Source organism: Pseudorasbora parva, chromosome 18 (genome assembly GCF_024679245.1).
Source record: "Pseudorasbora parva isolate DD20220531a chromosome 18, ASM2467924v1, whole genome shotgun sequence".
NCBI classification, from domain to species: Eukaryota; Metazoa; Chordata; class Actinopteri; order Cypriniformes; family Gobionidae; genus Pseudorasbora; species Pseudorasbora parva.
Genome location: NC_090189.1, coordinates 16,513,058 through 16,757,235, shown reverse-complemented (window position 1 = coordinate 16,757,235; position 244,178 = coordinate 16,513,058). Strand labels below are relative to the sequence as shown.

Below are 244,178 nucleotides of genomic sequence, written 5' to 3'. Positions count from 1 at the left end.
TCACAATGTTATATAAACAAGGACACACACATACACACACTTTTTTCTTTTTTTTTTTTTTACAAATATAAAGACTTTCATTCATTTTTGCATTACCACATGAGATTTTAAATAACCTCTAAATATCAAAATAGCTTTGCCTTGTCAAAAAAAAGCTCTTTTGGGAGGATATATTTCATTAAAAAGAATATAATATAATACAGTATAAATATAATTCAAATAATTATTACAATTAAATAATAGTTTCTATTAATATTTAAAACAATTACTGTAAATATAAAATAATTGATATTAAGCATGCATATCATATAAGAGGTATATGGTCACTGTATGTATGAATTGCATTTTTAATGTATTTGAATAACCTGGCAGATAAGACGAAGAAACTAAGCATCACAACATAGACCCATAAATCACTATATTTGCTCATTAAAATCAGTTTTTTCTTTAACCCAGTGAGGTTATATAATGCATGGCTCAAAACAAAAGTTCTCTTGCAAGATTAAAGGGAGCAGATCTGTCTTGCTGTGGATGCAGGAAACATGGCGGGACTGACAGATACCAGATGAAGGGTGGGAGGGTTGAACCAAGTTCAGTGACCAGCCAGGAGCAAAACTGCCTCAGACACAACAAAGATCATTAAAACGCCCTGGAGATGTGACAGCAGGAGGAGAACGTAAAAACCACACAGTAGAAGTGAGCGAATGTAAAAAGAAGAGACATGGAAATGAAGTGGGAGAGGAGGAACAAAACTAGAGTTGGTGAAATCTGAAGGGAGCAGGCCTCTCAGAGCAGGCAGGGCCGTGATGGGAGCGGGATAGTCTTATCTGACCACATCCACCCTGCAACGGTCACAGCTTTCATGGCCTGCTCTGGGAGGAGCGACAGCCGGAGGAGGGAGATAGAACTGTGGACATGAGTAATCAGACAGCAACAGACGACAACACTTTCTTTCTTTCTCTCATAACATCTCTATGACAGAACGTCAGTCTGTATTTTAACTCAATCCATCCCTCCTGTTCCTCAAAGCTCAGAGTCTCATATTATGAACAGGAAAGAGGTCTTCTTATCGGACACCGGAGGACTGTGCGGCCTCTGCAAAAGCACAGGACTAGATATAATGCACCAAAAATAAATGTACTAAGCTGCTCTTATAGGAAGCTGCCATCTTTCCTGATGTCATCATGACATATTGATGAATACTTTTAAATAAGGCTCTCTGGAACATACAGAAATTGACTATAATTAAGAAAACCATTCAAATTCGGAAACAAACAGTTTCCTGGATTTGCAAAGTTAATGGAAATATTATTTTCGAATAGTCATGTGACCTAGAAAAAAACAGGTTTTCATATAATTTATACTATACAGTGCTATTTTTGTCAACATCTATCATGTAAACTGATGAAAACGTTTTCCATCTTCCGTCCTCCATCCAAGACGAACAGGCTTTGCATTAAAAAAAATACACTCACACACACATAAGAAAAGAAAAACTTAAAGGGATAGTTCACCCAAAAATTAAAATTCTGTCCTCATTCACTCAGCCTTCAGCTGTTCCAAACCTGTATGAATTTCTGTTGAACACAAAAGAAGAGATTTAAAAATATACCAGTAATGGACCCGACTGACTTCCATTGTATTTTCCCCTCTTATAACTGAAGTCAAAGGGGCCCACAAACAGTTTGAATACCCAAATTCTTTAAATATCTCCTTTTGTGTTCAGCAGAAGAAAGAAATTCATGCGGGTTTGGAACAACTTGATAGTGAGTAAATGATGACAGAATTTTAGTTTTTGGGTGGACTATCCCTTTAAGTACACAATAATGCTAACCCCAATGACCCTATGCAAAACTGTGCTGCCCCAATGTGGACACATATACACATTACATATGTGTAATACAAGTTCAAAAAAACGTATTAGTTAAATAAAATATTAGCGCGAGTCAGCTGTTTTCGGAAAGAATCAGTCTTATACAAATATGATAAAACTAAAGACTCTTTAGAGATATGAAGGATGCGATACTACTCTATAGGTACTCAAGATTAACATGATATTGGCAGAAACTGTGTGTGTTATGTAGCCTTTAACTCAAATACAAGGAAGGGAAACTACCGTGGCACCCCAGATTAAATATGAACAGTAATATTTAGGGGAAAAAAACACCATGAAGTAGCAGGCATTCATATACAGGAGGTTTTATTCAACATTTTGTGTATAAACATAGGCCGCAAATGCCTTCCAAACGTTTCAGTCTGCAGAATTCATTATCTATTTGTACAGTCCTATAACCAGAACATTAAGATATTAGCAATAATAAATAGTGACAAAAACCTTAAGAGGAAAAGGGGAGAGCATCCGTAGCCTGTCCCAGTGGCTGTCCAGCATGTCTTCATGTGTTTAAAGGCAAGATTTCAAAATAAATCATCATAAGATTACAATGGATAACACAGATGGACCCCTTGCAGTGCTTTCATGACCAATCATTTCAAAACTGTTATACTTCGTGGATACAAAGGAATCCGTTTCTTGCATAATGCAATATCAGACTGCAGAAAATGTTTCTCACTGTGTGTGACACAATCTCGTTACGTCGAGAAGGAATGATCACATTAGTCTTTAAACGATGTGCAGTGCAAAGAAATTGCTTCTCAAATATCATGCGCCGTATCACTCCCATTAAACAGGAGCATATGTCCAATATTTCTAACCCGGTAACATTCAACAATCTAAATAAGCACATTAAATAAGCAATTAACTCAAACGGGAATGCTTTGAATCACCTAATGCCTTCTGACAGCAACATATCACAGTTTATGAGTTTAAGAGTTTCATTTTACAAAAAGAAAGTCAGGGACATCTCTAGACAAAACCACATGTGATGCTGTAAAATGACGATTAATATCTCGTATGCTGAATTCAGATCGGACAGGTGCAAGATACAGGAAATGTACATTTAGTGCCGACAATCAGAGAAGAGAACAGACTGCGATAATGGGAACGCACCTTTACTGCACACGGTAACGGAAAAAAGACTCTTTTCGATCGCCGCACCCCTTTTTGTATACGTGACACAGACTTCAAAAATCCTTCTACAGTAGCCAGAATTTGGTATAACGTTACAAATCAAACACACAAATAACACTTATCAAACATAAAAAAAACGAACATTAAAAAAACACTTAGATCAAAAAACATGCCTGCATGTTAAATAATGTAACTAAAGCACCTTTAACTGAAATAAGAAAATTAAGAGCACTAATTTTTACTGATATAATTAACAGAAATGCTATAAAGACAGAATACCTGTACTGCATCGTTCTTGCCGTCCATTATCGACCCTTCCTTCATTAAACCACCTGACAGGACTCAAGGGTAACAGTTTGTGCTATATACAGCATTGTGTTCTTATCTTAAAGGGATAGTTCACCCAAAAAAATTCTGTCATCATTTACTCACCGTCAAGGTGTTTTTTTTAAACAGTTTTTTGAACAGTTGATAGTCCCCATAGACTTCCATAACTGTTTAGTTACATCATTTCTTCTTTTGTGTTCAACAGAAGAAAGAAACTCATACTTGACGGGGAGAAAATGATTCCAGAATTGACATTTTCAGGTGAACTGCCCCTTTAATGTCTTGCGATGAGACAGAGAGGCACTGCTGTATGGTTCTCAGCAAGACATAAACCACAGTGTGCTGTGAAGCTAGAGAGAGAGATAGAAAGAGAGAGAGCTGATAGGAAGGACAGGGAAGAGTTTAAAGCCAATACACGCTAAAAACCTCTGCGTTTGGTCATCTCTCAACACTACATACAGGGCAGGGGAAACGCTAGTATTGTGCGCTATCCTCAGAGCATCTTTAAATCCTGAACGGATTGAAAAAGAAAGGAAAAGTAAGAGGATATGTAAGGAATCTACAGTACTTCATAACACAGCAATAAATGTAGACGTACTTTGAAATGACATACGTTGATATCTGTCCCCAAATAAATAATCATAATTATTTTATATGTATAACATTAAAAAAACCTACTTTGAATAAAGAAAAATATATTGACCCTTTTAGTTATGAAATTTATGAAGGTTTAGCTCTCTCCCAAAATATGAGGGAAAAAAATCTAAACTACAAAAGCACGTATCGTATGTTTTTAAACACACTCATGAATCTTTAAATATTGCTTGATAGAGAGGTATGGGCCAAAAAAAAGAAAAGAAAATTTAAATAAGATTTTACTCAGATCAGTCGATTTTTCTGATTGTGTCTCGATGTTCTTAAATTAGAATCACATCAATACTGACAATAACTGAACCAAACACCATCTTCTACACAGAAATCCTATTAAATTAAGTCAAACACAAACTTTAAATGATTGACAAACACTAAGAGAAGCTAGTCGTTTGACTTTTAAAGAGTCTGCAATAAGAACTACGTTGAACTGCCATGTAATTGTCTATCACATAAATTGGAGCTGGATACTGAATTGTAGCAGCACAGAAAGAGCATCAGTGACCAGTGGGGACAGACAAAATGAGGACAAACATAAAGCCAGAAGAGACAGAATTCACTGTCACCAGCTGATATGAATGACCATTGGAGGCCCACATACAGGACACAAGAGCATGCTCAGCGATCTGAGGACTCACAGAATGCGGAGCGAAGGTGCTGAACGGACACTGATGTTCAGAGAAAAATAGGCGGTTTACATGGAGGGTTTGGTAATATTCAAGATGTGCTCCGAGTAAGTACAGTTCTTCAATGTTTAAAAGCGCTGCGGTGCCCCCTAGTGGCGTAAGCTAGAAAATGCGCGAAAGGCGAAGCACTCCTGCTTTTGCCTAGAAGGACGCAGCTCTTGTGCATTCCAGTGCATTCCATTCCAAACTCGCTTGGTCTCTTTCCCACTGGTGTGAAACTTACAATGAGAACAAGCACTCCTTTAGACCTCAGTGGAAAACAGGATACTCTGTCTCTTACTGTCTGGCGTTGGGATGGTCTCTAACTGAAGGAAATACAGCAGAACTTGAACCTGCAGAACAAAACAAAAAAAACAGAACATGTCAAGAGACGAGTAATTGATAAAACATCAAACAGATCAAACTGTAAATGTGTTTCCCATTGTTTTTACAAACAGACACGTTTAAATATTTTTCTGTAGAATAATTTTCTGCTTCTGACAGCATGTTCATAGTCCATAGTTGTAGTACTCGAGACCAGTCTTTTTGAAGGTCTTGTCTCGCCTCTGTCTCGACCACATATGTACTCGGTCTTGTCTCTGTCTCAGACTTAAGAGTACTCAAGACTTTGTTTCAGGCCCAGTCAAGATATTACTGGGATATTACTAAATTGCTGGTGCATCTGATTTATTTATTAACATCATTAAATGTGATTAGATGTAAAACTTCCTGCTTCAGATGAAATTAGGTTTTCTTATTGTGGCGATTCAGAAATTAATGAGTGATTTTGTAAAAAATGTCACCAAAATAATGCAAATGCTCACAAAATGCAAGATATTGTTGCAAAAATGTACTTATATGAGATCCGGATTTTTATATGATAACATGATAAAATAAAGCAATAGCACAAGAGCAAGAGAGACTTTTTCATATGACTGCTAACGTAATTTACCAATTCAGATGCATCATCTGTACCACCTCTGCAGTGTAAAGATGAATTTTGTTGTTAAAGGATTAGTTCACTTCAAAATAAAAAAAATTCCTGATATTTTACTCACTCCTATCTCATCCAATGTGTCTTTCTTTCTTCAGTCGAAAATGAATTATGTTTTTTGAGGAAAAAATCCAGGATTTTTCACCACAAAATGGACTTCAAAAGGCAACCAACTGGGTTGAAGGTCCAAATCAATGCAGTTTCAAAGGGTTTCTTGCACGATCCCAGATGAGGAATAGGGTCTTATGTAGCCAGACCATGGAACATTAAAAAAAAAAAATACATTGCTCATTGCAACAAACCTACATTGCTCATCTTGCGCTGCTCTGCGGCTCGATACAGATTGACTTATCACTTCTAGGTCATGCCCCAATCGAACGTGCAAAGACTAATACAAATGGTGTTTATCGAAAAATACTCCATCTTCAACTTCAAAGTCTTCCCATATCGTTGTTTTACCTTTTCTGCTAAAGGATGTTTGTATTAGTCTTTGCCTGTGCGCTTTGCAAACACGGGGGCGGGTATTTCTGCTTACGTCTAGCGTGACCTTTCCGATTACGTAATTACCGGCGAGCGCAGAACGCTCTTAAGCCTTTCAAAACTGCATTGATTTGGACCTTCAACCCGGTTGGTTGCCATTTAAGTCTACTGTGTGAAGACAAATCCTGGAATGTTTTCTTCAAAAAACTGAATGTATTTTCAACTGAAGCATGGACATCTTCGATGAGATGGGGGTGAGTAAATTATCAGGAAATTGTCATTTTGAAGTGAACTAATAATTTAATGATTTCAGGTGATTGGTAACCAGTGTTGCCACAGTTACTTTGAAAAAGTAATCTGATTACTGATAACTCCTTTAAAAAGTAACTTAGTTACTTTACAGATTACTTGATTTTAAAAGTAACTAAGTTAGATTACAAGTTACTTTATTAGTCACATTCAGCAGTTGCCGACAACACCCCTGCCGCCTCAAAATAAAAATGACAACAGTTTTTTCCAACACACTTTATTGCATTTATGCCCGAGCCTGACGGCCCCCGACTTCTTCAGCGCAGCTGCTAGAGTTATGGCCTTTTTACAACTGGCTCCTTCATTCATTTTCTCTGACCAGGTATCTATCTGATTGCGAAATGACCAGGAGTAGGCCTAAAGGCCGTCCGAGAGTCTTTCGAGACGTATTTAATTCTGATCACTCAAACAAACCAATTCAGAAGGTGTATGAAAGCATTTCAGACGAAACCGAACAAATGTAAATGTAGGCTATCTGGTTGTTTAAACCACGTGTAAATTTTACTCCTGGCAAATAATTAAAAAATAAATGTGTGAGAGCGTGTTATGTTGTAGTCAGATAGATATGATGGTCCTACTGCAACATCGCTGCAAATGAGTAAAGCATGCCAACGCAAATGGCCATAAATGAAACTTTAAAATAAGTCACACAAAACACAATCATCTTCAATATAAATTAATGAGACTAAATGATCTTACCAGTGCTTAGGTCACTCTCTCTCATATTGCGATCTTTGAATTTGAAATGGGCAGCTGAATAAAATGCTAGAATCTTTTGCTTTGATGTGAACTCCGTTAAATGAGCATATACCGCGGGAATTGAAGATCGGATTTATATTAATTTTGCTGAAGTGTAAGGTTGGCTATAAGACAACCTGCATGTTCTTTTTTTTGTTTTTGTTTAGATTGTGTAGCCAGTTTCGTTTTTTTGAGCGCCGTTGCGAGCAGTAGGCTAGCCTATCAGCCTGCCTCAGCTCGTCAAAAATGCCTTTGTGGTGGTATAATAACTAGCCTACTTTGTTTTTAATGTCAAAGTAGTTATATTTTGTTTCGTTTCTTTATTAAGTTTATTTAGAAAAATGTTTAGAGCAATTTTTTGTTTGTTAAATTAAAGTTTTAATTTTTGTATGTGACGACCCAGTGAGTTAACCGCATGTTTAATCAATTTTGTCTCTCAAACCAACTCTTGAATTGTCTTGCCTATATAAACTTTAATTTAACAAACAAAAAATTGCTCTGAACATTTTTCTAAATTAGGTTAATAAAGAAACGAAACTAAATATAACTACTTTGACAATAAAAAACTAAACTGAACTATTTTAATGGCTGCAAAAATGTAAAAAAATAAAATAAATAAAAATAAATAAATAACACGGGCTCCAGCCGGACTCGGGCTGAGAATTTTGATAAGATGTCGGTTTTTACTAAGGAAAATTACTAAAATAGTAACTCACAGTGACTTGGATAAGTAACTTTAATCTGATTACTGGTTTGGAAATAGTAACGCGTTAGATTACTCGTTACTGGAAAAAAGTAGTCAGATTAGAGTAACGCGTTACTGGCATCACTGTTGGTAACAGCTCTATAAAGTGTCTTATTCTAATTATGATCATTGATTAAAAATAAATAATTTGTCAAGTGGCAATGTGGATCCTTATGAATTTAAAGACTGCTGGTCTGGGTTAGGGTTAGGGTTAGGGTTAGGTCGTGGTCTCGGATTAGATGGTCTGAACTACAACCCTACACAGACCTTAAATTGTAAATAGTCAATCATGGGTTTCCATACGGTTTCACATAGGTCTGAGCATACCTGTGACATGACTTCCAGCGACCAGCTGTCCCCCATTGTGATAGGCTGTGTGGGGTTAGTGGGGATCTTGCTGTCCTTCTCAGAAGGTCGTAGCAGGGTCGGGCCAAACACGGTGGCCAGATTGTGAAGAGACATCTTGTTTACACTCTCCTTTTCGGCAACCCTAATAACAAAAATAGGATGAGCAAAACTTGAAGAAGAGAGGATTACCGTAAATAAAACTGCATCTAGATTAAACATGTCAAGAACATGTTCAAGCCATTTTCAGACTAAAATGTTAAAAGATTTTTATATAATATTAAATTATATTACATGATATTTAGGAAAAAATGCCTAATTATCATGGAATTATATAGAAAAAATATTTATATTTCCTAATGCAAAATATTCATTAATTTAGTGTTTTTTTGGAGGGATTTGGGGTGAAAATTGACCTAGATATGTTCATGGTGAGATTCACCCAACTAAACCTTTTGATTATAAAGCTAGCAGCACTCCTAGAATGACCATGTGATGTAAACAAGCAGAACGTGCTCCAGGAACAAATGTCTTAATAACCAATCATAGCCTTAACCCTAACTCCAATCCTACTCCTAAAATCTTCAAGCTTTGATTTTTTTCCAAAGTCATTTCAATCTTGTCTACCTCTTGAGATGATCCAGCAGGAAAAGGAAGGTGACCAGGTTGGGCTCTGGTAGAGACAGCAGGAGGTTCAGCATACAGCTCTCCTTAGCGACGCTGTCTGAGAGAGCTACAGAGAAATGAGGACATAATCAATATAGTTGAAGCCAAGCCAATACTTAACATTTTGTTTTGTAAGCAAAAACAATTGACAAACCAATGCCTCCTGCAAAGTTAGGGTAGAGCTCATCGGTGAAAAGGGGCTCAGGAAGCTCCCTGAAGTACAGCTTCAGTGTTCCGGCAATGGCATTCACATCCATCTCACTCATCATCACCGACACATCTTTATTATCTGTTACAGAGAAAGAAAAAGAGAGAGGTCAGCAACTAAATTGGCTGACTAAATGCTGTATACGGTTATATCTGTCATTTCTCCATGTCCATGTAAAAACCCTGATCTTCAAGCAGAAGGAACTGGATGAAATATTCTGAATGATATTAATCCACAATCTGACTTGAGATGCAGCCTGGAATTAAACCACACCATATTTGTTCATCAGGCCAGAGGAGACCTGGCCCATCCGACTAAGCCTAAGCCATTTTCTGTCACCGGTAGAGTTTGGGTTCCTGGTCACTGTCACTTTTTGGCCTGCTTAGTTGGGAACATTTAATATTAAGCAATTTTACTGACTTCACTGATACTATTGGATGAAATCACTGTTTTCAACTAATTCCATAATTGATGAACTTTACACAGCTGTTGAACAAACTGAATCAACACTGAACTGATTTCAACTGAATAATGACTGTTTACTATTGTCTTTTAAGAGCTGCTTTACAGCAGAAATGAAGGATGTTTGCATCACCGCATCATTATTTTCCTCTTCACCACTGTAAAGCTGCTTTGAAACAATCTGTATTGTATAAAGCGCTATATAAATAAACGTGAAATGAAATGACAATGGTCACTCACTAGTATCAAATGCAGTCTTGAGTGCTTGGATGTCAGTTGCCACTCCTGAGACACGGTAGATGCCCACTTCCTCCATTCCTCTTCTTTCAATCTCCTCTAGACACTGTCTGACTATGTAGGGCACTTTAGAGCGCTCCCGTCTGAAATAAAAAATAACATCAACATCACAAAGCCAGTCATTTGACGGACAGAAAGAAGGGCAACATTTTTTTTTCCATTCAGCAAAAACAAAATATGCAAACAAAATCTAAAATTTTGATCTTTTTGAGCAATGATTACTATTTGTGTTTGCACATATTATTTTTTTCTGCAGCCATTACTCATCTTGATCCTTCAGAAATCATTCTAATATACTGATTTGGTGCCTAAGAAACATTTCTTATTAATATTAAAAATGTGTGCTGCTTAATAGTTGAAAGCCTGTGTTCACTGTACATTTTCATTTTATGAAAAGGAGCATTTTGGAAATTCAGTATATTGCAATGACACAAGGGTGAGTAAATTTCAAAATCTTGATTTTTGGATGAATTATCTCTTTAATGTTTTACATTAATCAGCAGTAGGTGCTGCATATGCCGAGACATTTAGTGCACGTGTTAGGGTCTAAGCATCTGTACTGGTGTTGTCATGTTGTCTTTATAGCATTAATTGGTTCTGCCCTTAAACCCATTAGTAAGCTCATTACAGACAATCCTCATTACTGTCAATCATATCAGACCATAAACACTGCACAGAAAAAGGAAAAGTTCTATAAAGCCTATAATTTTCTGTATATTCTAATTTTCTTGACACAATGAATGCCTAAACATGCACAATAACTTGCAGCATAAGCATTTCTCCTTTTTGCAAAAAGGACCAGATAATTTTCTAGTGTATGTCACGTGTGCTTACTCACTTCGTCACTGAGGAGATATTTACTCCAAACACACCCATGGGCTTCCGTGAGGACATTCTCTTCAGGCTGAACTCCCGGCTGGTGAATTTCATGGATATTTTCACCTCGATCTTTAGAATAAAAGGTGTATATTTAGTACTTATAGAGATGGATGGTGGACTTACAGCAGAGAAAAAGATGTGAATATACTCACCCCATTCATAGGGATAACTGTTCTCTGCCAGTCTTTACCCTGGAGCATCTGAGGATCCAGCTGGATAAGAAACAGAAAAAAATGAAATACAATGGGATTTCAAAACATGAACTCCAACAAAGTCATTCACATGGAAGATTTGTCTTTGCTGCGATCTAGGGGGCTTTTGGATTGGCCACACCTGTCACTGCATGAAAAGTGGGATTTTCGTCAGTAAGCGGCACTGTAGATTGTCGTGGAAGATCAGGTTTACGACTGTACACGGCAGTTTGCAGGCGTCACCGAAAACTGCCGTGAATTGTCAGAAATTGACGTGGGCCTTGCTTGGCAGTTGTCCCCCCCAAGACCCCCCTTCCCTTAACTCCAGGGGAGGCTTTAACATGTAAATGAACATGCTGTGAGCTATACAAATGCAAATCAGGGTAGCAGGAGTTTTAACCCATGTGACATTTAAAAGGTATTAACTTCCTTCTAAGAAAATCTCTTAGATAGATCAGGCTCAGTATAGCCTAATTGTAAAATCTTAAACTTAAGCTTGAATTTATATATTTGATGAAAGTATTCTAGATTATTTATTGTGTGTCATTTGCAATCAGTCCCCGTGAATTCAGTGCGACTCGCAATTTTGACCAATCACCGCAACTTTTACCAATCATTGCGGTCTCCTGCTAATAAGCGGCGTCATACATCAGCAAACTTTATATATCATATATCATTGCCTGTCAAAATTAACGTGTTAACGCAAATTAATTTTAACGGCACTACACTGTTTGGAAATTACATTGTATATGTTTAAAGGTAGGACTTTGGCATATATAAATTACTTGATTTTGAATCATTTTACTTTATTTAGAAGATTTAAAACCCTTTCAAACTTTCAAATGCAGAATGACCCCCCAAATCTTGTATATCAGCTGGGATGTGCAGGTGGGCAAGGGGTGGGCAATATAATAGATTATAATAGAATATAATAGGCTAATATGAGAAAGGTAATATGACAGGCTATGAGTTATTTTAGTTAGGATATATATATATAATTTAAAAAATACCCTAAGCAAATTACAAAAACAATAGTTATTAAAAATAAAATAAAAATTCCGATACTAATACGACACAATGTAATTTATTGAATGTAATTGTCATTGGATACGACTTTCATCGAAAAGAATGTAACAAAATGTGGGTGTGGTCTGTGTTGTGAAATGAAACCACATTAAAAATTCCCTTAAACTGCGTTTGAAACATACAGCAAAGCAGCGACAGAGGAAAACACAGAGCCTGATATTATGCAAACATTTACCAATAATGTGGAAAGCGTTTTAAATCTGTTCAGTGGAAAATCCGCTGTGACTAATCTGTCCTCGTCTAACATCTGCTGTGAATCCAGGTAAAACTAGCTGCGTGCACGCGCCCGTCCCCAGATAACATGATCCCCAGTTGATCCGTAACACCGGCGGGACGAAGCAGCTGAATGCAATCAGTGGGCTTTCTCGTCAGCTTGCTCCGTTTGCTGCCGATTTTAACGAGCAGTTAACTTTAGTAATCTCCAGGTTGCTGTCCATGGATGATAGGTTGCTTGCTTTGGAGTCGAAAAACTGTGTGGAAGATACTAACTTTAAGAAGAGAAGACGAGTGCCTAAGAGAAGACCAGTCCTAAGATTGCGGTAAGACTGTTATCTAAGCTAAAGTAACCTAAAGCAAAGCTTTTTAAGTAGCACAAGCTGAAATTAGCCTTGTAAAAGAACAAATGTAAGTTGCTTTATAAAAGTGTTTTCTTTCTCTGGTCATTTTACAGGAAGCAGTACGCCGTCTTCACAACTTCGTCATAACACTCATTTAATTGTTTTCCAGCTGCATGTAAGACAGAGAGACAGTACGCAGGAGCTACAAACATCCAGTTCTTGCGTCGCAAGCAGAAGCTGTGAAGAGTTCAGCTCGGAGTCGATTGAGAAGAAAGAGGGTAAGATTTATTAGATTAGATCCGTTTTTGGTCAGTGTGACTATTTTTCAGGTGCATTTTACGCAGTACATCGCGCAATACTGATTGTCTTTATTGTTTGTTTTTACAGCTGCTAGAAGCAAGAAAGAGTGTGTTAGCTGAGGATGAGGTGGGCCTTTGGAAGTGCGCTACCATAGACCTGATGAGGAAGACGGCATCGTTCGCGCGGTGTCTGGATGGACTGTTTGACCAGCCAGGAGCTCGCCGAGCTCTGTGCCACGCTGCAATCGAGATGAGAGGCGATTCCAAAGAACAGGGCAACGCACGACAGACGTCTGAAAAATGGACTGAAAACAGACAGAATGGCGCTAGTTACCTACAGCTCTGAAGCGGAAAACAGACTTCATGGTGCTGTAGGATTTTGGGCTTCTCGTGAGCTTCCTATTGTTGTGTGGGCAGATCTCACACGTTTTGCATTTGGTTGTGTGTTTGTGTTTGTTCTAATAAAGCTCTTTCTTTGAATAAACTGCACGTCCCTGGCATATTTTCCTTTCCTCAATAAATGAATGTCCTTGATGATTATAATAGCGTAGTCCATAGGATAACAATGACATGAATATAAAACATAATAGCATATCACATGAATATGAATATATACAATTAAAAAATAATATGCAAATCATAATTTTATATATGTGTGTAAAATTATTATAATTTGGGGGTTTAAATTTATTAATTTATTACCCAGGTTGACCAATAGTAACAGATCTGCCAACCAATCACGAGTGATATTTCTTGTTTCAATGTAGTAGTTTCAACCAATACTGAGTGAGGAAATTCAAGCCATTCCGGCAAGGCGCTGCCCAGAGCTGCTATTCATATGCTAATTAGAGCCATTAGCGCCGGCGCCAGCATGCCTCCGCGAGCTCCACATACGTCATGGTTCGTTTCCGTCAATATGTGGCACAGACGAACGCGACGTTCACAGGCTGTAAACTGACGTTAATTGTCGAAAATCAGGGAGATTTCCGGCCGTGGTGATTAAAAAGAACTTCCGTTGAGACAAGCGCAGATGGCGCAGGGCTGACCCGGCAGACTGAGTTCAGGGCGGATGTCGATTCCCAAGGCGGTTGGCAACAGCTGGATTGTGAGTGGACAGGAGAGTGTGGAGGGAAGTGACGGATCAGGAAATGAACGAGGAGAGATGGAAGTAGGTAGCGGGATGTTTGAAAAATGGGAGACGACTAGGAATAATAAACGGAAAAAGAAAAGGAAAGATAAAACAGATGAAAGTGACTCGGATAGGGAATCGAATATACAGGATGAGCGGAGGGAGGAGTATGTGATCTTTGCAAAACTTGTGGACGAAGGGGATTCGTTTGGAGGTATGAATCCAATGCAGTTAACGAAATCACTTAATAGGGAAATAGGTGAAATAAAGAGTGCTAAAGTCTTAAGAAATGGAGCTCTGTTGGTTGTGTGTAAGGATGAAAGACAAATGGGGAGAGCAATCAAAATAAACATGATAAACAAAAAGAAAGTGGAGTGTTCTATGACTTATAGGAAATTCGCAAAAGGAGTCATTACAGGGATTCCGGTAAACGTATCAGTTGAAGAGGTGAAAAAAAACATAACAAATGTAAAAGTAAATGAAGTTAGACGTCTAAAAATAAACAGGAACGGAAATATGCTAGATAGCCTTTCAGTTATGATCAATTTTGATCAGGAAAAACTCCCGGAGAGAGTGTATATTGGTTTCATGTGTTATGATGTGAGGCTCTACATTCCACCCCCACTTAGATGCTTTAAATGTCAGAGATTTGGACATGTGGCAGCAGTATGCAAGGGCAAGCAAAGATGTGGTAAATGTGGTGGTGAGCATGAGTATGGAAAATGCCAAGAGGGTACAAAGCTGAAATGTTGTAATTGTGGTGGGGAACACAGTTCTGCCTACAGAGGATGTGAGGTTAGCAAGAGGCAAGCTGAAGTACAACGTGTCAAAGCTGTACAGGGAATTAGCTATGCAGAAGCAGCAAGGAAGGTTCCAGGAATTGTGACGATGGTTAGACAACCAGGAAATAGGAGCAAAGAAATGAATATGTGTCAAGGATGTGATAAGCTGAAAGAAGAAACTCTGATAGTGAAAAGGAATGATTTTGTAATGTTCATGGCGGAGATTATAAACTGTTCTGCTCAGACAAAAAGCCGAAATGAAAGAATTAAAATAATTGTTAAATCTGCAGAGAAGTATCTAGATGTGAAAGGGCTGCTATGGGAGACCGTTAGAGATACCCTTAATGTAGAGACACAATCTTCTCAGGCATGTGCTGGATCATCTTAATGTTTTTGACAATACTACAGTGGAATGCAAGAAGTTTAATTGCGAATGGTCAAGAGTTTAAGAAATATATAGATAATTTAAAAGAGAAACCTAACATAATATGTATTCAGGAAACATGGTTAATACCACAATTGGATTTTTTAATAAAAGGATATAATGGAATAAGAAGAGATAGAGAATCTGGTAGAGGGGGAGGAATAGCAACATTTATACAAAATGGAATGAAATATAAGGTAGTAGAAATAAATAAAGATAATGAATCAATTATAAGTAAGATATGGACTGAAAGAGGGTGTGTAGATATCATAAATTACTATAATCCATGTGGAAAATTAAGTCAAAATATTTTAGAAGCTGTTGTTGGTCCTTTGTATGACAATGTAGTGTGGTGTGGCGATTTTAACTCTTATAATTCATTATGGGGAAGTAATAAAACTGATGTGAATGGCCAACTTATTGAAGATTTTATTGATGATAATGAGTTAGTGTGTATTAATAATGGAGAGGGAACGCGATATAATAGCTTACAAAATACAGAAACGGCACTAGACCTGACGTTTGTATCTACACTAATAGCAGGGATAAGTACATGGAGTGTGATCAAGCATACTACAATAGGGAGTGATCATTATCCTGTAGTGACTACAGTTGGTACTAAGATATGTTATGAAAAAGAAAATAGAAGTCCTAGATGGAAATTGGAGAAGGTAAATTGGGAAGTTTTTCAAGTAATATGTGAAAATAGATGTATGACTCTTCTAGAGGAGAACCAGATGGATGTAAATGAATTTAACAAAAAGCTAGTAAGTGAAATAATTCAGTCAGCAGAGGAAGTAATACCCAAAACTACAGGAATTAGACGTATCAAGAACGTACCCTGGTGGAATGATGATTGTAAGGTAGTTGTGAAAGCAAGAAATAAAGCATTTAGGCAACTTAAAAAACAGCATTCTATGGACGCCATGATCAAGTATAAGTGTGCCCAGGCATTAGTAAGGAAAACAATAAAAATACAAAAGCGTATTTTTTGGAGGCAGTACTGTGATAGTATTGGAAGAGAAGTGCAACTGTCAGAAATATGGAATATGATCAGGAAAATGGGGGGGATTAGAAGGAATTATGAGTTACCAGTGTTGGTCGGTGCAGACAGAATGGCTGTTAGTAATATAGATAAAGCCGAACTTCTAGCACAATCTTTTAAGAAAGTTCATAGTTCAGATAATCTCTCAGAAGAAGCTAGGAAAAGTAGGAGTAGAACATTAATGGACTACCCAAATGTATTAGAGAAAGATGAGATGTCAGATAGTTTACTTAACCTTCCTCTAAACATGTTTGAGTTAAGAAGAGCAATTATAAGTGCTCGGCAGACTACTCCTGGGAAAGATGGAGTATGTTACAAAATGTTGGCACACATGACAGATACTACATTGGAAATGGTTTTAAAATTATTTAACCTAATTTGGGATACTGGTCAACTCCCTATTGTTTGGAAACAAGCAACAATAGTACCCATTCTTAAACCTGGGAAAAACTCATCAGATCCTACTAGCTATAGGCCTATTGCCTTAACCTCTCATTTATGCAAAGTAATGGAAAGAATAATCACAGAAAGAATGATGTACTTCTTAGAGAGTAAAGATCTATTATCTCCTTATCAGAGTGGATTCCGAAGGGGTCGGAATACAATGGACTCTGTATTATGTCTAGAGTCAGACATCAGAAAAGCACAAACTAACAAAGAAGTAGTAATAGCTGTTTTTTTTGATGTGGAAAAGGCATATGATATGCTCTGGAAAGAAGGATTATTAATAAAATTAAAGTCTTTGGGAATTGAAGGTAAAACATATAATTGGGTTCAAGATTTTTTATTAAACAGGAAAATACAAGTAAAAGTAGGTGAAGAATACTCCAGTGTGTATACAGTGGAGAATGGCACACCACAAGGTAGTGTATGTAGTCCGTTATTATTTAATATAATGATTAATGATATTTTCTCTCAAGTTGAACAAAACATTGGGAAATCTTTATATGCAGATGATGGGGCGTTGTGGATTAGAGGTCGTAATATAACTTATATTAATAAAAAAATGCAAGGGGCAATAGGTGAAGTTGAAAAGTGGGCTAATAAATGGGGTTTTAAATTATCTGTAGCAAAAACAAAGGTCATTTGTTTTTCAAGGCGGCATAAAGTCACACCTCTATCTTTAAAATTGTATGGGAATCCTCTGGAGCAAGTCAAATCAGTAAGGTTTCTTGGGGTTTGGTTTGATGAAAAATTGACATGGAAAGTTCATTTGGATAATATTAAGGACAAGTGTAAAAAGGTTATCAATATTCTTCGGTGTTTGTCAGGACAGGAATGGGGAGCAAGTAGAACATCTCTACAAAATATATACTGGGCACTCATGAGGTCTGTCTTTGACTATGGATGTATAGCTTATATGTCAGCAGCAGAATCAAATCTCAAACAATTAGATGTATTGCAAGCTCAAGCCTTAAGAATCTGCAGTGGATCATTTAAAACATCCCCAGTATCATCAATGCAGGTGGAGATGGGAGAAATGCCTTTAGGCATCAGGCGAATGAAGCTGATGTTGACATATTGGGTTAATATCCAGGGACAAAATGTTTCGCATCCTGTCAAAAGTGTATTGAAAGAGTGCTGGGAACATAATGAAACAAACTATGTAAGTTTTGGGTGGATAGGTGATGCAAAGGCTAGGAATATAGGTTTATGTCAATTACAGTACAGCAATACAGTATCAATATCCTCCATCCCTCCATGGTTATTCCCCTCCCCTGCTATTGACCTCAATATAAAGCAGGAAATAAATAATACATCTAAACAAGTTCCAGTGTGTCATATAGTGAGGAATTATTTTGAGATGCATTTCCAAGATTCAGTGGTTTTATTTACAGATGGATCAAAAGATCCGGATACAGGAAATGCAGGGGCAGCTGTATATATTCCAACATATGATTTTTATATCAAGAAAAGAGTTACCAATCATTTGTCAGTTTATACAACAGAGTTATTAGCGATATTATTGGCCTTGCAGTGGTTAGAGGAGAAAGAACTAAATAACACAGTCATTGCATCTGATAGTTATTCTGCACTGGAAAGTATAAAATCTGGTAGGTCATCTTTTAGAATGGACATAATTAATGACATTTTCCATAAGGTATATAATTTGAAGGTGAAAGGTATAGAAACACAATTTGTTTGGGTTCCTGCCCATGTTGGCGTGGAAGGGAATGAGAAGGTGGATATTCTGGCAAAACAAACTCTAAAATTAAAACGGATAGATCTACAAGTTCCATTAAGCAAAATGGAAGCTAAAGTATACATTAGGAAATTCGCGTATTCAGTATGGCAGATACATTGGGATGATACTGAATTAGGCAGACACCTATATAATATACAAAATCAGGTTGGTTCTGGGAGAAGGGAGAGCAGGAATCGAAGAGAAGGAAGTATTATAACTCGGATGAGAATAGGTCACACAGGACTTAATAGTACACTATATAAGATTGGAAAGCATCCAACTGGGGAATGCACATACTGTTGTAAACAAGAAACAGTTGAGCATGTACTGCTTCATTGTGTGAAGTATAATAATGAGAGACATCACCTTATTCAATCACTTAAGATAGCAAAACATCATGACTTTACAATGCCAGGTTTGTTAGGGAAAACAGATAGCCAGTTGAATGGTGATATTATAAAATTTTTGAAAGTAAGTAAATTATTCAAAAGAATATAATGTTTTGATTGTTTGTTTGTTTATTTGTTATGTTTATTTTTCAGTTTGTTTATTTGTTTTGATTGTTTTTTGTGTTTGTTTATTTAAATGCCGAATACAAACAATATCATTATCCATACTCCATTCCAGTCGGTGGCGGTAATGCACCAATAAGTTAGGTTGCCAACCGCCAATAAACACCAAAGAAGAAGAAGAAAGAAGAAGATTTCCGGCCGTTTACGGGGACGAAAATCCCACTTTTCATGCAGTGTGTGTCTTCTTTATCTGTTATAAACACCACAGATGAAGGGTCTGAATTGATGTGAACATTTTTCACAATGCCAGTTCTCCTTATACAGCAGTTTTGCACATCACAAGCCGATTTCTACGACCCCTCTAAGCAAACGTGAGGCCATCTGGAGTGGGCCAAATTCAGCATGTTCCTTTCCCTCATCCTGGGCTAATCTCCATATGGTCTCGTGTAAGGCCTGATCCTGCTCTGCTATCTAATCTCATCTTCTCAGTCATTACAACCTGTCTGTCAACGGGGCAGGGACAGGGAGAGAGTGAGAACTGTGGCTTTACCCGGCCAAACACCAGTGCCAACTAAAGTCATTAGAGCTCCAATGGCATGACAAAATACCCACATATTTATAATTTATAACAATTTCATACAATTATCTAAATGTGAGGTAGAATGCTGCCATGAGTGGCAATAATTAAAAGTAATAAAATTATTGCCTGGCACATTTAGAAAAATTGGTAATACTTTGCAATATGGTTTTATTTGTTAACATTAGTTAATGTATTGACTAACATGAACTAACCATGAGAAATACATTTGTTAATTTATTTGTTAATCTTTTTAACATTAGTTAATAAAAATACAGCTGTCCATTGTTCATTTGACTTCACAGTGCATTAACTAAAGTTAACAAATATATATTTTGTAACAACAAAGATTAATAAATGCTGTAAAATGCAGTTCATTATTATTTCATGTTAACTACTGTAGTTGAATAATTTTAACTAATAAAACCTTATTTTAAAATTTTACCAAAATATTAATACTAATTATAATGGCTTGAATAATATCATGGATTATTATGGTTTGAAAAATATTTTACTAAGCATATTTTTTTTTTTTTTTTTGATTATACAGGAAGCAAGAGTAAATGTCAATAGTAATATTCACATTGAATGTAATATTCACGCATTCATTGAATCAAATTGTAATATCATGCCCCGTAGTTCCAATTCTCCTTTCTCATTTCCAAGGTAACTGAAGAAAAACAAAAACATTTAAATTGATTGAAAGACAAAATTTACTTTTTTTAACATCAAAGTTTAATATTTAATACAATACAAAAAAAATGGTACATAATGTATACTCTCTCTCTCTCTCTCTCTCTCTCTCTCTCTCTCTCTCTCTCTCTCTATATATATATATATATATATATATATGTTTTAACATATTTTAGATATTTTTTTTACAAACATTTAATGTAGTCTCTAAATTAATATAAGGCTATAAAATGCATGTATTCTGATTATAAAAATAAACTTTTTAATTAATAAAATGTTTTTATTTTATTTTATATATTTTCAGATGAAGTAAATTCTGACACACTGCAGGACACTGACAGTCACTGCTTAAACATCTACCCATACACAACTGTTAAAATGGTGATTATAACTGAATAAAGTTCCCTTTTAACATAAACAACAATCTGTCATTAGTCCTATCTTTACCTTTCTTCTGTGGAGGACATTCTGTATACGGCACCATAACCGCGTTCCTTTGCCTTCCAGAGCAGTTTGCGTGGAAATGTCTACCTCCACACCCTCCAACAGCCCCACATCACAATCCTTGAAGGGTGAAAAGCAGCTCCTACCCTCCTCAGCCAGCTCTACCACCTCATCTTCACTCATCTCCTTCCCATCTACAACTGTGCAAAACCTGAGCAGAGATCTTTAGCTGGAACTGGGAATCCCTTAGGATGTGATGGGATATGGATCTTGAGGATTATCCTTAAGGGTTATATTTGTTCTAAAAAAGATCTATTGTTGCAACAACGAGCTATTTTCATCAATTCAAATAACTCAGAAGGTCTATAATATCAGGTGAAGTTTAGCTCTTTTAACAATAATAAATCCTCAGTCTGGTGCAAGTGTTGAGCTTCAGAGATCCAATTACTCGCTGCACTGCAATTGAGTTTCATCCAGATTTTTCAAGAGTCCCAAAATCAGCTGTTGTTCACAGAAGGGTCTATTTTCCTCATTCCATTTCCTGCAAATCTGCATAACTTTCTCTTTCTGCACCTCAAGCTCAAAACAGATGATCCCTTGACTTACCTCAGTCTGAGTAAGCTGCCCTGTCCCGGCCCATAAATCCATCAACAGCCACTAACAGTGCACCAATCAGAGCAGGTTTATTCTACTGTCAGGCAGTGTTATCATTTATGTAAAGGAAATAAAAGCTAGCATAAAAAAAAAAAAACATTTCATGACTGTAAAACTAAAATGAATAGTTTGAATGAGTTTTTGGTTTTGTTTTTTTGGACACACTCTACTGTATTTTATGTGTATTATAAACATTTAAAATTAAAAAGACACTATGGAGAGATATACTAGACACCTCAGAGAAATGTACAAGTTTTAATATATTTAAAAAATATTAGTTAAAAAAAAATGTTCACTATAAAGCTCTTTGGAAAGAGCTTCTCAAAGTCACAGCTGGCTGATGGGGGGACAAGTCTAAAACAAGTCTGCTTTCAAAACCACAGAGGGATCATAGCACAGCCCCCTAATCCCTCCCCCTTCCCCCATGATGCACCAACCGACACTTTCCCCTTACGAAACAAAAATATATTGCAATATACTAGAATTTATATTGCAATACATTAGAAAATATATTTCAATGTATCAGAAACTTCCTCATATATTTGAAAATATATAGCAATATATGGATGGACAACCTATTGCTATATATTGATTCATATATTAAAATACATTGATATACAAACAAAACTGAATTATTTCATGTATGTTTATTGAAACAAAGTATTTTTTGTGAGTTAAGCAAGCTCCTGCATATTTTTACAGAGGTTGATTAACAATAGCCCAAATCAGATGGTGCATGACATTCAATATATTTTCTATATTTAGAAAATATGATGGTGCATGACATTCAATATATTTTCTATATTTAGAAAATATTTCTATTAGGGCCGGGACTTTAACGCGTTAATTAAGATTAATTAATTACGTGACTTTAACGCGTTAATTAATTACGCAAAAAAAAAAAAAAAAAAAAAAAAAAAATTACCACACTTATTTTTGCACCGCGGAACGTTTTTGAATGAATGAGTTTCGACGGACCAATTATACTGGAACACCAACTAGCGCTCCGGAGTCACGACAACAACGAACCATGTGAAGATGAACGAAGCTATGGAACGAAGAAGCTGATGAGACTGCTTTGCTTGGCCCCGTGGATGGGAAATTTTGTTTTAAAAAACGAAAGAATGGAAGCGTCGTCAAGAGCATGGTTGTGTGCAAGCTATACAACAAGGAATTCGCGTATCACCGCAGCACATTGAGCCTCAAATATCACAAATAAGCTTCTGCTAAACTGGCAAACATGCACTGGTCTGCTGGACTGAAATAAATAAACAATATTTTGTTGATTAAGCTAATGTTTTCAGTCATTATTCAATGGTATACTAAAAATACATGTGAAAAATTACTTCTCATTGTTCTCAGGTCAAATATTTATATGCAATTAAAATGCGATTAATTAATTACAAAGCCTCTAATTAATTAGATTATTTTTTTTAATCGGAGTTGCGGCCCTAATTTCTATATTAGATTTTAATCTGTTACATTTTAAAATATATGACAGACAGTGTACATTAGATTATTTCATATTTACCATGTATACAATATATATGATAATTATATAGGCCTACTATATAATATAAATCAATATATTTAAGACATATGTTCCCATATAAATCTGATTATATTATCCAGTACATTGAGGTATATTATCTCATATAATTTTACATATATATTTACATATATATAATGACTCTTCCAATATATAATTTCATATATTGTAGGATATATTTCAATATACATAGCAATATATTGAATAGTATAATGATATGTATTTAGTCAATATATGAAAACGGCAATAATTGCAGTATTGTCCCATATATTGCAATATATGACTTGCATATATAATATATTATTATATAATATATCATATGATATATTACCATGTAAATTTCACAATATATGGAGAAACATGAAATATATTGTCAACTAATATATTGAGAAATATATTGTCAACTAATATATTGAGAAATATATTTTTGTTGCGTAAGGGTCAACCAACTGCATCTAAACCTAGACTTTACAAGCAATCATTTGTAAGGTAGAAGAATTTTGAGCTTTTTCTATGACCCCACAAAACTCTCTGGGGAGGGGACTGATAGGTCAGCTGATCTGACGTTGTTCTGTATGTGACATTTTCAGACAGGACACATGAATTATGGATGATTTGATGCCTTAAAAGCCAGGGCAGAGGGAATAACACCCTACCCATTAAAAAGAAGATTAAATGTCTGGAGTATAAAGGCCAGTCCCCATCTGGGACCATGTCTCTCATTAGACCAGATATACTTTTGACCGGACTCACTGAGTGCCCAGATGGAGAATGACACTTAGCTTACAGCAGTTTACATGAGAGACACGCTAATTTATGCCTGCAACTCACCTGTTTAACCAGTAGGAATTTGACATATAAATGCCAACAACAATACATAGGATAAATAATTACAAAAATACACAAACATTCTAGTTGAACTCACTAACTAAATAGTGGTGGCGACAAATGACTAGTCGATTATCCATCCAATTTTTGGTTTAAAAGGGGGGGTTCCGTGTTTTTTTTCAAGACTTGGTTGTGTTTATGGGGCACAGTATAATGTCTTAATACTTCTTTTTTTTTTTTTTTTACGCCGTATTTTTCTTATTTTTTACCTTTATTCCACACCGCTGTCTCCATTGTCCTTTGAACGTTCTATGAAGCCCATCCCTCCGAAAATTGCAATGGTCTTAGATTGGTTAGATGCATGTCTGCAACACTCTAGCCTACAGCAACAGCTCTCTCTTTCGTAACGACTGCGACGTGGCCTCGCCCACTTTGTTGTGTTCGTGGGAGCAGTGTTTATGTTAATAGCAAGGGTTTATGATGTCACCAAGCCAGGAAGAAGCTCGTTGTAGTCCAAACCGGCTGTTTTTGTAGGCAATAACTTTAAAAGACTATCTCCGTTTGCATTGAACTTTCAGCGCTGTAACTTTGGAGATACTGTTTATGCTCAAGCAGCAACATTACACACTAACTAAAGTTAAAAAGTGAAATGGCTTGCAACCGTTTTTTTCCGTACCCTTGTTAACGGATTACAGCTTTCACAATGCATGCGGATTCGGTTCGGCGAAAAGTTCCAAAACAATTTTTTGATGTGCTGGATGCGCTGAATTAAAGTTATATTGTGCATTGTTTGCATTAAAATAAACATGTATTGACCCGAAAATCTAGTAATTTCACAACAGATGCATATGATGTGAATATAGTTTATGATTCTATTCTGTTTCAAAGTCATTATGAGGCTTTTTGCCTCGTTTAAAGCAAGGAAAACAACATCATACCTCGCATTTAGCTAAATAAGGAGACATAAAAGATAGCACTTCCTTCCTCCTTTCTTTTTGGAGGTGGAAAAGCAAAGTTCTTTATGGCCTGCTGGATTTCTTGAAAAAAAAGAGAAAGATTTATGAAATAAAAGTCAAGATTTTTTGTCTATTGTAATATGTAATTTTTAACATTGACTATAATATATGTTTAAATGTTTTGCCACTTGCGTTGCGTGAGCAACTTAATATATAAATCTAAACACTACATAAATGTAAAGGAATTGGAATAAAGAAATTGAATAAAACGTTGTTTATATTATAATAGTACTTTTAAATGTGTAATCTATGAAAGAGTGTATATAAAATAATTGCAATGATGACAAGCCATGTTCAATAGCCTAACAACTTTTAAATTTACAATAAAAAATAATGAATAAATGCTGTGTTTTGCAAACGTAGCAAATATGAAAGCACAACAGCGCGCACGGCTCCTGCATCAGCAACTTTAGTTTGGTTTGAGCTCGCTATGCACCCTCCCGCTCAAATACACCGATACACACGCTAACAGAAGATTGGTAAGTGTTGTGAATCGTGATACAGTCAATTTGTAAGTTGTTGTTAATTACCTGCTTAACTATAGCTACGTTTTCTTGAGGTTAAGTAAATGGGATATTTTGGTTTGCCATGGAAAACTGTAGTCTAGCTAGAGTGAACAAGCAAAACACAAGATTTTGTAAACGCAAATTACAAATACCCTGGGGCTAAGCCCCCCTTGTCTTCCAATCCTAGTGACGTCCCTGGTACCAACCAAGTGTTGTTATTGTTTACTAAAACTATTAAAATATTTTTTTTGTTAATTGAAATTAAGCTGAAATCAAATAAAATTAGATACAAAAATAAATGTTGCCTTATCAAATAAGTTTAAGTACTTAAATTACTAAAACTAAAACTTTACTAAATCTAAACAGATTAATACAAATGACAAAAACACATAAAACAATAAATTAAAACACAAAAAAATAAAGCTGATTCAAAATATATAAATAACAATGGCAAAATGTTTGTTGCAGTGTTTATGCAGTGTACTGTAGATCATACCGCGATTTGTCCTTTGCCCATAATTCTATCTGTGCTGTCTCCGTCATCCCTGTTCATCTTGGCTTTGTTGTAGCTCTTTTCGTAACAGAGTAGACGTAATGTGTGGGAGCCCTCCAACTCGATCTCAAACTCCTGAGGCAGAAACAATACAGAAGAACTACATTACCCAGAACATACATATACAACAAATACAAATACAGTATACAGTAGCTAAAACTTTCTTTGGGGGAAAAACTATATAGATAAAATATAAATAAAAAGCTGCATTATACTGAATAATATTATTATTATAAATACTAATATGTAATAATATTCAGCTGTATTCAACAAACAGTGTAAGGGGACCTCAGACCAGATTTAACACCTGCTATGCCTCATTTTCTTTTCCCTTTCTCCCCTTTACTTTAGGGGACGGTAATTGCTCGTAATTAAAATCTAATATAATTTGTCCAGAAGGCCTTCATATTCCACATGGCCTCACTTATGCTGCTCTTAATTAAGAATTAAGGCCTCAAGAGCGTTTCAGCAGGCAGGTCTTTTCATATCGGAGGGGTATAGACAGGGACGGACATGTGGGATTACCTCATTCCATTTGGGCTCTGTGGTGTATCTGTACACTCTTGTTTTGGCTTTATTCACAAAGATACCGAAGGAGTCCACCTCTAATGTGCAATACAGATCTGAAGAGAGGAAGAGGATGAGTTAATGATGCGTAAATCTGGTGCTAGAACAGGCTATGCAAATGTATACATGATCTTCGATGAGCACAGAGAGCTGAAGGAAAAAGACACATACTTAAGCTCTGTTTAAGTCCAGAGGCAGAATGGACAATTACATTCAGGAAACCGTACAGTCCAGTAGATTCATCCTCTGTAAGTGAAGAAAAAAAATGGAGATGGACTGTTCAATGCATTTTAATTACATAAAAAAATCATAAAAATTAAATATTTAAATACAAATGAATAATAATCATTTTCTCTGGATTTTTGCCTGTAATTTGATCAGATTGCTTTGGATAATATATGACATTTGGCCAATTTTGCACTGAAGAATCACCCACAAAATAACCAGGAGGATTTAACAACAGCAGAGCTTTGATTTTATGTTGCCATTAAGACCTTGCTTACCATCTTTATTGACAGTGAGGGGTAACTGATGGACAGTCTGGAGTTTGACACATGAGTTGGTGAGCATCTGAAGCTCCATGGACGTCAGGCTGAAGCTCTTAAAGCCTGGAAAATAAGTAAGCATTCAGTTGGAAACCACACCTGAATCTCCTGATCTACTCCTGATTTCAGTGTCAATGCCACTCACATTTCTTCTGCTGTTCTCGAATCACTTCCTTCCACTCTGCACGCTCGTAGTCTGATGAGATCAAAAACGTGTAGCTCTGAAATGCATAACCAACACGGACTGTGAGCATGAGAAGGAACATTGAGGAGCATGAGGATGAAAATCAGATGCGACAGAAAGGCTGTGAATCACTGGCTCTTACCTTTCCACTGCGGTTGTGCACTCTGAGGGGCATATTAGGAGAGTTCAGCAGCAGTAGCGATTCCTGTTCTGACAGCTTCTTTTTAAGCCTCTCCATAACCTTTGACCCTTTGTTGGCTCTCTATTGAGGTAGGGAGTAAAAAGAAATCTTAAAACCTAGTATGTTGTCTAATTAACATTTAAATGCATGTATGGTTGCCCAAGAAATGCAGTCTAGATAAGCAAGACAGCTTCCTACAGTCAAATATTCACTAATATTCTAAAGTTTTGGGGTGGTAAGATGTTTTGAATGTGTTTAAAAGAACCAAGGCTACATTTATTTGATCAAAAATACAGTAAAAACAGTAATATCGAGAAACATTACAATTTAAAATAATTGTTTTCTATTTCAATATATTTTAAAATGTAATTTATTCCTGTGATGGCAAAGCTGAATTGTCAGTGTCACTTGATCATTAAAGCTATAAATATATACAAAGTTTCTATATATAATTTTTTTAAAATTTCATTAAACTGATTACAAATTATATGACAGTTTAAGTGAAAGTTGCCTAAAATATCCTGTACCCTTTCTCTCTGGATCTCACTCCTCAGGGATGAGATCTTGATCTTAATTGCATCCAGCTCCTCATCAGTGGCCTGTGGGATAGACAGGGGCTCTGAATCTTCCGCCGTTTGGAAGGTGAGGTCAGCTAGAGGAATGTACCACTTGGAGTCATACTGCTGGCTCTTCCTGCAGACAGACAACACAGGGGGGAGATGGGGTGATGAGGGAAATAATTTAATATCCAGGCAAAAATACATCCTAGAATCTAATTATAGAGCATGGATGATGGTGCAGACTGGGCCCACAAGTCTGAAGAGTCAGGATGTTAGGCTCAGATTGTGAAAATAACACGCATATGGTAAATGAGTCAATACAGACAACAACCATATAGACAACACCTATATGGTAAATGCAAGCTGAATGTCATAAAAATAAGAAGAGAGTGATTAGATAGAATTGGGGAAAGATAGAAATGAATAGAGAAGATTGGAGACAACAACATTTTTCCTTACCCTCCGATCTGTTTCTTTAATTTGGCACAGAGCAGGAGGTCAGTGAAGAGAAAAACATGCCGTAGTTTCCGGGCCCCTTCCACAAGCTCCACTATGAAGCTGTCCTTCAACAGCTGACGGTTCTGACATAGTACAGAAAAAATAAAGTAGGCAAATTTTAATAAATAAAAGAAATAAAAGAAAATAATATATATTATATACACACATATACAGTCAAACCAACATAGTTAATTTATGTAATTGAGGATAGCAAAATAAAGTAAACTGTGACATATTATGCCCTAAAATTCTTCATACAGTGGACTACCAGTAAAATGTATAAAGATGTGTGACCAAAATTAATCAGACAATTTGACCTGACGATGTTGTGCTGAAGTTTTTTTTTTTTTTTAATTGGTAATGTGACAGCACAGACTGAACTAAATGAAGCATTGCTTGGTCACTGTTTACCTAAATTGGTATTATCTAATTGTGCACTTAAATTTAACAGCTGACAGCTGATTGGTTGATTGTAATCCATTACATACCTTTCTATCAAAGTTATCTGACATTACCAAGAGTTTATCTAAGTTTAACTCTCAGTTCTTTTCATATTTTGTTACCATTTTCTTAACTAAACGAATAAAGCAAATAAACTGTGATAATGTGAGAAAATGTTGAAGATGTTTGAATACATTTTGGTTTGACTGTATATATATATATATATATATATATATATATATATATATATATATATATATATATATATATATATATATATATATATATATATATATACACACACACACACAGTAACTTGATCCTTCAGACATCATTCTGAGATGGTGCTTAAGAAACTGTTCGTATTATCAATGTAAAAAACGGTGGGGCTGATTAATATTTTTTTGTGGAAACCTTGATTCTTTTTTATCAGGAATCTTTGAAGAATATATTTTCTTTCCTACTGACCCCAAACATTTATATTAGGATGTGTCAAATATAACAGAATAATTCTGACTTATCTGAAGTGCCACTAGGGGGCAGTCCCACCCTATTTTCAAAAACAACATCAACTCTCAGAAAAGAGCAGCGACCTGGTGTTGATGAGTCTTTGTGTTTATGAAATGAGAAAATTGGGAGGACATTTTGAAACAGGTAACTCCTGTCCACAGATCATATGCTAAGTGATAGTCCTGCAAGCTTAAGCGTTAGTTAATGTGTGAAAACACGTATACGCATAACACGGCCCCCGGCCACATGTCACGCATCAGTGCTCCCATAGCAACACGTCACCTCTGCAGTGGGGAAACAAAAGATGATATCACAAGCATCTCATCCAATTGGGCGCTCTAACCTGGCTCCGCTCACCTTCACATTCAAAGATTACTCATTTTTTGGTGCAACGTCACTAATGTTGTTGACTCACCCAAACATATAATCACTGGGTGCTGGTCTGGAGTGAATTTCCCAATGATGTGCTGTCTGCAGCTGGGGACACAGAAGAGATGGAAGAGTCGCCACATACTCATTCCAAAACTCCCAGCATGCCAGATGCAGACATAATGTGCGTCACTGCATTTCAAGAACAAAGTGTAATGGCTTGATTTCAGCTTATGCCACTGCCAAAAATGAGATTCCTATTCCACATGGCACCATTTTCAGCATACAGAAGTGCAGTGGCCAAGAAAAAAAACAGCCCCTCTCCACTACCAAAAGGAAGAGCAATTACATAATTGAGTCAATTCAAACAGTTCAATTAGCGGTTAACTCTTTTTCTTCAGCTCAGCCATTTTGTCAGTAAATAATTTTCAGAGTCCTGTGTAGGTAGATGGTTACTGTATTGAAATTGGGTAGATGATTCCAGTACTGAACGCAGAGACTCAAAAAGCAGTTTGAGTCCAAAAGATCACACTCAGCAATACTGAAACAGGATCCTAGGAAACACAATGTTCCAAATGCTCCCACACCACCAAGATTATACTGGTCCTGTTTCAAAGGGGAATCATGCAGGAAGCGCATACCACTGCGAAAGAGGTTGTCCAAAACGTGTTTGCTAAACTCTAAAATGCGGGGGGAAAAAAGAGAGGGCCACATGTTTACAGGAAACAATGGTTTCTGGTCACATCAGGACGAGTGAGGGACCTTTAAAAGATCTCACTTAGCCACAAGTCTTTAATCACTCAGTACATATTTATGATTCTTGTCTCAATGGTAATGCATTCAGCCACCCTGGAGATGGTATAAACAGGGAGCTTTATTGTTGTCGCATTCAGATGCATTTAGCATAATGACCTCAAAAATTTGTCAATAATTAAATCAAATTGTTGTTTTTGTTTAGTTATTGTCATAGTACTGTTAATATTATTATTGATATTAATTATTGTTTTTTTATTTTCAGTTGCATAGTGGCATCACAAAAATAGGATTTTAACCATAGACTAAAAGAAACATTGCACATAAAAATGTACCCCTAGAAGACCAGTGACTGTTTGATGTAATTTTTCCTATATTCTTTCCATCCAACAAAGAACAATGTTGTCATGAAAACATACACCCAACAGCACACACTCTTCTTTCAAAGAGCACCATATTTACATGACTGGCATTTCCAGAACAGTCTCACTGCATGTGAAATGCACAGACTGTGCAGAGACAAAAGCCTCTTTTCCTTTCTCTTCTTCACCCTGCAAGACACACGCACACACACACACACACGCGCGCACACACACACACGCACACACACACACACACACGTCCAAAAACAAACAGGCCTGGTATCCTACTTAAATTTCTTCTGCAAACACTAGACTGTACTGCAATATACACTGTGTGCAAATCTATACCAGTATCGTATCAGACTAATGCGAACATGATGTGCTTTTTTTCTGTCTGTAAAAGAGGAGATGCTCAAATGAGCTGTCTCAGCTCATCAGATGACATTTTTTAACAGTTTGCCTCTAGTAGAAACATGACAATGGCAATATCTCATTATCACCCACTACAAACGGCTGAAACCAACATAAACAGCCATAAAAAAGAAAAGAAAAAAGAAAAGAGTAGCTTGTGAAGCATTAACTGCATGTTTATGAAAGAAAAGCCCAACATTTATGTGCTTAAAGGGTTAGTTCACCCAAAAATTAAAATTATGTCATTAATTACTCACCCTTATGTCGTTGGACACCCGTAACACCTTCGTTCATCTAGGGAACACAAATTAAGATATTTTTGTTGAAAGCTGATGGCTGAGAAAGGCTTCAGAAAGGCCTCCATTGGCATTCAGTATATTTCCACTGACCCACTCACAAGACCCATAAAAGGCACTAAAGACGACATTACAAAGTCCATCTCACTACAGTGGCTGTACAATAATTTTACGAAGCGATGAGAATAGTTTTTGTGCGCAAAAAAAAAATCTAAATAATGACTTTATCTGCCAAGTTATTGTCTTCCATGTAGGTCTCTGGAACTCACTTGGAACTCACGCAATAGCGGCGCTCCTCCTCTTCCAGGTCATGTATTGAACGGTGGAGCTGCACCATATTTTCGCACATGCGTAGAGTTCACGTCAATAACTTAGTGGATAAAGTCGTTATTTTGATTTTTGTGCGCACAATAATTATTTTCGTGGGATTGTAAAATTACCGTACAGCCACTGTAGTGAGATGGACTTTGTAACGACGTCTTTAGTGCCTTTTATGGGTCTTGTGAGTGGGTCAGTGGAAATGTACTGAATGCCAATGGAGGCCTTTCTGAAGCCTTTCTCAGCCATCAGCTTTCAACAAAAGTATCTTCATTTGTGTTGCGAAGATGAACGAAGGGCTTACGGGTGTCCAACGACATGAGGGTGAGTAATTAATGAAATCATTTTCATTTTTGGGTGAACTAACCCTTTAAATCACTTCTCAATAGATTCTCAACAAAAAGCAAGAAGCAAATCAGATGAAGAATCTGTGTGTGGTATGTGGAAATGCATACGTTTGTGATAGTTGTGATAGTTTTGAACAGAGCAGGTGGCTTTGAAGAGCCCGAGGTCATCTGGTTGTGCGCATATTCGTTTGGTGTGTATCTACTGTACAGGATTTAGCATGTTAAATTGCTTTCGATTGCGTTAATGTGTTAGTGCATAGTGCATACACTTCATATGCATATTAGTCTGTGTGTGTACACGTGTGCAGCAACATATAAAGCCCATCACACAATGCTGTGCGCTTGTATTGCAGACGCTCAAAGCGGCTTTCTGAAATCGGCAGGTTCATTTGCATTTTAATTAAGTGACTTTGGCCCAGCTAGTGCAGGCCTCTGGGGCCACCCTGAATCTCTTCTCTCTCTCTCTCGCACTCTCTCACCCGCATACCTTCAGCTTCCAGCACGGGTAACACTAGAAGCCCTAGCTAATCAACACAACCATGACCTGAACAATCAAGCTAATGCTTCTAGCTGCCAACTGCTATCAGTTCTGAAGTTACTCTTAAGTAATGAGATCATTGTTCATTGGCATCTACCAAAGAAGTATGGCACCATACTTTACTTCTCTGCTCAAGCTATAGGTATCTCTATAAATGAAAGAAATTATTTAAACAATAAAAAGAAATAATAATATAAAAATTATAGCTGATACGAAAAAGCCAATAATTATTTTGTTATGGTAGGAATAAATGGCTAAATCAATGGATAAATGGCTATAAAAATAGCATTTCAAATATACGGTTACGCTATTTTGTCTAAATATATTTAAAAAAAGCAAAACTAAAATCTAATATCAAATTTAGACATCACAACAATAGTGTACAGTATGAAAAATGGATATGCATTTAGCTAATTTTACATTTCTTTCCAAAAAAAAAAGTATTACATTTTCTGCAGACATATAAAAGGTGTTACAACAGTTGCAAAATTAGACAAGGTGTCTGAAAAAAAGGATTTTAAGCAACAGAACAGTTTAACACAGCAACAGACCACCACGGCAAGGCACTCAATAGCAGCCAATACAGTGCTCCAGGTTTAAGGATCTCAGCGATCCTTTGATGGAATGACTAATTTTTTCAAGGTGGATGCATTGCAAAACCTCCCTTACCCAGTCATGATGTGATGGAGGCGAGGTATGCTTCCACTTAAAGAGCATGGCACGTCTGGCCAACAAAGGGGTAAAGGCTATGATGCGGTGTGCTGTGACTGGTATATCCGGGGTTGGGGAAAAAGGCCAAACGGTACAGTCAAAGAATTAGGGGCAATGGTAGCATTAAGAGCCTGTGAAAAAGTTCTGAAAATATCCGACCAATATTCCATTAGTATGGGGCAAGACCAGAACACTTGAAGACTAAAGATAACATTTAACAGATTTACTGAATGATCTGAGCATTGAATGATTTGGGGAAATGAGCAGGTACCATACCTGTCAACACTCCCGTTTTTGCCGGGAGTCTCCCGTATTTCACACCCATCTCCCGCCCCCCTCCCGTTTTGTAATTTCTCCCGGAAATCTCCCGTAATTTGTATGGCCCAAACCTCGTTCTTTGAATAATCACAAATATGTTATTCCAAGGTTGTTCAGTTGCCAGATCTTGTATGAAATGGCGTCTCATACAATCGACACATTGCACAAATTTCAAACCCTTGTGGCCTCGACCTGGCAACCTAGTTGCGCTGTTGATATCTGCGCAGGGCGCGGGAAGTTGAATCAAGCATCATTAGTAGAAACCATGGTAGAAACGAGAGAAGACTCCACTGGTAAATATTTATTTTCTGTAATCCCCTGACTGTTACATTATATGATCACGAGTTTATTCATGCAAATGCTTTTATTCATGCAAAATGCATTTAAGAGTGACAAGATAAAGAGAATGTGCTGTATGAAAAACTCACACAACGCCCAGATTCAAGTTCTATTTCGCGCTTTAACAAACAATAACACACACAATTATGCCGATATGCCAGTTTTGTTAAGTTTCTTCGTAAGAGCAGCCTTAAAAAGTTAAATAACATCTTAAATGAGTTTAAAGAGGTGTGAGAAAATGAGATGTGTGTGAGATAGGCTACGCATCATGTGCGACAGCGGAAGATCTTTTAAAGTGACAGTAACCACTTATAATGACAATGTAAAGAACAAAAGTAATTGCTCACTAAATATGCTCTGCTCTTGACTAAATAACTTTAGTACCTTTAATAAGGATTAATCTATTTATAATTCATAATGTATGTAGTGCAAACTGATAACATGTATTTTTCCTACTTGTTAACTTCTTGAGCACTGGTAGGCTACAAATGAAATGTGAGGATTTTTTTTTTATTATTCACTTAAATTAAAAGTAATATTTTTTGAAGCTTAATAAATGTTAGTGTGTTATTTCATTTAAGTGTGAATTAAATATTATTTCATGGAGACATCAGAAGCTGTATTACTATCAGTGATACTGGCCTAAAAAGATAAAAAGGTTCCAATAAACAAATTTTTATGTTGTTTCTACATTAATTTGGAGCTAATATACATATTATATACATGTTTTAATGGCAATTAATTAAGATGAATCACAGAAACAAAATATCAATATAGTTAATTAAAAAATACGTATTAATATAAAAAATATGTATTAATTTTAGATTTTAAAACATCTACCCCGGATTTTGATACCCAAATGTTGACAGTTATGGCAGGTACAGTGATATATTATACCATTGTCTGTTAGAAAACTCAATTCTAATTGGCTGGAAGGTTAATGCACAGGTAGTTCCAAGTCAGTTTAAGCACTGCACCAAAAACAAAAGCAATGTGCACACAAAGAAACAGGTGCACTGAAACTTGTTGTCAATGGTGTCCAGAGACTTTTATTAATAAATTAACTTTGTGCTCAACTGATACATTATATTACTCAGCAAGGATGTTGTAACGTCACTGCACAGAGAGATTGCACAGGTGTAGGTTATTCATATGCACATCTCTCTCTGTCTCTCTCGCTAGATAGACTAATTCATTCAAATAAATGTTATGATTCAATCAAATAAATGTAACCTTATCAAACTACTTTATATCTGTCTGATTTAAAGCAGATAGAATGATCTAACAAGTGTAGCTGACAAAGATAACTCTATTTTTAACCCTTCAACTTGTCAATGCTGGCAAATTATCATGGTAAGCGTCCGACATTGATGAATAAACAAAAAAACTTAACTAATATATTGTGCCTCTTTATTCACCAACAAAATATTTTACAAAAACAATTTTACAAAAAAGTAAGGTGTAGCTATACAGTTGCTAAGGTGTATGTAATTAAAGTATTTTTTATAATGCTGATATATGGTTGTTATAATCTAGGTGCTTGCAAGGTCCTCGTCAATAAGATCAGTTAGAAGTCAGTATCACAAACGTGTCGGTTGCCAGAACTAAATGGCATAGTTTATTACTCATGATCTATTTAAATCCCTGAAGTATGAGCAATAGTATTAGTGAAGCTAGTCTTCAGCTAATAAAGAAATGATGCTTATTAAATCATCTAGAAGCTATAAAAACAAAAGGAAGGTAAACTAAAGCTTGTATTTTCTTTGACTGGACCGAAAGACAATAAGCTCCACAACAACACATTGATTTCCATGAGTTCCTTTCATGCACACACTATCAATATTTGATCAGTTAGTCTGTCCGCACGTGCCCAAGGGACGAAGGTGGGAGTGTTGTAGAGAGCGGGAGCAAACTCCCCCTCACCGTTTACTCAAAATAGGTGGAGCCTGTTCCACACAAGATGGCCTTTTATGAATAACCAATGAGTTGCGAGTCAGAGCAAGGTGGCTCATTAAGGCAAATTACAAGCCAACGGTGCTCACCATCAATCACAGCAACAATTCATCTGCCACTCTCCTGAGGCCACATTGCTGGAATGAAGAGGTTTGGCACAGAGAGTCTCTGTGTCTGAAACCAAACATATCTTTAATTCCCAAGATCATTTCAAGGGTGAGTTTCCTTGCCAGGGTCAGGAGGGGTATGCGCGTTCTTACCGCCTGTAACTAACGACATCATCAAGAATATTAGTAAGCAGATACCGAAGAGGTGATTAAAAATAATTCTGAGCACAAACAACTCAAATGCAGCAAAGAGTTCAGTAACAAATAGAGGATGTTTTATTTATAGCGTAAATCCTCTGTGGAGATTGAGAGTATATGCTAGTGTGAAATAAAGAGAAGGCAGTGTGGCCCAAGGATAGGTTGTGCGGATAGCAAAGGGTGGGTTGGCTCTGAGATGGATGGAAATGACTGGCTGTATATCCTGATGGGAGTTCATTGGCTGAATTGCTTCAGGGCACCTGCAACTATGTTGCGACCTGGAATTTTGACATTTCTTTGCCCTTTAAAAATACGCTTTTGACAAATACTCTCCATCGTAAAAAGATGGAGGACGTATGAGAGCGAGGGAGAGAGGTAAGATGGAAGGAAAGACGTTTTTGCACCCACCTCTCCCTTCTTCACTGTCATGGACTGGCGGCGAGGTGTGCTCTCTTCGTTAATGCTGGACAGGAAGTTCTGTGAGATGCGGAGGGCGTCTTGCAGGAGGGGGTAATCTGGGTGACTGGTGGGTGTGTGTTTCAAAAGATCCTGTATAAAATACACACAAACATCAAACGTAAAATCAAAATGGATTTTATTTTATGATTTAAAAAAATGCACTTTTGGAATACATTTTTTTGATGGCTGTCCATGCAACACTAAAGATTGTATGTACACTCACCTAAAGGATTATTAGGAACACCTGTTCAATTTCTCATTAATGCAATTATCTAATCAACCAATCACATGGCAGTTGCTTCAATGCATTTATGGGTGTGGTCCTGGCCAAGACAATCTCCTGAACTCCAAACTGAATGTCAGAATGGGAAAGAAAGGTGATTTAAGCAATTTTGAGTGTGGCATACTTGTTGGTGCCAGATGGGCCGGTTTGAGTATTTCACAATCTGCTCAGTTACTGGGATTTTCACGCACATAATGTGGCAGTCCTGTGGGTAAAAATGCCTTGATGATGCTAGAGGTCAGAGGAGAATGGGCCGACTGATTCAGGCTAACAGAAGAGCAACTTTGACTGAAATAACCACTCGTTACAAGCAAGGTATGCAGCAAAGCATTTGTGAATCCACAACACGCACAACCTTGAGGCGGATGGGCTACAACAACATAAGACGCCACACTCATGTCCACTACAAGTAGGAAAAAAGGCTACAATTTGCATCAAGCTCAACAAAATTGGACAGTTGAAGTCTGTAAAAATGTTGCCTTATCTGATGAGTCTTGATTTCTGTTGAGACATTCAGACGGTAGAGTCAGAATTTGCCGTAAACAGAATGAGAACATGGATCCATCATGCCTTGTTGTGCAGGTGCCACATACCATACCACTGTGCAGGCTGGTGGTGCTGGTGGTGTAATGGTGTGGGGGATGTTTTCTAGGCACACTATAGGCCCCTTAGTACCAATTGGGCATTGTTTAAATGCCACGGCCTACCTGAACATTGTTTCTGACCATGTCCATACATGTACCCATCCTCTGATGGCTACTTCCAGCAGGATAATGCACCATGTCACAAAGCTTGAATCATTTCAGATTGGTTTCTTGAACATGACAATGAGTTCACTGTACTAAAATTGCCCCCACCATCACCAGATTTCAACCCAATAGAGCATCTTTGGGATGTGGTGGAACGGGAGCTTCATGCCCTGGATGTGCATCCCACAAATGTCCATCAACTTCTGGAGGCGAAAGGGGGTCAAACACAGTATTAGTACGGTGTTCCTAATAATCCTTTAGGTGACTGTACATTGGATCTGTAAAGTATTCAGAGCTTCACTTTTCCCACATTTTGTTGTGTTACAGCCTTATTCCAAAAATGGATTAAATTCATTATTTGTCTCAAAATTCTACAAACAATAACCCATAATGATACATAAAAAAAAACAAAACAAAAAAAACATCACATGTATTTAAGTATTCACAGCCTTTGCTCACTATTTTTCTGTTCCACCTTTGGCCCCAATTACAGCCTCAAGTCTTTTTGAGTATGATGCTACAAGCTTGGCACACCTATTTTTTGGCAGTTTTTCTCATTCTTCTTTGCAGGACCTCTCAAGTTCTATGAGGTTAGATGGGGAGTGTCAGTGCAAAGCCATTTTCAGGTCTCTCCAGAGATTTTCAATCTTGTTCAAGTCTGGGCTCTGGCTGGGCCACTCAAGACATTCACAAGAGTTGTCCCGTAGCAACTCCTTTGTTATCTTGGCTGTCTGCTTATTGCTGTTGTCCTTTTGGAAGGTGAAACTTCACCCCAGTCTGAGGTCCAGAGTGCTCTGGAGCAGGTTTTTCATCAAGGATGTCCTTGATCCTGACTAGTCTGCCAGTTTCTGCTGCTGAAAAACATCCCCACAGCATTATGCTTCCACCACCATGCTTCACTGTAGGGAAAGAGTTACATTTTTTTTTCATCAGACCAGAGAATTGTTGTTTTTTGAGATCAGAGATTGGGTCCTTCCAGTGCCTTTTGGCAAACTCCAGACGGGCTGTCATGTGCCATCTGGCCAATCTACCATTCAGGACTGATTGGTGGGGTGTTGCAGAGTTGGATGTTCTTCTGGAAGGTTCTCCTCTTACCACAGAAAAATGCTGGAGCTCTGTCAAAGTGACCACCGGGTTCTTGGTCACCTCCCTGACTAAGGCCCTTCTTCCCTGATCGCTCAGTTTGGCAGGGCGACCAGCTTTAGTAAGAGTCCGGGTAGTTCCAAACTTCTTCCGTTTACGGATGATGGAGCCCACTGTGCTCATTGGTAGCTTCAATGCTGCAGAAATTTTTCTGAGCCCTTCCCCAGATATGTGCCTCAATACAATTCTGTCTTGGAGGTCTAAAGACAATTTCTTGGACTTTATGGATTGTTTTGTGCTCTGACATGCACTGTTAACTGTGGGAACTTACTTAGACAAGTGTCACCACAAGTTCCAAATCATGTCCAATCTACTGAATTTATCACAGGTGAACTCATCAATTTGTAGAAACATCTCAAGGATGATCAGTGGAAACAGGATACCCTTGAGCTTAATTTTGAGTGTCATGGCAAAAGCTGTGAATACTTGTGTACGTGTGATTTTTTTATTTTTTAATATACTTGCAAAGATTTCAAACAAACTTCTTTCACGTTGTCATTATAGGGTTTTGTTTGTAGAATTTTGAGGAAAATAATGCACTTAGTGCTAATCCACTTTGGAATAAAGCTGTAACATAACAAAATGTGGAAAAAGTTAAGCACTGTGAATACTTTCCGGATGCACTGTATACCATCATGGTGCATTCACATTGCTATGAATAAAAGAAATTCCAACGTGCAATAAGGTGACTTCAGGGCAACAAAGCAACTGTTGCAAATACAATTTTTTCTTTTTGTCAGAAGTAGAAATGTACACCAGTAAATGGTGCGTAAACCCACATTTGAATTGATTTGAAACAGTATTTGAAATGTCTGTGTTCTAATGATTTTAATAATATTTCATGGCAGATTTTATGGCTGTTTTAAAATGCTATGTAATTGTGAGTTTGGTCAGCAATTTTTGAGATTTCAGTATTTCCCCATTCAAATAGATAGGAGTTGGTCTTGCATCCCAGATGTTGGCATTGCAAATATGGCAGTAGTAGAGTGTTTCTCTCTCCCCTTCCTTTTAAATGATATATCAATGTACGCTTAGTCTCCTATGTTATTTGCAGTGCCCTTTGGATTAAACATTTACACTCCCTGCGATTTGGAATCTCACTTAAGATGGCCGAATACCCTGGGAAGTGAACTTCACAAAGCACCATCTGGCAATTTGAACGTATCCTAAATATGAACAATAATAAAAATGAAAAACATACACATTTTAACAAATGCTTAATAAATATTATTATAAATTAAAGTAGACTCACATGTAAAACAAGCGTGCTCCGTGTCACTCTGTCCACTGGTTTATAGAGCAGAGCTGGCAAAGACGAGACAGAAGAGAACACACACAGTGGGTGATTATTCACAAGAGCCACTTTCATACTGCAGGCTCAAATACCGATGTTTGAAACCTTATCTAATCCACCCACTCAATGGGTTTTATGCAACTGAATTTTAAAAAAAGGAAAGAGATTACATGCTGGGGGCAAAATGTGCAACACTTAAGCTCAATGAAAAACAACAGATAATATAATGACCATTTAATGCAATAATATATGAAAACAATGAATGCAATCTTGTTGGTTCTTACTTTCCAGTGAGTATTTGGCTGTCATGTCCTTGCATTCCTTGGTGCTCCTGACCTTGAGACTCTGCAGAGATATCAGAGACAAACTCAGGATCAATAAACCTGTGAAGTGCACACCATCACGCAGGCCTGGTAACTCTAATCTCAAAAAGAACATCAGATTACTATTACTAAACAAATGTTTCAACATATTACAGCAGATATTCTCCTAACAAATGGTGTTCATTGGCTCTCAGGTGCTACAGTATATGGTGCTACAGTGATATGGTTACATGAAGCTCATTTCACAGTCATGAACAAATAAATGGCTTTCATAAATTATAAATCAACTGGCATCACGTCAGTTTATATTTGCCAACCTCAGAGCTTATCAGTGTTGTTATAGCAAACAACAGTCCAAACATTAAATATAAATACAAACAAATCTTTCAGTTGCAAGCTTGTAAGTGAACTTGTTCTGTTATTGTGTATATTCAACTCTCCCTCCTCCCTTCACTGTATATCAAAATAATCCCTTACGGGAGAAACTAAATGAATAAATTAGCCTGTCACATTTGATCTACATATGCAGTAAGACAAAATGTTTCCAACTGCTAGCTTTACACTGGCGGCAATACACTCTAGAACCCACTAGAAATTGTCTACCCCCGCCACTGCGAACAAACAATTATCCTAATGTTTGCTTTCAGTTCTGTTAGAAGGGAGGAACATTCAAAGTGTAAAGGGAAGTAGTAGTTGGCATGACAACAGCTGTTACAGGGTATAAAGTGGGACGAGGTGAGCATCATCATGTAGATTTTATTCCAGACACCATCTCTTTATAACATTTAGCAAGGCATAAAATCTCCCGCTGAACTCTGAAGAGGGTTGAACTCCGCTTTTAGATCTGCTATGCTGGTTGGTAATGGTCTCTCTTTTTAATAAATCACTCTGAGTGACCCCATGGAGGAGTGTAGCAGGTAAAGCCCTGCATAAAAAATGGAAATTACTTGTTCTTTGATGGCAGGATACATCAAGGACACAGTAGATCTGATTGTAATTTTTTGAGGCTACAATTCCATTTTCATATATATATATATATATATATATATATATATATATATATATATATATATATATATATATATATATATATATATATATATATATATATAATAAAAGGAGGGGTTTTAACGGACAATTTTTTTTTTTGAGAAGTCACTATGGTGTCATTTTTACCTTAAGATGGAGTGATGACATTTTGATTAAAAATAATAACATGGTCAAAACAAATTTTAAGATAAAACATTTAAAGGGTTGGTTCACCCACAAATTTTTATTCGGTCACTAACTATTTACCCTCATGCCGTTCCAGACCCGTAAGACCTCCGTTCATCTTCGGAACACAAATTAAGATATTTATGTTGAAACCCGATGGCTCAGACAGGCCTTCATTGGCCACAATGTAATTTTCTTTCTCAAGAACCATAAAAGGTTTTAAATACGTCATTAAAAAGCCCATCTCAATACAGTGGTTCTACAATAATTTTATAAAATGACAAGAATAGTTTTTGTGCGCAAAAAACACTAAATAACGACTTGTATGTAGTGATGGCCGATTTCAAAACACTGCTTCATGAAGCTTCAGGGTGTTATGAATCAGTGTATCGATTCATGATTCAGAGTCTGGCGGTTTCACAAATGATCCGAATCATGAATCGATATGGTTCGCATTAAAAAAAACTATTCATAACATTATTTTAGAACTACTGTAGTGAGATGGACTTTGTAACAACGTCTTTAGTACCTACCTTTTATGGGTCTTGAGGGGAAATGACATTGTGGCCAATAGAGGCCTTTCTGAGCCAGCGGATTTCAACAAAAATATCTTAATTTGTGTTCTGGATCGGCATGAGGGTAAGAAATTAATGACAGAATTTAAATTTTTTGGGTGAACTAACCCTTTAACATGAATATATAAATTGTTCAAAAAAAGATCAAGAACATCCATATAGAAAACATTAATTGAATGCAAATTTAACAAAAGTAATTAGCAATGAACTAAGCAATGTTTAAGTGCATCATTGTTTTTGCTCTGGTATCAAAATCATTCAGTTTCACTGGTATTGGTAGCAACTAATATTTTCACTAACCTGGCCTATGTTACAGGATGCTATTGCTTCTAACCAATCAGAAGCTTGCGTTTGTTTGCTTTGGTAAGAACTAAACAGGGAATTTTGGGTAGAGGTATTTGTTCCTGTATTAGAATAACAAGACCTTGAGCACTCCAGCAGGCATTACCTCAGAGATCTCTGCGAACTGTGTGTTCGCTTGACAGCACTTCTCCGCGGTCTCCACTGCGAGTTCGTAATTATCCACAAAGGCCCGGTACACTCCAAGCTGGCTAGCCTGAAGGAAGAGAAAACAAAGTGACTCATTTTCACTCATGCATCTTTTTGTCTTTGTTGCCCGTGTATGGTGGACTTTAAAACAGTAGGATGCAAACTGTTGAGATTTATGAGTACATCCAAGATGGCAGTTCCCGCTCCTGGCTAACAGCGACACTATATTAATGAGTGAGATGCACGCATGGATTCGCCATGGTGACATGGGGTGGACAGACGGGACAGTGTCATCGCTGCAGGAGCAGCTGGGCCGTTGCTGTGCGTGGCTATAGAGCCTACAACGGTTGCCATGGCAGCAGAGGCCAACTCTACAGTGAGCAATTAATGCATGCGGCTGGCGCTTGTAAAAAGCACATTTGGAAATCTGATTTAGCCCATCCAAACTCAATAGCCATCCTGCCAGTGCTGGAAAACTCTCCCTGGAAACAAATCAATCAATTTCTCAGAACACGAATACTGTATACATTAGATGATAAAGGGTTTGTGTGGGTGTATATGCGTGATAATAAACAAGCTGGAGCAGAGCCAACTAAAACAATATTTATCTGTCTGTACTGACCATGTGGATTGGACAGTTTAAGAGTACGTTCAACAATACTCTAGTAGTAATCTATAGTAAATGTAGCTTTACACGTTCATTTTCCACTGTTTTTGGGCTTGTTACTGGATAGATAAAAGGATAGTTCACCAAAAGATGACAATTCTATCCTCATTCTCATGTCACTCTGTATTAAGCCCAGTTCACACTGCACTGATAGATGCCAACCAACGCGGACAATCACCAGGTTACAGTACGTCACTTCTCAGACATGACAAATTAGAGCAGACCAATGGCAACAGACATTGATGAGTGACCATGGGCGTCACTAGGCCCTTTTTAAGGGATCCTGATATGTGATTAACCTTTAAATCTTATTGGCGGGAGGCTTCGGCTTCGTCTCATCTTTTAGTCTGCGTTAATCAGCGTGTTCTTCAATCTGCAGTGACACCAAACAGAACGCACTTCAGAAGCAGGGGTGTGTGCGTTCATCTAAGCCTCACTGGTCTGTCACCGCTTGTCAATGTCAAAGTATTTGAGAAAACCAATCAAATCAAAGTAGTCGGGCTTTATGTTCACACAGAAGCTGATGAGGCTGAGCTCAAATTTTAGCAGCACGACTTGAGGTCAATTGAAAGAAATGTAAGTAGATAAACCATAGACTGTAAAAAAATGCTAAACTAAACATTTCATATTTGACAGCTGCTTCTTTAAGTCAGAAATGTTAAACAAATTACAAAAATATTCATGCAAATTAATAAAATGTTGTCTAATATCACCATTTTGAATTGAAACTAGGCCTATGTAACGTGATTTATAATGTAATTAACAAACAAGAAATATGAATAAAGCTGTTTTCTTCAGAGTAGGCATAAGATTAATAATGAATATGTACATAATACATATTGTAAATTAATGTAATTTCATTAGTAGCCTTCAGTAAATTAAAAAAGCTCAGCTTTTTTCAGCCTGTATTGGGCATAAGATTAGTAATGATTCTGAATGTGTGCACATTGGGAATTAATTTAATAAACCTAGCTATCCTGGCAGCCTTCAGTAAATTAACGTGTCTACGAAAATGATTCCTAAAACGCATAAATATCAGTTAACCATGTTTACTTTCCTTATTGACAAAATCTGCCCACTGACATGGTTTTCAAGCTATTGTTAACTATTTTTTTGGCCTTCAGAACATCTTAAAATGCACATATGTAGATCATAGAAACTAAAACCCTCCCAGAATGAAAATCCTAGAATCATTCCAGAGTAACACACTGATTGGACAAAACCAGACAAAGTGTTGGTTGCTGTTGGTTGGAGTCTGTCAGTGCAATGTGAATTGGCCTGGACTTTTTTTCTGTTAAACATAAAGATGATTTTATGTTGATAGTTTGTAGGTCAACAAACAGTTCTGGTAACTACTGACATCTATTGCATGGACAATAAAAAGGAATGAGTCATATAGGTTTAAGGGTGAGCATTCATTTTTGGGTGACCCATCCCTGAACCATCCAACAACTGTTGGACAGGAACTAAAGATGAATCGGTATGACCACATTGGTACATGTCCAGGCTTGGTGATATGTCCGGGAATCTTTTATCCTGCACAGGCCAGAACAGTCCATAAGGGAAGTCATTTTCTCAGTGTGTGCAATCCTCTCCATGCTGAGCAGAAACAGCCGCCTTGGGCCAGAATCTAACTGCAGCATGGAGGACGGGAATTTACTCTGCGACAGCCTCATTACAGCGTGGAGAGAGATGATGACCGTAATAAAGCAACGGCAACACATGCCAGGCCGAGTCAAACCATGGCTGAGTGCTGTGAGGAGATGCGTTAAGCTGGAGTAAGAAACTGGAAATTTAGCAATGTAAACAGAAATGATGAACCAACTTCAAACAAATGTATTTAAAACATACAAAACCAACTAAACTAAGAGACCATAGTCAGAGGAGACACCATATTTTATTTGATGGATACAAATTGTTTAGTATGTCAGTGTTGTATACCACATGTAAATCATTCAGCCAAGAAAAACAGATTTTTCATTTAGATTTTTAGACCATGGTATTTTTGTATTCCATTATACAGATTGGATGTTAAACACTCCAGTCTGCAGGAATACATTCTTTTTGTATTCATGTGATTGTTTCAAATTCTTTGGTCTTAATTGACCAAAGAAGTAGTATAGATGCAGCTTTTATGTAGTATAGATATTGTTACTGTGAATTATTTTAGACCTTATAATCATGTGAAAATCTAATATCTGATATCCACCACCAAAAAGAAAAACTAAACTCTGAAAATACTGACACAGACACCATGTTGACAGGTCAGTATTCATTGTTCAGATAACATATAACCATCCCATTAAGAGGAGAGATGTTGTAAGCTGAGGCTGTTTTGAGAAGGATGAGATGCACCTAACATGACAGAAACTAAAAAGTTGATACGTCAGCTGGTTAAGACAGCTTGTCAGAGGCTTCAGCACGGCAGTGTTCACATCCTCTCAGTCTCGACACACTTCTTCATGATGACATGACCATATGCCAGGCCCAGCTGAAGATGAAAGTATGTTCCTCTGCACTTAACAATGTTTAAGTAGGTCACAGATCTGCATTGAAAAATGTGAATGTCAGAATCTCTCGTTGTTATGAGAGAATTTACATACGAGTGTCAGCGACAGACGTGAAACCTATTAAGTGCAAGCGAGCGGAATATTAGCATCTTTCTAACAGCTGAGCAGGACAACGAACGTCACCTTTGACTTTCTTCATGATTTGCGTTGCGTTTACTTACTCAACATGAGCTGTCTGGAAGGAAGAAACAACACAAACAGCAGGAGACATTTCTACCGCTGACTGACTATATCTTTCTCGTTCATACATCTTGTTCTCTCTCCTGCTGCGAGCAACTGTCTTTTTAGGGAGCTGCCTCCTCGAGCGCTGCCTTGCCTCCTGCCTCCGGATTCTCGCTAATGGATGTGGGAGAGGGTGAGGGGATCAGTGACAAATAGCCTCCGGTCAAAATGACTGACTAACTGACTGTCTGAGGAAAACCCAGCACCTTCTGGGAGAAACACAACTTGGCGACTGCAGCTTCCAATTATTAAATGTGGGACGGTGAAAGTGCAGAACACTAAAGGGGAAAATGGAAAGATAAATAAATGTAAAACAAGACTCCCACGCACACTGCCTGGACCGAGCGAGGGGGGATTTATCTGCCTCAGTCAGCAGAGTCACGTGAGGATAGAACTTAATGGAAAAGAGCGGGGGGGGCAAAAGATAGAGAACACAATCTTCGAATGGCACTATTAATAGCCCTCTCCTAGAGACACAAAGCACACTCTGTAGTATCTGCCCAAGTGGCTGTGTTAAAAACGTTACACAGGTTCCTGCAGTCCAGACATTGTGTGACTGTGCAGTGTTGATCTAGGGGTACACATGATTCATTAAGGATTTCTTTATTTGAGGATCAATGTACATTTTTATTCAGCCCCAAGGCTCACAAAAGAGACAGCAGAAGCAATTCCATTATGATCAGAATGTCATTTGACACAATGACTCTTGCTTCTAAAACGAACAATTACATCACATGAAGGAAAGTAGATTCTGATCATATATAAATAATAATTAAAAAAAAAAAAAAAACTGTTTATTTAAAATACTAAGTAAGCAGGATATGTTCTATAAAAATACGGGACTTTTTATCTATGAAGACCTTATTGGATCATAAAAATTGTGTTCCATACCAAAATGTAGTTGTGTGATTTGATCAAAAATAAGGATTTGGTAATTTATTATAAAATAAGAAGAAACAAAATTTCCATTTTGATCTCATGTTGTGTTTTACCTAAAAAAATGTTTACTCACTTGTTTTTGGAAAAGGTCTCCCACACGTTGGTGGTGACTCCACTGCTGCACTCTGGGTAAAAGGCTATCATAGAATTCTTTGTGGATCTCGTAAAGCTCAGGCACTTTGAAGAAGATGGTTTCTATCTGTTGAACAGTCAGGACAGGCTGAGAGGTGGTGGCTGCTGCTTTCAGGGGCTTCATGGGCTGACAAGGGAGCAGAAAAAGACATTTGGACATGTTTTAGTAACTCTGCTTATCCATAAAGAAAGACAAGGTATAAATATCCTCCATTTTCTAAAGCAACTGAGAAAGACCCACGTGTTTTTAACAATCGAATCAAGTATGCTACTGTTCAAAAGGGGGTTCGTAAGATTTTGCTGTTTTTGAAAGAATTCTCTTGCTCTCCAAGGCAGCATTTTTTAATCAAAGCTACAGTAAAAATAAGATATTTATTACTAAGCAATATTGTGAGATTTATTTACAAAAAAAAAAGTATTATTATTATTTTTTAAATCTCTGTGGCATAATCACTCAGCCAACCCATACATCTCACTTGTAAGACTCTTTACAACACACCTTGTGCAAATTCAATTATCCAATTCAAACTTAAAGGGCTAGTTCACCCCAAAAAAATGCTTTTGTCATTAATGACTCAACCCTAATGTCATTCCACACCCGTAAGACCTCCGTTCACCTTCGATATTTGCTGTCCATGTCCAGAAAGGTATTAAAAAACATCGTCAAAGTAGTCCATCTGTGACATCAGTTAGTTAATTAGAATTTCTTGACGCATCGAAAATACATTTTGGTCCAAAAATCACAAAAACTACGACTTTATTCAGCACTGTCTTCTCTTCCACGTTTGTTTTCAATCCTCAAATAAAGATTCAAACGTTCAAGAATCAGCGTATTGATTCATGATTCGGATCGCGTGTGAAACTGCCAAACTGCTGAAATCACGTGACATTGGCAATCCGAATCATGGATCAATATGATGACTTATAACCGTTTGAATCTTTATTTGAGGATTGAAAACAAACCCGGAAGAGAAGACAATGCTGAATAAAGTCATAGTTTTAGTTATTTTTGGACCAAAATATATTTTTAATGATGGTTCGAGAGATTCTAATGAACTAACTGATGTCACAGATGGACTACTTTGATGTTTTTATTCTGCATTTATTGTGAATTCACTTACATACGCTCTCAGACTGAATATAAAATATCTTAAACTGTGTTCCGAAGATGAACAGAGGTCTTACGGGTGTGGAAGGACATTAGGATGAGTCATTAATGACATACATTTCTTTTTTGGGTGAACTAACCCTTTAAATCTCTCTCACCAGTAACAGCGCCTCCAGATGGCTGAGGTAGGTCTCTTCACTGGCCAGGATTCCAGACAACACCCTTTTCCTCATTTCCAATCCCTTCTCGAGGTCCAACTCCGCCTGAGTGAACAGAGAAAGAGCTCACACTCTTTTGAACACCACACTCTTAAATCACATGACATTAAATTACATACTGGCATTGCTGGAATGAGCTATAAAAAAGTGATTTGGCACTGGTTCAATGGAGCTGCTCCCTGGTCTTACAATAACTGTCTGGGCTGTATGAGAATCATGGGCTACATGAGAATCATAACACCTTTGAACTGAATAAGGCCTTTAATTGCAAACCGCCAGCTCTGAGAAAGGCATCAAAGATTCTATAGACCATGAATCCATCCTGCAGCGACATATCTATCTTGTGTCGTGTGTAGGTTACAGTGCTGATGACAGCTAAATGAGCCTGAAATGTTGGTTTCCATGGCCACAGCACAGGTAGTGGAAACCACAGATGTTTGTGATAGTCTCATGAGACGTTCTAATCCAGATTTCAGGATAAAACATCAATCTGCTTCATGACTGTGTTATCATTGCTGACCATACTGGCTTGTATCGAGATTTAAAGCTGAAGTGATGCTAAAATACTTTCACTGCATACATTTCTACTAATCTCACCAACTGATACTAGATGTGAAGCCCCACCTGGTGACAGAATAAATCCCGCCATTGAAACCTGCAGCAGGGGGAAGGTGGAAATCAAGGTTTTATTCATGAACTCGTGGGCGCGAGACGTCTCACCCCAGGGGGCACCCCTGTATCTCTAGACCACCATATTTTATTCATCCACATATTTATTAATCAAAGCATGTCAGTATCTTAGCGCATGAGAATGAGTTGAGCTCTACCGCTAAAACAATAACCCTTGCTTATTGAAAACAAGATTGAAAAAGTATTTCTCATTCAACACAAAACTCAATTGAGAATTCAATTGTCTCTGAGAAGCAAGTATGTTTAAAGAAAAAATAATAATTATAGGAAAATGTAGATAAATTATTCAAAAAATTAGCCACATGTAGCCAGATGACATTTTAAACATATATAATGTTATAATAATGGTGTTAAATTAACCTTGTAGAGAACTTGTTTAAATTTTAAAAAGGTTTTTATATTACCTTTCCCCACAGATTTTTTCCCCGCTGCAAGCTATAGGAAGTTCCTCCATTTTTGGATTTTCGTATGTCTTATATCATATTACTTTGGTATACTTTTTACATATATCATATACTTTGAAATGCGGCCTAATATAAAACTTAAATGTTACATAATGAGGCCAACATACAGACAAAACACATTTGCTCATCCAATTTCAATCTTTTGAATAAAGCACACAAGACTTTACTGTAATTTTCAGCTCAATTTAAATAGATTAGATCTAAAACAGCTTTCCGTGACAGCATTCCATGTAGTAACTTTTCTTAAAGGTGCAGACATAGAAAATGAAACTCATTAAAATCTTATCTTTTTCTTTGTTTGTGGCTAAACAAGGGTAAGTAAATGTGCCTGAAAAAAATGGGTGACCATTCCTCTGTAGTGTCAAATGCAGGTTTATCTGCAGCTCAATTTAGGAAGTTTACATAGCAAATCCCTCTTTGAATCATCCATATTTATAAATCCCTGGCTGTGTGTATGTTGGGTAATCACATAGACCATGAAGGTGTGTTACTGGGGAAGGGTGTAAGTCTACTCTCTTATTGATTAAAACCCATGTGGGAGCTAAACACTGAGGTCATAAGGATCCAAACAAAATGCTCACCTCTGGGCATGGTATTGGCAGGGAAGGATTTCAATCAATTTGACAGCCAATAGCTGTGTCAATGAAGCAAGAAAGCTCTGTTTTACAATCAGTAATTTAATTTGATGGTATTGTATGGCCACTATGCATGATGAAGACAGTTTCCCGAGGCTCTGAAATGAAAGCTATGATAACTCTAAACCTTGGTTGATAACAGCATCTAGAAAGAATTTCTTTAGATCACGCATGACTGATTCTTTTGCACAGTGCTGTGCTATATAATATTTACAAAGCTACAATAAGCAGTACATTTTTAATCAGAATAGAACTATTTGCAGACTCAGCACTTCAGAATCTGCAAGCTTTGAAAACTGCCAATTTTCACAGCTCACTGGTTTTGCTGTGTACCATTACCATTGAGGCTATAAATACATGTGGGTTTACTGGTACATTTATTTATAATGGATGGCTTCACAGATGGCATATACGGAGTGGATTCTTATCATGGAACAATGCATGCATAAAGAAATCTCTAATGCATACTCTTAACCTTTATATTCCACTAAGCAAGCATTCATCTCTTTATGCCCAACAAAATAATTAGCTACTATTATTACAAGGGCATCTGAAGAGTCTGACTTCGGGCTGCATGATATATAATTTAAGCTTTGTTTAATTGCAAAGTTTAACCATCATAGAGTGAAATTTTATCATTTGCATGCGTTTTTAAGCAGAGTGAGGCATCAAGCACAAGATAACTCACACACTGTTTTCTGTGCGCACACACAGAGCCATGCAGACAAGCATGAGAATGCAAATTCTTTTTTTTACAGTTATAAGTTGTAAACAATTGAGAAAGAAAACAGATGCGTGTCATTTATATTAGGTTTGTGCGTTCGTCTTAAAGGGACAGGAGCCTAATTTACCCGCAGCTGTTTGTGTCACCAATTATGATCAAATGACAAAAGAGAAAGAGAAAATTACTTATGTAGCTTTAACAAATATAAATTGTATTAATGAATATTTATTAATTATATTAGTTATATTTAATTTATACAGTGAAGTCTGTTATTTTACATTTGATTACTCAATTTCTGTACCTGAATACTGTTATATTTACCTGAAAAACATAAAATCACTGCTTATTATTTTAATTGATTCTTTCTTTGATTGTATTTATCTATAATTGTAAATTGTTTATTTTCTATGCAGATTCACTCCCCTAAAAAGGTATTAATTATTTTTAAACAGAGCTATTCAAATCATCTGGTGAAATAGTTTTTATATTGCAATATATATAGTCAATGTACTATGACTGACAATGAACAGTCAAATATTTTGTGATGACTGACATGATTTTGTGATGACATGACTGACAATGTATAGTCAAATATTTGGTATTGTCCATGGCAAGCAATTTCATAAATTGCTGTGCTAGCTTTATTGCCCTCATATCAGTCTGTAATAATAAATAGGTAAATAATGTACTTATTCAAATGTCAAAAATCTAAATGTCACAATATTCTTAGTCTGGCAAGAGGTTTACAAGAAGTGACTTACAGACTTGGAGGACTCGATTGAGCCGGAGGAGAGGGTGTCTCGACTGCTGCGGCTCTTGGTGCTGAGGTGAGGGGAGGAGGAGGGCGAGTCGTCAATGTAGGGCAGGATGTCATGGTGTCGACGCTGCTCCTCTGCTCGGTCTGCGTCGTAACCGTAGGTGGGCGGAGTGCCTGTAAACGGACCATCTGTGACAAAACCAAAAGAAAAATCAGGGATATAGTTCACAAAACCATGTATAAGAACAATATCTGGAAAGAAAACATCTTTTGAACACTTCTTACTAACATGGACTGCACAGAAATACAGCAACTGATTGGTAAAGAACAGTATCTAATATTAGAGTTTATGGCCTTCTTAATGGCATCAGCTAAGAGAGTATTCTCAGTGTTCAATTGATTCAGTTCATGTGGCAGTCTAACATTAGCCTAGAGCTCTTAAAAAGCAATAAGATTATGTCTAAAGTGGGTTTTAAGATTTAAATTAAGGCAGACAGGCCAGAACTTTCTGTATACATTAAGATCAAACAACTTTTTCCTCCCATCGGAGGAAGAGGCATAAAGGAAGACAGACGCGTATGTAGTAACACAGCCCAAAGTTTCCTCTTCCTGGACTGTTTTGGCCATTAAGCTGCTGGCAGCCACACCGGAGGATCTCATATTTATTCAACACAAAGCTCTCAGTTAAAACTAACTGTTTTAACCTCATATAAAACAAGAACATCTGCTATCTCCAGGGAGGAATATGCAGGACATCAAGTTCTTCAGAAAGGTGACACTAAAAATGCTTGACTCATTGTAATTGCCAGCTTTAAAGGACTGACAGACACAGTGAACTGTCAATTTAAAGTCATTGCTGATGACATTTTTTTTCTGTTGGCAGGTGAAAAAACTCCTGGAGTTCTCAAACCAAAGAAAAGGCAATGGCAACAAAGTACTTTTTTCACCACAAGGAGAGAGGATGGGCAATGTAGAAAACAGGTTTCCATAGTGTTTCTTGTGGTGTGCTAATTGCGCAGCGAACACAGATGTTGATTGTAAGTATTAGTTTCTTTCACAAGAAAATAAATAAAAATACTAACAATTGAATGGTAGTGTATGCTGTATGCAAAAACATTTCAACTTCATCTATTCCATGTTTCTTAAGCCACCAGACCAGTACATTTCATAAAATTTAGCCAATAAGTTAGAATGAATAAAATACTAATACTAAATATAAAATTATCGATGAATCATAATGTGTGTGAAAATGTTCAGACACGTTTTACACATAAATATGGCCGTATGAGACCCATTGCATAAAGCCAGATGAAAATAAATAGCTCTGACTGAGTCACGCTGCCTTATCATTGCCTTAACGTTATCCGCACCTTAACGTTATCCTCCCACTCTTGCCTCTCTCTCTCTCTCTTTCCTCCACTTTTTCTCACATCCTTTCCTCAAGCTTCCCACATATGTCTGCTGCTCTTTAGCCGAAGGAGCAGCATGCCATGCACATCTGGAAAAATTATCATCATCAACAATATAAACAGCTCTTCCAAACTCTCTGTGAAGCCTAGAAATACGCTTGTACAGTAACAACAAACACAAATTCTATATACTGTAAATTGTGGACAGTCCCAGATGTAAGCAGAAGAGGCATTTTTTTGTATTGACTTGAGAATTTTTTTTCTTGATTAAAGGGGTCATATAATGCTATAATCATATTAATCATAAGGTAATATGATTCTTTAGTGTCTAAATGAAAACTTTGTAATATACTTTAATTAAAAATTCTCATTAGTATTGTAAGAAAACACTTATTTTACCTGGTCAAAAACAGCTCTGTTTTCACCAAGCCATTTCAGTGTATACGGCTTTAAATGATGAATGACCCCGCCCCTCTGTTCTGTGGGCCGGCACGTGGAGCCCTTGATAACAGCAGAGGCAAAATAATGGCAACAGGAGTCTCTGAGGACACATCTGTGCAACTTTATCAATTTTAGCCGGAGTCGGACCCGGGACAAGATGACAGCTCCAACGATATTCAACAATTAAGGCTAAACAGGACGTTTCTGCATGGTTGGTTAATGTAATGTCACTTTGATCTGTCTTTATGTACTGGCAGGGTAACGTTAGAGCAAATGCTATGTTTTTACTGATGTATACGTTAGGTCATTGACAGATTGATGTTACACCTAATGCTAATAAAAACTTTTTTTCTGTTAATGTCGGTTTGTCAGTGATGCGTAACGTTACCTATGCATTGTAAAAATACAACACAATATTTTTTTACAGTAACAGACACCGTTATAAACCATCTACACAATTAAGCTTAGTGTAGTGTTAGCACGTCCAATTTAACTTTAAAACCAGCGTACACAGTTTGTAATAACACAATAACCATAACACATTGTTCATTATAAACGTGGGATTATGATTTATATTGAGAACGTCATACATAGAAAGCATGCGTGCACGCGTTTCAAACTACACTCACTTCTTCTGGAGGGGCAGCAGGAAAACGAATAGCTGAATCCTTTATTCATGAGCAGCTTTTTAGCCAAACCTGCTTTATACTGACCCTCGGTTATAAAGCAGTCTGCTGAGAAATGCTTTGCGGTTCGCGCAAACATAAAAGCATTGACAAAAACAAAACTCAGCCAATGTGTCTACAGTGGTTCGGATTTAGGAACATCATAATGACTGCTGTGTTTGTTATTACACCCAAGAACAGAACACCACAATCGCTTAGACGGCCTTCTGCTTCAGCGTAATGGCGGACTGTGCTGATGATAGAGCTCGCTCAGAGCGGGTCTGAGTTGAAATGCTGCTTGTCCATCAACAATCGTGGGAGGGGCGTCCGACCGTGTGACGTCACACGGTCGAACAGCTCGATTTGAGACAGGAGAAAACATATAAGGAGATTAGAAAAAAAAAAACACTGGATGGATTTTTAATCATTATAGGATGGTTGTGTACAGGCACTGCCAACACACATTTCCATATAATCAGCTTCTAAAAGTGCACGTACCATTATATGTCCCCTTTAAAAAATGTGTTAAATGTAGCTAAGAATACTACAATAATACTGGTAGCTAAAACATAATAAAATTAACCAAAAATCTGAAGGATCTCTCAGTGCTTAGCCTTCTCTGATGTGTTAACTCAGGGTTATTCCTTGCAGGATGAAGAGCAGACCTACACTAAACCTGCCAAAATCTCATCACCATGTGAGCCAAAGATCTTCAGATAATCCTATCAATTAGGTTCAGTAAAAAAAAAAGAAAAAATAATTTGTTGGAGGAACTGGGGTAATGCTTCTGCCGACATCTCCTTCAGGGGTCTTTGGATGGAGAGGTGAGGGTACTGATGGGGGCTGAGATGTTGCCAGATAAATTACGGACACGCCTTCCTCATCCCATGTGTCACATATTTCATTAAAGTCTGGAAATAAGAGTGCAGAAGAACGTGTATGTGTGGAACCTATGAGTGCCCAGCCTCTAGGGAGGAACAAAAACTGGGAAAAGAGATGGAAAATTACACATCAGGGATAAAGAAGTCAGTCCATTTTCTTCCACAGTCGGTTTTCCTAAATATCCAATTTTCTGCCAACTTAATACCCCCCACCCCTAACCATCCTACACAGAAAAGAAATGAATATGAATAACGGAAAAGGGGAGGTGAAAATTAAACAGAAATGAGTAAAGCACCGCCTCGGGCCATGACTGAATCAAACGGGGATTGCACAGAGAAGCTAATTTGAAGAAAGGTGTCATTTTAAGGGCATGAAATAAAAGAATACAGTCTGTGTTTGCTGATATTGCTTTTGCAGTCTTGTCCACAGAGAGAGAACAAAATCTATTTAAAAAAATATAAAACCAAAAAGGAAGCATAGAAAATAATAAAATCATGTGTGCATTTGGGAAGTTTTGGGTATTTCAGTGTAGCAACGCAGATTAAAAATAAATTAAAAAGAAAATTGATGGGGTCAACTAGCTCATAAATGTTTTTTTTAGTAATGGTTACAATCCTCTGTAAAGAGTATGAATTTAGAGATGTGACTTCACAGAAAGGGTTTTAGCATGCTGACACAGTCAGCCCTCTTCTAGAAGTTTCTACATTTCTAAAAAGTACCATTTCCCCAACCATCCAAGCACCGCTTTGATTAAAAAAAAGAAAATAAAGAAAAAAAGCACCACCTTGAACAATAAATGTAAAGAAAATCACTAACTCTTGAATTTAAGGGTCTACTACATGTCCAATGAAGCCCATTACAGATTATTCCAAATATGTGCCTTGAGTAAAACAGAGCAATTAGATTTTCTGTGTGGTTATCTCTTATCTAAGTGGCATGTTTATCTCAAAAGAAATAAACACAAGAAGAGATTGGGTTGAATCCAGGAAAGCAGCCAAATCTGGCGTGTTGCGACCGCACAGGGAAGCCTCCTAGTGTGAGTAAACCAGCCTTTGTCCCAGCAAGAGGAAGAGTAAATCACAACACGCCAACACACAGAGCCACCCTGCAATCAACAACAAGCTGACATCTACTACCAAACCCTCTTTCGGTTTGCCCTGACCATGCTTAAAAGCATGACAGCAGAATCGGATTAAAATGTGTCCATGATGCTGCCACAAATTCCCCCGAGTCCATCCACTGCCACAGGTTTATGTGAACGATTTAAACACGGATTTGTCACACTAAAATCAATGTCTTAATGCATGTTTATGTGTATGTCAGCAAGCACCTTTGTCAATTTTTTTGACAAGCAAAGATCTGTTACACTTCCATTTCCAAACATTCAAGTATATAAAAGTGATATAGAAAATATAGTATTAAATGACAAAAAAAAAACTGTAATCTGTCTGACTGAATTGACGCCTATATTATTGCTAAATTCTAGCAACTATGTCAGTCCTGTTATGTAAACTAAGAAAAATGTGTGTTGTGTTTTCTGGAGGAGGGAAGTGCTGTTGCAGAGCAGACTTAGACTAAAATCGTCAGAAATAGTTCCCTGTGATTGAATCATGACTAATTCAGTTAAGTCAAAGGAAATTCCCAGAAGTGTCTGAAAAGCAAGCACAACAGGCACCGTCTTATCTAGCACCCTTCCAAATGGTAACTCTGTTTACCAATCTGCTTTCATGACAACATTTCATGCCAGTTGAAGAGAAAAAGGAAACTGAGATGAAGAGAGAGTGCTAAACATGAAAAGCTAGCATCCATTTCAAGGAGACGGTTGGCTCGGTAGGGAACCTGGACGATAACAACCGTGATTATTTGTCATAACTGATTTCAGCTTTACACAAGTTGCACTGATGTCAGACTTACCAACTCCACATGGTTTATATCCCCAGAACCGCATGGCAGAAGGAGGGTGGCCCAGCGAGACGACTTTCTGCCAACTGTTTGATCACTGTAGATGCTGGAGCATACTTGTCTCAGCAGACTCTTCTAATGACACTATTAATTAACAAGTCCTGTCATCTGCACGACTTTGATACTTTGCAACGTTTTACGAATTCGACAACCATTAAAATCTTTGAGTCAAGTGGGCAATTATGCAGTCGGGCCTAATTGAAGAGCGTGACCAAAAATGGCTGGTATATATTACATAAATTATCTAATGGCAGTAATTGTTTTAGAGTGTTACCAAATCAGACTAGATATAGTCTGACTAAATAAGGCAATAGCCAACAAAACATTGTATGGCAAATAATTATCGATTTTTCTTTTATGCCAAAAATCATTTGGATTAAGTAAAGATCATGTTCCATAAAGATATTTTTTTTAATTTCCTACCGTAAATATATCAAAAATGTATTATTTGTAGCAATATGTGTTGTTAAATCTGCACTATGTAATTTTTCTGTCTGCTAGAGGTCGCCTTTTCAAAACAAAGGCATAGTTTGATGACGCCAAGTTTAAGCTCAGAATCTTGGGACATGTGGTTTTCACATCATAGCGGGTGGAAAATAGGACTCGGGCAGAAATAATGTTCATGGATGCGGTTATTAACGGTACTGTAGTATGAAGCAGAGCAGGACAGAGTGTTGAGGGAGCTGAGCACGGTCGCTGGAGCAATTGTTACACAAACACACGCCTTACAAGCAGTGGGACTTTTATTATGATGACGGGACACAGTCGTGGGGGCTGTTTCCACTTTTCCGGTCATGAGTATGAGGTAGCGCAGCTCTGTTTATCATATTAGATACATTTGTGTTTAAAATGATGTTATGACTCAGCGGTTATGACTATGAGTTCGCTCATCGGCCGCTGTGACACTTGTTGCACACTGCTAAGAGTAAAGCGTTTCTGCAGAATAAAAAACGGAAACTGAGGGTAATGCAGATACGATGCAATTGACAGGCTCCCTTAGATGTGCCGGCTCCTTGGATAAAATAGCAAGTTTCTCAGAATTTACAAATAGTTGAAAACATTTGGGGTATTGTAAGAACTCAACTGAACAAAATATATAACACTGGCCTGGTGGTTTTTGGATATTTTACTGCAAAAATACTACATAGTGCACCTTTAAGGACTAAATATTTTTCCCAATATTTAGATTTTATTCCACCCTCAGACCCAAGATTTTCATATAGTTGTATCTAACACCCAATTCTAACAATCATCAATGGAAATCTTATTTATTCAGCTTTCAGGTGAAGTGCGTCTCGTGTGACGTGAAATGTTTTGTGGTCCAGGGTCACATTTGGGTTGTCGGTTGTGCTTGATTCCGTAAAAAGAACCAGTTTTAAAGAGTAATTTGTTTGTAAATGAGACTACACTGGTCACACTGTGTGCCATTGATTGATTGAACAGAAACAGGCCTAGTTCATTAGATTCAATTGTTTGTTAATCCGATTACCTGTTTTGCTGTATGTTACTGATACACTAGAAGAGTCACTAGAGGCATTTGTCTGTGAATCAGGTTTCACTGGTTACACTGACTATATTTTTTCTGATTTAATAAACAGATCTGGTTCATAAGAGTCCTTTGTTCATGATTACAGTGGTGGTGCTGTATGTTTTTGAGTCACTAAAATAAACCCACTTCACAACAGTTATTTGATCATGAATCAGACTGCAATTGTTTTGCTGTACCCTTTTTGATGTACGTTTTTCTCGAGTCATGCAGTTTTTCTTCTTTGTCGCCATCTCTGTTTAAACCCCTGTAATTGCCTTTTGACTATGGATGAATCACAGCCTGACAAGCTAGACCCACATCGAGAGATTGGGTCTGGTAAGTGGGAACTCACCATTGACAGGGCTCAATCCGAGGGGCGGGATAAACGGTTGTCTTTCAATTCCCTCTGCACGCAATTAGATGGAGTTACAACCAGCCAGATCAACGTGAAGCAGAGCTAGTTGATAATTAAACTTTCGCCGTATCCGGTCGGCAAAACTCCGCGCACATCTTCCCATGACTTCAGTGCTGTTCTTTGTTCTTTTCTTAGAGAAAAGCTTCGCTCCAGAGTCAAAAGCTGTCAAAACTGATTCGAAAGACCGCTGTTCGCCAGCTTCTGTGTTTACTAGTAGCACACAAGCGAAACTCTGCCGTCATTGTTAATCCCCGCCCACTGACTCTATACACGATGTGATTGGCCTGACCATAGTTTGGTTTTTACAGCTCAGAAGTGTATTGAGAGTTGCTAGACGACACTCGCAGCAGATAAGATTTGCTGCCGCTAGGGTGCGTCTAGATTTAATTGTCACTAATGATTGACATTGGGACCTTTCTGGATTACAATCCGCCATAATGAAGGAGTCCAGCTAGTAGTAGTATCACATGTGAAGATGTTTCAGTTGGCGGATCATTTATAGCTTTTTCTCACAGCAGCTGGAATAATTAAATTTATCATTGTGAGAAAAGGCTATAAATAATCCGCCAACTGAAGCATCCTCACAAGCGATACTATTACTAGCTGGAGTCTTTCTTTATGTATACAGATGTATATAATTTCCCTCGGAAATCCACCAGTACCACTGAAATTTTTACAAGTTTACTGTTGTAAGACATGCTAAGGTAAGTAGAACGTTTTGAACTCTGGCTGGTTATGTACTTGCTCAAAAATTTATTTTGGATCATTATTAACCAAAAAAAAAGTTAAAGACTGCAGTTTTAAGTAACAGTGTTCTTTATCTTCAGTTGTCCTGTTTGTTCAACAAGAAATCGTACATTTAAAAACACAATGTGCCAAGCAGGACCATACATTTCCCAGCAGGCTTTTCAATCCAGGTTGTAGAGGCAGACTGAGATTGCCGTAGAGCTCTAAATCTTTAGGATGCTCTTAAACACATGGCCGCTTCCCCCTAATGCACCATCAGTACTATGTGATATCCTGGATCTGAAGCCGGAGGTCATTAATTTATCTATGCATTACCTGGTGTTTTACAGTCATCCTGTAGCTTTCAGGAGATGTTCCTTCCTCATAAAATGCAGATATAGAATGCAGAAGAGCATGTTATAAATGAATAAAACAGGCTGATTAAAAAATAATCAATCTGAAATCAGCGCCTGTTCATGGTGTTAAATCTATTCTAAGCCTTCACAGGTTCTTTCATCCAGCACTTGTGTCACAAAACAAGTGTGTCTCAGTCAAAAATAGATACTAAAAAAGATTGTACAGGGTTGTGTGGGGTCACTGGTAGGGAGAAAGGCTAAAGGTGGCCTGTTGTTTGCTCATGCATCTCGGGTTTCAAACGGCATATGGCTCTCGGTGTAGGACACCAAAGAGATGACTGAAAAAGCTGAGTCAGCCCGGAACATAAACGCTCTCCCTTTCCACCTCAGTGCTCTCGGTGTGTCTCTTTCCATGTCCTATCTATGTACTCTTTCTGTAGTAGATGAGTAGCAGAGTCAATAATCTATCCTGTCGATCAAGAGTGATCTAGCTAGCTTAAAACCAACAATCACCTTGTTAGGCAAAAGGCCCAAACTCGAACTGAAGCAGGACACACCACACATAAGAGATTTTCGATAACGTATCCGAGACATTTGAAAACAGCTGTTATCACTGACACAACATCTCTGAGCAAACAGGAAGTTTGAAATCTATGAAAAGAGACCCATCTTAATACTGGCCTCTACACTTAATTTTCTTTTTGTCCACATGCACATATGTACGTATTGAGCCCAGCAGGAGCAAAATTGGCAGTGTGGAACAGAACAGCAGCCACATAATTCTCTCTTATCATTAGCAAACAGAAGCCTCTGACAAAGGAGCAAATCTTGCTTAATCTGCTGTTAAACAGATGCTCAATATTACACCCTGCCATTCTGGCATTAGCTCTTTTCAGAATTCGAGCTGCAAGATTCATAAGCTAATGTGAATACATAACCAAGGTAATGACGATGCAAAGTAAAAGGTTGATTCATCCCATTTTGATTGGTTGATACCTGTGTGCATGGTGATATAGGAGGTCGCATTTGTAAGCTCTAAACTGCAAATAACATCCTTTTTTCTATCTAGTCTTCTGACCAGCCCTTTAGACAGAACATTCAATAGAAATCCAGGCAATAATTGAAACATATATTTCCAAAAGTTTTGGGATGCCTGCCTTTACATGCACATGCATTTTAATGACATCCCATTCTTAATCCGTAGGGTTTAATGTGGAGTTGGCCCACCCTTTACAGCTATAACAGCTTCAGCTCTTCTGTGAAGGCTTTCCACAAGGAAAGTGTGTTTTTCGGAGTGTGTTTATGGCAATTTTTGACCATTCTTCTTGAAGCGCATTTGTGAGGTCAGGCATTGATATAGGATGAGAATGCCTGGCTTGCAGTCTCCACTCTAATTCATCCCAAAGGTTTTCTGGAGGGTTTGAAGGTCTGTAGCTATTGAATCTGCAGAAAGTTGGCCACTTCTGTGCACCTCAGCATGAGCTGACCCCATGATAAATGCCTATAATGTATTAGTATGAGGTTTATTCTCTGAAGCGCTTTATTCATTTTAACTTTATGAGATTTTTATGTTTATTTATAAATTTATTTACTGCATGATTAATATTAATATATATGTAAATGTTATGTAAAACTATTCTGTTTATAAGAAAAGTTTAAAAAAATAAAATCACCTACACTAGTATCGTTCAAAAGTTTGGGGTCATTAAGATTTTTTTTTTTTCTAGAAAGAAAGAAATGAATACTTTTATTCATTATTAAGGATGCATTAAATTGATCAAAAGTGACAGTGAATACGGTTACAATTTCACAAAATATTTAGTTGTCAAATAAATGACATTCTTTTGAACAGATTTTACAATTTAAAATATATCCAAATAGAAGTTATTTTAAATTGTAATAATATTTCACAACATTACTGTTTTCACTGTATTTTTCATTAAATAAATGCAGTCTTTGTGAGCATTAGAGACCTCTTTCAAACACATTTAAACCCCCCCCCCCCCAAACTTTCAAATGGTGGTGTAATTATGGGCTCTTGGTTTTAAATTGATAAGAGGATACTTTTTTTTTTTAAACTTTAGGTGAAAGTAAAGGCCTACATTTTTACCTAAAACAACATGCATCTTAATAGAGTTGTCTATTTTCATCTCTTTTTCTGAATAATCTTGTTGACTCCAAGTTTTTTTTTTTTGTGCAACATCTGGTACATTCATCCTCCATCACTCATGTCACATCAATATGATTTTTCACTTTGTAAAAAAAACAGAGCACAGGGAGATCTGAAGATACGTCCCACTGTAACACACATCATTACATCCTCCAGCTGCTCTGAAGACAAGATCTTTCCTTCCTCTGCTCTTTTAAGAGGGAGGAGTTAATATATTCAATTTGGGTTGAAAAGAGTATGTTTAAAATGAAAACTCTTGGCTGGCCTGTGAGTCAAGCGAGGGGATCGTAGAATTAATGCAGCTCTTTGATTGAGAGATTCAGACTCAGACTAAAAACCGCTACCTTAACATTGCATATTTCATATAAACCTAGCAATAAAACAAAGATCTAATCTTGATTAATCTTTCGCCATCACTCTCTTTCTATGTTATAACACTCTCTCTCCCACACACAGGCACATAATCTCTAACTTTAAAGGGATAGTTCAACCAAAAATAAGAAAAATCTGTCATCATCTACTCACCACCATTTAATTCCAAACATGTATGACTTGCTTTCTTCACTGCACTTTTTCAAACAATAAGAGTAAATGCAGGAGCTGTCAAACTTCAAAAATACACAAAGCATTCTGAAGCCATAAAATAGCTTTGTGTAAAACAAAGGTTATTTTATTTCGTATCTTACTTAAACAGCTTGCTAATGTGTCATTTTTACTCTTTCTCCATGCTACACAACACTTGCTGAATTAGTTATTGTATGAGATATTGTATCTGTGCATAAATGAACATCCCTTTCCACAACAGAAACATAGAAGAGGAAAAATCCTTGAAAAAGATGCCTTGACCACACTTCAGAGATGGCCTCCACCATGGAGACAGCAGACTCTGACCCAGACTCTCAAACATCAGGCACCCTCAGTGCACAAATATCTAGAGAATATTCAAGGACAGCACCAAATTGCTAAACCTCTCATTCCTATGAATATTCTTGAACATTCCAAATTGTGTTATGACAATTAACCTTTTATTCATAAAAGTAATTTACATAAAGTTTGGGATAAATAATGATTTTGTCAAATAATTAAACATTTAAAATTAATACTAAAGTGCATTAGATTGATCAAAAGTGACAGTAAAGACATTTAAAGGTGATGTATGTAAGTTTTTCACTTTACTAAAGCATAAAAAGACCATAATATGCTTGCAGATATTTATGAAACATGCTAAATTCACCTACTCGTTTCTCTGAAAAACAATGCTACAGCCAGTTATTTAACTTTGAAATGTGCGTTCCATGTCGGAATGTCTGTTTTTGGTTTGGTCTGTTGGATACCGACGCTGCCAATTTACTCAATAATTTTTCAGAAAACACAGTGGGTTGCTGCCATGGAAGCCAGCAAACAAAATGGGTCAGAGATGGGTTGAGCATCGTTTGGGTTTTTTATGATAATGGTGCCAAACCGGTATTTTTAAAACGGTACCGGTGCCTAAACAGTGCCTGAACCGATATTTTAAAAAAAAGAGCCACAAAACGACGGTGGATGACTTTAAAGGATGGCTTTTTATTGATTTTTAAATTGTACTTATTACAAGTTTAAAGTATACTTAAATATATAAATATAAACAAATACAAAACACAATTTAATTAAATTCACAGTAAAAACCTAAGCCACCAAACCCAACTGCAACGGGCCTAATTTAAAGGGTTAGTTCACCCAAAAATTTTATTTATGTCATTAATGACTCACCCTATGTTGTTTCACACCCGTAAGACCTCCGTTCATCTTCAGAACACAGTTTATATTTATATTTATGTTTTATATTTAGTCCGAAAGCGTATATGAAAGTGTATGCACACTTTACTGTACATGTCCAGAAAGGGAAAAAAACATCATCAAAGTAGTCCATATGTGACATCAGTTAGTTAATTAGAATCTCTTGAAGCATCAAAAATACATTTTGGTCCAAAAATCACAAAAACTATGACTTTATTTAGCATTGTCTTCTCTTCTGCGTTTGTTTTCAAACCTCAAATAAAGAACAAAACGGTTATGAATCAGTGTATTGATTCATGATTCGGATTGCCAATGTCACATGATTTCAACAGTTTGGCAGTTTTACACGTGATCCGAATCATGAATCAATACACTGATTCATAACTGTTTGAATCTTTATTTGCCATCCCAGGAATAAATTACATTTTAAAATATTACAATGTTACAATGGAAAATTATATAAAACTGTAATAATTAAATTGTAAATATTATATAAAATAATGTGGTTTTACTGTATTTTTGATCAAATAAATGTTCTTGATGAGTATTGTAAAAATGACTGTTCTTACAATATTGTAAATTCTATTCTTACAAAAAAACAAAAAAATCCAGATTTAGTTAATGACACTACTAATTTGTAATTACAAAAAAATCTATTCTGCCAACTCTTCTATGCTGCATGTCACCCCTCATCCACCTGCTAGTGAAAGCTTTCTTTGAGATTTAATGTCTTTCCATCAAAACGAGGAGAATGCCTCCGTCAGCAGAGGCAGGCCTCTGTCAAACAAAGGAGATTTCCCTGTGGAGCACGTGTCCTAAAACAAAGTGGAAAATACCTCCATGTGTGTTCTAGGGGGTCTAGGACTGAGATGGAGTTGAAGGCGGATTGGGGGAGGGGCAGAAAAGAGAAAGGGATAACGGGAGAGGTGGTACTACAAAACCTCTGCAGTGCTGCACCACCATCTACTACACCTACCAGATGTGCACATGGCTGCCACATACACAATACAGCATATCAAGGGCACTGGGAGTGAGTACACACAAACAAAATCATTTGTAACACACATCAAGGTCAAAGTGATGGATTTAGGGTTTACGCAAATGTACAAACACATGGCTAATGATGGCAGGGAGATGGATATGATACTGCCAGACCGGAGACAACAATCCAGTACTTAAATCCAAAACATAGACCAAAGGTGCTGAAGAACAAGACAGAGAGGGAGAGAGAACAAGCAGGAGGGGCAAAATGCAGCATGTGTCAACCTAAAAGAACAAAAGAAGGCTGCATTCGGTCATCATTGTGACATGAGACACTGAGAAAAATCAATACATTTGGGGTGGATTCACAGAAACTGCCATTCGGTAGCACAAATTGAATGTGGCCGATTCCCCTGAGACTTCAAAAACAACCCTCAAGCCACGATCAACACACAAACATTAACACAGAACATTTCAGCTGGACCACAATCGTATATACAAAAATCAGATATACACCATAGCTAACTAAAATGCTATAAAAAATGTACATTTCTACAGAATTATCCCCAAAAGCATTTTTCACCCTTCCAAAAAGATCCCAGAGAGCCAAATGACCCAAAGAGGGGAGGAAAAGCTAATACACAAAGACATCTAATACCACTATAAACCACTGATTCATGTTACCACAGACAGATGGTTTTCAGGCACATATAGTGTAGACAGGGAGGATGGATGTGCCACTAGAACAGCCATCATGCTGTCAATACTTCACACAACCAATATAATTTCAGGTTGACGTGCAGTTTTCTTTCTCTGACTGATAAAAGGACTACATAAAAGGTCCATAAAAGGACTGAAGACAACTTAAGGCTGGACTGATGCACTGACTTCCTTTTCTCTTCATCTGTCTGTCTTTCTCTTAACACAGACTAGATTGTCAAGAGCATTCGATGCGCCTGCCAAAGATTCACAGATTTTGATTGCCCGTCATTCATAATTTTTTGTTGAATTTAATTATGCCTCATGTTAAAAATCATACTGTACATTTCGCCGAATAAATATTTTAACAATATTTATATACTAATAGAATTTATTAGATCTCTATTTACTGTATATGATATTTATTAATAGTATGAATTAGCTTTTATTTTTATATTTTCAGTTTTCATGAAAGGGGTTATATATTCAATTGATTTTATTGTGCTTTTGCCATTATGTTTTAAATAAGGTTCTTCATATAATACAAATATTTTTTTGATTTATTTAAATAAATGTTTTAATCATTTTAGTTAATGATAACACTCAACTCTAAAATTAGCACAAAAATATAAAAAAAATAATCAGGACCTGCTCGGTCCACTCGTAGATCAAGCTCGTTAGACTGCATCTATTATGTCCAGAATGTAAATTCATCCTTGAATCGACACAGAGAGAGAACTTGATGGAAAGCCAACCCCACTGCGACCTATACTAACTGGCTAAGAGGAAGTACCACAGTTCAGCCGCCTACACAGCAAACCTCTCAACAGAAGCGGCCATCTAAACAGGGAAACAGACAGGTTTCTAATGCAACACAAAGGGATATAATAAAAGGAGACACCAAAGAGAATGAACTAAATGTTACTTAATCAACATATTACATAATTAAATTATTACATAATTACAAATTACCAAAATTTAAGAGGAGCGTTTATCTAGAATCTACAGTTTATCTAATGCATGCTGGCGAGAGAGCACATGCTTTAATAGTGTAGGTAGAATGGCCTCTCAATCAATGTCAAAAGACCAACCAGCAAAGGTGCATTTTAAAAGAAGATTGTTATTGGTGAAACTGTATTGTAAAAATCTTGTTCTGATCATTACACAATGGCAGATGTTTTAAAATGCACGTTAAGGCACTTAACACCTGTTCATCTAATGCAACTATTTGTTTAATTTTTTAAAGAATATCCATGTACTTCAATAGTTAAAAAATCAGTGCCGTGGCATTTGATGTCATAAAATGCCTGTATCTACTGTATCTTGGTTCAGCCATTATAGAACATCAAAACAAGGCAAACAGGACTAGAATGGGAGCATCCAGGTGCTTAACCAACCAATCAGATGACAAGGCTGGTGTGGTGTCATGGCAACACTATGTTGCTCCTTCCATGCAGTGAATGATGTAATGGATTCACCTCCAGTGGCTTACAAAAAATTCACCAGTGTCCACCTGCAATCTTCCAAGGTGTTATTTTGACACACTCCACATGCGGGTATAGATCAACATTTAAAGTATGACTACAGACATTCCATCGAGAACCTTGTTCGCTCCAGTAATCTTTCGGTGGGGAGGTTTTTGTGGGTGTAATTGGCCTCTTTGTGGAGGACAATGTGTGGAGAATGGAATCCTGATGTGTGTTAGTGAAAATAAAATAATCTGTGATATCACCAAGGGCTCCCAGAACAACCTCAGGGCAGAGGCGGCAAACTGTCACATATCAAAGGTGGGTGGTGATGTAACGTGAAGATGTTTTTCAAGCGGGTTGTGTGGGACTGAAGTGATCCGTACAGCCCATTTACTCAATAAGAGCACCACCAATGGATTGTATGTGCACATAATTTCCTCTAACCTGGCTGTGTCTTGAATAAAAATGGCAAAATACAACAGCATTTCTAATCGCTTTTTGTGGTAATAAATCAAAGAGTGATGTCTGTGTGTTAAGTAAATGGTGCACAGCAGGAGAGCGTTAAACATTAGATGACCCAAAAATTTTAATTATGTCATTTACTTATCCTCGTCTCGCTCCTGTGTGACTTTCTTTACTTGAAACACAAAAGGAGAAATACTGAATAATGTTCAATAAATTGGGACTGCTTTTAAATTTTAAACATTCATCAAAAGTCATTATAGACCAGAATTTTAATATCATTTATGATATAATTTATGATATTAAAATTCTTGTCTATAATTATAAGAGGATATTTAATTTAAAAAAAGTATATAATATGAATAATTTCTGCATTATAGTCAATAACTTAATATATTTAAATTATAAATAACATCTTTATTTTGAAACTACAATTGAAACTACATTGTTTCAAGTGAATTTAGGATGATAACAACAATGTAGAATAAGTAAATATTATTACATTAAATTATTAGTGTTAAAGATCTAATTTAAATGTACGATAAATTATGATCATTATAACCACCAAGTGATTTAAATGACCCACAAAAAAGACATTTAGGGTAGTTGTCAATTTTTTTCAGTGAATAACTTAATTTTACACACAGCTATCATGTGAGTTCAGAAGACTTTAAAATTTGTTTGTGTTTCACAAAACAGACAAAATCATACTGACAGCAGTTTACATGGTGCTAATAAAGAACATATTTAAAGTGCCATCTGAAAAGCTAATACACAAGGGCCTATTGTAAATTGCATAGTATCGATAATGCTTTTCGGTTTGGGAATTTCAGACTGCGCATTACTTTTTCATGAGTTTCTGAGTATGTCTGAATAAGGAGGCCCTTGAGCAGTTTGCTTATGTACAACTTGTGAGCCCAGTGTGTGTGTGTGTGTGTGTGTGTGTGTGTGTGTGTGTGTGTGTGTGTGTGTGTGTGTGTGTGTGTGTGTGTGTGTGTGTGTGTGTGTGTGTGTCGGACAGACAACCTTAACCTAAACCCATCAATGATTAATGAACAGCCTCTACATCAGACACCAAAACCCCACCCTGATACGTGAGCCTAAAGCCATACCGTATGCATCCATCTAAGACACAACAAAGACGACTAATGGGTCGCTCAGCAGCCCCTAATGAGACAGCAGGGCATTGGCTCATGCTACTGCATTATCAATCAGCATCATAATATTCCAAAACAAATCGATACACCTTTAGTGCTGCTCTAAGAAAGTATCTATTGCAAACTGCATCTGATTAAAGCAAACAGTGATTTCAATATTGTGGTCCATTGCCCAACATGTCATCGCTATGTAAGGGATAATGTACACCCAGCCGGTTGTTATCGCAGAATAAACCCCGACAGAGTGATCAGGACCCCGACGCGAAGCGGAGGGGTCTTGCATCACTCTGAAGGGGTTTATTCTGCGATAAAAACCGGCTGGGTGTACATTATCCCACTTATTACATGGCTACTAGTCTCAAATAAATAATTATTAGACACAAAATATTGTCTCGAGATTAAATATTTTATTAGCTCTTACGCAAAGCTTCCGCGAAGGAAAACAGTTCCATCCTGCTTTAAGCCTTTATCTATTGCTGAAGATTTGCCATATGCCCTTGCTAAATGTTGAAAACTAATGCTGAAAGGGTTAGTTCAACCAAAAATGAAACCAAGCCTATGATTTACTCACCCTCGAGTCATCATAGGTGTATATGACATTCTTCTTTCAGACAAATACAATCGGAGTTATATTTAAAAAGTCCAGGCTAAAGTTAATCCAAGCAGTTGTTGTAGTTTGAAGTCCATAAAAAATGCAGCTGTCCGTCAAATAACGTGCTCCACACGACTCCGATGGGTTAGTAGAGCCTTCTGATTCGAATCGATGCGTTTGTGTAAGATAAAGATCTATATTAAAAACGCTATAAAGGAAACCTAGCTGCCTTGAAGTCTTCCATTGTAACCCACGGCTGTTTAAGCCACAAGATGGCGCCAGCATTAAGCATAGAAGTAGTACCGGTCAAGATAACTCGTAGTACCCGTATGAGCGGGTGTTATCTGGAAATAACTTACCGCTGGAATGCGCGATTGACCAATCAGAATAAAGTATTTCACAGAGCCGTGTAATAATAGTGCTATAACATCCATTTCCATGAAATAAAACAACAGCAATAAAGAATTTAAAGAAGCCCTGAAGGCGAGAATGTGACAGAAATGTGAGTTCACGCAGCATTTTGATTGGCTGACTCTACGCAGCATTTTATTTCAACCACCAGTTTTAAAAGTCTTTTGCAGCGCTTGCAGTAAAGAGTTGTTCGCTACTCTAATCAAACAATGAAGTTTAAATTAAAAAAACCCACAGATGGACAGACGATGAGGTTCAGGCTTTATTAAAGGAACTGTATGTAAGAAATTTATTTCAATTAATCATAAAATGGCCCTAATATGTCACTAGACATTAAGAAATCATGTTAATTTAAAATACTTGTATCACTGACAGTACTCCAGCCAGGATATTGTCATGTAAAAGTTGATGTTGTGTTTTGGCCTGAAGCTCCACCCTCCACCTATCTACCAATCACGAAGTCAGTAGTGTTTCGGCATCAGAGTTGCCAGCTCTGCTCTAGTTACCACAGCTGCAGCTACAAACGTCCCTGCTGGATCCTGCGGCCTATCTGGCAACCTCAAATCAGGGGGAGGGGGAGAGGGGATACACCGCTCTACAGTCATTTGAAAGTAATTGCAGTACCAGTTTTGGCCACAATCTTACATACACTTCCCTTAAGCTTATATGCAGAGGACTAAATACAGCGGGAACTGTAAAGACGCGTGCAGTCCTACGTCACCGGACTAATCTTCACGTAATTTAAGGGGAAAAAAAGTTCCTAGGACAAATATTTCCGGGTAATTTCAGTGGAAACGGGGCTTAAGAAAGATTTAGCCACATCAAATCATGTCAGTTGTCTTTTTTTCTTGTTCTTGTACATTAAAGACATACACTGGATGTACCAGAGCATGCAAGCCTAAAAATGTCTCACAGAGAGGCTTTTCTAAATATCTGCTGTCAAATACTTCACAAAACCAAATAAAAGTCAGAGCAGGAACTCATTAAAAATGCTGAGGGTGTCACACTCTAATGTAGTCAAACAAAAGCTCTAGAGGGATTCAGGTTGTCCACACGACCTCATGCTCTGTTTGGTTGACCAATCAGATGTGACAGAGCGGTGTGACCATAGTGGGTTTCTAAAGCACTTGGTACCCAGTCATGCCAGAATTCATTGTAAGCGTGTGTGGAGGGGACTTCACAATCCTTAATGACTGACCCCAAGAAAAATGAGCATTAGAAAAGAGGAGGAAGAGAGTGTGGGAACCCAGCACGTGTTCACACTCCCTTTCTCCTCGTCTCCAAAAACAAGTTCAGTCTTCCATGTCTTTACATTCCTAGCGATGCCTCCCATTTTCGTCCCTCTGGACTCCTGTTGTCTGTGGGGGCGTCCAGAATCCAGACACATGGCTGCCTATTAAAACAAGATACCGGTAACCCGCGACCTTATTCTGCCCTGCCCCTTAACTAGCCATGAAGGGGACGGTGGTCAGAGTGTCAGGGATCACAGAGTTTATCTAAACAAGCAGTTTTGGACAGCAAGTCGCCATCTGTTTTATTGATTCAAATGACAGAAACTCTTAGTTCATGCCTCAATATCTCACCGCTGACCTATATTTCAGTTCTCTCTACCATTCCCCTCCGCCCAAATCACTAGCTCTTTCACGCCTCTTGAAACAGCACGATCCATCAACATGTTCCCAGCTAAACCTGGTCTCCTCATCAGAGTCTCAACACCTTCTAATGAGAGTGTGTCAGCTGACCTAGAGACGACAGGACAAGGGTAAATGTGTATGTGCGTTTTATGGGTGTAAAAGCGGAAGAGTATGTAATTTTTTGTAAAACTCATGTCCCAGTTCAATAGGCAGAGAATACTGTGAAGGCCAATTCACACCACCCAGACAAACACCAACAAATGCGTTTATTGGGTTTAGTTGGATCAATGTTTGGCGTCTGTTGGCCTTGGTCAGGGTTTGTTTTCACCTGACTGAACATGTCAATCAGCGTTTGTCTGTGCTTGTTGGGACAGTGTGAACAAGAAATGTATTTTTTCATAAAATTCAAAATCCATTGGCCAACTTGTTTGTTGCCGTTTGTCTGTGCGGTGTGAACTGGCCTTAAAGGTGCAGTGTGTAGTATTTATGAGGATCTATAGACAGAAATGCAATATAATTCACATTACTATGTTTTCAGTGGTGTATAAAAACCTTACATAATAAACCATTATGTTTTCATTACCTTAGAATTAGTTATTTCTATCTACACAAACCGCAGGTCCCCTTACAGTGAAAAAGCCATTTTGCGCCGCCATGTTTTTACAGTAGCCCTAAACGGACAAATTTCTCGACAGAGCTCTAGCTATTCTCTGATGTCTCAGATGAAATATTTCCTGTGTCGGTCACCATAGCTTCTCTATGTGCTTTAAAAGGGAGGGGTGAGTGGTGGGTGATTGTAATTCACAACCTCATCGCTAGATGCCACTAAAATTTACACACTGCACCTTTAAGTAAATTACCAGGTTGATTTCCCCAAAAAATGTAAACTTGTCAATGAGGTGGTGATTTTTTTTGTCCTATTTATTAAAGAATTTAAAATTAGATTCTTTATTTAATTGAATATGCCTCTTCTATGATGAGCATGTCTTTAATATTTAGATATTTTTGGGAAGGTATAAAGTAAAAATATTATTCAACAGTCCTAATATCATAACAAAAAAAAAACTTATTTTAATTTACTAAAAGAGTAACATTCCTAAGTAGTGTATAATTCATATACATATGTATATATATATATATATATATATATATATATATATATATATATATATATATATATATATACTAATTGTGTGGATGAGAAATTAAAAAAAATATTGTTAAAGCAAGAAAATCATAAAAAAGTATATACAAACTTATAATGTATAAGGGGAAAAATAATCCTTACTAAAACTATCCATCTCACGGACCAATATGAGATGAGAGACCAATATGTTCAGTTCCATTAGATGATGCTACTGTAGTGGCACCAAAATTACACACTTTACCTTTAAATCTCCCAGAATGACAATTTGGGGTAGACTACAGTCCTAAGAGGACTGTGTGACACACAGTATCAGCTGTATGGCTGCTGTGATTGGTCACCTCCAATAAAACAGTTTATCATGGCGAGTAGAGAGCTGTCACATGGCATCAACACACTAATACACAACTTTCATTCAAATGTACTACCCTACACACCCTCTCACGTGCCATAAAGCTTACCAACAAACACACACTACACTATAGGTGCAACACAAACGCTCACACCACCAATAGGTTTATAATTGAATTCTTTAATAACCATCATAAATCCTGAGTGTTCTGACAGGCTGTATGTAGCTCTTGCATTCCTTAGGGCACCGTGCCACTCCTGAAGCTTATTACTTTTCTCAGCTCTGAGAGAGGCAGAGAGAGAGAGACAGGAAAGGCTCCAGCAGTCTGACCCCTGCAGAGCGGGTGTCTGTGTCTCCAATCCTCGTCATCCATGTCTACATCTTTGTCTCTCACTCTTTATAGCTCATAGCAATGACGTTTTAGACATTTTTGTTGCCCCCTACAAACCCACACACACACACACACAACTGTTCAAACTTGGGGTCAGTGAGATTTTTCTCTTATTCTTACCAAGGCTGCATATATCTATCAAAATCTAAAAAATATCTAAAAAATAAAGTTAAAAACACATTATTATAATGTGTGATGGTAAAGAAAGATTATTTTTTCAGCGTCGCTACTCCAGTCATCAGTGCCACATTATCCTTCAGAAATCATTTGAATATGCTGATTTAATAAGAAGAAATATTTATTTTTATCATTATTATTAATGATGAAATCAGTTGTGCTGCTTAATGTTTGTGTAGAAATTCTTTCTATATTTTTTCAGGAATGTTTGATGAATAGAAAAGAACCACATTTATTTGAAATAGAAAGCTTTTGTAACATTATTAATGTCTTTACTGTCACATCTTTTGATCAGTTTAATGTATCATTTCTGCATAAAAATACAAATAGTATTTGACCAGTAGTTTACATATACACTTTATTGCCACAGGTTTGGATAAAAATTGTAAACATGAATGTAAATACTCATTAATAGCAATATTTAGCGGTCACATTTTGTCATATCCTCTTTACTTTTGTACAAAATTGAGTAATTTGCTGCTCATACATCAACCAAAGACAAAAAAAGAAATCTGCATGCATCAAAGATGCAGTTAATGGACTATCGACAGCTCGACAGATTTCAGGCGTCTGGCAATGGATATAAAAACCTCCATGTCAATATCAATTTAATAAACTACACAAAAAGCTAGGACTGAGTTTCGATATTAGCACTAACTCCAAAATTTTTACCCAGAAAACATAAATATAAAAATAATATCTGAAATGATAATGGTGGTTAAATGTTCACGCACAAATGACAGTATTAGGACATCTGAGCTTGTAATATAACTCCAGCACTAAGTACAAATAAAGTGTATAAGCCATGACTTCAAATATCTTTAAAAGTTCTGCAAGTTATTTTCATAAGCCATCTTAAATGTATTATCCTTTTGAAAAGACTGGAAGAGCTATTTAAAACTTGCTGAGCTCATGGAAAGCATAGCATATTTGAAAGTACCTAGGCTCTGTGATTTTAATCCAGTGTTTGATTCAAGTTTAACGTGTGTGGGTGTGTTTGTGTGTGAGTGTGTGAGAGAGTGAGAGTGAGTGTGTGAGAGAGAGAGAGAGAGAGAGAGAGAGAGAGAGAGAGAGAGAGAGAGAGAGAGAGAGAGAGAGAGAGAGAGAGAGAGAGAGAGAGAGAGAGAGAGAGAGAGAGAGAGAGAGAGTTCTGATGTGTTCTGATCAAGCCTGCAGTACCCCTCTCAGATACTGAAGCTTTCGCGCTTCGATCGCCCCCCGGTGACCGGTCCCAGTATAGCCTCCCCTCTGTGTTTTCTAATGGAAGCGAGGCAAACTAAACAATAAAATTACACTTCAAATATTTTTTTCCTAAAGTTAGTTTATGTCATTGAAGGCAGTTATCATCACAATGATTTCATTTCAAGTGTTCATTTTTAAAATAAGTTTAGTTTTTTAGTTAGTTATTTGATGCTATAAAAACTGGGGGGGGGGGGGGTATGACATCATGATTGACAGCTGAGATTGATGTTTTCTCTGAGTGAAGTTGTCACTGATGCACTAACAGACTTTTTTCTGAATTTTTGGGAGCAGATTTGAGCTTTAGCTTTAATTTCTACATTTCCATAACTGCTTATTTCACACCAACATAATTAATTGTTCTGCATCTGTGAGAGTGTGGTTGGGCTTTTGATATCGCGACTGTACTTCCTGCTTTCTACTGTGCAACTCCGGTCCCGAAATCTCTACTGCGCAGACTCTGTCCCAAGATGTCAGCGCCGTGCAGGCCGCCTGAAAGCTTCAAATCTGGCAAGCGGAAACGGATGATGTCAAGTCGTCAATATTTTTTACGGTCTATGGTTCTGATGTGTATGGCTAATAAAATCCTTACCAAACAACAAAACAGACTAATTTATAACATGGATCTCAGGAAAAAAACAGCTCAGTCAGGAGCAATCCAGTTATGTTAGCACTCCAGCTAATTAATAAGATTAACAAATGTAATATGATTAGCAAATTATAAGAACAAATGTTCAACAATGCGTCAATTTATCATAAACACAATGATTTGGTATTTTTGGGCCAAAGAGAGAGAGAGGACAATCCCAGAATGCTCTGGCAATCAATTAATCCAAGATTATGGATGGAAGTCTTTCATCCATAACCAAAAATCATCAATAAAAGCAATTCAATCTAATAGGTTACAGACTATTTAAAAACCCAACATCATGTTGCTAGGTTGGCACATGCAAACAGCAAACTCTATGGGAATATTGTGTTTCACATGTTATTGCCAAAGGTGAGCATTTCAAATCACTTATAACAGGTACCATTTCAGTTAGTATGCAGCCTTAAAAGGCAGCTGCCTACATAGGCAGTAGACAGCAAGGCACTAGTTTTTCTGTGGAGCCACTATGCACCATGCATCATTCTAACGTATAACACAGCTACCACAATCACGTCAAAATGGTGTCTGATGACCCAAAATTAGCAACAATAATTAGAGCTCTCTTGGGTCAGTAATCTGCCTTATAATTAGGAAGTTTAAATAGCTCTGGGTGGCCACATTGGCACACGGTAAGTGGTGGAGTGTGTGTAGCAGGGTGTGTGTGAGATGGGGGGCCACGTCCTGGTAATTGCTCCAATCTGGAGCCAAAGCACACATAAAACCCGAAGATTTGTGATGCTGGTGTGTCAGCAGGCTAAAATGGAGAGACAAATGTAAAATAGGTCTCCCATTCAGGCATTGTGCTTGGGAACAATACAGACATATCACCATAACTCGATATTTTAGCCCGGTGCCTATAACATTAGTCATCCAGACTTCTTTTTATAGTCTAGGGTGGCACAGGATCAGGAAATGACACCAGATTCAAACTTGTGATGGCAATATGAGTACAGCTCCGAGCTACATAAAATCACTTCTGAAGGCAAATATGCTGCTATAAAGGACTCAATTAATAATGCTAAATATCAGTGGTGTTGTATATTGTGTGAGTAAAACAAAGCCTTTCCCATTCATAGAATCCCTTATTTCCAATTGCTAGAGAGGAATCCATGCAAATAGACACACAGAAGGTCACAGTAAAAGGTGAGTGACTTGACTGACAGTCGGCCAGTAGGCTGGAACAGCCCTGAAGGGAAATGCTAATGAGTGCCAACAGGGAGGGAAACAGAAACAGATGAAAAAGTGAAGGTTCAAAGCCAGGCCAAAGCGTTCTGACATAACACAACACAGCCGCTTTGTCTCAACCTGGGGTCTTTCTTACCTCAATACACTTTCTTTGGAACAAATCCGATTTTTTATTGTCTGTATCAAAAATTTCTTCGACAGCTAAAGGATCTCAAAGAGAAGCCATTATGATTGTACCCTTTGTCAACATCTGGAGAGGCTATTCAAGGTTGAAGAAGAGACAAAAACCATGCACAGCAAAACCAAGAAATCGTCCCTTCCCCCGATCCAATATCCGCTGATTATAGTTCTACGGTGCTGGCTGCTGTTCAAGGTGCTCTGAATTTGAGCCGCATCAAATTGTATTCGATTATGTTTATTGTACTCTCAGCTGAAGCATTTTACCTCAGAGCGTAATTCAATTCATTGCGTGTAATCGCGTTACTTTACTGAAAGTTTGTGTGTTGTCCTTAGTGCCACAAGAATAACATTTTTAATTTTACTGTAGCGTTTCGTGTCTCTCAATGTCTATTGGTGCCGTTTTCTGTTGGTTGAGCTTCCTGGATACAGCAACAACATCAAACGTCATCTCTTGTTCTGTGTCTACACGCAAGGTCACCTTGAGCGCCGTTCCCCTCCACCATTTCACCCTCCCTCGCTCACTCCTTCTCTTTTTCCATATCAGCAAGAATATTTCACGCCTCGCTAAGGGAGATCCTTTCTATCAGATAACACGACGGCAAGGTGGCAGCTAGGGGGAATGCACTGCATTTTAGTCGAGATGTCTGGTATTTTGTATTGGAGAAGGAAGCAGACTGATGACACCGACTAGAGTTGAGCTAAGGACACAAAAACATAACCAGACAAAGCAGAGCATTTATGGATGTCTGTTTAAACCCTTAATTTAATTCGAGTCCAGTGTAAAAACATTTATGCCGCCTCCTCCACCTAAACAGCATTAATGTAGAGCCCTGCATGTTTGTGTACAGAGAGTAAGGGATACAAGGCTTTCCTCCTCAATGATACGCTACACCTCGTACAACACCGTAACATCAAACCGTTGTGCAGTCTGAGGACATATAGCATGACTACATATACACTTTCCCTCTAGGGACACCCCTCCTGTCAAAGTGTCACTATACAGATCAGATAGAAACATATAACAACACTGAAACCAGACAATCAAACAAAGGTTGCATAAAAACATATTGATTTCTTGATTTTAATCAATTCTTACGAACTTGATTCTTAAATCCTAAGAATCAATTAGTCAATTGTAGTCTGTAAATAGTCTGTTTTCAGTTGATAAATGAATGGAACATTGTAGCAAGCCTCCCATCCAATACATTGCAATAATCTTTGTGCTTTGTTACTACTGATATGAAAAAAAAGTATCAGATTTCAAATTACGTCCATTTTATAGACCCTTTTCACAGACTGTGATGACGTGTTTTAATGGTCATCAATGTTATAAATCCTGCAACGTTTTTGTATTTTCATTTTTAAAAAATTGTATGTACATTTATAACACTAATAGTTTGTATGATATTACTTTTGCATCAAATTACAATAAACAACTTACCGCTGCTGTAAGGGAGTTTCAAATACAGCGTCTATGAGAGTGATGGTAAAAATAACATCTTTCTCTCTTTTCACTGCTGTTATCAATCTCACTCTATTTTCCCCTCTTTTTGAAAATTGTGAAATCACTGTTGTTGCGTTTTTCTTTTGCCATTTGAAAAAATGGGGACACAAAAATATATTTAATGCAGTCTCTCATTCACCGCTATAAAAGTCAACCCAACTATGATGACTTCCACTCTAATAAATCCGGAAATGTGAAAAGGGTCTATACAGGTCTATGGGAGTGATGGTAAAAACAACATCTTTCTCTCTTTTCACTGCCGTTATCGATCTCACTCTATTTTTTCTATTTTTAGTGAATGTTGTGAAATCACTGTTGTTGGATTTTTCTTTTGCTATTTGAGAAAACGCTCTGAGAAACCCGGAAATGTGAAAAGAATTTATAATGAAATTCAAAAAAGATGAACCGATCTTATTTTCTCTTAAGTTACAGCACGAAATAAACATTAATGAGGTGCATCTGAAAGCTAAATGCACCATTTTACATATTCATTATCATTTTTAAGGTTTTTCAATATTTAATGCATGAATGAATAAATCAAGTTGTGACAGCCACCAGTTACATGTTGATATTTCAAAAAATAAAGTGGAGTATAGAAAACAAAGAAACAAACTTTACAAATTGGTTCTTATACATAAAATTGTGCCTATATATTTTTAGAATGTGGATTATCATATTTGGGAGTCCTTGCTACAAAAAACTATGAAAACATGAAAACTCTCATGGCAGTTGTTGGTGGGGCAGGAAAAGAGTCCCCGCATCAATAATAGGCACCAGCACATGCCTTTTCCCTCGGGAAAAGACATTGTGAAGTAGGATAGTAGAGTGTGAGCGAAAGACAACAGAACTAAAGATAAACTTTGCCATTTGGGCCAGAGTGTGTTTGTTCAGAGGGACACTGCAGCATGGGCACACTGCAGCATGGGCAGCGCTGTCATGAGGCTTTGTTCGTAATGGTGACCAATAATCTATTTTCTATGGAATTTAACTTTGCAACAGCTGCCGTGTCTGGTTGTGGCCATATATTTGGGCTAATCTGTGGCCTTAAAGCAGTTGAGAAGAAGAGAAGAGAGAAGAGAAGAGAAGAGAAGAGAAGAGAAGAGAAGAGAAGAGAAGAGAAGAGAAGAGAAGAGAAGAGAAGAGAAGAGAAGAGAAGAGAAGAGAAGAGAAGAGAAGAGAAGAGAAGAGAAGAGAAGAGAAGAGAAGAGAAGAGAAGAGAAGAGAAGAGAAGAGAAGAGAAGAGAAGAGAAGACCAAAACAAATGAAACAAATAAAAAGAAAAAAAAGAAAAGAAAAGAAAGAAAAGAAAAGAAAAGAGAGAAAAAAAAAGAAGAAGAAATTCTCAGGGCCAGAACTCAGCTTGAGTTTTATTGGATATCTAAACCACACTGGAGCCAAAGTATTAAAATCCAAAACACATTTTCCCTTCAGATCACAGGGGGGAGCGTCCAGGAGCTGGCCAAACCCTGATCCACTACCGCCTGGAGAACAAGAGGACAGACACATGCAGGCACAGATGGATGAGAACCACAGCTTCCTCCAACTCAATACAAGCCCATAGTATAAGACATCCTGTACTCAAACGCCTCTTTTCCCCCTAAATATTCAGTCCTCTTCTGTCAAACGCTTGTGTTCCTCAGCTGTGTTCTTGGCTGATTTGTATTCTGGCTGACGAAGTTTAAGGAGACATCGCAGCTCAGAGTTGTAGCCAGCTGCACCGTGGCGCTCTGCCCGTCCTCTGAGCCTTAAATCAGAACTGGCCCACCTGCCTTCAAAAGGAGGGTGGAGGCAGAGAGGAACAAGCAGGCCAGGACTGCTGGATAGGATTGCAGCTGGCCACTAAACATCAGTCTCACTCATTTAATCTGATAATGTGTTATTATTATAACCAAAATTCCCTCCGACCCGACAGCAGTTTATTCCAAAAACTCTCCCTGATGAGCATCGCTAATATAAATCCTACTACAAAGAGCCAGAAGGGATGAGAAGAAAAAAAGAAGTTAAGAAATTGAGGAGGAAAGAGAGAGAGAGAGAGAGAGAGAGAGAGAGAGAGAGGGAGAGAGAGAGAGAGAGAGAGAGAGAGAGAGAGAGAGAGAGAGAGAGAGAGAGAGAGAGAGAGAGAGAGAGAGAGAGAGAGAGAGAGAGAGAGAGACAGAAAACGAAAATGGGGACGAGAATTGCCTAAGGGATTAATGCATAGCTGAAAACATGAAACAGGATCTGCAACATTTATTTCGTAATGTGAAGCATTTCAGAGTAAAAAAGAATATGCAGAAGTAAAGCAAGATTTGGTATTATCTATTGCCCTTTGGATTGTAAAAAGAAGGCCAAGGTATTCATTCATATTCTTCACAAACTTTGTGACGTCATCAGAAAATAAAAGTAATTTTAAATATGAAGAAAGTTACACATTTGGATTGTGATGAAAATGAAAAAATTTCTTTAGAATAACAATATTGACTAACTGATAAAATGACTAACATTTTGTCAGTTTAGTTAATTTATCTAAAAAAATAAATAGGGAGTATTTAGGGAGTATTTTGATTTCATGTTGCTGATAACATAAGGATATGGAGGACCAAACCTCCAGAAATGTAAAAAAAAAAAAAAAAAAAAAAAAAGGAAATTTAAATGAAAGGAAAAGAAAATAAATAATGCAAAATAAAATTTTATAAAAAATGTATTATATATATATATATATATATATATATATATATATATATATATATAAATATATATATATATATATATATATATATATATATATATATATATATATTTATTTTTTTATTTTTTTATTATCACAATTAGTTATTTATCTATTTATTCATTTATTTTATAAGGCCGCATGCTATTTTTTCCAGTAACAAATCAAATTTTTACGATAAATAGTTACAATAAAATTCTGGTCAACAAATGGCTAATAATAAAATTCTATATTTTTGGTGTTGAAATATTTTAAAATGGTATTAACCATTTAAATGAAAACATTTTAAAAAATTATTAAACCATTTAAAACCCAATTAAACCATCACATTCACAACATTATATTTGAAGCTAGACAGACATTCATCTTGTGATCTTCTAAAGATTAATAATTTAACACAGCTTTAAAAACCATTAGTGATTTTTAAGATTAACTTTCATTGAGCATTACGATACAGTTAATAGGAATAAAAATAAATGACCATGCACAATTAAATATCCAATATTTCCCAATATATCCAATACAGATCGCTAAAGTCGTTAATATAATCAATGGCCACAATGCTCACTATATGATTGAGTATCTTTTAGTATCGCTCAAATACATTAGTCATTGGAAAAATATGAAAGAAAATGCTCATATAAACTGCAGGCATAAAATAGACTAATCCTGAAGCCACTGTACAGTATTCTCACATCACTGCACTCAGAGAGAATGAGAGCAGATACAAATACAGTACATTCCCTAGTGTCCTGCCAAACTCAGTTCAGCCTATCTCCTCTCAGAACACGTCCCCCTCCAGTCTACCACTAAAGCCAATCAACCACAGCCACATAATAACCACAGCTAATATACAATTACTGCCAACTTTAAGTGAAGCAAATTTCACCATCACTGTCTAAAGGACTGCAATAATGGTACAGCTGAATTAGTTGTCACTGCCTGCAGTTAGTAGTATTCAGTGACTTTAGAGACTTGCCGTAATGGCGTGTAGTAGACCCAGCTAAATATCATACATTATTTGCATAAACCATTGCTGAAAAGACGCTTCTAAAAAAAGTCTAATCCTTTACTCTAGCATAACCTGAGTATTAACTCTTTCCTCTAAAAACTACTTTTACTAGGTGCTACAGTCATAAGACGCTTTACCACATCCCTGACATAATCCTTTACAGTCGCGCCGTGATGGGAACCAGATTTATCGTTTTTGACATGAGCCTCAATGGACTGGTGTTTTGATCTGTCATGATACACAATCCATTTCTTGACTTGAGAACAGACCACACTGTTTTTTTTTTGTTTTGTCTCTTGAATAGACTGACGGTTGAGTTTGACAGCTGAGGAATGGAAGAGAGTATCATGAAGCCTAGAGAAAATAGAAAATCTTGATTCTGAGCATGGAAGGAGGGCGCGTGTGGCTGGCGAGGGTGACAGATCCTATTACAGTCAGACAGGCTAATAGAACACTGTCCAGTAGTGCCTCTTAAACAAAGAGTTCAAACTAATCGTAGTGGAGCATATGAATCGCTGTTACTTCTTAGTCTAATTAAAGGTAAAACAAACCATTAAGTGCAACACAAAATAAGATTTAAAAAAAAAAGTTTAGCTGTTTTGTTCATGTTATGAAAGTCGCAGAAGAAAAAAATAATAATACATGTTTGGAAGCGACACAAGGCTGAATAAATGATGACAGATTCATTCATTTTTTGGTCAACTATCCTTTTACTTCGAGGGAGAAAGCAAATAAGAAAAAACAAAACATCAACAACACAGTAAGCCTGCCTTTTTTGCAGGGATTGCTTGGCAAAATCAACCTTTGGCGTGGGTTCCCCCTTTGCTCTTTAAAATAATTCAGTTATGAGGGGACCCCCGGCGTCCTTGGGGGAAAACGCTTTGATCTCTTCCTGGTTTCCCCCCTTGTTTGGTGGAAAACCCACAGGCACATCGCAAAGGTGCAAGTGTAATAATTGGCTGCAAGCAGGCTAGATTCGAAGCAGCTGCCCAGACTACACGAGGGAGAAGTTCTGGCTGAAATAAACAAATGCTTCATTAAACCACAAGAAAGAACAATCTGGAATGTCTTAGTTTTATTAGCAGAAGGGGGATTAGGGTTGATTTATGTCATGCCACAAAATGCACTTTCGGGAAGACCAAAAACAAAAGGTACGGACCATGCAAACAAGCCCATTTTCATAAACGGACAGTAAATAAGCCAAGAAGCATTGGATTGTTTTTGTAAAGGGCATTTGGTGTCTTTTGAAAAGTGATGAGGCATTCAACATGATGAATGATGAGCAGATTAAGATGATTTTTCCTTGATGTGATTTGAACAGGATTTGAGATTATGTGCTGTTTGTATGACAACATGGATTAGCGTCGTAATCTGAAGTGCGTCAGAAGTCACCTCCTATGATAATCTAAATACCCTTCTCTTGTCTGACTAACACATATTGGATGTAAACTTTGATTGCCACAATGGCCCTGCTGTCAGAAAAGGCCGGCAAACAGAACAGCCGTAGTTTACATAGGCAGTAAATCTGTGCAGGGTGGGCCTCAGCTTTTCCTTGGGGGTTTTTTTCTTCTTTTTTCTCCATGTGCTATCCGTTGGAATGGCTGCATCTGTGCGGTGACAAAAACTCCTGTGTTCGAGCCTTTGGCACATGCAGTGACAGACACACGCTCAAACCCCACACGCATACTTTGGAAAGGCTGACGAAGCCGCGGCCTGGGTGGAGTGTGCAAGGGTTATGGGGTGATGTTGGGCAGCTCTTCCTCACAGGGTGGGGTCACTGTCCACTCCACATTCTCAGGCCTGTACAGAGCTCATGGCAGCCAGAGCAGTGCCCTGCACCAGGAAACACTCTGCAGGGGTTTGGCCATCTGTGCCTGGCCTAGCGCATCAACTTGGCCAACTGCCGTACACCTCTCACGTCGCCTGTTATGCCCCTGGTCTACAGCTACAACACCAGGCATACATTAACAGCTTGAGTGGGCGGTGATGCCATGTTATATTTGCGCTCATAATATGCCTAATGAAACTACAAGTGAATCTCTAAATGAGGCTTTGCTGCAAAACTCTGAGTACCTTCATTTAATGTACAGTCACTAAACAAACCACTGCCGCCTGAAGTGTAAAGTCTTAAGTCAGACACTTACCAGCCATTTAACCTGATATGTTAAACATTTCAGGTGTTTATCCAACTTCAACTACAGCCTGGAATACACTACACCTACATGACTTTTAAAACATCTTACACTGTCATCAAATTTTAGGCATCATACCCTTGCCAACATAAATAGTTACAGCTCTCAACTCTTGTTGCTAGGAGATGCGTGACAAATGAAAATGTGCTCTAAAATCTGCTCACAATATAAATGAAACATGACTTATAAATCACAGTTTTCTGGGAAATCTCTGGCAGCCCAAAATTCTGTAGACTGGCTTTGACTTTCGTAAATCAGTGTAGACTCTTTTGAACTATTCATAAAAAATGCAACAAAATATAAGACACTGGCTGTATGTTTTTGATTCACTAAAAAGAATCATCTTTCCAAACCAATCCAAAACATATCAATCTGAGCACGAGTCCAGTGATGAAACATTGGAAGAACTAGTTATTCAACCCAAATCTTCATCACAAGGACGACTTGAGCAGAATGTTTCTCAGTAATATACTAGTCACTACTCATTTTGAGGTACGTTATGAGATGTTGCAACTGTAATTCCTCACCATCAATAAACCCGTGTGCGTGTTTCTAATTTATTTCAGTGCACATGCGGGAACTGTACCAGTGCATACGTTTGCCCAGTACTAATGTGAATGACTGATGTAACATTAAAGTTTGTAAAACAAATCTCGCTCCATCCTTTATCTTTACTAAAAGTAGTAAAAACGACAGACAATCTGCATTAATACACACAGTTTTAGGTAATAATGGCCTACAGCTGCTTATCAGAACTATTTCAGTAAGACAAAGCAAGATAGCCTGTTAGATATTTGAACAACCAGTAGAAAATCAATAATTAATCATACAGGTTGTGATTCCGAGGAGCAAGTTGGTCCAAATAAACTTGGTACTGACCCATCTTTCTAGTACAAAAATTATGCAAATCTCAATAAGACTATAATTTTTAAGAAGCAGTCATCAGAAAAATGATATGCTTGAGGGCTAGTCAAGTTGTTCGCGAGCAGGCAACATACAGTAAAAATAGTCCTTTATGTCTTATCTACTGACGTGCAGTAGAGCCGTAACGCTGTGGGATTCGAATAACGTTCAGAGTAGATTCTTTCTTTTGGAAGACAATAACTTTATTTACTGTGCACTTGCGACTTTACAACTTGGCAGAACATTTACATTCACAAACCATAATAGGGGCACTTTAAGTAATACTATAAGGATTTACCCTAACAAAAAATGTATGTGGATGTTCATATTTTTTACTACACAGTTTAGCTTTCGCTTAAGAGTGTTAAAAACACCAATCATTAGCAGAGTAAAGTGCCCCCCTTCTCTCTCCTCACCAGGAGAGAAGGAAGAAGGGTTGGCTTGGGAAAATGTTGTCTTTGCGGTTTTTTGGCAGCCAGATAGCAGTCAGAAAGTCCTCAGACAACAAGCTCTCACTCTCTCCTTCCTAACACACTAGGAGGCAGAGACTTGCTGCATTGGTGTTAATCAGGTTTCCTCCTCATATGTCCTATACATGTGATATTCTAACAACACAATTTTTTTCTCAAAACACGACTTATCCCCCACTAATATTTTGCCTTTTTTCTGCTACTCTTGCATTTCAGTTTCTATTTAGAAAACACAACAAACAACTACTAGAGTAGAAATTTTCTTTCCCGTAATAATGGATTTATACAAAACTTACCATCTCAGACACATGGATTAGCCTAATATTCTGAGTTGCCCAATTTGGCAGAAATAAAAACCAAACAACAAGCTATTTTCAGGGGGAAGACCACAGTCATCGTTTCCACATACTCATACATGTGTTCTGTTCTTAGTTTTTACTTGCCACCAGAAAGCACACTTCTGTGCATCTGGAGTGTCTGTCTAAAAATAAGCGACTGGAAGGCCTGACCTCAACGTGGTGGTGCTGGACAATGCAAGTATTGAGCTAAACCCACAACTCCATTCCCGTCCACACCTCTCTCTCAACCTCACCCATGTACAGAGATTCAAATGTGACAAGAGTAACACTTTTCATGGAACCCTTATAGAATGCAAAACATTTTATGAAGAGCCAACAGACGGAGCAAAACAGGACCCTTTTAGTAAATCAAATCATGCAGCTGTATGAGGGTTCCTGAAAAAATGACTTATGAACCTGTTCATTTACAGAACAATGGCTGATCCAAATATGCATGCTTCCCTACAAGCCTATATAGGAGGTGAAGAAAGTATTAAGTCTGAATTCACAGTACCTGTATTTATTTATAAAACAGTGTTGTACTCGAAATTATAACTTCCAGCAGGATTCTGAAGTCTGCATCCAATGGACACTTTACTATTCCATGACCATGAGGCCACTGGGGAAGAGTTGTGAACGGCAGTGAAGCAAAACAACTGACGAGGTCACATGACAAATGCATTACATTTATTCAACAAAATACTTTTTAAAATACTCAAGAGAATATGTAATGAAGAATTTCGAATGCAGGCAGTGAATGTAGTCTGATTCTGAACGAATTATTTTAATAAAATAGTTCATGTTAGTCAGTCCAAAATCATATATTGAAACAAACATGACCCATGCTGGCAAAAGGAGACATAACACGCACAGAATAATTTCGAGCTGCAGGCAAAACAAGTGAAAAATTTCGATTTTGAGGTTTCAACAAAAATTAGTTCATTAAGTCCTCAATAAGACCCTAATGCTTTAAATAGCAATTAAACATCGAAAAGTACATTTTCTGGGAGGAGTCCCTTTTCTTTGTCCATGAATTCGTAATCACTCGCGCTGACTGACGCAGACACACAAAGACGTCTCTCATGCAGTCCTGATATGCACGCACACACATTTACAGTACTTCAAAATATCCGTCTTGGTGAGTATTCAAACAAGCATTATCTGTTATGTCTGATGTGTAAGTCTAACATGATTTTAGATCCGTGCGGTATGTATCAGTCTGACTGTTTTATTAATGTTAATCAAACAATTGTGGTATCATGGGGGAAAAAGTTGAATATATATTATTTGGTTTTACTTGGTGTGTGCCAAATTTGGTGTTATTACCAGAAATTGTAAGCTATGGTTGCTAGGAGATTTTGTTTTGGAACCTTCAGAAAACTAGATTTTTCTCAAAAATGAACTTTGCTGACTATATCGACTTCAAATTGTAATTTTTATGTCTGATTCAAACAAACCATACATCACTTTTTAAGGTTTTTTAAATATAGAATGTGAAAATAGTATTTGCTCATTTTATAATCTGACTCAAAAAAATAACTCATATCCCAACATATCTACTCACAATAAAGTTATTTTCTTTCTAATTACCATATCCCTCTCAAGGTTGTGTCCATAACTGCAATGGGGAAAAAGTCACAATTTTCCCCTGTGGATTACAAGAGTTTCAGATGTCAGTCCGTTTCCAACTACCTGAAATGCCAACTTCACTGTAAACGTCATTCATGACTTATGCAACCATATTCAACAACACAAAGCACAGCTGCTGCCTTAAGCCTTGTCCTTTTTAATGAATGACTGATGTTTTCTTGGGGATTTGTCTGAGAACTTTATGTTTTCAGTCATCCCCTGTCGCTTGTTCTCTCTGTGACTCACTCGCTCTTCACCCCAAAGGACACTGCTGCTACTGATCTGTAAACCACAGAAAGACATTTCTTCCTGAATGCCTTCTTCAAAACGGCAGAGGACCATCGGGAAACAATTACAATTGTTGTTTACAAGGGGGACATTGACTGTGGGAACAGTCCCCTGGGGTGGACGAGGAAACAAGAGATGCATAAATGATTCTGAGTTCTGAAATAATGTTTTTTATTAAAATACTTCTGAATTGCAAAAATAAAAGGATGACAGGGTTAGGCTGGTGCTTATAAGAAATGTCTCCTTCAGGGATGTTCTTTCATCGTAAAGGCTCGAAGAGCTAATAAATGCATGCAAACGTAAAATCACACGTGCATACGCACACATGCATGACTGTTCACACCATTACGCAATGAGAGCCTTTCCTATCCGTGTCTCAGCATCCCCCACATCTCCACTGAGGCGATAGACAGCACTTCAGCAAACCAAACTACGTCCTTCTGCCTCTCTTTTCTCTAACAGCACTATGGTATTGAGTCACTGGTTTTCATTCCTCTCCTTGCCAGTGTCCTTTTAAAAATATCACGTTTCTAAGCAGCAAGTTAAACTAAATAAAAAGGCAGGCAGGATCATATAAGATAGCATCTCTTTCTTGGCAAGATAAGTTGCATACTGTCACGCTAATGGTAACCTGCGAGGGCTTTGTTCATTAGATGAAGGGCCGCTATATTGATTTTGTTCTGACCAGCTTGATTCACTGTTTAAGAGAAACAAAAGTGTAAATCATAAACCGAAATGAAAATTGATCCGCAGATAACTGATTGCATATTAAAGTAAGAAGGCATCTGCCATTTCATCAGGTTAAAGATCTGCTTTTACTTCAGTGCTGTCTGAGCTATGCTTGCTAACGGTTCAAAATATGAGAGGTGTCTTTCAAAGTTATTCACATCGATTTTCAAGTCAGCATGAGGACAAAAGAACCAGGAGAATACTGGACGGTGCTCAGCTGGTGTCTATCCATCTTCATCCGGCCTCTGTGTTATCTCAATTTTACACAAAGAGAATCTTCCTGGCATTTGAATGGACAGGCCTTGCCAACGCCCTCCGGGTCTGTCTGCTTCTCACCAAAGTGCAATACACCTCCTCATCAGCTCAAAGCTTTTTGGATTTCAAGCTCAATGTGCCAGATGACAGCACCTCCCCTGTAGTCATTCTGATAGCTGATGTCATTCTGCATCTTCTGAGAAAAAGGTTAAAAGATAATGGATAACACAAGCAAAACACTGCTGATCAAAGTTCTGAATGCTTATGAAGACTGTCTAACATTGGAAATAGCAGTCTGGTGAGTCACGGTAACAGTATACTGTACTGTTGTTGGTGAGTAGTAAGAATTCCTACATCTGCAGGACTCAACAATTAGAACTGCCTGGTATTCTGGGGCCAGTGTTTCACTGTTACTAGTTGCTACTAAAAATGCTGTGTTCATTTTGAATTTCTGACCATTCTTCTAGAAACACTTTTGTATCAGAAACTGACATTGGACGAGAAGGCCTGGCTGGCAGTCTCTGCTCTTATTCATCCCGAAGGTGTGCTATCGGGATGAGGTCAGGACTCCACACCAAACTCACTCATCCAGGTCTTTATGGACCGTGCTTTGTGCACTGATACACAGTCGTGTTGGAACAGAAAGGGGCTATCCCCAAACTGTTCCCACAAAGTTGGGAGCATGAAATTGTCCAAAATGTATTGGTATGCTGTAACATTAAGACTTCCTTTGACTGGAACTAAGGGGCCAAGCCCAACCCCTGAAAAACAACCCCTCCACCAAACTTTACACTTGACACAATGCAGTCCTGGCAAGCACCACACCCAGACTCCATTGATGCCAGACACAGAAGCGTGATTCATCACTCCAGAGATGACGTCTCCACTGCTCTAGAGTCCAGTGGTGGCATGCTTTACACCACTGCATCCGACGCTTGTCATTGCACTTGGTGATGTAAGGCTTATATGCAGCTGCTTGGCCATGGAAACCAATTCCATAATGCTCTCCTCTCTACACTGTTCTTGGGCCACATGAAGTTTGGAGGTCTGTAGCAATTGACTCTGCAGAAAGTTGGCGACTTCTGGGCACATCTGCATGAGCTGACCCTGCTCTGTGATTTTATGTGGCCTACCATTTCGTGGCTGAGTTGCTGTTGTTCCCAATTACTTTCACTTTAATATACATCACTAACAGCTGACCATGGAATATTTAGTAGTGAGAAAAAAAGTTACCCGGTTGCCTTAAAATTTTGAGTTCATTGAAATTTTGAGTTTATACAATAAACATTTTTTGAGATTCGACAACCTTTATTAAAATATTAGAAGATTTGGTAAGTATATTGGGTAATTGTGTGTGTTTTATTTCTGATGACGCAGTGAAACATGCCAAATAGTGCTATTTTCATGATTTATCAATTTTTTATGTGGTTCCGATACAATAATATTTTGAGTTTCTATTTATTAAACAAACTTCCTTCATTGTATCAACTCAAATTTTTAATTTCAATAAACTCAAAATTTTAAGGCAACCAGGTTACTTACTTTTTTAAGTTAAACCAACAAAAAACAACATTTTTTTTTTTTTTTTTTTTTACAGTGTAGAAGCGTCTGCATGCCTAGGTGCTTGATTTTATACACTTTTGGCCATGGAAATGACTGGAAGACATGAATTCAATGATTTGGAGGGGTGTCCCAATACTTTTGGCAATATAGTATATCTCTAATGTTTTGTATCGCATGCTATAGTTTTTTCTCAGCAAAGCAGTGTTTATGAATTTATGGGTAAAATTACACTACCATTCAAAGGAAGGTAAGTATGACTTTTTTTTAAAGAAAAGTATACTTTTATTCAGCATTACAGACACATTATAATGATCGAAAATAAAGTATTAAAATGAAACTTTTGCAAGTTTTTTTGTTCACTAAATAATTTTCCTTTACAAAAAAAATCTGCAATGAGCAAATTATACTGGAATAAATGTATACTTTAACACATTGTTTTGAGACTATCACAAGCGCTTTTTGTAAATTATGTTAGCCAGCTAGATAGAATGAGTCAAACTCTCTTACTACAACAACAATTTCTGGCACATTTTTAAATCATAATCGCTGTATGTGGGCAGATACAAATCACACAGAACAGTGAAATTGCTCACTTTTTTCCCCCTTTGCCTACACTCGACTAAAGAATCTCACAGGAGATGGATCACGTGAGCTCCACTGAATTCACACTCCATTGAAACTCTCACAGAAATCGAATGATTTCTTAATATTTTCCCTTACAAACACCAAAGTCTATAAATCGCTGCATTAACATACAGCCCCTTACAAATCAAAGCAAGGTATTTACATATGACCATATTTATTCATCAAATGTGTCTTTGTCCTGCTTGGGAGATTTCCACAGCAGCATGTGACATGAGTGAAAGCTACTCAGCTGTACAAAGCTGCTGTCCTGTACAAAGAAACAAACTATGACATGTACATCCTGACCTCATGATCATAAATGAGCTTGTTTAGTTAATTACTCCTTATATATATGAGTCTCATCAGGCTGGATTAACTAACCGCAGCAAGTGGCCACCACATTGTCTGACCAATACAGGCAGAGCGTGAAACAAAAGTAGACAATAGCTTAGGATGGGGAGTGCAGAAACAGACAGAGGAGGGATTTAATGGAAGAACTGCAAAATATAAAAGGGAGATAAAACAGAAAAGTTGACCAGTCAAGCATGTAGAAAAACACAAGGCGCCCACTCATTTGCACTGTAAGAAGGTGTCTGGTCAAAAGCAATGAGTGAGGTGCTATTATTTAGCCATGCTGCAAATGGCTACCCAGTGTATCAGCTTAACAATGATGTCATCAGTGATGTCATCTCTCATTTACAGTCTTACAGTAACAACCAATTTTGCTCATTTAAAACTATTCATCTTTTTGTCACCTTCGATATTTGTTATGAATGCTTCACCTGTGAACAAAAACAACAACATCAACATGTAAACTAAAAGTAATGACTTACCTAGGTCTCCATGGTAACTGTTGTCATGGGAAGCCCGACTGGAGGCAATAGAGTCTCCATCGTGGGGCCAGATTTGTCCCGTTTTCCTTACGCCTACAATGGTGGCCTCGGACACCACGACATGTTGCTGTCTGTGCCGTTTCTGTGTCTGCGGTGTAGGGGGGCTGCTGCTGTCAAACGAGTGCTGAGAATTCTGGGAGTTCTGAGAAGGCGAGCGACTCTTCTCTCGGAGTGGGCGGCGGTAGGCTGTCGTAGGGCTGGGCGATACATGACTGGATTGCCCCGAGGAGAAGTCTTCCTCACTAGACGTCAGGTTCTCGTTGGAGCTGCAGTCTGGCGTGTAGCCGCCTCCTCCGCCTCCCACATCCTCGAAACTTCCGGGTGAGTAAGACCTCCTGGGCCAGGTGAGGAGATGGTCGTCGCTTCCTCCATGGTCTCTCATAGTGACCCTACCTTCACAACCTTCTCCTGACATCATCCCTCCGACGTAAACACTAGTATATGGCTGGAAATCTGATGGCTGCCATGGTGGCGGTGGTGGTTTGGCCCCGTTCGGTCTCGCAGTGCCGTAGCGAGGACTGGGTTCGCCGTCCTCATACTCGGCGTCGTATCCGCAGGTGCTTTCAGTAGAGCGTCCCCTATAGACAGGCCTAGTGCGTAGATCACCTGCGACTGTGGCAAGGTTGCCCGGAAGTGAATGAAGTGACCTTTTGCGCTCCATCTGCATGGCTTGGTTCCCAAGAGAGCTGATTTTGTCCGAGACCTCACGGTCGTTGACTTTTACTAGGCCTCTGTCATGATGAAACTCAACGTTGGTGTAAAACGGTTTCTCCTGGCCCGATTTCCCATCGCTGGCTGAGTGCGAATTGGCCCGCTTGATCCTCTCAAAGTTTGAACGTAATGCAGCCACCCCAAGCCCCATGCCCGGCTTGTCTTTCAGGGAAGGATCCAAGGGCAGCTCCTTGTCAGGGGGTGGATGGGGTCTGCGAGGGGAGACTCCGCCCCTCGGTGAGAGCCCGTCGGTCTCACTGACAGGCCCTGCCTGGTGTGCCTCAAACGACGATTGAAGCTCCAATCCATCGCCGTGGGAGGCTGACTTTCTGGCAGGGGGTGGTCGTGGTTTCACTCTTGTCTCCCCCACAGGCTGAAACCTGCTGCGCTCTGGCTGTCCGTGCTCCTGTGCATGGAGATGCTGGGAATCTGCCCCAACAGCTTGTGGGTCCCCTTCTGTCATGTGAGGTGGCTTCCTGAAACCCCATCTCTGCCGGTCATAGCTCTTTCTCTCCTTGGCCAGCAGCGTCTGAAGGTAGATCATCCGGAAGCGCTCTTTGTTCACCTCCATTTCCAAACGTCTTATGGACGCTTTGCACTTCTCTAGTTCTTGTTCAATTCCCCCAACAGATCTCAGCTCCATCTTCGGAGGCTCGGACTCTGGAAACTGTGCTTTCCAGGCTTCAATGAAACCCACAGGCTCCACCATTGTGTTTGTTTAGGTTGAAAATATCAAATTGGTCAGAAACACACGGTCAAGTAGCTCCAACTAAGAAGAATTTAGCTAAGGAAAAGCAAATCTGATGAAAGTATGAAAAGTCGGCAGTGCCCGTTCATAATAAAGGATGTTTCTTTAATAACACTTATTACAAATGTTTACAAAACATATCGTTCAAGATTTCCCTGGAATTGTCACTTGAAGTCTCAATCTTTCTGTACCAAAATTGTCGTCGTTGTCGAGTTGTTCAACGACAGAAGACCGACCGTTATTGAGCATGTCGCGCGGAAACAATAAAGGCACGCGCATTCTCCTCTCGCGCACCATTCCGACAAGACCACTTGCAGAATATCACGCGCACAAATCTCGGTCCCCAGCACAATGACAGCATCTGTTCTCCAGAGCGCAAGGGATAAACAAAATACTCCTTAGAAAGCTTTTAGAATTAAGCTGGTCGCCATAAACAAATTAAACGGTCCGGTCGTGTATGTGGCGATGTATTCCTGTTATCCTGCGGTTATAATGTGATATCTCTTTTATCACCATTATACCCAAAGCCCTTTGTGCTTACGTCTGTGTTGATTGGAAATTAAAAAAAAAAAATTCTCCTCGATAGTTCGTTTAGTTCCCGTTGACGAAATCCTCTGAAGACGCTCGCGATTATCCCATTTTGTCGCGGATGATTAGACTGTGCAGATTTGGTGAGTCTGCTGTACGTAATGCCTCTGTGTGAAAAGCACCGAGACACCGCTGCTGCTGCTGCAGGAAGGGGCGGGACTACGGCATATGATTGACAGCTCTCCCAGCATGGGTTCGATTTAAAGCGACAGGCTGCTTCACCGCATAGGTCAGGGAGCTTGTAGTATGTGTGTGGCTGTGGCGTATGGTGTGGCGTGGTTCAAATATCAAACTTTTTACATGTGTTAGGGGAAATGTAGTATGAAGCTGAGTCGCGTTTATATAGCCTACACGCATAGCTTTTTTCTATGGGAGAAAGAAAACGCACAATTGCACTGCAAATATCATTTGCTTTGACATACTGTCACTTCGTATTTTTTCTTCTCAGTTGTTCTGATAAATAGATAGATGAAAATTAGATATATTCAGATTCGAAAGAAAGCATAACATAATTTGCAAATATAAAACCTTTCGTGTCTCTTCTTTTCTATGTAATAACATACACTATAAAATGTGCATTCTGTTATGAAATGCTTAATTTATGCTATTGTCAGTAAAACAGATTTTAGTCACTGGTTACATAAAAGACGCAGCTGTGTTTACGTGTAAAATAAGATGATGTCATTGTAATTGAACCATATTCTAGCGCCAATTTAATCTCTGACGCCTCCAAGTGTTCAATCTTAGACATTACAGCCGTAAGGGTCTGCTACTTAATTATATATCTTTGCTACTTAATATAAATGTATAATTTATTTGTTTATTTAAAACCAAATGTGTATTAATTTATATTAAACACATTTTTACTTATTTTTACTTATTTTAAACAAATTTCTTTTTAATAGGCTATTTTCGTAGGCCTATATTCACATTTTTACTCTATGGCTTTTACACATATTTTTATTTTATTTTAATGCTATCATTCGTTTTTTTCGTTTTTTCCATCATGTGGTAATTTAACATTTAATCATTTATTTATTTATTTAATCTAATTTATTTGTTTATTTTTTTCCACTTTTAAGATAATTTATAAATACAAAAGTAATAAATTTTGGCCTATAATAAAGCAAATGTATAATTTTAATTGTATTATTTATTTTAATCTTATTTGTTTATTTATATTTTTCATGTTTTTTTCTGTGGAATTTTCCCAGATCCGTCCTTTGCGGCCTGTTTGAAAACCCTTAGCTTAAGGGATACTTCAGCGCTGGAAAGATTAATATGTATTTAAACTGTGTCATTAATGTAGTAGAAATGTGAAATTATTTTTGAATTTGGTGCCCTCTAGAGTCTAGAAAGTTTCTCTAGACTCTAGAAGACTGAGAAAAGACAGAACATTTATTTTTGTCTCATGGGGATGAAAGACTAAAATTCCCAGAATGCTTCGCTGCCCCGTGAGGCCATTCCCAAAGCCACCGCTACTGGGTTATACACTGTGACTGAGTTGGAGAGCAGACACTCCAATACTGAGTGTCTGTCTGTTCAATATAACAATCGAGTCGCCGCGTGAGCCTCACAGCACTAACGTTGCAGGAGTCAGATAACATGAGCTGATGAGCTCTCGTGATGAGAGCTGAGGTAATCGCGACCACACTTGCGGCGTATACATTCACAACGCGTGTTCAGTCTGGCGCGTTTTCAGTTCATGTCTTTGAAAGCTTAACTTTCATAGAAATTAATTTAAGAAGTTAAATCACTTACATTGCTCAGCATAGGTCCGTATAATGCCTGCAGCTGCTCTGAGCTGTGAGCATAGGCTGTGAGTGTAATCTCCCACCCCCCATACACGGGTTTAAAACATGTGGAAATAGCTCCCTCTGCTGGCTGTAGTCTTTAGCGTTTGGTCAAACATTACAAAGAGGACGCAAATATCGTCAATTTGCGTCATGGGAGGAATTTTTTCAGAAATACAATGCATAAATCTCTCTCAGAGGGATATGGGGGGGGGGGGGGGGGGGAAATAAAAGCATAACCCTGGAGTATATGCTTTTAATATACTCCAGGGTTTCTACTGATACAAAGCCATACGCTAATCGCTGAAGTAAAACTTTAAGACATAATCTATATGGGTCCAGAACAAAAGGCACTGGCCACATTGGAATCCACATAGTTTTTTTTTGCTGAAACAATGGGACGGATTAAGGTAATTTGCTTAGTTAGCTGAATAGTAGGCTAAAATAAATCCTACTCCATCATTTAATTTTTAAATGTACTAAATGTCTTTTCCTATAACAGATAAACACAACAAGACACAAAGCATTGGTAAAATTAACTGCAGAGTTTATTTGTAAAATGATGTGTTTAATCATATCATACCATTGAGCAGCAATGTACACAGCAAGTTGCTATATAAATATAGATCAAATTATTTGGCTAATTACAACTGAAGGCATGCATTATACTATATAATACATGTATATAAAACTATGACAATTTACACAGGGAAAAAATGCAGCAAACTCTCCTTGCATCAGCATTAGGCAATGGTAGACATTTTGTCATGCATGGTAGAAGATGATGATGCTGCTTACTTCCATACACCCTTATTATTCTTATGTCTCGTTCATTTATTCACTATTATTGAATTTTTATTATTGAGCCCACTCTTACATGTGATCTGCAGCGCAATGGTGGCTATTTTCTCTGAACTGCACATTCAACATGCAGGTTCTGATATTCAGCAAAATGAAGCCACTCAAAACAGACATGCAACAACACAGAAGCCTGAGGTTTCCCAACACAAGCAGAGGCATATTCTACGGAGCATTAACTGCAAAAAGAAAAAAGAAAGAAAAAAAAGACAGAAGTGAAAAAGGTAATTTTTCAAATGTTTTAGAAATGGAATGGAAATTCTAAAGTGCATTATTAAATAAATATGTAGCATATAACCAAGTATAATATATGTGAATACTTGTCAGTATGATTACTTGATACAAAAGGCAACATTTACTTAAAAAAAAAAAAATGGCAATCGTGTTTTCATTTGACTCTTATTTATGCCAACATCCAAGTTCAGTTCCTGAGCAAGTCAGACCACAGTGTACGGACCATTCTAACAAAAACTAATGTTGAAGACTATTCATTTCATTCAGAGACAAGACTGAAACGATATGGGATTACGCTTAAATGGAATTTGACCATCACATATTCACGATATATATATTTCTTAAAAAACATAATATATTGCAGTGGAATGTAGGGCTACACAAGCTAATATGGCCATGTGTTAAGTGCAGCTATAAACAGCCACAGTACTCGTAGTAGGAATTCAGCAGTAACATAGCAGTGTTGGTCCATTGTCAGAAAACTTGAGGCTTCGGGATATTATTGTAAAGTGTGGTGAAAAGGAAATGTCAGTGACACTTTCTAAAATGGAAGTCCACTGCTAATGAAGGCTCGTTCGCACCTAGAACGATAACGATATAGTTCTAAAAATCGTTCTAAAGATATGAATGAATAGCAGAGTTCACACCACAACGAAAACAATAAAGGCAGCGAGAAACGCTATTGTCGAAATCACTTTCAGAAGGATTTTTCTCCAGCTGATAAACGATGAAAAAATATTAACAGCCAAACAGAATCCATATTTGTTTAAAAACCTCGTTCAAAGCACCAAAAAAAATAATAAAAAAAATAAAAAAATTCTCGCTGGTGTGGCCGTTAGTTCTCGTTATATGTGTAAACTGGCCTTAAGGGAATTTGCATGGGTGTTAGGTATTAAAATACTAAAGCCATAGTCAGGGACATGCATCCATTTCAGCAAGCAAATATTAGCATGATGCGATGGACTTAATGCTAGAAAGCTGTTTAATAAAAAGAAAGAAAAAAATTACTTTGTGCCGTTGTGGGTATATGTGTACAAATATACAGGCCACCTTACCAGACTGGCTGGTGAGTGCCGAACTAGAGGCTCCTTCACAAGGAAAGCCTTCTCAGCTGTCAATCTTGTGCTCAGCTATGTAACTAAATCTCTGTACATTAATTTCATTTATTCAAGTATAATTGCTCTTAAAACTTGCCGTACTGTATTGCAGGAAGGAACAGACCAGCTAGTAAAATGAAAACACGCATTTTAATTCAAATGGTTCATGAGTGCATTTTCTTAGCATGAAAACAGGTAGCATGAAACATTTTGGTTTTGCATTGTAAAATTCATGTTGTTTTGAATGCAACACCTAAACCTTTGCTTGTTTAAATTTCTACCCCTTTGTCTCTGAACTTAACTTACTAAACGGTAACATTTACATCTTTTGTCCAACCCACCCCACAACAAAAAGAAAACCTCTAAATTAAGTTAATGCAAGTTCATTCAATTATAAAATACAGTGAAAAAACACAAAAAAGAACTTAAAACCGATTGGTTAGGGTCAAAAAATCTGAGTTTTCAAATAGAGCCACACCTCATGCTGTAATGTGTACAAGCAGTGTAAAGCTAAGTGGGGGGGAAGCAACCAGAGAGAGTCGAATCTGACAGTCCTGAGGTAGCTGTACTCTGCCTAGTGCAGAAAAACTGGCTTTACTAATCAAAAGTGTCAGGTAATAGTCAAAACAAAATGTATCACCATAAAAATGGAAGTTATTACACATAGGGAAAGACATACAGGTACAAATCATAAGTGAAAAACCACACAAAATGCATGCAGAATACAGAACATGCAGTTTTCATCTGAGGATTTGACCGTGATGCATTCAAACATTCAGTCCCATACTGCTTTGCAACACCATGCTTGTCCATTGGCTCTGAGCGATATTCACGCCGAAGACACAAAGGTAAACATTAGTAAACAGTTCTTCTGTCTTGTTCTCTCTTTCTCTTTTTTTTACACTACACACTCTACTTTCTGTTAGCAAAATCAACAAATAATACCAACTGAAAAAAATTGCATAAAATAGTGTTAAATGTCTGTACAAGCACTTTTCTCCATTCAGCAATTTGAACACGATATGGAGGGTGGGGGTGGGAACAAAGTGTATATTACCATTATTTTGAAATGAGACGAGACAAATTATTAATTAAAAATGCAATAACAAAAGACTGTTTTCAAAAGAAACCAACAAGAAGTCCAAAAATCATATTAATGGTCACTAATACTTGAAGACTTCAGGTCTGTAAGGTCTCCAATCACCAACAGACAGTTTTAAAAAAAGGGAAAAAAAAGAAAGAAAAAAAGTTATATTTCTATCTTAAGGTTATTTTTGTGTTAATCCTGTCCTTCTCGTACACATTCGCTGTTTGCGGAGGCACACTTTAAATGGACAACCACACATACGGACACACATACACACCATCTACACACATCTGTGCTCATTTGAGTCAAGACCAAAACATTTCAGCCAAGTTAGTGTCAGTGCTGTAGAGCCACAGCACCAGGGGGAGTGAGAAAGCCACGAAGGGCCAGGAAATGCCCTCCGTGCAGGTGCTGAGTGAACAGGCCATGCTCTTGGGCTTGTCCAGGTCTTTGGGCTTGTCCAGGTAGTTTCTGGCCGCAAACTTGAGAAATTCATCCAGCAAGATGACGGGCAGGGACATCTTCAACACCGTAAGCCACTGGGTCAGGTTCAGTGGAGTGATCTGGAAGATTATCTGTAGAGAAAGCCCAGGGTAGCGTCAGTGCACAAAGTAAATACTAGGGATGTGCATGAAGCCTAATTCAATGGTATGGAGAGATGACTGACAGGATCAGGGCCGGCTCTAGCTCTTTGGTTGCCCTAGGCGAGATGGAATTTTTAGGAATTTAGACGCCTCATTTTTGATGAACGCGCAAGATGAGCATTGCCTGACCTAACGCCTGAACTAATAATCACCATCAATTCAATCTAATAATCAGGTCGATAAGTAATTGTGTGGCTGAGGGGGTGCCCTATGATGATTATGTTTAATAAACATTATGTTGTATTTCGCTGTTTCTGATTCTATGCTTAATAGGAAGTAATGGGCGGCACTAGAGCGCCCTCGCGCCCCTAACACAATTGTTGCCCTAGGCAACCGCCTAGCTCGCCTATAGCAAATGCCGGCCCTGGACACGATGATGTCAGAGGACTTGGTACACAACAGATCCTGAGCATCATTGTCAAATATCTTATAAAACGAGTCGCCAGTACCTCCGCTTCCAATACAAAGTACACTTGATCACGAATTTGAAAGCTTAAAGGAACCGTATGTAAGAAATGTATTTCAATTAATCATAAAATGGCCCTGATATGTAACAAGACATTAAGAAATCATGTTGAAAAAACAGTAGTCCGGCCAGGATATTGTCATTTAAAAGTTGTTGTTGCAGCCCTCAACTGATGTTAATGTTGTCATGTGTTTTGGCCTGAAGCTCCACCCTCCACCTATCTACCAATCACGAAGTCAGTAGTGTTTCTGCATCCGGGTTGCCAGCTCTGCTCTAGTTACCACAGCTGCAGCTACAAACGTTCCTGCAGCCTATTTGGCAACCTCGAGTCAGAGGGGAGGGGGAGAGGGGATACACCGCTCTACAGTATTTTTAAAGTGATTGCAGTGCCAGTTTTGGCCACAATCTTACATACACTTCCTTTAAGTAAAAAGCAAGCATGCATACAAAAGTGTTTTCAATACCCTGCATATTTATAGAGGGGTATAAAATTATATACAAATATAATTACCAACGTATATAACTGCTAAGTATAATATTTTTTTGCTTATGATATCACCATCTAAATATGAAAGATAGTAAAACATGCATAATTGCTGAAATTAAATTTATATTTATTTCACACAATATTTACCAAATTGGAAATAAATTTGAAAGTATGAAAATAAACTTTAAACTTAAGCAATGACAGATTTATACTTTGATAGCTTGATTATGTAATTTTTTTCATAAATAAATTGTTAAAAATATGAATAAACAGTAACCAAAAGTGCACTTTTTTAAATACGTTGAATATTAAAGCTCGTTTCTACCACGAAAATAAATAAAAGAAATTGAGACATCACAATTTTGCTTTTCCCCCCTTGCAATTCCAGGTTTATAAATCAGACAATTCTAAGGGGAAAAAAGTCAGAATTGCAAGTTATAAAATAAAATGTTTTATTATACAGAGAAATAAAAACATTGTCTGCACTCTTCTTTTTTAAGAAAGAATTGTGTATCACTTGAATTGTGATACAATCAGAATTGTCAGATATAAACATGAAATTAGCTTTTTTCACATAATTGCGAGTTTATATCTCACACTTCTTTACCTAACAAAACTTTTTTCAGAATTGTGTTAAAATTGTAAGAAAAAGTTGCAATTATCTTTTTTAACTGCATAATAATACAACTGAAATAAGTTTTTATTAAAAAAATATTAGGGCCTTGTTTCACAAACCGGGTTTAGATTAAGCCAGGATTAGGCCTTAGTTCAATTAGAACATTTAAGTAGCTTTTATAAATGTGCCTTGCTGGCATTACAAAATAATGGCACTAACATATTTAAGATATGTCAGTGCAAGTTGATTTCAGTTGAACAGCTCAAATATGCATTTTAGTCTAGGCTTAAGCTTGGTCTGTAAAACCAGGGGCCTGTACCATGATGGTAGTTTAACAAACTCAGGGTTACAGGATTAGTTTTGAGTTGACAAAACCAAACTAATCTATTCAGGCTTTGTTGGTCCCATGATGCTGATCATCAACTTTCTCTGTCAACCCAGGCTTTGATCCTGAGTTCAGGGGTTTAGCTGTGACATCAGCAGTGAACAGCCAATCACACGCTGTGGAACTGAGATTCACTTCTCGCGAGACAATCAGTGAGATTAATTTCTCTCTTCTGCAGAATATTGCATGATTTAAAAATATTAAGAATTAAAAATAAAAAAAATGAATGAAAGAGGACAACTTTAAGAAAAAAATTGTATACGTCAATGCAAGTAAAAGTTATGAAGTTAGTTTAGTTGATATAGAGAAAATTGAACATTTAAGCTCAGTAAGCTTCTTTTTAATAGGCTAGTTTTACTTATTGATTTTAAAGCTTATCCATATGACTTTATGCAGGTGATGTTATTTATATGACATGTATTAATTTTAACAAAGTGCCTATTAATGATTGATTAACTAAAATGATAAATGTGTAATTGATTAAAGGTATAATAATTACATAAATTATATCTAAATCAGTCAAAATTAATATTATTATAATTAAGCATTGTTAAAAGCCAGACGCTTTAGTCTTTAAAAACATTTGCCATGTAGTGACCTTTAATTTGGAGCAGAAACAGGGGGAGTGGCTTTATTGAATAAGAGGTTTGTCACTTTACTCACAGCTGATTGGTCCAATTTCAGTTTGAGATCTCTTATCCAGAACATAACCTGCCCCAGAGCAGGTTAGCTGTGGAGCATAAGTTACTATGGCGATGAACACAGCTAAAAGCCAAACCACTTTAATGGTACCTAAAACCCAGGATTGGCACAAACTAAGCTTAAACTTATCTGGATAGTCAGCTAAACCGGCTTCATGGTACAGGCCCCAGGTGTAGATTTCTTCAAAAAAAACAAAAACAACCAATACACTGAAACTGATCATCTTATTTATCTTACCGGCAGGGGCTCCACATAAAGGATAAAGAAGTGGAGGGACATGGAGAGGCAGATGGCTCCTAGCAACCACACATTATCCCAGGGGGGCATGCGCAGCAGAGACTGGTTCTCGGAAACACTATGACAGGACATAAAGATAACATTGTGAAATTTATTGACTGGTTGCATATTTATACAGCTCTGGAAAAAATTAAGAGACCACTTAACATTGATTTCTCAATGTTAAGTGGACTCTTAATTTTTTTTTCAAGAGCTGTATAATCCATCACATATGTCGTTAACACCTGTTATTAAAGGGATAGTTCACCCGAAAACAAAAATTCTGTTATCATTTACTCACCGTCAAGTTGCTCCAAACCTGTATGAGTTTCTTATGTGAAATTTTGAAGAATACGGGTAACCAAACAGTTGATGGGCCTATCAACTACAGCCGAAGAAAGAAATTCATACAGGTTTGGAACAGCTCGATGATGAGTAAATGATGATAAAATTAACTTTTGGGTGAACTCTTTATTTAAGATCCTTTTCAGCTGATATGATTGTAATTAACACAGCCAAATACAAGTGTAAAATAGGCTATAAAAAGATTTGTGAGCCCTAAAAATAAGTTGAATACGGAAGATGGTCAGCAAAAAGGTAGGTCTTTTACTTTATAACCAGTGTTGCCACAGTTACTTTAAAAAAGTAATCTGATTACTCCTTTAAAAAGTAACTTAGTTACTTTACAGATTACTTGATTTTTAAAAGTAAATAAGTAAGATTACAAGTTACTTTATTAGTTACATTCAGCAGTTGCCGACAACACCCCTGCCGCCTCAACATAGAAATGACAACCGTTTTTACCAACACTCACTTTATTGGAAGTGCATTTTTAACAGTAACGTCAACAATGTATCTCCTGACATTTTAAATTGAAATTAAAAAATATTTCCTGAAAAAAAATATTCTCCCTGAGACGCAAGGGGAAATTTTTTTTACTAAGGGAAATTACTAAAATAGTAACTCAGTGACTTGGATAAATTACTTTAATCTGATTACTGGTTTGCAATGCGTTAAGATTACTCGTTACTTGAAAAAAGTAGCCAGATTAAAATAACGCGTTACTAAGTAATTTGTTACTAGCATCACTGTTTAAAACGTGTTCAAAATGGATATTTTTTCTTATAGAAACCTATCGAGTCTTTATTAACCCCTGAAGCAGTGTGGATTACTTTTATAATGGATGGATGCACTTTTTTGGGCTTCAAATTTTGTGCTGCCATTCACTCCCATTATAAAGCTTGGAAGAGGCAGGGCATTTTTAAATACAACTCTGATTGCATTAGTCTGAAAGAAGAATGTCATATACCACTAGGATGGCTTGAGGATGACTAAATCATTGGCTAATTTTCATTTTTGGGTAAACTAACCTTTTAATAGCAGATGTAAATAGGGCCATAATTATGCAATTTTTAGAGACATGATTGTGCTGATACAGACCTGTTGAGGGCGTTGCACATCTCAATGGTTACTAGTACGGACAAAGCCATGGTCATTGGATAGGGAGACTCAAACACCTCACACTTCAGGCCCTCAAACTCAGGATTGTCTGGTGCACACTGAAGGAAGTGGCTCTGCAGAGATAAAAATTATGGAAGCAAATTAAGACATTGGAATCCATGTGTTTGAGAAAGAGTATGTCTATTAAAATGTAAGTGGAGTTTCTAACCAGTTGATAGAGGGTGACTCTGGGCCCATCTTCAGCAGCAATGAACCACCATGCAGCAGCACCTACAGTAGCAGCACCTACGTAACCTTTAGAGGGACACAGAACATAACGTCAAATCTTTCTTTACCCACAAAAAAATTGAATGTAAAAAATAGTTAGCAAACAAAGCCAGTGGTGCACTCACAGCCAATGATCAGGTATCTAAAGAAGAGCCAGCCAGAGATAAGGGGCTCTCTGGCATTGCGAGGGGGTTTGCTCATGATGTCCAGGTCGGGTGGATTGAAGCCCAGAGCGGTCGCAGGCAGACCATCGGTCACCAGATTCACCCACAGCAGCTGAACTGGAATCAGAGCTTCAGGGAAGCCCAAGGCGGCCGTTAAGAAAATACTGCCGGAGAGAATACACATTGTGCGTAAAGCGATTAGATAACAACTGGAAAAATGTCAAAAAGACCTTGGCAGCAATCTGAGTTTGCTCTAGGCATAAATTTCACAGTGTGGTCATTTATATACTATCGCTTTTAAGATGGAGACTAAATTGTGCCAAAACAAGATCAAAAAGAAATTGACTTGCTCCATTTTGGCATACAGAGGATAAGTCATAAACTTGATGTGAAATTGCTTCAAACAATATTGTTCCTCTGTACAGTGATCATTATAGTTGTGTTGTGGACTTTGCTTTTCTTTTACATTTAGAAAGATTTTAAGAACTATATCTTTATCATTATAGTGATCGTCCTTGATGTGAACGGGTCTTTATTCTATGCATTAAATTGTTACAAAAAAAAATGTCTGCCACTTTTGATCAATGTAAAAGTCTTTGCCATTACAACCAATCCTTTCTATTGAACCTTTCAAAATTATTTCAAAATGTTACAATTTCAAAATTATTCAAATTTCAAAATGATTAAAAATGTTATTTCTTGAGTACCAAATCAGCATATTAGAATGATTTCTGAAGGATCATGTGACACTGAACACTGATGTGATGTCTGCTTAAAATTCAGCTTTACCATAACAGGATTAAATTACATCTTAAAATGTATTAAAACAGAATTTTAAATTGTATTGTTTCATAACATTACAGTTTTTACAGTTTATGTCAGCATAAGTGATTTCTTTCAAAAACATGTTTTTTTAATAATACCAAACCCAAAATATTTAATGGTAGTCTCAATACATAAGATTACAGAAGATTGCAAGATACTTATGTTGACCTAAAATGGTTTAATGTGGATGTTTAATGTGGAAAAAGAAAGAATGGGATTTTGTGCATTGACATGCACGTTCTTAAGACGATTATGCCTAATAAGCCAAAAATGAACATGATAATGTAAATGCGGTAACCCATTTTCTTTTATCGGAGTAAGGTCATAAATTGCGTAAGCATAAACCGGTCAGCAGAGGTAGTTTTTTGTCTCTTACCCCGATTTCACGCTGCATGTAAACGCATTAACCTGCTTTCTGTCGGCTTATTGAAGTGCGCATGTTTAATAGGTGACAATAACCCACAAACTTAGAGCAGATTTAAATGCATCCAGACAGAGCATTTTGCATGAAATAAGGTATATATCACAAACGCAGACTCTTTTAAGACCCAGAAAATTCTCATCTCATGCAGCAGAAGTAGAGGTTCAGACAAAAATGCTGCATCTGTAACTCCATGAGGGATAATATGAGCTGTTAATCTCCCACTGACACGGTTGCATGCTTTATTTAACATCACAACTGACGTAACATTTGAAAAACTATGATTTTTAAAGTCAGATACGACTTTTTTTTTTTTTTACATCACTACAAGGAAATAACCCGGTTTATTAATAGTCATGTAAACATGGTTTAATTGCATTGTCAGTTTACTGGTCTGCATGTAAATGGGGAAAACTGGTTATTTCATAAGCTGATATTTTTGATTTATCAGTTTACTGTTGTGCATGTTAACACACCCATCGAATTTCAAAAATGTTAGCAAAAGGTTAAGATCCTCACCAGACCACCTCGCCGACATTTGAGGAGATGAGGTAGCGGATGAATTGTTTCATGTTATTGTAAATGGCTCGCCCCTCTTCCACAGCAGCCACGATGGTAGCAAAGTTATCATCAGCAAGGACCATCTCTGAAGCGGTCTTAGCCACCGCTGTGCCTGACCCCATAGCAATGCCAATCTCAGCCTTTTTCAGAGCAGGTGCATCGTTCACACCATCTCCAGTCTGCGGGAATGAACACAGGAGGCAAGTCAGTGGCGGGAGAAGGATTGTAACAATATAAACCATCTCCAAGAAATTCTTCCTCCATCTTTAAAATCATTTAATATAGAATTTTTACATTAATATACACAACTGTTAAAAAGTTTGAGGTCAATGATTTTTCTTTTTTAAAAGAAATACTTTTATTCAGAAAGGATGCATTAAAATGTTAAAAAAATGACCGTAAAGGCATTCATAGGGTTAAAAGATTTCCATTTCAAATAAATGCTGTTGATTCCTAGCCTGGATGCCAGCCGAACTTAGCCGCGCCCACAATTTTTTTATGTCGGGCAGTTCGGTCTGGCCTCGATCCATAGAGGAGTTATTATCCCCGAACAGAAACTGTTCGGACCAATGAAATCATCAGGGCGGGCTTTAGACGATGACGGACAGATGATCAACAGTAACGTAATCATGCACGTCATCAAAGGGGCTTGGATTATATTTGTTCAAATCCTAAACGGAGAGCTTGTTTGTATATGCATTCATCTTCACAATTTCTCTCAGAAATGATGATCATGGGTAAGTACTCTGTGTATCATTAAATTTTGTTATTTTTTTTACAACACGGGCAACGATCATGTATTCCAGCCTGATTTCAGCTCGCGTGCAGACAGGGTTGCCAAGTTTTTACAACAAAACCCGCCAACTACTAGCCCTAAACAATAGCTTCTCGGGGGGTTCTCCAGGGGAAAAATGGTGTTTGGGGGGTAAAATGTGTTATTTTGACAAGATTGCCTGCTAAAATTCACACTCATGGGTCTATATATCACATAATAGTCGCTTCAACCCACGGACATAGAAAACAACGGAAAAAACGCGGACTTGGCAACACAGTGCAGTTGAGCTCTGTCTGTTGACATTTGACAACGTGTTGCTTCGTTGCTCTGATTGGTTGTAGGTCTATCCAATTGAGGTCTTTCCTGGTTTGGTTGTAACGCCCCATAATTACAGCCCAATGGAGCAGTTTCAGACTCATATTCTGAATAGAATTGAGTAGGACCACGTCAGGCTAGTTGATTCCATTAATTCTGAAATGATTTTATTAATCAAAAAATCCGGAGCAAATGTATCACGGTTTTCACAAATATATTTACAACTGTTCAACATTGATAAGAAATGTTTCTTGATCAGGATCATGTGACTGAAGACTAGAGTGAAAACTAAGCATTAATATTTCACAATATTAGCCTTGGTTAGCAGAAGAGATTTCTTTCAAAAACATTTTAACCCCCAAACCTTTGATCAAAAGCATATATAAAATCATTCAGTGAGCATTTGTTCGGATTTCACAAATCTAATTTACCATGGCAGTGATCTCATCGTAGGACTGCAGGAACTCCACTATCTTGGATTTGTGAGACGGCTCGACGCGGGCAAAGCAACGGGCAGTGATCACCGCCTCGCGCTGGGCGACAGCAGACAGGTCGTCAAACTCTCGGCCAGTGTAGGCCATGCGCGAGACATCGTCATCCTCGCCGAAGATGCCGATGCGCCTGCAGATGGCGACAGCTGTGCCCTTGTTGTCGCCGGTGATCATGATGACTCGAATGCCTGCTTGACGGCAAAGTTTGATGGAAGCTGCCACCTCTGCTCTGGGCGGGTCCAACATGCCCACGCATCCCACAAATGTCAGGTCCGTCTAAATGACAGAAAGCAATTATAATAAGTGACAAATATTAAAAAATAATAATAAAAATAAATCAGCTTATACACACACATACATGCACATTTTATTGTGTATGTTGTATCAACACCTCACCTCATACTCAATGAACCGGGTTGAGTCCTCCAGTACAAGGCTCTCTTTGCTCAATGGGTTGTCTCGGGTGGCCAGAGCCAGACAGCGTAGCGTGTCACGTCCTGTCCCATACTCACGGATCACAGACATGATCTTCTCTTTAATCCCTGCTGTCAGGGGAACTTTATTCCCACCCACTCGGATGTGCGTGCATCTGTCAATCACTCCCTCTGGAGCACCCTGCACCCAGAAATAAAGAGTTTAAGGAAGCTACGAGCCGCAACACCTTTCATACGTGAAGTATGAAACGGATAAATGAAACACTGGAGGGCTAAAGTCTCCCTGAAAAACATGACGCTACCTTAACAAACATCTTGCCAATGGATGAGCGAGCTTTGTTGGGAGTACAGTACACTGACATGGACTTTCTGTCTCGGGAGAACTCCAGAGTGAATTCTTTCTTCATCAGCTGCTTGATGACCTGAGACAAAGGAGGAAAGAATCCAACTAATTACTCAGAGACGAAAGCTGCCATTACATCAAATGCAGATAACCAATTTGGAAATTAATGTGGGCTTCCACAACCACACGACCCACTAGGGTTGCTACCAACTCATAATCTGCGGTTGGAAAGGTCTGACATACCGAGTTGCAAGCGTTCGCCCTCTCGACCTTGGAAAGGCCTTTCAGTTCTGTGTCGAACACGTTCATTTTCTCCACCAGACAGGTCAGAGCAGTCTCTGTGGCTTCTCCCACCTTTTCGAACACACCTTTGGCCTGACATAGACAGAAATGACATGCTGTTTGATAATTCAACCCAAGCACTAGAGATCCACTGCTATAAATATTCTGAGTGTTTTTCATGTTATATAATATAATAAATGGCCAATGTTAAAATTCTTTATTTTGGGCAAATTATAAAAAAGGCTAAAAACTAATTTTAATGCTTCAAGTGATACACAGCAGGAAAAACAGATATTGTGAGATTTGCAAAACATTACTAATTACTAATTACTAATTAATCATTAATTAATTCTAAAATATTGCATACATATCTCACACATATTATACATGTAAAAATATAATTTATTAATTTATAAAATGGATAATAAAAACATGGGAACAAATTAAAATGGCATATCCAAGCAAATTGATTCATTAAGTGACATCTGTATGCTAGACGATATAGTTCCAGACATAAGTACCTGCGATTTCTGGATGAACAGGGGATGCTGCATTTACCAGAACATGTTAATAACTAACCTCGTTGTAATCTAGAGACGAGTCGTTGCACAGAGCACAGATGCTGGCCATTTCAACCAGAGCATCATACTGAGAGCATTGCACTGGTTTACCATCAAGAAACCTGGAATGGGCGAGAGAAAAAAACAACAAGAGGATTTAACAGCGGTGTCTCATGCACTTTGAAAAATCAGTGTGCACATGGAGAGTAAAACTCACACTTGTCCCTCAGGGGCATATGTGGAGCCAGTAATGGTGAACTCTTTGAGAGAGCAGCTGTTTCCATTTGCCTGATCAACAATGAACATCTGGAACAAAAAAGAAACAAATTAAAATCTTTACCAGCAGGTGGCAGGCCAACCCGCCACGGATGATCTCTGATGTTAAAAAGCACCTCATGAAAATATCCCTACTCCACCTGACCTGGATATACCAGCGCTACAGATGTAAACACTTTACATGACATTCACTTAAAAATCCCTGAGTTCAGAGGGGCTTTAAAACCCTGCCAAACCCCCCAAAACATAGACAACTGAGAATTAAGGATATTTTTAAGCACAAAAGACAATCAGATCCCTCAATACAAAGAAGGAAGGAAGGAAGAGAAGAGAATAAAAGAGATGAGAGCGAGTGGGATGATAAAGTGGAACGGCGTTCCTGCTGTAGTGCTAAAACCCAGTGGACAACAGCCGAAAGAGTGTGTGGGAGAGAAAGAGATGGGCACTAGTCTCTAAGGCGCTAGGCACTAAGAAGAAAGACATGATTAGCTGAAAGTGCTTTTAGTTTTAGTTCAAACAAAAATGAAAATGCTGTCGTTAATTCCTTACCCTCATGTCGTTCCAAACCTCTAAGACTTTCGTTCATCTTCGGAACACAAAGATCTTTCTAATGAAATCTGAGAACTTTCTGTTCCTCCATTGACAGCTACGCAACAACCACTTTCAAGCCCCAGAAAGGTAAACGACATCATACTAATAATCTAAGTGCTTTCTTTGTGCAAAAAAATTATCTATCCATCATTATAATTATATACAAGTATAAACAAAGTGGTAAATGATGTCCATCCATCATTATAAGTATATACAAGTATAAAAAAAGTGGTAAATAATGTTTTTGCGTGCAGACAAAGCACTTGCGTTAAACCACTGGAGTCACATGGATTACTTTAATGATGTCTTCATTACCATCCTGGGGCTTGAAAGTGGTAGTTGCGTAGGCTGTCAAAGAAGGGACAGAAAGCTCAAAGATTTCAACAAAAACATCTTGAGAAAAAAACATTTGTTTTCCGAAGATGAACAAAAGTCTCACGTGTAATTAATGACAAAAGTTAAATTTTTGGGTGAATTAATCCTTTTTAAACATGAAATGTATGATATTAGTCTTTTTTTTTAAAAAAAGGGGATAAAAAAACTAAACCAAAATTAACACTTCCTGAAGAAAAAGCTATTGGTGCATGAAGGGGCAAAACATGCCGACATTCTTATGTCTTGAGTGATTACCAATGGGTTGCACTTGCTTGCTATTCAGCATGTTTCCATGCACTTTTTTAAATGAATAAGTCCCTGACTTATAAATGTAGAAAGGTCATTTCTCTAGTTAAGATTAAGTCAGTAATGAATCACTGATGATTCATTGAAAATAACCGAATCAAAAGAACAATTTGATAGCAAATCAAAAAAATTATGTGGCTTTTAGCCACATTTTAGCAATAACGAGTTTTGCTGGTTATGAATCAGTGAATCAATCAATGATTTAGATCACCAATGTCACGTGATTTCAGCAGTTTGACCCGCGATCAATCATGAATCAATACGCTGATTCATAACCGTTTGAATCTTTATTCAAAGGTCTTAAGGGTGTGGAACGACATTATAGGGTGATTCATTAATGACATCAATTTCATTTTTCGGTGAACTAACCCTTTAATTAAGGGGAAAACAATATACCAGTATTGGCGATAACCATTATATTTAAAATTAACAGTACACATGATAATATGATATGAAAATAATCCAACACCAGTACCTGGTTGAAATCCCAAAAGTACAAAAGGGGGCGGTTATGCACCTTAGCACTGCCATCTGTCATTGAGCAGAAGATGAAGCGACTACCGTGCACAATCATGCTGTCCAATAAAACAGAGGAACGCATCTACCCACACTCCAAAAAAAATAAACTCTCCAGAGTGGATGTTTTTTGGGATTTAGAGAAAATAACTCGTTAGACACACTAGACTGCAGGACTTGCCAATCAACATGAGCGCAAAATCAGCGACCTGTTCGCCCACCTCCCCGTCCATCATCCTGCAAATGATAAACAGGCATTGTGCTCTCAGCATCAATATCAAAAATCCAAACTGGTCCAACCACTAAATATGATCCTTTAACTGCACCTCAATGAAGCACAAGATTAGAGGCATCATTCGTGTCTATAGCGGAAAAGGTGCAGGACGATTTATCCGTTTAATACGGGTACAAGTTTAATACTTAAAGAGTTAGGGTTAACAAGATTACATTCCTTCTGTTGAAACACTGCTAATTTTAGAAGCACCATTCCCATATAGTATTATTTTAGACAGCCAGGGCAATCGGGACATTTAAGGTAAGTTATTTTGTTTTAGCCACATCCTGAACATTCAATGTATAAATCAAACATAATATTAAAATCAATATATTAAAAAGAAAAGCAAGCCTGGTACTAAATTTAACTTTTACACATGCAAAAATGATCGAAATCTGTAGCGCTGCACATTCGGCTTTCATGCTTGTACTGTACAGCCTACAGCAAAGCCGCTGCTGTGGATCACAGGCAGATATCTCTCTCTCACACACACACGCAGACACAAGGTCAGTTATGCAACACTACTGCAAGTAACTGACTACCGCATACTGATCAGCTCTTGCAGTCAAGGTGGAGAAGTACAGATGAGGAGGGTGACGAAAGATGAGAGGAGAAGTATACAGGGACACGATGAAGAGGAAGAAAGAAATAAACCATGTCGTCCTTTAAAATGAATCCTGTCAAACAGGGAAACAATATAAAAGGAAATACAGAGGCAACCTGGGGTGGTCTGACACAAGGTCATGAGAAACTAAGATAAAACTAAATAAAACTATTAATCATGGCAATATCAAAGCTGCAGATTAACAGCTTTCCCACGACTTTTATTTGGGGCCAAGTTACGTACTAGTGCTAAATCAATACCATCATGAATGTAATTTTTATTCATGAGCCAATTGTCTATGCAGTAACATCACTCTCGCTTCTTGGCTGAACCCCAGCCCGCACATTTCTAAACAATAACACACTCACTATTGCCAAGGAAAGAAATTATGGGCTAAACAGAATTCGCAATAGCCAGGGTTGTAAGTTATCGTTTCCTCTTTGATAAGCCCTGAAGCTGCTCACTAAAGCTCACTTCAATTATGTATAATATTCCCAACATTCTCACCCTGCAAACAGACATCTGGTTGGTGGTAAGTGTGCCGGTCTTATCAGAGCAGATGACGGAGGTGCAGCCCAGGGTCTCCACCGAGGGCAGAGAGCGTACAATGGCGTTTTTCTTGGCCATGCGACGGGTACCCAGAGCCAGGCAGGTGGTGATGACGGCGGGCAGGCCTTCGGGGATGGCAGCCACAGCCAGCGCGACGGCGATCTTGAAGTAGTATACGGCCCCGCGGATCCACGAGCCTCCGTGAACTGGATCGTTGAAGTGTCCAATGTTGATGATCCACACTGCAATGCAGATGAGCGAGATGACCTTGGACAGCTGCTGGCCGAACTCGTCCAGTTTCTGTTGCAGTGGTGTGCGTTCCTGCTCCGTGGACGCCATCTCATCACGGATCTTGCCAATCTCGGTGTTCACACCAGTGGCGATCACTACGCCCACAGCTTTGCCTGCGGCAATGTTGGTACCCTGTAAACATGAAGTCAAGGTAGAGTTTTAAAATTAGGATCATATTCAAATAAAAATAAAATCTAAAATCCCCTTTAAAGCTACACTATGTAACTTTTCCATTCGCTAGAGGTCGCCTATTCAAAACAAATGCGTAGTTTGATGACGCCAAGTTTGAGCTCAGAATCTTGGGACATGTGGTTTTCACATCACAGCCGGTGGAAAAGAATCAGGCTAGGCCTCGTTCTCATGGCAGAAATAATGTTCATGAATGTGATTATTAACGTTACTGTAGTATGAAGCAGAGCAGAAACAAATGTTGAGGGAGCTGAGCAAGGGAGCTAGAGTGATTGTTACGCAAACACGAATCGCAAGTAGCAGGACTTTTATGACGGGACAGCGCCATTTCCGCTTCTCCGGTCATGAGTACGAGGGAACGCAGCTCTGTTTATCATATTAGATATATTTAAGTGTGTTTGAAATGATGTTATGACGTTACTCTGTGCGGCTGCTGTGACACTTGTTGCACACTGCTAAGAGTAAAGCGCTTCAGCCAAATAAAACCGAGGGTCACGCATATATGACGCAATTGACAGGCGACTCCCCCAGACTCCTGGCTCCTTGGTTAAAATTGCAATTTTCTTACAATTTAAAAATAGTTGGAAACATTTGGGATATTGTAAGAACTCAACTGAAAAAAAAAATATAACACTGGCCTTGTGTTTTTTTGGATATTTTACTGCAAAAATACTACATAGCGCACCTTTAAGTTTACTAGTGATCTCTTAAAGTTTAGAATATTGGTTCTAAATCATGCAAATTAGGATGCAAGATATTAGCACCATTTTGGTTATCGAACAAAGTTCAAGCTTTTTTTCTTTTCTTTTTTTTTTAAATCGATCAGAAAATCAACCAATATAAAATATTTCACTGTGCATGCCCATTTCCTCTTTTTACATTTAGATTATCTTTGCCATAATTTAATACTTACTGTTAAATGTAACTTAACATCTTAAAATACTGTATTGTAATGTTGTGTTTCCTAAATTACCTTGCAGCATTTAAAAGCACATGAGTTATATTTTACTTTAGTTATATATTTATTTAAACAAAATACATTTGAATATTGTCCATTATCAGACATAACATGAAAATAACTAACTACTGACTTTATTGTTTTTTAACAATAATTTTAATTTAATTTAATAATAATAAATTCCTAATACAAATCTGTACAAAACTAATAATACAATTCTTTCAAGAACATTTTGGTGGTTGTGTGCTTACATATTACATATCTGTTTAAATATTACAGATAATATACAATTATACATTATGACTTGTACTACCGTTGAAATGTTAGTGGGTAAGTAAGATAAAAAAAGATATTAATACTTAGTAATAAATACTCAATAATATTCAGCAAGGATGCACATTGTTCTTTGAACTTTCTATTAATTAAAGAACCCTGAAAAAAAGGATAATTTTTCACAAATTAAGTGGTTTTCAACATTAAAATAGTCAAGAAAAAAGTTTTGTGAGCACCAAATCAGAATATTAGAATGATTTTGAAGGATCATGTGACGCTGAAGACTGATATTAATTTTAAAATATATTAAAATACAAAACAGTTATTTTAAATTAATACAACTAAAATATTACTGTATTATCAGGCACCACAAATAATATGCTGACAGCCTAGGTCTGACTTACAGAGAAGAGCATGTTCTTCTTGTCCTGGTTCACAGCACGAGGGTCAGGGACAGGGTCTGTATGCTTGATTACCGACACAGATTCTCCTGCGAAGAGAAAATACAGATGACAAGTTGGTGAAATCAAACTTCTAGTACTACTTGACTGCCCTCAAAGACTTATACATTATGATCCGTTTTGCAGTTCATCGGTGCATTTATGTAATTGCTTTAACGGTTCAGTTCTGGCCAGGATGGCAAAGAATCCCCACAAAAAAAAAAAAACAGCCATGGATGGGGCAGCTAAAAGATGAGGAAAAGTCAAACAGGCCGTTACCAATTAAGGCAGTGAAGCAAGTCCTGACTCCTACAAGAGAGCTTCCTTTCTGTCTTTTTAGCCCCTAACTGGACTGCAGAAACTGAGCACGGCTGACCTCCCTTTAAAATAAGCGGGACTGAACCTTCCCTGGAAAAAAATACGTAATTTTTCCACCTCATATCAACTACTGAACTGACTTTATAAGGTGGCTTACTAAATCTTTAAAATCACATCCGCAATAGAATCTATATTTAACTGTGGTTTTGTGATGAGATAAAAGGGAGCTGTAACATTACACAAATACAAAAAAAAAAAAAAAAAATGGACAAAATATCTTTCTTTGTGATGTCAGTCCTGTGTAGAAAAATACTGAACTGCGGATATTTAATGTATAAGGTCATCTTTTCTATCGGTATTAAGAAATGGGCACAAAGAACAACAAACAGTATTTGGACTCCATTTGCTTCCTTTAATGTGCACGTGAACCCAGTAGAGTGGAAATGCAAGCACACAAAGTGCTTGCAAAATTTCATCCTTTCTTGTGTAATAAAGTTCATGTTCGGTGAACTGTGGCCAGTAAATTAGCATAACAAAAGATGTTTGACCACAATATCATAAATTAACCTCTTGGCACAATACAAACTAAGTAGTCTATATTAGTCTATATTGTAGATTTGTAGAGATTTTAGCCTTCTGAATGTATTTTGTTATACGGGATTCATTATTAAGAACAGAATCCCTAGACTGTGACATATCCTGTTGCTGATAACATGTCCATAAGTAATATGTAGTTTTCCTTCCTCAACACCTAGTATGACATTTAAAACCTGAACATTTAAAAGGACAAATTGGGGTAATGCCATTGTTCTCACCTGTTAGAATGGACTGGTCCACCCTCAGGGTCGTTGACTTGATTGAAGTCAAGCGAATGTCAGCAGGAACTTTGTCACCCACTGAAAGGAAGCAAAACATGCTGTTAGATAGAGATAAATCCAGAGCTCGAAATAAGCAAGGCAACCCAAAACAACACCGTCATGCCATTCCAAATTTATAAGAACATAATTGAACTGCAATAAGAGAGCAGGAACAATTCAGGAAAAAGGACTTGGATCCCTTTAACAATTTTAAAAGATGTTTGTAAGCCACAGTGCCAAGTTGAAACCATGAACCAACAAGAAAGCATCTTTGAATCTCAAGTATCGTCTCAGTGGCTTGGCAATTGACGATAATGGATTGTGCTTTCAAGGGATGAAACGAAAGCCAAAAATACATCACTCATCTAAAAATAAAAGCGTGCAAACCATGTTATCGTGGGTTGGTTGGGTTAAATTTCAACAGTTTTCTCAGAAACCTTTTAAGGCGCACCAGCTAAGTTCATAAGCAAGCTTTACATAACCAAATTTTTAAGGATTATTGCAATGCTTTATCTCATCCTGTCCTTTTTTAGACACATAGGAGGACCATCTCGATATCTTCAGATAAAACCGGCACTGAAGAGGTTAATGTACAGTATCAGCCGCTTTGAAATATTACGGTTTGACTTTGACGTAGACAAAAATAGACTCTGCTTCATTCTTTCCACACAGAGGGGGGTTTAGTAATTGCTACTAGGAAGAGAGCAAATGTAAATACCGTAATCTTTTCTAAACAAATCTCTTAATGAATAAGGCTATGGATGCCTGAGAACGCTTAAAGACTTGACATTTATTAGTCATTTGAGATGGCGTCTGTTTAAATCCGCCTGATGTGTAAATCGAGTTTATGAAAGAGTGGGCAATGACGAAGAATCTTTTCACAGGATGTTCTGGGTGGAAAGAACTTCAAATAACCTGAGGATACGGTGCTAGATGCTTTGCCTTTTCTGGACTTTCTGGAAGTTGTTTTTTTTTTTTTTACCAGCATGCAAGTGCACCGATAGCCCTCTATGCACTTTTTAATGGAGTGGGGGACACAACGCAGCTCCTAAAATGGAAAAGCTATTCTGATATGAACTATGGTGGATGGTCAAGCTAACACCCAATATAAACAGATTTTGTTTGAGATGAGACCGTTAGTCCATAGAATGTATATGGATAGGTTTAAGATCCTTCAAACTATATATTAGTTTACATATACAGCCCATATATTACGTTTTGCTATTAAACATGCTTTATTAGATTTATTAAGCACACCACGCTTAGTGAAGGGCAATCAATGAAGAGCACCCTATGGGGGCTCGACATAAAAAAATTAAATAAATAAAAATGTTCTATGATCCAATTTCATATAATACACATTTAAAATGCCCGAAACCAAACTAAAGAATGTGGTACACAATCCCAATATATAGCTCAAGTTAGAAAAAGGTCATATAACAAGGGTAACCTACTTTAGGTAGACAAGGAGAGAGTCTTATAATAATAGATCATAGAAAAATCCTTTTTGGACCACCTAATATTATTCTAATAAAACTTGTTAATGACAAGAGTTAAAGTTAAAAATTGCACAAGCCTCGGGCATTTTAATTAAAATAATGCTCAGAAAACATCTTCAAAGTCCTGCTATGCTTTAAAGATTAGAGTTATTATCGAACCCTTGATCATTTCATCCAACAATACTCAGAAAATCAAGTACCAACCCAAAACACTAATCAGGGTCACATTCACTAAATCAAGGTGGTGAAGAAGCTAAAAGAGCATGTGGTTGTGTCATATTGGCTGCTAATGGGTGGTTAAAATTATTTCCTCTTCCTGAGTAACAACAAGGCCTTATTTAACTATAAAAAACAAAAACAACAAAAACGTTAAAATGACTGTAAACCATGTTGCTGTTTTAATGCCACAGTTTGTGCTAGATGCATTCATCTTTGGGTGATCAAGCAAAAAGAACAGAAAGAGAGTCTACTGTGAAATACGGTCATATAAATTACAGATGACTTAAAAGCAGCCTTTATGGTGCTAGCTATGTTTATAGCACATTGCTATGCAGTTGCTATGGTGTTATGGGTGGTTGAGAGGTAGTCATGTCAAAAGGAGCCCACCCCCAAGTCACTATGATATTCTGGTCACTAGGTATAAATCTAGATTGAAAAGTCCAGAGATGGAGTCCTAGATGGAGAAGTACTTTTCCCAGTTCCCCCTGACTAAAACGCACGTTTGTGCTCTTTTAACTGAAAGCAACTTTTTTTTGTCTCAATGCATTTTTTATAAAGTACGCTTATAAAAGCTACCTAAATGCCCTAATTGAACTAAGGCCTAATCCTGGATTAATCTAAGCCCATTCTCTGAAACCGGGATTTTAAAATAATCAAATTAAACACATCTCTTCCGCTGGAACTAGACTCGTGTACGACCATTGGAGGATGGACGGATGGGCTTCAAAATCTAGGGTACGATTCACTCGCATCATAAAGCTTAGAAGAGCCAGGATATTCTTTTTTTTTTTTAAATACACGTAGGGTGGCTTGTTGAGGGTGAGTATTTTTTGGGTGAACTGACCCTTTAAATCACCATCATGCTGTTCCAGACCCGCAGGACCCTTGTTCATCTTCAGAACACAAAGATATTTTTGTTGAAATCTGATGGCTCAGAAAGGCCTCCATTGGCAACAATGACATTTCCTCTCTCAAGACACATTAAGGCACTAAAGACGTCGTTACAAAATCCATCTCACTAGTGGTTCTACAGTAATGTTGTGAAGCGATGAGAATAGTTTTTGTGCACAAAAAAAAAACAATATAGCCATGGCCAATTTCAAAACACCACTTCCTGAAGCTTTGGAGCTTGTTGAATCAGAGTATCGATTCATGATTCGCTGATTCATAGCGATTCAAACCTTCATGAAGCAGTGTTTTGAAATCAGCCATAACTATAAGTCGTTATTTAGTTTTTCACAAAAACTATTCTTGTCACTTCATAAAATTATTGTACAGCCACTGTAGTGAGATGGACATGTAACGACATCTTTAGTGCCTTTTATGGGTCTTGAGAGAGAAATGTCATTGTTGCCAAAGGAGACCTTTCTGAGCCATCAGATTTCAACAAAAATATCTTTGTGTCCCGAAGATGAACAAGGGTCTTACGGGTGTCAAACGACATGAGGGTAAGTAATTAATGACAGAATTTTCATTTTTAGATGAACTAACCCTTTAAGTGATTTCAAAAAAAATAATATATAAATACAGGTCCTTCTCAAAAAATGTGCATATTGTGATAAAAGTTCATTATTTTCCGTAATGATAAAAATTCAACTTTCATATATTTTAGATTCATTGCACACCAACTGAAATATTTCAGGTCTTTTATTGTTTTAATACTGATGATTTTGGCATACAGCTCATGAAAACCCAAAATTCATCTCTCAAAATTTGCATATCATGAAAAGGTTCTCTAAACGAGCTATTAACCTAATCATCTGAATCAACTAATTAACTCTAAACACCTGCAAAAGTTTCCTGAGGCTTTTAAAAACTCCCAGCCTGGTTCATTACTCAAAACCACAATTATGGGTAAGACTGCAGACCTGACTGCTGTCCAGAAGACCATCATTGACACCCTCAAGCGAGAGGGTAAGACACAGAAAGAAATGTCTGAACGAATAGGCTGTTCCCAGAGTGCTGTATCAAGGCTAGGCATGTGCCGATATCAATTTTTCATGTTGGGATTAATTGCTGACGTTTTATCACGGTATACGATATCACGATATTGAAATAAGTTGCAAAAAAAGTGTTGCCATAGCATAACAGCTTTAAGAACTATTTTAGTATAACTGAATGTTTAAATGCAATAATGCACCAAAAATATATACAGCTCTGGAAAAAAAATTAAGAGAAATCAATGTTAAGTGGTCTCTTGATTTTTTTCAGAGCTGTAAAAGAACAATTTTCAAACTGATTAAAGTGCAAAAGAATTAGGCTATAAAGAACAACAGGTAACAAATTACAATAAGGTCTCATTATTTAATGCATTAACGAAGACTGAGCAATAGCTACATTTGTTACAGAAAGTATAATGTTTTTGGTAATGTTAGTTAAGAAATACTGATCATTGTTAGTTTTATCTTAGGTCCATTAAAAATGTTATTTTGATTTTAATGTTATTAAACAGTAACTAAGAAATTAACATTACTTAGAATAATTAATTCTTTATGAGTATTTTTCATTGTTAGTTTGATAATAATGAATTAACATGTTAACTAATGAAGTCGTATGTCTCAAAGTTTTATTGAACAATAAATAATTAGAACAGTTCTAATTATTAGGGCATGTTGTAGTCCAGATTAAAACATAAAAATGTTTAAGCTTGAAAATAAATAGCCTATTAAGCCTTTAAGTATTAAGTATTTGGTGCTGTGATGAACAACATTGAGATTACAAAAAACGAATGGCCGTTTTAAAAACTCCTTCACTAGCACGGATGCTTTCGTTTGCGGGGTTTCCGGGGTAACAGCTGCGTTCTGCCGTTCCATCAGTTCTGCCCTCTGCTGTCACCGAGCAGCACTTCAGCAGCGTGTCTCCTTCACTCGTTCAGTCATGTGCAAACGCACGTTGGGCTTTTTTACATCTGAGCGTGTCCATTTGACGCAGAACAGTGGTGTTGAGCATTTATACAGTTGATGGGCAAAGTATTCTTGAGTGCATTATAAAAATGTTCCACAAAAATTGTTAATACACTATTGTTTACAATTTTTTAATGTGCCCACGATAACAATATCGTGCATATTCATTATCGTGATAAATCGCATTATCGAAAATCGGCACATGTCTAATCAAGGCACCTCAGTGGGAAGTCTGTGGGAAGGAAAAAGTGTGGCAAAAAACGCTGCACAACGAGAAGAGGTGACCGGACCCTGAGGAAGATTGTGGAGAAGGACCGATTCCAGACCTTGGGGGACCTGCGGAAGCAGTGGACTGAGTCTGGAGTAGAAAAATCCAGAGCCACCGTGCACAGGCGTGTGCAAGAAATGGGCTACAGGTGCCGCATTTCCCAGGTCAAGCCACTTTTGAACCAGAAACAGCGGCAGAAGCGCCTGACCTGGGCTACAGAGAAGCAGCACTGGACTGTTGCTCAAATTTTGCATGTCATTGGGAAATCAAGGTGCCAGAGTCTGGAGGAAGGCTGGGGAGAAGGAAAGCCCAAAATGCCTGAAGTCCAGTGTCAAGTACCCACAGTCAGTGATGGTCTCGGGTGCCATGTCAGCTGCTGGTGTTGGTCCACTGTGTTTTATCAAGGGCAGGGTCAATTCAGCTAGCTATCAGGAGATTTTGGAGCACTTCCTGCTTCCATCTGCTGAAAAGCTTTATGGAGATGAAGATTTCGTTTTTCAGCTCGACCTGGCACCCGCTCACAGTGCCAAAACCACTGGTAAATGGTTTACTGACCATGGTATTACTGTGCTCAATTGGCCTGCCAACTCTCCTGACCTGAACCCCATAGAGAATCTGTGGGATATTGTGAAGAGAAAGTTGAGAGACGCAAGACCCAACACTCTGGATGAGCTTAAGGCCGCTATCGAAGCATCCTGGGCCTCCATAACACCTCAGCAGTGCCACAGGCTGATCGCCTCCATGCCACGCCGCACTGAAGCAGTCATTTCTGCAAAAGGATTCCCGACCAAGTATTGAGTGCATAACTGAACAATTATTTTGAAGGTTGACTTTTTTTGTATTAAAAACACTTTTCTTTTATTGGTTGGATGAAATATGCTAATTTTTTGAGATAGGAATTTGGGGTTTTCATGAGCTGTATGCCAAAATCATCAGTATTAAAACAAAAAAAAAACTGAAATATTTCAGTTGGTGTGCAATGAATCTAAAATATATTAAAGTTTATCATTACGTTATGGATTGTGACATTATGGATACATTATGATCCCTTTTTCAAAGGAACACATTAACAGTTACTCGTGTTGTCCCGCATTGCCTTTGGCTGGTGTGCACAAAAAAGCACCCCTTTCCAAGCAGTCTCAATTGGCTGGGCTCCCCTGGGAGCGTTTCCTGAACGAACTGACAGCGAGAGGCTGCAAGTGCAGTGACGACCCGAGCACGTAAACACACTGGGCCGGATATACTCTGTCTTGCGGACAACTTGTCCTCTAACAGCTTGTTCCCACTGCTGCCGACGGGACTGAACCGATGCCTGCTAAGGACAGCAAGAGAGGACAAAGAGCAGAACACCTCCCCTTTAAACACAAGACAAGAGAGAGCGGCCATCTGGCTCGCTGATTATTTATCTCATCAAATCTGATCAACTCTTAACTGCACATCCTGTCTCTGTTCCTTCATTCACTCGCTCGCCCTCTCTACTCGGACAGGGTGGTCGGTTAGACCACAGGCTTGCTGATAGGTAATGTTGCAGAGTTTTACGTACAATGAAACTCCATCAGAGCAGTCGCAGAGCAGCCTTGATTTAGTACTTCTGAGGACAATTCCCATGAGTCTGAGCCATAACCATAGCAAAGGAAACAATCTTGGTTCATTAGCAGAGAGGCACAGTCAATTTGGAAGCTGGAGGATTGCAAAAAAAGTGCGTCACTGGGGGGGGTGAGGACGACGACAGCATTAATTCTTGAACAGGAAGTCACACATACATTTAAAACCGCAAAAGCCCGTCTACACTGGCTGCTTGTCACTTTCTCCCAGGCATGATCAGCAAGCATTCACACTGCAGCGGTTAGAATGTGACAAAGGCAATTAGTTAATGTTCCTAATGTTTTCCCTTTTTTGATTTCTCAAGTGGCTTGCATCAGCATTATGCGTCACTGTATTCCTTGTCTACATTTGTCTCCATCCCCCAGCATCCTCTTGCAACTAGTCTATTTACTGTCTAGCCTAGTTATTTTCTTGGTGTTAACTACAATTTGAGAAAATGGTGACTTCACATGTATGCGTATAATGTGTTCAGTCTATAGGCCTGTAGTTTTTCCTTTACAAATTGACATCGCCAACTACTGGGGCCTGGCATGCACAAGAAACAAACAGTTTTTCTGTAGATCCGTGTGAGAAGGGTTCACATTAACAACGTTGTTGTCTGTGTGGGGAAAATACTAAAGAAAAACGTTCCCTTTTTATGGTAAAAGGACTGCATTTATATAGCGCTTTCAACAGACCCATGGCTATCGTGCTTTACATTTTGCCTCATTCAAGCACTCATTCATTCATACGCCGACAGCCGTGTCAGCCATGCAAGGCGCCATCCAGCTCGTCGGGTGCAGCTGGGGTGTCTTACTCATGGACACCTCTACACTTAGTCAGGTGGAACCGGGGATCGAACCATTAATCTTCCGGTTTGTAGACAACCTAGATGAACCACTGAGCCACAAATCCAGCCAAATTACAAGTTGAGTGTTGCGTTAAGAGAAAGACAATTTGTGAGACGGATCTGTAAAGAATCATATTACAAACCACCTCCAAATGTGGTTAAAAAAAGAAATTATTAAACTACAGAGCGATCAAAGAACACACTTTATAATGTTCCGATCTGTCAATCACATGTATATCTGTAGTGCACTTGTCTAAACTGCTGTTAAAATGAATGACACTTAAGCTGCACACAGTTAAGCTCTTACTGTACTCATGTCGATGTCGTGTTTGCTGTTAATTGTGGTGAAAGCATTGTGAGAGAAATAACGTTGCAAAGTTCATAGAATAAGGGTCGGCATGACTGGGACTTGTGTTTATTCAGAGCTCTCAGATACAAACAAAAACTCACGCTCACAACAACACTTTCTCAGCAATCTTTCTCCAGCTCTCTCTTTGGACTGGCAGTGCTGCTCACTAAACCACGCCCCCTCCGCCACATAATCTAATACTCATTGCAAATGCAAAGATGTCAGCCAATCACAACAGTGGGGGTTTTCAATGAAGTCTCACAGCAGACATGTCCCTTAAAACCCTATCTGGATATTTCTTTTCTTGCAGTCTGAACATAGCCTCAGATATATTTTAATTGGAAATAACCAAAAAATAACCAATTAAAACTCATTAAGAAGTTATTTTTTGCAGTGTAATACCTGAAGAAATCTATCTTCTAGCATTCCCATTTATAATTATAATAATGAAACAGGAACTCCCTCAAGACGTTTTCCTCAAAACAAAACTGCTAAAAAAGTAGTCATAATGGAAGACATCTGAAGACTCGAGAAAATCAGTTTAGCATTAGCAGCAGTGCTCGGCAACAAGGAGCTTTTACAGTCTTTTGAAAGAGATGCGCACAGCTGAGCGGTCAATTACCGCCGTTGGTCTGCAGATGACAGGAGATGGCCCAACGGCCCAAAAGATCAGATGTTTCACGATGGCATCACTTTACATGCTATCAGCCGGCAGATAAATGAAAGACAAGAGGTAATAAAGTAGAGATGTGAGAGGCTGTCATCTTCAGCAAAGCCCTGCAAGAGAGTGAAGGGAAACAAAAGCAGCTACAACGACTAGAGATTATGACTCACCTCCTTAAGAGATGAGGTAGGGGGAAAATGCAAATATATAAATGTACAAGCAATCTATTGTTATTTAACCAATTTAGCCACTGAGAAGGTAACGCGACCAAGGGATGAAGTTATTCCTGTGACGACAAAGCTGAATTTTCAGCATTACTCCAGTCTTTAGGGTCACATTATCCTTCTATGCTGATTTGGTGCTCAAGATTGATACAATACAATGATGAATAAAAAGTCCTTGCTGAATAAAAGTATTAATAAAAAAAAGGGTAGTGTACAAGGTGGTCTGACTTCTCAAAACTGATCTGACGGCCAAAACTAAAGCATTTAAATGACAGAAAAATTGTCTCTCTTTGGCTATAAGGTAACTTTTAAAGTGCGTGTATGCATTTTTATTTCCCTGCGTCATGTGGTTGCGTCACATTCCAAACCCTGCGGGTTTGATTAAAGATACGTCATGCAGACCTCATCAGGGAGCAGGGGACCATCGCTTTTCAAACATCACTGCGCCATCTGCTGAAGGGCAGTTCGTCGAACTCCCAGCAGAGGCTGGAGGATGCACGTGGTGGATGCTGAAGATTCGCATGCGATCAGCTGTGAGCTCTGGGGTCGCTCCTCGCTCGATGGCAAGGTTGCACAGCTGCAGCCTCTAGACGGACAATTAACATTCCACTCACAAGACTTTCCCCCGCAGTCGCTCTTTGTTGTCCTTCACCACAGTCTTCCCGCAACAGTTTTCCTCTATGCAAAAGGGTTAACCTAAATCCATTTACCCAGCATTATCCTTCCTATATAGGAGTTTTAAAGAATGAGACCCCTCTATGACCTCCCTGTCCTTCACCAGACAAAAAGGGATGCAGTTCCTTCTCTCTCAGTCTCTGACTGCAGCAACAAATGAAACACTGTTGTCCTGAGTCACCTAACTGCACTAGCTAAACCAATCAACATCACCTCCACACCCACCGCGTAAAACTGGAGAGGACTTTTCCCATCTTAAAGTTCCCCTTTTTCCTCTTAAAGTGCTTCAGATTTAAGTATGGTAACTGGTTTAAACTAAAATGAATGCAAGTGAGGCTCCTGGCTGCAACTAAACTAAAACTGTTCCTTTGGTGCAAATGTGTCAATGCAATAATTTAAAATATAGCCACTAGGGCTGGGTACTGACACATTTCATGACTCAATTTCAAGTCACAAGCTTTCGATTCAATATTGATCATTTATTTGGATATCTCAGGTATGGCATGCATGGCAAATTTAAGGAAAACCAATTCTCTCAATTAATACTGTAAACTATACATGAGTCAGTTGCTATGATATTAGGGGTTAAAATTAGCTGATTTCTACACAAACACTTAAATTACACTGAAAGTTTTTATAATAATTAGGTTATAATACTAACTTTACAATTCCATAATAATGTTTCTACTCCAATTACTTTTTTTGAAATATAAACATTTAAATGGTGGCTGTTATAAAAACTTGATGGATTTATCCAAACGTGCATTAAATATTGATGAACCTTAAAATGATAATGATTGTGCACATTCATCTTTTGTGCATTTTTTTTCTAGCTGACTATAGAGTTTATGGCCAATGAATATGATTTTTCTGAGGTAAAAGTGACGTTACATGACATTTTTTTCTGCGGTTGAAACAGCGATTACATGAGACATGATTCCGATTTCGGTAAGATGTACTGTATCTTTTAATATACTTCAGAGATGTTCATTCATGTTTATTTTAAACTGCAACTAACATTAAAGCAGATGAGATGATCACGTGAGCTGCGTGTTGCAGCTTCTGGAGTGATACTTCATGACACATTAAACTGCCCCAAAACGGTTTATTCTTTAAATTTTGTAATAAAGTGGACATATTTTGAATATAATAATTTTGGGTCATAAGTAAAAAAGCTTATTGTGATTTATTGAATAAACTGAAAATTGTACAGCCCATCACATCCACCAACTAAAAAACACAATGACTAATCGAGTTCTTGGGATTTAAGAATCAATATTGGTTCGTAAAAATGGAGAATCGATTCAAATCGAGAATTATTTTTTTTACCCAGCCCTAATAGCCACAATCACCAACAATCGGGGGACCTGCATACAGGTTAGACGCAACAGTGCTTCTGCTTTCAACCATGAACGCAGTGAGCAGTGGTGTCTTATCTGAGGAAAAGAAAGTCTCAAACTGGTGCTTTTTAATGAGTCAGTCAAAAAGATCTGTGAAATGGCCCTTGAATTCCCTTGTGATTCAGCCGTTTGAATCAAGACTTCCTCAGTGAATCGTTCAGAGCCATTATTCTGGTCGCAACTTAACCTTGAGGCATTTTTTAGTTATGACCATTTTGAAATTAACATGTGATGTATACTTTAAAATATTAACTTCCAAGTAAAAATAAAGATACATATTCTAAAAGTTGTTATTATATGGGAAATAAATTAGGCTTCAAACAGATTCATTTTAGCAGCTGCCTAGTTTTTTTTGTTGTTTCAGCTAGTGCAAAATAATCTTCCTATTCCCATAATATCATCCCTTAGAACAATCCTCCATCACCCACACAGTTGCATTTTAAGTGGAACGTTTAATTTAGCAGGACCCGTCTGTTTAGGCACCCCTCGCAGGTTACGTAACAGGTACACTCACCTGTTCACATTACCACAGAGAATTAGTCAGAACCGCAAAAACACTGGCTCCTCCAATCCCCATCCTGCTTTTGGAGGCTCTGCTGTACCATGTGGCTCACCTCTCAGTGCTGCCTTTTTCATCTCATCATGACTAAGCTATCTAACTCCACCTGAAGCTGGTGAGCACACATCTCATCAAGCCCAGCACGGACACACAAGGTAATAAAAAGGTTACTCATGCACACAATGCAAACAGAGTGTGCCGGCCCAGAGCCAAAAATGTAAATATGTTAAGGACACTTATGATAAAGTGTTTTGTTAAGTCACAGCGGACTGCCATTTTCACACTAGCTGAAAAGATCTAGCAGCCATTGATTGTATAAAACACTGAGGCAATAAGGAAGCATCTAGTGATCTAGTCCAGTGAGTAAAGGAGACGTGGCGTTAAGTGATGCAATATAGAGCAAGGGGCACTCCTGATAGTCCCCATTCAGATGAACCCACGCAGAAAATCAAACTCTAAAGTTGACCGATTTACAAAGTACATGACTTTTACAGTCATTCTCTTCAAGAAAAATTATGACTCATCTTGCATTACACAATAAAATACCCTCTGGAATGAGAACATTCCCTCCAACTAAACGGTCTCATTCCACCTTTGAATATAAAAAGTAGCAAGTAAACTGATAATAGATTTCCATTTCCAAACAAATAATGACTCAATGATTTTGAAAGTGCCTTAAATTATAAACAAATCTTGGTTATATATTTAGTTTCTTTTAAAAGAAATGACTCCGCAAGTATGCATTGAATTGATCAAAAGTGACAGTAAAATACATTTATAATGTAATTTCTATTTCTATTTTAAATAAATGCGTTTACAAACTTTCCATTCACCAAATAATCCAGAAAAAAATGTCAACATTGATAATAAGAAATCATGTGACAGCTTTGACATCACAGGAATAAATTACAACTTAAAATGTATTAAACTAGAAAAGTTATGTTAAATTGTTACAATATTTCACAATATTACCATTACTGCATTTTATATAAAATAAATGCAGCCTTGGTGAGAAGAGATTTCTATCAACAAAAATAATCTTACCCTTTTAAATGGTAGTGTGTGTATAAACACAGTATATTTTTGAAAGACTTTCAAATTTCCATACATACAAAAAAAAGTTATAAGTCTAATATGTACCAACTCAACTTCCTGTTTAAATAAAAAAAAAAAGAGCAAAGTGCAGTAATTGAGTTTCACAAAAAGCACAGAGAACACGTACAAAAACGTAACATTAGCTCTCATTTCTCAAGCAATACAAAGTGATGATATGCATTTAAATGAATTGAATTTGTGGCAAAGAAAACTCGACAGAGCAATTAGTTAATGTGCTGCGTTTTCTTAAAGCACCAGAAGAGCTATAATTTGTAGTACTCTCTAGTAGGTCTTTACTGCGAAACACGATCCCTCCCGTGGCAACCGTGTGAACACACACAAAGGTTCAGAGAGAGTGTCACTGTAAGCCTAAACCAGTGGGAAACCAACCTGTTCACACAGCGGCCGTGCCATCTGGATGATGGCACTGGCTGCTTTACACCTGTTGCAGATTAGTTTACTCTGCTGGTAAGAATTCACCATTTACGAGCCGAATTTTTGAATAGTCATTCTTACCCGCAACTTCCACAATGTCCCCAGGTACAATGTCCCTGGCTTTGATCCTCTGCACAGTCTTCCTGTCCTGGCGATAGACCTTGCCCATCTCAGGCTCGTATTCCTTGAGGGCCTCGATGGCATTTTCAGCGTTCCTCTCCTGCAAACAGAACATGACATTTTCATATTTCTGGGACACTGTAACAGGCATTAAACCTTTAAACCAGAACTTTATGGAACTGGGGCTGCAAGGGGTCCACAGAAAAGTTCAGAGAAAAATATCTAAATAATATACCATATTTCACAATTGGATCATTGTATTTAGAGGGCCATCATATCAATACATACATACACACCATACATAAATAAAAAAACAAGTCAATAATCTGAAAAAATAGGGATCTAGGAGCATATTTATGCTATAGAATATGTGGGTTTGTGTTCAAAAAAAATATTCTGTCATTAATTAATCTCCCTTGTAAAAATGTTGTTCCAAACCTGCAACACCTTTATTTATCTTCAAAACACAAATGAAGATATTTCTGATAAAATTCCTTCCATAGACAATTCAATTTAATGAACACTTCGAAGGTCCAGAAAGGTAGCAAAGACATCATTAAAATCGTCTATGTGACTCCAGTGGTTCAACCTTAAAGGGATAGTTCACCCAAAAATTTTAATTCTGTCATTATTTACTCACCGTCATGTTGTTCCAAACCTGTATGAATTTCTTTCTTTTTCTGAACACAAAAGATATTTTGAAAAATGTTTGTAACAAAGCAGATAGAGCAACAATCCACTACTATTGTATTTTTTCCCTACTTTGGAAGTGAATGGTTGTTCTATCTGCTTGTTACAAACATTCTTCAAAATATCATCTTTTGCGTTCAGAAAAAGAAAGAAATTCATACAGGTTTGGAACAAAATGAGGGTGAGTAAATGATGACAGAATTTTTGGGTGAACTATCCCTTTAAATGCTACCAAGCTACAAGAATATTTTTTAGAACAAATAAAATAAAAAAATATATACGATAATAACAAATAATAACAAAAATAACGACTTTAATGCAACAATTTCTTCTAGCGGCTTACGCTCGTTCTATGGCAGAACGACTCATGGCGTTTACGTGAACAGCATCGGCCAATGGTGACCCGCCGTTCTGGAAGTGCAGCTCTGTTCACACTGCATCAACAGCGTTAGGCATATATAATATGTTAGCAGAGCATATGCAGAGTGTTTTTTTTGGCAGCCATGTTCACAGATTAGAGAATTCACATTGAACGCCGCGGCAGCGCGTCGCAGGAGGAGAGCAGAAGCAGCATTTTTGCTGCGCTGCTCACGCTGAGTTAAAGCTACAGTGGATTGTGAACATGAAAAATAACAAATTTCACCATAAAATCATGTAGTGAAGTGTTCCATGTGTTTCACAATCACAATATGACATTAAGCACTGTGCAAAAATGAATAAAATACACGAAAACAACTTCGATACAACAACGGTATCTTGATTTTATAGTTACTTTTATCATGCAAACTACCTATATAGAGCATGTTATATTGATGTGTTGGGGACCGAGAGGAACACGGTCGCATTTGCCGCAGATATATGCTGCCCATCATAAATCAAATGAGACATACAGGGGTCTCAGGAAAACAGCATAAAATGTGCCAGAATGGACGAACTGCACTACACAAGCCACGGTTCAGCTGATCCCGCTCTCCACACGCACTGCTTGCATGTGCGATGTGAAGCCGGCGTAAGAGTCCGACACAGGCTAGAAGAGATTGTTGAATAAAATCTATATTTTCGTTCGTTTTTTGCACATAAGTATTCTTGTCGCTACATGAAATGGAGTCTCATGGACTATTTTAACAATGTCTTTCCTACCTTTCTGGGCCTTGAAAGTGTTCATTAAATTGCTGGCTATGGAGGGGTCCAAGAGCTCTCGGATTTCAGAAATATCTTCATTTGTGTACTTCTGAAGATGAATTAAGGTTTTTTTACAGGTTTGGAACGACATGGAGAGTAATTAATGACAGAAATGTCATTTTTGGGTTAACTAACCCTTTAAATGGAGCTGAGAACTAGGACTACGTTATTATTAAAAAGCTACTACAAACAAATAATAATAATAATTATTATCTCAACATTTTCATATGTAAACTAACTAAATATTCAATAGCACATCCTAGAGATAAGACAATCCAGGGCTAAAGTTGCTCTTCTCACTAAGATCATTTTTGTCTTGGATGACTGAGGTACCATATCAGATACAACAGAAGCGAAACTGACCTTCTTATTCTGAAGTTAAATGCTGTGTTTAGAGTGACCTTTTGCATTCAGCACAATTAATCCCAAGGGACACACTTCCTAATAGTGGTAGCCTGCTTGGCACAGCATTTGGCAACGCACTTGTGGTTCCTCATGCACGATGGGAACAAAAAGTCTTATGTCAAACAAACAAAACTGGCATGCCTAAAGGCGAAAAACCAGTTTCATGTCCGGACCCAGACAAATGAAGGGGGATGGGTTGTGGTCACGAGGACATTTAAGGCAATAAACTATAAATACATATGCCACAAAAGGCAAATCAGCACTGCTTTTCAATGGAAGACTAACAAGCAAGTCTTTGAATAAAATACTGATATTAAGTTCTGCTAGAGTTTCTAGTCAGGCACCATGCAGTAAGGTGTATCACACTAAAATCAGTCCGGCCTCGCAAAATGCTTGTTCTAACCACCAAGGTTCATAGATGATATTTCAGACACATAAAAAATGTTGATGACTCCTGTACATTACATTAATGATGAGAGGGTGGAAAGTCAAATAGACTCGCACTGTTTGGACCAAGAGGCCTTGCAATTCTCATTAGCAGAACTGAAAGGAGGAAGGCCAATCTGACTCTGTCTTTTGATTCAAACATCATGGAAGCAGAGCATATCGCCCCCCAAAAAATACTTTTAAGCATGGAGTCAATTCAACAGAATGTCCTCTGCCAAAATGTAGATTTAAATTAAAACAATTGCCAAAACAAAGTCAGTGCAATAATTGATGAAACGCATTTCATTTATATAGTAAGTGCTCAAACAAGTAAGCTTGACAAGCCAGACCCACATCAAGAAACTCACCATTGACAGGGCTCAATCTGAGGAGCGGGATAAACAGTTGTCTTTCAAACTCCCTCTGCACGGTGTGCACGCAATTGGATAGCGCTACAACCAACCAGAGCAATGAAGGTGAAGCAGAGCTAGGTGAAAGATTAAACTGTCGCCGTATCCGGTCGGCAAAACTCAGAACACATCTTTCCTTCTTAAGAATGACTTCAGTGCCGTTCTTTTCTCAGAGAAAAGCTTAACTCCAAGTCTTCCAGAGTCGCGGTCAAAGCTGAATCGAAAGACCGCCGTTCACCAGTTCGCAAGCACAACTCGGCCTTCATTATTAAAAACGTAATATATATATTTAAGAGATACCTGACATTGGCATGAGGAGCACAGAAGAGGATCTTCATTTGATATTAAGAACGTGATTTTGTAATGACCTATTTGGCATCATGTATATATGATCTGATACCAGCTACTGAACATAAAGATGCAACTTCCGCCAAAATAGTGTTAATTGAAACAGGCCTCAAAAGTAAGGGTTTCACTGTCACTTTTAAACAATTTAATGCATCCTTTTTTCTTGCTAAATATTAAAGGGGTGGTTGCATGTGATTTCACTTTTTTAACTTTAGTTAGTGGGTAATGTTGCTGCTTGAGCATAAAAAGTATCTGCAAAGTTACCGCGCTGAAAGTTCAATGCAAACAGAGCATTTTTATTGTCTTTTAAAGTTATGGCAGTTTATTGTCTACAAAAAAGGCCGGTTTGGACTACAACAAGCTTCTTACCGGGTTGGTGACATCATAAACCCTTGCTATTAACATAAACACTGACCAGACTGAACTTCTATCCGTAATGGTATGGGCTGTGGTGTTTCCGGAAAACCTGTGCTTGGCACTTCAGCCAATAAAAATACATGAAACTACATTTGGCCATCTAACCAATCTAAGACCATTGCGTTTTTCGGAGAGATGGGCTTCATAGAAGCAGGAGGCAAATGAGCTGTTCAAATGACAATGGAGACAGAAGTGTGGAATAAAATATAAGTATAATAAGTAAAATATAGGAAAAATATGTAAAAATAAAAAATAAACAAAAATAAAAAATATTAAGACATGTTATACTGCGCACCATAACCACAACCAAGCCTAGAAAAAAACATGGAACCACCCTTTTAATATCTTTAAAAAAAAACTATTATTTATTTATAGACTGACCCCAAAAATTAACAGTAGTGTATAGCACCATCATACTTCAGTGTGTATTGGATGCGGAAAAACAGACTCAGTTATTTCCCGTAGATGTTTAATGGGCCTGTAAATCTACTAAAGCTGGTGCATGGAACGGTGCTCTCTGAAATTAAGTTTGCCCTGGGCTAGCAACTGCTACTCTCCTCTCTGATTGAAAAAGTGGCCGAATGAACCAGAGGATAATTAGTCCTCTTGCCTCTCACGTCACACCTGCCACCAGAGATGCAATTCACCAAAAAAAGTGGGTATGAGCCATGAGGAATTGTAATGGGAACACTTGTAGGCCACTTGTGAACCAAAACGGTCCAAAGACAATATATGATGAATATGATGTCTCATGCTCAAGGCAAATTTGATTTTAAAATGTTTAAGTAAAAACAATAATACTGTGACATATTACAATTTAAAATAACTATTCTATTATAATATATAAATGTATTCATATGACAGATAAGATGATCTTTTGGCAGCCAGCCCTTTACTCATTTCTCATGTCACATGATCCTTCAGAAATCATTATTCTAATGATTCATTCTTATTATAAATTAGTGATTTATTCTTATAATAAATTAAACAGTTGTGTTGATTAATATTATTGTGGAAACCATGATACATTTTATTTTAGCTTTTCAAAAAGAAAAATGCATTTAATAAATTAAATTGCGTGTATCTGCAAAAGATAAGAACACAACACACCATCTATTATATATATAACTTAGAGCTACCAAAGGCTCTAAAGCCTGGACTCAGTTGTGATTTCATAGGGCCATAGAAATCTCTCCATTTATATACAGCATTATCTGCAAAACTATAGCCCAAGGCATTCAACATTGTGCTGCTGCTTTGCCCTTTAAGGAGACCATTTTGAAGAAGTAGAAAACTACTAGGAGGAGACAAGGCTGAGGATTCTCAGGCAGTCTGGGTACTGAATGGAGACCAAAATAAAATGATAGAGAGAAATCTGGGACATGGGTTTCAGGGCCGCTGAGAGGTGCTGGAGAAAATAGGGTCTTGGCTCTATTCTGGAATCCCCTGGGACAGCAGGACTATCTTTAGAAAAGGGCAGGGAAAAAACGGCCACATGTTTTCATTTTCATAACAAGGCTAACTACACTCTGAAAGAAACTGCATTCGTAATATAAAAGTGTTTAAAAGTAACTTAAACGCTAGGCCCTGTTACAAGCAAACTATCAGCGGAAAACGGCTGTCAGAAACAGCTGGTACTGGAGGACAGTAGATGTAAAGCTTTAATGCTCATTATGAATACTTAACTACAGTAAAATCAGTAATAAATTAAAATGGAAGCAATTATTTTACAGTATTTTAAAATCAAATTAATTAATTAATTATTAACGTTAGTGTAGTATGAAGCAGAGCAGGACTGATTGTTGAGGGAGCCGAGCAAAGCCGCTGGAGTGATTGAAGCGCAAACACACGGCTCGCAAGCAGTGGGACTTTCATGATGGGACGCCAGCGCAATTTCCAGTCATGAGTATGAGGTAACGCAGCTCTGTTTATCATATTAGATACATTTAAGTGTTTAAAATATGACATGACGTTACTTGCGTAACTGTATTTAAATAGGGAAAACGTGGAGGTGTTTGGTTGCTTATAACTTGATCTCTGTTTAGTACCTAATGAATGAACTGGGCTTAGCAGCCTAAGCTAAATGCTATCAGATCGTCACCACGCGTCAGAGCAATTAAGTGCACTCACTGAGACAAGCGAGGTATGTCTCAACTCGTCTTAGTTAAGGGAATAACAGTTAAAGATAGACAGTTAGATATGTGGGCAAATGCATTTTTGTCTCAGTGCATGCATTGTTTTAGTTTGGCAGGGTTGCCGCTAGCTTAGCTTAGCATAATGAATGGAATCCTATGTTGCCAGCTAGCATGTAAAAGAGTAAAAGTGATCCAAGAATGAAAAAAAAACACAACCACCTAATTACTTCTTGTGGCCTGTGTATTCACAACGAGTACAAATAGCGATGCAGATTCAAATAGTAATTTTCTCACAATTTAGAAAAAAGAAAACACTGAAAACAAACATTTAACTGACAGATTTTTTGGGGACCATATAAACGTCTTTACAGTCACTATTGATAGACTGGTCCTCACTGAATAAAATTTCTTTCTAAACAAAAAATAAATCTTATTGACCCCAAACTTATGAGCAGTTGAACAACAATTTTGCTATCATACAACATTAAAGTGCGTCTCTCAAAGATTACCGCTCATAAATCTGTCAGGGCACGTCCATATGCAAAAATCTATTGCATATCCACTTGGTGTTTATGTTGTTCAGAAATAAAGTATAAAAGAAGGCAAAGCTGAAAAAAGGAGTCCAAACTTACCTGCCAGACACCTACGATGGCGTTGGCTATAAGAATTAGCAATATTACAAAAGGCTCCACAAACGCTGTAATGGTCTCCTCTCCCTCTTCAAACCAAGCCAGTACCTATAAAAGAAAAACAGAACAAACAAATACTTCTTAATTACAATTTGATGTTTAAAAATAACAATCATCAAATGAATGTATAACACAGAATTTTTCCAATGAAGACACCTAATAAACATTTTAGAGCATCATGTTTTTACATTTTTTTTCTGTACCAGAGCATGTCTCTATGTCTTGACGGGAGTTGTGGCTGTGTGCCAGGTGTCAAAACAGACTGTCGTCAGCAACTGCACAAGAATGACTATATTTAATGCATTCCGCTTCTAAGTGGCACGACAGAGACAAAGTACTTAACAAGCCAGCCATGTGAATTTACAGGCATGCTGACACTTTCCAGACAGGGTCGAGTGAACGCTGAAGCGCTGAGTCCTTTATGTAATATGAACCAATTAAGACAGACCAGCTTTCATCAATCTAGACTCCATGGGCTTAAGCCTACCTGAGCAACACAAAAGTGCTCACTGGCCTATTCGAGAACATCGTAACACCTGGGCAAAAATGTACGTTATATACTTAGCAAACATTCAATGTACAGACAGTGCATAACACTAAAGAGATTATTTTAACACCAACCCACATATTCTAGTGGGGCAACAAGCTTTATATTCCCTATGCACTTTGGATTTTTTGTGTATTTTTTTCCCCCAGAGGGTCTGTCAGGACAAGTTTTCTGTTCAATTAAATCCCTGATATTGTATTACAGGTTTCCTTTGAGGCTTTTTGCCATTATATTATTGATTCAATGCGTACCTAAGCTACTAGTTCACAAAAGACAGTCTTCTTAACGAATAGGCTAAACACAGATGCGCGTCTGATAAAAGCTTAACCAATAACCAATTTAGATCAACGACAAGCATGTTTTTATGAAACATTTTACAGAAACTTATATAATTAATACACTATTGCAGATAAATATAATATACTATTATTAAAAAGTGTGTCATTGTTTTTCTGTGTGAGTAGGCACTAAATTGATTTTATTTTAAACTGATAGTAAAGACATTTATGTTACAAAAGATTTCCATTTCAACTTAATGCTGTTCTTTTCAACTTTCTATTCATCGAGGAATCCTGAAATTGATCACATTTCCAGAAAAAAATTAAGCAGCACAGATACTAATGGAATTAGTTGTTTTGCTTTTTAATCATTTTTGAGTAGAACACTTTTTTTAATTGTAATATTTCATAAAATTACTGTTTTAGTGTAGTTTTGATCAAACAAATGGAGAGCATAGATTTATTTCCAAAAACATTTTTAAACAATCGCAAAATTACAGAACATATATATACATACATACATACACATATACACATATATATATATATATATATATATATATATATATATATATATATATATATATATATATATATATATATACATACATACACACACACACATACACTATATAACAATATTGTAGGTCATACTACAAACAACTTAATCATCTTAAACATATAACAAAATACCCAAATGAAATGCTATTTCTGGTAAAATTATGACTTCTGGGTGTTAAAGGGTACAAAGCACAATGGCTTCATCTTGCTTAAAATTCAGACCATTAAATGAGATGCCACTCAAAATCATTTCAACTTCAATTATAAGAGGCCCTTGTAGAAACTGCTGTAGTTGTAAATTCCAGTTGCTGTGCTTAGTCCTGATGGGATGCACATGCACTGTTCTGATTGAATAAACACCCTTGCCTTGTGGGAATAACAACGGTGAGTGTAAGAGCAAGTTAATGCATCCCTATGAGAGGTTTGTGACGGCATGAAAGCACAAGATTGTTTGGACCCCATTTAGACTGGTATATACTATAGCCAGGTGTAAATGAGGCCCAAGACAGATCTCGAACAATACACAGGACCAATTCAGGGGCAACAACCTTCCACGTTGGCGGTAAGGCTTGTGCAATATCACAACACTAGTCGCCAGATAAGATGATGAGCAGCCAATAAGAGAAGTGAACAGCATTTGAGAAACATCTCCCCCCACCCCCTTTTTTAATATATTTGTCATGTAAACAAGCATGTTATAATAATAATAATACTCAATGTTGATGCAACAAACAATGATTTTTCAGCAAAACCCACAGATCCAAACAGAGGAAGTGGATGATTAAGTCAGTTCAAAGCAGTAACCTAACCTCCGGACCATGTTCTTAGCGAGAGCTCTCTAAGCACTATCGGACTTGCACCATGCCTCCCATTCCTGCGGTGAAACATTATCCAAACAGACATGCGTTAAAGATTCCAGACAGCATAAATGAACCACTCGAGTGAACCACCGTACATCATCGCCTTGTAGCCTGATGACAGCATATTGTAACATGATCAAAATATCATGTAGAGCATTTAAAAAGCATTCAGACACCTTCAGCATGGTCCTCATTACCCACTGCGTCTCAGTTTTTAACATGTCAGGCAGACTAATATTTAAGTCTTCATTTTTTTCAATGAACCAAAAAAAAAATTACACATCTAAAAAAAATCCTATTCTACAAGGACATAAAACAATACCATTAAAACAAAACAACAAAATTTACATGTACACACACTTTTTAAAATATACAAAGTTAGGATTAAGCTTGATAATGCTTGCAGATTTGCCATTTGCACTTCAGTTTTTTAGATGGTATATCATTATATTTGAGTGCTGGCCCAGTTCAAAACCAGTGCTGCTTTTACCTAAAGCATCGTAAGAATAAGTTCATCGTAGAACAACTTCCACCAACTTTCTCTACGATCAACTTAGGCTTAGTTACGATGCTTACAGAAAATGTTGGGTTTTCTTTTTGGGTAAGTGGTGAGGGAAATTCTGTTGCTGTCCACTAATGCATGTTGTTCCTGACCGGTTTAGTTTACATGTCGCTTGGTGACAGCCAAAGCTTCTTTTTTCTCATTTGAGAAGAAACATACAAACTCACAAACCATCAGTCATTTACTCTCCCTCATGTCATTCCGAACCTGTAAGACTTTCGATCACCTTCGAAACACTATTACACACTAAGCTTTCTATCCCTCCATTGACAGTCCACGCAAAATCATAATCATAAAACTAATAAATATGAATTGAGCGTGATCAGAAATTTTGGACTAAACTGCTCAATTCATATTGATTAGCTTTATGATCTCTTTGTGAAGGAAAGACAGGAGTGGAAGGACTGTAACTCCCTATTTTTTTCATTATTGGGTGAAATAATTCTATAATTATTAATAACAAGATTTGCCTAAAAGCTCTTCTAGCTAGCTGCTAACTTCATTGTACTCATTGATAAAGTTGAATATGATCTGTTATCTAGCCTTATCTAGAATATGATAATCTAGCCTTATCTAATCCAGATAACTGGGTGAAACTAATCATACAGAAAGCTAAAAGGATACTGTATTCAAAATAATACTGATTTGAGGTACTTACAAAAGATATGCAAGCTGCCAGGAGTAGAATCCTCACTAAAAGATCCTCAAATTGCTCCATCACTAACTCCCACAGTGATTTTCCTGAAAAATAAGCATGTGAATACATGATTATAAAGACCATGGGGTGAAGTGCATAAAAAGAGGCATTAACAGAATTGATGAGAACGAATTACCCTCTTCCGCAGGCAATTCTGTGGGGCAGCCAGAGATTCACAGCATGGTGAGAGAAAAGAAAATATTAGATCCTGAAAGTTCAAGTACTGTAAAAAATTATTATTAATCTTTTGCATCATTTAGGCTTTAAAGCAAAATACAATATTAACGTTAACACCAATTTATTATAAAAAAAAAAAGTAAAAAAAAAAAACTGGTTTCTGGCCAAGACTACTTGCTGCCGGTGGCGAGCAGCAGTGACGTCACGCGCCTTCATTTCGGACACATGCCGGCTGATGAAATGAATATCGCCGCATGTGCGCCCGCTCTTGTACGGGCCTAACAATCGTCTTGCGCTCGATCAACATTGCGACATCACCTAAACCTATTTGCTTTTTAGTACACTGCCAATCCCAGTCACTCATGTTAGCATTAGCCGGGCCACGTTTGCTCACTCACCGTTCGGTCCCCATTTCTCCCGCTGCCTCTTCACTTGCTCCAGGCCGAGCCCAGTGCTCTCGTTCACGGAGAAATAGCTGTAAACTTCCTCCACGGTTTTCGTATGTGCGTTCTCCATCGTGGACGGACGGACACGCTGATTATGAACGGACTCTCAACCCCCCCAAACACGGACGTCTTCAAAAGCCTTCAGTCTTGACTCCCAAGACCTTCGGATTCACGAAAAAACTTGATCCAAAAACAACCGTAGTTAATTTATATACACAGAAAGCGATGATCGCAAATTTTAACTTTTTAGTTTGGGCGTTTAATTTGAAGGAAAGTTACTCAACCCGGACTAATTCAACCAAAAATTACGCAACAGACATCGTGAACTCGCTGGTTGTTCTTGATCTTGAATTTTGTCGATGCCTGCTGGGAGTCCTGGTGTCCTTATGATGTGTTAAATAACGTCAAAATAGTATTTCGGATCAATCCTTGGCTCGTTCCCTTAAACCGCAGCCAGTGTTCACAGCTCTACCACCATCAGCACCAATCGCGTGTCTCCGCTCCGCCGCTCTCCTGATCCGCATGCAAAGCTCTCGCTGTCCGCATGTGGAATGCGTTCATTGGCTGCGCGGACTCCGGAAATCCCGTTCCTTCCTTTGACTTTTCTTCGTCACGTCAGTGTGGATCAGCTGACCCTCTTTGCTTTGGCAGACGTCACTACAGATGAAGAAGGGTGTAGCGTAGCAAAGACATTCCCCTAGAATGCACATTCTAGAAACGGCATGGGTTTTGATTCATGCCAGGCAGGGACTCATCAAAAAGTTTCATTCACTCACTCGTTCAGTGCACCATTCTGCAGATTACGCCGGTAGGTGGCGACAGTGAATGTCGATGACTCATTCAACCCGACCGTTTTTTTATTTTTTTTTTTTTATTTTTTTTTTTACATTTTCTGTTTTCATTTTAATTTTAGTTACAGGTTTAAGTTTGTTGTGTTTTTTTTTCTTCATTTTTATTAGTTATTGTTTTTAATATCTTTATATTTTTATAAGGCATAATTTCACCCTCAAGTTGTTCCAACGTGTGTATTCAAATTATACATAAAACATAATAGCCTAATTATACATATATATATATATATATATAGAGAGAGAGAGAGAGAGAGAGAGCCTGCTATATATATATATATATATATATATATATATATATATATATATATATATATATATATATATATATATATATATATATAATATAAATGACACCCACATAGTATATAGATATATGTGCAAATATTTCCAAATATTTCTTAAATATATACATGTGTGTGTGTACATGTGTGTTTTTATATTAAAACTGTTGGCTTTTGGCTTTCAGAAATACAATTTTCTTGAGAAACATTCACCAGAGTGAAAGTATGACAATTCGTTCTGCAACATTTATTCATACTATAAGAAATAAAGGTTATTCCTGAATGTGACTCTTCAATGTTCCCACATTGGTATACCAATGTATATATATTTAGAACTCGTAAAGTTATGTAGATCACACTCAAAAAACGGACTCAAAAAACGGACTAGAGAAATGCTAAACTTAAGTTTACTTTATGTGCAAATTATGTTTAACAGATAGAAAAATTAAGTCGTTTGTACAAATACTAGTCTTGTTTGATCTACATAATAAAATGATGCAAAAAAATTCATCATATTTTTTAAGTAAATCAAGCAGAACATTTTTATCTTTTTTTTAACATTTTTATAAAATCAAGATGTTTTCAACATTTTTATAAATCAAGCATTCATTGATAGCATTTGTAATTGGGATTAACTATAGTTAATCCCAATTACAAATGCTATCAACGAATGCTATCAAATCACACACACACACACACACACACACACACACACACACACACACACACACACACACACACACACACACACACACACACACACACACACACACACACACACACACACACACACACACACACACACACACACACACACACACACAAACAAACAAACAAAAACCTGTTATGTAGTTTAACTAAAGAATGACAGATGAGTTACAACAACAAAAACAACACAACTTATCCTTTGCAGGTCCTTGTTTTCTGGTTCAAATGTTGATATATTTGAACAAGGCCACTCACCACACACTGTCTCACTAATGGAAAGGAGAAATGAAACGACATCATAAGATTGCCATGGACCCTGGGTCTGCAGCCATTTTGCAACCCTACAGGCTCAGATAAAAAGATATGTAACAGCTAAATTAGTTTTGCCACAGATGGGTTGTCATGGAGATATGAAATGGTGCTTTCCATGTTGCTTGTTTATACGTCGATCTCATAGTCAAATGTCTTTGTGGAATATAAGGTTGCAACAAACATTTTCTTATTGTTTCCCATTCTGAAAGCTCTTTTGATCATTTATAGATAAAAACACAAAAACATTACTGTACGCTGATATCCCTATTTAAAAGTTGATTGGGCTTATGTAGACAGACATGTCTAAAAAAGGCAATCAGCATAATCATACAGCTCAGATTCATAGCCCATCTGTTGAGGTCTCTGAAGTGATTTACCCTGACTGACACTGTTTTGAAACTTCAACCTCCAAGATGTATTCTGTATTATTCTGGTAAAGTTCAAACTATACATTACCATTTAAAGTATTATATTATATCAAAATATAAATTATATTATCTGTTGTATAGGGAATTTTCAAATGGTGATTTCCAGGCCAAAAAAAAAAACATACATTTGAGTAGTTATACTCATAATTTCATGGCATTTCATGTTATACAAAATGATAAAAATGTATTTACGCTAAGGTTTTGATGCCCCAACAGTTAAAATAAATCTGTGAATACACACTGTGAACGTATAAGGCACAAACTGCTACAACAACACCCACAGCAAGCTTTATAAAGGATCGAAGAAAAGATGTTCAGTTTTGTATTGTAATTCCATTCACTGAAAGGTCAGATGAGCCAGTAATAGCCAATTTATCACACACCTCTTGACTGACACTTTAATTGCAGCAGGCTTGAGAGAGAAAGAACAGCTCGGTCAGCATCTCAATGCTGTGCAATGAAGTGTCAATTTGTTTGACCCTGACCTGTAGATGAACTTTATGGATCTGTAACGTGTTCCAAGCCTATCTTACAATTTTACTGGAGGTTTAGTTGAGATATCCGAATTGTGTTCTGTTGGGTGTTTTGGGATTGTTTGAATCAGTAATAAGGCATCCCACAGTTCATGAGAAGAGTCAGATGTTTCCGTAGGATTACGCTGTGTTCAGTGTAGCGTTTTTTCTCTGTGTAATACAGTGGGGTGACATTTGCATGCTAAACATATCAACAAAAGATAAGGCACATGACAAATCTATGGTAACCATGGAGTGCGACACACAGATCTGAGCATGAGGTAAACCATTGCTCAAAGCTCTCATTGCTCTGTGCCCTCTTGAGAAAACCCGCCAGGAAGAGTACACAAAGTCGCCTTTTTGTCACCTGAGCATGGTTGTTTATTCAGAAAACCATCCCCTTGTTTGAGTTTCACGGATGTGGAATGTATTTGCTAACAACTCTTTCCCATATTCAGTCTATGTTTGGTATCAGTCTCTGGGCTGGAAGCCAAATGTTTGCCTTTTATGGTTCTGTAAAAAAGCAAATGTTAGATTCTGGCATGTCAGGAGAACTGTAAAGCTCTCAAGATACAGGATGGGCCAGACTTTGTGAACCCATTCAGATTTACAAGATTCAGGCTGATCTAAAGGCAGTTCAAGTTTGGTGTTGTTGACAGGTATTTGATCATTATAAATGTGCATATTATAACTTTATTATGTATTAGTAACTACATTCCAGCCAAACTAAAACAAAATGTATTCTACGGTGTTGCTAATATTAGGGATGTTTTAAGAAAATTTTCAAGCAGACACTGCCATCTAGTGTATTTCAATTGTAATAGCACACAGTAAACGGCAACTAACATTCACCGTCCACCACTCTGAATCACAAATAAGGCATTTTGCGAATTTATTTTTTCACATGTGCATTGCATTGAGTTGTGATTTAGGGTTATTGAAAATTTTTGTAAACAGATAATGCAGGATAATGGCTTAATTAGCCGAAAATTACCTGTATGTATTTTTCCCTTTTTAAGCATTTTAAGCAAAAAAATAATAAAATCAAAATCAAAAATAAAAATCTCTATTATTTCTAACTATGGAAATGAAAAACATTTAATAGTATATGAATCGTATACTATTAAATGTTTTTCATTTGTATTGTAAATAAATAAAATACATATTTTAAAAAATAAACTTAAACAATAATCAGAATGTTGCACATATATTTTCATATTGTATTATATACTATCATATGATATGATAGTATATATATATATATATATATATATATATATATATATATATATATATATATATATATATATATATATATATATATATATACTATCATATCATATGATAGTATATAATACAATATGAAAATATCATGTTCAGTTTCTAGCTTTTAAATGAAAACATTTGATAACCACGATTGACGGCTTCTCTTAATGAGAAAATATATCACACATTTTCAGCGGAAGATTGACAACAAAAAACAACAATTGAAACAACAAAAGTGTGTCTGGGACCCTGTGGCTGTGTCTCAAAACCTAGTGAGCTAACTACATAGGCGTCAGCAGTGTGACCCTTATAACTAAAAAAGATGCCTAATACTGCTGTAGTAAGCAGGTAACGTACCTATTAGACACACAGCCTTGAGGTCAGTGCCAGTATAACATGTATCAGTTCCCTGCGCATGTGGAGTAAGAGCTCAATAAACACTGTCCAAGAGCTGTGTGTCGAACAACTTTGACTTCCAGTGTTTCGGTGACTTTAACGCTACCTCGTTCTTTCTTCGTTGGCGAAAGTATTTATTTTGTTAACAGTAGTTGAAATAAAATGACGGAGCAATCGGCCCTGCTTCTGCGAAAACAGCTAGCAGGTAGGTGGCTAACTGTTAGCGTCTTTAGTACATGTCATCTTAATTCTGGCATATTTACTTTTCCTTATTCACACTGTCTGTACTTTTAAACAAAATATCATAGTGTATAGTGAAACCAACTATATCGGTGTGTATGCAAGAGATTATGGTCTTCGTATTTTCACTTGTAAAGTAATAAGGTCAGAAGGTTTGGCTAGCATGCTAGCTGAATAAGTTGGTGAGGTATAAACATGTTGAACACAAAGCTTATACACTGTATTTAGGAAAATAACCTTGCTGTAAACAAATAATTGTATATATTTTAAAATAATGGTAATGGTTGGTATACATTTAACTGTAGCCTGTAAGTTAACAGTCTCAGTTGACACGTGTTAGTATGCAGTATACAAATTATTGGCCTGCCAAAAAAGAAACAACACCAACACATATATTTTGTTTTTATTAAATACAATTACATGCATATTAGTACATGATATTTAGATCAAGCTTTACTTCTTTATTTCTATATATTAAAAACGTATCAAAGCATTAGATGACTGAAAATGTAATCTAATATCCAATATTGGCTGATACACACACACACACACACACACACACACACACACACACACACACACACACACACACACACACACACACACACATATGTTGGTCTATGTGGTTTACAGGGACTCTCCATAGGCGTAATTGTTTTTATACCGTACAAACCGTATTTTCTATCCCCTTACACTGCCCCTGCCCCTAAACCTACCCATCACAGGAAACATTCTGCATTTTTACTTTCTCAAAAAAACATTATTTAGTATGTTTTTAAGGCCATTTGAATTATGAGGACATTTGATATGTTTTATAGTGTAATACCAGTGTAATACCCATGTAGTTATACAAATTTGTGTCCTCATAAACCACATAAACAGGCTCTCACACACACACACACACACACACACACACACACACACACACACACACACACACACACACACGCATATGCATATGCATGCGTCTTTTAAAAAATGCTGTTCTACATCTTACAGAGCTCAACAAGAACCCAGTGGAAGGTTTTTCTGCTGGTCTGATTGATGATGATGATATCTATCAGTGGGAGGTTGTTGTGATCGGCCCTCAAGACACATTGTTGTGAGTAATCCATCCTGTTACCAGCCACGTGCTGCTTGGATTTAGCTGTGAGTGTGGCCAATTGACTAATCAAGTCAAACCTCTTCAATCAAAACCATTTACTCACCTTTTCTGTTTTTGATTCATAGCGAAGGAGGGTTTTTTAAGGCGCATCTCATTTTCCCTCATGATTACCCACTCCGACCTCCTAAGATGAAGTTTATTACGGAGATTTGGCATCCTAATGGTGAGTGCCTGTCAGTTTTGGTGAAAACCCCTACAGCAGCTGACACTGATATTATTCTTCATCTCTAACTAGTTGCGAAGAACGGAGATGTGTGCATTTCAATCCTACATGAGCCAGGAGAGGACAAATTTGGCTATGAGAAGCCAGAGGAGCGTTGGCTGCCCATCCACACCGTAGAGACCATCATGATTAGTGTGATCTCCATGTTAGCTGACCCTAATGGTGACTCGCCAGCCAATGTGGATGCAGCTGTAAGTTTAGTGATTTTTGATAACTGAATCACGTTTTATAATAGCAGTCTCTGTAAACTCAAAATTGACCCTATTAACTTACTTTGTTTTTTAAATATTCCTGGTTTTATTATGCAATTCATCAAGCACTTTTTTCATTGAAGAAAACAACTGTCTGAATCCGAATTCGCCTGCTAAATTCTCATTCTCTATTCTCTATGTTAGTCCACTAATACAGTTCACTTGAAGGAGTGAATGAAAACGAGTGTGTGAATTCAGCCAGGTGTTGAGGGTAGATCGGCTGTACCCCCGTTATTGCGGAGCACTCGATAACGTCCACTATGGTTTTGGACACCTCTAAAAATGGCTGTCCCTTTAAATTTTGGACTATTTGAGGGTATGGGGGCTATTTTGGATTCAGCCATTGTTTTTCTTTAATCAGAATGATTCACATTTCATGTAAATGTATTAACTTGCTTAGCTTATGAAATTACTTGCTTTTACAACCATTCTAGAACACTGGCAAATAGATAACGTAGTAATTTAACACAAATTAATATAATAATTGTTTCACTCGAAAAATGTCACATTTAAAGTTGTCATGAAACCAATGGTGGACGAAGTACAAAAATCAAGAGTTCTTGAATGGAAGTACAGAGGAAGTACAATTAAAGTAGTATTCCAGTAAAATAATTACACAATTACTTGATTTGTAATGTACTTAAGTATTAAAAGTAAAAAAAGTAGTGATCAATTAACCCTATATTCTAGTCAGCACTAGGCAGACATTTACTATACAGTGGGGCAAAAAATTATTTAGTCATAAAGTTCTCCCACTTAAGAAGAAAAGTGACCAAATACTTATTTTCCAGCATTATTTGCACATAAATCCTTTAAAAATCATACTTTCTGGATTTTTTTCTGTCTCAAGTGTACCTATGATGAAAATTACAGGCCTCTCTCATCTTTTTAAGTGGGAGAACTTGCACAATTGGTGGCTGACTAAATACTTATTTGCCCCACTGTATATTGCAAATGAGCAAAAATGTTATTTCATTACCAACACTTACTATTAAATGTAATATACTATAATATCAGTTTATGTTGCTGATCATTTAATTGTTGCAACAAGTTAAATAATATACCATATACTATTTTAGAAATGAGGGGGAAAAACATTATTTATGTAAATGTAGTGACAAATAGAACAAAAAATATAAATGTATAGATGCCACTTGGGGCAAAACGTGTTAACATTATAAGATTAACACTATGCAAACATACTAGATTTATGTCATTTGCATGGTCATTATTAATGTTATTTTAGCTATGATCGCCTACCTTGTACAGGGGTAAATCGCTGAGTCATGACCTAAATATTTAAGTGACAATTCATTAAGCAATTTAATTCATTAATAACTTTCTTTTGACACCATCGGTTACTCACAAGTTTCAAGCTTGGTTCATTGAATCGGTGAGTCGTTGGCTCAAGGATAGCTGCAATACGACCTGTCCGATTCACAAATGAATTGTTCAGTGTTATTTGTGAAGCAATTCAGCAGGTTCATTGGAAAGAATTATCTCGTTTATGAATCTGAATTCTGAATTTGATCTTGTGTGTCAGAAGGGGTGGCATTTTCTTCAGTTCGTAATAACAAGGACCAATGTTTTTTTTAAGGAACATAGTGGACTAAAAAGGATGATGATATTATGCTTTGGAATGTGGTGAAGTAAAAGTTTCCCAGATAAAAATAGTCTAAAGTAACTATACTTGAAAAGTATAGTTAACCGTAACAGTATTAACTCATACAGGTTTGGAACACGAGGGTAAATATGTTAATGTGGAAATATTTGTAAATATGATAAAATATTCATTTTTGATTTACTATCCCTTTAATAGCATAAAAGGATGGATTAAAAAAAAGCAGCATTACAATTTCAGTTTCTTCATCCTGACTGGAAGGCCTCTTTAAAAATGCCAGTGGATAAATTCCTTCTCTTCTTTCTAATTTCGCTCTGAAATGTCACTCAAGTAAAATGGGCAGTGAATGCCAATTCATGTTTTTGTTCTTCTGAATCAATGACTAAAACCTTTACATTTGTGCTTGGCTTGCAGAAAGAATGGAGAGAGGACCCCAACGGTGAGTTCAAGAGGAAAGTCGCCCGCTGCGTGAGGAAAAGCCAAGAGATGGCATTTGACTAGATGCCCCATAACGGTTACATTTGTTGGTACATATACTCTCAGTTCCCATCTCCATATCTTGAGGTCAAAGACAGACATCTCGGTTTCAGGATTTATTTCTGCATTGATTTTAAAAACCCATTACAAGCTCATATCAATTTAATAGGTTTAACTGATCACATTTTTGTGTGGCAATGCTTCATCACATATATTGAATTCTAACCAGCCCCCCCTAGATATGGCAGTTACAAACCTTAATAGGGGACACCTTTATTTTATTCACCAGTTATTTGGGGTAGCACCAGTTGGGGGTATCAGAGCAAAGCCACCGTTGGTTAGTTTTTTTTAAATTTTATCTGAATGTGTGAGTTATAGCACATTTTGTTAATGTCAATTTCGCCCCCATCCTCTTGTGTGTCTGAATTATTTATTATCTTAATTATGATGAAATTTACTGCATGACACTTGTGTTTTGACTCGCTTTTTTATCTGCCACTGAGCCATCAATTTTGAACAGACTTTTATGCAATTTGGGCGTTTATGGTACTAGTGATGGATGATGATCAGAATCGATGCTGATTTCTCTCCTCACTGACATGTCGGGACAGCCCTATTCCCTGAAAAAACAACAACAAAACAATACCACAGATGTCTCGCAAAGGGCCATCTCTTTCTCTGCTGCCTTAAGTTGTTCTCCTATTAAAAAGGAAAATTGTATTCAGTGATGTCAAATCTGTCTCAACGTCTATTCAGTTTATGAGCTGGAATCCTCTTGGACAAACCAAAAAGTTACATATTTGCATGAGACAGAATATTTTTTGTATAAATGGTAAGCTTAAAAGCTGTATTTTTTGTGTATGTAAATATGATGTATTGTACCATAGCTCTATCAGTCATTTGTTTGTGATGTCCCCCCTGCCCCCACCCCACACCTGTAGATTTGTAACATCATTTATGACTGTATCCTGTTCACTCTTCTGTTCCCAAAGGCTCCATCATGTAATTGCTCATTAAAATGTAGCATTTGTCTTACATATCTACTGTTTGTCCTTTTGTTTTATTCCCAGTCTTGTCCTGTTGTTTGTCTTTTGTCAGTCGTGTAATAAGCAGTTACCTCAATAACTTCTAAGGGTGCATATGATTCTTGGCAACACTTTCAGTGTGATTTGTTTGCCACCGTGTACTAATGCAAATATAATTTTGTTAAAATGACAGGCAATAATTCTACATCTTCAGTTGGTCTTGGTCACATTTTGATTTGATTCAGTGGTTTGAAATACCACAGCTTTACTCCAGTTTGTATGATCCTTAGTGGCATATTGATTTGAGCATTATACGAATGTCATTTCTTTCTGCAGCAATCATTTGTTCTTTAATAAGTTTAGCTAAATAAACCATTATTATGAACTCACTACACACCAAGCAGTGTTGTTCTTGTTAACCAAAACAATTAAAAGTAGTTTTCATTAATAAATAAAAAAACTCAAGTGCTAAAACTAAGAAATATTAAAAACTAAGAAAACTGAATTCAAAATATGAATAAATACTTGTTTTATACACACACACACACATATATATATATACACTAAAAAAATGTTTTGTTAATTGAAACAAAATATAAATACATGAAAACAAAACTTGGCAACTACATGAAATAAGTACTAAAATGACAAACTAAAGGAAAGTATAAAAAAGAAAATTACGAAAGCAAATTAAAGTAAAATTAAAAATAAAATGAGGCCTGAAATATAGGTAATTTGAAAAAATATTGAAATAGTATATAAATGAGTGCTGTCAAACTAATTAATCACATCTAGCCAAAAAAAAATGTAAATGAGTCATTGAGTCATTCATTAGACTGACTCGTGTAAAAATGCGGATTCATTCAGTAACTAAACATTGTCACTGTGTACATACTATATGTATATACACAAACATTAAAAAAATTATATGTTAGATGCGATAAATCGATTTGACAGCACTAATATAATTGTAATAAGTATTACTAAAATAACCTGGCACCAAGTGTATTAGTAGCATTCACTGACGAGAGATGCTGTTTCTCTTCAATAGATTTTTATTTGATCAGCTCCTGCTTTACAGAACTCAAATATGCTTGATATCACCAGTAAAAAAATCTTTTACAGAATCAGAGTAAACTCGCTTGCATACACATTAAAGAAGAAGAAAAAAAAAAATCATCCACACAGAAGCACCAAGAGAGATCCTGAGTGGTTTGTTACTGGCCAGGTGCAGACAAACTTTTGTTCATGAACTGTTTCTTCACAAAGCACACCCACCACTGTAGACCAAAGACATTTGAATGATTATCATACATTTTTAAAAAATAAATTAATAGATAAAGTATTTATATACAAGTAAATGAATGAAATATTTTATACAAGTTGTATTCAAACCCAAAATAAGAAAATGTATACAAATATTATTTATAAAGAAAATTAGATTATTTTATATGATTGTTATACTTTGCATTGTGATCCCATTATAACAGTGAGGAAAATAAAAAGTATTTGAACACCCTGCTATTTTGCAAGTTCTCCCACTTGGAAATCATAAAGGGGTCTGAAATTGTCATCGTAGGTGCATGGCCACTGTGAGAGACAATCACAATATATGATTTTTTTAACTATTTATTTGTATGATAAAGCTGCAAATAAGTATTTGAACACCTGTCTATCAGCTAGAATTCTGACTCTCAATTACCTGTTAGTCTGCCTTTAAAATGTCCACCTCAACTCCATTTTTAATCCTAAATTAGATGCACCTGTTTGAGGTCGTTAGCTGCATAAAGACACCTGTCCAATCAGAAGGAATCCAACTACTGACATGGCCAAGACCAAAGAGTTGTCCAAAGACAAAATTGTACACCTCCACAAGGCTGGAAAGGGCTACATGGAAATTGCCAAGCAGCTTGGTGAAAAAAGGTCCACTGTTGGAACAATCATTTCAAAATGGAAGAAGCTAAACATGACTGTCAATCTCCCTCGGACTGGGGCTCCATGCAAGATCTCACCTCGTGGGGTCTCAATGATCCTAAGAAAGGTGAGAAGTTGGTCAATGACCTGAAGAGCTGGGACCACCGTTTCCAAGGTTACTGTTGGTAATACACTAAGACGCCATGTTTGAAATCATGCATGGCACGGAAGGTTTCCCTGCTTAAACCAGCACATGTCCAGGCCCGTCTTAAGTTTGCCAATGACCATTTGGATGATCCAGAGGAGTCATGGGAGAAAGTCATGTGGTCAGATAAGACCAAAACAGAACATTTTGGTCATAATTCCTCTAAACGGTTTTAGAGGAAGAAGAATGATGAGTACCATCCCAAGAACACCATTCCTACTGTGAAGCATGGGGGTGGTAGCATCATGCTTTGGGAGTGTTTTTCTGCACATGGGACAGGGCAACTGCACTGTATTAAGGAGAGGATGCCCAGGGCCATGTATTGCGAGATTTTGGGGAACAACCTCCTTTCCTCTGTTAGAGCATTGAAGATAGGTCGAGGCTGGGTCTTCCAACATGACAACGACCCAAAGCATACAGCCAGGATAACCAAGGAGTGGCTCTGTAAGAAGCATATCAAGGTTCTGGCATGGCCTAGCCAGTCTCCAGACCTAAACCCAATAGAGAATCTTTGGAGAGAGCTCAAACTCGGTGTTTCTCAGTGTCAGGCCAGAAACCTGACTGATCTAGAGAAGATCTGTGTGGAGGAGTGGGCCAAAATCCCTCCTGTAGTGTGTGCAAACCTGGTGAAAAACTACAGGAAACATTCGACCTCTGTAATTGCAAACAAAGGCTACTGTACCAAATATTAACATTGATTTTCTCAGGGGTTCAAATACTTATTTGCAGCTGTAACATACAAATAAACAGTTACAAAATCATACGTTGTGATTTCTGGATTTTATTTTTAGATTATGTCTCACAATGGACATGCACCTAAGAAGAACTGGCACTATTCGTGTAACTGTATTTAAACAGGGAAAACGTGGAGGTGTTTGGTCGCTTCTAACTTGATCTCTGTTTGGTACCATAGTGAATGAACTGGGCTTAGTGGGCTAAGCTAAATGCTATCAGAATTTCACCACGCATCAGAGCGATTAAGTGCACGCACTGAGACGAGAGCGGTATGTATCAACTCGTCTTAGTTAAAGGGTTACTTCAGCGATTAGCATATGGCTTTGTGTCAGGAGAAACCCTGGAGTATATTCAAATGATCGTGCTCCCCCCTCTTATATCCCCCTGAGACGAGAGATTTCTGCAGTTTATTTCTGGAAAAATTCCTCTCGTGACACAAATTGACGATTTTTGCGTCATCTTTGGAATGTTTGCCCAGAGGCTAAAGACTACAGCCAGCAGAGGGAGCCATTTCCTCATGTTTTCAACTCACGCTTGGGGAATGGGAGATCACACTTACAGCACAGCTGGCAGCTACAGGCATTAATTTAAACGGATGCTGAGCAATGTAAGTGTTTTAACTTCTCAAATTAATTTCTTTGAAAGTTAAGCTTCCAAAGGCATGAACTGAAAACACGCCAGACTGAACACGCATTGTGAATGTATGCCGTGAATGTGGTCGCGATTACCTCAGCTCTCATCACGAGAGCTCATCAGCTCATTTATGACATTAAATGTAATTTGACTCCTAATCTGAGTTAGTGCCGTGAGACTCACGCGGCGACTCAATCGTTATATTGAACAGACACGTTCAGTATTTAATTGTACTTTCTGAACTCAGTCACTGTAATCCAGTCGCGGTGGCTTTGGGAATGGCCTCACAGGGCAGCGAAGCATTCTGGGAATTGTAGTCTTTCATCCACATGAGACAAAAATACATTTTCTGTCTTTTCTCAGTCTAGAGGGCACCAAATTCAAAAATAATTTCAGATTTCTACTACATTAATGATCCAGTTTAAATACAGATTCATCTTCCCCCTTTTTTCGAGTATAGTTCGGCTTGACGTTAATAGACCGGAAGGTCCTTGTATGGGCCATACGGGCTCTTCTCCCGGTAGGGCGCGCGCGCGTGACTACAGCGAGAGAGGAAATGCACACACATAAACACTGCTCTCAAGCTGCAGATCCAGTCGTCCATGAACACTTATGTCAGTTATAGTCCGCACCGCGCTCCACTTCATTCCTCCACTTTGACATTAAGCGACTTCAACGCTTCAGCACAGCATTCCGGGAAGGCAGCGCTGCATTTGAACCGATTTGAACGCAGAAATGACGGGAAGCTTCAAAACATTGCTTCAGTCGCATCGCAAAGTGGATCTCCACACTCCAAGAAGTGTGTTTTTGACGGAGCGGTCCCAGCGATAAAGGTTCGGTCATGCTTTGGAAGCAGCCGGTGAGTAAAACTGCTTCAAAAGTCTGTGCTGTTGCTGTAAGTGAGTAAACATCAGTAAACGACACGATCGCGTGCTTCGTCATTCAAATGCCCAAACGGACTTCATTGCTGTTCTATGTATAGCGTTACACTAGTCTGACGTGCAAAACCGCTTTGCTTGCTACTGCTGAGGTTTAGTCGCATACAATAGTCCATAAACCGAATCATGTCCTCATAAACTGCGAGTAAAGACACACAAATGTTGACAGTCCACCAAATACAGTACATACCACAGAGACGGACGTCCTGCTGTTGCTGTTTCTATTTCAGCCTCCGAATTAGATTCTGGATCATATCTATTAGCTGAGATCGATAGCAAGGGTTTCTCCACGCTTGAGGACATCACCGCGCATTCGTCATTCTTTAGCTCCGCCCACACGATATGCCTCCAGGCGCTCGTTTTTTTCTCGGAAAGACTCGGTATAGCCCATATTTCTTTTATAAATATAATAAAACTAAAGACTTTTCGGAGATATGAAGGATGCAATACTACTCTATAGGTACTCAAGATTGACATGAAACTGAGTGTTTCACCCCCCCTTTAATATGAAAAAGCGGTGAAGTATCTCAAAATTATTATATTTTTATTTTTACAGTAACAAGACTTTGGAGAAACAATTTTCTTAACTGTTATTCAAATAATTGTCACAATGCAAAGGGGAAAAAAAACTATATTTAATAAAGCCCCACCTTGCTTGGTTTGTCTGTCTGAGGGTCGAACACGCGGTCACACAATCTCAGTCCCGTCTCCTGTCGGATTTGCTGCAGGTAAGCCCTCATTGTTTCTGTGCAGGGGAAAAAGATGGTGTCTAGATCAATTTGGCGATAATAATAATAGACTCATCATAAAGAAGGTCTAAGTGGATGTGAAAATGAATCAGACTCAGTATAGTTTTGATTTTGTTAGGACATACCTTCCTCCTGTTTGTTGGAGGGTTTAGCATACATGGCATTCAGTGGGAAGCCAGGTTCTCCAGGGATGGGAAAATTGGTAATTCCCAGTGTGTACATCTCCTTCTCTCCTTGGCCCCTTGAACTGCACTAGAAATCATTTATAAGATTGTAGATACTTATTCGCTACTCGCTATGAGGAAAACCAACAACACCTGACAAGCAATTAATCACTGATTTTTTTTTTAAATAGTTACCTTTTGGAGCTTCTTGAGGCATTCAGAGATGTAAAGCGTGATGTAGATCAAAGTTCGATCAGCCTCATTCTATCAGAAGGAAAGAAACCAAAAATGTATTAATTTAAATACTCTGCATATAAGCCGCTTAATACAATACAGATTGTGTCAAAGCATCTTCACAGTAATAAACAAAAATAACAGTGTTAATGTTGCAGAGTTCATCAAGTATGAAACAAATCTTTAGCTATAAAGAAGACAACAGTGTCATTATTCAGCTCAATAATAATCCATTTTGCAAACTTAAATTAAATTTGGTGTATTTTCCATTATTAACATCCTTGCATTTTTTTAAATTATTATTTTAAATACATGTGCCCTCATTTAATCAAAACATTCCCCCTCCCATTTGCAGGGACTTCTATTCTCTGATGACGTGTTAACCTGCGCGAGGGAGTGACAACCTGTCACTCATAAAATAATCACAGCAACAGCAATCCAAACAATTCTGAGGGACAAGATCAAATCCCTCTCTAATTTTTTTCTTAAAAAAAAAAAAAAAAAAAAAAAAAAAAAAAAGGGGGGGGGGGGGAATATAGGCTACGTCAAAACAGAGAAGTTACGAATATTGCAATGTTCATTTAAATATTTTATTATTAATAAAACTACAGAAATACATTTTCAAATTTTGCATGCCATCTACCCTGTTAAATCTTTAATTTTAAGATACTTTGATATTGATGATTTATGCTCTTTTTGTGAAAGTGAGAGAGAGAGCTGTTGACACTTGTTTTTCGATTGTAAAATTATCCAAAGTTTATGGAGGAAAATGGCAGATTGTATCTTTAATTTAGTGAAGATTAAGTATCGTTTTACATTAAATGATATTATTGTATATTATGAAAACAATGTTAACAAAGATCTTGAATACATTGTTAATTTATTTATACTGCAGGCTAAATTTCATATACATAAACAAAAGTATTTAAATGTATCCCCAAATTTTAAGGTGTTTATAGTGGACTTTAAATAATTTATATCATCTTTGAAATTGTTAAAAAATAATAAGTTATTAACATGTTTAAAATATTTTGAGAGAACTATCGTCTCCCCTGCTACGAATGAATGCTACACTTTGTTTGTGATCTGCTGTATGCTGTGCTGTTTGTTACATGTTCCTTCTTCTTCTTATATATAGATATATATATAAGCAAAGGTAAAGATTAAATATTTTGAAAATAAATTCTGTTATCACAAGTAAAAAATAGCAACGTTCATACCGATTTTTAAGTGCATACAATTATTTAAAATCTAATATTAAACATAAATGTTTAAGGTAAAAAGCCACACACACACCCAATTCAAAAAGTTTAAATGAGGATACAGGGAGAAACTTTCTTTTCTCAGTCTGGAGTCAGGACAGAGCTATGAATTCATGTTAAGGCACGCAAGCACATTTTTCCGTTGGCCTACAAAAATTCACCCCTTACCTTAATTTCATAGTTCTTGAAGAAAACATTAGCTTTGAAGTAGTAGATGGCCTCGTCGATAATATCCGAGTCTTTGGCTGAATATGGAAACAGGAAGGAACAGCTGGTTTGTCAAATACGCTTTACCAATGATGGCCATTTAAGGAAGAATCGCACATCTTAGATCTCGCAGTACTGCCTAAAACCAAGCAAACTTTCTTACTTTCTTTAGGAGCAGGGCCCTTAAACTGTGTTTTAAGGGGCAATAATGCCATATTCCCCACCAGTTTGGTGTCTGCATCCATCAGGCTTGAGTGGTAAGCCTGAAGAAAGTGGGAGATAATAAAATGCAAGCGAAAACCAATAATTATCTCTAACACAGCAAACTTGTTTTTAAAATAACCAATACTCGAAGAGAAACAGCCAGTTATCACTGCACTGAATGCAAATGAGGAAATCCAGTTGTTTGCACCGTGAACAAATCTGTTTCAGCAACATATTTTTGACACTTCCATATAACATTACATATAGATTGGCCAATTAAGCATAAATACCAAAACATAATAAAATATCTTTGTAAAACAGTTAAATTTGTGGAAAAATGGTCTGAGTAAGATGATGTATAGGTTAGCTCTGTGGCTAATAATGCTAAAATATTTTTCGCTCCAGCTCTAAAACGTTGCACAAAAGCTGCTCATGAAGCAAACAATTGCGCTCTTTGTTTAAATCGTAACGTTTAATAATTTCTTACCGGCATTTTGGCACAATACGTCCCAAACCTAGCAGGCAAAAATAATTATGTCAGAGCTGCTAGCCGCCGCTTCCGCTGTCCCACCCTACACACAGATACAGGAAGTTCCCAGTGTAGTATCCCGTCATAACCACTGGGGGGCGCCGAAGAACACCAGCTTTGCTGTTTCCCCTTTTCATCCCCAGAACATAATTTCTTTGAAAATCACTTATTTTAAAAATGATCTTTTATCTAAAAAAAGGTACGCGTGCTATTAAAACTTTTTAAAAACGTCAGTCAAAACCTAGTGAGCGGCTTACCTAGACAACATAACTGGTTAAAAAGATAGTTCACCCAACAATGAAATTGTGATGTTTATCTGCTTACCCCCAGGGAATCCAAGATAAGCATCAAATGTTCATTTTTGGGTGAACTATAAAGTTTTAAAGGATGTAAGACTGGTTGGCCAAATATGAGCGATTGTTTAAAGCTATAGTTCACTCAAAACTGAAAACTACCCCATGATTTACTCACCCTCCACCCATCTTAGGTGTGCGTAACATAACATTTTTTAGACTACAATCGGAACTATTTTAAAATGTCCGGGTAAACCAAGCATCATAATGGCAGCAGGCCAAAAAAGGGCATCCAATCGATCCATCCATTATAATCCATACGGCTGAAGCGTTTGCGTAAGAAAAATATTTATATGTAACACTTTATAAAGTAAAATATCTAGCTCCCGCCAGACTTCCATCCATATTCAAATTACAAAGAAAGCATAACTGCTGTGGTGACACTTTGTTTGGGCTGCCATTCACTCCCATTATAGGATTAGCCAGCCCAGTCTGCCCAGGACATTTATTAATATATCTCCCAACTGTTTTCATCTGAAAGAAGAATGTCATGGCTTGAGGGTAAGCAAATAATGGGGTAATTTTCATTTTTGGATGAACTAACCCCTACACATCTCACTATTAAATAACAAATAATGATAAACCACTCTTCTGCACAGAGCTATTAAAACATTTTAAAACAGCAATCAAAACCTAGCGAGCTGCTTACCTAGACAACATAAGTGCGTTAAAGGGATAGTTCACCCAAAAATTAAAATCTGATGTTTATCTGCTTAGCCCCAGGGCATCCAAGATGTGTCTCCCTTAACATTTTCCTTCAGGTGTAGCGTGTTGAGACTTAAAAATAAATAAATAATTAAAACCACATTGTCATTTCCATACTTTTATTGCAAAAATAAATAGACAATTCTAAAAAAACTGATTACATTTTATAAAACTCTGCTAAGAAGATTGAGACATAGCACAGGTTTCGGCTGCACCCTCCAACCAATGATATTATGAACATGACAAAATATTGTTTAAATAAATGAATCTCTTAATTAGTGGAACACATCTAAATGTAGTCTGGCTTCACAGTGGGATTTCAAGAATCTGCTTTGTCTTGGAAGAACTCATCAAAATTTGTGTTACTGGGTTCTTCGTCAAATTCCTAGAGAAAACAAAAATGGATCGGTTTAATGTTTAATTTTTTTTTTTTTTTTACCATAAAGAGCTTTCATAAATGTATAGTTGAAACAAACATCAGTTCATAGCATATGTCAGTAGCATTATGCGCAAACCTTGGGCTCTTTAAACTCCAGGTCTTCACCATACTGTATGGAGAAATCAATGTGCTGCAGGACAATGTTGATGCCCTCCTCATCAGTGCGATCAAAGGGCAGGAATCGAACCATACTGTAATCATCAATCTAAAGAAAACAGTGGCATTTTAACAATTTACTAAAGAATTTTTGTAAAACTATCACCTGACATGATCAGTGTGAAGATGCTAAGGCTGAACAATTAATCGAAATAAAATTGAAATTGTAATGTGGCTATGCGATTATCAAACTGCCAAGGCTGCCATTTAATAAAATAAATACACAGTGTGAGGCTTCTAACAGATTTGTAATAAGAATAATTAATAAACCTCTAGCCAACAAATAATATTTAGTTTAGTTGGAAACAAATAAATAAATAAAAATAAAATAAAGAAATGAAGACAAAAAAATAATAGTGTTGTGATTTTACAGCTGTAATTATTGTAAAATTATCATTACTCCATTTGTATACAGTAAAATAGTATTATCACACTAGTAATATATTTCTTAATTTGTTTAACTATAATTATCTTGTTAGTCTTAGTCATACTGAAAATAAAAGAAATAAGACAAAAATTTGAATTGTTTAGAAAGTTTCACTGAAAACTAAAATTATTATTGTTAAATTAGAGAGAATTAGCATTCGTTACAATATAGATCTCTTATTGTGGTTAATTAAAATTATTAAATAATTAATAATTATTATTTTCTTAATATAATTTCTTAATATTGATTATAATTATAATCATCATTTTATATATAATCAAAAATTATAACAACAGCCCATCAAACAAGCTAGGCAAACCTGGAGCTATTTTTTTTAAATTGCATTTTAATCATAAATTTGAACCAAAAATGTTCAGCCCTAGATTATGGACTTGTATCAAGGTACCCAAGGCAGAATATACTTACCAGACCACATATGGCCTTGGTTAACTTTCTGAATTTCTTGCTTCTTAAAGCAACAGAGTTGTCCTCCATCACTGAGTACATATCCGGGTCTAGATACCTGCAAATAAAACAAAACAACAACAAAAAATAACACACTTATGACATCTAACTGTAGGTTGAAAAGAGAATTATAAATTGATCTAATTTCAAGATCTTTTATAACATACTTCTCTATTTCCTTCTTAGCCTTTGGACTGAGTAGATCCATTTTGGTCATTATGTTGACTTGTGGAATTTCTAGCAACACCATGGCACTCAAGGCAGCCATAACTCCAGAGATAAACTAGAAAATACATTACAACAAACAATAAGAATCCAGCCAACATTTGCCAAAACAGACATCTCTTCCACCTCATAGAACTGTTATACTTATATTTATTTGAATAAAACAACATGAGACTGATTTTTACATTAACAGTCATTGCCATGTGACAGCATTACCTTAAAGGTCTCCACCATGAACTGCGAGTCAACCAGGAAGACGCCACACACGCGGAACTCCCACTGCTGCAGCTGTTCCACAAGCTGCTTCATAACAGGCAGATGCGTGTACAGCTCGATCTGACCTGCGGTCAATAAGACACAATGCTCTTAACTATTCCATGCCAGTTCTCATCAGCAGCCCCATACCATCTGGCACATCACTCCTTACCAGGGCAATCAAACAGTATGTAGTCATCCTCCACATGACCAAGACTCTCCTCCAGCCAGTCAAAGTTGTTGGCGAAATACTCCATACAGAAGATCAGTCCTCCATTGGGGCCGAATCTCAGGGAGTCATCCTCCATAACATCATCTACCTGGATCAGTTCTCGAATATCTGCACCAGGGGCAATTGTATCAGAAGAACACACTATAAGTCTTTAAACACAAACTAGTAACAGAAATGACATTGCGCACAAGCTCCATAGAGTCCTTTCTCTGCACAAAAAAGCAGCAGCAAAACAAGGACAGTTGCAACACTAGTTCTGATATACAAATTGTTTGTATTTTATAATATTAAAATATATTAAAGCCTCTTTGGGGTTTCCATGGTTTCTACAAAATAAAACAATTTTGTGGGGAACATGTGTATGATGTCATTGATAAGCGACACACAGACACGGTCCGTGTCCTGGTTAAAATTTCTTATATCTCTGGATTTAAACTTTCTTGGAAAAATTTGGGATATTGTAAGTACACAAGTCAACAAAATATATAACATTGTTCTAGTGGTGCTTTTATATTTTAATGTATAAAAATTTCTCTTTTTACAGCATTTTTTTGTCATTGCCTGGGAAAGTTGTACCAATAATTATGAAATATAAATTGTATTTCAAGTTTTAGGTAAAATTGTTCTTTACCTAAATGTTTTTTTAAAATGTTTAAAATATGCAATGAATATTCTACCACTCAAATATCTATTTTTAAGATTGTTTGGGACTATTCAATTTATTTAAGCAAAAAAAAAGAAGTTTAAAGTAATTTAATTTTAAATAATTATAATGCAGAAATTTTATATAACTAATGTAATAACAAGTAATCCTATGTTTTATAAATTGTTAATCAATCTTACTGTCAAGTGTGAACGGCTACATGTAATGTCTATTTTATCATTTGCTTTTATTGTGTTATTTAATTATTATTAATAGTAAAATATTAAGTTTGTTTACTTTTTTCTCTTTCAGTGTATGCTGCTTGGATTTATTGTGGGCGTGTTAAACAATGATGATGAATGTCTGTTTGTTAACTAAAGGGGTTGAATAAAGGTTTTAAAAAAGGCTGTAACACTTTTACATTTTTTTCTCTTATACTGTTGGGACAGCACCGGCTACCAGTAAAAAGCTTGAAACACTCAACAGAATTTGTTTCTCATGAACTGTAAAACCTTTTTCACATGAACACATGCTCAAAATAAAAACTGAAATATATGTGTGTGTAATATGAACTGATTCATCACCTGCCATAACAGGATACTCAAAATGTTCTGCAGCTGGATCCAGATTCACCACCTGTACAGATCGGTTGAGGGCCTGGCAATGATCTATCATTGTGGCACAATATGTACTCTGAAAAAAGGAGAAAATAACTCTATAAATAAATATTAAAATCACTATACTGTATTCAAAACAACGATATAGCTACCACTGGCCATGGATTGTAGCCTATAATCAGGCGTAATGCAGACCAATCTAGTGTTTAGGATTTTAATTCAGCACATACATACAATCAAACAACGAAATCATAATTATTAATAAATCATCTGTTAGCCCAACAAGTCACACAATGGCGCAGAATTACCTTTCCACTTCCGGCAGGACCCATCACTAGATGCGCGTATCGAGGCATTGTCGATTCTCCAGCTCCAAAAGCACTAGATGTTGTGTCGTATTCACTTATATCACAGAAAACGTTTTGTCTCCGCAATGCGTTCCACTTACCATTTCAACATCTGCCATGCTGTTTTCTCGTCACCTACGGAAGCCCGCTAGAGTCAAAAAGAGAAAACACTGGGAACGCACACACGCGGATGGGATTACAGGTCATATTGTATCACTTGAATGCTACAGTTCTCACAGTTCAGGTAACACTTCGGCATGAAAAAGCACGTGAAATTCCTTGAAAACACCGATAAAAGTCGTCTGCACCATAAAAAGTCGTTTATGCCTTTAAGGTAAGAATATCATAACACTATGTAAATTACTTTCTTTGCGTTGTTGTCACATAGCCTACATTACGTGTTTCCTATGATAATGTCTTGACAGGCCATCTGCTCCTAACCATGCGCAAAATGGTAAGTTTGTTCTATAAATATTAGCAATTACTGCCTTTGGGTGAATTCAGGTTAATTGGGACACTTTTCCTATAGTCATCCTAAAAGCAAAGAGTCTCAGTTAAAGGTTAAAATGACAATAATATTACATTTCTTGTTTACAAATTGTCTTATACAAGAACGTGTAGCTTTAAATTTGTATAATTTACATAACTCCAGTATCTTAGAACTAAAGTAGCTTGTAGTTCCTGAATCACATCACTTCAGTTTTTATAGCACCTCTTCCTCTTGTGCTGCATCCATGCATCTGTAAATGTAATAAACCTCTGCAATAACATGTACAGTAAATTTAAATGCAAAACACTACTATTTTATTTCCCCAGTAGCCTGACAGGGTTTTTCCATACGGCTGCAAGCTTAATCTGTGTAAATTACAGAAACGTTACACCTGTATAATTTGGACAGAGTAACCAGAGTCTCTGACCCATTTGAGTTCATTTGAAGACAAACAGCTGTCATATGTAAAGTAAACCATTCTCTTGGAGTTATTTCTTTAATAACCATTGTTGAGTAAATTGTAACTAATTGTTTCAATTCTTTCCTTATTTAGGAAAAACAAATTCAATATTTGGACATAAAACACAGAGATCTGCAACTGTACCAGAGCAAGAACGGGACATTAAAACTATTCATATTCCTAAGACCATGACTGCTGCTCCATTTTTACAGGTATTTCATGAAAATGTACTAAATCCTTATGCGTCAATAAAAATAAAAATACTATTGAGGTCCTAAGATGACAAAAACGTTTTTATTTTAAGCAGGGGAGCTCAGACTTAAAGCTACACTGTGTAACTTTTTTAGTTTATTCTTAGCTAAAAACACTTAGTTCTTTCAAAAATATATGTGCTCATTAATGTATATTTATTTCTTTGAAGTAATAAAGTAAAGTATTCTCGTAAGTTTATAATATGCCATCGAAAATACATACGGGTGGTCCCCATGTTGCCCCTCCATTTTGAAAGTACATTAGCCAAAGAGGGACATACCCATAAATTCAAGCTTCGCCTATCGCGTTTTAACACTCGATAGCACCGTGTCGAATGTGAAGAGGGGGATTGCCATGTTAATCTTGGACTAAATCGGCCACCGTAGGAGTTAAAACGAAATCAGAATTGAGAGGAACAGAAACTATTATTCACTGGATGGTCATATGCTTTTTCACCGCTAGATGGGGGAAAATATCATGCAGTGTAGCTTTAAAAAGTTAAACAAAAAAAGTTATGTAGGTTTAGGTTTATGGAAATTATGTAGCCAAATTTTTTTTATAGCCCATATAAAATATATATTTGATAAAACTCAAAAACTGTTAGATAATCCAAAACAGTTTTTTCTAAATCCAAAAGTTTTACATTGCTAACAGAACAAAATCCTATAAAAACAGCATCATTTTATAGGCCATGATGAAAAATTGCATCATGATATTTTTGTCCTGAGTGTAACTATTTTGTGTACATAGTGTAAAATACATTAATTAAAGGAAGTGAAGGTGAAATATAAAAATTCCAATAGAAATACACACTTAACACAGGCAAAATGGTACAAAAACAATGATTTGCATGACAATATCTTTTTCAGCAGCCACAATAACCTTCTGCCAAGTAACTTGAAATTTACATTTAAATAATCTCGTTTTCAGCATCCAGGCTTGACACCTGGACAGAAGCGCTTCCTGTACAGTTTCGCAGAAGCCTACAGCAAAGAGCATATGCGGCAGCTAATTTGTCAACATTATATGAATGTATTACACCGGTGTATCAGGACAGGTGAACCATCACATCATATAATACAAGCAGGATGGGATTTATTAAGCCTGTATTAGCAATAACTTTTATTACAATCAAATGTGTGACATATTATAACTTCTTATACTCCATATTTAGTGCCGGATACGCATCATGTGAATTTAAATGTGAAACTGCAGATGCCAACATACACCCCAGAAGAAGAACACATGGCAAACTCTCAAAGTACATCTACAAGCAAGACAAAGGGAAGTGAAAAGAGACGTTCGACTTTAAAGAAAGCCAAGAAAACAACTTTACCTAAAATCGTAAATAATCAAAGGTAAGTGATGCCACCTGCAAAACTTTTGTGAGGCTTAGTTGTAAGCTTAACATTTCCCTTCTACAGAGTGTCTTCTGGATTTGCACAATCAAACATGGTACATCCAAGAAAAAGGAGGGCTACCAATGCAAAACCTGCTTCTTCAAGGGGTAGGTTTGTTCCTTCCACTAGACGATAGTCCAATATACAGGATTCTTTATGATCCTGATATTATGAACACTTCAGATTCCTGTTTTTAACATTATTTAAACCTAAATTGCAGGATCACGGCTGTGGGATGATGACTTTGAATGGGAGGTGACTGAAACAGATTCTTATCTTGCTGGACACATGAGTGGCCTGTCTTTCAACGAATCGGAAGATGATAATGATGACTTTCTATTTACTACATAGCGCATCAATATGTCATCTGGGTATCTGCAGGATTTATGAAAGTAAGTTTAAAACCCATTAAAGAAATGTAAGGAGTAAATTGAAGGGAACATATGTCAATGTTCTCTAAGTAACACTTCAAAGTTTGAAAATACAATTTCCATCAGATCTTCATTACTTTTTAATTAAGTTTTACAAAAAAAGCTTAAAAGTTTGAACAGCTGTGCTCCCAAACACTAGAATATGGACATAACTTTTACTGAACCTTCTGGTCTCACTGCAACATGACATAAGTGATTTTATGATTAAATCAAGAAACAAATATCTGCCAATAGACTCAGAAATTGAGATACTTGTTCTTGTTTTAAGCATAAACTCACTTTATTTTGTTCAATTCAAGTCAACAAGACTTAACTGATTTAAGGATGTTTAGATATTTGGGAAATTTGTATAGATGGAAAACAAAACTCCATCTAATAAGGAAGATATTACTTTATTTATACTTTTGCAAGTGCACTTTAGCTTTGGAATGTAATTTAGAGCCCTATGAAATGAAATCCATTTTTTTTAATTAGTAAAAAACATGTCTAATTAATTGAAATCATGAAATCATCAACACAAAATTGTACAGAAATGTATTAAAAATATATAATGTATAAAATGTTATTCTGTTTTCCATTTTTTGGTGAATTATTTACTCACATGAGGAGGATTAAATGATGACAGAATGTTCATTTTGGGGTGAACTATCACTTCAAGTGTACTGACCCGTCCTGCTTTTCTTTTAGTCATCCAAACGTTGACAAATTCCATGACATTCCACATTGTACAGTAAATTCCATTTTATGAAAGGATTCTGTACCCGTGTTCCGTATCCGCGGAAATCATAGGGCCCTAATTTAATGCCATGACATTAAAGTCATTCTTTAAATAAATCTTAGACATACAACAGTCCAGTAGTTCCAGACATTTCAAAATAGTAATTTTAATAATGTGTCAAATGTGTTCTCTTAAATAATTACACTGCTCATGTGATATGGGGTTTTATTTTATGAAAGATGACTTAACATAGGCCTTGAAAAAATTAATAGGGGACATAACATATTTATAAGACTAATTCACACTAACATTATGCAAATAATGCAGCATTATTGCATTCTCAACATCCATCTGCCGAAACCACAAATGATGACCTTCTGGTGACATATAAACAGTATTATATATTACATTGAAATTTTGCGTAAAGTTATGATACAGCATTTGTACGATGGTGACGTTCAGGTGAGAGGGAATGACAAGATTAGCATCCTGAAAGAAGGCAGCTGACAGCATCATCGTTCTTTACGACTTCTTATATTCGATTCTCTCGACTTTGACGTCGTCTCCAATGAGCTGATAGACATACGTTACCACTGTGGATGCTTGAATGTCCATCAAAACAAATGATGGTGTGATGTTGCTGTGAAGAGACAATTTCAAATCACAAATCATCCACGTATAATGTTTGATTAAACATGACGCGAAGGTAAAAGAAAATGGCATACCTTTCCAGTGCGCTATAGGCCCCTGTGGCAGAGCCGGGGTTTATATAAAATTTGTTCTCATTCTCAAATGCCTCAAATTTGTGTGTGTGGCCAGAAATGAGAATATCCACATCCAGCTGCCTTTGAAGCAGCGCCAAGCTTGCCATGTCACCCCATGGGATCACTTGGTGTCCGTGGATCAGACCGATTTTAAACTGCCCCACTGTCACCACTTTCTGCTCCGGGTAATTCAAGTTCTGTCATTTAGGAACAAAAAATGCGGATGGTTAAAAGAGTGCATTAGCAACTACGAAAAACAGAAATAGGTAATAAATGTCAACCTCATCAAAGTCTCCTCTGACAATGTGCACGTCTCCAGCGAGTGTTTTCAGGTAGTCATAGCTCTCCTTTGTACAGAGGTTTCCCGTGCAGAGGATGTGCTGAATCTTGCCAGGCACCAGCAGCTTTTTGAATTTGGGAGGCAGGGTGTTGCATCGGTGGGGAATGTGCAGATCACCTAACACAAGCACCAGCTAATGGCAAAATACATCTCGTTAGCATTCAAATGTTACTTTTTGGACATTCAGAATGAAGGAAAAGTGGAGCCGCAAGCAATGACAGTTGCTGTCTGAATAAAATCTTAATTAAAATATTTTGGGAAAGAATGATTCACCTTCAGAAGCATTAGCATTATAATAATTTGAAATGCGAGCAAATTTTCTTCAGACAACAATCAGTTTAAAGCTGAGCAAGATAGCGGCTTCTAAAGTCTGTTAGCTCTGCTGAACTGAGATCAAACCACTCGCATACTAGCCTGAATAAAAATGTTCAATAAAATCAGATCTGTTACTGCTGGACAAAGCTTTGTAATAGCATACACACATCCTATACTGTGGCAGCATCCGAAATTGCTTAGTTCCTGTTTTTTGTGAAAAACAGTATGTGAATGAAAATGTGTTACTTTAAAGTAGGCACTTATTTTGAATAAGTAATTACTTCACGAAAAGTATGTTCTATACAGTATGAAATTGAATGTAATCTGTATGTACATTCGCCATGTTGACCTTATCACGTGACCTACCAGCGTGGCCTCATGGGATAGTAAAGTGTCCATCGTATACACACTTAAGAATTTTACCGGATGTAATAAGTCATCCTACTGTGGTACTACTGTGAATTCTGACATACTCCAGTAGGGAAGTATGCAATTTCAGATGTAGCCCAGGTGAAAAGCTCCTGGAGGACTTATTACTTCCAGATTCTAAAGTGCACATCCAATACACCACTATACCATGAGGCCACAGGAGAGGATTTGTGAATAGCAGGGAAGTGATGCAGCTGTGACTGGTAGATCACATGACAATGAAAACATGGTGAATGTAGTACGCCCACATTAAGTTCATACTATATATGAACATACTTTTAATTCAAGTTCTTGTTCAAAAAAGTAGCTACTCAAGAGTATGTGGTTTTGGATGCAGCCTATCTAATTGTACAGTATGTAGCTTTATGATGTGCAAAAATCAAACTGCCCAAAGTTAAAGGGTTATTAGTTCACCCAAAAAAATGTCATCAATGATTCACCCTAATGTCGTTCCACACCCTTAAGACATCCTCGGGTCACCTTCGGAACACAGTTTAAGATATTTTATTTTTAGTCCGAGAGCTTTTCTGTTCCTTCAATGAAAGTGTATGCACACTATACTGTCCACGTCCAGAAAGTTGAATCTCTTGAAGCATCCAAAATACATTTTGATCCAAAAATAACAAAAACTACGACTTTATTCAGCATTGTCTTCTCTTCCGGGTTTGTTTTCAATCCTCAAATAAAGACTCAGTTATGATTCCGCGTATTGATTCATGAGCAATCATGAATAAATCCCCTGATTCATAACTGTTCGAATACCTTTCTGGACATGGACAGTATAGTGTGCATACACTTTCATTGAAGGAACAGAAAAGCTCTCGGACTAAATATAAAATATCTTACTGTGTTCCACAGATGAACGGAGGTCCTACAAGTGTGAAACGACATTAGGGTGAGTCAATAATGACATACATTTCATTTTTGGGTGAACTAACTCTTTAATACATCTGAACACAAAACTGGATTTTAATGTAAACTGGTGTTTTTATTTCTGATATGATAACACTGAACTAAAGTGCAGAGAAAAAAGAGACACATACAGCAATAGCATACTTCTGATTGAAACCACTGTTGCATAATGTTTCACATTTAAATAAAAAATAGGCAGTATTCAGGATGTACTGTGCAGTATCCCATTCCAAACATAACTCATTATTCCCAGGAGACTGGTGTGTCAGACCAGCCTCACTGATACTCTATTTAGCCTGTGTTTAAAATATACATCACAGTGTTCATAAAATATTCAAAACACACAAAACGTGTTGCTGTAATGCTTAGAAACCGGATGATATATGTTCGACATGCCTAGACCGATAAGTATTCTGCGGTTTTCAATCATTCTGCAAGCTGATAATTAGATTCTTAGCTACTTTGTGATCACAGACAAATTAATTGCATTTGCAAGATAAACCTATAGCAGTCTAAGCAGAAAAAAGTCTGAGGGTGAGAGGAATTGTGCCAGAGGAAAGCAGCAGCACTACTCTAAAATTCAGAAAACCATGAGCACGAGACGTGTGGAGAGGCACTTACTCTGTGACCAGCCTGAAAACGATGCAGATGCCAGGATAGGGGAACAGTGGGTGAGGAAGGGTTTGAGGAAGGGGATGTGGATGCGTGATCATAACAAAAAATAACATACAAAAGATTAAAGGTGATGTGAGACAGAAGGAAAACTGAAACAAAGTGGATAAATAATGTCGTCAACATAAATTAGATGTTAGCTGATTGTGGTTGATGAATGGAGGGCACTTGCAGGAGACGGTTAGTGTGAAGCTTGGGTTAAAAGCTGCTGACGCTTCCCATAAGAAGAAGAGTCTCACTAAAAACTCTAATAGAATTTTAACGACAACAGTTCGATATGAAAGCACTGTTTTCTGTAAAACTGCATTGGGACGGCATTTACTGCTGAGCAAATACGTTTTAAAATGGTTCAAGGCACTGTAAACTGAAAACAAAGTAAACGTTTTTAAAAATGTCCTTTGCCTACATTGACTTAAATGGTCAACCTCAAATAATATACTAGTTAACAGTTTTATGTTAGCCACTGTAGGCTAGCATTCTGTTACTGGACTCAGCATTCAGCATTAACACACCATACTAAGTATCGCTAACGTGAAACGCATACTCAGTTCGTATAGCAAAGAATATACTTTGAGTGTCATTGATTTAATCCATTTAAAAGAGACTGACTGACTACATTATGACTCGATACTGGGCTGAATCACTCAGGCTGCGCTAGCTTACTGCTGTCATGTGACCAGCGCTAAAATGCCAGCTTTTTGGGAAATCAGCTTAAATATCTACTCGGACGTACGGTTTTAGAAGGAACCCAAAAAGTACAAGTATCTTCTGATAAAGAAACCTATTCTGATAAATATACACGTACCATTTTGTCCAGCTGCGTGTTTGAAACAGAGCTCAGGAAGCTGATGTTGACTCATAGGCCAGGAACTCAATGTTGCCAGATCACGCAAGGGAAATGCACAACCTGGTAAAAGTCTTAAATTCGCTTATAAAAAGCGCATCTGGCAACACATTTAAACAAGGCGAAAGCATCACAGCGCCATCTGGCGTGTACATGTACGCATTTAGCTGCTCAATCAAGATGTTCAAATATGCTTTTTATTGTGTGTAAAACCGGTATGACTTTTTCCCCCTTTGGATGGCAAAAATGAGAAGTTCTGAAAAATATTATTGCTTTTCCTGAACATTATTAACGTAGATGTGCCTTTAAGAATGAAAAATAAATGCGAGCTATTCCACCAAATGGGTAACATTTTTGGTCCATGTATAGACATTTGCATGAAAATTAACTCTAAAATACATTTCATTATTAACCAGTGTCCTGAAAATTAATCTAACTGCAAATGTAAAATATGCTATATAATTTACATTATTAAAACTAGTGAGAACACAAAAACATTATGTATTATATTTGTCCCCAGATCTAAAGCTACACTTTATAATGAACTAATCATTGAAATCATTCAGAAACCTTTTCTTTCTTTTTTTGCATTGTTGTGACTCCATATACCATCTATGCTATATATAAGCAATGCTAAAACTAAAATGTGCACTTTATTTGACATATTATGGATTTATGATGTAATATATATTACATCATAAATCCATAATATGTCAAATAAAGTGCACATTTTAGTTGTTTATCCCTAGGTTTTCACTCAGTCCTGTTACCCTCACACATTGCACCCTCTAAAAACATGGAACATGCCTCAAGACACAGTTTTAACAGGATGTAACATCATCTGGATCTTATGCAGGCAATGGGAAGACCAAAAAAGTCCTCTCATTTTTATTTTGGTATAGGCCCTATTTGATGAAATTGTCTTAATGCTATAAGCTACGCCAAGTGGGAATTTGGCATGTATTTGTACATTAAAAACTCAATCCTGTTACTTTGTCTCCTGTTGAAGCCTACATGAAAAATAACAGGACTGAGTAAAATCAACAGGAGTGAGTAGAGTGCTCTGTTTTGTTGATTTAAAAATGTGTATATTAGTTGATATATTCACCTAATTTAAGAGATTTACAACTGAATTTAAATTTTTTTTTAGACATTAAGGATTATTTTCACATTTTGTCTTTTGTCTTTCTTATCTTTTGTAGAAGATTGAGAAAACCCATACTATGCAGGTGTCAGAAACACCCACCCATGGCATGCTGCTGTAAGGGAAGGAGCGAAACACTCCCGCAACCCTCTTTTCTTTCTTTCTTTCTTTCTTTCTTTCTTTCTTTCTTTCTTTCTTTCTTTCTTTCTTTCTTTCTTTCTTTCTTTCTTTCTTTCTTTCTTTCTTTCTTTCTTTCTTTCTTTCTCTCTCTCTCTCTCTCTCTCTCTCTCTCTCTCTCTCTCTCTCTCTCTCTCTCTCTCTCTCTCTCTCTCTCTCTCTCTCTCTCTCTCTCTCTCTCTCTAACCTGGTGTTCATTCCTGCTACTTAATTTTACTTATATTAAACCACTGTTATCAGTTTTGTTTCGTCCATCATGTACAGGTCCTTCTAAAAAATAGCATATTGTGATAAAGTTCATTATTTTCCATAATGTAATGATAAAAATTAAACTTTCATATATTTTAGAATCATTGCACACCAACTGAAATATTTCAGGTCTTTTATTGTTTTAATACTGATGATTTTGGCAAACCCAAAATTCCCAAAAAATTAGCATATTTCATCCGACCAATAAAAGAAAAGTGTTTTTAATACAAAAAAAGTCAACCTTCAAACTCAATACTTGGTCGGGAATCCTTTTGCAGAAATGACTGCTTCAGTGCGGCGTGGCATGGAGGCGATCAGCCTGTGGAACTGCTGAGGTGTTATGGAGGCCCAGGGTGCTTCGATAGCGGCCTTAAGCTCATCCAGAGTGTTGGGTCTTGCGTCTCTCAACTTTCTCTTCACAATATCCCACAGCTTCTCTATGGGGTTCAGGTCAGGAGAGTTGGCAGGCCAGTTGAGCACAGTAATACCATGGTCAGTAAACCATTTACCAGTGGTTTTGGCACTGTGAGCGGGTGCCAGGTCGTGCTTTTCAGCAGATGGAAGCATGAAGTGCTCCAAAATCTCCTGACAGCTAGCTGCATTGACCCTGCCCTTGATAAAACACAGTGGACCAACACCAGCAGCTGACATGGCACCCCAGACCATCACTGACTGTGGGTACCTGACACTGGACTTCAGGCATTTTGGCATTTCCTTCTCCCCAGTCTTCCTCCAGACTCTGGCACCTTGATTTCCCAATGACATGCAAAATTTGAGCAACAGTCCAGTGCTGCTTCTCTGTAGCCCAGGTCAGGCGCTTCTGCCGCTGTTTCTGGTTCAAAAGTGACTTGACCTGGGGAATGCGGCACCTGTAGCCCATTTCTTGCACACGCCTGTGCACGGTGGCTCTGGATGTTTCTACTCCAGACTCAGTCCACTGCTTCCGCAGGTCCCCCAATGTCTGGAATCGGTCCTTCTCCACAATCCTCCTCAGGGTCCGGTCACCTCTTCTCGTTGTGCAGCGTTTTTTGCCACACTTTTTCCTTCCCACAGACTTCCCACTGAGGTGCCTTGATACAGCACTCTGGGAACAGCCTTTTCGTTCAGAAATTTCTTTCTGTGTCTTACCCTCTCGCTTGAGGGTGTCAATGATGGCCTTCTGGACAGCAGTCGGGTAGGCAGTCTTACCCATGATTGCGGTTTTGAGTAATGAACCAGGCTGGGAGTTTTTAAAAGCCTCAGGAATCTTTTGCAGGTCTTTAGAGTTAATTAGTTGATTTAGATGATTAGGTTAATAGCTCGTTTAGAGAACCTTTTCATTATATGATAATTTTTTGAGACAGGAATTTTGAGTTTTCATGAGCTGTATGCCAAAATCATCAGTATTAAAACAATAAAAGACCTGACATATTTCAGTTGGTGTGCAATGAATCTAAAATATATGAAAGTTTAATTTTTATCATTACATTATGGAAAATAATGAACTTTATCACAATATGCCAATTTTTTTGAGAAGGACCTGTATACAATTGTTTATTAAATCAAAAAATATATATAAACAAATCCATCTTCTGCTGAGAAACCTTTAAACAAATTAAATAAAGTTACCTGAGACTGACCAATACAGATTTTCAATAGTTAAATATGTGTAGTATTGGATTCAGTGTTAAAAATAAATAAATAAATAAAGTATAATTCTGAAGACAACAAGTAAATGTCACCCATTCAGTGAAATGGCGCTTTATAGCACAAAGTCTCCTGAAGCCATATAATCAGAACAGAACTACTATTACACAGTAGTACACACACACACACACACGCACGCACGCACGCACACACACACACACACACACACATTTTATATATTATAATATATATAACTATTTTACTGATCATTTTGGGCATTCTGCTAACTATTTTTGTGTTCCATAGAAACAAAGCTATTCCAAAGACATGGGGGACGAAATTATCAGTTAATTTTCGGGTGAACAGTGCATTCAGTTTATGTCTGTGTGTTTTCATTGTGTTCATTTTGTTTACCCAAGGTAATACTGGCAGCTATTGCGGTTTTTTTAACTAGGTCATTTGGATAAAAATGTGTGCTTGTGTCTTTTGCCGCTAGGTGTCAGTGCAACATAAGAAAAACAAATCTTTATATAAAGGATTTGCTTGGCAAAAATCCGCACTCATTCACTTACTTCACTATTGTCTCTTTAATTGTTTTTATTTACTTCAGAAGGCCTTGTGAATCTGTGAAACCAGAACTATTTAACTTAAAGAGTGCTACTGAATTATTCACAAGAACTAGAGAAAGTCTGACTTTATCAAAACCCCCACACATAAGCAAAGAAACTCGAAGAAATCAAAGGGGCATAATTGCCTCTATTGCTTGCCAAGCCCCTTCAGCCCAAATTCCCTTAAGAGCTGAAGAAAGAGATTTATTTGGATCTCTCAGCATCAAAACACTGACTCATCAACCATAGTTTGGGCCTGTCGTGCGGAAACAGTAGGACAGGCGTAGGCCAAAGGTAAAAGAACAGAACAGAACAGTGCGAACCAAGATTGGCATAAAACATATCTGCAAAACATTTATGCAATAATGTATGATTCATATCATTCGTGTGCAAGCTTTTATCATTGATACATTTTTTAAAATGAAAAATGGTAAAATAAAATTAATACAAATTTAAAGAAATCAATATTAAAAAAATTTCACCAATGTGTCTGACTGTTTCGAGTTATTCTCTCTTTTGACCTCATAGTGTCACTGTTTGCCCACGGAAATAAAAATTAAGAAGAAGAAGAAGATCTTCTCACTCCTATGGTCTCACTTCATTATAACATCTGTTAAATGTCTTGGCAAATAAAAAACATATTCATATTTCATTTTTGTGTAGCGCTCCGATTTCTGAATGGATTCAAAGACTCTTTCTAAATGTATTGTGCGTGTGTGGCACTGTATAACTAAAGTTTGTATCACAAATAGCTAAGACAATATTTTAAACAGGTCTGCGTAGTTTTGGGATGTTTAGTTTTGCGATATGGATATGGTCTTGGCTTCTTTTGATCTGACATTCTATGATTTAGCTTGAGCCCATGTCTTTGACATTGACTGACATGTGACGCCCTATTTTGCCTCAGCATGCATATTTATGAATATTTAGATGTATTTTGCAGATCACTGTCAACCTCCTACTGTACTTGTTTTTGCAGTAACCCCCCCCCCCCTGAAACAACTTTTTTCTTTTTCTTTTTTGCCACTCAAGCACAAATAGGCCTATGTAGAAAATGTTGAAAAATGAAGACTGGTGCTTTCAAGGATGAAACATACAGTAAAAGTAGTCCATTTAGACTTATTATCCAATCAAAAAGTTCTACTTCATTGGCCTGTTAATGCTGTACATGATTATTCATATAGTGATTTGAACCAGATCATGAATAATAATTTGGACAATATACAGTAACTTGATATCATTTGGGGTTGTAATGCATGACAGAATGTTAATTTTTGCGTGAACTACTCATTCACATATTATAATTTCCTTTAAAAAGGAACTGAAAAACATAATTAATTAATAAAAAGCATGCAAACTTAAAATCTCTTTACCCCCTGCGGTAGATGTAGTCACAGCTTTACAGGTCACATTTCAGTGTGAATTGGTTTACTGTACATACAAGGATTGATTTGCAATTATTTTTAATGCCTGCCTTATTGACTGCTGTATCCATGGTTCTTCAGTAGGCATATACTTTCAGAATACCATTGTCGGGGGTCTAGGATGCTGGGAGTTTGATTGACATTAGATCTGTTTGGGAATCCACGTTTGCTGAAAGGCCATGCCGTTTAGGAATTCCAAATGTCAAGCGCCTCTCTGAAGTTTGAGCAGTGGGTGGGGACCAGAAAAGCAGTTTCTCATCGACAATTTATGTCACCACCGACATTTAGTTCAAATCTCAGAGATATTTTTTTTTCCACTGCAGCTGGTTGTGGTGAGAGAATAGAAATGATTCTGACAAATGGTGGTCATGAAGACACTGTGCATGCATGAGAGACAGTGATATTTTCAAATATGATCAGAATGTTCCTGGATGCACCTCAAACTATCGTTGTGTCTGCAGTTGCAGTTAATGTTCCTTCAAAACATTCCTTAGATCCACAACATGGGGCAATTTTTGTAAAAAATAAATACATTTTGTCATGACAACTCTCAGATAGTTTGGCCTGAAAATGGATATGTTTGGTCTTGGTGGAATGTATCTGCTACAGTGCTGTTCTTGCTGCTACCTTAGAGCAATATGTGACTTCCCAATACATGAATTACCCGTAGCAGATCTACACAGGGGGAGCATGGGGAGGGGGAAGGGTTTCTGAAATAGTGATGGTTCGGTCTCATCTGTCATTTTGAACAAATCTTTCATATGACTCGGGAACAACAAACTGTCTCAAAGAGTGATTCGTTCAGTTTGTGTTGACAACATCCCATAGGTTCTCTATGGTGATATAAGTCAAAAACACAAGACGAATACAATCAGAGTTATACTAAAGAATGTCCTGGCTCTTCCAAGTATTGTAATGGCAGCCCAAAATTTGAAGCCCAGAAAGGACATCCATTCATTATAAAAGTAATTCACATGGATACAGAAGTTAATAAAGGCCTTCTGAAGCAAATCAATGGGTTTGTGTAATAAAAACATCCATATTTAAAACTTTTTGAGGTAAAGTTTTAAATATGGATGGATGAAGGAGCACCACCTTCAACTCAATCTTGCAAAGACTTCTTGGTGGTCTCAACCAACCCAGCACTTCATCAAAAGTTCTCCATCCAGCTATTTTCATCAACCATAACAGGACAGAACATTGGAGTTGTGATTGATGACCAGTTAAACTTCACTGACCACATTACTGCAACAGCCCGGTCCTAAAGATTTGCCTTACACAACATTAGGAAGATTAGACCCTTCCTATCAGAACAGGCCACACGACTCCTGGTCCAAGCTCTTGTTCTCTCCAGACTGGACTACTGTAATGCTCTTCTAGCTGGCCGTCCAGCATGCACTATCAAACCCTTGCAACTGATCCAGAATGCAGCAGCGAGGTTGGTCTTCAACGAGCCAAAGAGAGCGCACGTCACGCCTCTCTTCATCAGTTTGCACTGGCTGCCAATGGCCGCTCGCATCAAATTAAAGGCTCTGGTGCTCGCCTACAAAGCAGCCACCAGCTCTGCACTATTATATCTAAACTCGCTTGTTCAGACTTACACACCCTCCAGAAGCTTGCGTTCTGCAAGTGAACCCTCACTGACCTTTTTCTGGACTGTTCCCACCTGGTGGAACGACCTGCCGATCTCAATTCAAGCAGCCGAGTCTGTATATGTTCAAAAAACATCTTAAGATGCATCTTTTCCAGCAGCACCTGCCCAATAAAGACTAGCACTTAATAATTCTAAAAAAAAATTATATTTGTTTGTATATTTATAAAATAAAAAAAAGTGTGTGTACTGCACTCTATTAACTGAGACTTGTTACAGCACTTGCATGCTGTTGCCCTTGTTTGTTTAGTTGCTTCTATTTCTCTTGATATGTAAGTCGCTTTGGATAAAAGCATCTGCTAAATATGATTAAATGTAAATGCAAATGTAAAAAATACAATGACCAACAACTATGTTGGATGTACATGATTTAATTATGTACATCAGTCCCACATGAATCAATTAAGTTAAACATAATTTGTTAATTTAAGTTCAACATCATGGAATTAATACGTTTTAAGTGATCCAATTAAGTAGTTTCAAATAGATTTTTATACGGCTCCCTGACGTTCAAAATTTTAGGCGTTCAAAAAGGATTTAGGCGTTCAAAATCATATATTCAGTCATCCTGTCACAGTCACGCCCGTTCCCGGACTCCATTTCCCAGGATCCTTCCTGCCTCACACCTGAACTCACTCCCTCATCATCTCTCCACTCTCCCCGAATTCCCTGCACCTGGTCTTCGTCATTAGCACTCCTTTATGTTTGGACTCACTTCCCTTACTCCTGGCCGGTTCTGCACGTTTGTTTGAGGTGTGTGTTGTTCCCGTTTATTCGTGTTCTTGTATCTGTTTGAGTTATCGATTATTAAAGAAACCCATTTAGTTTGGATGTCTTGGCTTTCTCATTGTCTGACGACACCCACACGTGACACATCCACTTTAGTTTAATATATTTTAATGTTACACAAACACAACTGAATTGTAATACTGCAATTGATAGTTGACAAACTTTTAGCTAGCAATAACATACATTAGCATCTTAGAGGCTAACCATAAAAGCTCTTTCAGCAAAATAGCTATGTTTGGTATCAATCCACATAAGCAAATGCTCCACTCTTCTCCACAATGGTAACCCATTGTGATTTAAATTGTTCTAAGTAAAACCTAATAGAATATTAAACACTAAAACACAACTAAGTCTCCCCATTTCTCATCTTGTTCAAAAATACATAAAATAACACTTTTACATATAAAATAACAACATTTAGTCTCTCTTGATTTAGCCATATGCAAAGCAAGCTGGGAACTAACAACCCTGCCCAGTTTCAGTTAATACAACACAAATCATTCATGTAACAACACAAATGGATTAATTTTGACTTCAATTTGACTTATATTTAAGTGGAATGATCACAATCAAATTAAGCTAGTACGAAATGTATAGCAATTGTGTTGCTTTAGCTCATTTTAATTAAGCAATTTGAACAAGTAGTAAAAATATTTTTTTTCAGTGTTGGCTCTCCCAGACCAGCATCTATATTCTTACTTATTCTAACTTATGAATAAAGTGTAACGCCTCTCACAACTTTTTTCGTAAGTTGAATATGGAAGGTGGCCTTTATTATCCCCTGGGAGATGTGTGGATTACTTTTATATGGATGGATGCAATTTTTTGGGCTTAAAATTGTAGGCTGCGGTTTACTGCCATTATAAAGCTTGGAAGAGCCAGGACTTTTTTAATATAACTCCGACTGTATTCATCTGAAAGAAGAATGTCATATACACTTAGGATGACTTGAGGGTGAGTAAATCATGGAGTAATTTTCCTTTTTGGCTGAACTAACCCTTTAACGTTTATATTGCTATACTTTCTTACCTTTGCAAATAACTGAAAACTGGTTTCATACACGTGAATGGCAAATTTGACATCTTTCCCTCTTCCAAACATAATTCAGCATAATCTCTTAATATATTTTTCTCTCTTTTGTAAAGTCACAGGAACCCTTTCACATTTTTTTTTCTTCTGAGATTGGTGCAAATGGAAACTAAAAATATATTTGTTGTACTACTAGAACTTTATCCTATGATGATGCTGGAAATTTGAAAAGGGGAGGAAGAAAAGACATGTCACTACTTTTGTGTCATCGTGACTTTATCAAACTGGTCTTGTCTAACTGAGCCAGGAACCAGGAGTAATATAATCCCCAGAGTTTGAAGGTTAATAATAATTCACAATTATGCCACAGCTCATATTAGACATCTCTCTTTGAAGTGGGGAATGCTATCAAATAGCTAAACACATTAAATTGTAGTTATATTACCATCAAACAAGCACTGCTCCATTTGAACCAAGTGCAGATCTGAAACAGTTAGAGATTTCAGTTTATACTGTCAGTCATTTTCCATTTCTTCCTTCCATGATACTGACTCTTGTCTTGTACTTTTCGTGGACGAGTAATGCAATCAGCAGTAACAACAGTTGTCATGGGAACCTCACTTGAACTCAAAAAAGATAATAGTCAGAGAGGTTTCATGTGTTTTGATATACAGACTGTAATGAAAAGATAAAAATAAAAATTGTCAGGGACTGATAAATGTTAGTCTAAATGAAAAACCTATTTATTAAATTCCGACACTGGACGTAACCATTTAAGAAGTGTGGTGAAATGTATATGTGTGGTATGAGGAAAAATAACTCATCGACGCATCTGAATAAACCTCAAGAATTTGGTACAATTGTGGATGGAGCCTATTGCAGTTCTGAACCATGCAGAAATCCAAAGACGACAAGAAAATTGGTTTAATGGTTTCAAAAGCCTCGATTAGCTTGCCTCAAATCTCACCCCAAACTCCCAAACCCAATTCCACAAACATTCTTCTTAACAACTGCATTCGTTTTCTACAAACCTACTGACTGACTCAGTGATTTAAGATTCATGGTCTGGGTTATCTCCGTCCATCTTATGCCATAAACAAATCTCTTATTTTCATTCTCTATTTTCCCCTTCACTGAGCTAAACAGGGACTGCAATCTTTCCTTTCCATTTGGAAGATTTACATGAGAGCGAGCTGTGATCAGATTTTACAATTTGCATTCCTTTACGTGATATACCTAATAATATATAGGCCTAACTTTTCTTTCTGTTAGAAATTAAATTAAATCAATATACACTAAGGTTTACACCAGTGAGATCGACAGATATCAAAAACACTTTAATAACTCCTATTGTATGCTTAAATTAAGTTTCGATCAAATAAGATTTGGTTCAGTTAAACATAATATTGAGTTATGGCAGATCCTCTTTTCGGCAGGCCTAAAAACAGATTTCAGTTAGTGTGCATTAAGAAATTATATATTTCTCTTCTTTCCCCAATAGGGAAAACTAGAATCTGAAAAAAGCTTCATAGGCAGAGTTGTATGCCTTGAAATATCAGAAAGTCAAGTTTGTTGGTTTGTTTGTTTACTGCGTGATCATTTTATTTCAAGCAAGTATAAATAGTGTCAGCCGTTATGAATTAAATTACTGCTCTTTTGTTTTACTCCTATTGTGTTTGTTGCCATGAATTCCAGCAGTGGTTTGTGAACATTTACCTCAACCTCGCCACTCAATACTTACTGGAAACCAAAGGAAACTGGTAGTGAACAAACACTTCTTGATTTGTTACAAAATGTCACAACAGACATAAATTTGTGCTGTATACATCCATAAACATTATCTGCAATGTTATTTAATGGCAAACAAACTTTGAAACTTCTTTAGAAATCCTAGTTTTACTGGACTCAATGATGCTAATATATGACCATATCATTCTGAAAATTTATTTTGTGCATGATGTTTCTCATGTACCAATACTACAGATTCATTGGAGTCTTAATTACTTACCAAAATGCAGTTTATTTTTAAAGAGTACAATATAAATGAGCACGAAATATTATATGCATAGGAAGTGTAAACTCAATGTCATTTCCCCAGAACAGAAACAGGCACATAATGCAACAAAACATAAACTTGCAAAACAAATTCATTCCCCAAAAATGTAAACATAACTGAATTTCTCACTGCATAATTACTGATTAATATTCACTGATAAGAAATTTGAATGGTAGTGAAACCAATATTTTTAAGGGTATTCATAAGGTGAAGATTTTCATAAATTATATCCTTTATTCATAATTATTCATTATGCAGACAGAAGCATTAGAGATAAATGAACAGATGACAACAACTGACTTGTTAGCAGATTGGATTAATTCAGTTGGCTATGTTTGGGCTTTTTTGATTAAATTGAAAAGGATAAGTAAGTGTGTATATAAAACACAGAGGTTCTGATCAGAAACATTAGAGTGATATGCAAATTACTATTATACAATTAAGTTGTTTGGACATCAACTAATTGCACATACAGCACAAAAAATATGACTAATTCATTTGAGTCTAATCATGATGTCAAGGGCACAGTCGCCCAGTAGCTTCAAAAGTTATGATTTAATTTGGGTCTAGCCAGTTGAAAATGTGCAAACATATACAATATTGTCATGAAAGCTGAATTAAATTTTATAGGCTGAACAGAACTCCATTTGAACCCAGATTTATGCTGTCTCCTTTTCAGAAATAGCAGAGAGATTGAGTCTATCCTTCTGTTCTCTTTCCATTGCTTCTCTTTTATCTCTTTCTTCTCCTTCCACATGGCATCCCACCATCAGCTGATACACCATCACGCCGAACACGGCTCCAATGAACGGGGCAAAGATGGGCACAAAGAACCAGTAAGAGTTTGCTCTGTGGTTGAATGAAACATCAGTGTTAGGGATGATTTCAATAGTAAAATGGATGGAAAAATGGATACAGTGACTTACGAGAACACCTCTGAGCCCCATCCAGCAAATGCAGTGAAGATCCGAGGTCCCAAGTCTCTTGCTGGGTTTACGGCATAACCCGAGTTAAAACCCATGGACTGACCAATCACCAGAACCACAAAGCCCACAGTAAAGGCCTCCAGTCCTCGAGGGATGGGGTTATTGTAAGGGTCAACAATGGCAAGGATACACACGATCAGAGCTGCCGTGCCAATTATCTGTGTTGAAGTCAAGGGATATAGTTCACTCAATAAAAACTCTGACATCATTTACTCACCCATATGTTGTTCCAAAACTGACTTTTTCTTTCTTCTGTGTAACACAAAAGAAGATTGTTTTTGTCCATACAATGGAAGTGGCTCCAAAACAACACTGAACCCCATTCACTTTCATTGTATGGACAAACACTGAGGCATTCTTCAAAATATCTTCAATGAATTTTTGTTTGAAGGAATTTTTGTGTCTTACCTGATCGAAGAAGCCGTTGAGCAAAGTCAGGTGTTCAGAAGGGTATGTAGCAAAGATTCCAGCTGTTGCATTGCCTCCTACAACAGATAGAGAACCCTTTCCAAAGTCCCAAATGGCATCTGCAACGCATCGTGTGAACATAAGTTATAGAAACAAGCTCTTTGAAATCTTCAAAAGATCTTTATAACCACACTCCTCTTAAACTGAGCATTTTCATTGTTGGCTGCAACAGACTGTGAATTATTGAAAACTAAAATACTTGAACCGTCTGAAAACTCACCAAAATACATGGCAAATATTATTCCTGAGCCAAGAAAAGCCCCCAGAGTCTGGGACAGGAAGTACACGGGAAATTTCCTCCAGGGCTCTCTCCCCAACAAACAGAGGGAAAAGGTCACAGTAGGGTTTATGTGACCTCCTGCAAAATGAAAGTTTCCACATGTTGATACATTTAAAATGAGATCTTCACAATGCAAATGATATAGACTCTCACTTTACACTTTTTATAGCTGATTTGGCACATGCTGATTAAATTAAAAAATTAAACTTAAACATTGTCATAACCTTTTTAGCCATGGGTTATAGTATAGGCTTAATCTATGTCTGGGAACTGTCTGCCCCTTCCTTCCTTCCAGACTTCACTTATAGTCCAAACACTCATATCTTTGCATTATTCCTCTGTTTGAAATGTTAAAGTCAAAACTGCAAGTTGATGTTGTCTCATCATTGTTGTCTTGGTTTTTCAGCAAAACTGAACTGAATGTTCATGTGATCTTTAACCATGAGTCAACCCTTGATTCCACCCAATAATTTCTGAAAATAAAATGTTCTAAAGGAATGTAGTGTAATTTTGCTAGTTTGAATCATCTGGTGAATGTTTGGCTGAAAGCGTTCACATTTTAATATCTGGTTCTGCGCTGTATGTGACTCAGTGAATTGAAATGTCACATCTGAAATCTGAAATTTCCTGTTTTCTCCCAGGAAAAGAAAAAAATCTGACAGTTTAAGAAGCGTATGAATGACGTTACCTGAGACTTGCCCACAAACCAAGATTCCCAATGTAGCGGCAAACCCAAATGCAAAATTCACCGTCAGAAACATTCCATGGGAGCCTCTGCTTAAAGTTAACTGGGCGACAGCACCACAGCCAAACATCTGTAAATAGAGACATTAAGGATTAAAATCCAATTAACCACTTGCTCAGTTTTTGTCTTTCGTGTGAGACTGCACACCCAACACATTTGTGATGTCTGATTGCGAAGCTTGGCCAGATACCTCACGAAGTTAATTAAGCTATAGATTAGAATAGAATTCCAGCAAATACATTTCAATAAAGCATCTCATCGAATGATTGCGGGTTTTAGACGCAGAGCTAGACATCCTTGGCGTCACGTACCTGTTTTTCTCCGAGGACTGCTATTGAAGAATGCGAAACGTTATGGGCACCATGTGGATTTGATAGATAATGTGCGTATGAGTGTGTGTGTACTTGCCCTGTCTTCCATTGTGTAATGCCCTCTAGCGTGTCTGTGTTTGCCAGCCGTTATTGAGTCGCATGATCAGCCTCTGGATGGGGGGTTCTCAGACCGCACAGCACATCAGAAAACAACAGATGGGTGTGGGGGAGCTCTATTTTTCTCCAGATATTGCTGCTCTGGAGTCTTTCCATTGAAAACACATGATGAGATATGGTTTACCCTGTGATCCCTCTGTGGTGTGTCAAATTTATTCCGGATATGGGCTGTCTTGAATTCTGGATTGTTGAGCCTGTTGTGCCCAACACTTTTTGCTATGGCTTACCTGTTATTTGCATTGTAGTTTACAACGCACAACAATACGAGATGTTTTACAAGGTGATGCTATGAAATATTGAACTAATTCCAATACTTCTACTAATGTTTCTATTTTTCTGTTGAAGTGAAAATTAGCCCGAGTAGCAACACCTTTTCTTTCAAGGTTTAGCAGAAGAGTAACAAAAGAACAGCTACAATCGTGTCAGATACTAACAAAACAATATTGTCTAGTTATTGCTTTATGTTCAGTGGTATAATTAGACTGGGAATTTAAAATAGAGTGTTATCTAGTCATGACCCTGACAATGTGTTGTGACCGACCTGGCTGACCCATAACATTACATTATAATTTACTAGCTTCTTATTTTTTCAGAGGCTTTGTGTTTAAGCCGTTTCAGTGATAAAGTATCTTCGTTAGCACGTCCTGATTTGCCGAGTTAGACGCGTTCCTGGGTCAACATGTTTTTGTTACTGCAACAACAACCCCATCAGAAAATGTAATCTTAATCATATCACTATCTAAACCTAACCCTACCCATAAATTGTCCCTAAAAGCAGAGGGAAATTATTTGGTGGATAACACCTAACCCTGTTAGGCTAAACTTGACATAAAGTGTAAACGTGTCCCTCAAATCTGACTGGTTGGAATATTAATCAGGTTATATTATTAAAATTAAGTTAAATATTAATATCTTTGTTGATCCTGGAACAGGTTGCTCTTGGTGAAATCAGTTTCTGCATTGTGATTATCGTTCCTGTGTAATCTGATCGGATTTCGGATATTTTGGATTGGATCGAATCTTGAAGATTCTGAAATTGGATGAAATCACTTGGTTTTGATCTTGGTTTTGATCTGGATCAAATCTTTCAGCTAGTGTTGTTTAAAACCTTTTTAGTAAGATTGGTATGCCTTTATTCAATAAATAAATAAACAAACAATTACAAATCTGGATTATCCTGATCCCAGCATACGGTTGTTTTTTTGTTGTGGGTTACATGTAGGGGCTATTGGGAAACTCTAAAGGGACATGGTGAGGAAAAATGTATTTTAATTATTTTGCGTTTGAACGCAAATGTTTTGCGTTCCTCCAAGAAACTTTGCATTTACTCTCAAAACTTAAGTTCTTTGTGAATGAACAAAAAGGGCACAGCTTACGCCAGTGCAAACCCCCTTTTGGTATCAAAATCGATCACCTGGTCCTGGATAGCAAATCATGGGATTTCCAAATCTTTAGATATTCTAAACCAGCTGAAACGTTTTGAACAACTGCATGGGCCCAGGAAATGAAAAGAAAAGTGTCTGAAACTTTTGTAAAGCAGGTAATTGACTATCAGCAGGAATTCAACTCCTTCTCACAGTCTGTTCTGCAAAGGAGACATTTTGCTACAAAAAGTTACAAAATCAAAACTTGTTTTAGCTTTGAACATTAATTTAATTCCATGCTTTAAACCATTATTGGCCAAAGCTGAGGAAAAAATGATATGTTATTATTAAAAGTACAAATACAAAGTATATGGGCAAAAAGTAGCAGGTGGGCAAAAAAGAACAATAAACCTCTCTCTGCAAATTATTTGAGAAGTAAAACTCCCTTCAGGTAGCTAAATTGAAATGTCGGCAGATTAAAGAATATAGATTATTTTTTGACATCACGCCTGTATGTGGAGGAAGTCGTGGCCTAATGGTTAGTGAGTCAGACTTGTAACCTGAAGGTTGTGGGTTCAATTCTCAGGTCTGGCAGGAATTGTCAGTGGAGGGAGTGAATAAACCTCAATACCACAACTGAGGTGAGACCCTAACTGCTCCCTGGGTGATGCAGCAATACGGCTGCCCACTGCTGGTGCTGGGCAATGTTTAAATGCACAGATTCCAAGTATGGGTCACTTCATTTCTTGTATCCCTTCCACATTCTCATCAGAGATGGACAATAAATAAATCTTTGCAGCATTAGTGATTTATCAAGCCCACACTGTAAAACAATTATATGATCATTAAGTTATGATACCATGTTATATTGCTTTAACTCATCAAAATATGTTAAGAAATTTTCACTGTTTTTTTTAATAAGTTATACAAGATTCAGCTATTTTTTAAGTCAGTGTTAATATTTACTTATTTCTTGGGCTTCACTTTGTTTCTAACGTTCCTTGTATAACACTGACTTTTTTAGTACGTGCACACACTTAGACAAAACATTAAGTAGTCCTTGGACACATTTGCCCACACCCAGGCGATAGACAATCTGTGTTTCCTTGAGCATCCTCCCGAGATATCTCACAATGCAGCTGCTGCCACACATTGCAGGGGTTGGAATATTGGAGAATATTGAAAGTCTACCTAAAAGTTAAACTCTAAAAGCCACTTTAATGTAATTTAATGTAAGTTGAAATGACTTAAACATCGATTGACTATATATATATTACAGTGATCTATGTAATTCCTGAAACTTTGAATCACTACACCTCTGAATTGTTTACAATCGTTCTTCTCAAAATTAATAAACTGATTTACAATAAGAATCCAAAACTGACTGCTTGTTTTTTTCATTATAGCTGAATCGATTTGTCTCATCACTTACTCACTTAATCAATGACAAAATCAACAAAAGGGTCTCACCACTAGTATGAGGGTGCCAAGGCATTCGGCCAATGACTGTCGAATCAGCATGTTCCGGACCTGCAAGGTCCGAGTTATCTTTTCCAGAAGCATCTTCTGTCTTCCCATAATGTCTTAGGATAGGTTAAAGATGATGATTATACGGTGTTTTATTGATGAGGATGAACGGAAGACTGTCACTGAGTAAGTGATCCTGTACAACTTTTACTGAATTCGTGCCCTATATGTACTTCTGAAGGTCCCGCCCTCAGTCAATAAAAAAGTAAAAGCAGCATTCCTACAACTCATTTCCCCCCCTCCATCCCTGCCTCTTCCCCATCTCACACACATTTTTTCTTGTACTTTTTTATGCCAGACTTCCTAGTTTTGTCTTTGTTATGAATGTGTGTGTCTGTGTGTGTGTGTTTGTGTTTGTGTGTGTGTGTGTGTGTGTGTGTGTGTGTGAGGACTGGGATCAAGAGGGTTCTTCTGCTTCAAAAACATAAACGATTCTTAAATTCGGTTCTGAATGACCCTCTAGGGTTTGGTACAAAGAAACCTATATTGTTTCCGCTAGTAGCCCCATAGGGAATGGCTTACCTTTCATTTTTTTTAAAGGAATATTTTAGGTTTGTGGAAATGTATGGGTATTTAACCAGCGGTGAAGTTTGGCAAGTGTTTAAAACACAGGGCAGATGTTTTTTATTCTGGAAAGTATTTTCACCACATGATGGTCACAAGCTTGGAGTGTCTGAAATTCTATTTTCGTAATAAAGTTAAATAATAGACTATGTTTTTTTATTCTCCCAGAAACACAATGACAGCTCACTGAATCCAGCATTATGACATTGTGGATGTTTGCCAAAACACAAGCTCTTAATTTCTCTCCCTGTTTAACTGACAATTTCATGCGCTTAATAAATGTTACTTAACCTGAGTTATGTTTTCCATAAATAGGGTGAATAGAGTGTGTGCTAACAAGCCCCAAAGCTTAAAGGGGTCATGAACTGCGTTTTTTTTTTGTTGTTTACTGGGGTGCACTTATAATGTTAGAATGCCTTTTACATAAAAAATGGTCATAATTTATAAATAAAAGGTATTTCCTACCCTGATTTTAACCCTCACTCTGAACGCTCCTTTTTAAGGGGTTTGTCTGCTGAGAGACTTCAGTGTAAACACCCACTGCTGTGATTGGCTAAAGACTTTACATTTTAAATAGTATTACTCCCTCTTTTAGCTCTTTTTTACAATTACAGCTCTCATGGTTGACTAATCGTGCATTAAAAATGTTGCATTAAATTTAGATCTATGGCATTATATTGAGATTGTGGCATCATGAAAGGCTGCAGTGATGATCATATAGCCGATTACAGACACATGTTGAACTCATGAAAGCAGCAATCTGGTCATTGCAACTCAGTTTCTGTACTCTAACAAATGCTTTTATCTTCACTAACAGTGCAAATGTGATAGTTAAGAGATTCGTTGAATAAAACGGGAGTCACTAATAAACGCGTCATTGATAAACTCGTTGTTTGATAGACAGTTGCAGCACATTGCTCGGACGAATGCAAAGGGAGCGTTCTTTGATCGCTTTCTTTATAGAATTGAATCACTGTTAAATAACAGATTATTTTAATCCTGAGAGAAATAACGCAAGTTGACGTTTAGTCACTGGTTTGATTTACTGACACACACAGACAAAGAACGTCTGACTACATGAATCATCACATTTCAGATCAGGCATTAGATACAGTTACTTAAATGTTGCATTATTGTCAAGCACAGGCACCGCATAATATTTTGTAATCCTCAACGGCATGTTTAGCTGGACAAGGCCTATGTTACATGCACAAATTGGTGGGCTGGGGTAAACAGGCAGTGATGAAGTAGTGCGAATTTGTTCAACAAGTGAACAAATTAGTAAAACGTGCACACGATTTATAAATCGAGGGAAGGAATTAGTAAAATGTGCGCACAATTTATACATCGAGGGAAGGAATTAGTAAAATGTGCGCACGATTTATAAATCAAGGGAATGAATTAGTAAAAGGTGTGCAAGATTTATAAATCGAGGGAATAAATTAGTAAAACATGCGCACGATTTATAAATCGAAGGAACGAAATAGTAAAATGTGCGCACGATTTGTAAAATGTGCACACTATTTATAAATCGAGGGAATGAATTAGTAAAACGTGCGCACTATTTATAAATCGAGGGAATGAATTAGTAAAATGTGCGCACAATTTATAAATCGAGGGAAGGAATTAGTAAAACGTGCGCACTATTTATAAATCGAGGGAATAAATTAGTAAAACGTGCGCACGATTTATAAATCGAGGAAATGAATTAGTAAAAGCTGTGCACGATTTATAAATCAAGGGAATAAATTAGTAAAACGTGCGCACGATTTATAAATCGAAGGAACGAAATAGTAAAATGTGCGCACGATTTATAAATCGAGGGATGGAATAAGTAAAATGTGCGCACTATTTATAAATCGAGGGAATGAATTAGTAAAACGTGCGCACGATTTATAAATTGAAGGAACGAAATAGTAAAATGTGCACACGATTTATAAATCGAAGGAACGAAATAGTAAAATGTGCGCACGATTTATAAATCGAGGGAATGAATTAGTAAAATGTGCGCACTATTTATAAATCGAGGGAATGAATTAGTAAAATGTGCGCACGATTTATAAATCGAGGGAATGAATTAGTAAAATGTGCGCACGATTTATAAATCGAGGGAATGAATTAGTAAAATGTGCGCACTATTTATAAATCGAGGGAATGAATTAGTAAAATGTGCGCACTATTTATAAATCGAGGGAATAAATTAGTGAAATGTGCGCACGATTTATAAATCGAGGGAATAAATTAGTAAAATGTGCGCACTATTTATAAATCAAGGGAATGAATTAGTAAAATGTGCGCACTATTTATAAATCGAGGGAATGAATTAGTAAAATGTGCGCACTATTTATAAATCGAGGGAATGAATTAGTAAAATGTGCTCACGATTTATAAATCGAGGGAATGAATTAGTAAAATGTGCGCACGATTTATAAATCGAGGGAATTAATTAGTAAAACATGCGCACGATTTATAAATCGAGGGAATGAATTAGTAAAACGTGCGCACGATTTATAAATCGAAGGAACGAAATAGTAAAATGTGCGCATGATTTATAAATCGAGGGAAGGAATTAGTAAAATGTGCGCACGATTTATAAATCGAGGGAATGAATTAGTAAAACGTGCGCACGATTTATAAATCGAAGGAACGAAATAGTAAAATGTGCGCACGATTTATAAATCGAGGGAATGAATTAGTAAAATGTGCGCACGATTTATAAATCGAAGGAACGAAATAGTAAAATGTGCGCACGATTTATAAATCGAGGGAAGGAATTAGTAAAATGTGCGCACTATTTATAAATCGAGGGAATAAATTAGGAAAATGTGCGCACTATTTATAAATCGAGGGAATAAATTAGTAAAACGTGCTCACGATTTATAAATCGAGGGAACGAAATAGTAAAACGTGCGCACGATTTATAAATCGAGGGAACGAAATAGTAAATTGTGCGCACTATTTATAAATCGAGGGAATGAATTAGTAAAATGTGCGCACTATTTATAAATCGAGGGAATAAATTAGTGAAATGTGCGCACGATTTATAAATCGAGGGAATAAATTAGTAAAATGTGCGCACTATTTATAAATCAAGGGAATGAATTAGTAAAATGTGCGCACTATTTATAAATCGAGGGAATGAATTAGTAAAATGTGCGCACGATTTATAAATCGAGGGAATGAATTAGTAAAATGTGCTCACGATTTATAAATCGAGGGAATGAATTAGTAAAATGTGCGCACGATTTATAAATCGAGGGAATTAATTAGTAAAACATGCGCACGATTTATAAATCGAGGGAATGAATTAGTAAAACGTGCGCACGATTTATAAATCGAGGGAATGAATTAGTAAAATGTGCTCACGATTTATAAATCGAGGGAATGAATTAGTAAAATGTGCGCACGATTTATAAATCGAGGGAATTAATTAGTAAAACATGCGCACGATTTATAAATCGAGGGAATGAATTAGTAAAACGTGCGCACGATTTATAAATCGAAGGAACGAAATAGTAAAATGTGCGCACGATTTATAAATCGAGGGAATGAATTAGTAAAATGTGCGCACGATTTATAAATCGAGGGAATGAATTAGTAAAACGTGCACACGATTTATAAATCGAGGGAATGAATTAGTAAAATGTGCGCACGATTTATAAATCGAAGGAACGAAATAGTAAAATGTGCGCACGATTTATAAATCGAGGGAAGGAATTAGTAAAATGTGCGCACTATTTATAAATCGAGGGAATAAATTAGGAAAATGTGCGCACTATTTATAAATCGAGGGAATAAATTAGTAAAACGTGCTCACGATTTATAAATCGAGGGAACGAAATAGTAAAACGTGCGCACGATTTATAAATCGAGGGAACGAAATAGTAAATTGTGCGCACTATTTATAAATCGAGGGAATGAATTAGTAAAATGTGCGCACTATTTATAAATCGAGGGAATAAATTAGTGAAATGTGCGCACGATTTATAAATCGAGGGAATAAATTAGTAAAATGTGCGCACTATTTATAAATCAAGGGAATGAATTAGTAAAATGTGCGCACTATTTATAAATCGAGGGAATGAATTAGTAAAATGTGCGCACGATTTATAAATCGAGGGAATGAATTAGTAAAATGTGCTCACGATTTATAAATCGAGGGAATGAATTAGTAAAATGTGCGCACGATTTATAAATCGAGGGAATTAATTAGTAAAACATGCGCACGATTTATAAATCGAGGGAATGAATTAGTAAAACGTGCGCACGATTTATAAATCGAGGGAATGAATTAGTAAAATGTGCTCACGATTTATAAATCGAGGGAATGAATTAGTAAAATGTGCGCACGATTTATAAATCGAGGGAATTAATTAGTAAAACATGCGCACGATTTATAAATCGAGGGAATGAATTAGTAAAACGTGCGCACGATTTATAAATCGAAGGAACGAAATAGTAAAATGTGCGCACGATTTATAAATCGAGGGAATGAATTAGTAAAATGTGCGCACGATTTATAAATCGAGGGAATGAATTAGTAAAACGTGCACACGATTTATAAATCGAGGGAATGAATTAGTAAAATGTGCGCACGATTTATAAATCGAAGGAACGAAATAGTAAAATGTGCGCACGATTTATAAATCGAGGGAAGGAATTAGTAAAATGTGCGCACTATTTATAAATCGAGGGAATAAATTAGGAAAATGTGCGCACTATTTATAAATCGAGGGAATAAATTAGTAAAACGTGCTCACGATTTATAAATCGAGGGAACGAAATAGTAAAACGTGCGCACGATTTATAAATCGAGGGAACGAAATAGTAAATTGTGCGCACTATGTACCTTTTTTTTTCTTGCATGTCATGTGCGGGGTTCCGTACGTACTATTTAGGATGGATGGTATGACAGAGCGCATTTAGGCCATGCCCACACTGGGAGGGTGGTCAGTTCTTGCTTCTTACAAAAGACAACATAATGCCTAAAAGCTACTGTGTGACAGGGTGTACAGCAAACAAGCTAAAACACCCAGAATTACATTTTATAAGCTACCGAACCGTAAAAGCAAGCTTTATAGGAGACAAAAGTGGATACAGGCAATAAGACGGAAGGTAAGGAAAATGGGCAATGACATAGACCAATAAAAGTTTCTCAATATATATCCTCCTCTCAGGTTCACATATAGTGAAATAATCCTTTGACATGGTTAAAAATAATGAATGTTTATTTTTATTATTTTTTAGCATATCCTCTCCATTCCCCGCAGTGGCCGTAGTTCTCAGAGTTATATGACACGTTGCACTCTTGCTCAGTTGCCTGTATCCACTTTTTTGTCCTTTAATGCTTGTGTTTTTTTGGGTCGACAGCTTATAAAAACGTATAGTTCTGGGTTTTTTAGCTTGTTTGCTGTACACACTGTCACATAGCAGCTATTAGACCATTTTTAGATTTTTGTTGTTGTTGTTATAAGTCGGAAATGACAAGGCGGCAGCTTCACGCAAGTTAAAGTAAATGGAGAGGGTTGGATTGTTTCCCCCCCGGTGGACATAGTTTTTAGATTATGAGGTGTGACACTCTGTCATGCACACTGAGATGCAGGCCCTGTCTCGTCATGGGAAGATTCATGACATCATCAAATTCAACAAATACAATTACAACCCTCATTAGAGTGCAGTGGTTTTAGTCCTCTCTTAATTAAAGGTAGGGTATATGCAATTTGTTTTATAAACACTTTGTTATACAGGTTGAAACTCTCTGTACATCCTGATAGCGGTCAGTAATATAATAGGTCTAAACATTAAAACGTACGTATATCTTCTGTGGAAGTCACAGGACCGAGAAATCTTCATCCAATCATTGCCTTTGGTCTTATATGATGCCCACTAGCGCCTTTGATGACGTGGATGATTACGTTACTGTATCATCTGTCCATCATCGTCTAAAGCCCGCCCTGACAATTTTATTGGTCCGAACAGTTTCTGTTCAGGCACTCCTCTCTGGATCAAGTCCAGACTGAACTGCCCGAGCTCAAATGTTGTGGGCAGGGCTGAGTTCAACTGGCATCCAGACTAACCCTAAACACTTGCAGTCTTCCTACGAGTCTGCACTTTTGTGACATGATGCCGCTTTGACTGTCAGGAAAAAGTCTGCTGTGGGCTCGGCTGGGGTGCGCATCGAGATCGCTTATCGAGCGAGCACCCTTCTGAACCCTAAAATGACAAATGGGACACCCCATTTGTGTTAACGGACACAAGCACGCTGTATTGTAAGCCCACAAGACCGAAAGTGCATATGAAGTGTGCCATTTGGGACAGGCCCCCTTTTTTTACTTATGTTTTATTTGTTTTATGCACAATTGTTGGAGAAAATATTTAAAATCCAATTCATACATTTTACGCTATTATGCGATTAATTCTTAAAATAAGTAATATATCATACACTTAATTTAAGTGTCATCTGCTGTGATGTCACAATGAAGTAGAATCGTGTGATGTAGAGCTGCTCTCTGAACATCGGACTAGTCTCGCTCCCTCTGTCAATATCGAGGGTTTGGGGGTCTGTCCATATAAACCTCCCCTTGTCCACTTCCCGAAGTGGAACGCACTTTAAAATGGCGGCGGGGATTCCCCCAAGGGGAAGTACTTAGGGAAGTTTGCGAGTAAGTGGAGTGGAACGCAGCACAGGTTTCAGCTTATTTTTTAGATAATAGCAAGTGCGGCCATTTGTAATTTGAATGTGCCTGGCTTCCGGTGTCATATGCTTCCAGCTAGTTTTAACTGTACAAAACAGCTCATTATGCTTCTTCCCATATTATTTTAATGTATTGCCTTAATTATAAACGGTGGTTTGTAGCAAACAGATTTATTTCCCTATAAATCAGAAGTCTCACACATTCACAGAAAACACCTTCCGCATTGAAAAATAAGGTGGATAGAATATAATGTATTTAATCATAATACATTAGTTGTAGGCCTATTGGTTTTATATTTAATATTTAATGTTAGGGTTATTATACTGTGTTTGCCACTTCGGGTGATGGTATGTGACAGTTTTATATATAAAGTGCAATGCTATCAAGAGTATATTCCGTCTAGGGAAATTGCAATGTTTTGCACATTATGAAACCTTTTTATTCACAATTGCCCCTTTTTAAAGGAGGCCCTAGAACAATGTGTATTGGCTATTAAGGCTTTACAATTGTTTGTCTTTGGGGTACAATTATTTTGGTTTAAAAACAACATGCTGAAGATGTCAAGGAGTTACTAATGGATTGAACTCTGTATTATCCAATATGCTGTCAACACTAAAAGAATCACGTCAGATGATCAATTATATATCTGATACATTTGACACACTTTCTTTTATTGTATGCCCATCTTTCTGCTGGTGTCTTTCTACAATATAATGGCTTTTTCATCATTTTATGCAACTAATGGTGGGTTCAGTTAAATGCCAGCCCAACTTTAAAGTATGAACTGTTCTTTGTGTCAATGTACACATTTAACTGCGATCTAATAGCTGTCTGACGTTAGAGACCTAGACCTTCCTCTTAAATATCGAGCTAAGATTAGACACTTTGAGGAAAAGGACGTGCTTGAAATATCGGTGCACTCTTAGTGAGTGTCAGCTGAAAACAGAAAGTCAATGTTCCACTCAAGAAATACAATCATCTCTTAATGCATTTGCTCTTAAGTCAACTTTAGTTAGTTTGTATTGAGGATAGGCTTCCCTCCTTTTGACTTGTATCCAAGTATATTGATTGGAAAACAGTGTTAATGAACATGAAAATTAGGAACACATTGCAAACTGTTTCTGAACCCCACCAAAAGTACATTTTGGATCCTTCTGTTATGACTCACCCAATTTCAAATGGCCTCTTTCAATGAGCCGATGAGCTGCATCAGTTGTGTTTGATTAAGGAGACATCCAAACTTTTGGGGGGCCTCCAGGAACAGGGTTGGGACTTACAGTCTTGAAAGAAGAAAATTGACTCACCCTTATTCGCTATCCCTTAAATGTGTAAATAAGTTATGGCACAAAACGCAAGGTGAAAGTTACAGAAATATATTGCATTAGAGAACTGAAGTGCAGCAAATTAGCTCTGAGATCTGTTAGTAGTTCAAAGATTACAGCGATTATACCTCATCTCCCCCCTCGGGCTGCTCCCGGGACATGCTCGGGAATTAATTCAGCCCATGAAACCATCCATACAGAGGCCTTTGATAAGTACTGCACTAGGCTCTTAAAGAACAACCCGAATGACTGAATGTCAAGCAATTTTGACAGACTATTTTTTTTAACTGTAGAGGATTAAAGGTGATATGAAGTGGTATTTGAGGTAACATTTAAATGGCAGACTATTCGGGAAGTATGGGAACGTAATGTGAAGTGTCTGAAGAAAAGAACTCAGAGAAGTCCTGACCTATGACATGATACATTGAGAATGTTTGTTCACACATACATGGCTCTGTCTGTGTCTGTAATTTCTTCAGCATTTTATAGAATGAAATGAGTTTCACGAATGAAAAATGGCTACAAATAAAGCAAACGGTGTTTAGACAGTCAGCCGCTGTACATTGTATAGGCTTCTTTTTTGATTTAATATTCAAATAAAAGGCTGCATTTTATATTTATCTCTTTCTGCTTTGATGGCAACGAGTGTCTGTTATTTAAACTTTTCTTTTGTAAAGCATCTTTTTGTAAAGTATGTTAGGCTACTACATATGCTTCCAGTCTGATTCATTACTGTGGGCTTTGAATACATTCAGTTCTTTCTCAACATGTATTTTGAGGATCATGTTATAACACAAAAGTGTTTTAAAACTTCCAAAAACATAAAAGACCCTTACTAACAGTGATTTTGACCTAGAGGTTTCTTCTGCACTGATTTTTAAAACACAAAATAAGCATAAAAAAACAACACTAGCTGCACCTTATAAACTCAGTTAGGAAACTGACTTTGAAAAAATTATAAAAATATGAACTGAGAAATAAATTTTCCTTGAACTTTTGACATATAAAAGGTCATCATACTATAAGAATATACTATAAGTTTCAGAACTGAAAACTTCCTTGTTAGCTAGAAAAAACCAGTGAACAACTCATTGTGGAATGTGCCTATCGGTGAAAGACCGCCTCATGCAGAAAAAAAATCAACACCTATACTTCATTATTGCAACTTTGGCCTCGCCAAAGGAGAGCAATAGACACTATTCACATTTTCAGGTTTCTCAGAGCATAGTCATCATAGTTGGGTTAACTTTTATAGCGGTGAATGAGAGATTGTGTCCTCATTTGCTTAAATAGCAAAAGAAAAACGCAACAATAGTGATTTCACAACTTTTAAAAAGAGGCAAAAATAGAGTGAGATTGATAATGGCAGTGAAAAGAGAGAAAGATGTCATTTTTACCAACAGTCCCATAGATGCTGAAACACCTTCACAGCAGCTGTAAGATGTTTTTTGTAATTTGATGCAAAAGTAATATGATAAAAAACTATTAGTGTTATAAGTACATGCAATTAAAAAAAAAAGAAAATACAAAAACCGTTGCAGGATTTACGATGATATTGATGACAGTTAAAACGCGAGTCTGTGAAAAGGGTCCATGGACAACAAATACCTTTCAAAGGATCCTAATGCTAGGAATGCGGTTATTTATTTTAAAGGAACTGTATGTAAGAAATGTATTTCAATGAATCATAAAATGGTCCTGATATGTCACTAGACATTAAGAAATCATGTTAATTTCAAATACTTATATCACTGACAATGGTAGTCCGGCCAGGATATTGTCATTTAAAAGTTGTTGTTGCAGACCTCAACTGATGTTGATGTTGACGTGTTGTGTTTTGACCTGAAGCTCCACCCTCCACCTATCTACCAATCACGAAGTCAGTAGTGTTTCGGCATCCGGGTTGCCAGCTCTGCTCTAGTTACCACAGCTGCAGCTACAAACGTTCCTGGTGGATCCTGCAGCCTATCTGGCAACCTCGAGTCAGGGGGGAGGGGGAGCAGTCCCAGTTTTGGCCACAATGTTACATACGCTTCCTTTAAACAATGTCCCAGTTGAGCATTATTTATTTGTATTTGGTACATTTCACTGTGGATTCTTTGGTATTTCAGTTGCAATTTCCGTGCAGGCTTTGCAAACAGACTCTTACAATATGGACTCGACAGCCGTGTTAATTCTAATGCCTGATCTGTGACCGGTGATTTCTGATATGTAATGATTCATGTACAATCAGATGCTCTGTCTATGTGTCAGTACATCAAACCAGTGACTAAACATTCAACGTCACGTTGTTTCTCTTAGGAGGATGCAAATAATCTGTTATTTAAACAATGATTAAATTATTAGAAAGCGATTAAAGAAAGCTCCCTTTGCAATGGCTGGGGCTGTCAATCAAACAGTGTGAGTTTATCAGTGGCTGAGCTCTGGACTCTTGCCAAAACTATAATATTGAATCTATTATTTGCATTGTGTTTGCACTGTCAGTTACGGTGAAAGCATTATGAGAGTGCAGAAATCGAGCTGCAATGTCTGTGATCGGCTACAATGCTCATCACTGCAACCTTTCATGCCACAATCTAAATATAATGATATAGTTGCAACCTTGAGAGCTGTAATAGTAAAAATGTGCTAAAAGTATCCAAGAGGGTTGCACATGTAATACTTTGATATTTCATATACAAAGATGTTTGCCAATCACAGCAGTGAACGTTAAACAGCATGCCCCTCCAAACAGAGTTCATATCAGAGGGCTAAAACCAGAGTAGAAAAATAGAAGAAAAAATATGCCTTTCTTTTTTTGATGTAAAAATCATAACAACATATAAGTGCAGCTCAGGAAACATTATAAAACAAACACTACATCAATGCAATTCACTTCTGTGCAATTCCCAATGCAATTCACTTCTCTATAAGTGATGTACAGGGTTATTATTATTTATTTATTTATTTTAATAAGTACTTAATACTTAAATATATTCTGTTGTTACAATAGGCTAATATAATAGTTTATAATGATGTTTATTATAATTATAATATAATTTTATTTGTTATTACTAGCTATAGTAGCCTAGTAATTAGCAGTAGTGTTATGTATTATGAGATAAGTGTTTGGTTTTTAGGATTAAATTAATGGACAGCATTTGAAATAAAATATCCACATTTTCTATTGGTGTTACAATCCACCCTAGGCTGGTAGGTAGGCTACAGTTAAATTAGTAGGCTAAGGTAGATTGTAACACTTTATGTTTTTCAGTAATTTAGGTTTAATGTGTAGAGAAGTTGTTGATTTCGAAAATGTTTTAATTTGAAGACTATAAATATGGGAATATGACGAAAATGTTACAAAATTCCCCGGTCTCCCTTGCTCAGCGCACACGCCGCTTTTGTCAATAGGCGGCAGCAGTGCACCGTTGAACTCGGTCTTCCCGGAACCGTATGCTGAACTGATGAGACGTGAAAGGAAACCTACCGAGAACAGCAAGGCAGACACGAGATGACCATCTGGCGACGGTTTTGTCCTCGGGCAGCAAGTAGCCTGAAGTCCAGAGCTACTCTTACCTGAGTCACGAATGAAATCAGCCAGGCATGAAAGAGCAGGGCTTGTGTTTTCTGCCGTGATTGCTGTAACAGATTTCGAGATTTCGTGCTGCAGACCAAAATGCGTCTCAAAAGGGCTTTGAGCGATGCTGGAATTTAACTAAAGTAATCAAAAGGGCTTATAGTAACTGCTCTACACACACATTAAGGGTGAATCTCACCCACGTTTTGCCAATGGCTCCCATTGAAATAGCCTCAGGTATTGTTTCCATGGATACCAAAGATTTCTACAGTATCTAGCTCTAACGGCAGCTTTTACTTTTACTTCATTACAAGAGAAAATTAAATTACTCTACTGTTTTAACTGATGTGATGGGAAGTCTGAGTTCGTTTCAAAAACTGGTTCAAAAAATGATTCCTTCAGCCACTTAATGATTATGACATTCCCTCACTGGAATATTGGCGTAAACTGTTTAAATATAAAACAATTTATAGGCACATTTTTTTCTTTATAGGCACATTTATAGGCATTTTTTTAAAGGTGTATATTTACTCTCGTTTTTTTTAACCGCCATATGATTCAGTTAGTAGTGAGTTGGAAAAGCGAGAAACGATTGAGGATGGTTCGTGAACCTACTGGTTTCACCGATTGAACAGTTTAAAATATAGTTATATATGTTAACTATATAATATGTTAGTGGATGTATTGAACATATGTTTTCTGTTTGGCAAGTTTGTGTTATAGTGAATCACCTGTGTAGTTAAGCTGACATTTGCTGCAGATTTCTGACCTATAATCAGCAGCGTAGCACCAAATTTTGGGCCCTGGGTACAAACCATCTTGCTGGGCCCCCGCACCAAATACCATAGTGATACCAATGGGTGGGGTATTGCATTTTTTAAAAATAAAAACACTTAAAATGTATACAAAATAATCCATTTGTTCATGCATTTTATAGAAATGTTAGTGCATGTATATGCATGTATAGACAACTGACTTCTAAGGCCCCCCCCGGCCTCGGGTACCCTTTACCCCCCGAGTCCGACGCCCATAATTACTTGTTATTGCCTATAATTACCATAATTACTTGTTACTGCCTATAATTACTTGTTATTTAGGCTACGTTACACGTGGGCGGCTATTTTCATAAACGGACATTTCAACCTATATGCAGTTTTTAAAAATAACATCGTGCACACGTACCCGTGTATATATGCCGTCAAGAGCATGCCAAACCTGTAGTTGGCGGTGTAACGAGAAACTCAAGCCCACATAAGCCAATACGAATCCCGGCGGCGGTGGCGGTGCTGCGGACTGGTTCTTCGTGTTGGAGGGAGAAGTTGTTGCAAAATTGCTGACCTCCCATTCGTCTGCTCCTCGACATAATGGAGCAGCTGTATTTGCAAATGCAAACACACGAGAAGAGTTTGCACCAACATAAATGCGACTGCTACTCTTAACGCTTCAACGATCACATGTAAACTTTTGGCATAGGTGCGAGCTCTGGCGCATACTGTGACGTTGGTTGCCTAAACACCCGTTTGTCTCAGTTCACATACAAATGTGCAAACAAAGATTTTCAAAATCTCCACTCTGGCCGGAGTTTTTAGAAAAAACTTGTTTTCAGAGGCGAATTCTCCGTTAGCGTGTAACCGAAGTTTTTCAAAATAACGGGGCCTTACACAACTGCTGCATTCCTATTTAAATCGCACCAACTTAAACATTTGAAGTTTAGCCAACTTGATTCTTGATTTGTATTTTGTAAGAAATGTATTTTTATTTTATAAGCTGCTATTCCTTGCTGAAAAACGTCAGTGAATTTATGTTAACGAGGTCTCAGCTGGAACTTATTAGAATTTGCATACCTCAGTTATGTAAAAAGTAATCACAATATAGGCTCATTAAGGATGTTTATAGGGGTTCTCTGCTTAGTAGACCCATGCGTGTCTTTGCACGAGTGGTCTGTACCCTGGAGCAAATGAGCAAGCCTGAATGTTTACATGGATCCATGTTGACATGTCTTCCTAATTTCATTGATCAATGCTGTAATGTCAGTCAGGGTGAGGTCGTTTCTTCCCGAGTCCGCTTTGTTTGATAAGATGCAGTCAGATTACAATCCCGATTAATTAACCTGATGGTGAAAAATCCCAATATAGACCAGCATGAACTCCTTTTTCAATGCAAAACCTTTTTGTTGGAATTTTTTATTTCTGTAATGAAGGCGATGCATAGCATGTTTTGAAAAAGTTGGCAGTTGAGAATAAATTAGAAAAAGTATTTTTTTTCTCTCTCTTGGAAGTTTGAAGAAAATACATAACTAAAATATATTACTTAAACATTCTGCTTATGTCTTGTATGAAGTGATATTTAAAGCTACACTATGTAACTTTTCCCTCTGCTATAGAGAGCACCTATTCAAAGCAAAGGCATAGCTTGATGACGGCAAATTTGAGATCAGAATCTTGGGATGTGGTTTTCTCCTTACAGCCGGTGGAAAAGAATCGGGATAGGACTCAGGCAGAAATAATATTCATAGATGTGATTATTAACGTTACTGTAGTATAAAGCAGAGGAGGACCGAGGACTGTTGTGGAGCTGAGCAAGGCTGCTGGAGCGATTGTTGCACAAACAAACGCTTCACAAGCAGCATGACTTTTATTATGACGACGGGACACAGTCACCAGCGCCATTTACGCTTTTCGGTCATGGGTATGAGGTAACGCAGCTCTGTTCATCATATTAGATACATTTAATTGTGTTTAAAATGATGTTATGATGTTACTCTGTGCGTTTGCTCAGCGGCTGCTGTGACACTTGTTGCACACTGCTAAGAGTAAAGCGCTTCAGCCAAATAAACCGGAAACCGAGGGTAACGCAGATATGACGCAACTGACAGGCCACTCCCTCAGACGTCCCGGCTCCTTGGTTAAAATAGCAATTTTATCACAATTTACAAATAGTTGGAAACATTTGGGATATTGTGAGACCTCAACTGAACAAAATATATAACACTGGCCTGGTGGTTATTGGATATTTTACTGCAAAAATACTACATAGTGCACCTTTAACTCTGGGCTATATTTTTCAAGCTTATTTGTACTTAAAATATTTTAATGTCGATTTAATCAAGCTATAATTTGGTGCACCTTTTTGAATGAAGTTTGACTATAGAACAATGATTATTAGCTAAGCTAGACAGAAATTATGTTTTGTGTAAACAGTTTAATGTTGTAAAAAAAATGGGTACAGCGGCATTAAAATCTGTGTTTAACTTTTGTGTGCATACATTTTATATATATATATATATATATATATATATATATATATATATATATATATATATATATATATATATATATATATATATATATATATATATATATATATATATATATATACATACAAATATAATGCGTCAAATTTTTGGTTTACATTTAGTTGTTCAGCGTTAATCCTCCCAAAGGAAGTTTGACAGCCTTGCAATACACAAATAAGTGAGCGACCGTGGATGAGACGCATGTGAAAAGTGCTATGTGTAACACAGGAATAATACTTCTGATATTTTTTTTGCAGAGGTGCATTTATATGGCGACGATTCATCCCAACATATGACCCACTTCCAGTATTTCACAGAAGCAAAATGACTATCATCCCTCCGAGAGCAGAACAAAAGATTCAATAATGTGTCATCTTTTCATGAGAAACACCTAAACAGATTCTCAATTTGTATATTCATGTATCAAAGAGACTGACTGCCGCTCTGATGCTAACTTCAAGCTGTCAACACATAAAAAAGCACCAAGATCAAGAAGGTTTTTTTTTTTTTGATGAATCACCCCCCCCCCCCCAACCCCCCCCCCCCCCCCAACCCACTCATTGTTCTGTCCGAGTGTGTGAATTGACTCTGTATTGACTCTGACTTCTGATCAGGTGTTGCAGAGTGTAAGCGAGTTAATGGATTCTACCCCTCAGGATGCCTTGAAGGAAGTTTGCTAAATGGAAATTATTGTATGGGTAGGAAAGCTCATTGATGGGTTGTGTGAGGTATCTTGCTGGTTTACCTTCACAGAGCTTCTCTCTGTACCGCAGGTACACGCTCAGCGGGAAATCTACAAAGCCCAAGACTTCTTTAGGAATTGAAATGGTTAGATTTTGCCAAAACGCAGAGAGGTTGAATTCTGCTTCACTCTGTAATGGCAGGGGTGTAACCTCCCACCTAAACTGGAGGATATGCTGTGATCAAATAAATTCAAGTGTTACGCATGCACCTGCATTTAAATGCTAAGAAGACTGAACATCACAACAGTACCAGGAATATTCAGTCAAAATTGGATGTATTTATTTATTATTATTTCACTTTATTTTTACACATTTAACACATTCTGTTGACTATAAGTAAGATTGCACACATGTGGTTTTGAATGCCTATATCTCCTAAATGCAAATTTTGTCATTGTTTTAGAATTTACCAGCTTATTCATAACTTTAAGGAAAACATTTTTTTAATTTGAATTGTAATTTGATTGTTTAGTTTGTCTCGCGTCACATTAGAATACATAGAGGGCGGGGTTTATGAGCTATACTAGGCCCAACCACCTGGGGGCGATCGAGACACTTTGGCTTCACTTTCAGGACTGCACAGTACTTGCAGATCAGATCATTTGAAACTGAAAGATGGAGTGGTGGTCCCAGTGATTAAAAGATCTCCAGAATCAGAACCGCAGGCGGTGAGTAAAACTGTATCTAAATGTCTTGTTTTGTTGGTGCGTAAGTACATACAATGTAAACAACACTAACATATAGTGAATCAAAAGTTATCCAGGGATAATGCGATGATGTATTTTGTGTGTGTGCGTGCGTGTGTGTGCTCGTGACTCTAGCTCCGCCCACTGCGGGCCTTTACGAGTTTAGCTGTTTTCGGAAAAAGTCGTACCTGTCAAATATGATTACTCTTCAGAGATATGAATGATGCAATACTATTCTATAGGTACTCAAGATTAACATGAGATTGGCAGAAACTGTGTGTTATGTCCCCTTAATGTATTATTACAAATGTTATTAAATATAATAAATATGGGGTAATTTTGTTTGTTATTTGTTTTAAATGTTACAATTGTATTTATTTTAGTTAAATGGAGTAACAATTTGACTTCATTATGATTTGAAATGGAGAAAAAACATTTAAGATTTCATGTTAGACTTGAATTGCCATTGGCAAAGTGATTCTGCTTCTTTATTTTCTTTCAACTCTCTTCTGCAGTGTTTAGGTGTAACCCTGATCTGATGCATTGCAGTGCTTATACAAAAAATTGAACATCTCCAAACAAAGTATCAAAGTCCCTGACAGCAAGCAAACAGGCATCCAAGTACATGATTATTCTATGATTCAACACGGAGCTCCACTGTCAAAATTGTTTATCTGTCTTTTGTAGCAATACAGGAACAGAGTAAGCACTGCTATCAAAGGGGATGTTCTGCACCTTTGGTCAGTGCTCTTTCTCTTTCTCTCTCTCACACACAAATGTAATCTATCTCTCGATCTTGTCAGGCTAATTATGTTCCCTGAGCTCCGAACACAAACCGCTTCACCCAAAACCAAATTACTGACTAACCACAATTCATTGCAGTTTACAGAAAGATTGCCAGTCAGAGTGTGTTTGGGTCTATTTTTGTTTGTGAGTAGGCTATGCTTTTTAGTCTCTGGATATGCAGTCTATTCGTAAAAATCAAGAAGTACGGTATTACTCAAATGAAGTGACTGATGGCCTATAGCTTGGAAGTGGAGCTGTATGACTAATAGTTAAAAGATTGTGATCTTGATTCAAACACCCACACTGTCTCACAAGATGTGTCTGTTTAAACCCGAGACAATATTCAAATCTGCATCTTTTCAACAACACTGTATTGTTACAAATATTCATATAATGCACTGAGGAACTGGGATAAAATGTTATACTGTTCAGATATAAACACTGATTTGGTAGTGACCAAAAAACGATTTCTGTATTGTTCCAAATATAATACAACCCTCCCTTTTCAAGATGTACCTTTTGGAAACGTGGCAGACCAGATCTTGTCTTTTAAAGAAAATACAGTACTTTATTTTAAAAAATTTTCATAGATATTGTGCATATTTTTCATGTTTATTTTTTGTATTTAAAGTATGGTAAATACTGGTAAAATGTACCAACAACAATTACATTCTGAAGTAAACATTGAATTACATTCAGAAGAAAAAATGGCATAGCTACCAATAACCTGTAGTTTTCATTTAGTAGATTTCCATGACTGATATCCCACTTTTTTATGTACAGTGATAGATCTAGGCATGTCAAAAACGCAAGTGTTTGATATGCATTTCCTGACTGATGCATATTACAGAAAAATTTTAACTTTAGAATCATAACTTATCTGTTTGTTAACCATAGCAATTTCAGTTAGGACCTCATTTAGGATTACAGAATGACATTTCTTAAGTGCATAATTATCTTAAGTATGGATAGGAAACGGTTATTACAGAAGCGTCCCAACTCGAGAAAAAATGCTAAAAGCTGTCTTAACTTTAGGACAACCCCAGTGGTGTCCTAACTTCAAACCTTTTTGAAATTCAACGGTAAAAATGACAGTACAAAATACTTTTTTTGAGAATGCCATTAGGTTTATTATTTATGCTATATACTATTATTTATATTATTTATTATGTATATATAAGGCGAAGAGCAGCGACGATTGATGGTGGAGAAACTTTGGAGGACCCATAGGATGTGCTGCGCTTTAATTATGAAATACTCGTAAATAAACATGTGACTCCTACGACTCATGATTTTGCAGTTAGTTGAGGAATTGCGACCAACATTACAGAGGCCATCAGTCCATCATAGAGCATTAAAGGGTTAGTTCACCCAAAAATGAAAATTCTGTCAATAATTAATGTCGTTTGACCTCCGTTCATTTAAGATATTTTATATTTAGACTGAGAGCTTTCTGTTCCTCCATTGAATGTATGTACGTTATACTGTCCTTTTCTAAAAAGGGAATAAAAATATCATCAAAGTAGTCCATATGTGACAGACATCAGTTGGTTAGAATCTCTTGAAGCATTGAAAATACATTTTGGTCCAAAAATAACAAAAACTACGCCTTTATTCAGCATTGTTTTGTCTTTCGTGTTTGTTTTCAGTCCGCAAACAAAGATTCGAACGCTTATGAATCAGCGTATCAATATAGAATTTGGATCGCCAGTGTCACGTGATTTCAGCAGTTTGACACGCGATCCGAATCATGAATCAATCTGCTGATTCATAACCGTTCGAATCTTTGTTTGCAATTTAAATTTTTGGGTGAACTAACCCTTTAATTGACTAGTCGTAGTCACTAGTGCCTTGCGGTTTTTTTTGTGTGTGTGCAAAAGGTGATTTATAAAACAGGTGTTAACTTTTCAACAGAGTTTATAAAAATGTAAATCTCTGCCGCACTGAAATCAAAAGCATGCCTTCGTTTCTCTTGATTTTAGGTTTACCTCAGAAGCAGTTTGTGCATTGTTGGTTGCTTGGTTACAGACCTGACAGTTGATTATCGAACTCAATGAAGCGGTTTAAAATTTCCTAACTACAGATAAGATGAGATTTTGTAAGATAGGAGAAGAATCCTAAATCAAGTTAGGATTTGCTTCTGTAATATGAAATTGGAAAAAAATACTAAATTAACTTATCATATTTTAAGTTAAGACCTAAGATAGTAATAGTTTCTGTAATACGCCTCCAGGCAGATATTTATTTCCTTAGGCCGATCACATAAAAGACAGCAGTTTCTTCCTGAAGTCAGAGGGCAAGTGCTTTTCCATTACGCCGCAAGGATATTGGCAGACAAGTGCGTCAGTACATAGCCAAAATAAGAAATGAGGGGCCTCGCTGGTGGGTAAGTGCAGCGATATCCAGAGCCTTGAGCTGGATGACGGCTCTGGTTTTGGGTAAGTTAGTATCTAATTTTTTTCCGGCTTAATACTGACACACTTGCCTGTCAGTTTCTTCGAAGCAGCTGCTTTTAGGACCGTGATAAGATTTTTGGTCTTTTTGGACTCGTCATCTTTAAACTTTACACTCTTACAGACCGCTGTTGACTGCTTAATGTGAATTTGTGAAGGACTCTGATGTGTTTATCAGTCCATTTACAAGTGTTTGGTACTCTATTGTAGTGGGTGTATTATTGACATGTAAACGTTTAGATCCTGAATATAAAAATACCCCCTTTTTTCAGATTTTTTTGCAAGGAAAAAACTTTATCTTGTCATAGTTTTGTAACAATACGGTTAATCACCTTTTGAAAGTAACACAGCTCTTCAAATAACTAATGTAACTTTATTACATTGGCGACAAGTGACAAGTGAAAAAATGTATTTTGTCATTGAATCCTACATTCAAGGGATTTGTTCAAAATATGCTGATTCAAGTAAAGTATTTACAAGTGAGTCATTCAAACCATTTAAAAAAAGATGAATGCAATTAACATTTGTCAGAGTAAATTATGTTTTTTGTTTAGTCGTCTCTTCTGAGTCATGAGAGAATCATAATCTCTTTTTGAAAGAGAGAAACAAATAAATAAATCTTAATTTATCCAGAATTGTGGAGCTCTACTTGAAAGAAATGACAGGCTTTCAATCAATGGGATTGAAAGGAGTTGAATTCAGACCACGTAACATTTTAAAGTTTAAGGGAAAGATTGGGCATATTAATTTTTATAACTACTTAGGGATTCTCTTTGTCTCCACGTTTCATGAAAGCCAGAGGGAGAGGAGGTGAAGAGGGGAGACAACACGAAACATGAGTGTTCCCATGGAAACCTATTCATCATTTGATTTGCTCTTGTGCAGCTTAATTGCTCGTCACAGTAATAACTTGACTCTAAACAAATACCACTTGTAGTAGTTTCCCACTAATTATACATTGTAATGCCCCAAATATAAAAGTATTTGGACACTTTGTGTGCAATTTAAAAAAATAAATAAATATGTAGGCTATTATGTTTATTTGCTTTAGCCAAAAAAACAAAAAAAAACAACTGGGTTAACAAAAAAATATTCTTAGCACTAGTAACCACCACGGCTGTAGATCCTCTCATTAATGGCCGACTATCAGATTAGTTCATTTTATTTTTTATAAATGAATGTTGTTTTATTCTTAAAGAGTGCTTTTCCATTTAAGAACTTTATGAGCAGAACTTTTTAGAAAGTTAAGAATGTGCTTCCATTTTTTTTTCAATCGTAAGTTTAGATATTAATATTGGCCATTATTGTTGAGTGTTTATTGGTCATAAGACAAATATATTTATTGGTTTATTGGTATTAGGCTACTGATATGACTGCATTATTCATTCCATGAGCGTACTTGTTCATGAAATATGCTAAATAAGTTAAATATTGTATGGCTATGATTGATTTGACCTGAAATAGATACGATTAATTTGCTTCAGGGCTCAAGTAGGGCTGGGCGTTGAAACAATAATGATAATTATCACGATATAATTTTCCTCGATAAAACGATAACAGCAGTTCGATAAATTCTCGATATAATGCTTACGCGCTATGCGTTGCAGACCGGGCTTCTGGGTGCTGCACGCGCTGTTGTTGACAGTCAGTGGCTGACAGGCTTGGAGGATCAGAGGGAAGTGGAGCGAGATAGATGAGCGATAGTGAAGAACTCAGAGCTCACGACCAGCTCGGATGACACAGATATCGTTGACAAGTTAGTTCGCTCAACTTCAGTGGTTTGGAGATATTTTGGCGATCCCATCCGACATAAAACAGAGCAACATGCGTGGACTTCTTATCATAGGTTCACGTTCACCACACGGAATTTAATTATTAAATGATCGTGCTTCCATATAACATTGGAAGTTATAAGTTCTTCCATATAACATTGAGCCCAACACAGCGGTACATCTACAATAACTTCATTCACACACAGGCTTATTACCTTGTTATTTGCGGTGGGTGACTTACAACAAGCTAACGCTACCAAACTATAATCACTAAAACATCGGACTTGTACATCGCTATCATAATTGTTTGTCTTTGGTGATGTATTCATGACTCAGCATTGCCTGTATCAAAAGAGAAATAATGTCATCTGGTGTTTAAAATAAATAAAATAGACTAGACAGCCCTTACTGGAGATCCACAAATACTAAACTTTGCTCTCTCCCTCCTCTCGCAGTCAGTCCACTGTCGAAGAGGTGTGTGTGTGTGTGTGTGTGTGTGTGTGAGAGAGATGCACAGGGGATCTTTTTTTTTTTTGTGCCCGTTTGCGTTTTTAGTGTTTTACTACTTACACGATTAAGTAATTATATTATTGATATACAGTGTAGAGTACAAAAATGCTGACCAATTAATATTTTAATAAATAAATCTACCTTAGTTTTAATAAATTGTTCACCTGTTTGGGAAGTGTTTGTCATGTTTTGACAATAAAGGATAGTTTAAAACCACAGTTAACTGTCTGTTTTCTATATCTTTCACTCAGGAGCAAAAAAAAAAAGATTTTACATTTATCATGATTGTAACGAGTTTTACAAAGTAAAACCGCGGGCAGCCCCTCACGGACGACTGCCCACACACACACACTTAATAAAACGCGGGCAGCCCCTCACGGACGACTGCCCACACACACACACACTTAATAAAACGGGGGCAGCCCCTCACGGACGAATTCCCACACACACACACATAATAAAACGTAAACAAAACATAACATAAAATAAAATCCAGGCCTGGTCCTCTCTCGTCTTCCGCTGCCTTCGCTCCTCCTTTTATTTTCCGTCACTTGGCCGTGAGACGAGACCGGTGTGCCGCGCAGCTGGTACTCATTTCCACTCGTCATCGTCCCGTTCCCGCGGTCCCTCGCCCCGCTGCTTGCCACAGTGATATTTATCGATAACGACTGATATGGAAAATTATATTGTGATAATTTTTTTGGGCAATATCGCCCAGCCCTAGGCTCAAGTAGTTGAAGCAACATATTTTTTTGAGTAGTCAACTTCAAATATTTGATGTTCCTCTAACTCAAAATAGTTTGTTGATTGAAAACAATTTCAAACCTGACAAGCCAGACCCACATCAAGATGTTTGGATAGCGATAGGACGCGATAGGATAGCGCTACCACCAACCAGAGCAACGAAGGTGAAGCAGAGCTCACTGACTGATTAAACATTCGCCGTATCCGGTCGGCTAAACTACGAACACATCTTCCCTTTTTAAGAATGACTTCAGTGCCGCTCTTTGTTCTTTTCTCAGAGAAAAGCTTCACTCCAAGTCTTCCAGAGTTGCGGTCAGAGCTGATTCGAAAGACCGCCGCCGTTCGCCAGTTTCTGTGTTTACTAGAAGCACGCAAACGCAACTCGGCCATCGTCATTATGGCCCCGCCCGCCGACTCTATACACGATGTGATTGGGCCGTCCAGATTGTGAGGAATACAGCTCAGAATGGTATTGAGAGTTCCTAGACGACACTTGCGGGCAAATTAAATTTGCTGCCGCTAGGGTGCGTCTAGATTTCTAGGCTAATTTTGTTGTTGTTGTTGAGACACATTTGAATGTACATTAAAATTAAAACTTATTTAGTCTATTTCTTTATGGGGCAGAACTTTAATTGAGGGTAAACTATTAGTGACTGGTATTTTTAGGGTCACTGAAGACTGTGAAGAGGTCTGTGGATTTTTTAACTTCCACACACAAGCCTGCAGCTTTACAATGTAAACACCATCTTCACTCATGTAGGGCTTGCAATGAATCTCAATCAGTTTTCCTAAGCAAATAATCTTTTTCTGAATGGCCACACGCTGCTGTGAGAAGGAGCTGCGGAAATATGCAAACAGATGGGGTTCTTAAGTCATTTGTTTAAAAAAAAAGAAGCCATATTTTCTGGTTTTGTCCGATTTTTTAATTATTTTATTTCCTTTTTTTGCAGTGACTATTTACCCCATGCTGCAGTTGTAAACACTGACAGTTTTTCCTGGGTATTGTAATTCTTGATGGTCACCTTCAGACCAGCAATATAGCAAAATGGCAATGGCTTCATTTTGAAATCTGCTCCTCCATTGTTGCAGACCATGTACACCCTTTCATGGAGATGGTATTCCCTAATAGCTGTGGCACAAAACAAAAGTGGTTTGAGGAGCACAACAACAAGTTTGAGGTGTGAACTTGGCCTCCAAATTCCCTAGATCTTAATCCAAGCATCTGTGGGATGTGCTGAGCAAACAAGTCCGATCCATGGAGGCTCCACCTCGCAACAGGATTTAAAGGATATGCTGCTAACATCTTGGTGCCAGATACCACAACACACCTTCAGGGGTCTAGTGCAGTCCAGGGCTGTTTTGGAAGCAATATTAGGAAGGTGGACATAATGTTATGCCTGATCAGTATATAAAAGATGCATCATTTATATGCATGTTTTTTTTAATAAAAACTACCATCTGCTGAAATGTCACTTTTTTTTCTTTTCCTTTTTGAGGAGCAGTAGGATCTTTGTAAGATCCTATAGAGCAGTCTTAGCTGCAGTTAGATCACAGCTGGCCAATATCACTGCACGCCTCATTTTAGAGAGTCAAATTAACCCTGATGAGAACTTTTAATCACAACAGAGCTCTACAAAATGCATGTTGGCATGGAGATTGTTGCATGACTTATGCTGTTGGTACTAACCATCCTTTATTACAGAGCAGTTAGTCACATTTTCTTGGAAATACACAACCAAGCTCTTTCATGATGCTTTTATGGAATGGTCTTGTAATACTAAATACATACATATAGTGTGGGCCTGAAGCCTCTTTGAAAATCAATTCTTATAAAACATTCTTTAAGTAAATGTTATAATGTAACATGAAGACTCTGCCATAGGCCACCAATTAAATAAGCACATTTGTTACTAATCATGTTAAAGGGGTGGTTGCATGTAATATCACTTTTTTAACTTTAGTTAGTTTGTAATGTTGCTGCTTGAGCATAAACAGTATCTGAAACGTTACACATCTAAAAGTTCAATGCAAACAGAGATATTGTCTTTTAAAATTATGGCAGTTTATTGCCTACAAAAACAACCGGTTTGGACTACAACAAGCTTCTTCCCGGGCTGGTGACATCATAAACCCTTGCTATTAACATAAACTCTGCCCCAGATGTGACTTCTGTCCGTAATGGTAAGGGCCGTGGCGTTTCCGGACAACCTGTGAACTTTAATGACTTCCCATTCTTAATCCGTAGGGTTTAACGTGGAGTTGGCCCATCCTTTGCAGCTATAACAGCTTCAAGTCTTCTGTGAAGGCTTTCCACAATGTTTAGGAGTGTGTTATGGAAATTTCTGGAAGCACTTCTTCTAGAAGCACTTTTGTGAGGTCAGGCACTGATGTTACTTTAATAATTTGTTACATTTATATAGCGCTTTTCTTAGGCACCTAAACGCTTTACACGGAAGGGGGGAATCTCCTCAACCACCACCAATGTGCAGCATCCACCTGGATGATGCGACGGCAGCCATATTGCGCCAAAATGCTCACCACACACACCAGCGATTGGTGGAGAGGAGACAGAGTGATAAAGCCAATCAGTATATGGGGATGGGTGGCCAATGGGCAAATTTGGCCAAGATGCCGGGGTTACGCCCCTACTCTTTATCGAAGGACATCCTGGGATTTTTAACAACCACAGAGAGTTAGGACCTCGGTTTAACGTCTTATCCAAAGAACGGTGGTCTTTGACAGTACGGTGTATCTCCATCACTATACTGGGGTGTTAGGACCCACACAGACCACAGGGTTAGCACCCCCTGCTGGCCTCACTAACAACTCTACCAGCAGCAACCTGGTTCTCCCAGTTGGTCTCCCATCCAGGTACTGACCAGGCTCAGCCCTGCTTAGCTTCAGTGGGAAACCAGTCTAGGGCTAAAGGGTGGTCTATGTATGTTGGCCGAGAAGACCTGGCTCGCCGTCTCTGCTCTAATTAATTTTATGTGTTCTGTCTGGTTGAGGTCAGGAGTCTGTGCAGGCCAGCCAAGTTCCTCCACACTAAACTTGCTCATCCATGTCTTTATAAGCCAGCAGCCATATCACCCTGTAGCCCAAGACTGGTTTCCCACTGAAGCTAAGCAGGGCTGAGCCTGGTCAGTACCTGGATGGGAGACCAACTGGGAAAACCAGGTAGCTGCTGGTAGAGGTGTTAGTGAGGCCAGCAGGGGGCGCTCACCCTGTGGTCTGTGTGTGTCCTAACACTCCAGTATAGTGATGGGGACACGATACTGTCAAAGAGCACCATCCTTTGGATGAGACATTAAACCGAGGTCCCGACTCTCTGTGGTTGTTAAAAATCCCAGGATGTCCGTCGATAAAAGAGTAGGGGTGTAACCCCGGCATCCTGGCCAAATTTGCCCACTGGCCCCTGTCCATCATGGCCTCCTAATAATCCCCATAACCTGATTGGCTTCATCACTCTGTCTCCTCTCCACCAATCAGCTGGTGTGTGGTGAGCGTTCTGGCGCAATATGGCTGCCGTCGCATCATCCAGGTGGATGCTGCACATTGGTGGTGGCTGAGGAGATTCCCCCCTTCTATATGTAAAGCGCTTTGGGTGTCTAGAAAAGCGCTATATAAATGTAATGAATTATTTATGGACCTTAGTTTGTGCACTGGTGCGCAGCCATGTTGGAACAGGAAGGGGCCATCCCCAAACTGTTCCCACAAAGTTGGGAGCATTAAATTATCTAAAATTTCTTGATATGCTGAAGCATTAAGAGTCCATTTCACTGGAACTAAGGGTCCAAGCTCAACCCCTGAAAAAGAACCCGACACCATAATCCCCCCTTCACCAAAATGTACACTTGGCACAATGCAGTCAGGCAAGTAACCAGACTTGTCCATCGGATTGCCAGACAGAAAAGTGTGATTCATCACTCCACGTCTCCCCTACTCTAGAGTCTAGTGTCAGCGTACTTTACAACACTGCATCTAATGCGTTACATTTTATTGCACTTGGTGATGTAACACTTCAAAAAGTCAGTGGTTCACTACAGGGGGGATGATCTCCGAGAATCCTTGAGTCATGAGGAGTCACTGAGAACCATTGAACAAGTGAGGAAAATTTACAAATGGACTTATTGCACTGGTGACAGCCTATCACACTTGAATTCACTGAGCTCCTGAGGTTGACCCATTCTTTCACAAATGTTTGTGAGCTTCTAAGCGTCTGCATGCCTAGGTGGTTGGTTTTATACAGCTGTGGCCATGTTCCTATACTTTTGGCAATATTTTGCACAAAAGGATTGTTCTGAAAAAAAAAGAGCATGAAAATAAACGGCTGAATTCATCCTGAGATTTCTAAGTGAAAGCATGGAAAGGCTGCAGATGGGGTGTTTTAAAAAGGTCAGAAACTTCACTGAAACTGTAACAGTTAAATTCACTCACCTATTCATTTATAGAACAGCTAACAGGGAGGTGACCTTTATCCTTTAGCAGACAGTAGCTTTTGGTAAACCAAATTTTATTTAGAGGATGGCAAAGAGTGATTGTGTACTGTATAACTCTGTCTAATAAGGATAATGATATTTGCATCATGTCACTTGCTCTCCAGAACATATTGTGCCTCATTCCATGGCTGCAATACCGAGATGTTCCTCCATTAGTCTGCTGTTAGTACAATCTCTAATTACACACTGCATGAGTCTTGAGAATGATGCCTGCCAGCAACACTTTTTCGATCTGCTCAAAAATCTGCTTTCGAGTGTCGAACAGATTGGTTCCTTGAGACAAAGCTGTCCTTTGCTTGTACATGACAACTTTTGAAATTGCATGACTGTTACTGCTTGTTATACAGTTTATATCCAGATTTCCCGACTGAAGCATACTGCAAAGGCCAGTTATCAATTAACTCAGTTCTGTAAATGTTCGGTGGATTATCCATGAAGAGAGGATGAAGAAAATCTTCCATATTAGTAATAATATTACAGATTAAGAGAATCCCCAAAATGATCACACACCTTTTTCAAAAAGACTCATCCAGATTCATCACTCCAGAGCAAGGGTTTTCAAACTGGGGTCCGGGACCCCCAGGGTTCCTCCAGAAGGTTCTAAGGGGTCCACAGAATTTTTAAAAGAATAAAAAGACAAAGCAAAAATGGATAAAGTCTTTCAAACATTCTGTTTCATTTCTAAATGTTTATCTCCTTTCTTGCCATATGCACACTTTCCTAGCTTAATGTTTGTTTTGCATCTTTCTAGTGAGTTTTTCTCACTGTAGTACTCTTTATCTTGCTCACTGGGGTTGTAAGGCAGTTGTAGATGCAGTACGTAAGCTGCTTACATACATGTATTGTGTGTAATTGAAAAAAAATCCAACATTATATATATCCAACTTACATTTGGGAACAATATAATGTCACACGTACTATTTATAGTTTTTTTTTACTAATTCAATTTTTCATTTTTTTGCAGTTAATTTATACTAATAAACAGTTTAAATGTTTTATAGATGGATTTTAGGAAAGGGGTCCCTCATTATAGGTTCATCATATTTGGGGGTCCTTGGCATCATACAGTTTGAAAACTCCAGCTCCAGAGAACACATCTCCCATCTCTAGAGTCCAGTGGTGGTGTGCTTTACACCACTGCATCTGACGCTTTGCATTGCACTTGGTGATGTAAGGCTTGGATGCAGCTGCACGGCCATGGAAACCCATTTCATTAGGTCTGTAGCTATTGACTATAGAAAGTTGGCAACTTTTACGCACTGTGCGCCTCAGCATGCGCTGACCCCGCTCTGTGATTTTTACGTGGCCTACCACTTCGTGGCTGAGTTGCAGTTTTTCCCGCTTCCACTTTGTTATAATACCACTAACAGTTCATCGTGGAATATTTAGTGAGGAAATTTCATAAATGGACTTAAATGGACCTGTAACGCTTGAATTCACTGAGCTCCTGAGAGCAACCTATTCTTTCACAAATGTTTTTATAAGCAGTCTGCATGCCTAGGTGCTTGATTTTATACACCCGTGGCCCTGGAAGTGATGTTGGTGTGTCCCAATACTTTTGGAAATATCATATGGACTCCACTAGACCCCTGAAGGTGTGCTGTGGTATCTGGCACCAAGATGTTAGTGGGAGATCCTTTAAGTCCTGTAAGTTGCGAGCTGGGACCATCATGAATCTGACTTGTTTTTTCAGCACATCCCACAGATGCTTGATTGGATTGGGATCTGGGGAATTTGGATGCCAAGTCAACACCTCAAACTTGTTGTCAATGCTCAAACCATTCCTGAACCATTTCTGCTTTGTGTCAGGGCGCATTATTCTGCTGAAAGAGGCCACAGCCACCAGAGAATACTGTTTCAATTAAAGGGTATACACGGTCTGCAACAATAGTTAGGTAGGTGGTACATGTCAAATAACATCCACATGGATGGCAGGACCCACGTTTTCCTATACTTTTCCAAAGCCCAAACTTGGCCTCCACCACCTTACGTTCTTCCCATAGCATCTTGGTGCCATGTGTTCCCCAGGTAACGCTCACATACCTGGTCATCCAAGTGATGCAAAAGAAAACGTGATTCATCAGAACACACCACCTTCTTCCATTTCTCCGTGGTCTGGTTCTGATGCTCATGTGCCGATTATTGGTGCTTTTGGCGGTGGACGGGTCAGCATGGTCTGCGGTTATGCAGCCCCTTATGCAACAAACTGTGATGCACTGTGTATTCTGACACTTTTCTATCAGAACATGCATTAACTTCTTAAGCTATATTAGCTACAGTAGCTTGTCTGTTTGATCGGACCACACAGGCCAGACTTCGCTCCCCACGTGCATCAATGAGCCTTGGCCGCCCATGACTCTGTTTCTGGTTCACCACAGTTCCTTCCTTGGATCACTTTTGATTGACACTGACCACTGCAGACCGGGAACACCCAACAAGAGCTGCAGTTTTGGAGATTCACTGGCCCAGTCGTCTAACCATCACAATTTGGCCCTTGTCAAACTTGCTCAAATCCTTACGCTTGCCTATTTTTCCTGCTCCTAACACATCAACTTTATGGACAAAATGTTCACTTGCTGCTTAATATATATCCCACTCACTAACCAGTGCCGTGATGAAGAGATAATCAGTGTTATTTACTTCACCTAATGTTATGTTAATGTTATGCCTGATCTGTCTATATTTGCGTCAACAATCAGTTGAACAGGCACACCTAATAAAGTGGCAATATCCTATGCAAAAGGAGATTTGAAGCCCAGATACTGCTGATTTCTAGGTCATTTCCTCTGTCACTATTAGTTCTTGAGTCCTAACTAAGCCTGGCTTACTTTTGACCTACAGAGTGCTTTGCAAGTGGGGTCCGATTACACTCAAAATGTCTTATCACATTCTATGTGACACGTTAGTTCCTTTTGCCCACTCATGGCCTGAGTTCCATGCCCAAGGTCGATGGAAAAAGCTTGTGTTGTCATTTTATCTCCACTTGAGTTCCCTCTCTCTCAAATCTGCATCATTTGATCTGGGCTGTATAGATCCACTCTATCTCTCTCTCCCTTTGTCTCAGCATGCTCCCACTGTAAGAGCCAACATCTGATCTCTCTCCTCTCTTCTCTTTATCTTTATCTCTCCCTCTTCTAAACTTCCTCTGTTTCTTATCGCTGTCTTTTTAGGATATTTTCTCACTTTGTTTCTCCCAGTCTGTTTCCTGCATTGACTTAGGATCTCTTCAAAAGTCCTATTATATACTATAGTTAGGCTACAATACTTTTGCAGTGATATAAAAAATAAGCAATGTTGTTAGTACTGTGGTAATCACAATATGGGCTGTTAAGTTTTCTAATGACATGCCAGCAGTTTTCCATTACATTGACTTGCATGAAAAGTGTCTAATTCATGAAAAAAATCATTATTTGGAGAGTGTTCTGTTTGTGGAAATGCTCTGGACTGCCAGCAGTGGGGTGCTTTGGCAACTTATCTCAAACTGGCTTATGGTAATAGGTATAATAGAGCACTTTTATAGAATACCATTGTCAAAGGCGGCTTTTGAAGCTAAACGGCATCATTTATGGTCGCAAGCCATTAAGCAGACAGACTGGACTGTTGAAACCTGCGAGGATTAGTCAACTATTAAGCATGAATTTGATGTAAATAATAGGTCTACTACATATTCACATATGCAGTTCATAATATATTAGCATGACATAATATTTAAACCTTTTACATAGGGACCATTTAAACCTAGAACATTTCTATCTCAATCCAGATTTCTTTCTTGCAATTGAGTTTACATCTCCCAAATTCGGTTTTAAACTCACCATTGTGGGATATAAACTACCAATTCTGAGGAAAAAAAGTCAGAATAATGAGTTTATATCTCACACTTTCTTCTCAGAATTGTGAGCTATAAGAATTGCAAGGGATGAACGTCAAGTCAGAATTGAGAGATGAACTGGAAATAGAATATTAAGTTATTAATTAAGAAATTAATGATACATGTTTCATTATACAGAAGCAGTCAGACTGCAAAATTAGACATTTTTTTTATTATTACCATTATTATTTAAATGATAATTATGCAATAAAAATACAATATCAACTTCTCTTCAACCCACCATAAAGTTAAGATGCTAAAGCTAAATGTTTCATTATACAGAACCTGCCAAACTGCAAATAAGCCAACAAATACAAATGTTTATTTCATTATTATTATAATTATTAGAAAAACCTGTAACATCCTTTTAAACCCTTTTAGAGAAACTGCATCAAAAGTATAAAAATCCATTATTTAAAAAAACAACAACAAAAAAAAAAAAAACCAATTACGCATTAAACACATGTTGCATTTTAAACAATTAAACAAAAATACATAACAATAATGGTATATTTTTTCACAACCTTAACACACTTTTAAGCCATTTTAAAGAAAATGCGCCATCAAAAGGCTGAAAAAGAATCTGAAAAAGATCTATCATTTACAGCTAGTTGGATTGATAGATAAGGGAAAATAAATTGTTAAATTGCCATCCTATGGGTCTGTAGGTCATAGTGTTCTGAGATAACATTTAGTCGCCGCTAAGGACTGGGGTTATCTCTGAATGAGATAGCTGCCAAGCAACTAGCAGGAAATTCGAGGAGGTGACAGTGTCTGCTCTCATGGGGCACCGGCTAAAATTAAGGGCTGACACACAGCCTCTCCACTCAGCCTGTGGACAAGGACCAGTACAGCGATCAACGCGGGAATTCTGAAGGTCCAATGGCCTTGTTATAATTGATGGCTAATAATACATGACAGTTCACCTTCAGCACGGTTTTGGTTCTACCTGGCCCTTTGGGGGGAGGCTAATGCAGTCAATTGAGGCGTGCCATGATCCCGTGCAATAGGCCTTCTTGAACGCCGACATGTCAAGAGTGCTGGCTTATAGGCAGTGTTAATGGGACAATCAGTTAGCCTCTCATCCTTAGGCCATGATATTAGGCTCGTGGGTGCTGTCCTCTTAGCCTGTGCCTTCACCTCTTAAGGGCTTTTAAAGGCTTCCGTAGCCGTCCGTCTGTCACATTATGACTCAATGAAATCAGCCTTCCCCCTCTTTAGGTGTGTGAAGGAAAAGTGAGGCAGAGGGAGAGATATGGCCCACTATGGGGACATTAGTCTTGAGAAGAGCCTCTGTGACAGTAATTGGACTGCAGGACTTTGAGTGTACATCATTTCTGCAGCTATGGAGGAGCATGTAGCATGTTAGCGTTAGTTGGCATTCTATCATCTCCCAGCCATTTAGGAACATGGCTGCCTCTGTACATCAATTTTGTTGTACTGTGAAAATTTGGACAGCTGACAGATTGGGTTTTAACCCATAAGCCACGCATTGAGAAACAACTGTGTGGTCTGCCCTTGAAAATCATACCACAGACTTGATTGGAATTCAGGGGGAATTTAGGAATTGGTTCCGAGTGTGAATTTGAATACGCCACACACAATGTTGACTTGAATGACAGAAAGAGGATTTTACTGAAATGCATTTCTGAGTACATTTAGGACAGTCCAACACATGTGTTCCAAAAATTAAGATTTGACAAATTATGACTATTTTCTTTCTCATATTTTGAAAACCTTTTTTTCGGATTAGACCTATACCAAAAAGTTGCTATATACAAATGTTGATAAATGATAAATACTTTGCTTGCTACAAATCCGTGAAACATTTCAGCCAATTATAAATGTAAGCTGTGTTCACCTGTGTAGCGATATATGTTTATGCTGAAATATAATTAAATAATGGCCTTGACTACTGAACTAGGGAGCTGATTGAGAACGAAACCATAGTTTATTGAATAAAAGTACATATGACTCTCTCTGTATATTTATCTTAAAATCGTAAAAATGAATTTTTAAATAAGATTTTATTAATGTTTTTCAAAGAAGTCATTTATGCGCACCTAGGCTGCGACATTGTGAAATATTACATTTGAAATCAATTCATTTCAAGTTATCCTTTTGAAATTAATGCATTTCTGACACTATATTGTATTTATTGTATTCATCTGGTTTAAGACATGCTTTTTTTGGGCAGTAAATAATGGCACAAGTAAATTGACAAGTGCAGATCTTAGTAAGTCACCTTGTGATTCATTTAAATACTCTCCTCCCATAAATTTTCCTAAACAAGGGAAACTCTAGCCTGATAAGCCAGACCCACATCAAGATGTTTGGTCTGGAAACTCACCACTGACAGGGCTCAATCCGAGGGGCGGGATAAACGGTTGTCTTTCAAACTCCCTCTGCACACGATAGGATAGCGCTACAACCAACCAGAGCAACGAAGGTGAAACAGAGCTTGTTGAAAGATTAAACAGTCGGTTATCTTCCCTTTTTAGAATGACTTCAGTGCCGTTCTTTGTACTTTTCTCAGAGAAAAACTTAACTCCAAGTCTTCCAGAGTCGCGGTCAAAGCTGAATCGAAAGTCCGCCGCCGTTCGCCAGTTTCTGTGTTTACTAGAAGCACGCAAACGCAACTCGGCCGTCGTCATTATGGCCCCGCCCACCGACTCTATACACGATGTGATTGGCCCGGCAAGAGTTAGGCGAATACAGCTCAGAAGGGTATTGAGAGTTGCTAGACGACACCCTGTGGGCAGATTAAATTTGCTGCCGCTTGGGTGCGACTAGATTTCTAGGCTTGGGAAACTTCTACAAATACATATGCAATAAGGTCTGCCACAAAAATAACTCATGCCTTATCAGAGCTAATTTTACCACTGCGTGTCTTTAGTAAATCTTGACAATCGTTTTTTTATGCCAAAAAAGGGTTTGCGTTGGCACAAGCTGTTAGTAAATCTGGCCCTAAATATATTGCATCTTTAATATTGCAATAAGGAAATTTAAGAATTAGTCAAGTAGTGTATTAGGGGTGTAACGATACACTCATGTCACGTTTCTAATGGGATATTTTAAGCCAAAATAAACCTTTTTTTAATTTATTATTACTATTTAATTATTATACGTGTTATATTATCAGGACCTCACATTATTTACTACTCAATGATTTTATATATATATATATATATATATATATATATATATATATATATATATATATATATATATATATATATATATATATATATATATATATATATATAAATCATGTAGTAGTAATAACAACGGTATGTGGTATGGCTCAGTATGAGACTACATTGCCATCATGCTGCTGAACTGTCAACCTAGTGCTGTGCCCCGTAATAGGTCATGGGTCTTTCACAGGGATCGCACAGAGAAAATCAAATCTGTAACAACAAACTTGACCTTCTGCTGGCAAAATGTACTGTTGTTTTTCTTCAGGAGCGACTTCACTTGGCTTATGTCTTACTGTGGATTGTAATTCCCAAATAGCCAGACCACTGTAGGTTATCATCATGTTCCCTTAATCAAATACAACCCCTGTGAGTGTATCAAGAGACTCCATAATATCTCGAGGAAATGATGTTGCCATAATTTATCCTGGCTGCCCTCCAGATATTACAAGTTGCCTTTGTATATCTCTGTACCTCCTACAAATCTCAGAAATGTCTCTATTAAAGTATTATTTTGTGTAATAAATACTTTCCTTGAGCACTCTTCATACCATTTTTCCCTTTATAATTTAAATGCAGTTGAGTAAAAGTAGCCTGTGTTACTCCATACAATTGAATTCAGGCCTTTAAAAGTCTTATTGCCCTGGTCATCATGACATAAATCGTTTTTTGTATCTTTTGATATTAAAGGTCGGTCATATGCATTCTGACTTATTTAAACGTTAAAGAGTAGGATTCTCATGCTAAACACGGCCAAAACAACGCCTTCAGAAGTTTTTTCCGAAAACGGCCCTGTATGACACCATAAAATGCGGAATTGTTTGAATGGGCACTTCTCCCGGCTGAGTGTGTCCACACTATAGACTGTAAAAAATATGGACGTAGTGTCCGTGACGTCACCCATAGGATTCGATAAGCCGCTCTGAAGCGTAAAGTAATGACGAACTGGCCGTTTCCATCTTGCTAGCCCGTCATCGCTGAATAACAGAAAATGGGCAAAGAGGCGGGATGAGGGCGGAGCTTAGGTGGTGCAATGACTATAGACGGCGGATAAATGGTTATCGGCCACAGCCATAATTATGCAGAACTTTAAGGCTTTATATAACATAAACGAATGTGTTATAAAAAAATTCACCCCCCTCACAGTTGTCATGAAGGGAAAAATTAGCCGTATAGAACAAAACAACAATTTGTACCAGGCTGTAAACATGTTTTTTTCTGCTGTAAAGTTGGGAATTTTAACATGGGGCTCAATGAGATTCTGCTCCTTACTGGAGCCTGTCCCTATTGGCCAGTTGATGAATTGCAGTTTACATTACTTCCGTATTGGCTTCAAGAGAGATCGCGGGAAGTTTCCACTTAGTGCACACATCAACCAGAGTGAAAGTACTTCAGTGCGTTTCGTTCGGGTTACAGCAACCGTTTTAGACAACAAAATGAAAAATGTCACTAAAGAAGTGTTTTTGGTTCTGAGGGACAGATAACCTTGTACAACTTCCCAAATAAACTGGCGATAAGGAAACAGTGGATGCAGTATGTTTTTCTGTGACAGCAACAGTTATGCAAGTGTGTTTGTTTGTTCTCAGTTATGAGTCTGATCCGCGAGTAAAACTGCATCAAACGTCTGTTTTGTTGGCACTGGGCTTGTAAGTTCATATAATGTAAACAACACAAACGCATAGAGAATCGAAAGTTATCCAGGGACAATTCGATGATGCATTGTGTGTGTCATAGATGTGTGTGTGTGTGCTCTTGACTCTTTAGCCCTGCCCACTGCGCACCTTCACAAGTTTGTCTGTTTTCAGAATGGGCACAGCGTACCTGTCTTATATAAAAATAATAAAACTAAAGACTCTTCGGAGATGTGAAGGATGCGATACTACTCTATAGGTACTTAAGATTAACATGAGATTGGCAGAACGTATCACCATTCTTCCCCAGTTGATTGATTGCATTAAGATTTGGAGTTTTATGAAATGTTATGTTTAAATATATACATTATGCATTATCTAATTAAATATGCACTAGACCAGAACAGAAACTGAACACTTGATAAAGCTATAGGTTGAAAATTCTTGTTTCATTTTGATGACATGTTAGAGTTAATGGTCTTTTGAGAGGTTTTTTTTGGTTATCTTTTGATCATTCCATAAAACAAAAAATACTGTCAACAGCCAGGAGACAATTATTTCTCACCATTTTTTGGTGAGAAATATTTGAAGAGTCAAAGAGTTTAATTTTAAATGCTTGAGTACAATTCCTAAAGTTTTTTTTTTTTTGACAAGTAGTTTGACTTTTAATTAAGTCAAATTTTGACCCCATATTCATACTTTAACTTGACTTTAATTAGGTGGTACATCCTACACCCCTGGATAGTGGATGTCCATGACACTGAATATGAATGTGTTTTTCCCTCACACAAGGCTTACTGATAGCTTCTGATGAGCACTGCTGGAGGCGCACTAATGATCTCGCCGGGTGTCTTCACAGCTTCAGGTTGAGACACATTAATGTAGATACACTGAAAAAAGTGAAACTACTGTGTCATTTATTTAAAGTACATTTTTACATTGGACTAAGTGAAAATCATGATTTCTGGTTTAAACCTGTTTTGTTCAGGTTTCCTTAAAGCAAATAACGAACACCCTAGACAAAATTAAAAGCAACAGTTTGAGTTAAATAGCATTTTTAACTCAAACCAGAGTTTTTAATGTCACGTGACCCCATGACGTCACATCAACGAACTCCTTGCTCGGCCAGCTAGAGTTTTTCAATCCGCCATTGCTCCCTTCGCTTCGAAGACATCAAGACTCCGGTCTGTGGCCCAGGAAATCTCCTTGACTCGGTAAGCATTCGATATTGTATTATTTTTTTACGTGAATAAGTGTTTTTCATTCATATTTATGGTTAGTGGCAGGATGGTCGACTGGGCTATTACTTTACATACAACTGTGTTTGTGCAGGTGTTAGCTAAAGCTATAGCCAAGCCTCTGTTTGACAAATTCAAAGTTAACTTTTTATTATTTCACTGTGATGTAATGTAAATTTGATGATGCTGTATTGTGATGAGGCTTGTTTGTCTCTAACAAAGTTAGTCAAAGTGCTTGAATAAATTAACGTTGTTAAGTTATACCTCTTTTCTCACATGCACTGCAACCGTCAACTAACGTTAAGTTAATTTAAGCACCTTGCAGCCTGCAGGAACAATATATGAAAAAGCCAATGTCCGAATTAGCTAATGTTCGATTGAGCCCATGTGTAATAACTCCGGAAAATAATTATTCTATTAGGTATTCTACATTTAAATGAACTTTAGATTTTGAATAAAAACTCCCGCCCGAGCGCGCCCTGCCCCCACGGCACCGTTTTGATATCTCCGTGCATGGGGGATGGGATCGATCGCACTCAGAGCACTCGGCTCGGGTATTCATAACGGAGTGATGCAGACGGAGCAAAGTGACTCGTGAGTGTTTCAACTTTTCAAATTCATTCCTATGAAAGTTAAGCACAGGAATGTCACACGTACCGGTACTTTAGTCCCAATTTGGTACTGAAATTTAAAAAATGTTAAGATACCAGCATTTCTGTGGTACCGATTCGAGTATATCCGGTAAAGTGACCCGCTGCGTTCAGTCACTTCCTATCGTTACTGTGTATGTGAATATTAAGCTGCAAAATACTATTAAAATAGTACTCCTGCATGTTCTGTGTGAATGACGGGCACTTATGATGAATAGCTCTTTGCTCTTGTAATGAATGAACTGACTCGTGCTGCGTTTTGCATTTATGAAATGCATTGGAATAGAAAATGTGTTCTGATTTAAGAATTCATATTCCATTGTTTCACCTGTCAGCATAATCTAGTATTGTACAATATCACCAGTATGTCTAAGGTCTAATTAATAATGACAGTCTAGTGATTATTTTGGAAAGTGCTTTAACTGCCCCAACAACAACAAACTAAATTGTGACATTTCAACTTTTCCTTTGTTTTGCAGGTTGATTGTGTTTCCTGGAAATCTTGCAATTTTGGCCTTCTTGCTGAATTTGGTGAGTCCCAAAGAATACAACTGTGTGGTAATTTCAAAGCTATTCTCTAGTGTTAGTCATTCCTATTTAAAAATACATGAAAATAATGTTCAGAGGTATCCTTGCTAATATTATACACTACATAATAGTATAAAAATACAATGGAAGGTTCACTTCATGTCAGTATTTAATTTATTTGATATATTTATTACATTTTTTGAGAGAACCCCAAATCAAAACTAATCTAGAAGTTACCCAATTTAATGTGGTTTCTTTTACCAGGCAGTATAAATAAATCAATAAAACGCAAAGTTATTTCATGAAGCTTCAAATGTCCTAAAATATGGTGTAGAGATACTCGCAAGAAATCACTTGAGCGCTTGTATCCCATTGAGATGTGCCATATCGTTTAATTTGATCTCACTTGCAGGCAGTGATGGCGCATTACATTTTTTAATATAAATACTGTTGTGTTTCTCGCATAAACTGATCGTTCCATGTCTTAAGACATCAATGTGTCTCCACGAGCCACAGGGTTTAATATGGATCCCTATGTCTGTGTGTTTTTTACTCTCATAGAAGTAAAATTGACATGCATTATACGAGCAATGAGTTAAAAATCTTCATTTGTGTTCTACACACCTACATCTTGGATACCCTGGCGGTCAGCAGATAAACATCACACTCTCATTTTTGAGGAATTCAAAATTTCCTAAATGATATTGACTGAAATTTCTTCTTCTTTTTTGCCAGAACTGTCAAAATATATTTGTTAATCAATTAATTTGTGAATATGAATTTAATGTAAGATGCTATGCCCAATTTTGTACAAAAGCTAATACTATTGTTTCTTTTCTTGTTTCAACAAGATCCTTTTGGATGGGCAGACCTGGCAGTCAAAAGGCCAGCCAAGTCGCGGGTTATTCTGAATCCCGATGACACCAGGAAGCTAATTCTCCCTCATGGCATTCCAGAGTCAATGGAGTATCTTATGGATGAAGTCCGGAAAGTGTGTGGGTTGAATGGCAATTTAGGACTGCAATACCAAGACAGAGACTTTGGAGATGCGCTAGTGAACTTGACATCTACTGTGGAACTTGAGGATTTGGCAACTATCAAGGTCATCCCAATAACTCATGATTGTAGCCAAGTAATCACTCTCACTGTCTGTGATGATATAGTGTCTGCTCAATCAGATGTAGTTAAGATGCATCTCTTAGCTCTGTATCATGCTTGAAGAAATTTTGTATCTCTATTTGCACTTTGAATATTGAGTACTTTGATTACGGTTGTACTTATTGTTTGCACTATGATTGACACTATGACAATTTGTGGAAAGGAGTTCAGTTAGGAGGTCAAAAGTTGTAGGAGCTCATAACACGTGCACCAAGTCTTAAAGGGTTAGTTCACCCAAAAATGAAAATTATGTCATTAATGACTCTGTCTAATGTCGTTCCACACCCATAAGACCTCTGTTTATCTTCAGAAAAAGTTTGATATTTTATATTTAGTCCAAGAACTTTCTGTTCCTTCATTGAACATGTATATGCGGTATACTGTCCCTTTCCAGAAGGACCAGAAAGGTAAAAACAACATAATCAAAGAAGTCCATATGTGAAATCTGTGGGTTAGTTAGAATCTCTTGAAGCATTGAAAGTGCATTTTGGTCCCAAAATAACAAAAACTATGACTTTATTCAGCAATGTCTAGACGCCATTGATAATGCTGAATAAAATCGTAGTTTTTGTTATTTTGGGACCAAAATGTATTTTTGATGCTTCAAGAGATTCTTACTAACTACTTTGATGATGTTTTTATTACCTTTCTGGTCCTTCTGGAAAGGGACAGTATACTGTGCATACGTTTTCAATGAAGAGACAGAAAGCTCTCTGACTAAATATAAAATATCTTAAACTGTGTGAAGATGAACAGAGGTCTTACAGGTGTGAAGCGACATTAGGGTGAGTCATTATTGACATAACTAACGGAGAGTTTTAAAGGAGAGGTGTACGAAACAGTTTTGCATTAGCGTGGTTGCATTTAGTGGAAGTTTACATAAGGTTTAAAAAAAGGTCTGGAAAAGACCATTTACTTTATTCCCCAAGTGTTGATGTGTAAAATGCATACCGGCTTGCCTTACTGGCAGCACAATTTGACAACAGTGATGTATCTTATAGAAAAACTATCACAATAAACATTTGGGTGTTTTGAGAGAATATTCCTGTCTTTATTTACAGTAAGTCAACTATTTTCTGACAATGTTTTTGTTTTATTTTAAATGTAAATGTTTCTTTTATATTAAAGCAAGCTTAGCTTTTTTCATGGTAAAAGTTAAGTTGTAACAAAGCAAAAATAAATATTATAGTAAAATGTTTTCTTGTGGCTAAAGAAAATATGATTAAGTTTGTACAGAATCAGAAATTTAATTTGAGCTAATTTAAAAAAAAATGCTTGTAACAAAATTACAGCATTTTATTTAGTTTAGACCAAACTAAAAATTATACTTTGTTATTATAATAAAAAGCAAGTTTTTCCAAAATACAAATTTAAGTTGTACCAAAGTAAGAAAAATGATTCATGGCCTCTATAATAAACAATATTTTTACTTTGTGTGAATGTAATTTTTTTATCTTGGGCAGAAGAACTATTTTGATTAATATTAAATTAAATTGTTAAGTTTCAACCAAATTAAAAATATAGCTTGAGGAAAAACTAATAAATTTAGCTGTAACAAATTACAGTAATTTTTTTAGGTTGGTCCAATGAATCATTTTTTTCAGTGTAGGTGACTGTGGATATACGTCGGCTCGGAAATGTTCCTGTGATTCATATGAGGAGCAATCACAGATCATTTAAGGTGTACCGGAGCTGGCAGGCAATCTGATAATGAACACATGGAGGGGCGTCAGGCCGGAAGGATGCAAATGATGCCAGCATCAGTAGGGGCCTTTATGCTCAGGATTAAACATGGCTTTTAACGTGTTTATCATTAACGCAACATGTTTGAAGACCCAATGACAGCAATATGTCCATCAACGGGGAATCGCAGAATCTTGGCTACCAACCAAGACTTAGCAGCTTGGTATTAGTCACACAGCGTCAAAGAGTCACAGTTTAATATTAGAGTAACATTGAAGTAATGGGGCACCAGTACCAAGAGCAGTTCACATTCCACTTCCTTCATGTGGTTCTCATACTTTTTTCCTGGTGGTGTACCATTTCTATGCACACCATCTAACTACCTTGGTTACAAATTATGTGCAAATACTTTAAAACATCCTATATTTTGAAGTAGCCTCACTTTCACAAATCTGTAATTTTGGATAATGTAATACTTTTTAAAATAAATTAAAATGAAGTATACTGTTAATTTTAGATGAGCCTAAATGAACTAATATATATATGAATAATACTGTAATATATAATATACAATTAATTTAATAATATTAACACAATTAGTTAATTTATTGTTATGAGTTAATTTGTTTATTCATTTAATGTTGGTGCTATTTGTCAAATAATATATGTGTATATACAATGGATGAGGAAAGTATTCAGACCCCCTTATATTTTTCACCCTTTGTTATATTGCAGCCATTTGCTAAAATCATTTACGGTATTTTTTTCCTTCTCCTTCATTTCCTTCTCATGTACACACAGCACCCCATATTTGACAGTAAAACACAGAATTGGTGACATTTTTGCAGATTTATTAAAAATGAAAAACTGAAATATCACATGGTCCTCCTAAGTATTTAGACTCTTTGCTCAGTATTTAGTAGATGCACCCTTTTGATCTAATACAGCCTTTTTGGGACGGATGCAACAAGATTTCACGCCTAGATTTGGGAATCCTCTGCCATTCCTCTTTGCAGATCTTCTCCAGTTCTGTCAGGTTGCATGGTAAACATTGGTGGACAGCCCTTTCCAGGTCTCTCCAGAGATGCTTAATTCGGTTTAAGTCAGGGCTCTGGCTGGGCCATTCAAGAACAGTCACAGAGTTGTTGTGAGGCCACTCCTTCATTATTTTAGCTGTGTGCTTATGGTCATTGTCTTGTTTGAAGGTGAATCTTCAGCCTAGTCTGAGGACTTGAGCACTCTAGAGAAGGTTTTCGTTCAGGATATCCCTGTACTTGGCCTCATTCATCTTTCCCTCTATTGCAACCATTCGTTGTGTCCCTGCAGCTGAAAAACACCCCGCAGCATGATGCTGCCACCACCATGCTTCACTATTGGGACTGTATTGGACAGGTGTATTTTTATCCACACATACTGCTTAGAATTAGGGCCAAAAAGTTCTATCTTGGTCTCTACAGACCAGAGAATCTTATTTCTCACCCTCTTGGAGTCCTTTAGATGTTTTTTTTATTTTTTTTTTAGCAAACTTTCATGTGCCTTGCACTGAGGAGAAGCTTCCATCGGGCCAATCTACCATACAATCGGGCTCGACTGGAGGGCTGCAGAGATGGTTGACTTTCTATATTATAAATAAATATTACACATTGAAAATAATGATATATATAATATGCAATATTTTTTTATAAATGTATTTATACTTTTTTATACAAATATAAATAATAATATATTAAATATACAAAATAAAATATATATCAATATTTACACCTTTACACAGTTTTAGTTAACTCATTTTATTCATTGTTTTTGATCAGTCGATTGGTTCTTGTTGCATTTTGTCAAACAATACATTTATGTATATTTAATATTTGTGTTAATTTATTGTTGTAAATAATGATCATATAATAATAATAATAATAATAATAATAATAATAATAATAATAATAATAATAATTTATATTTAGTGGTAGTATTGAATATTTATTATTTATACACCTTTAACATATTATTAAATGTATTGTTAATTCATTGTTTGTCATAATTCTATATATTTATCATTTGTATATATTTCTTTTTTCTTTTAACTGACCATTTTCAATCTTTGTCGGACCACGGTTTGACGACCACTGATCTGTCATTTCTGCATTTTCATGGCAGTAGGTGAGGGTTTACTACACTTTCATTTCAGATAGACTCTCTCACGTTCCCGTTACATCCCACATAATCTCCATTTAAGGGGAATGCAGGCCGAACAGAACTGAAAGCTTCTTTTCCCCCCAGTGAATATGAGTCAGACCCAGCTGGTACCAGCCGTGCCCTGGGCTGCCTCAACAAAGCTCCAAATCCTCCTGCTGTGGCTCACATTCACTTTGCCTTCTTCCCTCCCATCCTCACTCTCTCCACCTCTCTTTTTCGACGAAGAGCCTATTAACCTCTACAGTCTTGTCCCAATGCAGGAGGAGTGGGCTGAAATGGAGACTGGCTGCAAGATTTAGGGCACATTCACCTCTATTCAGGCCATTTCTGGGAAGGGAGTGCATCATTTTCAGCCTGAAGGATGACATAGGGTGTTTTTATTTCTTCAGTCCTGTGCTCAACAGGAAGATGTTGAGAACCTGGCTTCTTTCTTTCTATCCCTTTTCCTTGTACGTTCTGCATTTTATTGTCCAAATGCATTAGTACTCTGCTGTTGTGGGCATGCTGAGTCATTTGGCCATTAAAATAATTATCTCTGCAATCATGACATGATTTCAGATGATTGGCCCAATGGGGGAAAATAATATGAAGTGCCACCAGTTCTGGGTAATGTCAAAGCTAAATGTTAATTTCTGTACAAAAATGCATTATTTTACTAGTGACCTCAACTCTCTGGTCTAATTTTAACATGAGAGTTCCAGTAGTTTGAGGTGATGTTTTGCGTGGTTGAATTAATGTAGCACATGGGCTAAAAGAAAACGTGTGTATGTAGGTGCGGCATTGTTTGTTTGTGACTTGTCAACATTGAGCTGCCGTGAGGTTACAGAGCACAATTTAAGATGCACTAAAGCTTTACCTAAGTCCATAATTATCAAGGTAGACACACATTTAGTTGAGAGATGCACTCTGGGTAATTGCATCCCACCGCCCACGCAAAGCATTATTTTGTAGCACACCCACTTCTCTTATTGTCGGAGCACTCAACACAACTCTGACCCACTGTCACGGTAAAGCTCTCTCACAGAATGCAGAGAAAGAGAAAATTAATATGAACATGGTGACATCTTTCAAAAAAAAAAACAAAAAAAACGAATTTGATTTAGGCGTTGAAGCTGGCCTTTTTCATGCACTGTTCAATGGCTAAAATTATGTTCAGTAAGATTTCTGTGTAGCTTCGACGTGTGTGTCACAGATTGAAGAAAAGATCGCCTTAGGCTTTGGTGTATTGCTGTTTGGTGACCTTTCTTTCAGTGTGAAGGGAGAAAGATGAAAAAAGCCTGCAAATAAAAAAATGTTACTATGTGTAGTTTAACACTTTTCCTTTAAAATGTTGCTGGCGCAGACCTGTGGGCCTCTCTCAGAATCGGCCTGCATATTTACTGGCTTAAAAGGGGGATGTTTCTGACTGCTTTACAACATAACCTTGTTATGTTGACTTTGTTTGTGAGTCTTCAAAGTTTTGAGGACTTTTTTTTAGCATCTAAAGTCCTTGACATGCCTTTGGTCGGTGTTGCTTTCATATATCATTGAAACCGTACCAGAGTTTGTTTGGAAGCAGGCCGAGACCCATGTTTTCAGTGGTCTCGGTCCGCTTGTTTGGTGTGCGCACCATGGGGTTCGGATGGCAGCATTCACAGTTTTTCAAATGAACCACACTAACTGAGCAATCGCACCAGGGTTAGTTTTTACTCAAACCAAACATGCCAAGTGTGAACTCACCCTAAAATTTCTAAAATGCAAAGCACCTGTTTTTTAAAACACAAAACACATTTTTAGAAAACAGGAAAAACTCTACATTTACTACATAGACTGAATATTTTTATTTCAGTGGAACTTTTCCTGAAAATGACTGCCTTAAGAATGGAAGTTTTTTTCCCACCACAGAATAAAAAATGCAAAAAAAGTAATTGTACATTTTCATTGCATGTTACAAAGTCAGAATAGATTGAATATAAATTGGGACTTCTGACTTTTTCTAAGGCACATAAAAAAGACGTTTAACACTGCAGTAGGTTAGCCTGACAAGCCAGACCCACATCAAGATGTTTGGTCCGGAAACTCACCATTGATAGGGCTCAATCCGAGGGGCGGGATAAAGGGTTGTCTTTCAAACTCCCTCTGCACACGATAGGATAGCGCTACAACCAACCAGAGCAACGAAGGTGAAGCAGAGCTAGTTGACAGATCAAACTTTCGATTTGGTGGAGGGAGCTAACATTACGTGTCCTGAAAGGGTTAAAAACCGATGAAGAGTTAGCCAGATTTCTGCTTGGCAAGTAAGTATCCCTCTTGATTTGTTTAATTTAATTTAAAGGGATAGTTCACTTTAAAATGAAAATTCTGTCATCCTTTACTCACCCTCAAATTGTTTCAAACCTGTATGAATTTCTTTCTTCAGCTGAACACAAGGGAAGATTTTTTGAAGAATGTCAGTAACCAAACTGTTACCTGGAGCCATTGGCTTAGGAAAAAAAAATACTATGGAAGTCGATGGCTCCAGTTTATTGTTTGGTCATATAGTATTGCAAAATACGTAATGTTTTGAGGACCAAGTTTGTTGTCAAAGTATGGGCAAGCCATAGTCAATGTTAATCATATTGTTGATGTTTCGTCCGTACCAGTGATTGTGCCATAACTGTTTATGCACTGGTGGCCCTGCTTGTTTCCTAGCCTGCACGTTCACGGCCGGCTCCGTTGTGATGGAGAGGAGCTGTGGATGGAAGGCTGTAGCGCAGCAGAGAGCAAGGGGGAGTGACCTGTGAGTTGTGCTTGTTCAAATTTTCAGGCTAAGTCAACGTTTTCTAAAAACTCCCTACTGCACCTTTAAAGGGTTAGTTCACCCAAAAATGAAATTGATGTGATTAATGACTTACCCTAATGTCGTTCCACACCTGTAAATATATAGACATATTTATGCATATATACATTCCACATAGATCAATGATTTGGATCGCCAATTTCACATGATTTCAACAGTTTCGATCGCGTGTCAAACTGCTGAAATCACGTGACATTGGCGATCCGAATCATTGATCGATTCACTGATTCATGAACCATTTGAATCTTTATTTGAGGAACACGGAAGAGAAGAAAATGCTGAATAAAGTCGTAAATTTTGTTATTTTTAGACCTAAATGTATTTTCGATGCTTCAAGAGATTCTAATTAACTAACTGATGTCACATATGGACTACTTTGATGATGTTTTTATTCCCTTTCTGGACATGGCCAGTATAGTGTGCATAGACTGCATGTGCTCTAAAATATAAAATATCTTAAACTGTGTTCTGAAGATGAATGGAGGTCTTACGGGTGTGGAACGACATTAGGGTCGAGTCATTAATGACATCAATTTCATTTTTGGGTGAACTAACCCTTTAAATGTCCTAATTTAACTAAAGCCAAATCCTGGCTTAATCTAAGTCCTGTCTGTGAAACGAGGCCTATATCATGCAATTCGGAAAACGCGATTCTTAAAAAAGTCAGAAGTGCGAGATGTAAACTCGCAATTGTGAGAGAAACAAAGTCAGAATTGTGATATAAAAAGTCACTATTACTTTTTATTTTTTTGATTCTGTGATGGAAACCTCCATACTTATGGGATGGCTCACCCAAATATTAAAATTCATTGAGTCATTATTTACTCACCCCCATGTTGTTCCAAACCTGTATGAGTTTCTTTCTTCTGAACAGAAAGAAATGAAGATATTTTAAAGAATGTTGTTAACCAGACAGTTGATGGTAGCCATTGACTTGCTTATTATTTTTTCTTTTCTTACTATGGAAGTCAATGGCTGCTGTCAACTGTCTGGTTAACAACATTCTTTAAAATATCTTCTTTTTTTGTGTTCAACAGAAGAAAGAAACTCATAAAGGTTTGGAACAATCTGAGGGTGAGCGAGTGATGACGAAATGGTCATTTTTGGGTGAATTATCCCTTTAATTAGTGTCATAATTAATTAATTAATTAAATTCATGGTGCCATTATACTATTGAATTTCCATCTGAACCAGTATGCAGTACACTACTCCTATAGGGCTAGTCATTCCTAAAGAATCTCTGTTTTTTGTGGTCTTCAGAGGCATCCACTGCCAATGTACCTTTTGAGAGCACTCACCAATGGTGTCACTTTCTGATATAACAGCTCGGAGAGTTGTCAGAGAAGTACAGAAAAAAATTCTCAGGTTCTGACCTACCATCCATTGTGTAAATCTTTGTAGACACACTGTCACAGCAACTCCCAGGCCATACTACAAGATCTAAACTGTTCGAATCATATTCCGTCCACTACAGGTCCTCTAGGAAATGTTGCAGACAGGGTCTGTGAACCATCAGTTGCACAATGTGTTTTTACCCTCAGGCAAAACGCATTACAAAGAGAAAATGACTGACAAACATGTTCACTACACTTTTTAATAGAGTTATTTATTAAAACAACTTCATTTCCTAGCCATCTCACTAATTGCTGTTCTCACAATAATGTCTCATTTGTTAACATTAGTTAATGTATTAATGAACACAAACACGAACTTACAATCAGCAATGCATGTATTACTGTATTTATGAATCTTTGTTAATGTTAGTTAATACAAAATGTTGTTCGTTGTTTGTTCATGTTAGTTCACGGTGCATTAACTAACATTAACAAATACAACTTTTAATTTTAACAATGTATTAGTACATTTTGGAATTACTAAAATTAGCTCATGATTTACTCACCATCAAGCAATCCTTATACACCCAAAAAAGTGCATCCGTCCATCATATAAGTGCTCCACACGGCTCCGGGGGTTAATAAATGCCTTCTGAAGTGAAGCAATGTGTTTGTATAAAAAAATATCCATATTTAAAACGTTAAAAACTAAAATAACTACTTATAACTTTGGGCAGACGGCAAAATAGTAACCAAACTCAAGCGAATCTTATCTTATATCAATCATGGCTTAAGGATGGGTACATCAATGGTCATTTTCTTTTTTGGGTGAACTATTGCTTTAACTAAGACTTATAAATACTGTAGAAGTATTGTATATTCTTAGTTCTTGTTAACTAAGCTATGTTTTGTGCAGGTGTGTTTATTTTCAAGTATCAAGTATGTTTTTCTGAAAATGTCACATAGATTTTTATTACCAAGAGAGGCTGCGATGCGACAAAGACGCAGCGAGTTTTGCCTTCAGTAAACCTGACAGAGTCAAGCCGGCTAATTGGCTAATGAAAGACTTGCTCATTAGTGGTAGATAAGTGTTGATTAAAGATGTCACTTATAGAAACAAATCTTTTGCTCAGTTATTTAACCTCAAGTGGCATGCACAATTTGGCATACATCGCAAAACAGTGGCCAAAACAGAAAGTGCAATCTGCAATGATTATAATTGGCATCTCTTCGCAGCAGATGAACTTTAGTTTACATGTCTAAAAATGTTCCTGTATTAACAACAACATCAACAACAGTGCAAAACAGCTTCTCCTAAAACATTATGATGGCGTGTTTACATGTGACTATGTGGCAACACATTTGTCAAGGGCTAAGATAGTGGCCAATGCAATTATTTGTCTGAGTGATTCCCTATCATCAAACCCTCATTCTGTGCGATACAGCCTATTCCATTATGTTGTGTTATTTGCATGTTTTTCATTCACCTCAAATTGATGTTAAATTGTTTTTTCCATCCACCTCATCTCCAATTCAATAACAAAATCAGACTTTTCTCTCCGCCATGCGGCGTTCTGTCAGCGAGGGTCAGGAATCAGGCAGATAAACAATTATAATTTTTTTAAAAGTGCTGTTTGTATGCGCCAGGCCTATTGAGAAAACTTAAAAATTCATAAAACTTTGTGCCTCTGTCAACAGTCAGGACCTCAGCGGAAGTCTGTTCAAGTAGATTAGAGAGGCGAAATGATTGTATTTTATCTCTCTGAGATCATCAACTGAGATTGTAATGCTTAAGCTCTATTGTTACTTTGAACTTGACAGCTGATAAAATACATGGCAGCAACAATGCGCCTGTCGAAGAGCATTCTGTTTGCAAATGCATGCCATTTCCTTGTGCCGTATCCAATTATGTTGAGAAGCGCTTTCTAAATGATGAACATTTGGCTGTTATGCTAGGGCTGAGACGACGGCGGTTTGTGGCATGGTGATAGGTCATAGCAATTTTAACTGGTGTGGATTGTTCGCTAGCTCCAGGAACATATGGCGCTAGTATATGAACCCTGGAAGAGATTGTTTTAATTTGCTCACCTTCTCTCCATCTCTCTCTCATTAACTCTGCGCTGTGGTAGCCATCCGCTCGGATTTGCATAGACTGGCGTAGGGGTCACAGGAGAAGCACATGGCTGTCACGGAGGAGCACTTTCTTACTCTCTCACGTGACGCTACCCAGCTGTTCACCTCCTTTGCGATGCTGCCTATTCAGGGATCACAGGTCAGACAAACTTCATGCTGATTTTCACAGCTACACTGCTCTCAGCATGCAGCGTTTCCTGTCATTAGCATCTGTGTTTCACTGCCTTACGAACACTTCAGTCGATTTTGACAGTCACAGTTTACAAGAAGGTAAGATTAACATGTCCAACATTTCAGTGTTTCTTTGAAACAGTAATTTGTCAATCTTCAAGCTACTGAATTTATATATATAGCAGTAAAAGTATAAAACACAGTAATCTAAATAACTTAACAACTGAATAAATAGCAGCATTTTACAACAAAATGTTGAAATAAAAATGGTATGGCATTTGTGGTATGATAGTATTATTATTAAAATATGCATTACTTTTATCATGGTTGTAAATGTGATAAAATAAATAAATAAATGAATTACAATAAATGGCCATATAAATACTAATAATATAACAACATCGATAATAATAATAATAATAATAATAATAATAATAATAATAATAATAATAATAATAATGTTTATTATTTTAATTAATATTAATATGTATAATGTATATTTAGATATAGTTACAACAAGTTATTATTGTTATTATTATAAATAATGTATTATTAATAATTATGTATTATTATTATAATAATGCAAATGTATTATTATTATTATTTGTTATTGTTATATTATTATTATTATTATTATTATTATTATTATTATTATTATTACTATATACTACTACTGTTACTACTACTACTACTAATTTATTATTATTTATTATTATTATTGTTATACTGTGAAACATGTAAATTACATGGAATTTGTAGAATAATATATTATTATTATTAATAATAATAAAGTAATATATTACTTGTATCATTGTTGTAAATGTATATATAAATGAATCAATAGTATTATGCTTAAATTGTATTTTAAACATTAACAACAACAACAAAAACAACAATGTACAAACCCGATTCTAAAATTAAAATTTAAGAAGGTAAATTAAAATTCAAAATGCTCACAATAAAACAGATCGTGTGTCACATCAGGTCCGAGGACTGGTGCGTCACGATAGACTTAAAAGATGCGTACTTCCACATCTCCATCCTTCCGCAGCACAGACAGTTCCTCAGGTTCGCTTTTGGGGGAAAAGCGTACCAATATCGAGTGCTGCCATTCGGTCTAGCTTTATCGCCCCGCACTTTCACGAAGTGCGTGGATGCAGCTCTGGCTCCGTTGCGACTCCAGGGCATCCGCGTGCTATATTACATCGACGATTGGCTAGTGTTAGCGCAGTCGAAACAACTGGCGGTTCAGCATCGAGATGCTGTTCTTGTCCACATGAGAGTGTTGGGGCTAAGGTTGAACGAAAAGAAAAGTGTGTTGGCACTCCAGCAGAGCATTACTTTTCTGGGGGTAGTTTGGGACACGAGAACGATGTCGGCTCGGCTATCTCCGCCCAGGATAAAAACGATCCTGAATACCGTCAACCAGATAAAGTTAGGCCAGTCACTCACTGTCAAACACTTTCAAAGAGTGTTAGGTCTGATGGCAGCAGCATCCAACGTGATACCTTTTGGCCTGCTGTACATGAGACCCTTACAGTGGTGGCTCAGGACCAAGGGGTTCTCCCCGAGGGGAAACCCTTTTCGCTTGATCAAGGTCACGCGGCGCTGCCTACGTGCCTTAGTGAAGTGGAAAGATCCTTGGTTCCTGTCCCAAGGTCCAGTTCTGGGGGCTTCTTGTCGTCGCATAACGCTAACGACGGATGCCTCCCTAACTGGCTGGGGAGCGGTCATGAGTGGCCGTTCGGCCCAAGGTCTGTTGAGGGGCTCTCCTGACACATAAACCAGCTGGAGCTGATGGCTGTGTTTCAATCACTCAAACACTTCCTCCCAGACCTGCGGGGCCGCCATGTGTTAGTTCGGTCAGACAACACTTCGGTGGTCTCGTATATAAATCACCAAGGGGGGTTGAGATTGCGTCGGTTGTAGAAGCTGACGCATCATATGCTAACATGGGCCCAAGGCAAGATGCTCTCGCTCAGGGCGATGTACATCCCGGGGGTCCTGAATGAAGCGGCAGACTCCCTGTCAAGGCAGGGAGTGATGCCGGGAAAATGGAGACTCCACCCCGAGGTGGTGGAGGAGCTGTGGATCCGCTTCGGGCGAGCCCAGGTGGATCTGTTTGCGTCTCGAGACACGACACACTGTCCAGCATATTTCTCCCTCACGCATCCAGCCCATACGCACTCAAATAGAGAGTTTTTGTCGCCTGGTGTACGGGCCAGGCTTTGGACCCTGTTAACTGCCCGGTCGGTTCAGTTCTTGAGTTCCTACAAGAAAAATTCTCTGCAGGGTTATCCCCGTCGACAATGAAAGTATATGTGTCGGCGATATCTGCTTATCATATTCCATTAGATAATGCATCATTAGGGAAACACCCGTGGGTCACGCGTTTCCTTCGTGGTACCTTCGTGGTACCTCTGGCGGCGTTAACTGCCCGGTCGGTTCAGTTCTTGAGTTCCTACAAGAAAAATTCTCTGCAGGGTTATCCCCGTCGACAATGAAAGTATATGTGTCGGCGATATCTGCTTATCATATTCCATTAGATAATGCATCATTAGGGAAACACCCGTGGGTCACGCGTTTCCTTCGTGGTACCTCTGGCGGCGTGGGTATTGAGTTCCCCTAGCGTTTCGACGCAGCTCAAAGTTCCCTCGAGATAGGGAACGTCTCAGGTTACGTATGTAACCATGGTTCCCTGAGAGGGAACGAGACGCTGCGTCGCTATGCCATACTCCCGGCATGCCTGTGATCGATTTGTTCAGCTTTTCCAGAAGCTAATGACTGTTTGGTCCAGGTGTGCTTTATAGCTTCCTGGTCGATGACGTCACCTGCCCATGACGTATCTTCCAGCTATTGGACTGATTGCACAAGTGCTTCATGACGCATCACGCAGTGGCGTTCCCCTAGCGTTTCGACGCAGCTTCTCGTTCCCTCTCAGGGAACCATGGTTACATACGTAACCTGAGACGTTTTCTATGGGTGAAAGATCTGGAATGCAGTCTGGCCATTTCAGTACTCAGAGCCTTCTACGCAGCCATGATGTTGTAATTGATGCACCATGTGGTCTGGCAGTCATGTTGGAAAATGCAAGGTCTTCCCTGAAAGAGAAGATGTCTGGATGGGAGCATATGTTGTTCTAGAACTTGGATATACCTTTTAGCATTCATGGTGCCTTTCCAGATGTGTAAGCTGGCCATGCCACACGCGCTCATGCAACCCCATACCATCAGAGATGAGGGCTTCTGAACTGAGCACTGAGAACAACTTGGGTTGTCCTTGTCCTTTTTATTCCGGATGCCATGGCGTCCCAATTTTCCAAAAAGAACTTTACATTTTAATTTGTCTGACCATAGAAATGTTTTCCACTTTGCCACAGTCCATTTTAAATGAGCCTTGGCCCAGAGAAAACGCCTGCACTACTGGATCATGTTGAGATATGGCTTACTTTTTGACATATAGAGTTATTGCTCGGCAACGGCGAATGGCACAGTGGAGTTTTTCTCTGAGAAACTCCTTTCTGATATTGCTCCACTATTTTTTTTGCACAGATTTGGGGTAGGTGATCCTCTGCCCATCTTGACTTCTGAGAGACACTGACACTCTGAGAGGCTCTTTTTATATCCAATCATGTTGCCAATTGACCTAATAAGTTGTAAATTGGTCCTCCAGCTGTTCCTTATATGTACATTTAACTTTTCCGGCCTCTTATTGCTACCTGTCCCAATGTGTAGCTTTCATGAAATTCAAAATGAGCCAATATTTGGCATGACATTTCAGAATGTCTCACTTTAAACATTTGATAAGTTATCTATATTCTATTGTGAACAAAATGTAAGTTTATGAGATTTGCAAATTATTGCATTCCTTTTTTAGTCATAATTTGTCTCACAATTTTTTGGGAATCTGGTTTAAATTATTTAAAATGATCAATATTTATCATAATTATTCAGATATATTTACAACAACAGTTATTATCGTTATTATTATCATTATAAAGCTGATTGATTAAAATGAATATTCCCTGCATGCAGTCAGACATTTAATTTTTACCTCAAACTGAACAGATGAGTAATTTTTTGTTGTTCTCACGTGTGAAATAACTTCAAGTAAATTGTATGGCAGAATCTCTACAGGGTGACGTGTCAGCACAAAACCAAATATCAAAAGGGAGGAACATGCAATACAACCACCGCAATTTAATTTAGACAATTAATCTTGCCCTCCCACTCCTTGAATTTGGTGTAATGAGTATGCAAATGAGTTTGTGCCATTTACGTTATTACACTGTTAAGGTATGTGCGTTTTATCCATTAGAGCTTGTGTTCTGCACACACTGAGGCTGATGGAACTGAGTCTGGGTGGCGTTGACAGTTCAATAATATGACACAGGAAAGGCAATCAAGCTCATTAACTGAAATAAAATGATAGCTCACAGGATTTATAATTAAACGTAATTATGCACAAAAAAAAAATACAGCTGTGACATCACTGGTTTATAGCCAAGGGCAGAGCTTACCTGTTGACAGGCCCTTAGGCATCAAGAAAAACTGGTTGAAGGTTGCGTGTGTGTTGGTCAGGTTTTGTCTACATTGAGGGTTTGTGTGTGTGTGTGTGTGTGTGTGTGTGTGTGTGTGTGTGTGTGTGTGTGTGTGTGTACTTGTACTACTGTCTTTGTAAGGACTGGTTTGAGTTTTAGACCATTAGAAGGAAGACAATGAGAGTGAGGACGTATTTGTCTGGTCCTTACTTTCTGAGACCCCATTTAAATGCCTGTTTGAGGGTCAATCCCTGGTTTTAGGGATAAAGGTATAGTTAGTTTAAGGGTTGGTTTTGGGTTAGGCACTTAGCTGTGGTGGGTAAGTTTAGGGTAAGAGATTGCATTGTCAATGAATGCCCTCACAAAGATATGAACAAGTGTGTGGTGTGTGAACAAGAGCAGCAAACTAGATTGCCAGTGATGAGTGCCAACATGTCTGCAATCTTCTTTCATGCTACTTTGCTTTTAGTATATTAATTCAAATTCCCTGGAGTCTTGTTAAATGCAACGTTTCTCAACAATATGTGTGAGTTGAGACAGATATACAGTATGCGTTTATATTTGCTAATGGATAGCAGATGTTCAGTTCACTTTAAATCATTTCAGTTCATTTCATGGGCATGAGTGATTTCAGACTTATTAAATAACAAAAATAATAAAACATTTATTTACATGCACACACCCTCATATGGTCATTTTTTGGGGAATTATTTTTCTTCCTTTTAGTAGGCAAAATATGTAAGTGGTTATCTCTCTCTCTCAAGATTCAAGATTCAAGATTCAAATAGCTTTATTGGCATGGTGAAGGAAATCTTTACATTGCCAAAGCATTCATAACACTATACGAAATAAATAATAATACAAATAAAATAAAATTACATGAAAATAAACATAGCAATAAAAATGTCCAATCTTCTAATATTTACAAAGTGGTTAGCTCTGTCCTGCTGGAGGCTCTTTTGTCGTGACAGGACTTCACGTATCTGGCAGCCAGGTTTGGGTTCGCTGGGCTTTCTCCGAGCAGGAGTGGGAGTTTGTCCATATTTGATAATTGAAGGAAGTCTTTCTGATGGGTTGTGAAAATGGGATAGAATGTGTCTCTAATGTTTTTATAATTGGGGCAGAATGTCAGGAAATGTAGCTCTGTTTCCAGCTGCTTCTCTGTGCAGTGAGGACACAGTCGCTCTTCCTTCGGCAGCCAGGTCTGTCTGTGTCTGCCTGTCTCTATGCTCAGACTGTGTTCACTGAGTCTGTACATGCTCAGGACTTTCCTCAGCTTAGGGTCGCTCACTTTACTCAGGTATCCTGCCAATTCATATTTTCTGTTTAGGGCCAAATAGCATTCCAATTTACTCTGTTTCTCTGTTGCAACTGTCCAATGTTTGAGGTATTTTTCTTTTTGTGTTTTAATGATTTGGTTTGGTCTGGCTATGTTTTTATTGTCAGTTTGTGACGTCAGCTCTAAGACCAGTCGGCCGAGGGCGTTGTTCTCTGGCTTCAGCTCTCGGTAGGTCAGGGCTTTGTGATGGAGGGTCTGTTCATCGCTACTTTTTAAGTGGGCATGGAATTTAATGGCTCTTTTTTGAATGGTTATTACCAGGGGGTATAGTCCTAATTCTGCTCTACAGGCATTATTTGGGGTTTTGCGCTGAACTCGTAGCAAGATTTTGCACAGCTCGGTCTGCAGAGTCTCTATTGGGTGTTTGTCCCATGTTGAGAACTCTTGGTCTGAGAGCGGACCCCAGACTTCACTCCCGTACAGCGCGATGGGCTCTATTACGGTCTTCATTATTTTTAGCCAGATTCTGATTGGGATGTCAAATTGTATATTTCTCCTAATAGCATAAAAAGCTCTCCGTGCCTTTTCTCTCAAGTCCTTAACAGCTTTTTTAAAATTCCCTGTGTTGCTAATATTTATGCCGAGGTAAGTGTAATCCTGTGTGTGTTCGAGGGGCATGTGGTTTAATTTGAAACTATGATGTTGGTCTTGGCGGTTGGGTCTCTTTTGGAAAATCATTATTTTAGTCTTTTTGGGGTTAACTGATAGAGCCCATGACTGACAGAAGTTGTTTAGGAGGTCTAGATGCTGCTGTAGACCCTCTTTAGTGGGAGACAGCAGCACCAGATCATCAGCAAACAGAAGGCA

General features: G+C 37.5%; 8 protein-coding genes, 1 long non-coding RNA gene and 1 pseudogene across 10 annotated transcripts; 4 read left to right on the top strand and 6 right to left on the bottom strand.

Annotated features, from left to right (window-relative positions):
• Nucleotides 1–2,183: 2,183 nt before the first annotated feature.
• Nucleotides 2,184–94,361, bottom strand: bcr (BCR activator of RhoGEF and GTPase). Its single transcript, XM_067422645.1, has 23 exons — nucleotides 92,086–94,361; nucleotides 51,991–52,175; nucleotides 48,657–48,761; nucleotides 47,332–47,517; nucleotides 42,820–42,927; nucleotides 40,543–40,603; nucleotides 40,217–40,269; nucleotides 36,739–36,879; nucleotides 28,321–28,442; nucleotides 27,829–27,994; nucleotides 27,263–27,382; nucleotides 27,082–27,157; nucleotides 26,895–26,999; nucleotides 26,563–26,637; nucleotides 26,350–26,447; nucleotides 25,768–25,899; nucleotides 10,947–11,006; nucleotides 10,754–10,863; nucleotides 9,859–9,998; nucleotides 9,103–9,237; nucleotides 8,910–9,015; nucleotides 8,265–8,427; nucleotides 2,184–5,024 (listed from the first exon to the last, which is right to left on the bottom strand). The coding sequence occupies exons 1-23, from the start codon at nucleotides 93,563–93,565 to the stop codon at nucleotides 4,935–4,937; spliced, it is 4,017 nt and encodes a 1,338-aa protein (XP_067278746.1). The 5' UTR covers nucleotides 93,566–94,361; the 3' UTR covers nucleotides 2,184–4,934.
• Nucleotides 94,362–96,515: 2,154 nt separating this feature from the next.
• On the bottom strand, nucleotides 96,516–140,840 carry atp2a2b (ATPase sarcoplasmic/endoplasmic reticulum Ca2+ transporting 2b). The gene is made up of 20 exons (XM_067424613.1): nucleotides 140,180–140,840; nucleotides 139,741–139,758; nucleotides 139,566–139,648; nucleotides 136,043–136,147; nucleotides 129,359–129,497; nucleotides 116,512–116,592; nucleotides 115,343–115,428; nucleotides 113,186–113,650; nucleotides 109,954–110,042; nucleotides 109,756–109,858; nucleotides 109,138–109,269; nucleotides 108,854–108,973; nucleotides 108,514–108,732; nucleotides 108,058–108,393; nucleotides 106,495–106,715; nucleotides 104,691–104,893; nucleotides 104,507–104,592; nucleotides 104,278–104,411; nucleotides 102,799–102,916; nucleotides 96,516–99,836 (listed from the first exon to the last, which is right to left on the bottom strand). Exons 1-20 carry the CDS (start codon nucleotides 140,295–140,297, stop codon nucleotides 99,567–99,569), a joined length of 3,126 nt encoding a protein of 1,041 aa, XP_067280714.1. The 5' UTR covers nucleotides 140,298–140,840; the 3' UTR covers nucleotides 96,516–99,566.
• A 4,093-nt stretch (nucleotides 140,841–144,933) lies between these two features.
• Nucleotides 144,934–149,995, top strand: ube2g1b (ubiquitin-conjugating enzyme E2G 1b (UBC7 homolog, yeast)). The gene is made up of 5 exons (XM_067423841.1): nucleotides 144,934–145,186; nucleotides 146,221–146,323; nucleotides 146,452–146,549; nucleotides 146,622–146,800; nucleotides 148,896–149,995. Exons 1-5 carry the CDS (start codon nucleotides 145,144–145,146, stop codon nucleotides 148,980–148,982), a joined length of 510 nt encoding a protein of 169 aa, XP_067279942.1. The 5' UTR covers nucleotides 144,934–145,143; the 3' UTR covers nucleotides 148,983–149,995.
• Nucleotides 149,996–151,020: 1,025 nt separating this feature from the next.
• On the bottom strand, nucleotides 151,021–157,867 carry arpc3 (actin related protein 2/3 complex, subunit 3). The gene is made up of 7 exons (XM_067424277.1): nucleotides 157,716–157,867; nucleotides 157,188–157,287; nucleotides 156,986–157,062; nucleotides 155,517–155,585; nucleotides 155,283–155,409; nucleotides 155,059–155,153; nucleotides 151,021–151,263 (listed from the first exon to the last, which is right to left on the bottom strand). The coding sequence occupies exons 1-7, from the start codon at nucleotides 157,719–157,721 to the stop codon at nucleotides 151,201–151,203; spliced, it is 537 nt and encodes a 178-aa protein (XP_067280378.1). The 5' UTR covers nucleotides 157,722–157,867; the 3' UTR covers nucleotides 151,021–151,200.
• Nucleotides 157,868–158,925: 1,058 nt separating this feature from the next.
• Nucleotides 158,926–162,716, bottom strand: gpn3 (GPN-loop GTPase 3). The gene is made up of 8 exons (XM_067423485.1): nucleotides 162,583–162,716; nucleotides 162,242–162,350; nucleotides 160,955–161,122; nucleotides 160,744–160,868; nucleotides 160,470–160,585; nucleotides 160,264–160,360; nucleotides 159,331–159,459; nucleotides 158,926–159,200 (listed from the first exon to the last, which is right to left on the bottom strand). The coding sequence occupies exons 1-8, from the start codon at nucleotides 162,628–162,630 to the stop codon at nucleotides 159,135–159,137; spliced, it is 858 nt and encodes a 285-aa protein (XP_067279586.1). The 5' UTR covers nucleotides 162,631–162,716; the 3' UTR covers nucleotides 158,926–159,134.
• A 109-nt stretch (nucleotides 162,717–162,825) lies between these two features.
• On the top strand, nucleotides 162,826–166,378 carry LOC137046326 (protein FAM216A). Its single transcript, XM_067423486.1, has 7 exons — nucleotides 162,826–162,955; nucleotides 163,047–163,075; nucleotides 163,665–163,783; nucleotides 164,754–164,880; nucleotides 164,998–165,181; nucleotides 165,248–165,330; nucleotides 165,444–166,378. Exons 1-7 carry the CDS (start codon nucleotides 162,879–162,881, stop codon nucleotides 165,572–165,574), a joined length of 750 nt encoding a protein of 249 aa, XP_067279587.1. The 5' UTR covers nucleotides 162,826–162,878; the 3' UTR covers nucleotides 165,575–166,378.
• Nucleotides 166,379–166,583: 205 nt separating this feature from the next.
• On the bottom strand, nucleotides 166,584–170,741 carry vps29 (VPS29 retromer complex component). 2 transcript variants are annotated; one of them, XM_067423488.1, is made up of 4 exons: nucleotides 170,610–170,741; nucleotides 167,418–167,609; nucleotides 167,098–167,333; nucleotides 166,584–167,012 (listed from the first exon to the last, which is right to left on the bottom strand). In XM_067423488.1, exons 1-4 carry the CDS (start codon nucleotides 170,610–170,612, stop codon nucleotides 166,895–166,897), a joined length of 549 nt encoding a protein of 182 aa, XP_067279589.1. In that variant the 5' UTR covers nucleotides 170,613–170,741; the 3' UTR covers nucleotides 166,584–166,894. The 2 variants fall into 2 exon arrangements, with proteins under 2 accessions (XP_067279589.1, XP_067279588.1); XM_067423487.1 differs by lacking the exon at nucleotides 170,610–170,741 and adding an exon at nucleotides 169,754–170,134.
• Nucleotides 170,742–181,424: 10,683 nt separating this feature from the next.
• On the bottom strand, nucleotides 181,425–187,380 carry aqp3b (aquaporin 3b). The gene is made up of 6 exons (XM_067422946.1): nucleotides 187,203–187,380; nucleotides 183,824–183,950; nucleotides 183,076–183,213; nucleotides 182,796–182,914; nucleotides 182,328–182,545; nucleotides 181,425–182,250 (listed from the first exon to the last, which is right to left on the bottom strand). The coding sequence occupies exons 1-6, from the start codon at nucleotides 187,308–187,310 to the stop codon at nucleotides 182,061–182,063; spliced, it is 900 nt and encodes a 299-aa protein (XP_067279047.1). The 5' UTR covers nucleotides 187,311–187,380; the 3' UTR covers nucleotides 181,425–182,060.
• A 26,081-nt stretch (nucleotides 187,381–213,461) lies between these two features.
• LOC137047199 (5S ribosomal RNA) lies at nucleotides 213,462–213,578 on the top strand (annotated as a pseudogene).
• Nucleotides 213,579–224,492: 10,914 nt separating this feature from the next.
• LOC137046545 (uncharacterized) lies at nucleotides 224,493–227,530 on the top strand. The gene is made up of 3 exons (XR_010898997.1): nucleotides 224,493–224,800; nucleotides 225,954–226,005; nucleotides 226,854–227,530. It is a non-coding gene; the product is annotated as an uncharacterized lncRNA (long non-coding RNA).
• The last annotated feature ends 16,648 nt before the right edge of the window (nucleotides 227,531–244,178 follow it).

Excerpts from the sequence above, each read along its gene's own strand:
- bcr (XM_067422645.1), bottom strand. The coding sequence starts at position 93,565 with ATGGTGGAGCCTGTGGGTTTCATTGAAGCCTGGAAAGCACAGTTTCCA. Across the intron at positions 40,604-42,819 it reads AGTTCGCAGAGATCTCTGAG|AGTCTCAAGGTCAGGAGCAC; the intron begins GTAATGCCTGCT and ends ATATCTCTGCAG. Across the intron at positions 27,000-27,081 it reads TCGAGAACAGCAGAAGAAAT|GCTTTAAGAGCTTCAGCCTG; the intron begins GTGAGTGGCATT and ends CTTATTTTCCAG.
- atp2a2b (XM_067424613.1), bottom strand. The coding sequence starts at position 140,297 with ATGGAGAACGCACATACGAAAACCGTGGAGGAAGTTTACAGCTATTTC. Across the intron at positions 110,043-113,185 it reads ACCAGATGTCTGTTTGCAGG|ATGTTCATTGTTGATCAGGC; the intron begins GTGAGAATGTTG and ends TTTTTGTTCCAG. Across the intron at positions 104,412-104,506 it reads GAGTCACCCTCTATCAACTG|AGCCACTTCCTTCAGTGTGC; the intron begins GTTAGAAACTCC and ends TTATCTCTGCAG.
- ube2g1b (XM_067423841.1), top strand. The coding sequence starts at position 145,144 with ATGACGGAGCAATCGGCCCTGCTTCTGCGAAAACAGCTAGCAG. Across the intron at positions 145,187-146,220 it reads TCTGCGAAAACAGCTAGCAG|AGCTCAACAAGAACCCAGTG; the intron begins GTAGGTGGCTAA and ends TACATCTTACAG. Across the intron at positions 146,550-146,621 it reads GGAGATTTGGCATCCTAATG|TTGCGAAGAACGGAGATGTG; the intron begins GTGAGTGCCTGT and ends ATCTCTAACTAG.
- arpc3 (XM_067424277.1), bottom strand. Across the intron at positions 157,063-157,187 it reads GGGCCCTGCTCCTAAAGAAA|CCAAAGACTCGGATATTATC; the intron begins GTAAGAAAGTTT and ends TTCCATATTCAG. Across the intron at positions 151,264-155,058 it reads AGACAGACAAACCAAGCAAG|TGGTGGGTGTGCTTTGTGAA; the intron begins GTGGGGCTTTAT and ends TTTGGTCTACAG.
- gpn3 (XM_067423485.1), bottom strand. The coding sequence starts at position 162,630 with ATGCCTCGATACGCGCATCTAGTGATGGGTCCTGCCGGAAGTGGAAAG. Across the intron at positions 161,123-162,241 it reads TGAGTATCCTGTTATGGCAG|ATATTCGAGAACTGATCCAG; the intron begins GTGATGAATCAG and ends CCCCTGGTGCAG. Across the intron at positions 160,869-160,954 it reads CATACTGTTTGATTGCCCTG|GTCAGATCGAGCTGTACACG; the intron begins GTAAGGAGTGAT and ends TATTGACCGCAG.
- LOC137046326 (XM_067423486.1), top strand. The coding sequence starts at position 162,879 with ATGAAAAAGCACGTGAAATTCCTTGAAAACACCGATAAAAGTCGTCTG. Across the intron at positions 164,881-164,997 it reads ACACCGGTGTATCAGGACAG|TGCCGGATACGCATCATGTG; the intron begins GTGAACCATCAC and ends CTCCATATTTAG. Across the intron at positions 165,331-165,443 it reads AAAACCTGCTTCTTCAAGGG|GATCACGGCTGTGGGATGAT; the intron begins GTAGGTTTGTTC and ends CCTAAATTGCAG.
- vps29 (XM_067423487.1), bottom strand. The coding sequence starts at position 169,930 with ATGTTGACGACATTATTTATCCACTTTGTTTCAGTTTTCCTTCTGTCT. Across the intron at positions 167,610-169,753 it reads GTTTTCAGGCTGGTCACAGA|CTGGTGCTTGTGTTAGGTGA; the intron begins GTAAGTGCCTCT and ends TTTTGCCATTAG. Across the intron at positions 167,334-167,417 it reads TCAGAGGAGACTTTGATGAG|AACTTGAATTACCCGGAGCA; the intron begins GTTGACATTTAT and ends CCTAAATGACAG.
- aqp3b (XM_067422946.1), bottom strand. The coding sequence starts at position 187,310 with ATGGGAAGACAGAAGATGCTTCTGGAAAAGATAACTCGGACCTTGCAG. Across the intron at positions 182,546-182,795 it reads TCAACGGCTTCTTCGATCAG|ATAATTGGCACGGCAGCTCT; the intron begins GTAAGACACAAA and ends ACTTCAACACAG. Across the intron at positions 182,251-182,327 it reads TGGGGCTCAGAGGTGTTCTC|AGCAAACTCTTACTGGTTCT; the intron begins GTAAGTCACTGT and ends ATTCAACCACAG.